Source organism: Oncorhynchus nerka, linkage group LG14, assembly GCF_034236695.1.
Source record: "Oncorhynchus nerka isolate Pitt River linkage group LG14, Oner_Uvic_2.0, whole genome shotgun sequence".
Classification (NCBI taxonomy): domain Eukaryota; kingdom Metazoa; phylum Chordata; class Actinopteri; order Salmoniformes; family Salmonidae; genus Oncorhynchus; species Oncorhynchus nerka.
In genome coordinates this window covers 14,447,591-14,665,419 of record NC_088409.1, presented here as the reverse complement: position 1 = coordinate 14,665,419, position 217,829 = coordinate 14,447,591, and the positions used below count along the sequence as shown (strand labels likewise).

General features: G+C 44.8%; 4 protein-coding genes, 3 long non-coding RNA genes and 2 pseudogenes across 18 annotated transcripts; 3 read left to right on the top strand and 6 right to left on the bottom strand.

Moving 5' to 3' along the window:
• Window positions 1-1,406: 1,406 nt before the first annotated feature.
• Window positions 1,407-4,621, top strand: LOC135575146 (polysialoglycoprotein-like; annotated as a pseudogene).
• LOC135575147 (uncharacterized) lies at window positions 2,064-3,762 on the bottom strand. Of its 4 annotated transcripts, none has more exons than XR_010465717.1 (4): window positions 3,718-3,762; window positions 3,235-3,270; window positions 2,683-2,754; window positions 2,064-2,240 (listed from the first exon to the last, which is right to left on the bottom strand). It is a non-coding gene; the product is annotated as an uncharacterized LOC135575147 (long non-coding RNA). The 4 variants fall into 4 exon arrangements; XR_010465713.1 differs by having other exon boundaries at window positions 3,680-3,753; XR_010465715.1 differs by lacking the exon at window positions 3,718-3,762 and adding an exon at window positions 3,609-3,636.
• Window positions 4,622-22,862: 18,241 nt separating the features above from the next.
• On the top strand, window positions 22,863-24,532 carry LOC135575032 (polysialoglycoprotein-like; annotated as a pseudogene).
• Window positions 24,533-49,584: 25,052 nt separating this feature from the next.
• Window positions 49,585-64,330, bottom strand: LOC135575144 (uncharacterized). Of its 3 annotated transcripts, XR_010465711.1 has the most exons (9): window positions 64,216-64,330; window positions 61,998-62,083; window positions 61,242-61,452; window positions 60,930-61,151; window positions 60,660-60,784; window positions 60,240-60,276; window positions 55,387-59,992; window positions 54,978-55,065; window positions 49,585-49,817 (listed from the first exon to the last, which is right to left on the bottom strand). XR_010465711.1 is itself a non-coding variant. In XM_065027486.1 (7 exons), the coding sequence occupies exon 7, from the start codon at window positions 59,501-59,503 to the stop codon at window positions 55,877-55,879; it is 3,627 nt and encodes a 1,208-aa protein (XP_064883558.1). In that variant the 5' UTR covers window positions 59,504-59,992; window positions 60,240-60,276; window positions 60,660-60,784; window positions 60,930-61,151; window positions 61,242-61,452; window positions 61,998-62,083; window positions 64,216-64,330; the 3' UTR covers window positions 55,076-55,876. The 3 variants fall into 3 exon arrangements, 1 of the variants encoding a protein (XP_064883558.1); XM_065027486.1 differs by lacking the exons at window positions 49,585-49,817; window positions 54,978-55,065 and having other exon boundaries at window positions 55,076-59,992; XR_010465712.1 differs by lacking the exons at window positions 60,930-61,151; window positions 61,242-61,452; window positions 61,998-62,083; window positions 64,216-64,330 and having other exon boundaries at window positions 60,660-60,904.
• Window positions 64,331-64,544: 214 nt separating this feature from the next.
• Window positions 64,545-73,010, bottom strand: LOC135575143 (serine/threonine-protein phosphatase 6 regulatory ankyrin repeat subunit A-like). Of its 4 annotated transcripts, none has more exons than XR_010465709.1 (8): window positions 72,905-73,010; window positions 71,527-72,738; window positions 67,644-67,670; window positions 67,394-67,468; window positions 66,792-67,046; window positions 66,191-66,308; window positions 65,769-65,972; window positions 64,573-65,681 (listed from the first exon to the last, which is right to left on the bottom strand). XR_010465709.1 is itself a non-coding variant. In XM_065027485.1 (7 exons), the coding sequence occupies exons 2-7, from the start codon at window positions 71,527-71,529 to the stop codon at window positions 65,635-65,637; spliced, it is 474 nt and encodes a 157-aa protein (XP_064883557.1). In that variant the 5' UTR covers window positions 71,530-72,738; window positions 72,905-73,010; the 3' UTR covers window positions 64,545-65,634. The 4 variants fall into 4 exon arrangements, 2 of the variants coding, with proteins under 2 accessions (XP_064883557.1, XP_064883556.1); XR_010465710.1 differs by having other exon boundaries at window positions 64,574-65,681; window positions 66,792-66,950; XM_065027485.1 differs by lacking the exon at window positions 66,792-67,046 and having other exon boundaries at window positions 64,545-65,681.
• Window positions 73,011-75,705: 2,695 nt separating this feature from the next.
• On the bottom strand, window positions 75,706-79,417 carry LOC135575142 (uncharacterized). 2 transcript variants are annotated; one of them, XR_010465708.1, is made up of 4 exons: window positions 77,416-79,417; window positions 76,688-76,766; window positions 76,017-76,080; window positions 75,706-75,904 (listed from the first exon to the last, which is right to left on the bottom strand). It is a non-coding gene; the product is annotated as an uncharacterized LOC135575142 (long non-coding RNA). The 2 variants fall into 2 exon arrangements; XR_010465707.1 differs by having other exon boundaries at window positions 77,332-79,412.
• Window positions 79,418-91,836: 12,419 nt separating this feature from the next.
• Window positions 91,837-134,033, bottom strand: ankrd28b (ankyrin repeat domain 28b). Of its 3 annotated transcripts, XM_065027481.1 has the most exons (27): window positions 133,730-134,032; window positions 132,851-132,920; window positions 124,018-124,101; window positions 113,078-113,156; window positions 112,395-112,465; window positions 112,076-112,276; window positions 110,626-110,713; window positions 104,953-105,095; window positions 104,531-104,743; window positions 104,051-104,129; window positions 102,205-102,319; window positions 101,801-101,947; window positions 101,403-101,471; window positions 101,133-101,273; window positions 100,805-100,916; window positions 100,573-100,599; window positions 100,323-100,397; window positions 99,574-99,775; window positions 99,021-99,108; window positions 98,683-98,800; window positions 98,254-98,473; window positions 97,219-97,390; window positions 96,928-97,073; window positions 96,735-96,817; window positions 96,577-96,659; window positions 96,349-96,440; window positions 91,837-93,689 (listed from the first exon to the last, which is right to left on the bottom strand). In XM_065027481.1, the coding sequence occupies exons 1-27, from the start codon at window positions 133,951-133,953 to the stop codon at window positions 93,397-93,399; spliced, it is 3,435 nt and encodes a 1,144-aa protein (XP_064883553.1). In that variant the 5' UTR covers window positions 133,954-134,032; the 3' UTR covers window positions 91,837-93,396. The 3 variants fall into 3 exon arrangements, with proteins under 3 accessions (XP_064883553.1, XP_064883554.1, XP_064883555.1); XM_065027482.1 differs by lacking the exon at window positions 100,573-100,599 and having other exon boundaries at window positions 133,730-134,033; XM_065027483.1 differs by lacking the exon at window positions 132,851-132,920 and having other exon boundaries at window positions 133,730-134,031.
• A 10,201-nt stretch (window positions 134,034-144,234) lies between these two features.
• ahr1a (aryl hydrocarbon receptor 1a) lies at window positions 144,235-196,180 on the top strand. The gene is made up of 13 exons (XM_065027164.1): window positions 144,235-144,287; window positions 144,692-144,876; window positions 149,867-149,958; window positions 175,527-175,616; window positions 183,592-183,706; window positions 183,905-184,084; window positions 185,580-185,683; window positions 186,396-186,598; window positions 187,291-187,400; window positions 191,113-191,254; window positions 191,496-191,966; window positions 192,086-193,187; window positions 193,677-196,180. Exons 1-13 carry the CDS (start codon window positions 144,250-144,252, stop codon window positions 193,851-193,853), a joined length of 3,009 nt encoding a protein of 1,002 aa, XP_064883236.1. The 5' UTR covers window positions 144,235-144,249; the 3' UTR covers window positions 193,854-196,180.
• Window positions 177,034-181,488, bottom strand: LOC115116256 (uncharacterized). Its single transcript, XR_010465706.1, has 4 exons — window positions 181,401-181,488; window positions 180,659-180,719; window positions 179,191-179,306; window positions 177,034-178,445 (listed from the first exon to the last, which is right to left on the bottom strand). It is a non-coding gene; the product is annotated as an uncharacterized LOC115116256 (long non-coding RNA).
• Window positions 196,181-217,829: the final 21,649 nt, after the last annotated feature.

Genomic DNA, 217,829 nt, shown 5'->3' with positions numbered 1-217,829 from the left:
GTTATAATCTCTACCCGGCACAGCCAGAAGAGGACTGGCCACCCCACATAGCCTGGTTCCTCTCTAGGTTTCTTCCTAGGTTTTGGCCTTTCTAGGGAGTTTTTCCTAGCCACCGTGCTTTTACACCTGCATTGTGTTTGGGGTTTTAGGCTGGGTTTCTGTACAGTACTTTGAGATATCAGCTGATGTACGAAGGGCTATATAAATAAATTTGATTTGATTTGATTTGATTCGTAGGCTGAACCAATTATAGGGTACGAACCTAGAAAGCCTGAGCTTATTCAGTAGTCCCATTGTATTACGACCGGTCGTAGCTTTGTGGTATATGGTAAGTCCCGGAAGGTAAACCCAAACCTGTAGAGGGGAACTCCTAGGGGTAAATCCCGGGTGGGGTTGGTTACCTGCTATACCTGTAACGAGAGGGTGAAAGTCTCAGCCGCAGTGGCCATGCGGCAGTAGAGTGGGTGTGGATGGATAAAGTGACATACTTGTGTACTAGGATAAAATGTTGCCATTCAGGGTTAGAAGAAAAGCAAAAAGATACTCAAACGCTGTTGGATTTGGGTGTATTAGCAGTAGCAATAAAGAGAGGTTGGTTTTATGGCCTGTTGGGGTGGGGAACCATGACAGATTATGTGGAAATAGGAAGACAAGTGTGAATCATTTTGGTAATGTGTGTTATCAACAACAGTGATATTTGAACAGATTGGAGATGACTATCCATAACAATAAAATCCTTCATACAGTGAGGTTAGGTTACCATGCTTGTCCTGCCCCACAGCTGTAGACACAGCCTTCTCCAGGTCCTCAGACACTAGCTGGAGATCCATTACAGGATGTCTGTCACCTCACTGAGCCCCTATTGCAGGTTAGGGGTCACATCCACTTGAATGTCCTTCATATGACGAACCTCCTACAGAGCAAATGAGGAAAACATGATATATTAGGATTTATGTTAGTAGCAATAGAATATGGGAATTTTATCTCAACGCTACCTACAGCTAACATATTTATTTATGTATGTGATCTATGTAAATAAATAAATATATCACACCTGTAAAACTTTGAAGGACTATAGGTGGAGGCCTACCCATTTCCCAGGAGCATTGTAAAACGTGGATTTGGGTACAGTGTTTATTTCCCCCTAATATCTTTGAAGATTACACCTAAAATAATTAGGCCTACTTCTTTCTACTGCTGATCTGAGACCATTAGGGTTAATCATTACAGATATAAATGCAATATATGGAGTAGAAAAGATTGCCTGCCCACCAACTTGATAAGAATCAACATATGTTCTACATGGTCTATTTCTATCTGAACGTAACAACTCAATCAAGCTTGTTAATTGATCGTTAAGCCATGTTTGTCAGGTAAACGGTCATTAGTGGCCTATATAAGCCTCATACAGGCCATGGGAAGACATTACCTGTTGATAACACAGATTATTTTCATGATCATGGGAGGTGTGAGAGAATTGCTGCTCGTTGTGATGACTGTGGGGGTTGTCAAAGGTTGGTTCACTAATGTTTAAGGGATTTGTTTGGTAAATATGCTTAACTTTATAAGTCGGTCATCTTTTATTCTTCACTGCTATTAATATATGTAGCTATTTTGTGTGAACTCAACTTCTGTCAACACTTTCTCCTCAGTTTCTTGTTACCCTGTTGGAAAGTCCCAGAAGCAAGATCAAGTCTCTCTGCAGAGGAGACTTGGAGGTAATTGTTTATTTCCACAACCCTTCTAGCTATGTTCTTTGTCACTGTCTATGGTGCTGCTGTGTTTGACACTCATTCAACAGCATAGAGTAACTCTGTCTAAATAATGCTGTCAAACTTTTTTGTGTACCTTAACCTACATTTTTCAGAGCTGTCATCAAATGACGTCTCCATTGTGCATGCCCTGGCCTTGCTCCGATCCATAGGGTCTGACGCTAAACAAGCCAGAGAAGGTACGGCCTGAAACATATACTTTGAAACCTGTTGGGTTCATGTTGCTCAAAATTCGATTAGCAATTTGGCCTAGACCGTGTAGAACAGATGTGTTGCTGTAGAATACCCAACTGTTCCTTTTGTTTTTTCTCAAGAATATTTAGAGACCAATGAAGTAGAATCCCAAGCTTCTCCAAACCATGGTAGCTCTCTGGCAAATGATGCCCTGTCCTCTGAGGAGAAGCTGAGGCGCATGTCCTCTGACGACGCCACCTCTGACGCTGCGACCGGCCCGTCTGACGACGCCACCTCTGACGCTGCGACCGGCCCGTCTGGCCCGCCACCGGCCCTCTGACGGCCCGCCACCTCTGACGCTGCGCCCGCCCGTCTGACGCCACGCCGACCGGCCCGTCTGACGCCACCTCTGCGCTGCGACCGGCCCGTCTGACGACGCCACCTCTGACGCCGCTGCGACGCCGGCCCCCGGCCCGTCTGCGACCGGCCCGTCTGACGCCACCTCTGACGCTGCGACCGGCCCGTCTGGCGACGACGCCACCTCTGACGCTGCGACCGGCCCGTCTGGCGCGACGCCACCTCGCTGCGACCGTCTGCGCCACCTCCGGCCCGTCTGCCACCTCTGACGACGCCACCTCTGACGCTGCGACCGGCCCGGCCCGTCTGCGACGCCACCTCTGACGCTGCGACCGGCCCGTCTGACGCCACCACGCCCGGCCCGTCTGGACGACGCCACCTCTGACGCTGCGACCGGCCCGTCTGACGACGCCACCTCTGACGCTGCGACCGGCCCGTCTGGCGACGCCACCTCTGACGCTGCGACCGGCCCGTGCGACGCCACCTCTGACGCTGCGACCGGCCCGTCTGCGCCACCTCTCTGCGCCCGCCCGTCTGGCGACGCCACCTCTGGCGCTGCGACCGGCCCGTCTGGCGACGACGCCACCTCTGACGCTGCGACCGGCCCGTCTGGCCTCTGGACGCCACCTCTGACGCTGCGACCGGCCCGTCTGGACGACGCCACCTCTGGCGCTGCGACCGGCCCGTCTGGCTGGCGCGCCACCTCTGACGCTGCGACCGGCCCGTCTGGACGCCACCTCTGACGCTGCGACCGGCCCCGGCCCGTCTGGCGCGCCGCCCTCTGACGCGCCACCTCTGGCCGACCGGCCCGTCTGGCGACGCCACGCTGCGACCGGCCCGTCTGGCGACGCGACGCCACCTCTGACGCGCGACCCCGTCTGGCGACGACGCCACCTCTGACGCTGCCCGGCCCGTCTGGCGGCGACGCCACCTCTGACGCTGCGACCGGCCCGTCTGACGACGCCACCTCTGGACGCGACCGGCCCGTCTGCGCCACCTCTGACGCCACCTCTGACGCCACCGCTGCGACCGGCCCGTCGCGCCCGCCACCTGGCTGCGACCGGCCCGCCACGCCACCTCTGACGCTGCGACGACGCCCGTCTGGCGCCCGCGACGCCACCTCTGGCGCTGCGACCGGCCCGTCTGACGCGCGCCACCTCTGACGCCACCTGCTGCGACCGGCCCGTGACGACGCCACCTCTGACGCCGCCACCTCTGCGACCGGCCCGTCTGACGCACCTCTGCTGCGCCCCGGCCCGTCTGGCGACGCCACCTCGCTGCGACCGGCCCGTCTGGCGACGCCACCTCTGACGCTGCGACCGGCCCGTCTGCGACGCCACCTCTGCGACCGGCCCGTCTGGTCTGGACGACGCCACCTCTGACGCTGCGACCGGCCCGTCTGGCGGCGCGCCACCTCTGACGCTGCGACCGGCCCGTCTGGCGACGCCACGCCACCGGCCCGTCTGACGCCACCTCTGACGCTGCGACCGGCCCGTCTGGCGACGCCACCTCTGACGCTGCGACGCCACCTCTGCGCTGCGACCGGCCCGTCGACGCGCCACCTCTGACGCTGCGACCGGCCCGTCTGGCGACGCCACCTCTGACGCTGCGACCGGCCCGTCTGGCGACGACGCCACCTCTGACGCTGCGACCGGCCCGTCTGGCGACGACGCCACCTCTGACGCTGCGACCGGCCCGTCTGGCGACGCCACCTCTGACGCTGCGACCGGCCCGTCTGGCGACGCCACCTCTGACGCTGCGACCGGCCCGTCTGGCGCACGCCACCTCTGACGCTGCGACCGCCCCACCGACGACGCCACCCCTGACGCTGCGACCGGCCCGTCTGGCGACGCCACCTCTGACGCTGCGACCGGCCCGTCTGGCGACGCCACCTCTGACGCTGCGACCGGCCCGTCTGGCGACGCCACCTCTGACGCTGCGACCGGCCCGTCTGGCGACGACGCCACCTCTGACGCTGCGACCGGCCCGTCTGGCGACGACGCCACCTCTGACGCTGCGACCGGCCCGTCTGGCGACGACGCCACCTCTGACGCTGCGACCGGCCCGTCTGACGACGCCACCTCTGACGCTGCGACCGGCCCGTCTGGCGACGCCACCTCTGACGCTGCGACCGGCCCCCGCCACCTCTGACGCTGCGACCGGCCCGTCTGGCGACGACGCCACCTCTGACGCTGCGACCGGCCCGTCCGCGACGACGCCATGGATATCTGACGTGGGACATGCAAGAGTTCATGGGTACTCTAGTCCAGTGTGTACCTGCATTTGCTTGTTTTAGCTCAAATAAACATTAACTGTAATACTTGTGTCCTCTGTATTGTTTTGGTGGCTCCTACTTGGAGTTGAGGTCTATGACCTGACTTGAGTAACTGGGGTGATGGCAACATTTATTTAGCATTATATCTATGTGCCAGCAATATTACTCTGACCCCTGTGTTTTAAATTTCCATTTGACTTAAGCTACATTTGCTCAGTGTTGGTCCATTTATGCTAGTAGCATCACATGATACCTCAAACAACATTTTCACCTGTGACTTGTTGCTGTGTGTTTTGCCTACTTTTCTACATGAGAACTTTACGGTTTTTACTCTTCAATTACCGTTTATATTTTTGGTTTTCCCTCAATTTTTTCACTTGTGTCAGAGTTGCGTCAATTCGTATCAGGATAAATATGACAATGAGGCACCGACGTATGCTGTTTTTTTTATTAGCTAAGCAATAAGTGGTAAATGCATTGTTTGTATATACGGGCTCTCTGTCCCACCACAGGGCAAAACAGAACGGACTTGTTCCTGACAAAGCTATTTTAATATACTCAGAAGTAGTTCCTGCTTCCGAGCCGGCCTGTCACAGCAGATAATATTCAATCACATATGGTAACGGGCTATAGTGCATAACATAATCCCCCTTTATACACCCCTGTGGGGTTTAACCACACCATCCGATATACTAGGTTGCTGATGAACCCAGGAACTTTAAACCTTTATTTTGTGAATATATGAAGTGATGCATGTCCCTTTGTTTAACATTTATATAGAAACGTGAGTTTTTGATTCCCCCTTTTGACACCCACAAGGGTGTCACTCCTTATCCTTTATTTCAGTGCTCCCAACATAGTAATATGCTAATAGCATTTCATGAAAATAATACAAAGTTAAAAAAATTTTACAGAAAAACAAAAGAGGAAATCAACCAAGAAAAATAGAACAAAAATCAAGTGATATATGCTTTTGTCTCCCCCTTTTGACACCCATAAGGGTGTCACTTATCAAAAACAGGATAACACTTTGTTTATTGACGTGTAAGATATAGGATACAACTTTGGTCATGGAAAACAGTAAAGCAAAGCATTATTAACCATCTGGTCCTCTCAGCTACTCTTATCCTGTACCAGTTGGGCTTCATGCCACCCAGGGACTCCAAACCTTCACAACAGGGAGGACAAACATACTGGAAAGAACTTATCATAAAACAAAAATGTAAAAGAAGGAACTGTGGTGGTGTAATATTTATTCTACTACCTCACCCACAGCATACCATGGGTCATCCTCAGTCAGTCCCATCCTCCCCTGAAAGCTTGATTCAGTATCAGCATCTCCAACTGGAGCATCAAGCAAAGGCATCATGCCTGAAGCCTTCACATCTGTAACAGACTTCTTAAAACACGATATGATGCAAGCAGCACAACACATCAATTATAAAAATACAAGAATTAGGGTCAGAAATCCAGTAACCACCATATCAGTGTACTTACCAAACCAGGCTCCCAACCAAGAGAACAGTCCAGACTCCTCCACCCCCGCCATGGTCCTCATCTCAGCAGCATCAAGCCCACTAAGGGCCCTAGATATACTACCATCTGGACTGGTGTTATTAGGAATAAACGTGCAACATTGTTCACCATACATCTTACAGACACCCCTCTGACTGGCAAGAAGCATATCCAAAGCAAGTCTATTCTGTCTGGCAACCCTAGATGTGGCCTCCAGCTGTTCAGACATACCAGTGAGTGCATCACGGGAGTAATTCACAAAACGCTGTTGATTATAGTAGATATAATTTATCCATGCAGTCTGTCTTGCATCCACTATGGCTGGACCTATAATAGGTAGTAAGTGCCAGAGTCCATCATTCCTACCCAAGGCCTGAAACTCATGAGGAACCCCCACTGGCACACCCAACAGATTATTGTAAATGTAAAATCAAATCAAATCAAATGTATTTATATAGCCCTTCGTACATCAGCTGATATCTCAAAGTGCTGTACAGAAACCCAGCCTAAAACCCCAAACAGCAAGCAATGCAGGTGTAGAAGCACGGTGGCTAGGAAAAACTCCCTAGAAAGCCCAAAACCTAGGAAGAAACATAGAGAGGAACCAGGCTATGTGGGGTGGCCAGTCCTCTTCTGGCTGTGCCGGGTGGAGATTATAACAGAACATGGCCCAAATGTTCATAAATGACCAGCATGGTCAATAATAATAAGGCAGAACAGTTGAAACTGGAGCAGCGGCACGGCCAGGTGGACTGGGTACAGCAAGGATTCATCAGGGAGATCCTCCTCCTTGCTGACGCTACCCACGCTACGTCATTTCCGGTCACAACTTGCAGGCTTGTTTTCGAGTTGCTGTGCGTTTTGTTGCCAACCTATTTTGCTACCTGACAACTTTACGGTTTTCACTTTTTAATTACCGTTCATATATTTATTTATTTTTTCCTCAACTTTTTCACTCCGGACGCTTTATCTGGACACGATTCGTCAGGACCTCCAACAGCCGAAGCTAAGTAGTAACATTAACATGATGCCTTCTAATTGCAGCCGCTGTGCTCGCCTTACGGCGAGGATAGCTGTACTGCAAGCCCAGCTTCAGACGCAATCGTTAGGCAAGGGTAATTTCAGTGTAGGAAAGGATGAAACAGCGTCTGTGCCACCAGTAAGTACAGATAGTAGTATAAATCCCCTGGCACAGTCCCCGCAGCCGGACAACTTTCTCACGGTTTCTGGAAGGAAATGCTGTAGGAACGCTCAACCGGTTTTCCCCATTAAGCAGCGGGTCGGTGTCAGAGGCCGAGTCTTCTCTGGTCTCTACTCCTCCCGTTACGGGGTCTGAGACGCCGAAGCTTCCCACCATTAGCTCTGACAAATTGAAAACTCTAGTCATTGGCGACTCCATTACCCGCAGTATTAGACTTAAAGCGAATCATCCAGCGATCATACACTGTTTACCCGGGGGCAGGGCTACCGACGTTAAGGCTAATCTGAAGATGGTGCTGGCTAAAGCTAAAACTGGCGAGTGCAGAGAGTATAGAGATATTGTTATCCACGTCGGCACCAACGATGTTAGGATGAAACAGTCAGAGATCACCAAGCGCAACATAGCTTCTGCGTGCATATCAGCTAGAAAGATGTGTCGGCATCGAGTAATTGTCTCTGGCCCCCTCCCAGTTAGGGGGAGTGATGAGCTCTACAGCAGAGTCTCACAACTCAATCGCTGGTTGAAAACTGTTTTCTGCCCCTCCCAAAAGATAGAATTTGTAGATAATTGGCCCTCTTTCTGGGACTCACCCACAAACAGGACCAAGCCTGACCTGCTGAGGAGTGACGGACTCCATCCTAGCTGGAGGGGTGCTCTCATCTTATCTACCAACATAGACAGGGCTCTAACTCCTCTAGCTCCACAATGAAATAGGGTGCAGGCCAGGCAGCAGGCTATTAGCCAGCCTGCCAGCATAGTGGAGTCTGCCACTAGCATAGTCAGTGTAGTCAGCTCAGCTATCACCATTGAGACCGTGTCTGTGCCTCGACCTAGGTTGGGCAAAACTAAACATGGCGGTGTTCGCCTTAGCAATCTCACTAGGATAAAGACCACCTCCATTCCTGTCATTACTGAAAGAGATCATGATACCTCACATCTCACAATGGGGCTACTTAATGTTAGATCCCTTACTTCAAAGGTAATTATAGTCAATGAACTAATCACTGATCATAATCTTGATGTGATTGGCCTGACTGAAACATGGCTTAAGCCTGATGAATTTACTGTGTTAAATGAGGCCTCACCTCCTGGCTACACTAGTGACCATATCCCCCGTGCATCCCGCAAAGGCGGAGGTGTTGCTAACATTTACGATAGCAAATTTCAATTTACAAAAAAAAAAAAAAATGACGTTTTCGTCTTTTGAGCTTCTAGTCATGAAATCTATGCAGCCTACTCAATCACTTTTTATAGCTACTGTTTACAGGCCTCCTGGGCCATATACAGCGTTTCTCACTGAGTTCCCTGAATTCCTATCGGACCTTGTAGTCATTGCAGATAATATTCTAATCTTTGGTGACTTTAATATTCACATGGAAAAGTCCACAGACCCACTCCAAAAGGCTTTCGGAGCCATCATCGACTCAGTGGGTTTTGTCCAACATGTCTCTGGACCCACTCACTGTCACAGTCATACGCTGGACCTAGTTTTGTCCCATGGAATAAATGTTGTGGATCTTAATGTTTTTCCTCATAATCCTGGACTATCGGACCACCATTTTATTACGTTTGCAATTGCAACAAATAATCTGCTCAGACCCCAACCAAGGAACATCAAAAGTCGTGCTATAAATTCACAGACAACACAAAGATTCCTTGATGCCCTTCCAGACTCCCTCTGCCTACCCAAGGACGCCAGAGGACAAAAATCCGTTAACCACCTAACTGAGGATCTCAATTTAACCTTGCGCAATACCCTAGATGCAGTTGCACCCCTAAAAACTAAAAAAATGTCTCATAAGAAACTAGCTCCCTGGTACACAGAAAATACCCGAGCTCTGAAGCAAGCTTCCAGAAAATTGGAACGGAAATGGCGCCACACCAAACTGGAAGTCTTCCGACTAGCTTGGAAGGACGGTACCGTGCAGTACCGAAGAGCCCTTACTGCTGCTCGATCATCCTATTTTTCTAACTTAATTGAGGAAAATAAGAACAATCCGAAATTCCTTTTTGATACTGTCGCAAAGCTAACTAAAAAGCAGCATTCCCCAAGAGAGGATGACTTTCACTTTAGCAGTGATAAATTCATGAACTTCTTTGAGGAAAAGATTATGATTATTAGAAAGCAAATTACGGACTCCTCTTTAAACCTGCGTATTCCTCCAAACCTCAGTTGTCCTGAGTCTGCACAACTCTGCCAGGACCTAGGATCAAGAGAGACGCTCAAGTCTTTTAGTACTATATCTCTTGACACAATGATGAAAATAATCATGGCCTCTAAACCTTCAAGCTGCATACTGGACCCTATTCCAACTAAACTACTGAAAGAGCTGCTTCCTGTGCTTGGCCCTCCTATGTTGAACATAATAAACGGCTCTCTATCCACTGGATGTGTACCAAACTCACTAAAAGTGGCAGTAATAAAGCCTCTCTTGAAAAAGCCAAACCTTGACCCAGAAAATATAAAAAACTATCGGCCTATATCGAATCTTCCATTCCTCTCAAAAATTTTAGAGAAGGCTGTTGCGCAGCAACTCACTGCCTTCCTGAAGACAAACAATGTATACGAAATGCTTCAGTCTGGTTTTAGACCCCATCATAGCACTGAGACGGCACTTGTGAAGGTGGTAAATGACATTTTAATGGCATCGGACCGAGGCTCTGCATCTGTCCTCGTGTGCTCCTAGACCTTAGTGCTGCTTTTGATACCATCGATCACCACATTCTTTTGGAGAGATTGGAAACCCAAATTGGTCTACACGGACATGTTCTGGCCTGGTTTAGATCTTATCTGTCGGAAAGATATCAGTTTGTCTCTGTGAATGGTTTGTCCTCTGACAAATCAACTGTAAATTTGGTGTTCCTCAAGGTTCTGTTTTAGGACCACTATTGTTTTCACTATATATTTTACCTCTTGGGGATGTTATTCGAAAACATAATGTAAACTTTCACTGCTATGCGGATGACACACAGCTGTACATTTCAATGAAACATGGTGAAGCCCCAAAATTGCCCTCGCTAGAAGCATGTGTTTCAGACATAAGGAAGTGGATGGCTGCAAACTTTCTACTATTAAACTCGGACAAAACAGAGATGCTTGTTCTAGGTCCCAAGAAACAAAGAGATCTTCTGTTGAATCTGACAATTAATCTTAATGGTTGTACAGTCGTCTCAAATAAAACTGTGAAGGACCTCGGCGTTACTCTGGACCCTGATCTCTCTTTTGAAGAACATATCAAGACCATTTCGAGGACAGCTTTTTTCCATCTACGTAACATTGCAAAAATCAGAAACTTTCTGTCCAAAAATGATGCAGAAAAATTAATCCATGCTTTTGTCACTTCTAGGTTAGACTACTGCAATGCTCTATTTTCCGGCTACCCGGATAAAGCACTAAATAAACTTCAGTTAGTGCTAAATACGGCTGCTAAAATCCTGACTAGAACCAAAAAATTTGATCATATTACTCCAGTGCTAGCCTCTCTACACTGGCTTCCTGTCAAAGCAAGGGCTGATTTCAAGGTTTTACTGCTAACCTACAAAGCATTACATGGGCTTGCTCCTACCTATCTCTCTGATTTGGTCCTGCCGTACATACCTACACGTACGCTACGGTCACAAGACGCAGGCCTCCTAATTGTCCCTAGAATTTCTAAGCAAACAGCTGGAGGCAGGGCTTTCTCCTATAGAGCTCCATTTTTATGGAACGGTCTGCCTACCCATGTCAGAGACGCAAACTCGGTCTCAACCTTTAAGTCTTTACTGAAGACTCATCTCTTCAGTGGGTCATATGATTGAGTGTAGTCTGGCCCAGGAGTGGGAAGGTGAACGGAAAGGCTCTGGAGCAACGAACCGCCCTTGCTGTCTCTGCCTGGCCGGTTCCCCTCTTTCCACTGGGATTCTCTGCCTCTAACCCTGTTACAGGGGCTGAGTCACTGGCTTACTGGGGCTCTCTCATGCCGTCCCTGGGGGGGTGCGTCACCTGAGTGGGTTGATTCACTGTTGTGGTCAGCCTGTCTGGGTTGGCGCCCCCCTTGGGTTGTGCCGTGGCGGAGATCTTTGTGGGCTATACTCTGCCTTGTCTCAGGATGGTAAGTTGATGGTTGAAGATATCCCTCTAGTGGTGTGGGGGCTGTGCTTTGGCAAAGTGGGTGGGGTTATATCCTTCCTGTTTGGCCCTGTCCGGGGGTGTCCTCGGATGGGGCCACAGTGTCTCCTGACCCCTCCTGTCTCAGCCTCCAGTATTTATGCTGCAGTAGTTTATGTGTCGGGGGGCTAGGGTCAGTTTGTTATATCTGGAGTACTTCTCCTGTCCTATTCGGTGTCCTGTGTGAATCTAAGTGTGCGTTCTCTAATTCTCTCCTTCTCTCTTTCTTTCTCTCTCTCGGAGGACCTGAGCCCTAGGACCATGCCCCAGGACTACCTGACATGATGACTCCTTGCTGTCCCCAGTCCACCTGGCCATGCTGCTGCTCCAGTTTCAACTGGCCTGGGCCCTAGGACCATGTCCCAGGACTACCTGACATGATGACTCCTTGCTGTCCCCAGTCCACCTGGCCATGCTGCTGCTCCAGTTTCAACTGTTCTGCCTTACTATTATTCGACCATGCTGGTCATTTATGAACATTTGAACATCTTGGCCACATTCTGTTATAATCTACTTCAGCAGTACTGTATCATTTTAATCATTTTAGTCAATAAGATTCTTGCTACGTAAGCTTAACTTTCTGAACACTCGAGACGTGTAGTCCACTTGTCATTCCAATCTCCTTTGCATTAGCGTAGCCTCTTGTGTAGCCTGTCAACTATGTGTCTGTCTATCCCTGTTCTCTCCTCTCTGCACAGACCATACAAACGCTCCACACCGCGTGGCCGCGGCCACCCTAATCTGGTGGTCCCAGCGCGCACGACCCACGTGGAGTTCCAGGTCTCGGGTAGCCTCTGGAACTGCCGATCTGCGGCCAACAAGGCAGAGTTCATCTCAGCCTATGCCTCCCTCCAGTCCCTCGACTTCTTGGCACTGACGGAAACATGGATCACCACAGACAACACTGCTACTCCTACTGCTCTCTCTTCGTCTGCCCACGTGTTCTCGCACACCCCGAGAGCTTCTGGTCAGCGGGGTGGTGGCACCGGGATCCTCATCTCTCCCAAGTGGTCATTCTCTCTTTCTCCCTTACCCATCTGTCTATCGCCTCCTTTGAATTCCATGCTGTCACAGTTACCAGCCCTTTCAAGCTTAACATCCTTATCATTTATCGCCCTCCAGGTTCCCTCGGAGAGTTCATCAATGAGCTTGATGCCTTGATAAGCTCCTTTCCTGAGGACGGCTCACCTCTCACAGTTCTGGGCGACTTTAACCTCCCCACGTCTACCTTTGACTCATTCCTCTCTGCCTCCTTCTTTCCACTCCTCTCCTCTTTTGACCTCACCCTCTCACCTTCCCCCTACTCACAAGGCAGGAAATACGCTCGACCTCATCTTTACTAGATGCTGTTCTTCCACTAACCTCATTGCAACTCCCCTCCAAGTCTCCGACCACTACCTTGTATCCTTTTCCCTCTCGCTCTCATCCAACACTTCCCACACTGCCCCTACTCGGATGGTATCGCGCCGTCCCAACCTTCGCTCTCTCTCCCCCGCTACTCTCTCCTCTTCCATCCTATCATCTCTTCCTCTGCTCAAACCTTCTCCAACCTATCTCCTGATTCTGCCTCCTCAACCCTCCTCTCCTCCCTTTCTGCATCCTTTGACTCTCTATGTCCCCTATCCTCCAGGCCGGCTCGGTCCTCCCCTCCCGCTCCGTGGCTCGACGACTCATTGCGAGCTCACAGAACAGGGCTCCGGGCAGCCGAGCGGAAATGGAGGAAAACTCGCCTCCCTGCGGACCTGGCATCCTTTCACTCCCTCCTCTCTACATTTTCCTCTTCTCTCTCTGCTGCTAAAGCCACTTTCTACCACTCTAAATTCCAAGCATCTGCCTCTAACCCTAGGAAGCTCTTTGCCACCTTCTCCTCCCTCCTGAATCCTCCCCCCCCTCCTCCCTCTCTGCAGATGACTTCGTCAACCATTTTGAAAAGAAGGTCGACGACATCCGATCCTCGTTTGCTAAGTCAAACGACACCGCTGGTTCTGCTCACACTGCCCTACCCTGTGCTCTGACCTCTTTCTCCCCTCTCTCTCTCCAGATGAAATCTCGCGTCTTGTGACGGCCGGCCGCCCAACAACCTGCCCGCTTGACCCTATCCCCTCCTCTCTTCTCCAGACCATTTCCGGAGACCTTCTCCCTTACCTCACCTCGCTCATCAACTCATCCCTGACCGCTGGCTACGTCCCTTCCGTCTTCAAGAGAGCGAGAGTTGCACCCCTTCTGAAAAAACCTACACTCGATCCCTCCGATGTCAACAACTACAGACCAGTATCCCTTCTTTCTTTTCTCTCCAAAACTCTTGAACGTGCCGTCCTTGGCCAGCTCTCCCGCTATCTCTCTCAGAATGACCTTCTTGATCCATATCAGTCAGGTTTCAAGACTAGTCATTCAACTGAGACTGCTCTTCTCTGTATCACGGAGGCGCTCCGCACTGCTAAAGCTAACTCTCTCTCCTCTGCTCTCATCCTTCTAGACCTATCGGCTGCCTTCGATACTGTGAACCATCAGATCCTCCTCTCCACCCTCTCCGAGTTGGGCATCTCCGGCGCGGCCCACGCTTGGATTGCGTCCTACCTGACAGGTCGCTCCTACCAGGTGGCGTGGCGAGAATCCGTCTCCTCACCACGTGCTCTCACCACTGGTGTCCCCAGGGCTCTGTTCTAGGCCCTCTCCTATTCTCGCTATACACCAAGTCACTTGGCTCTGTCATAACCTCACATGGTCTCTCCTATCATTGCTATGCAGACGACACACAATTAATCTTCTCCTTTCCCCCTTCTGATGACCAGGTGGCGAATCGCATCTCTGCATGTCTGGCAGACATATCAGTGTGGATGACGGATCATCACCTCAAGCTGAACCTCGGCAAGACGGAGCTGCTCTTCCTCCCGGGAAGGACTGCCCGTTCCATGATCTCGCCATCACGGTTGACAACTCCATTGTGTCCTCGTCCCAGAGCGCTAAGAATCTTGGCGTGATCCTGGACAACACCCTGTCGTTCTCAAATAACATCAAGGCGGTGTGCCCGTTCCTGTAGGTTCATGCTCTACAACATCCGCAGAGTACGACCCTGCCTCACACAGGAAGCGGCGCAGGTCCTAATCCAGGCACTTGTCATCTCCCGTCTGGATTACTGCAACTCGCTGTTGGCTGGGCTCCCTGCCTGTGCCATTAAACCCCTACAACTCATCCAGAACGCCGCAGCCCGTCTGGTGTTCAACCTTCCCAAGTTCTCTCACGTCACCCCGCTCCTCCGCTCTCTCCACTGGCTTCCAGTTGAAGCTCGCATCCGCTACAAGACCATGGTGCTTGCCTACGGAGCTGTGAGGGGAACGGCACCTCAGTACCTCCAGGCTCTGATCAGGCCCTACACCCAAACAAGGGCACTGCGTTCATCCACCTCTGGCCTGCTCGCCTCCCTACCACTGAGGAAGTACAGTTCCCGCTCAGCCCAGTCAAAACTGTTCGCTGCTCTGGCCCCCCAATGGTGGAACAAACTCCCTCACGACGCCAGGACAGCGGAGTCAATCACCACCTTCCGGAGACACCTGAAACCCCACCTCTTTAAGGAATACCTAGGATAGGATAAAGTAATCCTTAAAAGACCTAGATGCACTATTGTAAAGTGGCTGTTCCACTGGATGTCATAAGGTGAAAGCACCAATTTGTAAGTCGCTCTGGATAAGAGCGTCTGCTAAATGACTTAAATGTTAAATGTAATGGTCCTCATCTCAGCAGCATCAAGCCCACTAAGGGCCCTAGATATACTACCATCTGGACTGGTGTTATTAGGAATAAACGTGCAACATTGTTCACCATACATCTTACAGACACCCCTCTGACTGGCAAGAAGCATATCCAAAGCAAGTCTATTCTGTCTGGCAACCCTAGATGTGGCCTCCAGCTGTTCAGACATACCAGTGAGTGCATCACGGGAGTAATTCACAAAACGCTGTTGATTATAGTAGATATAATTTATCCATGCAGTCTGTCTTGCATCCACTATGGCTGGACCTATAATAGGTAGTAAGTGCCAGAGTCCATCATTCCTACCCAAGGCCTGAAACTCATGAGGAACCCCCACTGGCACACCCAACAGATTATTGTAAATGTAAAATCAAATCAAATCAAATGTATTTATATAGCCCTTCGTACATCAGCTGATATCTCAAAGTGCTGTACAGAAACCCAGCCTAAAACCCCAAACAGCAAGCAATGCAGGTGTAGAAGCACGGTGGCTAGGAAAAACTCCCTAGAAAGCCCAAAACCTAGGAAGAAACATAGAGAGGAACCAGGCTATGTGGGGTGGCCAGTCCTCTTCTGGCTGTGCCGGGTGGAGATTATAACAGAACATGGCCCAAATGTTCATAAATGACCAGCATGGTCAATAATAATAAGGCAGAACAGTTGAAACTGGAGCAGCGGCACGGCCAGGTGGACTGGGTACAGCAAGGATTCATCAGGGAGATCCTCCTCCTTGCTGACGCTACCCACGCTACGTCATTTCCGGTCACAACTTGCAGGCTTGTTTTCGAGTTGCTGTGCGTTTTGTTGCCAACCTATTTTGCTACCTGACAACTTTACGGTTTTCACTTTTTAATTACCGTTCATATATTTATTTATTTTTTCCTCAACTTTTTCACTCCGGACGCTTTATCTGGACACGATTCGTCAGGACCTCCAACAGCCGAAGCTAAGTAGTAACATTAACATGATGCCTTCTAATTGCAGCCGCTGTGCTCGCCTTACGGCGAGGATAGCTGTACTGCAAGCCCAGCTTCAGACGCAATCGTTAGGCAAGGGTAATTTCAGTGTAGGAAAGGATGAAACAGCGTCTGTGCCACCAGTAAGTACAGATAGTAGTATAAATCCCCTGGCACAGTCCCCGCAGCCGGACAACTTTCTCACGGTTTCTGGAAGGAAATGCTGTAGGAACGCTCAACCGGTGTCGCTCATTCAGCCGACAGAAACTTTCAACCGGTTTTCCCCATTAAGCAGCGGGTCGGTGTCAGAGGCCGAGTCTTCTCTGGTCTCTACTCCTCCCGTTACGGGGTCTGAGACGCCGAAGCTTCCCACCATTAGCTCTGACAAATTGAAAACTCTAGTCATTGGCGACTCCATTACCCGCAGTATTAGACTTAAAGCGAATCATCCAGCGATCATACACTGTTTACCCGGGGCAGGGCTACCGACGTTAAGGCTAATCTGAAGATGGTGCTGGCTAAAGCTAAAACTGGCGAGTGCAGAGAGTATAGAGATATTGTTATCCACGTCGGCACCAACGATGTTAGGATGAAACAGTCAGAGATCACCAAGCGCAACATAGCTTCTGCGTGCATATCAGCTAGAAAGATGTGTCGGCATCGAGTAATTGTCTCTGGCCCCCTCCCAGTTAGGGGGAGTGATGAGCTCTACAGCAGAGTCTCACAACTCAATCGCTGGTTGAAAACTGTTTTCTGCCCCTCCCAAAAGATAGAATTTGTAGATAATTGGCCCTCTTTCTGGGACTCACCCACAAACAGGACCAAGCCTGACCTGCTGAGGAGTGACGGACTCCATCCTAGCTGGAGGGGTGCTCTCATCTTATCTACCAACATAGACAGGGCTCTAACTCCTCTAGCTCCACAATGAAATAGGGTGCAGGCCAGGCAGCAGGCTATTAGCCAGCCTGCCAGCATAGTGGAGTCTGCCACTAGCATAGTCAGTGTAGTCAGCTCAGCTATCACCATTGAGACCGTGTCTGTGCCTCGACCTAGGTTGGGCAAAACTAAACATGGCGGTGTTCGCCTTAGCAATCTCACTAGGATAAAGACCACCTCCATTCCTGTCATTACTGAAAGAGATCATGATACCTCACATCTCACAATGGGGCTACTTAATGTTAGATCCCTTACTTCAAAGGTAATTATAGTCAATGAACTAATCACTGATCATAATCTTGATGTGATTGGCCTGACTGAAACATGGCTTAAGCCTGATGAATTTACTGTGTTAAATGAGGCCTCACCTCCTGGCTACACTAGTGACCATATCCCGCAAAGGCGGAGGTGTTGCTAACATTTACGATAGCAAATTTCAATTTACAAAAAAAAAAAATGACGTTTTCGTCTTTTGAGCTTCTAGTCATGAAATCTATGCAGCCTACTCAATCACTTTTTATAGCTACTGTTTACAGGCCTCCTGGGCCATATACAGCGTTTCTCACTGAGTTCCCTGAATTCCTATCGGACCTTGTAGTCATTGCAGATAATATTCTAATCTTTGGTGACTTTAATATTCACATGGAAAAGTCCACAGACCCACTCCAAAAGGCTTTCGGAGCCATCATCGACTCAGTGGGTTTTGTCCAACATGTCTCTGGACCCACTCACTGTCACAGTCATACGCTGGACCTAGTTTTGTCCCATGGAATAAATGTTGTGGATCTTAATGTTTTTCCTCATAATCCTGGACTATCGGACCACCATTTTATTACGTTTGCAATTGCAACAAATAATCTCTGCTCAGACCCCAACCAAGGAACATCAAAAGTCGTGCTATAAATTCACAGACAACACAAAGATTCCTTGATGCCCTTCCAGACTCCCTCTGCCTACCCAAGGACGCCAGAGGACAAAAATCCGTTAACCACCTAACTGAGGATCTCAATTTAACCTTGCGCAATACCCTAGATGCAGTTGCACCCCTAAAAACTAAAAAAATGTCTCATAAGAAACTAGCTCCCTGGTACACAGAAAATACCCGAGCTCTGAAGCAAGCTTCCAGAAAATTGGAACGGAAATGGCGCCACACCAAACTGGAAGTCTTCCGACTAGCTTGGAAGGACGGTACCGTGCAGTACCGAAGAGCCCTTACTGCTGCTCGATCATCCTATTTTTCTAACTTAATTGAGGAAAATAAGAACAATCCGAAATTCCTTTTTGATACTGTCGCAAAGCTAACTAAAAAGCAGCATTCCCCAAGAGAGGATGACTTTCACTTTAGCAGTGATAAATTCATGAACTTCTTTGAGGAAAAGATTATGATTATTAGAAAGCAAATTACGGACTCCTCTTTAAACCTGCGTATTCCTCCAAACCTCAGTTGTCCTGAGTCTGCACAACTCTGCCAGGACCTAGGATCAAGAGAGACGCTCAAGTCTTTTAGTACTATATCTCTTGACACAATGATGAAAATAATCATGGCCTCTAAACCTTCAAGCTGCATACTGGACCCTATTCCAACTAAACTACTGAAAGAGCTGCTTCCTGTGCTTGGCCCTCCTATGTTGAACATAATAAACGGCTCTCTATCCACTGGATGTGTACCAAACTCACTAAAAGTGGCAGTAATAAAGCCTCTCTTGAAAAAGCCAAACCTTGACCCAGAAAATATAAAAAACTATCGGCCTATATCGAATCTTCCATTCCTCTCAAAAATTTTAGAGAAGGCTGTTGCGCAGCAACTCACTGCCTTCCTGAAGACAAACAATGTATACGAAATGCTTCAGTCTGGTTTTAGACCCCATCATAGCACTGAGACGGCACTTGTGAAGGTGGTAAATGACATTTTAATGGCATCGGACCGAGGCTCTGCATCTGTCCTCGTGCTCCTAGACCTTAGTGCTGCTTTTGATACCATCGATCACCACATTCTTTTGGAGAGATTGGAAACCCAAATTGGTCTACACGGACATGTTCTGGCCTGGTTTAGATCTTATCTGTCGGAAAGATATCAGTTTGTCTCTGTGAATGGTTTGTCCTCTGACAAATCAACTGTAAATTTTGGTGTTCCTCAAGGTTCTGTTTTAGGACCACTATTGTTTTCACTATATATTTTACCTCTTGGGGATGTTATTCGAAAACATAATGTAAACTTTCACTGCTATGCGGATGACACACAGCTGTACATTTCAATGAAACATGGTGAAGCCCCAAAATTGCCCTCGCTAGAAGCATGTGTTTCAGACATAAGGAAGTGGATGGCTGCAAACTTTCTACTATTAAACTCGGACAAAACAGAGATGCTTGTTCTAGGTCCCAAGAAACAAAGAGATCTTCTGTTGAATCTGACAATTAATCTTAATGGTTGTACAGTCGTCTCAAATAAAACTGTGAAGGACCTCGGCGTTACTCTGGACCCTGATCTCTCTTTTGAAGAACATATCAAGACCATTTCGAGGACAGCTTTTTTCCATCTACGTAACATTGCAAAAATCAGAAACTTTCTGTCCAAAAATGATGCAGAAAAATTAATCCATGCTTTTGTCACTTCTAGGTTAGACTACTGCAATGCTCTATTTTCCGGCTACCCGGATAAAGCACTAAATAAACTTCAGTTAGTGCTAAATACGGCTGCTAAAATCCTGACTAGAACCAAAAAATTTGATCATATTACTCCAGTGCTAGCCTCTCTACACTGGCTTCCTGTCAAAGCAAGGGCTGATTTCAAGGTTTTACTGCTAACCTACAAAGCATTACATGGGCTTGCTCCTACCTATCTCTCTGATTTGGTCCTGCGTACATACCTACACGTACGCTACGGTCACAAGACGCAGGCCTCCTAATTGTCCCTAGAATTTCTAAGCAAACAGCTGGAGGCAGGGCTTTCTCCTATAGAGCTCCATTTTTATGGAACGGTCTGCCTACCCATGTCAGAGACGCAAACTCGGTCTCAACCTTTAAGTCTTTACTGAAGACTCATCTCTTCAGTGGGTCATATGATTGAGTGTAGTCTGGCCCAGGAGTGGGAAGGTGAACGGAAAGGCTCTGGAGCAACGAACCGCCCTTGCTGTCTCTGCCTGGCCGGTTCCCCTCTTTCCACTGGGATTCTCTGCCTCTAACCCTGTTACAGGGGCTGAGTCACTGGCTTACTGGGGCTCTCTCATGCCGTCCCTGGGGGGTGCGTCACCTGAGTGGGTTGATTCACTGTTGTGGTCAGCCTGTCTGGGTTGGCGCCCCCCTTGGGTTGTGCCGTGGCGGAGATCTTTGTGGGCTATACTCTGCCTTGTCTCAGGATGTAAGTTGATGGTTGAAGATATCCCTCTAGTGGTGTGGGGGCTGTGCTTTGGCAAAGTGGGTGGGGTTATATCCTTCCTGTTTGGCCCTGTCCGGGGTGTCCTCGGATGGGGCCACAGTGTCTCCTGACCCCTCCTGTCTCAGCCTCCAGTATTTATGCTGCAGTAGTTTATGTGTGGGGGGCTAGGGTCAGTTTGTTATATCTGGAGTACTTCTCCTGTCCTATTCGGTGTCCTGTGTGAATCTAAGTGTGCGTTCTCTAATTCTCTCCTTCTCTCTTTCTTTCTCTCTCTCGGAGGACCTGAGCCCTAGGACCATGCCCCAGGACTACCTGACATGATGACTCCTTGCTGTCCCCAGTCCACCTGGCCATGCTGCTGCTCCAGTTTCAACTGGCCTGGGCCCTAGGACCATGTCCCAGGACTACCTGACATGATGACTCCTTGCTGTCCCCAGTCCACCTGGCCATGCTGCTGCTCCAGTTTCAACTGTTCTGCCTTACTATTATTCGACCATGCTGGTCATTTATGAACATTTGAACATCTTGGCCACGTTCTGTTATAATCTCCACCCGGCACAGCCAGAAGAGGACTGGCCACCCCACATATGCTCTCTCTAATTCTCTCTTTCTTTTCTCTCTCGGAGGACCTGAGCCCTAGGACCGTGCCCCAGGACTACCTGACATGATGACTCCTTGCTGTCCCCAGTCCACCTGACTGTGCTGCTGCCAGTTTCAACTGTTCTGCCTTATTATTATTCGACCATGCTGGTCATTTATGAACATTTGAACATCTTGGCCATGTTCTGTTATAATCTCTACCCGGCACAGCCAGAAGAGGACTCCCCACCCCACATAGCCTAATTCTCTCTTTCTTTCTCTCTCTCGGAGGACCTGAGCCCTAGGACCGTGCCCCAGGACTACCCATGATGACTCCTTGCTGTCCCCAGTCCACCTGACTGTGCTGCTGCTCCAGTTTCAACTGTTCTGCCTTATTATTATTCGACCATGCTGGTCATTTATGAACATTTGAACATCTTCAGCCAGAAGAGGACTGGCCACCCCACATAGCCTGGTTCCTCTCTAGGTTTCTTCCTAGGTTTTGGCCTTTCTAGGGAGTTTTTCCTAGCCACCGTGCTTTTACACCTGCATTGCTTGCTGTTTGGGGTTTTAGGCTGGGTTTCTGTACAGTACTTTGAGATATCAGCTGATGTACGAAGGGCTATATAAATAAATTTGATTTGATTTGATTTGATTCGTAGGCTGAACCAATTATAGGGTACGAACCTAGAAAGCCTGAGCTTATTCAGTAGTCCCATTGTATTACGACCGGTCGTAGCTTTGTGGTATATGGTAAGTCCCGGAAGGTAAACCCAAACCTGTAGAGGGGAACTCCTAGGGGGTAAATCCCGGGTGGGGTTGGTTACCTGCTATACCTGTAACGAGAGGGTGAAAGTCTCAGCCGCAGTGGCCATGCGGCAGTAGAGTGGGTGTGGATGGATAAAGTGACATACTTGTGTACTAGGATAAAATGTTGCCATTCAGGGTTAGAAGAAAAGCAAAAAGATACTCAAACGCTGTTGGATTTGGGTGTATTAGCAGTAGCAATAAAGAGAGGTTGGTTTTATGGCCTGTTGGGGTGGGGAACCATGACAGATTATGTGGAAATAGGAAGACAAGTGTGAATCATTTTGGTAATGTGTGTTATCAACAACAGTGATATTTGAACAGATTGGAGATGACTATCCATAACAATAAAATCCTTCATACAGTGAGGTTAGGTTACCATGCTTGTCCTGCCCCACAGCTGTAGACACAGCCTTCTCCAGGTCCTCAGACACTAGCTGGAGATCCATTACAGGATGTCTGTCACCTCACTGAGCCCCTATTGCAGGTTAGGGGTCACATCCACTTGAATGTCCTTCATATGACGAACCTCCTACAGAGCAAATGAGGAAAACATGATATATTAGGATTTATGTTAGTAGCAATAGAATATGGGAATTTTATCTCAACGCTACCTACAGCTAACATATTTATTTATGTATGTGATCTATGTAATAAATAAATATATCACACCTGTAAAACTTTGAAGGACTATAGGTGGAGGCCTACCCATTTCCCAGGAGCATTGTAAAACGTGGATTTGGGTACAGTGTTTATTTCCCCCTAATATCTTTGAAGATTACACCTAAAATAATTAGGCCTACTTCTTTCTACTGCTGATCTGAGACCATTAGGGTTAATCATTACAGATATAAATGCAATATATGGAGTAGAAAAGATTGCCTGCCCACCAACTTGATAAGAATCAACATATGTTCTACATGGTCTATTTCTATCTGAACGTAACAACTCAATCAAGCTTGTTAATTGATCGTTAAGCCATGTTTGTCAGGTAAACGGTCATTAGTGGCCTATATAAGCCTCATACAGGCCATGGGAAGACATTACCTGTTGATAACACAGATTATTTTCATGATCATGGGAGGTGTGAGAGAATTGCTGCTCGTTGTGATGACTGTGGGGGTTGTCAAAGGTTGGTTCACTAATGTTTAAGGGATTTGTTTGGTAAATATGCTTAACTTTATAAGTCGGTCATCTTTTATTCTTCACTGCTATTAATATATGTAGCTATTTTGTGTGAACTCAACTTCTGTCAACACTTTCTCCTCAGTTTCTTGTTACCCTGTTGGAAAGTCCCAGAAGCAAGATCAAGTCTCTCTGCAGAGGAGACTTGGAGGTAATTGTTTATTTCCACAACCCTTCTAGCTATGTTCTTTGTCACTGTCTATGGTGCTGCTGTGTTTGACACTCATTCAACAGCATAGAGTAACTCTGTCTAAATAATGCTGTCAAACCTTTTGCTTGTGTACCTTAACCTACATTTTTCAGAGCTGTCATCAAATGACGTCTCCATTGTGCATGCCCTGGCCTTGCTCCGATCCATAGGGTCTGACGCTAAACAAGCCAGAGAAGGTACGGCCTGAAACATATACTTTGAAACCTGTTGGGTTCATGTTGCTCAAAATTCGATTAGCAATTTGGCCTAGACCGTGTAGAACAGATGTGTTGCTGTAGAATACCCAACTGTTCCTTTTGTTTTTTCTCAAGAATATTTAGAGACCAATGAAGTAGAATCCCAAGCTTCTCCAAACCATGGTAGCTCTCTGGCAAATGATGCCCTGTCCTCTGAGGAGAAGCTGAGGCGCATGTCCTCTGACGACGCCACCTCTGACGCTGCGACCGGCCCGTCTGACGACGCCACCTCTGACGCTGCGACCGGCCCGTCTGACGACGCCACCTCTGACGCTGCGACCGCCCGCCCGCCACCTCTGACGACGACCGGCCCGTCGCGACGCCACCTCTGACGCTGCGATCGCCCGGCCCCGGCCCGCCACCTCTGACGCTGCGACGCCACGCTGCGACCGGCCCGTCTGGCGACGCCACCTCTGACGCTGCGACCGGCCCGTCTGGCGACGCCACCTCGCGGCCCGTCTGGCGCCACCTCTGACGCTGCGACGCTGCGACCGCCCGCCCGACGCCACCTCTGACGCTGCGACCGGCCCGTCTGGCGACGCCACCTCTGACGCTGCGACCGGCCCGTCTGGCGACGACGCCACCTCTGACGCTGCGACCGGCCCCTGGCGACGCCACCTCTGACGCTGCGACGACGCCACCTCTGACGCCTGCGACCGGCCCGTCTGGACGCCACCTCGCCACCTCTGACGCTGCCGGCCCCTGGCCCGCCGCCACCTCTGGCGGCGCCCGTCTGGACGCCACCTCTGCGACCGGCCCGCCTGGCGACGACGCCACCTCTGACGCTGCGACCGGCCCGTCTGGCGACGCCACCTCTGACGCTGCGACCGGCCCGTCTGGCCACGCCACCCTGCGACGCCCGTCTCGACGCCACCTCTGACGCTGCGACCGGCCCGTCTGGCGACTCTGACGCCACCTCTGACGCACCTCGACCGCCCGTCTGGCGACGCGCCACCTCTGACGCTGCGACCGGCCCGTCGACGCCCTCTGACGCCCTCTGGCGACGCCGCCCCGGCCCGTCTGGCGACGACGGCGACGACGCCATGGATATCTGACGTGGGACATGCAAGAGTTCATGGGTACTCTAGTCCAGTGTGTACCTGCATTTGCTTGTTTTAGCTCAAATAAACATTAACTGTAATACTTGTGTCCTCTGTATTGTTTTGGTGGCTCCTACTTGGAGTTGAGGTCTATGACCTGACTTGAGTAACTGGGGTGATGGCAACATTTATTTAGCATTATATCTATGTGCCAGCAATATTACTCTGACCCCTGTGTTTTAAATTTCCATTTGACTTAAGCTACATTTGCTCAGTGTTGGTCCATTTATGCTAGTAGCATCACATGATACCTCAAACAACATTTTCACCTGTGACTTGTTGCTGTGTGTTTTGCCTACTTTTCTACATGAGAACTTTACGGTTTTTACTCTTCAATTACCGTTTATATTTTTGGTTTTTCCCTCAATTTTTTCACTTGTGTCAGAGTTGCGTCAATTCGTATCAGGATAAATATGACAATGAGGCACCGACGTATGCTGTTTTTTTTATTAGCTAAGCAATAAGTGGTAAATGCATTGTTTGTATATACGGGCTCTCTGTCCCACCACAGGGCAAAACAGAACGGACTTGTTCCTGACAAAGCTATTTTAATATACTCAGAAGTAGTTCCTGCTTCCGAGCCGGCCTGTCACAGCAGATAATATTCAATCACATATGGTAACGGGCTATAGTGCATAACATAATCCCCCTTTATACACCCCTGTGGGGTTTAACCACACCATCCGATATACTAGGTTGCTGATGAACCCAGGAACTTTAAACCTTTATTTTGTGAATATATGAAGTGATGCATGTCCCTTTGTTTAACATTTATATAGAAACGTGAGTTTTTGATTCCCCCTTTTGACACCCATAAGGGTGTCACTTATCCTTTATTTCAGTGCTCCCAACATAGTAATATGCTAATAGCATTTCATGAAAATAATACAAAGTTTAAAAAAAACATATTTTTTACAGAAAAACAAAAGAGGAAATCAACCAAGAAAAATAGAACAAAAATCAAGTGATATATGCTTTTGTCTCCCCCTTTTGACACCCATAAGGGTGTCACTTATCAAAAACAGGATAACACTTTGTTTATTGACGTGTAAGATATAGGATACAACTTTGGTCATGGAAAACAGTAAAGCAAAGCATTATTAACCATCTGGTCCTCTCAGCTACTCTTATCCTGTACCAGTTGGGCTTCATGCCACCCAGGGACTCCAAACCTTCACAACAGGGAGGACAAACATACTGGAAAGAACTTATCATAAAACAAAAATGTAAAAGAAGGAACTGTGGTGGTGTAATATTTATTCTACTACCTCACCCACAGCATACCATGGGTCATCCTCAGTCAGTCCCATCCTCCCCTGAAAGCTTGATTCAGTATCAGCATCTCCAACTGGAGCATCAAGCAAAGGCATCATGCCTGAAGCCTTCACATCTGTAACAGACTTCTTAAAACACGGTATGATGCAAGCAGCACAACACATCAATTATAAAAATACAAGAATTAGGGTCAGAAATCCAGTAACCACCATATCAGTGTACTTACCAAACCAGGCTCCCAACCAAGAGAACAGTCCAGACTCCTCCACCCCCGCCATGGTCCTCATCTCAGCAGCATCAAGCCCACTAAGGGCCCTAGATATACTACCATCTGGACTGGTGTTATTAGGAATAAACGTGCAACATTGTTCACCATACATCTTACAGACACCCCTCTGACTGGCAAGAAGCATATCCAAAGCAAGTCTATTCTGTCTGGCAACCCTAGATGTGGCCTCCAGCTGTTCAGACATACCAGTGAGTGCATCACGGGAGTAATTCACAAAACGCTGTTGATTATAGTAGATATAATTTATCCATGCAGTCTGTCTTGCATCCACTATGGCTGGACCTATAATAGGTAGTAAGTGCCAGAGTCCATCATTCCTACCCAAGGCCTGAAACTCATGAGGAACCCCCACTGGCACACCCAACAGATTATTGTAAATGTAAAATCAAATCAAATCAAATCAAATGTATTTATATAGCCCTTCGTACATCAGCTGATATCTCAAAGTGCTGTACAGAAACCCAGCCTAAAACCCCAAACAGCAAGCAATGCAGGTGTAGAAGCACGGTGGCTAGGAAAAACTCCCTAGAAAGCCCAAAACCTAGGAAGAAACATAGAGAGGAACCAGGCTATGTGGGGTGGCCAGTCCTCTTCTGGCTGTGCCGGGTGGAGATTATAACAGAACATGGCCCAAATGTTCATAAATGACCAGCATGGTCAATAATAATAAGGCAGAGAGAGAGAGAAAGAAAGAGAGAATTAGAGAGAGCACATGTGGGGTGGCCAGTCCTCTTCTGGCTGTGCCGGGTGGAGATTATAACAGAGCATGGCCAAGATGTTCAAATGTTCATAAATGACCAGCATGGTCGAATAATAATAAGGCAGAACAGTTGAAACTGGAGCAGCAGCACGGCCAGGTGGACTGGGGACAGCAAGGAGTCATCATGTCAGGTAGTCCTGGGGCATGGTCCTAGGGCTCAGGTCCTCCGAGAGAGAGAAAGAAAGAGAGAAGGAGAGAATTAGAGAACGCACATTTAGATTCACACAGGACACCGAATAGGACAGGAGAAATACTCCAGATATAACAAACTGACCCTAGCCCCCCGACACATAAACTACTGCAGCATAAATACTGGAGGCTGTCAACTACATCCTCCGTCCATGGAGCACTACATCTATGTCTCCCATGGGATGGAATGTTTTCAGGCCCCCTGGATACAGAACCCAACAGCTGTTCAGCAGTAACATCAACAATGGTCAGTGGAATTATCAAACTGGTCAGAGCACACGTACCTTGCCAGTCTCCTCTAAGAATGAGTCTCAGTACTCTTTTGGGTCCACATATCCACCACACATCAGCCAGACCACTAGTTTGGTTTAGACCTGCAACTGGCCAAGTGGCATTAATGGTTATGTTACTGCTGCAATCAGCTTCAGGCAATCTCCCATAGTCCATGCCACTACCTGTACCCGTGATGCAACTGTAATTGCCCCCATATGCCTTAACACCCCAAGGGGCCCGATGAGGAGATAATTGTAGGAAACACAAGGCTCAAAGAGGAACAGAGGGTTGAATTGGGCTTATCCTGGTAAAAACTTCTCAGAATACACAAGCACCCCTCTCCTTCTCCTATAGCAAATGGGTGTGTAGCCAGAACAGGTCTAGCATGACCACATACAATGCAGTCCTTTCTTTTCAGGGTCTTAGCTGTATACCTCATATAAGACAGCCACAAATTGTCCCTACCATCAAAACCAGTCTCAGTGCCTAATTGATCAATAGCTGAATAGTCTCTAACGTTAATTACCTGAATGGGATTTGACACAGTGGTGGTGGGTGGCAGGCTCGGTCCAGGGGTGGTAAAGGAGTGTGTCTGGCTCTGGTTCGCCTGGGACCTCTGTGGTTTTGGCAGCACCTTAATAGAAAACACACCCATCGTGTCTGTCCCGGTCCTTTGTAGTCCGAGGGTGTAAGTGCCTGCATCAGAGAGCTTAATAGTTTTGATGGTTAGTAGGATGTCATCACCTTTACAGAGTTCAACAGTGCTCCCAGGTTTCCCCCATATCATCGAAAAACTATCCACCTTTGTGGGATCCCCTATGCTCTAAGGATACCCTCTTCTCCAATCCCAGAACTGTCCTAAATTGGTTATCATGTAATCCCCATATGGACACCCTCCCCCATTACACAGGTACACTGGCACCCTCCTATACACAGTGTTAAAGTGTTAAAACCAAACACAAATATCTCAATTTCTTCCCAGCCCTGTTGGCTCAAAATATGTCCCAAATACTTAACATGAGTCTACCATAATTAAAACTTATCCTAGCTCATTTTCACACCACATTCATCAGAGAAAATATAATGACACTATAATGTAAATTTCACTTCCTTTTTGTATTAAATTACCTTAATATCAGTATTGCAAATGACCCTAGATTCTCCATCCAAATGGCTTTCCAATGAGGCTGATCAGACCACAAAGGAAAGTTACAATGGAGGTCATAAGTCATACCACCCCCCCAAAGAAGTGTTTTTTACTATATTAAACAACATTCCTTTATCAAAAGATTTCACCTATTTAATTAAGACTCAGAAAATAAAAACTTGTAATATTTCATATGTGAGTGTACCCCTTTAAGATATCATGTCTCAGCCTCCCCGGTGGCGCAGTGGAGACGTAACCGGCCGCGACCGGGAGGTCCATAGGGCGATGCACAATTGGCCTAGCGTCGTCCGGGTTAGGGAAGGCTCCGACACATTGGTGCGGCTGGCTTCCGGGTTGGATGCGCGCTGTGTTAAGAAGCAGTGCGGCTAGGTTGGGTTGTGTATCGGAGGACGCATGACTTTCAACCTTCGTCTCTCCCGAGCCCGTACGGGAGTTGTAGCGATGAGACAAGATAGTAGCTACTACAACAATTGGAAACCACGAAATTGAGGAGAAAAAGGGGTAAAAAAAAAAAAGATATCATGTCTCTGAGAAAATGGAATCATTAGTTCTAAATTTACTCAATGTTTCATGTAACTCATTCAATATTTCTCCAAATTGTCTCCCCAAAATACTTCTTAAAAACCCTGCCATTAGACACACACAACTGTGATAAACGTACACTGTCCCTTTAACATAAAATAAACTCAGTCTGCAATCCACTTTGCGGGCCTTTCATTGTTCCCCGTGATGCAAAACCTATAAATATTTGAATTACAATCAGAATGAATTTTAGTCTATGTTTTTGCTTAAATAGCAGGCTCCCCGTCGACTGGGAGGCCGTTGGGCGCGGCAATACTGCCCTCTTCTATCCATCGTCTGTATAATTTTTCTCCTTTCTTTCTACAATCTTTTCCCTCTTTTCCTCCATTGGTCTCTAATGCTGATTTCAATGTTTTCAACACCTTCTCTGCCTCCTGATTAGCCATTGTCTAATGTATTTCAATTACTTGTTTTAATTTGAATACAATATAAATTATCAGGTTCAATTGTGTGCTGCCTTAGAATGTGTCCCAATCTAGCCACTGTCTAGTAAACACCGTGCACTTCTCCTTTACCGTTTCAAAACATAACCTAGGTCTCACACCTGTTATTTACCCGAAGGTCATACAAACTTGGTATTAGTACATCGACTTAATACCTAATGTACCACAATCATACGGTTCGACTCTCTCAAACCTTCAAACATACATGGTTGAATCACTCAAACCTGCAAATCACTCAAACCTGCAAACATACATCAGTTCGAATCACTCAAAATCACGAATCACTCAAACCAGCAAACATACATCAGTTCGAAATCAAACCTCAAACCTGCAAACAAACCTGCAAACATACATCAGTTCGAATCACTCAAACCTGCAAACATACATCAGTTCAAATCACTCAAACCTGCAAAAACATCACGAATCACTCAAACCTCAAACATTCAGTTCAAATCACTCAAACCTGCAAACATACGTCAGTTCGAATCACTCAAACCTGCAAACATACATCAGTTCAAATCACTCAAACCTGCAAACATACATCAGTTCAAATCACTCAAACCTGCAAACATACGTCAGTTCGATTCACTCAAACCTGCAAACATACATCAGTTTGAATCACTCAAACCTGCAAACATACATGGTTGAATCACTCAAACCTGCAAACAGTTCGAATCACTCAAACCTTACAAACATACGTCAGTTCGAATCACTCAATTTAAATAATAAAAATGCGCAGTTATTTATCTTCCCTTACTCTTATGCAATACAACCAGGTACTATAACCCTTATAAGGATCTAGAAACCTTTCATTCAAACTTGATACCAGCTACAACTGAAATATCTAATGTACTACATATGCTTCAGCAACCATCCAATGTAACACAGGTCTTTTTAATTTGTTGGCCTGCAAATTCTATCCGTAGATCATTCACTCTGATACAGCGCGCCCACTTATATCCCAGTAGTACTGCACTCACTCTAAATTTACCCAAAGTAAATATCCATTTATACTAGAAAAATGTCCTCATGCACACCAGTACACAGCATTCATTGTTACATTGCGATCCTGCTCACACACACACTAGTAAATTCCTTTAACCAATCTGATTCACCGTCATTCAAACAACTGGGTACGTGTTACACCAACCGACCCATTTAGTACATTACATTAGTTGTTATACCATAAGAGCGATCGATCAGTTCAAAATTGCATTTACCACTATGTATTCCTCATGATCCTTTACCAATATAAATTTATAGAATTTGGTTACTTACATCAAACAGGTGTCTCACAAACTAAATTTGGATAACGCCAATGTGCAGAACTTTAGTTTTTCACAACAGGTGTCTGCATACCTTTTTAGTTGACCGGTCAGGATTTGTGAGACACACCGTCCGACGACAGTACTGGCCAATCGGCTGGCACACCAATGTCCAGCGAAGTCCTTCACCAGATCACGTTCGGGGTCACCAATTGTCAGGGTGGCGTCAATTCGAATCTGGTATCAGGAGAAATATGACAATGAGTCACCGATTGTATGCTATGTATTTTTTATTAGCTAAGCAATAAGTGGTAAATGCAATTTTCGTATATACGGGCTCTCTGTCCCACCTCGCAGGGCAAAACAGAGAACTGACTTGTTCCTGACAAAGATATACATCCACACAAGCCAACAGTAGATAATATTAAATCACATATATGGTAACGGGCTATAGTGCATAACACAGAATCCTCATACTCCGGACGCTTTATCTGGACATGGTTCGTCAGGATCTCCAACAGCCGAAGCTAAGTAGTAACATTAACATGATGCCTTCTAATTGCAGTCGCTATACTCATACAGGAGAACGATCGCCTTACGGTGAGGATAGCTGTGCTACAAGCCCAGCTTCAGACGCAATCGTTAGGCAAGGGTAATTTCAGTGTAGGTAAGGATGAAACAGCGTCTGTGCCACCAGTAAGTACAGATAGTAGTATAAATCCCCTGGCACAGTCCCCGCAGCCGGACAACTTTCTCACGGTTTCTGGAGGGAAATGCTGTAGGAACGCTCAACCGGTGTCGCTCAACCGGTGTCGCTCATTCAGCCGACAAACTTTCAACCGGTTTTCCCCATTAAGCAACGAGTCGGAGTCAGAGGCCGAGCCTTCTCTTGTCTCTACTCCTCCCGTTATGGGGAGTGATGAGCTCTACAGCAGAGTCTCACAACTCAATCGCTGGTTGAAAACTGGTTTCTGCCCCTCCCAAAAGATAGAATTTGTAGATAATTGGCCCTCTTTCTGGGACTCACCCACAAACAGGACCAAGCCTGACCTGCGGAGGAGTGACAGACTCCATCCTAGCTGGAGGGGTGCTCTCATCTTATCTACCAACATAGACAGGGCTCTAACTCCTCTAGCTCCACTATGAAATAGGGTGCAGGCCAGGCAGCAGGCTGTTAGCCATTCTTCCACTAGCACAGTCAGTGTAGTCAGCTCAGCTATCTCCATTGAGACCGTGTCTGTGCCTCGACCTAGATTGGGCAAAACTAAACATGGCGGTGTTCGCCTTAGCAATCTCACTAGGATAAAGACCTCCTTCAAATGCCAGAGGCCTTGGGTTTTGAAAACTCTGTGAAAGGCTGGTTCCCCCACTTCTTCTGGTCTAGGGGGCTACTTGGTGGAACAAACTCCCTCACGACGCCAGGACAGCGGAGTCAATCACCACCTTCCGGAGACACCTGAAACCCCACCTCTTTAAGGAATACCTAGGATAGGATAAAGTAATCCCTCTCACCCCCCCTTAAAAGATTTAGATGCACTACTGTTCCACTGGATGTCATAAGGTGAATGCACCAATTTGTAAGTCGCTCTGGATAAGAGCGTCTGCTAAATGACTTAAATGTTAAATGTATATGTTCTTCACATCTGAGGAGAATCTACATTATGTCGGATCATATCCCAGCCCAGAAATTAACGGGTGTGATCAAATGTCTCCCAAAGAGCGTGAGAGATTCATGACGTGGTACGAGACAGTAAGACATGGCACCTTTGATTTCCATAAAGAGATGGAATCATACTGTGACAATGATGTGGTTATACTTCGTGAAGGATGCCTCAGATTTAGAGAAGAGGTAATCAAAGATGCAGGCATTGACCCCTGGAGTTGTACAACTTTTGCATCGGTATGCATGAAAACCTATCGTACACACTAGCTGCCTACATCCTCTATAGCAATCCCTTCGCCTGACAACTACTGACGCCAATTCAAGTCATACTCTGGTGGGTCCATTCAATGATTGGTGTATATGGCCCAGGATAAAGACATTTTTATTTAACATGCTTTGAATCGGGGGAGAAGGCATTTGGCTCTTACCATGTAGATGGATACACCCAGATTGACGGGGTTGAGACCGTGTATGAGTACAAAGGTTGTTTCTTCCACGGTTGTGAATCTTGCTTTGTGCCCCAGACCATGTGTCCTAACCCAAAAGACTTTTGGGGAAATGTACCAAGAGTTTCAAGACAAATTGGATTCTTTACAGGCTACTTACGGGCTAAAAGTTGAGGTTTTGTGGGAGCACGAATGGGCCGCCCTCAAAAAGTCTGATCCTCATGTTCAAGCCTTCCTTTCCAGCTATGACACTGGGTGCCACGCCTTGCTGTATCAAGGGGTTCAGAAGAAGTCGTAGGCTCTAGCATTGTGCGCTATAAACGTGAAGTTTCTGTACTGGGGTTTTCTAAAGTGTTTTAGAAAGAGCAGTGTACAATTGGATCCCTCTGCCGACCACTTTTCACCCTTGAAAGTCATGGTAGATACAAAAATAGGTAAATGAACCCCCGATTGCTGATTTGTCTCAAAATCATAGAACACATATTTCTCTGAATGTTCATCTTCAGCCAAGGGCTTCTTGAACCACTTCAGTGTCTCTGCTTTTCAAAGGCCCTTTACAGATTGGACAATGTATGATTCCACACACATGCGGTTTAGGGCGATCTATTTTAAGGTTGTAATTGCAATGACATTTTGGGCATTTCTTGTTAATGTCACAACTGCTTACAGATTTACATGCCTTGGGGTGCCATGTTTCAATTTTGTGTTTTTCGTAACAGTAGGTCGAACGACATGTGCGGTGGCAATCCTCACAGGGTGTCAAGTTTAAGGGTTGCATTGGGCACTCTGCATCCTGACATACTGAACAGTTATAACGGCACGAGAGCCCCCCCTTTTGGGTGTAGTCGGTATGGCAGGATGGACACACATATGGTGCCCCTATGAACGCTGTGATGTTGGTAACGGTGTAGTAATGTTAGTTTTGCACATAAAAGTACAGAATCTGAGAATGCGGTTGGGGGTTGTTTTGGAACTTCAAGAGAGCTGCATTAGCTCTACTGTGGTACAAAACCACAATCTTGATATTCAGAAAGTTTTCAAATTTGACTATGTCAGAGAAAGCCACAGCATCCTGTATACCGAGACCCACGGCCATTTGGAGCTCTCTAGCCTTTTGCAATGCCGTCAGATCAGTACATCCAGGGTTAAGTAAATGTGCTAGGCCTATTGCAAAACATAGCTTATTACCTGGATTGTGAACGTTTATGAGGTAGGCCCTTTTATTGCTTATGATTTCTGACTGCATTAGGCTATCAAGCTTCCTTCTCTGCCCACCACCACCCTGGGGTTGACGTATTATTTGCACTACAAGCTTGAGGGTCCGATCTGCTATGACTGCTAAATTTGACAGAACAAGGCGTTCTAACATTGCGATAAATTGTTCAAGATCTCCTTCGCCGTTGGGTAAAATAAGAGATACTGTGTTATGCAGGCTATCTCCACAAATTTCCAACTGTAAGACATCACGTGGTTCACCATAATCTCTTGCCGTGTCTAACAGATCGTTCAGAGTGTCCAATATCATTAATATCGTTCTGTCCCTAACTAGCGAAAGTACGGAATGAGTTTACAGGGCCGTGGTGGCATTTTTTCGGGAGATATCATGTATGCAACACCCTATATATTTGGTTTAGAGAACAAAGGCGGTGAAATCAAACAACAGGAGGGGATGTCGAGACATTCTGTCTACAACCGGGGTGGGGGGCACCGGGCGCTGATTAGAGATATCAATGTTTAACCCCGGGGTGTCGGCAGATATCTGGACATGCCGTATGCATGATAGTGCAAACATTGGTTTCAAACGATTCTCTACAGATACAATGGGGCTACATGGTTGGGCCCTGTTGAACACACACACACATACACACACACGCCCCTTTTTGTTTTTGAAACGCACACACTCCTGCTGCTCCGTCACAGGCACACTCACGCATGCACCCTGATTTTCCCTGTCTTTTTCCTTCGCGACAGAGCGGTGTGATGATGTAAAATACATTTTCCCAACGTTAAAGGGTGAGATACTGTTTTAAAACCATTTATTTAATTCCAAAATATATAGTACAACCTTTTTTAAGACATGTTAGAATTAATTACCAAATTTGACTAATATTTAAACATGCATCACGAGTGTTTTATGTAAAAACCTTGGAGGCCTGCAGTTGTACATTATTACAAACTTTATAACATACCATTGTAGGAAAGACTATAAAATAATACATGTTTTTTTTTCAGACATTACATTTCTCTGCGACAGACCCTGGCGTGAGAGAAAAGACAGCTTCCCCTTTCGTTAAAGTGTGAGATACATTTTCAAAACCAATGATTTAATTCAGAATATTTAGTACATACATTTTAACACACATTATAATTCAACATTTTTACTATTTCTTACAGATAAAGGGTCCGGTTAGCCCTGACCATTATCCGTTTCCAATTCATCATTGCATAGTCGCTTGCCCGCTCCATCGAAGCTCGGGACGTTTTCACTCCAGGGAAAGATCCTCCTTCGGCCTTGTGGGTCCTGGGTATGTCTCAACGATAACCTCGGCCATCGCCGTAATTGTTCACGATTTTCGAAAAGACTCCAGCTTATTCATCAGTGTTAGGAAAATATAGTAATCACACCATTTAAAACTGAACACTGGTATAAAGAAGTTTACATCCTTGCATGCTTTGGAAAATACATATGAACTGACAGTTTTCGTCGCATTTGCACTATCAAATTGTTCACATGCTAAAATTGTCACTCTGGAGTCAGGGGTATACGCCATTGAAGCGATTCTTAGGGCCATCAGATCACTTCGTCCGCAGACCAGTTCTTCCAACGCATATCTGGGTAGACTTGAAGCACTCAGGGCCTGTTCAATTTGACACAGCGCGAGTCTTATCTTAAGCCATTCTCTCATCCTTAGCGCTGGAGAAAAACTCTCGGGTTCTGCCCGATAAAGGGGTTTGGGGTCGCTGTCTGTGAATATCTTAACCGTAGATTCCTCAGGTTGGAATATATAAGACACATGTCCCTCACTCGTACCCAAAACTACTTTAAAACATTCTGGAGCCTCACGCAAAACATCCTCCAGGCTTTTGTCATTGGGTTCATGACATGAGCTGCAGAGCACCCCGAGAATTGGCCTAGGAGACATATTTTTATGTTTAATATTCTGGGCTTTATTTAAAAAATCTTGTTTACTGTTCTGGGGTCGCATGCCTTGTATTTATAATGCGTCTGCCACAGCCAATACCCCGGACATTCCTGCTTCATCAGATAACAACCATAAGGGCAATACAACTGGGGGTGGGGGGCCATACACGTTCAAAAGTTCAAACACTGAACCCCCCCCAGTTCAACCAGGTTGAGACATTAATCAGCATGACTACTTCAAAGGATGCAATATAGATATAAAATAACATACCCTCTAACACATGACCACAGGAACAGGATGGCCTGGCCGGAGGCCCATATTTGGACATGTACACGTCATCATGGACACAGGGTCATCAATCAAAATTTTGACCCGTGCCGTCTACTTTATTCTCTCTGTTAGAGTAGGGTTGTTAACCCTGGTGTCCTGGCTAAATTCCTATTCTGGCCCTCATACCATCACGGTCACCTAATCATCCCAAGCATACTATTGGCTCATTCACCCCCCTCCCCTGTAACTATTCCCCAGGTCATTGCTGTAGATGAGAATGTGTTCTCAGTCAACTTACCTGGTTAAATAAAATAAAACATATGCTTCTAAATAGCACTTTCGGTTTGAACGGGAAGCCCGGTAATTTGTCGCAATTTCCTCACAAAGGAAAATTGGTAGATTCTCTGGAAAAGATATGTCCCTACATGACCAATGCCTACCCTCCTCCCCCAGCCATTGGGATGAACTTTGCGGGACCCCCACCCGAGTACTCCTACCAGGTACGGACAAGACATGGAGACAACTGTTCCTTGAATGTTTTGTACTTGTCTCAGTAAAAATGGTTTCATACTGAAGACTAGGTCAGAATACATTTGGACTCCCTCGCTTTTTGTCTTTCCCTCTCAAATCAACTCTTTACTGTGAAATGCTTGCTTACGAGCCCAACCCCAACGATGCAGAGTACAAAACTATAGAATATATACACTGCTCAAAAAAATAAAGGGAACACTTAAACAACACAATGTAACTCAATCACACTTCTGTGAAATCAAACTGTCCACTTAGGAAGCAACACTGATTGACAATACATTTCACATGTTGTTGTGCAAATGGAATAGACAACAGGTGGAAATTATAGGCAATTAGCAAGACACCCCCAATAAAGGAGTGGTTCTGCAGGTGGTGACCACAGACCACTTCTCAGTTCCTATGCTTCCTGGCTGATGTTTTGGTCACTTTTGAATGCTGGTGCTTTCACTCTAGTGGTAGCATGAGACGGAGTCTACAACCCACACAAGTGGCTCAGGTAGTGCAGCTCATCCAGAATGGCACATCAATGCGAGCTGTGGCAAGAAGGTTTGCTGTGTCTGTCAGTGTAGTGTCCAGAGCATGGAGACGCTACCAGGAGACAGGCCAGTACATCAGGAGACGTGGAGGAGGCCATAGGAGGGCAACAACCCATCAGCAGGACCGCTACCTCCGCCTTTGTGCAAGGAGGAGCAGGAGGAGCACTGCCAGAGCCCTGCAAAATGACCTCCAGCAGGCCACAAATGTGCATGTGTCTGCTCAAACGATCAGAAACAGACTCCATGAGGGTGGTATGAGGGCCCGACATCCACAAGTGGGGGTTGTGCTTACAGCCCAACACCGTGCAGGATGTTTGGCATTTGCCAGAGAACACCAAGATTGGCAAATTCGCCACTGGCGCCCTGTGCTCTTCACAGATGAAAGCAGGTTCACACTGAGCACATGTGACAGACGTGACAGAGTCTGGAGACGCCTTGGAGAACGTTCTGCTGCCTGCAACATCCTCCAGCATGACTGGTTTGGCGGTGGGTCAGTCATGGTGTGGGGTGGCATTTCTTTGGGGGGCCGCACAGTCCTCCATGTGCTCGCCAGAGCCTGACTGCCATTAGGTACCGAGATGAGATCCTCAGACCCCTTGTGAGACCGTATGCTGGTGCGGTTGGCCCTGGGTTCCTCCTAATGCAAGACAATGCTAGACCTCATGTGGCTGGAGTGTGTCAGCAGTTCCTGCAAGAGGTAGGCATTGATGCTATGGACTGGCCCGCCCGTTCCCCAGACCTGAATCCAATTGAGCACATCTGGGACATCATGTCTCGCTCCATCCACCAACGCCACGTTGCACCACAGACTGTCCAGGAGTTGGCGGATGCTTTAGTCCAGGTCTGGGAGGAGATCCCTCAGGAGACCATCCGCCACCTCATCAGGAGCATGCCCAGGCGTTGTAGGGAGGTCATACAGGCACGTGGAGGCCACACACACTACTGAGCCTCATTTTGACTTGTTTTAAGGACATTACAGCCTGTAGTGTGTGTGGATCAGCCTGTAGTGTGGTTTTCCATTCATTTAGATCTAGGATGTGTTATTTTAGTGTGTTATTTTTAGCAGTGTATATATACAGTACCAAAAGTTTGAACACACCTACTCATTCAAAGGTTGTTCTTTATTTGGACTATTTTCCACATTGTAAAATAATAGTGAAGACATCAAAACTATGAAATAACACATATGGAATCATGTAGTAACCAAAAAAGTGTTAAACATATCAAAATGTATTTTATATTTATATAGAGTCTTCAATGTAGCCACCCTTTGCCTTGTTGACAGCTTTGCACACTCTTGGCATTCTCTCAACCAGCTTCACCTGGATTGCTTTTCCAAAAGGACAGATTTCCACCGGTCTAATGTCCATTGCTCGTGTTTCTTGGCCCAAGCAAGTCTTCTTATTATTGGTGTCCTTTAGTAGTGGTTTCTTTGCAGCAATTTGACCATGAAGCCCTGATTCACGTAGTCTCCTCTGAACAGTTGATGTTGAGATGTGTCTGTTACTTGAACTTTACAGCAGAGGTAACTCTGGGTCTTCCTTTCCTGTGGCGGTCCTCATGAGAGACATAGCGCTTGATGGATTTTGCGACTGCACTTGAAGAAACATTCAAAGTTCTTGAGATTTTCCGGATTGACTGAACTAAATGTCTTAAAATAATAATAGACTTTCGTTTCTCTTTGGTTATTTGAGCTGTTCTTGCCATAATATGGACTTGGTATCTTCCCAAGAGGGCTATCTTCTGTATACCACCCCTAGCTTGTCACAAAACAAGTGATTGGCTCAAACACACTAAGAAGGAAATAAATTCCAAAAATGAACTTTGAACAAGGCACACCTGTTAACTGAAATGCATTCCAGGTGAGTACCTCATGAAGCTGGTTGAGAGAATGCCAAGAGTGTGCAAAGCTGTCATCAAGGCAAAGGGTGGCTACTTTGAAGAATCTCAAATATAAAATATATTTTGATTTGTTTAACACTTTTTTTTGATTACTACAGGATTCCTTATGTGTTATTTCATACTTTGATGTTCTACAATGTAGAAAATTGTAAAAATAAAGAAACCCTGGAATGAGTAGGTGTGTCCAAACTTTTGACTGGTACTGTATATGTAACACGAGGAATAAAATACCTAAGAATAAAGCTATATACAAGGAGTACCACTTCCAGATCAGTGTGCAGAGGTACGAGGTATTTGAGGTAGATATGTACAAGAAGGCAGGGTGACTAGGCATCAGGATAGATAATAATAATACTAATAATAATAATAGCAAAATAAAGAACAGCAGCAGCAAATGATGAATGTAACGGTGTGTGTTTGTCCTTAGTGATGTGGACGCCAAGGAACAGCTCTGTTGATGTGGATTGGGATGTGCTCTCCCCTCTTGCTCCTATAGTCCACATTCAGCTCCTTGGTCTTACTGGCATTAAGGGAGAGGTTGTCCTGGCACCACAATGCCAAGTCTCTGACCTCTCATCGCCTTCGTGTCGTCAGCAAACTTGATGATGGTGTTGGAGTCGTGTGTGGCCACACAATCATGGGTGAACAGGGAGTACAGAAGGAGACTAAGCACGCACACCTGAGGGCCTCCCGTGTTGAAGGTCAGTGTGGCAGAGGTGTTCTTGCCTATCCTCTCCACCTGGGGTCGGCCCGTCAGAATGTCCAGCATCCAGTTGCAGAAGGAGGTCTTCAGTCCCAAGGTCCCGAGCTTGGAGGGGACTATGGTGTTGAACGCTGGGCTGTCGTCTATGAACTGCATTCTCACATAGTTATTTCCCCTCTCGATTGAGATTGCTTCATCTGTGGATCTGTTGGGGAGCTATGCAAATTGGAGTGGGTACAGGGTGTCTGGGATGATTGTGTTGGTGTGGTCATGACCAGTCTTTCAAAGCACTTCATAATTACAGATGTGAGTGCTACAGACAGGTTACCTTGGAGTTCTTGGGAACACGGACAATGGTAGTCAGCTTGAAACATGTCGGGATTACAGACTGTCTTGTGAGGATCCAAATAGGTCAGATCAGGTTTGCAATGAATGACTTCAACCAGATCCCCTCTCACCCGCAGAGGGGGAGGAGGGACCTGGTGGGGGTTAAAAACTCACGCCCTTTTGGAATGTGCTTTGTTTCAAGAATACTTTTTCCCGACGAAACTCTAACACGTTCAAAAGCAACTACTGGAACAGTATATCTAACATAAAACGTGGGGAACGGTCAGAGGTGATCTAAAGAACACTAATGTTGTTTTGTTTGTTATGTAGTGATGTCATAATAAATGTTATAAAGGAAATACTGTAACATGGAAAGTACACCCATTACATATATGAAGTGTCCCTCCAATGTGTTTTGCATGAAATGGAGAAGAACAATAGTAGAAGACTTGTTGGACGATGACTGTTAAGAATGATGATATGGGAGGGACTTCCGCCAATGGCGAAGCTCTAACAAGACGCGTCTGCGTAGTGTCCTTGAACATTCGAACAGTTTTAAGGCATTTTGACATGGTTTAACTGGTCGTTAATAGTGAGTTGGAAGTTAAAACATTTATTGTATCGCCAAAGCAAAATATGCCCAATATTTCAAAGCCTCAGACGAGGCATGGGAAAATGCCTTTCTCTGACAGCCCTTCATCGGCCTCGGCGGATGCTAGCTCGGAAGAAGCACCAGCATGGTTCAGAATGGAGATGGACAAGGGTATAACAAAAATCCAAGAGACACTTTCTGAACGCCTCGGAAAAATTGATGTACTGGTCGATAAACTCCACAAAGACCATAAAGTCACAAAGGGACGAGTGACAAAGTTAGAAAGAAAACATGCTGACCACCAGGCTGCCATCCTGGACGTCCGCGAGGAAGCGGACCAAAAAATACAAGAAGTTGGAAGACGCCATCGCTAAACTCGAGGAGAAATTTGATTATTAGGAAAATTTCCAGAGGCACTCGAATTTGAAACTTCAAGGTTTCCCAGGGGTCGTGGAGGGAAGAGACGCAATCTCCTTTCTACAGGATTCCCAAAATTCTGGATCTACCCCCTCCCGCGCACCCACTGGAGATTGAGAGGGCCTATCGCACCCTACGGAGGCGGCTGCCTGGCCAGGTTGCACCCAGGGCATTTGTCATAAAATGTCTACGGTACCAGGACACTGTTCGCATCCTCTCTGCTGCCCGAGCAAGTACGGAGATGCCAGAATCATGATCTTTCCAGATTTTTCTCCCACACTAAACAAGAGGAGGATGGCTTTCTCCCCACTAAAGAGACTCCTGCGTCAGGCTGGCTTGGCATACGGCCTGCGCTAACCAGCGACTTTGTGGATCGAAACCAAGAATGGTGAGCACACATTTGACTCTGTGAAGATGGCTGAAACATACATGAGGAAAGAACTTCCTGACTTGTTCACGTCTACTACACCCCGAGGAACTGTCTTTTGAACTTGGATACAGTGGATAGTGAACTGTTAGCACATGAGGAAACAACAAAATTACGTATGATCGACTGGCTGGCTGGCTAGCATGATAATGACTGGTGAGGTGAAGTTCGATCATAGCTAATGTGGCTGTGCAATTTAGCCAGCTCGCTAAGTTTACAAGGGTGTAGCTATAGCTACTATACATCCTCACTATGCCAGGTAGTTACATTTTTGCTGTATACTTTTATTTTACGCAGAAAGGTACAGTCAGGTTTGGTTAAATAGTTATGTGGCTTTTGACTGGGTTTCAAGCCTAACTATGTTGTTTATATTACTTCAGGGAATTTGAGATACTATTACGTTTGCTGGCCTGTTTATTGTTAGAGATGTATGCTGGCATTATTGATACAGAGACAGGGATAAGCTACTCATTGGCTGGCCGCATAATGGCCAGCTAGCTGATATGTATACACATACACAAGTGTAAAGCTGTGTGTGTATATATATATATAATATTTTGGGGGGAGGGTGAAATCAGGAGGATGGTGATTGTTTAACTACTTGTCCCTATTTTATATTTGAGAGATGATAGTTATCGTCTGGTAAAGGTCTTCATTTATACATCATAGTTTTGATGTCTTTAATCCTGACCTGCTGGGGTGCGTTTGTGGTCATCGCTTTTGTCGCCGAGCGGCACAGGTTTCAGGGCGCTTTGGGGAATGCCGATTGGTTGACATTTGGGTGTGCGGGTAGGCTCGGTTGGTGACTATGAATGCACCCAAGTTTATTTTATCTAAATAAAGAAAAAAAATTGAGACATGCTGAAGTGGGGCTAATTAGTCCAGTCAATATTGTTTTAATCAAATTGTATTTTGTTACTTGACTAACAATATTTTCATGCTACAAGGAACAGTCAATGTACTTCTAATTCCATATACATTTGATTTAGAACCTAATTCGAGTGATGCTATGCGTAGAAAGTACATCTAGCTTAAAGACTAGCGTCTAAGGATATGGGTTCTTTAACTCCCTCAGTTGGGGAGGGGGTTGGGTGGGTTTGTGGTAGGGTCAGGGTATTGGCTCACAAGATGTTTTCTACTTTATACTTTCATCATTTCATTTTGTACACGTGGTATTTACTCAAAGCTATTTTGTTTCTTTCCTTTTCACTATTTCTTATTTTCTTTAAAGATGTTGGCACCTAATAACTATACATTTATGACACTTAACATTAGGGGTACTAAATGCCCAGTCACTTAACATTGGGGGTACTAAATGCCCAGTCACTTAACATTAGGGGTATTAAATGCCCAGTCACTTAACATTGGGGGTACTAAATGCCCAGTCACTTAACATTGGGGGTACTAAATGCCCAGTCACTTAACATTGGGGGTACTAAATGCCCAGTCACTTAACATTGGGGGGGTGGGGGTACTAAATGCCCAGTCACTTAACATTAAATGCCCAGTCACTTAACATTGGGGACTAAATGCCCAGTCACTTAACATTAGGGGTATTAATGCCCAGTCACTTAACAGTGGGGGTACTAAATGCCCAGTCACTTAACATTAGGGGTACTAAATGCCCAGTCACTTAACATTAGGGGTACTAAATGCCCAGTCACTTAACATTAGGGGTACTAAATGCCCAGTGTTACGGATACCAGTATCCTGTGTGTGTATCCTGTGTGTGTGTGTGTGTTCTTTTCTCTCCTTCTCCCCTCACAGGTGAAAATCATCACTCCCCAATCAGTTACCAATCCAATCATCAATCAGAAGACACACCTCCTCCTGTTTCCTACCCTATCACAGTTCCTTTCCCTTGGTTTAAAAACCCTGTCAGTTGTTTGCTCTAGAGCTCAATCTCTCTGTAAATGCCATGTCTCTCTCTTTGTGTATTGACCTGTCTTTTGTTTGAGCACCTCCATAGCACTTTGTCATCACCTGTGAGTATTGTTTTGGTTATGGTGTTTGTTTGTTTGCTGGTGGGAAAAGGGGAAACCAAGACAAGTCGCCCATGGGCATACACTACCCGTAGGTAAACTTTGTTAAATACACTAGTTAGAACTGGGCGGACCACCCACTGTATTTTTGGTTAGTTAGCTGTTGTTAAAGTAGGCTAGTCTAGCTTAGGGGTGTTTTTGAATACTTATTGTTTCTTTCCTTGGGTCCAGCTCAGCCCCTTTTCCTGCTCCCCCCCATTACCGTGTGTTTTACAATAAACCCTGAGTTTGACGGTAGGTTACAGTTGTCCTGGTTATTTCGTTCACACTTTTACTTTGTCACTATAATAAGTTATGTTACGGGTCTCATTACCATCCCCCCCCTAGACTGTCGGGCCAAAAGGGATTCGTAACACCCAGTCAAGCGCAAACGCATTCTGAATGACCTAAAGCAGCATAAGTTTGATATAGCTCTTCCTCAGGAGACACACCTGACTGACTCTGAGCATGAAAAACTGAAGAGAGAGTGGGTGGGTCAAGTGTACTATTCATCTTTCACCTCTCGGGCAAGAGGGGTGGCCATACTCATTAATAAGCATTGCCCCTTTCAGATACAATCTCAGAATAAAGACAAAGGGGGTAGGTTTGTGATCATTCAAGGTTTCATTAACAATGAGCCCATTACCATCGTGAATGTGTATGGGCCTAACCATGATGATCCTACATTTGACCAAGACATCTTTTTGAAGTTAACGTGCACATCATCAGAGATTTTAATGGTAGTGGATTTGACTTGGTACTGGACCCTTCCAGTGATAGATCTTCCTCTAATAGTATCAGCCTCACACAGGCAGATAAAATGTTAAAAGCAGAAATGAAATACTTTGGACTTATGGAGATTTCACAACCAAAAGGTTAAAGAATACTCATTTTACTCCCCTGTCCATGACAGTTACTCTAGAATTGATTTATTTCTTATCCCTGCAGCCAATGGAAGCTTAACTACTGGGTGTAAGTACCAAGATGTATATCAGATCATTCTGCCCTGCTGGCTTCAGTGCCAGTCAGTAGAGCACATCTACCCTCAAGAAGATGGAGGTTTGGCACATACTTACTAAATAATCCCACATTTGTAACATTTCTGAACACTCATATAGACATATATTTTTAGCACCAATAACAACTCTGCCTCCCCCCTAATTTTATGGGAAGCTCTCCTTGCATATCTGAGGGGGCAAATCATATATTTTAGTTCAGGTGCTCGTAAGATGTATATGGCTCAAGTAAATTTGTTGGAGAATGAAATCAGAGATCTGGAAGATGAACATAGTGTAACATTTTACGACTCAACTCTACAAACATTTGACTCAAAGCGATTGGAATATAACACCCTGACGACCCATAAAGGGGAAAATGCTCTTAGGAGAACAAAACAAAACTACTACGAACATGGAGATAAACCTCCAGTTGCTTGCTTGGCAGATAAGACGAGAGGATTCTAGTAGAGTTATTAGCTCTATTAAGATACCCAATAACACAGTTGTTCACAGTCCTGAGGAAATTAATCTAGTCTTCAGGGAGTTTTATGAAACATTGTACAAGTCTGAAGGGGATGTCCCTGCCACAATGCATTAGTTTGTGAACAAACTCAATGTACAAACTTTAACTGATGAGGATAGAGAGTACTTGGAGAAAGAGATTAGGGAATCCATTTTCAACACTGCTGGGGGAAAATCATCAGGGTTAGACGGAGTCCATATTGAATTCTATTGATCCTTTTCACCCAAACTAATTGAGCGTCTTTGCAGTATGTGTAATTATGCCATAGAGACAGAAAAACTCCCAGACGCACTTGAACAGGCACTGATCACAGTTTTGTTAAAACCTGGGAAAGATCCTCTGCTTTGTGGGTCGTATAGACCAATATCTCTATTGAACACTTCATATAAGATTCTTGCGAAACTCATAGCTCTTAGACTGGATTAGGTTCTTCCGGACTTGGTTGATATGGACCAAACAGGCTTTGTAAGAAACCACTCATCTCCTGATAATATCAGAAGATTATTTAATATTATGCATTATGTAGACAATGACCAAGAATCTGTAGTGACAGTTAGATGCGGAAAAAGCTTTTGACCGCATAGAATGGACCTTTAAGTATTTATTGAAGACTCATCTCTGCAGTAGGTCCTATGATTGAGTGTAGTCTGGCCAGGATCCCCCCTGTCAGTATTTATGCTGCAATAGTTTATGTCGGGGGGCTAGGGTCAGTCTGTTATATCTGGTGTATTTCTCCTGTCTTATCCGGTGTCCTGTGTGAATTTAAGTATGCTCTCTCTCTCTCAGGACCTGAGCCCTAGGACCACGCCTCAGGACTACCTGGCCTGATGACTCCTTGCTGTCCCCAGTCCACCTGGTCATGCTGCTGCTCCAGTTTCAACTGTTCTGCCTGCGGCTATGGAACCCTGATCTGTTCACCGGACGTGCTACCTTGTCCCAGACCTGCTGTTTTCAACTCTCTAGAGACAGCAGGAGCAGTAGAGATACTCTGAATGATTGGCTATGAAAAGCCAACTGACATTTACTCCTGAGGTGCTGACCTGTTTCACCCTCTACAACCACTGTGATTATTATTATCTGACCCTGGTCATCTATGAACATTTGAACATCTTGCCCATGTTCTGTTATAATCTCCACCCGGCACAGCCAGAAGAGGACTGGCCACCGTCATAGCCTGGTTCCTCTCTAGGTTTCTTCCTAGGTTTCAGCTTTCCTAGGGAGTTTGTCCTAGCCACCGTGCTTCTACACCTGCATTGCTTGCTGTTTGGGGTTTTAGGCTGGGTTTCTGTACAAAGCCTCTCTTGAACAAACTCAAGCATACAACTAGGGCTGTGACGGTCATGGGACTTCCGGTGTCGGTGATTGGCGTGCCGTACAGTGGGGAAAAAAAGTAGTTAGTCAGCCACCAATTGTGCAAGTTCTCCCACTTAAAAAGATGAGAGGCCTGTAATTTTCATCATAGGTACACTTCAACTGTGACAGACAAAATGAGAAAAAACTATCCAGAAAATCACATTGTAGGATTTATAATGAATTTATTTGCAAATTATGGTGGAAAATAAGTATTTGGTCACCTACAAACAAGCAAGATTTCTGGCTCTCACAGACCTGTAACTTCTTCTTTAAGAGGCTCCTCTGTCCTCCACTCGTTACCTGTATTAATGGCACCTGTTTGAACTTGTTATCAGTATAAAAGACACCTGTCCACAACCTCAACAGTCACACCCCAAACACCACTATGGCCAAGACCAAAGATCTGTCAAAGGACACCAGAAACAAAATTGTAGACCTGCATCAGGCTGGGAAGACTGAATCTGCAATAGGTAAGCAGCTTGGTTTGAAGAAATCAACTGTGGGAGCAATTATTAGGAAATGGAAGACATACAAGACCACTGATAATCTCCCTCGATCTGGGGCCCCTCGCAAGATCTCACCCCGTGGGGTCAAAATGATCACAAGAACGGTGAGCAAAAATCCCAGAACCACACGGGGGGACCTAGTGAATGACATGCAGAGAGCTGGGACCAAAGTAACAAAGCCTACGATCAGTAACACACTACGCCGCCAGGGACTCAAATCCTGCAGTGCCAGACGTGTCCCCCTGCTTAAGCCAGTACATGTCCAGGCCCATCTGAAGTTTGCTTGAGAGCATTTGGATGATCCAGAAGAAGATTGGGAGAATGTCATATGGTCAGATGAAACCAAAATATAACTTTTTGGTAAAAACTCAACTCGTCGTGTTTGGAGGACAAAGAATGCTGAGTTTCATCCAAAGAACACCATACCTACTGTGAAGCATATGGGTGGAAACATCATGCTTTGGGGCTGTTTTTCTGCAAAGGGACCAGGACGACTGTAAAGGAAAGAATGAATGGGTCCATGTATCGTGAGATTTTGAGTGAAAACCTCAAGGGCATTGAAGATGAAACGTGGCTGGGTCTTTCAGCATGACAATGATCCCAAACACACCGCCCGGGCAACGAAGGAGTGGCTTCGTAAGAAGCATTTCAAGGTCCTGGAGTGGCCTAGCCAGTCTCCAGATCTCAACCCCACAGAAAGTCTTTGGAGGGAGTTGAAAGTCCGTGTTTCCCAGCAACAGCCCCAAAACATCACTGCTCTAGAGGAGATCTGCATGGAGGAATGGGCCAAAATACCAGCAACAGTGTGTGAAAACCTTGTGAAGACTTACAGAAAACATTTGACCTCTGTCATTGCCAACAAAGGGTATATAACAAAGTATTGAGATAAACTTTTGTTATTGACCAAATACTTATTTTCCACCACAATTTGCATATAAATTCATTAAAAATCCTACAATGTGATTTTCTGGATTTTTTTTCTCATTTTGTCTGTCATAGTTGAAGTGTACCTATGATGAAAATGACAGGCCTCTCATCTTTTTAAGTGGGAGAACTTGCACAATTGGTGGCTGACTAAATACTTTTTTGCCCCACTGTATGTACACAGTCATCGACATAACTGACAGCCGACGGACGGACGAAACATTAGCAAAGGAAAACAGTGTTTAGGCCTAACTGTCTTGCTCATAGGCGCGCGAGTCTCAAGTTAAGGGGAAGCTAATTTTCACCATAAACAGTATTCTATGCATCATCACATTTACAGACTTATGTAAGATAGCTATCTATTGCTAATGTGATTAGTAAATTGGATAGTCATCATTTAGGCTAATAATATAACTGAATCACTGTTCGCAAAAAAACGTCTGTTCAATGCAGCGCGTGGTGGAGTCAGGCTAGGCTTTATCAGATATGTTTCTATTTACAGGAAAACAAATTGGCCTTTTAAAAATATTTTTTATCATGCAATTCTACTACACTTTATATGACGAAAGAGATTAGCAGAATCTTTTTCAATATGACTTTCAAGTGGCACTGACCCAGGGATAAAGAAAGTGAATATGCACACTCACCGGGGATATAGCCGATGCCAAAAATACTGTTCGCTCAATTAAGTTCAGAATTTTGATAACTAAAAGACAGATTAGTCTTTTCATTGTCTTCTCTTTGAAGCAATAGCCAATTGCTTTCCAAACTATGTTAGCCTGAGATAGCGTTGTCTTTCGTGAGATGCACTGTCAGGCTCATGTAAGAAGTCATATTTACACTTGATCACGTCTGTGGTCAGTGCAAAAAAAATGAACGTCCTTTAGCTGTCCGAACCTCCCCCTTCACCTTGAAAAAAAAAGTTTGGTAAACCCTGCTTTAACAGGCTAAAACTATTTTAAACCGGTCTTATTTTGAGACAAACCAAGTCTGCACCAGCCTATAAGAACGAGGAGGAATGTCAAAAACTAAGTAGAACCAGATCATGAACTACAGTACTGTAAAGTGACAGATACTGAACAAGGTGCCTACGGCTGATGGAAGGAGGCATCTGTTCTTAAATTGCTAGAGCACAGAAAGGATGTGTCCAAAACACATCCTACCTTTCCCAATGATAAGTAAAGGCCGTTTGGCCTACCTTTCCCAATGATGAGTAAACTTGAGTGTATGCATTATAGATATGGGCTTCATAGAAAGTGTTACAAAGCGTTCTCTGTTCATCTTATACATCCAGGTTTGGCCGGGGTAGGCCGTCATTGTAAATAATAATTTGTTCTTAACTGACTTGCCTAGTTAAATGAAGGTTAAATCAAATAAAAAATATGAAGTGCTTCACTATAAATACGTTTGACGATGTGGTTTGAAGTACCATTATCTTGCACAAACAGTAAGACAACTATAGACAAATCAATGCAGGCAAATCAATGTTTTATTAAATAAAGGCTCTGATTAAAATAGTAATAAAATCCGGCATTTGGCTAATTCTTCTTCCCAAAAGCTTCTCTGAATGGTTTGGAGACGGCTCTGGAGATAGCTCGTAACACCCTGACTATGAGAGGGCGTTTACGGGACTGGGACTCCTGGGGAGCAGGGGCCAGTGTGGTTGTCAGGTCCTCCTTAGGTGGGGAAGTGGATGGAACCTCACACTCAGCATCTGTGATAAGAATATTTCATAATCAGAAAATGAATGTGTGTATCTGTCCGCCTGTATGAGAGGAGAAGAAGCTAGGGTTGGAGCGAGCGGTCGCATCCGAGCGCTTCGGTCTGCAGGTAGTATAACTTTTCATTACATTTCATTACATTTCATTATAGTACAACGGTTTGATTTGTCTAATCTTAGCAATTTCTTCTTAGCTAGCTACATAGCCGTCTTTGTATCAAAGATAATTGCGTAATTATCGTATTTCGTCGTCCTAACGTAGTCTACACTGCTATCTGCCCAGCAGCTAGCCAGCTAGCCAGCAAACGTCCACCGTCTTCCGAATAGCAGCACTGTAAAAACTATTACACTCAACTGAACGACTTGATTAGTGTAGTGTTAGCTAGCTACAGTTGTCTTTGCTGTCTTCGTATCCAAGATAATTGTGTAGTTTAGAGTGTGTAGTCTTAGAGTGATTATCTTAATTTACCGAGGTTAGCTAGCCAGCTATTTGTCGTCCTTAACGTAGGAGACACTGCTAGCTAGCCAACAGCTAGCCAACGTCCACCGAATAGAACTTCCTCACTCAACAACCCGGTCGCATTCGCTCCACAGGTAGTATCACATTTTCATTTCATTTCATTACAGTACAACGGTTTGATTTGTTTGATCGTAGCTAGCTACATAGCTAGCTACATAGCCGTCTTTGTAACAAAGATAATTGTGTAGTCTAGAGCGATTTTCTAGGTTAGCTAGCCAGCTATTGTCATTCTTTTAACGCAACGTAACGTAATCAACACTGCTAGCTAGCCAGCTAGCCCCCGAATAGCACCACTGTAGAAACTATCACACTCAACGGAACGACTTGATTAGTGTAGTGCCAACAACGCAGCCACTGCCAGCTAGCCTACAAAGTCAACAACGCAGCCACTGCCAGCTAGCCTACTTCAGCAGTACTGTATCATTTTAGTCAATAAGATTCTTGCTACGTAAGCTTAACTTTCTGAACATTCGAGACGTGTAGTCCACTTGTCATTCCATTCCATCTCCTTTGCATTAGCGTAGCCTCTTCTGTAGCCTGTCAACTATGTGTCTGTCTATCCCTGTTCTCTCCTCTCTGCACAGACCATACAAACGCTCCACACCGCGTGGCCGCGGCCACCCTAATCTGGTGGTCCCAGCGCGCACATTTACATTACATTTAAGTCATTTAGCAGACGCTCTTATCCAGAGCGACTTACAAATTGGTGCATTCACCTTATGACATCCAGTGGAACAGTAGTGCATCTAAATCTTTTAAGGGGGGTGAGAGGGATTACTTTATCCTATCCTAGGTATTCCTTAAAGAGGTGGGGTTTCAGGTGTCTCCGGAAGGTGGTGATTGACTCCGCTGTCCTGGCGTCGTGAGGGAGTTTGTTCCACCATTGGGGGGCCAGAGCAGCGAACAGTTTTGACTGGGCTGAGCGGGAACTGTACTTCCTCAGTGGTAGGGAGGCGAGCAGGCCAGAGGTGGATGAACGCAGTGCCCTTGTTTGGGTGTAGGGCCTGATCAGAGCCTGGAGGTACTGAGGTGCCGTTCCCCTCACAGCTCCGTAGGCAAGCACCATGGTCTTGTAGCGGATGCGAGCTTCAACTGGAAGCCAGTGGAGAGAGCGGAGGAGCGGGGTGACGTGAGAGAACTTGGGAAGGTTGAACACCAGACGGGCTGCGGCGTTCTGGATGAGTTGTAGGGGTTTAATGGCACAGGCAGGGAGCCCAGCCAACAGCGAGTTGCAGTAATCCAGACGGGAGATGACGAGTGCCTGGATTAGGACCTGCGCCGCTTCCTGTGTGAGGCAGGGTCGTACTCTGCGGATGTTGTAGAGCATGAACCTACAGGAACGGGCCACCGCCTTGATGTTAGTTGAGAATGACAGGGTGTTGTCCAGGATCACGCCAAGGTTCTTAGCGCTCTGGGAGGAGGACACAATGGAGTTGTCAACCGTGATGGCGAGATCATGGAACGGGCAGTCCTTCCCCGGGAGGAAGAGCAGCTCCGTCTTGCCGAGGTTCAGCTTGAGGTGGTGATCCGTCATCCACACTGATATGTCTGCCAGACATGCAGAGATGCGATTCGCCACCTGATCACGACCCACGTGGAGTTCCAGGTCTCCGGTAGCCTCTGGAACTGCCGATCTGCGGCCAACAAGGCAGAGTTCATCTCAGCCTATGCCTCCCTCCAGTCCCTCGACTTCTTGGCACTGACGGAAACATGGATCACCACAGATAACACTGCTACTCCTACTGCTCTCTCTTCGTCCGCCCACGTGTTCTCGCACACCCCGAGAGCTTCTGGTCAGCGGGGTGGTGGCACCGGGATCCTCATCTCTCCCAAGTGGTCATTCTCTCTTTCTCCCCTTACCCATCTGTCTATCGCCTCCTTTGAATTCCATGCTGTCACAGTTACCAGCCCTTTCAAGCTTAACATCCTTATCATTTATCGCCCTCCAGGTTCCCTCGGAGAGTTCATCAATGAGCTTGATGCCTTGATAAGCTCCTTTCCTGAGGACGGCTCACCTCTCACAGTTCTGGGCGACTTTAACCTCCCCACGTCTACCTTTGACTCATTCCTCTCTGCCTCCTTCTTTCCACTCCTCTCCTCTTTTGACCTCACCCTCTCACCTTCCCCCTACTCACAAGGCAGGCAATACGCTCGCCCTCATCTTTACTAGATGCTGTTCTTCCACTAACCTCACTGCAACTCCCCTCCAAGTCTCCGACCACTACCTTGTATCCTTTTCCCTCTCGCTCTCATCCAACACTTCCCACACTGCCCCTACTCGGATGGTATCGCGCCGTCCCAACCTTCGCTCTCTCTCCCCGCTACTCTCTCCTCCTCCATCCTATCATCTCTTCCCTCTGCTCAAACCTTCTCCAACCTATCTCCTGATTCTGCCTCCTCAACCCTCCTCTCCTCCCTTTCTGCATCCTTTGACTCTCTATGTCCCCTATCCTCCAGGCCGGCTCGGTCCTCCCCTCCCGCTCCGTGGCTCGACGACTCATTGCGAGCTCACAGAACAGGGCTCCGGGCAGCCGAGCGGAAATGGAGGAAAACTCGCCTCCCTGCGGACCTGGCATCCTTTCACTCCCTCCTCTCTACATTTTCCTCTTCTGTCTCTGCTGCTAAAGCCACTTTCTACCACTCTAAATTCCAAGCATCTGCCTCTAACCCTAGGAAGCTCTTTGCCACCTTCTCCTCCCTCCTGAATCCTCCCCTCCCCCCTCCTCCCTCTCTGCAGATGACTTCGTCAACCATTTTGAAAAGAAGGTCGACGACATCCGATCCTCGTTTGCTAAGTCAAACGACACCGCTGGTTATGCTCACACTGCCCTACCCTGTGCTCTGACCTCTTTCTCCCCTCTCTCTCCAGATGAAATCTCGCGTCTTGTGACGGCCGGCCGCCCAACAACCTGCCCGCTTGACCCTATCCCCTCCTCTCTTCTCCAGACCATTTCCGGAGACCTTCTCCCTTACCTCACCTCGCTCATCAACTCATCCCTGACCGCTGGCTACGTCCCTTCCGTCTTCAAGAGAGCGAGAGTTGCACCCCTTCTGAAAAAACCTACACTCGATCCCTCCGATGTCAACAACTACAGACCAGTATCCCTTCTTTCTTTTCTCTCCAAAACTCTTGAACGTGCCGTCCTTGGCCAGCTCTCCCGCTATCTCTCTCAGAATGACCTTCTTGATCCAAATCAGTCAGGTTTCAAGACTAGTCATTCAACTGAGACTGCTCTTCTCTGTATCACGGAGGCGCTCCGCACTGCTAAAGCTAACTCTCTCTCCTCTGCTCTCATCCTTCTAGACCTATCGGCTGCCTTCGATACTGTGAACCATCAGATCCTCCTCTCCACCCTCTCCGAGTTGGGCATCTCCGGCGCGGCCCACGCTTGGATTGCGTCCTACCTGACAGGTCGCTCCTACCAGGTGGCGTGGCGAGAATCTCTCCTCACCACGCGCTCTCACCACTGGCGTCCCCCAGGGCTCTGTTCTAGGCCCTCTCCTATTCTCGCTATACACCAAGTCACTTGGCTCTGTCATAACCTCACATGGTCTCTCCTATCATTGCTATGCAGACGACACACAATTAATCTTCTGCTTTCCCCCTTCTGATGACCAGGTGGCGAATCGCATCTCTGCATGTCTGGCAGACATATCAGTGTGGATGACGGATCACCACCTCAAGCTGAACCTCGGCAAGACGGAGCTGCTCTTCCTCCCGGGGAAGGACTGCCCGTTCCATGATCTCGCCATCACGGTTGACAACTCCATTGTGTCCTCCTCCCAGAGCGCTAAGAACCTTGGCGTGATCCTGGACAACACCCTGTCGTTCTCAACTAACATCAAGGTGGTGGCCCGTTCCTGTAGGTTCATGCTCTACAACATCCGCAGAGTACGACCCTGCCTCACACAGGAAGCGGCGCAGGTCCTAATCCAGGCACTTGTCATCTCCCGTCTGGATTACTGCAACTCGCTGTTGGCTGGGCTCTCTGCCTGTGCCATTAAACCCCTACAACTCATCCAGAACGCCGCAGCCCGTCTGGTGTTCAACCTTCCCAAGTTCTCTCACGTCACCCCGCTCCTCCACTCTCTCCACTGGCTTCCAGTTGAAGCTCGCATCCGCTACAAGACCATGGTGCTTGCCTACGGAGCTGTGAGGGAACGGCACCTCAGTACCTCCAGGCTCTGATCAGGCCCTACACCCAAACAAGGGCACTGCGTTCATCCACCTCTGGCCTGCTCGCCTCCCTACCACTGAGGAAGTACAGTTCCCGCGCAGCCCAGTCAAAACTGTTCGCTGCTCTGGCCCCCAATGGTGGAACAAACTCCCTCACGACGCCAGGACAGCGGAGTCAATCACCACCTTCCGGAGACACCTGAAACCCCACCTCTTTCAGGAATACCTAGGATAGGATAAAGTAATCCTTCTCACCCCCCTTACTAGATTTAGATGCACAATTGTAAAGTGGCTGTTCCACTGGATGTCTTAAGGTGAACGCACCAATTTGTAAGTCGCTCTGGATAAGAGCGTCTGCTAAATGACTTAAATGTAAATGTGTATCTGTAGTCACCGTTTTAACAAGCTGGCCATAGGGTGATACATCAATATGACATTATCGATGCTTATCACTTACCCTGTGAAATACGAGTCTCTCTGAGACGTTTGGTAGGCAGAGAATCCTGTTCAGGGTGGCTCTTCGGTTCCCCTTTTGTCTTGAATAGCTGTTGAAAAAACACATCAGGACAACTGAGCCTGTGTAAAATATATGGCACCCTATTGGCTACGTACACTACTTTTGACAAGGGCCTATAGAGCTCTGGTCAAAAGTAGTGCACTATATAGGGAATAGGATGCGATTTGGGACACTACCATTGACTCTCTCCCATGTATATTAGGATTGTATTACAGGGGCCTCACTCAACCTCCTAAAGACAATGACAACAGCATTGTTCTAATGCAGAGACAATAGGGGTTTAGTGAATCTGTAGGGTACTTTTCAGCCCTGCCTTACAGAGGTAATCTAAAGACACTGAGCCCTCTACCTTAATCCTGATCTTTGGAATCTTGACAATTTTGGGTAGGAAATGCCACTTCCTGTTCTTCTTAGTCTCTTCCCCCCTGGCAGAGGGAAGGTGGGCCATGCCGTCAGCCTTTACATTAGCCGGGCTAAGGCCACTGGCGGGGAATTCCTCAGTAGCATTAAGGTCAGCCACAACACCATGAGTGATGTCACTTGCGGCATTGCTGGTGTCTAAGTAAGAAGAGCCAGCTGGTGTGACCGACCTGGGTACAATAACTGGGAGAAGAGGACGCAACAATGGAAATCAGTCACTGTGTCCCAAAAGGCATTCTCTTCCATTTATAGTGCACAACTTTTGAACAGGGCCCATAGGGTCTGGCTCTGGTCAAAAGCAGTGCACTAAATATGGAAGAAGGTGCCATTTTGGACGCAAACAGCAAAGTTCACATCATAAAATGCAATGTAGTGAGCATCATGTTACAATGAAGTCCTATGCAGATGAAGAGGTACTTTCACTTACCATCCTCCATTGCAGACTTGGACAGATCAGTCAGGCTGTCCATCACCATGTCTGTCATCAACTTGATGACCTGATCCAAAACCCTGTCAGCGGTGGGTGGCATAGGCCTACCCAAACACTGTCCCAGGAGTCTGCTAACAGAAGTCTGGGCAAAGCTGTAAACGAGCTCTGACGCATCGTCCTTTGACAGCTTCCTCAGTGCTGGCTTTGGCAGCGCTGGTTGAGAGAGGCTTCTGTGGCCAGTCGTGGATTGAAGCTGGCGGCTTATGGTTATCTCCTGAATGAGACCATGGACCTTTGCGATCAGGTTGCCAGACGCATCTTGAAGGGCTTCAATTGACAGGAGCCTATCCAGATTTTCTTCTGCTGAAGTCATCTCTGGGTCGTCTGTCTTCAATGTGTCCATTATAGTTTTCACTATGATACTGGTGTCAGATATGTTTATTTCTTGTTGATTCACAAGCGCTGACTGTGAACCTGTCTTGTCCATTGCGTTAGAGGTATGGCATTCTGTCCTTGTGATCTCATTGGCAGCACTCATGTCAGGCAACAGGTCAAGGCTCTCCAGTAGAGAGTCTAACATGTTAGTGGCTATCAGACACTCCTCACTTGCATTCTGCCCAACAGATGAACTCTCAGAGTTGGCCAATCTGCACTTGATCACATTTAGGATCAAGCTGAGAGTCTTCTTTGCAGTTTTGCTAAAGCCTTCTTGGCTGACTGCCACTGTTCCGTCTTGTAGAGCCACAAGAGGTTCACAACTTGCACTCAATCCACTACCATGGAGAGGAGAGGTTCTCTTCAAACTGGTGTCGCTCACAACTGACATACTCCTGGTAGGCAGAGTGACATCCTCACTGCATGTGCCAATTACATGGTGGTCTGTGGAGGAGCCACTCGAAGACACAAGGGCTTTAGACCTTTTAGTCAAACTGACTTTTGAAAATGGCTTCTCACTTCTCACAGACGGAGGGCGGCTCCTGTCCTTAACAAGAGCAGTGTCAGGGGACTTTGAGCATCTGAGTGTCTCCACAGGGGTGGAGTCCAGCACATCTTTGGCTGTGGTGACTGACACGGGTGGAAAAGACAAAAAGACGTTCAGTCTATCCTTTACTCTGTGGTACATGGTTTGAGCAGCATCCAATAAGGTGTCAAAGACAACTCTGGGATTGAGCTGGGACTGCAGCTTTTTCTCTCCTAGTGGGAAGGAGTCTGCGTCCTCCACTGTGTACTGGGATAGACTTTCAAGGTCTTGCATGATCATATTCACTATATCTTCAGTTGTGGAAACCACATGGTGTGAGAAGGTGCTGCTAGGCATGCTCTGTGGCAAAGAACAGTTGGCTTCGCTAGCAGCTCTGAGAATGGCCTCACGCACAATCTGTTTGGCCGTAGCTCGGAACTCAGCACTGTGAAAGCTCTGGATGGAAATGTTAGAGGTTCTGCTGGCTACACTACGAGATCGGGTGAGCGTGGCAATCTTGGCTGACGTCACATCACTCGAAATGGTGAGGCTCTCCAATTTCGAAATTATAGAGTCCAACTTCTGGTTGAAGTCGAAGGATGCATTTGACATGCTCTCGCATTTGACTTCCTTTGAAGTCTCCACCCTCAGCACCGAGATCACCTGTTTGATGACCCCTTTAGTGCAGGTGTCGAGGGTGAGCTGGTGGGCTGAAGACATTGAAGAGGTATTACTGTCTGTCTTCTGTACAGGAGATACCTCCACAGTGCTCTCAGTTACAAGTAGTCCAGTGTCATAGAACTCAATTTGCACAGGAGTATTTTTTCCCTCAGTGAGAAGGTGAGAGGTGAAAAGCTTCCTCAGTTTGTCCAGGGTTTTGGTATAAATCTTCTGGGAACCTGAACTCACTTCCATCCAGAACATTTTGCGACCTGATTTCGTACGCATGGAGGTCTTATTGACCTCAGATACCTCATGCAGGTCGGAAATAATTCCACCAAATAGATCAGAGGATGCATCCTCAATATTCTCTGCGGAAACGCAGACAGACAGAACTTCCGACAGTTTCCCACAAGTGTCGGTTTTATCCAGCACGCCAGTATATGTCACAGCTGCATCCTGAATGACCTGAGTGATGCATTGCTCAGCTTTGACGATATACCCCTCCACTGGTTGACCATGGAGGATGTCAACTTTATCAACAGGGAGCACATTCTGAATATTCACATTCTCCTCTGATGGGCGTGGGCTGTTGAAGATAATGCTCTCAGTGACCATGTTAGAGGAGGCGAGAGATGAGTCGAGAAGCAGAGACCTGTATATTGTGGAGGTGGACATCTCTGGGTGCTTAATCATAGCAGCCTCCTCCAAAATGGCCGATGGGCCCTGGAGGATGTCAGAAATATCCATGTCCTCAATGCTCTCTACCAGAGACGATAGTAGGTCTCTGGCTGACAGGTTTGTAGGTCTCTGGTTCTCGAGCTCCATTTTGATTGCTTGACAGACAGTTGCTGCAGCAACAGCAGAGCTACAACACAACTGCTTCAAGGTGGAGTCAGAAATAGATGATGACAGATCTGTCATGGATATGGTGGAGAGTTGACTCTCAGAGACAAAGGGTCTGAGTTTGACAGACACCTGTCTGACCAAGTCCCCAGCAAGAGCTCTCATATCTATTGCTCCACTAGCTGAGTTGTAGGAGCAGGCACTCTGTGGCCTTGACGGGCTCCTGCTATCCAAAAATCCTGTTATCCCAAAAACCTCAAGTACAAGATCCACAACATCGGATGACACTTCTGTCATTCTGTTGTGGGACAGAAATTGACTTGGATGAACGGTGCCTGCATTCAGAGTCCAGTCGCAAACAGAGTTGTCGGACTGACTCTGGACTAGTGGAACTAGACAGGTTTCACTTGGACCTTGGCCAAAGAGTTCTGCCATTTTGAGCAGAACTGATCTTAAGACCTTTGACTTGGAAATGTTCAGCAGTGGGTCGTTGTTGGACAGTCTGGTGGACGGTCTGCTAGCCGATCTCTGAACAACTAGGCTTTGTATTTCTGCCGAAATGGCAGTGAGAAAATAGGTCAAGGGGCTGGTCGCTCGTCCCTTGTTTCCTCCGTTGGCTTTAGCCTTAAAGATGCTATCTATGATGATGACTATAACCTGTCCAGCCAGAGGACCCAATATGGCCTCAAGCTCCCTCTCTAACTCAAGGGGAGACTTGTGGCCGTGCGCAATATGCTCTATGGCATGGGAATACATCTTAGCAGACACCATGCTTAGCATTTCTTGGGCAAACTGCTGACTTGCTGAGATACTACCAGACAGCGGACCTAGAGTTCCCTGACTGAAACTTCGCATTAGCTCAGCCAATCTGGAGTTGAGAAGGTTCATTACCAACTCTACAATACCCATCATAAACCTGGTGTCCGTTGGTATTTTGACAGGTCTGTATTTCTCCCGTCTACTCCAACTGGACGACAGTACGATGTCACTCTGCGACTGGCCTCTCTGGACCATGTTGAAGACAGAATCCTCAGAGATTCCAAACATAGAACTCAGTGGTGCCGAGTGGGGTCTGTGTCTCATCTCTCTATCACCACCCTCAGGTGAGGAGACATATCGCTCTTCGTCATCACTCAGCAAAGAGGTCATGGAACTGCAGAACGCACAACAGAAATGAATAGTACATGATAACAAAATACAAAATATGATCCAAGAATTTGGAAGTACCTAAGTAGTATTTCTCTCTATGTGGATCTGGAATGGATATTTGTACTTATAACAAGGGACATGGGAATAATGTTTTTAGAAAGACCTACAAGAGGAGGGGAAAGTACCTGTGAGAGGAGGGGATAGGGGTAGGTACCTGTGCGAGGAGGGGAAAGGCGTGGGAGTTTGTGTGCTGCAAGTAGTTCTTGAACTGGTGCGTCTACTGGGTCCACCACGAAAGCTGAATCTGACGCTGCGGCCAAGAGAGGTCACTTCTCTAGCCTCATTACTTCTTGATCCAGAAGAGCTTGACGAATCAGAGTGCCTGATCTGCATGGTGAGGTCAAGGGCGGGAACGACCACAGTGGATGTAGACTCCATCACCCAATTTGTAATATCCATGCACCTAGCACTAAACTCATCTCTGCTCATCTGAAATGTTAAAAGACCATACAGAGTTAGTTTGTTAACGGAGCTGCACTGCTGCACCATGTGTTTACTCAAGCTAGTCAATTAAAGCAGTGGTTCAGGATGTTCCACAATGCTGGAAAGGGGGGCCTGAGTGAAAAAGTTTGGGAACCTCTGAATTAAAGGTCCTGCACGACTTCCACCAATAAGAGTTTGGAATGTTTGGTCCATCTTACCAACATGAACTACTTTAGAAGTGACTATAACTCACCCCGGCACGCATATTCTCACTCAGCAGATTCCAATGGCTGAAAAGTAAATAAAAAAAGGTACACAAATAAACCACATGATATTACCTCTATTCTCTTAGATTACGTTATGGATGGACCTCTACGGAACTAGGCCACATCCAAACATCCCTGATTGGTCAGTTGAGTCCCTTGTATTTGCCCGAGACACCTCACCTCCTTCTCAAAACCCATTGGACGAGATGGTCAAAAGGGAGGGCTTTCTCATCCAATGGGTTTTGAGAAAGAGGCGAGAAGAGAGGGCTCGAGGAGAATGCAATTGAGATTTTCCCTATGGGTACGTCCCAAATGGCCCCTATTCCTTAAATACAGAACTATTGTTGACCAAGGCTCTAATAGGGAACATATCTAGGGGATGCATGGGGAACCAAAGAGCAACTAACCCATCCTTCATGTCCTGCACAAAGGTGTGTAGGTCTGGGTAGCTTCTCTTTCCCCTGCTGAGGGTGAGGCTGGTCTGGGAGGCTGCAGCCTTGCGGGTCATGGTAGTGAAGGTCACCACTGCAGCCTGATGGGGATGACAGAAAGCAGACTTAGGCTGGAATTCAATCAAATTCGCCATAGCACTGTTAACGCAATGTCTGTTTACGAACTACTGTCTGCGTGCACAAACAGACATGTACACACACACACTGTTATCTGGAAGCATTTACCTTTGCCACTCGTTCAGTCTCCTGGGATTGAGATGGCCCGGCTGTTTCTACATCATCACTCTCCTGCATCACACTCTCTCCTTCGACCTCCAGTGTCAGAGTTGATGTGGATGTCTTCAGATCAACCTGACTCAACTCACTCTCTCCTTCGACCTCCAGTGTCAGAGTTGATGTGGATATCTTCAGATCAACCTGATTCAACTCACTCTCTTCTTTGGCCTCCTAGATTAGAAGACCTTTACTAGCTCAAGCTTGGACAATTAATTTGTCATTTTAATCTTCACTGCGTCATTAAAACGCAATGCATCATACCTCCTGTGACTGAGATGGGATGACAACAGCATCGTCCAACTCACTCTCTCCTTCAACCTTCTGTGACTGAGATGTGCCATCTGTCTTCAGATCAGCCTCCTGCATCTCAATCTCTCCATCAGCCTCTAGTGACAGAGTTGGGATATCTGTCTCTAGAACAGCCTCTTCCAACTTGGCCTGTCTCTCAACCTCTCTGTGATCTTTATCAGATCTAGATACAGAAAAAGGAATCTCTCTAAGGTCACTATAATGTGAGTGTGAGGATGTGTTCCAATTATAGAAGTAGAATCATAGAAGTAGAATGAATCATTATAGAATTAGGATAGAATCACTGTAATTCTATGGTTCCAATACTCTGAGATGAATCGGCCTATCCAGAGTTATATATTTAGAGAATTTGGCAAACTTTTAGAAAGGACTCCATGTTACCGCCTTTGAGCATTTCATTTACCCTTTCATTATAAGTCAATTATAAAATAGATGTTCAGGTACATATTAGTGTTTAAAATGTCAATATTGTTCATGGGGAGCCAGCTCTCATATGGATATCTTTGATTATATATACTGTGTCATGTAATGTATACATATTGATGTAAATGCAACATAATGCAGATAGATGTCCCATCTCTCTAAATACATGGCTCTGCGCCTATCTCTCCGTAGGCGGTGACCTTTGACCTACTACATAATCTGTATCTGTAGGCCTATGTGATCCTGTAACCAGTCACAAATGTGTCATTAGTGTAAATCACTTACCTATCTTCTTCCTTCATAACATCACCGTCATTGATGGGGTCACCCAGGTCTATGAGGGTGAGGTCATTCCCACTGACCTCTGACTCCTGAAAGACAGCAAGCACAAAGTCATGTTTAGATGTCACCTACTGTGTCGCCTTTAGCCGTGTTGAAAACAACTGACTTCCGACTTCAGAGCGTTCAAGACAACCGAAAAAGAAAAAAACTCAGACATGGAAAAATTGTTTTCAACAGTCATCCAACTTGGATTTCCAAGTCAGAAGCAGCACGGCTTGGCGGGTCATGTTTCAGAGGACTCCTGACTCGACTTTTGAGAAGTCGCAGCGATGAGACTAGATCGTAACTACCAATTGGATATCACAAAAAAATGACAAAAACTCTGGCAACTCTTTAGAGCTCCAAATATCCGACCTAAAGATCATGGAAGTCATGATTTGACCAAGATCACTTGCCTTGAAAGCACCATTAACCCAACATTGTCACATCATAATGCATCATATGCATAGAAATAGAATCACCAGAACATCATGTCAGGTGTACAGTTCAGTTTACCAGTCAAATTGCCGTGATCAGAGGCTCTATCCTTTCTAGTGATTATATTTCTATGGTCACATCATAATGCATCATATCTATGCTTGTGTCCGAAATAGCACCCTATTTCCAATATAATGCACTTATTTTGGCCGGAGCCCTATAGAGTGCCACAGGAATGAGTCATAATCCCCATAAAACATAGTAGTCAAACAGGGAAATGGTTCCAATTGTTTTTACACCATACACTTTTCCCATAGTGGATTTTAGAAACACTTAAAATAAGGGCTGTTTCAGGTAGGCTTACCCTGGTGTGACATTTTGATAACTGTAAATCTCTCTAGGACAAGGTGACTTTTATCAATATATTCACCTGTATTTACCCCCCAAAAATGAAATGCTAATTATCTGCTAATGTGGCTATCATAAAGAACTACAAATGAATCTCTTGATTAACTATCTAATGTTAGCTAAATGTAGTAATTAATAAATTGGCTACATTTCTTTAAATGGCCAATTCTGTGAACTGTATAGTGCAAGTTTTAAATTGACACAAAACCTGTTAGCAAAGGTGTCAGCTAGAAATGACGTTTAGGAGCTTGCAGGGATTTGTAGTTTTGCATGTCTACTTTGATGCTAATTACAAATTTAGAATCTGAGAGTAAATAGAGCCAAATGTATTGCTAAAAGTCACCTTGTCCGTGAGAGATTTACATGGTTCTAAAAATGGCACACCAGGGTAAGCCTACATGAAACACAGCCCTTATTTGATGTGTTTCTGAAATCGCTTATGGGAAAAATTAATGGTGGAAAAACGATTGGAACCATTTCCCTCTCTGTTTGACCCGCAAGGTTTTATGGGTATTATGACACCTCCACGGTGGGGCTAAAAAGACGGGTTGGTTGTTTAGCAACAAAACTGGCATGTAACTGGGGAAAATAGACAAAGTAAATAGACAGGGTTCGCTTAGAACGTTGACAACATGTAAACTATATTTAGTCTCTAAATGTTCATTGCAAACAAATACATTTGCATAATGAGCACTTGCTAGCTGAGTTTGAGTCATAACAAGATACACGCATTCCGGCCATTGATGAGCGTGCGCATGTTTTTCATGACCAGCCAACCAGTGTATGGATCTTAGTCAAAAGTAGTGCACTAGCCTACATAGGGAATAGGGTGCCATTTAAAGACGTAAATGTGAAGGTGGTGTCATAAGCCTTTGACCCTAGACCCCCATTTGACCCACAACAGATTCTACTGTACCTTTAGCCAACTCTCATGACTCCCCCGGCCATAGACTTTGAGGTTTGATATTACAGAACGAATAGCACATCATTTCATTTATTTAACAATATTTAATCCACAGTAATTAATATCAATGGGGATTTCAAAATAAGTATAAACTGGGTGGAACGAGACCTGAATGCTGATTGGTTGAAAGCCGTGGTATATCAGACTGTATACCATGGGTATGACAAAACATGTATTTTTTACTGCTCTAATTACGTTGGTAATCAGATTATAATAGCAATAAGGCACCTCGGGGTTTCGTGATATATGGCCAATATACCATGGCTACGGGCTGTGTCCTAGCACTTCGGGTTGTAAGAACAGCCCTTAGCCGTGGTATATTGACCATATACCACAACCGCTCGGGCCTTATTGCTTAAATAACATGCCTACCTTGAACTCTTTCTTCTCCACGTCCTTGCAAAATCAGCACATTTCCTTGCCAAAATGAACGCTCCTCCAGGACTAGCGAGAATCAGACTGAACTGCTCCCGCGGTTTATCATCAATTTCAACGTTTATCAGTGATGACGTAACAATGCTGTACAGATTTGACGCACTTCCAATCTCGTGCTGATGCAACGCGGTTGAAAGCTCACGCATGGAAATCCTGCGAGTTGTTCACAAATGTAGGCTACTAATTGCCCTTAAAAATTTAATGTTGTGGACGCAATACAAAATAAAATAAAATACATAACCCACACCGATAACCCAGAGTTCATCATTAAATAACATTTATTACTCATAAAATATACAGCAAACTTCAGATACTGAAAGAATTCATGGGAGTTTCGAATTCAGTCACCATTTCATATGTACATGCTAGTTTCATCCGTTTAAAAGAATGATAATGACACGAAAAACCTGTGAACCTGTGAATCTCTTGTTGCTGATTTGGTGAACATAGCAAATTTATTGCACATATTTCCAGTTAAAATGATTTTCAAAAAGAGACAAAAACGGGGATATGAACATTCAATCACATACAATGATTGAGAGGTTTCATTTTTTGAATAAGTTATATATCACAAGAAAGAATACATGAATGAATAATTTACTTTCTAAAATACTTTCTAGAGGCCAAAGGACAGGTAGGTTTAATAACGCAAATGTAATATGTCCCTTCAAAAAGTCCTGTTGCTCACATACCAGTATCCTAAATGGCACTGCTTTTGACCAGAACCCTATGGACCCTGTTCAACAGTAGTGTACTTACTATTCAGTATAGGGTTCCTTTTGGGATGCATTAAATCTTTACAATTACTCATCAGAGCAAATGCTACCATTTTTTTATTCCCACAGAGCTTAAGACATGAATGATTTTATTAAAATATTTGTTCATACAAAATGTATGATTTCCCCTCCTCCCACATGGATTACAGACAAGAGGCTAGGTGTGTTCTGACTGTCTTAGTGTGCGGATAAACATGACAATCACTCTCATGAAACTTAAATGAAACATCACTCCTTATGTCTTTTCTCAACACAAACACCCAATTTCTACAGTCAAAACAGGTTTTGAAAATGCTTCTTCCACATCTTTTGGTCCCTGTCTGTTTTGCTCTCAGTGAAGTGCTACTATCCCCTTGGACTACAGGTTATTGCCGTCATAAGGTGTGCGTCTGTCTGTTGGCCGGACACTTTCTACCGTTTAGGACCTTTGTGGGTAAAGGTAAAGATGGGGTATAGCAGCAGCAGTTCCTCTGAAGTCCAGTATCTGCTGGAAGGGAACCTGGTGGTAGGAGAGGATGAGTGTGGGCCTGTTGTGCCTCCCCCTATCCCTCCCTCTTATCTCTCGCTGTCTGAGGGACTCTTAAGGTTCCTGTGCGGATGGCTTGGTTCGTGCCCTCCCGAAGCTGGCTGTGGAGATTTAAGACACGCTATGTTTATGTGTGTATTTGTTTGTGGCCTCTGGCCCACTTCGCTGTCCCTCTGTCCAGTACGTACCGTTGTAGCAGGCCCAGTGTAGTGGCGTGTAGCCCTGGTTGTTTGTGATGACGGGGAGGGTCCACACTGACTGGGCGGTGTGTAGGAGCCACCCCAGCACCCCAATGTGTCCGGACGCCGCCACCAGGTGGACATGGCTCCGCCCCTTACCTTCCTGAACCAGGAAGCTGGCGCTGTGCTTCACTCCTCGTGACCCGTCAGCGCCTAGGAGGAAGGGAAGGGAGGGGAGGCAAGAATGGATTTGAATAATTTATAATCAATTAAATAATAAGGAATCATAATAGGTATATTTGGGCATAATTTATATTCCATGCTAGATCCCACACCAAAGCCATCCCTAGTAGTTCAATGGCCCCATCCTAGAACAGAACAAGCCTCCCCCTCTCTTTCTGTGTGTGAGTGTGTACAACTCTCCTCCTCACCCCTCTGTGTAGAGCTGTTCTGCCCCACTTGTCTTTGGCTTCTACGCTGGCTCCCTTGTTGAGCAGTGAGTACACACAGTCTGTGTGTCCGCTCAGCACCGACAGCATCAGAGGGGTTCTGATACACAAGACAACAGGTCATATTACAAACTGGTAATAACCAGGCTGTAATAAACAGAGAGGATAAACAGAGAGGATATGAGCAGCTTGCTGGACGACTATAACCTTCACATGAACAGACAGATTTCTAGAACAGTGTTGGTAGATGACATCCTCATGATGTTAACACAGCAGATAATAAATAATTTTGGGGCTTAGGCCATCGAAGCCTGTCACCTGTTAGCTGTGTACCTGGCTCTGGATAGAAGTCTCCCCTGTGCACTGATCTAGGATCAGCTTACCCTCCCTAGATCCTCAATCATTAGTGGAGAACATGACAAAAAATGACCTTAGATCAGTGTCTAGTGGGCATTTTCACACGATACCATGTAACATCCCTAAAGTGGATATTGTCGTCCTAGCAACATGACCAAACAAATGGCCATCTTGGTCAGGAAAACTTTTTAATTACAGAAGCTCTATGTGATATCCTTATGTCTACCTGCAGCGTGGATGGGTGTCCTCTTCAGAGTGAAGTCTTTAACCAGGATGGAGGCTCCCTGGTTGATGAGGACGTCAACACACTCCACATGGCTTTTTAAGGCAGTCCAGATATTCACTCTTAATATAATCAATGTCCTAGAGTAGACCAGTGGTACGCCTGAACAGAAATACAGTGCTAGACCTCTAAAGTAGACCAGAGTCTTTCAATCAGGAGCCCATTTTTGCTCCCACCCAGCATCAACATCGGAGGTTCCTGCCAAGCGTGGGATAGAGAAACAAACACTCTACTTCTCCTCTGAGGTTGATTACCTCAAATGGCAAAATAAGGAAATCATCCTCATCATCACTGTGTAGAATATGCATGTATTTTACACTAATCAGGAATAGATCGGAATATGGTGTGTGAGTCTGTCTGGACAGTCAACTTCCTGTGGAAAATCTACACCATGCTTGCATCCCAGATAGCACCCTATTCCCTATGTAGTGAACTACTTTTGATCAGGGCCTATCAGGATCTGGTCAAACGTAGTGTACTAAATAGGGAATAGGGTGCCATTTGTCATATGGAGACCACTACAGGAGCAGGTAGGCTTTACTCACAGCAAGGTGTAGAGGGCTGATGGGAGCTCTGACATCAGAGTCGTTCAGGATGTCTGTCCCTGAGGTTTCCATTAGCTGAGGAAAGACAAGAACGGCCAGTTCAGACTTGTAACATATTTACTTGGAAGGTTAGTCTAGTAGCATGTGTAACATGGTACATCTCAGTGACCAGCCTCTGCAGACATACTGGGGTGTTGCATCCATACCTTAAACAAGCAAGTGTGAGGAAAAGTTACCAACTGGCACTTACCACATCTAAAGGTGTTTCACTTGCAATCTGGAAAAAGAACATCAAGAGTGATGACAAACATGCAACCACACCTTAAAACCTACTGAATATCAATGACTATATCCCAAATGGCAGCCTATTCCCTATTTAGTGCACTACTTTTGACCAGAGCCCTATGGGCCCCACAGCCACACCTTAAAACCTACTGTTGGGTTCTGAGAATATGAAATATACTAATTTGTATTTTTTAATTTCACCTTTATTTAACCAGGTAGGCTAGTTGAGAACAAGTTCTCATTTACAACTGCGACCTGGCCAAGATAAAGCATAGCAGTGTGAACAGACAACACAGAGTTACACATGGAGTAAACAATTAACAAGTCAATAACACAGTAGAAAAAAAAGTCTTTATACATTGTGTGCAAAAGGCATGAGGAGGTAGGCGAGTGATAAATGATCCGATGGTCGTGTACAGGTAGAGATATTGGTGTGCAAAAGATCAGAAAAGTAAATAAATATAAACAATATGGGGATGAGGTAGGTAAAATTGGGTGCCCTATTTACCGATAGACTATGTACAGCTGCAGCGATCGGTTAGCTGCTCAGATAGCAGATGTTTGAAGTTGGTGAGGGAGATAAAAGTCTCCAACTTCAGCAATTTTTGCAATTCGTTCCAGTCACAGGCAGCAGAGAACTGGAACGATAAGCGGTCAAATGAGGTGTTGGCTTTAGGGATGATCAGTGAGATACACCTGCTGGAGCGCGTGCTACGGGTGGGTGTTGCCATCGTGACCAGTGAACTGAGATAAGGCGGAGGTTTATGTGGGTCTGGCGACGAGTATGTAGCGAGGGCCAGCCGAGTAGAGCATACAGGTCGCAGTGGTGGGTGGTATAAGGTGCTTTAGTAACAAAACGGATGGCACTGTGATAAACTGCATCCAGTTTGCTGAGTAGAGTGTTGGAAGCTATTTTGTAGATGACATCGCCGAAGTCGAGGATCGGTAGGATAGTCAGTTTTACTAGGGTAACTTTGTAAGTTTGGCGGCGTGAGTGAAGGAGGCTTTGTTGCGGAATAGAAAGCAGACTCTAGATTTGATTTTAGATTGGAGATGTTTGATATGAGTCTGGAAGGAGAGTTTACAGTCTAGCCAGACACCTAGGTACTTATAGATGTCCACATATTCTAGGTCGGAACCATCCAGGGTGGTGATGCTAGTCGGGCGTGCAGGCAGCGAACGGTTGAAAAGCATGCATTTGGTTTTACTAGCGTTTAAGAGCAGTTGGAGGCCACGGAAGGAGTGTTGTATGGCATTGAAGCTCGTTTGGAGATTAGATAGCACAGTGTCCAAGGACGGGCCGGAAGTATACAGAATGGTGTCGTCTGCGTAGAGGTGGATCAGGGAATCGCCCGCAGCGCAGCAAGAGCAACATCATTGATATATACAGAGAAAAGAGTCGACCCGAGAATTGAACCCTGTGGCACCCCCATAGAGACTGCCAGAGGACCGGACAGCATGCCCTCCGATTTGACACACTGAACTCTGTCTGCAAAGTAGTTGGTGAACCAGGCAAGGCAGTCATTAGAAAAACCAAGGCTACTGAGTCTGCCGATAAGAAAATGGTGATTGACAGAGTCGAAAGCCTTGGCCAGGTCGATGAAAACGGCTGCACAGTATTGTCCTTTATCGATGGCGGTTATGATATCGTTTAGTACCTTGAGCGTGGCTGAGGTGCACCCGTGACCGGCTCGGAAACCAGATTGCACAGTATGGTGGGATTCGAGATGGTCAGTGACCTGTTTGTTGACTTGGCTTTCAAAGACCTTAGATAGGCAGGGCAGGATGGATATAGGTCTGTAACAGTTTGGGTCCAGGGTGTCTCCCCCTTTGAAGAGGGGGATGACTGCGGAAGCTTTCCAATCCTTGGGGATCTCAGACGATATGAAAGAGAGGTTGAACAGGCTGGTAATAGGGGTTGCGACAATGGCGGCGGATAGTTTCAGAAATAGAAGGTCCAGATTGTCAAGCCCAGCTGATTTGTACGGGTCCAGGCTTTGCAGCTCTTTCAGAACATCTGCTATCTGGATTTGGGTAAAGGAGAACCTGGAGAGGCTTGGGCGAGTAGCTGCGGGGCAGGGGGGCTGTTGGCCGAGGTTGGAGTAGCCAGGAGGAAGGCATGGCCAGCCGTTGAAAAATGCTTGAAGTTTTCGATAATCATGGATTTATCAGTGGTGACCGCGTTACCTAGCCTCAGTGCAGTGGGCAGCTGGGAGGAGGTGCTCTTGTTCTCCATGGACTTTACAGTGTCCCAGAACCTTTTGGAGTTAGAGCTACAGGATGCAAATTTCTGCCTGAAGAAGCTGGCCTTTGCTTTCCTGACTGACTGCGTGTATTGGTTCCTGACTTCCCTGAACAGTTGCATATCGCGGGGACTATTCGATGCTATTGCAGTCCGCCACAGGATGTTTTTGTGCTGGTCGAGGGCAGTCAGGTCTGGAGTGAACCAAGGGCTATATCTGGTCTTAGTTCTGCATTTTTTGAACGGAGCATGCTTATCTAAAATGGTGAGAGAAGTTAATTTTAAAGAATGACCAGGCATCCTCAACTGACAGGATGAGGTCAATATCCTTCCAGGATACCCGGGCCAGGTCGATTAGAAAGGCCTGCTCGCAGAAGTGTTTTAGGGAGCGTTTGACAGTGATGAGGGGTGGTCGTTTGACTGCGTTTGACTAATTCATGTCACTGAGGGAGAGAGCTTAATGTATAACGTTTACATTATGTCAGGATATGTTATTGTTAGCCATCAGGCATCCTATGGGTGGGATCCTCTGGGATGAGAAGAGACACAGTCTGGTACCAATCACCATGTCAGCCTTGAGTTGGGGAGGAGTGAGCACTTTGAGGTAGCGGTCAGGTCAGATGAAGTGAGGAAGAACAGATATCACTAAGGTTCTGTCTAGCAACAGAGATGCATTGGCTGTTTAGAGGTGTAGGAGGAGACTCAGCATAGGAGAGAGGATTAAATATCAGTGCTTGTGTGAATATGTTTTTTGTCTAATGCAGCTGTCTTGACCCTCTGGGAAGAATACACTTGGTTCAAGCATTCATAGTGTCCGTCGAGTTTTTACTCTGAGAATTAGAACCTAACAGTTGGCACTGCGAGCAGGGATTTGCAGTCGAACTAGAGATTCCGAATCAGTGAAACAGAAACAAGGTCGGCACAGTTCCTACACCCGTTATCACTCATTCTGACATCTTGGGGAGATGAGAGTCGTAGGCTGAACCAATTATAGGGTACGAACCTAGAAAGCCTGAGCTTATTCAGTAGTCCCATTGTATTACGACCGGTCGTAGCTTTGTGGTATATGGTAAGTCCCAGAAGGTAAACCCAAACCTGTAGAGGATAACTCCTAGGGGGTAAATCCCGAGTAGGTTGGTTCCTGCTAGTACTATAAGAATAGGGTGAGTCCCAGAAGGTAAGCCCGAGCAGGCAGGTAACTGCAAAGGGTAAGTCCTAGGGGGTAAGACCCGGGTGGGGTTGGTTACCTGCTATACCTGTAACGAGAGGGTGAAAGTCTCAGCCGCAGTGGCCATGCGGCAGTAGAGTGGGTGTGGATGGATAAAGTGACATACTTGTGTTCTAGGATAAAATGTTGCCATTCAGGGTTAGAAGAAAAGCAATAAGATACTCAAACGCTGTTGGATTTGGGTGTATTAGCATTAGCAATAAAGAGAGGTTGGTTTTATGCCCTGTTGGGGTGGGGAACCATGACAGATTATGTGGAAATAGGAAGACAAGTGTGAATCATTTTGGTAATGTGTGTTATCAACAACAGTGATATTTGAACAGATTGGAGATGACTATCCATAACAATAAAATCCTTCATACAGTGAGGTTAGGTTACCATGCTTGTCCTGCCCCACAGCTGTAGACACAGCCTTCTCCTGGTCCTCAGACACTAGCTGGAGATCCATTACAGGATGTCTGTCACCTGCCCCTATTGCAGGTTAGGGGTCACATCCACTTGAATGTCCTTCATATGACGAACCTCCTACAGAGCAAATGAGGAAAACATGATATATTAGGATTTACAGTGCCTTGCGAAAGTATTCGGCCCCCTTGAACTTTGCGACCTTTTGCCACATTTCAGGCTTCAAACATAAAGATATAAAACTGCATTTTTTTGTGAAGAATCAAGAACAAGTGGGACACAATCATGAAGTGGAACGACATTTATTGGATATTTCAAACTTTTTAACAAATTAAAAACTGAAAAATTGGGCGTGCAAAATGATTCGGCCCCTTAAGTTAATAATTTGTAGCGCCACCTTTTGCTGCGATTACAGCTGTAAGTCGCTTAGGGTATGTCTCTATCAGTTTTGCACATCGAGAGACTGACATTTTTTCCCATTCCTCCTTGCAAAACAGCTCGAGCTCAGTGAGGTTGGATGGAGAGTATTTGTGAACAGCAGTTTTCAGTTCTTTCCACAAATTCTCGATTGGAATCAGGTCTGGACTTTGACTTGGCCATTCTAACACCTGGATATGTTTATTTTTGAACCATTCCATTGTAGATTTTGCTTTATGTTTTGGATCATTGTCTTGTTGGAAGACAAATCTCCGTCCCAGTCTCAGGTCTTTTGCAGACTCCATCAGGTTTTCTTCCAGAATGGTCCTGTATTTGGCTCCATCCATCTTCCCATCAATTTTAACCATCTTCCCTGTCCCTGCTGAAGAAAAGCAGGCCCAAACCATGATAATTATGTTGATAAGATGTAGGTTTACAATTGTACTAACATGTAGCTTCAGCACCAACGTCATCAGACGGCCCAGTTGCAGCATCAGTAGAGTACTCATTGTCAGACGACATGCGCCTCAGATTACAGGTCATCATTTGCAGGAGTGCTACCATGGTTTGGAGAGGCGTGTTGCTGTAGAATACCTGTCTGTTCTACACGGTCTAGGCCAAATTGCCATTTATGTTGACCAACATGCACCCCATGCAGTTCTAAAAGTATGTTTCAGGCCTTAACTTCTCTGGCATGTTTTGCGTCAGACCCTATGGATCGGAGCAAGGCCAGGGCATGCACAATGGAGACGTCATTTGATGACAGCTCTGAAAAATTTAGGTTAAGGTACACAAGCAAAATTACCAAAGCAAAGGGTTTGACAACATTATTTAGACTGAGTTACTCTATGCTGTTGAATGAGTGTCAAACACAGCAGCACCATAGACAGTGACAAAGAACATAGCTAGCAGGGTTGTGGAAAGAAACACTTACCTCCAAGTCTCCTCTGCAGAGAGACTTGATCTTGCTTCTGGGACTTTCCAACAGGGTAACAAGAAACTGAGGAGAAAGTGTTGACAGAAGTTGAGTTCACACAAAATAGCTACATATATTAATAGCATATTTCCCAAACAAACTCCTTCACTCCAAATAAAACATTAGTGAAGCAACCTTCAATGACCCCCACAGTCAACACTAAGCGCAGCAATTCTCACACACCTCCCATGATAAGGATATTAGTCTTTGTTATCAACAGGTAATGTCTTCCCATCATTACAGATATAAATGGAATATATGGAGTAGAAAAGATTGCTTGCCCACCAACAAGAATCAACACATGTTCTACATGGTCTATTTCTATCTGAACGTAACAACTCAATCAAGCTTGTTAATTGATCGTTACGTCATGTTTGTCAGGTAAACAAAAATGACCGTTTATTATTCAGCCCCCTTAAGTTATACTTTTATTAATTTAAAAAAATTATCATGCAATTCTACTAAACTGTATGACTACAGAGATTAGCAGAATATTTTTCAAGTGGCACTGACCCAGGGATAGACAGTGAATATGCACAATTATCGTTTTTTTTTTTTGTTGCAATGAGAGCCGACTTTTCCACCTCACTCCTCCGACCTACTGGAACAATGAAAAAGGTCCGCGGTGAAGGGCAGAGGCTAACCACCCACCCCCAGCCTGTAGGTTATAGATACTATAGTTACCCCCAGTCCCCACATTTCACCTCACCCCCTTCCCAATGAACTGACCTTCATAGATTCTCTCCTATCAGCACATACAGTTGAAGTCGGAAGTTTACACCTTAGCCAAATAAATGTTAAACTCAGTTTCACAATTCCTGACATTTAATCCTAATAAAAATTACTTGACGTAGGTCAGTTAGGATCACTTTATTTTAAGAATAAAACAGAACAGTTTTTTCTTTCACCACATTCCCAGGAGGTCAGACGTTTACATACTCTTAATTAGTATTTCGGGTAGCCTTCCACAAGCTTCCCACAATAAGTAGAGTGAATTTTGGCCCATTCCTCCTGACAGAGCTGGTGTAACTGAGTCAGACCTCCTTGCTCGCAAATGCTTTTTCAGTTCTGCCCACATTTTCTATGGGATTGAGGTCAGGGCTTTGTGATGGCCACTCCAATACCTTGACTTTGTTGTCCTTAAGCCATTTTGCCACAACTTTGTTAGTATGCTTGGGGGTCATTGTCCATTTGGAAGACCCATTTGCGACCAAGCTTTAACTTCCTGACTGATGTCTTGAGATGTTGCTTCAATATATCCACATAATTTTCCTGCCTCCTGATGCCATCTATTTTGTGAAGTGCACCAGTCCCTCCTGCAGCAAAGCACCCCCACAACATGATGCTGCCACCCCCGTGCTTCACGGTTGGGATGGTGTTCTTTGGCTTGCAAGCCTCCCCCTTTTTCCTCCAAACATAACGATGGTCATTACGGCCAAACCGTTCTGTTTTTGTTTCATCAAACCAGAGGACATTTCTCCAAAAAGTACGATCTTTGTCCCCATGTGCAGTTGCAAACCGTAGTCTGGCTTTTTTATGGCAGTTTTGGAGCAGTGGCTTCTTCCTTGCTGAGCGGCCTTTCAGGTTATGTCTATATAGAACTCGTTTTACTGTGGATATAGATACTTTTGTACCCGTTTCCTCCAACTTCACAAGGTACTTTGCTGATTTTCTGGGATTGATTTGCACTTTTCGCACCAAGTACGTTCATCTCTAGGAGACAGAATGAGTCTCCTTTCTGAGCGGTATGACGGCTGCATGGTCCCATGGTGTTTATACTTGCGTACTATTGTTTGTACAGATGAACGTGGTAACTTCAGGCATTTGGAAATTGCTCCCAAGGATGAACCAGACTTGTGGAGGTCTACATATTTTTCCCCCTGAGATCTTGGCTGATTTCTTTTGATTTTCCCACTGAGTTTGAAGGTAGGTCCTGGGGCGACAGGGTAGCCTAGTGGTTAGAGCGTTGGACTAGTAACCGAAAGGTTGCAAGTTCGAATCCCCGAGCTGACAAGGTACAAATCTGTCGTTCTGCCCCTGAACAGGCAGTTAACCCACTGTTCCTAGGCCGTCATTGAAAATAAGAATTTGTTCTTAACTGACTTGCCTAGTAAAATAAAGGTAAAATAAAAAAAATAAAAAAACCTCCAATTGACTCAAATTATGTCAATTAGCCTGTCAGAAGCTTCTAAAGCCATGACATCATTTTCTGGAATTTTCCAAGCTGTTTAAAGGCATAGTCAACTTAGTGAATGTAAACTTCTGACCCACTGGAATTGTAATACAGTGAAATAATCTGTAAACAATTGTTGGAAAATGACTTGTCATGCACAAAGTAAATGTCCTAAATGACTTGCCAAAACTATAGTTAACAAGAAATTTGTGGAATGGTTGCACAACGAGTTTTAATAACTCCAACCTAAGTCTATGTAAACTTCTGATTTCAACTGTATAGCAGATCTGCTGATTGTGGTGCATCAAAATATAGTTGGAGAAGAGATGTACAGTTTAATAGATGGACTAAGTCAGCAAAACAATAACAAATAGTTACCACTGCTGCTATGGGTAAAGAATATCTCCATCAAAATAAAGTTGATTAAAAAAGTGTTTTCTTGTTGTTGGTTTTGACAGTTTATTTTCATGGCAGTCTTCATCCAAAACAGTCACAGCCCTACATACAACCAATGTAGGTAATCGGATGCATCGTCAACTCAACCTTGGGATAGGACAGGTATAAAGTGTAAACTACAGTGTGTAATCATGTCCCTGCTAATTGCTAACCTCTTGGTGTCCGCTGCATGGTGCAGTGCCCGGTCCGACATGTTCACATTGCTGAGGGACCAAGGCCTCGGCACAGCGGACCGCCTTATTGGCCGCAGCGATGTGGAGCGGCGTTTGCCAGTTCTTGTCCCTGGCGTTCACATCAGCAGAGTGTTTCAATAGCACCTGGACTGCCTCCTACAGGAGCACAATTCAAATCATGTTCAACTTTGTTTAAAGTGCATTTAAAAATCACAACACACTTAACAGTAAAACGCATATGCACAGGTGTGTCTATCAGTACACGTACCTGCAGGAAGCCACGGCCCGGTGCAGAGGAGTGAGACACTTGTCTTTGGCATTTACTCTGACTCCTGGGACACAAAGACGGGAGGGGGGGGGACAGACTCTGGGGTTGACAAGGCAACATCTTAACTGGCTGGAGTACAGAAAAAATGTGTCCAAAACAACCTAATACCTTTTATAGTGCACTACTTCTGACCAGGGCACATAGGGATTTCCTTAGGGTTCAGGTCAAAAGTAGTGCACTATGTAGGGAGCCATTTAGAACGCAGCCAAAAACTCTTGTAGAGAGCTATTCTGGGAATTGGACTTTCATTACACAGCTAACACTGAAGAAAATGTCATGTCACTGAGAGGAGTAGAAGGAGCTCAGCCAAAAGAGACGAGGTGCAACCCAAAATCATAGGGACATTGGGAGGAACCGGTGCGACTCCCTCACAATTAATATCTTGATGCTTCACTAATCAAGTTCAAATCGGGACGTTTCAGCTGTCAATGACCTTCATTAGAATGATTATTATTAGTAGTATTATTTTTAAATACATCGGGTGCACATAAGATCTTAATGGTAAGTATGAGGGAAACGGTCACATGCAAACACAACAAGCACCAAAACAGAAGTCAAAGTCCGATGGACATGAGTCAGAGCGTAATCCTTCTCTTCAATGATAACCGTACCTGATAGTATGAGTAGCTCTAGAATTTCTGCATCTCCTAGATAGGCAGCGGCATGCAACGGTGTCCGCTTCTCATTGTCCTGTAAGGGAAGAGCCAAGAAGCGTTATAGCCGTTTCATATTCAGCTAGTATGGATACAGGGAAACATTTGATTTTAATCGTACTCATTTATACATTGTCATGGCTTGCATACTTCAGATGACAGCTGGATATTTATGGCTCTAACTAGGCTACACGCTGTAACTAGCCTACACACTAAAGGTATTCAATTGTTTCCTTTGAAAGGGTGCAGATGGACTCCGCTTGGAACCAGCTAATTAGTATCTACTGTCATCTTCGTGATGTTAATGCTTTATACTGTTGACTTTTTCTTTACAATAACTAAAAACAACCCGCTTTCCCTTAACCAGGGATGCAACAGATTGGCGATGAGGTATCGGAGTTTTTGTCCGAAGGGGAACAGAGCGAGAAAGAAAGTGCTACCTCCATCGAGACAGTCTGTAGAAAAGCTAGCACGGAAGAGGTCGCTGGGCGAGGCCGATAATTTCCACTTCGAGGAATGTTTTGAAGCTAACGTTAATGGGCTCAAGTACGAGGATATGTCTAAAACCATTTTTTCTGACGATTGTTGGCAGAAAGACTTACAATTTGTTCATGGACTGTAGCTACCCGCACAGACAGGTGTGTGTTGTTATGTGTTAGGCTAGTAGGGGGTTGTGTTGTACTTACCAGTACCCAGTGTTCGCGGGGTCCGACATGTCAATCCACCTGCTATCTGCCAATCACAGTAATGCCTGGAATGTTCTGATTCCGGGCATCCTGGTGGTTGGTGGAGTGGCGTGGAGGGGGTTGGGCAGGGGGATGGAGCATTGGAAGTTAAATCCAGATTTAGCCTTTCTTCGCTCTCTTTTACGTCTGGGTTTCACAAGAGAAGCTCACGGTCGGTTTGTGGATTATCTTTAATTTATTTGGTGTTGTCTACGGCCAAACAGTAGTCTGCGTAAAATTGGGTTAATAAACCGTCAATTTGTAAACTCAATCATCTGTCTGGACAATTGTTCCTTTATGATCTAGTCAGGTCATTACAGGACTTTAATGCGCCACAGAAACCAAGTGAAACAACGTTGACAGTTGGTTGCGCTGTTGAAAGGTCACTACATACCGATGACAAATTGTATTGCTGAAAGATGTAAGTATCATGCAAGGAGTCAACTCGAGGGAGAGTCGATTAGTGAGTATTTGGCTAGTTTAAGAAAATTCAGTCTGTCAGTACGTGATCTCTGTGTGGTGTTAAAAGTGCAGAGCTGAGAGACCGTTTACCTGAATGTAGCTCACACAAGATTTAACATTAGCACTGGCTGTGGATATGGGATTTTCTTTTGAAGTAACAAGGAAAAGCACACTGCAATCTTCACAAAATACTTTCAAAGCAAATGCAGTTGAGAAGAAAAGCGTTGCCAAGAAAACGGAGGCAACCTGTAAACCATGTTACCATTGTGTGGGAAAAGGGCACAAGCCAGATGAGTGGCGCTACGTGGATTTTGAGCTTCTGGAGTGCAAGAAGAAAGGACACGTAGCCATGACTTGCCGCTCGCGTCAAGTGGGAAACAATTAAACGAGGCAAGTGAAATTGAATAAGCACCTGGATGCTACTGAGAGAGAGAGGGGCCTCCTTACTGTGACTGCAGGAAGACGAGTGGAGCAACGATGATCAGGGCAACGCACACCAGCGAGAGAGAGGACAAGCACGTCATTTCAACACAGGAGCATTGCATCGCACTCAAGTGCCAGAGTTTGGAGCATTACATCTCAAATGAGAGTGAGAACTCTGATAAAGGGACCTCAGCCGTTTTCACCACTGACTATGAGTTGGGTAACGTAAAAGGAACTGAACTGTTTGCAGTAGACGTAAAGACTTTGTATGTAAGGATAGATGATGTGAGACTCAACATGGAAGTTGATACAGGTGCAGCAGTTTGATGTCAGAGAGGTTGTACAACCGCAAGTTCAAAAGTGCAAAATTGAGCCCTGCAAACTGGGTGTTAAAAACATACAGTAAACAGTGGGAAAATCTTAATCAAGGTCAAGTGTAATGGGAGTACAACTTTTTTAGACTTGCTGGTGGTAGAAGGAAATGGTCCTGCCCTGCTGGGTAGAGACTGGATCAGTCAGTTGAAGCTAAGACTGGTCACATGTACACAGTAACAGCTGTAGAGACAGTAGATGGTTTGTGTGAAAAATATTTGTGTTTCAGCCAGAGCTAGGGATGCTAAAAGGTATCACAGCCAAGCTACATGTAACTAATAGGGCTGCACATAAGTTCTACAGTCCTTGCCCAGTACCGTATGCACTTAGAGAAGCGGTTGAAAAACAGCTAGTTACGTTGGAGTCAGAAGGGGTCCTTACTCCAGTTAACTACAGTCAATGGGCTGCTCCAATTGTGTGTATCCTGAAAACAGACAGTACTGTAAGAATATGTGGAGATTACAAGGTAACTATCAATCTGTGGCTGGAAGTAGATCAGTATCCCTTACCAGAAGTAGATCAGTATCCCTTACCAGAAGTAGATCAGTATCTCTTACCAGAAGTAGATCAGTATCCCTTACCAGAAGTAGATCAGTATCCCTTACCAGAAGTAGATCAGTATCCCTTACCAGAAGTAGATCAGTATCCCTTACCAGAAGTAGATCAGTATCCCTTACCAGAAGTAGATCAGTATCTCTTACCAGAAGTAGATCAGTATCTCTTACCAGAAGTAGATCAGTATCCCTTACCAGAAGTAGATCAGTATCCCTTACCAGAAGTAGATCAGTATCCCTTACCAGAAGTAGATCAGTATCCCTTACCAGAAGTAGATCAGTATCCCTTACCAGAAGTAGATCAGTATCCCTTACCAGAAGTAGATCAGTATCCCTTACCAAAAACACAGGACTTGTTCAAAAAGCTGCCTGGGGGTGAGACGTTAACAAAGCTGGATTTGTCACAGGCATACGAGCTAGTACAGTTAGAGGAGCGGTTTAAGCACTATCTCACCATGAATACACATAAGGGGTTGTTTTAAGGTCAACAGGCTTCCTTATGGTGTTGCCTGTGCGTCATATTTTTCAGAAAATGATGGTTCAGATCCTACAAGGTACAGAAGGGGTAATCTGTTATATTGATATGCGTGACACAGAAGAGCACATGAGAAATCTTGAAGAAGTCCCAAAAAGACAAAGTCTGCAATATGAAGGTTAAAAGAGATGTTCTTTCTTCCAGAACAGCATAGCCTATTTAGGTCATGTGATAGATGCAGAGGGGATACACCCCATGAAACAGAACTGAAGCTATTGAGAAGGCTCCCATTGAGAAGGCTCCCATTCCTAGAAACACCACTGAGTCCACCACAGGTCTTATCTTTCCTTAACTATTATGGCAAATTCATTCCAAATCTAACTACCATAGTTAAGCCTATGCCCGCTCCACTGCAGAAAGATGTAAAATGGGAATGGTCCCAGAAAAGCCTATGTGTCTTGGCATCCTGAAAAGCACATCTACTTAGTAGCCAGGTGTTAGTTCACAACAACCCAGAGCTACCGCTCATACTAGCCTGTGGTGCTTCACTGGTAGGTGTGGGGATGCAACAACCCTGACTATGAGATGGCGTTTACGGGACTGGGACTCCTGGGGAGCAGGGGCCAGTGTGGTTGTCAGGGCCTCCTTGGGTGGGGAAGTGGATGGAACCTCACACTCAGCATCTGTGATAAGAATATTTCATAATCAGAAAATTAATGTGTGTATCTGTCTGTCTGCCTGTCTGTCCGCCTGTATCTGTAGTCACCGTTTTAACAAGCTGGCCATAGGGTGATACATCAATATGACATCATCGATGCTTATCACTTACCCTGTGAAATACGAGTCTCTCTGAGACGTTTGGTAGGCAGAGAATCCTGTTCAGGGTGGCTCTTCGGTTCCCCTTTTGTCTTGTACAGCTGTTGACAAAACACATCAGGACAACTGAGCCTGTGTAAAATAACTGTCGTGCACCAAAAAAGACACCCTATTGGCTACGTAAGGCACTACCTTTGACAAGGGTCCATAGAGCTCTGGTCAAAAGTAGTGCACTATATAGGGAATAGGATGCGATTTAGGACACTACCATTGACTCTCTCCCATGTGTATTAGGATTGTATTACAGGGGCCTCACTCAACCTCCTAAAGACAATGACAACAGCATTGTTCTAATGCAGAGACAATAGGGGTTTAGTGAATCTGTAGGGTACTTTTCAGCCCTGCCTTTAGAGGTAATCTAAAGACACTGAGCCCTCTACCTTAATCCTGATCTTTGGAATCTTGACAATTTTGGGTAGGAAATGCCACTTCCTGTTCTTCTTAGTCTCTTCCCCCCTGGCAGAGGGAAGGTGGGCCATGCCGTCAGCCTTTACATCAGCTGGGCTAAGGCCACTGGCAGGGAATTCCTCAGTAGCATTAAGGTCAGCCACAACACCACGAATGATGTCACTTTCCGCATTGCTGGTGTCTAAGTAAGAAGAGCAAGCTGGTGTGACCGAGCTGGGTACAATAACTGGGAGAAGAGAACGCAACCACGGAAGTCAGTCACTGCGTCCCAAAAGCCATTCTCTTCCATTTATAGTGCACTACTTTTGAACAGGGCCCATAGGGTCAAAAGTAGTGCACTAAACATGGAAGGTGCCATTTTGGACACAACCAGTGAAGTTTACATCATAAAACGCAATGTAATGAGCATCATGTTACAATGAAGTCCTATGCAGATGAAGAGGTACTTTCACTTACCATCCTCCATTGCAGACTTGGACAGATCAGTCAGGCTGTCCATCACCATGTCTGTCATCAACTTGATGACCTGATCCAAAACCCTGTCAGCGGTGGGTGGCATAGGCCTACCCAAACACTGTCCCAGGAGTCTGCTAACAAAAGTCTGGGCAAAGCTGTAAACGATCTCTGACGCATCGTCCTTTGACAGCTTCCTCAGTGCTGGCTTTGGCAGCGCTGGTTGAGAGAGGCTTCTGTGGCCAGTCGTGGATTGAAGCTGGCGGCTTATGGTTATCTCCTGAATGAGACCATGGACCTTAGCGATCAGGTTGCCAGACGCATCTGGAAGGGCTTCAATTGCCAGGAGCCTATCCAGATTTTCTTCTGCTGAAGTCATCTCTGGGTCGTCTGTCTTCAATGTGTCCATTATAGTTTTCACTATGATACTGGTGTCAGATATGTTTATTTCTTGTTGATTCACAAGCGCTGACTGTGAACCTGTCTTGTCCATTGCGTTAGAGGTATGGCATTCTGTCCTTGTGATCTCATTGGCAGCACTCATGTCAGGCAACAGGTCAAGGCTCTCCAGTAGAGAGTCTAACATGTTAGTGGCTATCAGACACTCCTCACTTGCATTCTGCCCAACAGATGAACTCTTCAGAGTTGGCCAATCTGCACTTGATCACATTTAGGATCAAGCTGAGCGTCTTCTTTGCAGTTTTGCTAAAGCCTTCTTGGCTGACTGCCACTGTTCCGTCTGGTAGAGCCACAAGAGGTTCACAACTTGCACTCAATCCACTACCATGGAGAGGAGAGGTTCTCCTCAAACTGGTGTCGCTCACAACTGACATACTCCTGGTAGGCAGAGTGACATCCTCACTGCATGTGTCAATTACATGGTGGTCTGTGGAGGAGCCACTCAAAGACACAAGGGCTTTAGACCTTTTAGTCAAACTGACTTTTGAAAATGACTTCTCACAGACTGAGGGCGGCTCCTGTCCTTAACAAGAGCAGTGTCAGGGGACTTTGAGCATCTGAGTGTCTCCACAGGGGTGGAGTCCAGCACATCTTTGGCTGTGGTGACTGACACGGGTGGAAAAGACAAAAAGACGTTCAGTCTATCCTTTACTCTGTGGTACATGGTTTGAGCAGCATCCAATAAGGTGTCAAAGACAACTCTGGGATTGAGCTGGGACTGCAGCTTTTTCTCTCCTAGTGGGAAGGAGTCTGCGTCCTCCACTGTGTACTGGGATAGACTTTCAAGGTCTTGCATGATCATATTCACTATATCTTCAGTTGTGGAAACCACATGGTGTGAGAAGGTGCTGCTAGGCATGCTCTGTGGCAAAGAACAGTTGGCTTCGCTAGCAGCTCTGATAATGGCCTCACGCACAATCTGTTTGGCCGTAGCTTGGAACTCAGCACTGTGAAAGCTCTGGATGGAAATGTTAGAGGATCTGCTGGCTGCACTACGAGATCGCGTGAGCTTGGCAATCTCGGCTGAGGCTCTCCAATTTCGAAATTGAGTCCAACTTCTGGTTGAAGTCTCCACCCTCAGCACCGAGAATACCTTTTTGATGACCCCTTTAGTGCAGGTGTCGAGGGTGAGCTGAGGACATTGAAGAGGTATTAATGTCTGTCTTCTGTACAGGAGGTACCTCCACAGTGGTCTCAGTTACAAGTAGTCCAATGTCATAGAGCTCGATTTAGATAATTTTTCTCTCCGTGAGAAGGTGAGGGGTGAAAAGCTTCCTCAGTTTGTCCAGGGTTTTGGTATAAATCTTCTGGGAACCTGAACTCACTTCCACCCAGAACATTTTGCGACCTGATTTTGTACGCATGGAGGTCTTATTGACCTCAGATACCTCTTGCAGGTCTGAAATAATTCCACCAAATAGATCAGAGGATGCATCCTCAATATTCTCAGCGGAAACGCAGACAGACAGAACTTCCGACAGTTTCCCACAAGTGTCGGTTTTATCCAGCACGCCAGTATATGTCACAGCTGCATCCTGAATGACCTGAGTGATGCATTGCTCAGCTTTGACGATATACCCCTCCACTGGTTGACCATGGAGGATGTCAACTTTATCAGCAGGGAGCACATTCTGAATACTCTCATTCTCCTCTTATGGGCGTGGGCTGTTGAAGATAATGCTCTCAGTGACCACGAGGAGGCGAGAGATGAGTCGAGAAGCAGAGACCTGTATATTGTCGAGGTGGACGTCTCAGGGTGCTTTATCATAGCAGCCTCCTCAAACGGCCAACGGGCCCTGGAGGATGTCTGAGATATCCATGTCCTCAAAGGTCTCTGGCTGACAGGTCAGTTGGTCTCTGGCTCTCGAGGTCCGTTTTGTTTGATTGGCAGACAGTTGCAACAGCAGAGCTACAACACAACTGCTTCAACATGGAGTCAGAAATAGATGACAGATCTGTCATGGATATGGTGGAGAGTTGACTCTCAGAGACAAAGGGTCTGAGTTTGACAGACACCTGTCTGACCAAGTCCCCAGCAAGAGCTCTCATATCTATTGCTCCACTAGCTGAGTTGTAGGAGCAGGCACTCTGTGGCCTTGACGGGCTCCTGCTATCCAAAAATCCTGTTATCCCAAAAACCTCAAGTACAAGATCCACAACACTTCTGTCATTCTGTTGTCAGACAGAAATGACTTGGATGAGACTTGTGGCCGTGCGCAATATGCTCTATGGCATGGGAATACATCTTAGGAGACACCATGCTTAGCATTTCTTGGGCAAACTGCTGACTTGCTGAGATACTACCAGACAGCGGACCTAGAGTTCCCTGACTGAAACTTTGCATTAGCTCAGCCAATCTGGAGTTGAGAAGGTTCATTACCAACTCTACAATACCCATCATAAACCTGGTGTCCGTTGGTATTTTGACAGGTCTGTATTTCTCCCGTCTACTCCAACTGGACGACAGTACGATGTCACTCTGCGACTGGCCTCTCTGGACCATGTTGAAGACAGAATCCTCAGAGATTCCAAACATAGAACTCAGTGGTGCCGAGTGGGGTCTGTGTCTCATCTCTCTATCACCACCCTCAGGTGAGGAGACATATCGCTCTTCGTCATCACTCAGCAAAGAGGTCATGGAACTGCATAATGCACAACAGAAATGAATAGTACATGATAACAAAATATGTTCCAAGAATTTGGAAGTACCTAAGTAGTATTTCTCTCTAGGTGGATCTGGAATGGATATTTGTACTTATAACAAGGGACATGGGAATAATGTTTTTAGAAAGACCTACAAGTGGAGGGGAAAGGGGTAGGTTCCAATGAGAGGAAGGGATAGGAGTAGGTACCTGTAAGAGGAGGGGATAGGGGTAGGTACCTGTGAGAGGAGGGGAAAGGGGTAAGTACCTGTGAGAGGAGGGGGTAGGTACCTGTGAGAGGACGGGATAGGGGTAGGTACCTGTGAGAGAAGGGGATAGGGGTAGGTACCTGTGAGAGGAGGGGATAGGGGTAGGTACCTGTGAGAGGAGGGGATAGGGGTAGGTACCTGTGAGAGAAGGGGATAGGGGTAGGTACCTGTGAGAGGAGGGGATAGGGGTAGGTACCTGTGAGAGGAGGGGATAGGGGTAAGTAACCGTGAGAGGAGGGGGTAGGTACCCGTAAGAGGAGGGGATAGGGGTAGGTACCTGTGAGAGGAGGGGATAGGGGTAGGTACCTGTGAGAGGAGGGGATAGGGGTAGGTACCTGTGAGAGGAGGGGAAAGGCGTGGGAGTTTGTGTGCTTCAAGCAGTTCCAGAACTGGTCCACCACGAAAGCTGAATCTGACGCTGCGGCCAAGAGAGGTCACTTCTCTTGCCTCATTACTTCCTGATCCAGATGAGCTTGACGAATCAGAGAGCTCGATCTGCATGGTGAGGTCAAGGGCAGGAACGACCACAGTGGATGTAGACCATCACCCAATTTGTAATATCCATGCACCTAGCACTAAACTCATCTCTGCTCATCAGAAATGTTAAAAGACCATACAGAGTTAGTTTAACGGAGCTGCACCATGTGTTTAGTCAAGCTAGTCAATTAAAGCAGTGGTTCAGGATGTTCCACAATGCTGGAAAGGGGCCTGAGTGAAAAAGTTTGGGAACCTCTGAATTAAAGGTCCTGCACGATTTCCACCAATAAGAGTTTGAAATGTTTGGTCCCATCTTACCAACATTAACTACTTTTGAAGTGACTATAACTCACCCCGGCACGCATATTCTCACTCAGCAGATTCCAATGGCTGAAAAGTAAATAAAAAAAGGTACACAAATAAACCACATGATATTGCCTCTATTCTCTTAGATTACGTTATGGATGGACCTCTACGGAAGTAGGCCACATCCAAACATCCCTGATTGGTCAGTTGAGTCCCTTGTATTTGCCAGAGACACCTCACCTCCTTCTCAAAACCCATTGGACGAGAAGGTCAAAAGGGAGGGCTTTCTCATCCAATGGGTTTGAGAAGGAGGGGCGAGAAGAGAGGACGCAAGGAGAATGCAATTGAGATTGTCCCTATGGGTACGTCCCAAATGGCCCCTATTCCTTAAATACGGAACTATTGTTGACCAAGGCTCTAATAGAGAACATATCTAGGGGATGCACAGGGAACCAAAGAGCAACTATCCATCCTTCATGTCTTGCACAAAGGTGTGTAGGTCTGGGTAGCCTCTCTTTCATTACTTATTATCTTAGATTACGTTATGGATGGACCTCTACGGAACTAGGCCACATCCAAACATCCCTGATTGGTTATTTGGTCAGTTGAGTCCCTTGTATTTGCCTGAGACTATGGGAGAATCTCAATCTCCTCACCTCCTTCTCAAAAACCTATTGGACGAGAAGGTCAAAGGGGAGGGCTTTCTCGTCCAAGGGGTTTTGAGAAGAGAGGACGTGAGGAGTATGGTGAATGCACCAATTTGTAAGTCGCTCTGGATAAGAGCGTCTGCTAAATTACTTAAATGTAATGTAATGTAAATGAGTATGCAATTGAGATTGTCCCTATGTCTGCGTCCCAAATGGCCCCTATTCCTTAAATACGGAACTATTGTTGACCAAGGCTCTAATAGAGAACATATCTAGGGGATGCATCTCTAAATAGCCCACCCAATCTACCTACCTCATCCCCATACTGTTTTTATATACTTTTCTGTTTTTTTGCACACCAGTATCTCTACTTGGACATCATCATCTGCTCATTTATCACTCCAGTGTTAATCTGCTATATTGTAATTCTTCGCTACTATGGCCTATTTTTTTTGCCTACCTCCTCATGCCGTTTGCACACACTTTATATAGACTTTCTTTTTTTCCTACTGTGTCATTGACTTGTTTATTATGTTATTGGCATGTTTATTGTTTATTACATGTGTAACTGTGTTGTTGTCTGTGTCACACTGCTTTGCTTTATCTTGGCCAGGTCGTAGTTGTAAATGAGAACTTGTTCTCAACTAGCCTACCTGGTTAAGTAAAAGTGAAATAAAAAATAAGAAATGCATGGGGAAGCCAAAGAGCAACTAACCCATCCTTCATGTCCTGCACAAAGGTGTGTAGGTCTGGGTAGCTTCTCTTTCCCCTGCTGAGGGTGAGGCTGGTCTGGGAGGCTGCAGCCTTGCGGGTCATGGTAGTGAAGGTCACCACTGCAGCCTGATGGGGATGACAGAAAGCAGACTTAGGCTGGAATTCAATCAAATTCGCCATTGCACTGTTAACGCAATGTCTGTTTACGAACTACTGTCTGCGTGCACAAACAGACATGTACACACACACACTTATCTGGAAGCATTTACCTTTGTCACTCGTTCAGTCTCCTGGGATTGAGATGTCCCAGCTGTCTCTACATCATCACTCTCCTGCATCACAGTCTCTCCTTCGACCTCCAGTGTCAGAGTTGATGTGGCTGTCTTCAGATCAACCTGATTTAACTCACACTCTCCTTTGGCCTCCTAGATTAGAAGACCTTTATAAGCTAAAGTTTGGGAAATTAATTTTGCATTTTAATCTTCACTGCGTCATTAAAACACAAACGCAATGCATCATACCTCCTGTGACTGAGATGGGATGACAACAGCATCGTCCAACTCAATCTCTCCTTCAACCTTCTGTGACTGAGATGTGCCATCTGTCTTCAGATCAGCATCCTGCATCTCAATCTCTCCATCAGCCTCTAGTGACAGAGTTGGGATATCTGTCTCTAGAACAGCCTCTTCCAACTTGGTCTGTCTCTCTGATCTGTATCGGGTCTAGATACAGAAAAAGGAATCACTCTAAGGTCACTATAATGTGAGTGTGAGGATGTGTTCCAATTATAGAATTAGAATCATAGAAGTAAAATGCATCATTCTAGAATTTGAATAGAATCACTCGAATTCTATGTTTCCAATACTATGAGATGACTCGGGCTATCCAGAGTCATATATTTAGAGAATTCTGCCAACTTTTAGGCATGACTCCATGTTAGCGCCTTTGAGCCTTTCATTTACAAGTCAATTATAAAATAATGTTTGGTTACATAGCATTGTTAAAAATGTCAATATTGCCCATGGGGAGCCAGCTCTCATATGGATATCTTTGATTATACTGTGTCGTGTAATGTATACATATTGATGTAAATGCAACATAATGCAGATATTTGAATGTCCCAACTTACCAAATACATGGCTCTGGGCCTACCTCTCCATAGGTGGTGGTCTTTGACCTACTACAGAATCTGTATTTGTAGGCCTATGTGATCCTGTAACCAGTCACATATGTGTCATTAGTGTAAACCACTTACTTGACTTCCTTCATAACATCACCGTCATTGATGGGGTCACCCAGGTCATTCCCACTGATTCCTGAAAGACAGTACTTATTTTGGCCGGAGCCCTATAGAATATCACAGTATGAGTCATAATACCCATAAAACCTAGCGGTCAAACAGGGAAATGGTTCCAATTGTTTTTCCACCATTCCATTCCATTTTCACAAAATAAGGGCTGTGGTTCAGGTAGGTTTACCCTGGTGTGAAAGTTTGATATCTGTGTAAATTTCTAGGTCAAGGTGACTTATCAATATATTTGCCTGTATTTACCCAACATGGAATGCTGATTAGCTGCTAATGTGGTTATCATAAAGAACTACAAATGTCATTACAATCATGCTGATGGAGACAAAAGTTAATCAAGAGATTCTTACTATCTATGTTAGCTAAATGTAATGAATAAATTGGCTGCATTTCTTTAAAAATGGACAACTCTGTGGACTGTTAAGTGCAAGTTTTAAATAGATACAAAACCTGTTAGCAAAGGTGTCAGCTAGAGATGAAGTTTAGGAGCTTGCAGGGATTTGTAGTTTTGCATGTCTACTTTGATGCTAATTAGCATTTTGTAATCTGAGATGAAATAGAGCCGAAGTATATAAAAGTCACCTCGTCTGTGAGAGATGTACATGGTTATAAAAACGTCACGCCAGGGTAAGTCTACATGAAACACAGCTCTAATTTTGTGTGTTTCTAAAATCGCCTATACGAGAAATGGAGGAAAAACGATTGGAACCATTTCCCTGTTTGACCGCTAGGTTTTATGGGTATTATGACAACTTTACTGTGGGGCTCTTTTCACTGGTTGGTTGTTTAGCAAGAAAACTTGAATGCAACTATGTGGCAAAATAAGACAGTGCCCGTTAAACTATATTTTGTCTCGATGTTTATTGCAAACAAATACATTTGCACAATGAGTCCTTGTCTGAAATACATTGTTACAGATGTTGTTGGTTAGCTAGGTAGTGAATTTTAACCATTGTGTAGCAAGCAATATGATGTTGTTCCCCTAGCTTATGCACCAAGTTGCACACAAGGACCAATTCAAATAGGTCAGGTCAAGAGGGGATGTTAATAATTTGATGATAATCATAATTCAGTGTATTTATTTAATTACAGCTGCATAGCTAATGTTTTTCTTTGGTGTACAAACACTTTTCCACATCAATATTGTACATACATGTGATTGTAAAAGTTGTGTATATTTTGGTTTGGTCCATCGCGGGTTATCTGTATTTCCGTACCCCCTTATTGTTCTTTTGCCTGACCTTCGGCTAGCAAGGTATGTTGTCCTTGGCTCCGAAATGGTTCAATATAAAACCGTGGTAATGTTACACAATGTACTGTTATGCTACCATACGTTTGTTACAATGTGGATAATATAAAGATTTATGTTAACTAGTTTCACAAAGCTTGCTAACTAGGGTATCTATTGTAACTTGTGAGTACTTGGGACAGTGTTTGAGTGTCCATGTGCTTGCGCAGGTGCACGCCCAGCCTCTACTGTGACAGTTCCAACCCGTCTGTTGGCCTATGTCTATCACAGTATAAAGAATACTGTTTTACATACGTCTTGTCAGTTCTCTGTTCTGCCCTGCGTGGTATTACAGTGAGCCCGTATATACGAAAGTTGCATTTGCCATTTATTACTTAGCTAATAAAAAATACATAGTATAAAATCGGTGACTCATTGTTATATTTATCCTGATACCAGATTTGAATTTACGCAACCCTAACAGTTAACATATGTGTCTTGTCTCTTTGTGTGCAGGTATGTCTTTTACTTTGTCCGAATTATGTTCCGTATAATTTTACTTGTATTGTATGGTGTGCTGTGTTGATAATGGGATATGATAAAGGGTGAGTCGGTCAAGGATCGATGCAGACAAGGTGGTAGATTGTACGACAAGCGACAGGTTTATTCAGAGTGAAGATATCTGGTACAGCGTATATACGGGCCCCTCTGTTAGCTCATCAGAGACTAGCAGAAAGGAACCTTGCTAACAGTGAGTACAAGCTTCATATACAGAACAGAAAGTAGGTTGATTTCTAGGAGATCGGATCTTCGGATTGGATCAGGCTGGGGTGTAGTCATCCGGCATTGGCTCTGTTGTCTGTCCGTCATCTTAGAGTTCTGCCATGCCTGTTCTTGGTCGTCACACCATGTTCAGCTGAAAAGGAGATCTGGTGTGTGCGCTATCTTCAGTCACACAATGTTCGGCTGGGAGGGAGATTATGTGTGTGTGCTAGTTTGTCTCTAAGTCTAGGCTTTCTGCCAATCTGTGGGTGTCTTATCTGGGTGTCCTCGGCAGCTATGTGTGTACTGTATGTGCGTCGTCCCTGTCTTCTGGGGTCAGTGTGTAAGAACGTATGCGTCCCTGTCCTGTCCTCAAGAGTCCGTGTGTAATGTGTGTGTGTGAGAGATATCCTGTATGGGGCCCAACCTGTTTTACTATGAAAATACGTTGTCTCAGCTATAGTAGTGTAATGTCACCTACATAGGAATTAATAGTAATGTAATGTCACCTACATAGGAATTAGCAGTCCCTTACAGCTGTTGCGCATTGAATGTGTGCACGCAGCACCTGTTATTTCCTTTTGGCGCTCTTTTGCCTGACCTTTGGCTAGTAAGGTGCCCGAGAGCTAGGACCACGCCAAGGGTTAACATAATGTGTTGTCTCTTCGTGTGCTGGGCAAATAAAAATAATTCAACTAGCAGACCTTCAGTTGTGGCAGCGTCCTAATTAAAAGTACACAACTCAGAATGAACCACACGCTACAATTGCATAGACATATCAGTCAAAATACCTCCAAACAAGTCGTGGTATCAATAACAAGATACAAGCTGAAAATCTACGATTCTCCACACGCAGCTTATTGTTGCTAGCTGAGGTTTAGTCATAACAAGATACACGCATTCAGGCCATTGTTTTTCGTGACGTCAGCCAACCTGTGTATGGCTCTTGGATATAAGTAATGCACTAGCCTACATAGGGAATAGCGTGCAATTTACGACGTAAATATGAGGGTGGTGTTATAACCCTTGACCCACAGTAGATTCTAACGTACCTTTAACCAACTGTCAAGACTCCCCGGCCATAGACTTTGTCGTTTTTTATAAACAATATTTAATATAATTGAGAATTAAAAAATATAACATGCCTACCTTGAACACTTTCTTCTCCATGTCGTTGCAAAATCAGCACATTTCCTTGCCAAAATGAACGCTCCTCCAGCACGAGCGAGAATCAGACAACTGCTCCCGCGGTTTCTTATCAGTGAAGACTAACAATGCTGTACAGATTTGGGTTGAAAGCTCACCCATGGAAATCCTGCGAGTTGTAAATAATGTAGGTTATTATTGCCCTGAAAGTAATGTTGAGGACGCAATGCAAAATCAAATACATAACCCACACAGTTAGGCCAAGGTACATGCAATTTATCACTGCCAATAAGAGACCATTCTTGTTCCTTGTAGCCTTTCTTTTGGGTTATTGGCACCAGTCATTGCCTGACACCTAGAAATGGACTTATACTGCAGTTGTCACATAAAACAGAGACCATAGTTCATCATTAAATAACATAACTCATTTCTTTTATTACTCATAAAATATACAGCAATCTTCAGAAAGTGAAATAATTCATGGAAGTTTCAAATTGTCACTATTTCATATGTACATGCTAGTTTCATCATTTTAGAAGAAAGATAAGGAAACAAAAACCTGTGAACCTCCTGTTCCTGATTTGATGAACATAGCAAATGTTTTGTACATATTTCCAGTTAAAATGATCTTCAAAAAGAGACACATGGGGACTTGAACAAGCAATCACATAAAAGGATTGAGTGGTTTCATTTTTTGAAGTTAAAGCAAGCAAAACCTGTCAAAAACATTGATTATAAGATCAAAGACAAATAATATAGATATTTATTTTCCAACAGAAGAAAATCTAAATGCTGCTGTCCTACCATTGGTGTACAGTGTTTCTCCTCTCCAAGGGAGACATGTTTTCCACCTCACATGCCTCGGAATAATATCAGTGCTTTTCACAAACGTTGTAGTACTTAGTGTGCATCATTGTTTTCGCTCATACAGCTGCCCTTACTCTCCTAACCTCCCCTCAGTAACTAACGAAGGCACAAAATGACAAATATCACACGAAAGAATACATGAATGAATAATTTACTTTCTAAAATACTTTCTAGAGGGCAAAGGACAGGTAGGTTTAATAACACAAATGTAATATTTATCAATTTAAAAAGTCCTGTTGCTCACATACCGGTATGCAAAACTACATCCCAAATGGCACCCTATTTCCTTTGGAGTGCACTGCTTTTGACCAGAACCCTATGGGCCCTGTTCAACAGTAGTGTACTATTCAGTATACGGTTCCATTTAATTTTTGAAATTACTCATGAGAGCAAATACTACAATTTGTTGTTTCCCACAGAGCTTAAGACATGAATGATTTTATTAAAATGTGTTCATAGAAAATAAATGATTTCCCCTCCTCCCACATGGATTACAGACAAGAGGCTAGGTGCATTCTGACTGTCTTAGTGTGCGGATAAACATGACAATCACTCTCATGAAACTTAAATGAAACATCACTCATGTTTTTTCTCAGACCAATTTCTAGTAAAAACAGGTTTTAAAAAGGCTTCTTCCACATCTTTTGGTCCCTGTCTGTTTTGCTCTCAGTGAAGTGCTACTATCCCCTTGGACTACAGGTTATTGCCATCATAAGGTGTATGTCTGTCTGTTCGCCAGACAGTTTCTACCGTTTAGGACCTTTGTGGGTAAAGGTAAAGATGGGGTATAGCAGCAGCAGTTCCTCTGAAGTCCAGTATCTGCTGGAAGGGAACCTGGTGGTACGAGAGGATGAGTGTGGGCCAGCCAGCCTTTTGCACCTCCCCCTCTCCCTCCTTTTCTCTATTTGCGGGACTCTTAAGGCTCCTGTGCGGACTGTCTTGGCTCGTGCCCTCCCAAAGCTGGCTATGGTGATTTAAGACACGGTGTGTGTAGGTGTGTATTTGTTTGTGGCCTCTGCCCCACTTCGCTGTCCATCCGCCTGCACTTGCCTCCCTTCTTTCTGGCTCCCCTCCTGGGCAGCGACCACCACCACTCTCAGTAAGTCTCCGAGTCTGAGTCGTTGAGTTCCTCATCCTTGTAGAAGCCTTCGTCGTGGCCGCGGTGGCCGATGTTGTTGAAGCTGCAGTAGGAGCTGTGTTCGCTGCGCATTACGGGCAGGCTGTCGAAGGTAACACTCTTGGAGGGGCTGGTAGTGTAGTGGTTAATGGCACTGAAGGTCAGGCTGGGTGCCGGGGTGCAGGGGGACACGGGCATCATGGTGGCCAGGATCAGCGCCAGGCAGTCCGCCACGTCTTTGTTGGGGGCGCAGGCCAAGGCCGGCGTGTAACCTGAGGGGTACAAACAGAACCACAGAGGATAACTTCAGGAGCATCACTGTTTACAACAACACTTTTGGTGAAAAACATGAAATAACTTGGCATCTCCTAGCCTGGTGTTGAGACAATTTTATTTAACCAGGTAGGCCAGTTGAGAACAAGTTCTCATTTCCAACTGCGACCTGGCCAAGATAAAGCAAAGCAGTGCGACAAAAAAAACAGAGTTACACATGGGGTAAACAAAGTATAGTAAATAACAATAGAAACATCTATATACAGTGTGTGCAAATGGAGTAAGGTAAGGCATAAATAGGTCATAGTAGCAAAGTAATTACAATTCAGAAAATGAACACGAGTGATAGATGTGCAGATGATGATGTGCAAGTAGAAATACTGGTGTGCAAAAGAGCAGAAATGTAAATAAAAACAGTATGGGGATGAGGTAGGTAGTTGGATGGGCTGTGTACAGCTGCAGCGATTGGTGAGCTGCTCAGATAGCTGATGCTTAAAGTTAGTGAGGGAAATATAAGTCTCCAACTTTCTCCAACTCCAACTTTTTGCAATACGTTCCAGTTATTGGCAGCAGAAAACTGGAAGGAAAGGCGGCCAAAGAGGTGTTGGCTTTGGATGACATACCTGCTGCAGCGCGTGCTTCGGGTGGGTGTTATGATGACCAGTGAGCTGAGATAATGGCGAGCTTTACCTAGCAAAGACTTCTAGATGACCTGGAGCCAATGGGTCTGGCGACGAGAGCATACAGGATGCAGTGGTGGTTGGTATATGGGGCTTTGGTGACAAAACGGATGGCACTGTGATAGACTGCATCCAATTTGTTGAGTAGCGTATTTTGTAAATGACATCGCCGAAGTCGAGGATCGGTAGGATAGTCAGTTTTACGAGGGTATGTTTGGCAGCGTGAGTGAAGGAGGCTTTGTTGCAAAATATGAAGCCGATTCTAAATTTAATTTTGGATTGGAGATGCTTAATATAAGTCTGGAAGGAGAGTTTACAGTCTAGCCAGAAACCTAGGTATTTGTAGTTGTCCACATATTCTAAGTCAGAACCATCCAGAGTAGTGATGGGCGGGTGGGTGCAGGCAGTGATCGGTTGAAGAGAATGCATTTCGTTTTACCAGCGCGTAAGAGAAGTTGGAGGCCACGGAAGGAGTCGTATGGCATTGTAGCTCATTTGGAGGTTTGTTAACACAGTGTCCAAAGAAGTGCCAAGACATATACAGAATGGTATCGTCTGTGTAGAGGTGGATCAAGGAAATACCCGCAGCAAGAGCCACATCATTGATGTATACTGAGAAAAGAGTTCGCCCGAGAATTTAACCCTGTGGTACCCCCATAGAGACTGCCAGCGGTCCGGACAACAGGCCCTGAACTCTATCTGCAAAGTAGTTGATGAACCAGGCGAGGCAGTCATTTGAGAAACCAAGGCTGTTGAGTCTGCCGATAAGAATACGGTGATTGACAGAGTTGAAATCCTTGGCCAGGTCGATGAAGACCGCTGCACAGTACTGTCTTTTATCAATGGTGGTTATGATATCGTTTAGTACCTTGAGTGTGGCTGAGGTGCACCCGTCGTCAGCTCGGAAACCGGATTGCACAGCGGAGAAGATACGGTGGGATTCGAAATGGTCATTGATCTGTTTAACTTCACTTTTGAGATTTTGGAAAGGCAGGGCAGGATGGATACAGGTCTGTAACAGTTTGGTCTAGTATCACCCCCTTTGAAGAGGGAGATGACCGCGGCAGCTTTCCAATGAATCTCGGACGATACGAACAGACTAGTAATAGTTTTTTATTTTTCTCGTTATTTTACCAAGTAAGTTGAGAGAACAAGTTCTCATTTGCATCAACGACCTGGGGAATAGTTACAGGGGAGAGGAGGGTGATGAATGAGCCAATTGTAAACTGGGGATTATTAGGTGACCATGATGGTTTGAGGGCCAGATTGGGAATTTAGCCTGGACACCGGGGTTAACACCCCTAGTCTTACGACAAGTGCCATGGGATCTTTAATGACCTCAGAGAGTCAGGACACCCTTTTAACATCCCATCCGAAAGACTGCACCCTACACAGGGTAGTGTCCCCAATCACTGCCCTGGGGCATTGGGATATTTTTTAGACCAGAGGAAAGAGTGCCTCCTACTGACCCTCCAGCAGCACCTGGTCTCCCGTCCAGGGACTGACCAGGACCAACCCTGCTTAGCTTCAGAAGCAAGCCAGCAGAGGTATGCAGGGTGGTATGCTGCTGGTGTTGCAGCAATGGCAGCAGATCATTTTAGGGGGAGAGGGTCCAGATTGTCTAGCCCAGCTGATTTGTACAGGTCCAGTTTTTGCAGATCTTTCAGAACATCAGCTATCTGGATTTGGGTGAAGGAGAAGCTGGGAGGCTTGGGCAAGTAGCTGTGGGGAGTACGGAGCTGTTGGCTGGGGTAGCCAGGAGAAAAGCATGGCCAGCCGTAGAGAAATGCTTATTGAAATTCTTGATTTATTGGTGGTGACAGTGTATCCTAGCCTCAGTGCAGTGGGAAGCTGGGAGGTGCTCTTATTCTCCATGGACTTTAGTGTCCCAGAACTTTCCAAGCAGTGGAATAGAGAGAAACATCTGTGGACACATTGAGAAGAAAAGTACCAAAGAAAATGGTGTTACGGATCTTACCATTCTCATCGACTGCGAGCACGCTAGCACCCTTCGCTAGCAGCTCCTGCACCACCACGGTCAGACCATTTCTGGCTGCAACGTGTAACGGCCTGAGGGGAAAGTACCATCAGATTAGCCAGCAGAAAATTAGGATACCTCCCAAATGCCAGACTATTCCCTATATAGTGCACTTCTTCTGACCAAGGGCCCTATATGGCCCAATTAATGCAGCTGAACCATACGTACGTCTGTAAGGCTGCGTTAGTCGAGTTGATGAGGTTCCTGTCTGTAATCTTCTCCAATATCAACAAGGCACTGGTTTCATGCCCCTTTAAAAACAGAGTCAAACATGTCAGACAAAATTCAAACCAAAGAGAACATCATGTTCATGTGGGGTTGCTCACCTTACTGCAGGCCAGATGAAGAGCAGTGTTCTTGACTGCATCCTGCAGGGTGAGCTCTGCTTTGGCACTGCTCACCAACAGCTCTGAGACAGAGAAACATAAAAGGAATTACATTAGGAAATTAAGCTACTTATTCAAATTGTTGAACTTAAGCCGGCTGGCGAGGCAAAGCGGAGGAGAGGGGACTACATACCGACAGCGTTGGTTTGTCCGTTCTCAGCAGCCATCATGAGGGAGGTCTTCCCGGAGGCGTCGGGGGAGTTGACCTGGGCATTGTGACCTAGCAGCAGCTGAAGACACTCCACGTGGTCCGTGAAGGCTGCCGCATGCAGGGGGGTCCTGGAGAGAGGAAACTGTTTTCATTGATATTGAGTAGGAGTGTTATTATCAAGTATAGTTTCTACAATCCCTCATCCAACCCCAGAGGTCGTTTTCACAACATTATTCTCCAGAAGAAAAGGACGTTGTCGTGTGCCGTAGTTACCGGTTCTTGGTGTCAGTGGCGTTGACAATGGCTGGTCCCAGAGTGTCAATCAACATTTCTGCAGCCCCCTCGTTGTCGTTGATCACAGCACAGTGGAGGGGGCTGAAGGAGTTTCCCTCGGTCTTGTGGAAAACCTCCTGTTCCAGCAGCACCTCGACACACGTGTCATGGCCTAGTGGAAGATTAATTCTAAATTAAATGAATCAAAGTAATACGTTGCTCTAGCGGGAAACATTACATACAGCAAAAAGATGACGTCACTGTAGACCACAACAATACCCTCAGAGAAAGCAAAGGATCTGACAATGGTGAAGTCCCAAAAAAAAACGTTTTAGCTACAACATATACTATGTCAATACCTGACAAAGTTCTTTCAGTGTAAGCTCCACCACTGAGAGTCATAACCCTACTTCTCCCACAGTGTTGTAGTCTTGTTCATTCCCCCACATTGCTCCATCAAGACCAATCTAATGCTTTTCAATCCACAAGAGGGAGTGAATGAGTGCACACTTCTTGGAGAAGAGAATAGAGCTCCAGTCCAGTTAGTACCGTTGTAAGGCCTGCCTAATTCAGGGACATGTTTACAGTGTTGGAGGGGGAATCAGAATAGAGCTCCAGTCCAGTTAGTACCGTTGTAAGGCCTGCCTAATTCAGGGACATGTTTACAGTGTTGGAGAGGGAATCAGAATAGAGCTCCAGTCCAGTTAGTACCGTTGTAAGGCCTGCCTAATTCAGGGACATGTTTACAGTGTTGGAGGGGGAATCAGAATAGAGCTCCAGTCCAGTTAGTACCGTTGTAAGGCCTGCCTAATTCAGGGACATGTTTACAGTGTTGGAGGGGGAATCAGAATAGAGCTCCAGTCCAGTTAGTACCGTTGTAAGGCCTGCCTAATTCAGGGACATGTTTACAGTGTTGGAGGGGGAATCAGAATAGAGCTCCAGTCCAGTTAGTACCGTTGTAAGGCCTGCCTAATTCAGGGACATGTTTACAGTGTTGGAGGGGGAATCAGAATAGAGCTCCAGTCCAGTTAGTACCGTTGTAGCAGGCCCAGTGTAGTGGCGTGTAGCCCTGGTTGTCTGTGATGACAGGGAGGGTCTCCACTGACTGGGCTGCATGTAGGAGCCCCCCCAGCACCCCGATGTGTCCAGACGCCGCCGCCAGGTGAACAGGGGTCCGCCCCTTACAGTCCCGAACTAGGAAGCTGGCGCTGTGCTGCAGCAGGGCCTCCACACACTCCTCATGACCAGTCACCGCCTGGTAGGGTGGCGAGACAAGAATGGAATTGATTAAGTCATAATCAATTAAATAATAAGGAATCATAATAGGTATATTTGGGCATAATATATATTCCATGCTAGATCCCACACCAAAGCCATCCCTAGTAGTTCAATGGCCCCATCCTAGAACAGAACAAGCCTCCCCCTCTCTTTCTGTGTGTGAGTGTGTACAACTCTCCTCCTCACCCCTCTGTGTAGAGCTGTTCTGCCCCACTTGTCTTTGGCTTCTACGCTGGCTCCCTTGTTGAGCAGTGAGTACACACAGTCTGTGTGTCCGCTCAGCACCGACAGCATCAGAGGGGTTCTGATACACAAGACAACAGGTCATTTACAAACCGGTAATAACCAGGCTGAGTCCCAAATGGCAACCTATTCCCTATATGGTACACTACTTTTGACCTGAGCCCATAGGACTTTGGTTTAAAGTAGTGCACCAAGTAGGGAATAGGTTGTCATTTGGGATGTATCCCCAGTTTCAAAATCTCTTTTTTTCAGTAATTGTATCCAAAACCTAATTGACTTACTGTCCATTCCCATCTTGAACATCCACGGCACTCTGGAGGTCAGCATTTCCAATCAGCAAACGCAAACACTCCGAATGACCGTTGGTTGCTGGAGGATGAACAGAGAGGATATAAGAATGTCAGATGATTGACCGTTGGTAGCTAGAGGATGAACAGAGAGGATATGAGCAGATTGCTGGACGACAACCTTCACATGAACAGCTGGACGACTATAACCTTCACATGAACACAGATTTCTAGAACAGTGTTGGTAGATGCCATCCTCATGATGTTAACACAGCATATAATAAAGAATTTTGGGGCTTAGGCCATCGAAGCCTGTCACCTGTTAGCTGTGTACCTGGCTCTGGATAGAAGTCTCCCCTGTGCACTGATCTAGGATCAGCTTACCCTCCCTAGATCCTCAATCATTAGTGGAGAACATGACAAAAAATGACCTTAGATCAGTGTCTAGTGGGCATTTTCACACGATACCATGTAACATCCCTAGAGTGGATATTGTCGTCCTAGCAACATGACCAAACAAATGGCCATCTTGGTCAGGAAAACCTACCTGCAGCGTGGATGGGTGTCCTCTTCAGAGTGAAGTCTTTAACCAGGATGGAGGCTCCCTGGTTGATGAGGACGTCAACACACTCCACATGGCCTTTAAAGGCAGCCAGGTCCAGAGGGGTGCGCCCCTGGCTGTCCCTCACGTCTAGATCCAGCAGAGACTGAACCAGGACCTCCATAGCATGGTGGTGACCGTGGTACGCCTGAATAGAAACACAAACACAGTCTCAAGCAAAGTCCAGTGGTACGCCTGAATAAATATTCACTCTTAATATAATCAATGTCCTAGAGTAGACCCGTGGTACGCCTGAACAGAAATACAGTGCTAGACCTCTAAAGTAGACCAGAGTCTTTCAATCGGGAGCCCATTTTTGCTCCCGCCCAGCATCAACATCGGATGTTCCTGCCAAGCGTGGGATTGAGAAACAAACACTCTACTTCTCCTCTGAGGTTGATTAACTCAAATGGCAAAATAAGGAAATCGGCCTCATCATCACTGTGTAGAATATGCATGTATTTTACACTAATCAGGAATAGATCGGAATATGGTGTGCAAGTCTGTCTGGACAGTCAACTTCCTGTGGAAAATCTAGACCATGCTTGCATCCCAGATAGCACCCTATTCCCTATGTAGTGAACTACTTTTGATCAGGGCCTATAAGGATCTGGTCAAAAGTAGTGTACTAAATAGGGAATAGGGTGCCATTTGTCATATGGAGACCACTACAGGAGCAGGTAGGCTTTACTCACAGCGAGGTGTAGAGGGCTGATGGGAGCTCTGACATCAGAGTCGTTCAGGATGTCTGTCCCTGAGGTTTCCATTAGCTGAGGAAAGACAAGAACGGCCAGTTCAGACTTGTAACATATTTACTTGGAAGGTTAGTCTAGTAGCATGTGTAACATGGTAAATCTCAGTGACCAGCCTCTGCAGACATACTGGGGTGTTGCATCCATACCTTAAACAAGCAAGTGTGAGGAAAAGTTACCAACGGGCACTTACCACATCTAAAGGTGTTTCACTTGCAATCTGGAAAAAGAACATCAAGAGTGACGACAAACATGCAACCACACCTTAAAACCTACTGAATATCAATGACTATGTCCCAAATGGCAGCCTATTCCCTATATAGTGCACTACTTTTGACCAGAGCCCTATGGGCCCCACAGCCATTTGGGACGCAGGGAAAATGGTGTGGATGCAGGGCATCTAGTATCCTGTGGTTCTGACTCACCAGCTCCAGACAGAGGCGGTGTCCGTATGCAGACGCGTAATGCACTGCATTGTAGCCCTGATTGTCCCGGATCCCTGGGTTAGCATCGTTTCGCAGCAAATACTCCAGACACCTAGAGGTCAAGAGTTCACTAATCATTACACCAACATCAAGACAGACAGATAATCAAGCAGAGACACTTTTCCAAAGGAGACGTGGCCAAGCTTTCACACTGCTGATTGAACACTAGCGTGCATTCAAACACTCAACATACTCTCCAGACTACAGTGAAATGTGAAAGGTCACGGCACCACAACACACACAACAGTAAGAGGAGTGTGAGACGTACTTTCCGTCTGTATCGGAGGCAGCAGCGTAGTGGAGCGGGGTGCAGCCCCTCTTATCCAGGTCGTTCACACTGGCCCCAGACCCCACCAAGGCAAACAGACACTGGTAGTTACAGTTGGCTGCTGCATAATGCAGAGGACTCCTAGAAGAACACAAACAGTCAACAGAAACAGCTGATTGGAGATGCAAAACAATATATTCCATAATAATTCCTATATTCCCCATTATCATAAAGAACAAACATGAAAGTTATTTGATGCCACAGACAGACCTTCCGAAGCTGTCCTTTCTGTTGAAGTCTGCCCCTGTGTTGAGCAGCAGATTCAGACAGTCCAGGTTCCTGGTAACAAGATATCAAGTTTAGAAAGGCCCTCTGAGCTATCAGGTGCATGTTAACAATGAGAGAACCTGGAAAAAAAGAGAAACCTGTACACTGCTCTTGCTAGCATCACTGTTTTTATTAAGGCTAATAAAAGCTAGGATAAAAACAGTGATACTAGCAAGAGCAGTGTGCAGGTTTCTCTTCTCTTTCAGGAAGATAAAGACATTTTAGTCAATACCACCATAACATGGCGCCACATTATACAGAAATGATACTGCAGGAGGAGAGGGTTTTCCAGGTCATGAACTACATATTCCTTGGTGTAAAGCCTGGACCAGTCCACTCACCCTCCAGCTGCTGCAGCATGTAAACAGGTCCTTCCAAAGTCGTCAGGGGTGTCTATATCAAAGCCTGATGAGAGGAGCTTTCGACAGCAGTCAGAGAAACCACTGAGAGCAGCCAGGTGGAGGGGGAACATCCCATGGACGCCTCGTCTGCAACAACATTTTATACTTTAAGCAGACACTCTTATTCAGAGCGACATCCAGTTAATTCAGCTGAGTTTAGAAACAGCAGCACATCACAGTCCTCATTAAACCCTACTGCACACTGCAATGCCCAGTCTATCAACCACCCATACACCACAATGGAGGCCATTTCATGTGTTGAGCAGAGAGTCTCCAAGTAGGAATTCGGTCAATGACAGAATTGCAGATGCATGTTGCAGTATTGCTGGAAACTGTTCTCTTACTTGGCTGTGTCAGCACCGTTCGTGATGAGTGTATTGATGAGTAACTCGTGGCCGTAGCGAGCAGAGATGTGCAGGGGTGTGTTTCCATTCTTATCTTCACAGTCGATCTCAGCACCTAATACACACACACAATCAACCACTTGACCCTAGAGGCATCACGTAGCTAAATGTTCAACCACGTTGCAGTAACATTGCTCTGTGCCAGTGTATCATGGTTTGAAGACAAAAGACAAGATGCTGAAGAGCCTACTGGTTCATATATACACTGCTCAAAAAAAACAAAGGAAACACTTAAACAACACAATGTAACTCCAAGTCAATCACACTTCTGTGAAATCAAACTGTCCACTTAGGAAGCAACACTGATTGACAATAAATTTCACATGCTGTTGTGCAAATGGAATAGACAACAGGTGGAAATAGGCAATTAGCAAGACACCCCCAATAAAGGAGTGGTTCTGCAGGTGGTGACCACAGACCACTTCTCAGTTCCTATGCTTCCTGGCTGATGTTTTGGTCACTTTTGAATACTGGCGGTGCTTTCACTCTAGTGTTAGCATGAGACAGAGTCTACAACCCACACAAGTGGCTCAGGTAGTGCAGCACATCCAGGATGGCACATCAATGCGAGATGTGGCAAGAAGGTTTGCTGTGTCTGTCAGCGTAGTGTCCAGAGCATGGAGGCGCTACCAGGAGACAGGCCAGTACATCGGGAGACATGGAGGAGGCCGTAGGAGGGCAACAATCCAGCAGCAGGACAGCTACCTCCGCCTTTGTGCAAGGCGGAGCAGGAGGAGCACTGCCAGAGCCCTGCAAAATGACCTCCAGCAGGCCACAAACGGTCAGAAACAGACTCCATGAGGGTGGTATGAGGGCCCGACGTCCACAAGTGGGGGTTGTGCTTACAGCCCAACACTGTGCAGGACGCTTGGCATTTGCCAGAGAACACCAAGATTGGCAAATTCACCACTGGCGCCCTGTGCTCTTCACAGATGAAAGCAGGTTCACACTGAGCACATGTGACAGACGTGAGAGTCTGGAGATGCCGTGGAGAACGTTCTGCTGCCTGCAACATCCTCCAGCATGACCGGTTTGGCGGTGGGTCAGTCATGGTGTGGGGTGGCATTTCTCGGGGGGCCGCACAGCCCTCCATGTGCTCGCCAGAGGTAGCCTGACTGCCATTAGGTACCGAGATGAGCTCCTCAGACCCCTTGTGAGACCGTATGCTGGTGTGGTTGGCCCTGGGTTCCTCCTAATGCAAGACAATGCTAGACCTCATGTGGCTGGAGTGTGTCAGCAGTTCCTGCAAGAGGAAGGCATTGATGCTATGGACTGGCCCGCCCGTTCCCCAGACCTGAATCCAATTGAGCACATCTGGGACATCATGTCTCGCTCCATCCACCAACGCCACGTTGCACCACAGACTGTCCAGGAGTTGGCAGATGCTTTAGTCCAGGTCTGGGAGGAGATCCCTCAGGAGACCATCCGCCATCTCATCAGGAGCATGCCCAGGCGTTGTAGGAAGGTCATACAGGCACATGGAGGCCACACACACTACTGAGCCTCATTTTGACTTGTTTTAAGGACATTACATCAATGTTGGATCAGCCTGTAGTGTGGTTTTCCACTCATTTTGAGTGTGACTCCAAATCCAGACCTCCATGGGTTGATAAATTTGATTTCCATTGATAATTTGTGTGATTTTGTTGTCAGCACATTCAACTATGTAAAGAAAAAAGTATTTAATAAGAACATTTCATTCATTCAGATCTAGGATGTGTTATTTTAGTGTTCTCTTTATTTTTTTGAGCAGTGTATATTCTGTTGAGAGCATTCACAGACTCACCATTCTGGATGATGGCTTGAGATCTGGAGAAGCGTCCGTGGATGGCCGTCATGTGGAGGGGGGTCTTTCCATCTTTACTCTGCAGAGAGAGAGAGACAGATGGTTCACACTGCAGTCTGTGCTGCTGACCACAGGTGGAGGTGCGCTTTATTGCATTTAGTTTGTATTGTTAAGATTAATCCATTGGTATCTGAATGTATTTGGTCCAAGTCTACTAAGCCGTGTGCTGCATCAGTGACCCAAAGTAGTGCACTATAAAAGGAATAGGGTGCCATTTGGGATGCAGGTGTTGTCATCACAGCTTCTTACTCTGTGGGCCCTGGTCAAAAGTAGTGCACTATAAAAGGAAATAGGGTGCCATTTGGGATGCAAAGAGTGTCAGCACGGCTTCATACTCTGTGGGCCCTGGTCAATGGTAGTGCACTACATAGGGAACAGAGTGTCATTTGGTACAGACAGTTGATCATCCTGTCTCGTCACCTTGATGTTGACGTGGGCCCCGTTGCCCACCAGCAGCTCCAGGCAGAGCGCCCCGTGGCGCGAGGCGGCCGTGAAGTGGAGCGGGGCGAAACCCTTCTCGTTCACCTGGTTCACGTTGGCGCCGCACTCGATCAGCTCATTTACCACCACATCCTGGCCGTTGTAGCACGCCACATGGAGGGGGGTGTTACCGTACCCATTGGGCTCATTTATCTGGAGGGAGAAGAGGGTAGAGAGAGAAGGGGGGATAGAACAAAACATTCCTGATCTGGTCACTTGGTTAGGAAAAACCCCTGACCCGACACACTGGGTCCAAAGGAAATCATTCTACAACACATTAGAGCTCTGTCTTTTCGTGGAGTTGTAATTGAACAGTGACTACACAGTTGAATGCGGGGAGGTGTATGTATGCATTGACTCACATCCACCCCAAGGTCCAGGAGGTACTTGACCACACTGATCATGCCGCTGGAGGCTGCAGAGTGGAGAGGGGTGTAGGCCTTCTTGTCTTTACAGGACACCTCTGATCCATGAGAGGCCAGCAGTTTCACCACCTCAATGTGCCCTATGGGGGGGAAGAGAGTGTGTGAGACAGAGGGAGAGAGAAAAGAGAGAAACAGAGGTTAGTTTACAGTGGTACACAGCGTCACAAGCAATACCTACATGTTAGTTTAACTGAAACCATCTTATCAACATACTTAGTCCATCATTCTGACATAACACACTAGAGGTGGACCATACATCTGAGCTGTGAGGCTATCACACAGCCAATTCATTCACTCACTGGGATAAGGACATTTGTATTTATTATGGATCCCCATCAGCTGCTGCCAAAGTTTATACAATATTCAAACATTTGATTCTCAGATGTCACAACACATTGTGTGCTCTCAGGCCCCTACTCCACCACTACTACACATCTACAGTACTAAATCCATGTGTATGTACAGTCGTGGCCAAAAGTTTTGAAAATGACACAAATATTAATTTTGTGTGATGGCAATTTGCACATACTCCAGAATGTTATGAAGAGTGATCAGATGAATTGCAATTAATTGCAAAGTCCCTCTTTGCTATGCAAATGAACTGAATCCCCCAAAAACATTTCCACAGCATTTCAGCCCTGCCACAAAAGGACCAGCTAACATCATGTCAGTGATTCTCTCGTTAACACAGGTGTGAGTGTTGACGAGGACAAGGCTGGAGATTACTCTGTCATACTGATTGAGTTCGAATAACAGACTGGAAGCTTCAAAAGGAGGCTGGTGCTTGGAATCATTGTTCTTCCGCTGTCAACCATGGTTACCTGCAAGGAAACACGTGCAGTCATCATTGCATTGCACAAAAAGGGCTTCACAGGCAAGGATATTGCTGCCAGTAAGATTGCACCTAAATCAACCATTTTTTGGATCATCAAGAACTTCAAGGAGAGCGGTTCAATTGTACAGAGCTTGCTCAGGAATGGCAGCAGGCAGGTGTGAGTGCGTCTGCATGCACAGTGAGGCGAAGACTTTCGGAGGATGGCTTGGTGCCAAGTAGGGCAGCAAAGAAGACACTTCTCTGGAAAAGCATCAGGTATATACTATATATATATATATATATATATATATATATACACACTGATATTCTGCAAAAGGTACAGGGATTGGACTGCTGAGGACTGGGGTAAAGTAATTTTCTCTGATGAATCCCCTTTCCAATTGTTTGGGGCATCCGGAAAAAAGCTTGTCCGGAGAAGACAAGGTGAGCGCTACCACCAGTCCTGTGTCATGCCAACAGTAAAGCATCCTGAGACCATTCATGTGTGGGGTTGCTTCTCAGCCAAGGGAGTGGGCTCACAGCCATGAATAAAGAATGGTACCAATGGTACCAACACATCCTCCGAGAGCAACTTCTCCCAACCATCCAGGAATAGTTTGGTAATGAACAATGCCTTTTCCAGGATGATGGGGCACCTTGCCATAAGTCAAGAGTGATAACTAAGTAGCTCGGGGAACAAAACGTTGATATTTTGGGTCCATGGCCAGGAAACCCCCCAGACCTTAATCCCACTGAGAACTTGTGGTCAATCCTCAAGAGGCAGGTGGACAAACAAAAACCCACAAATTCTGACAAACTCCAAGCATTGATTATGCAAGAATGGGCTGCCATCAGTCAGGATGTGGCCCAGAAGTTAATTGACAGCATGCCTGGGCGGATTGCAGTGGTCTTGAAAAAGAAGGGTCAACACTGCAAATATTGACTCTTTGCATCAACTTCATGTAATTGTCAATACAAGCCATTGACACTTATGAAATGCTTGTAATTATACTTCAGTATTCCATAGTAACATCTGACAAACATATCTGAAGACACTGAAGCAAACTTTGGAAATTAATATTTGTGTCATTCTCAAACTTTTGGCCACAACTGTATAGTGCCATGTGTGTGTGCGCGCATGCATCTGTGCCAATGTTTGTGTTGCTTCACAGTCACCGCTGTTCCATAAGGTGTTTTTTTAATCTGGTTTTTTTTTTCAATCAAATTTTACTGCTTATGTCAGTTACTTGATGTGGAATCGAGTTCCATGTAGTCATGGCACTATGCAGTACTGTGTGCCTCCCATAGTCTGTTCTGGACTTGGGGACTGTAAAGAGACCTCGTGGCATGTCTTGTGGGGTATGCATGGGTGTCCGAGCTGTGTGCCAGTAGTTTAGACAAGACAGCTCAGTGCATTCAACATGTCAATACCTTTCATAACTAAAAGTAGTGATGAAGTCACTCCACTTTCAGCCAGGAGAGATTGACATGCATATTATTCATATTAGCTCTCTGTGTACATCCAAGAGCCAGCTGTGCTGCTCTGTTCTGAACCAATTGCAAAGTCCTTTTTTGTGGCACCTGACCACACGACTGAACAGTAGTCAAGGTGCGACAAAACTAGGGCCTGTAGGACCTGCCTTGTTGATAGTGTTGCTAAGGCAGAGCATCGCTTTATTATAGACAGACTTCTCCCCATCTTAGCTACTACTGCATCAATATGTTTTGACCATGACAGTTTACAATCTAGTGTTACTCCAAGCAGTTTAGTCATCTCAACTTGCTCAATTTCCACATTATTTAGTACAAGATTCAGTTTTTTTGTTTTGTTTCGTTCCAAATACAATACTTTTAGTTAGAAATATTTTAGGGCTAACTTATTCCTAGCCAACCACTGAAACTGCAGCTCTTTGTTGAGTGTTGCAGTCATTTCAGTCGCTGTAGTAGCTGACGTGTGTAGTGTTATGACATCCGCATACATAGACACTCTGGCTTTACTCAGTCAGTGGCATGTTGTTAGTAAAAAATAAAAATAAAAAGCAGCAAGGGGCCTAAACAGCTACCCTGGGGAATTCCTGATTCTAACTGGATTATATTTGATAGGCTTCCATTAAAGAACACCCTCTGTGTTCTGTTAAACAAGTAACTCCTTATCCACATTATAGCAGGGGGTATAAAGCCATAAGACATACGTTTCTCCAGCAGCAGACTATGATCAATAATGTCAAAAGCTGAACTGAAGTCTAACAAGACAGCCCCCACAATCATTTTATCATAAATTTATCTCAGCCAATCAGTCATTTGTGTAAGTCAAATCAAATGTTATTTGTCACATACACATGGTTAGTAGATGTTAATGCGAGTGGAGCGAAATGCTTGTGCATCTAGTTCCGACAATGCAGTAATAACCAACGAGAAATCTAACTTAACAATTTCACAACAACTACCTTATACACACAAGTGTAATTTGTAAGTCGCTCTGGATAAGAGCGTCTGCTAAATGACTTAAATGTAAATGTAAATGGATAAAGAATATGTACAGAAAAAAATGTATGAATGAGTGATGGTACAGAACGGCATAGGCAAGATGCAGTAGATGGTATAGAATACAGTATATACATATGAGATGAGTAATGTAGGGTATGTAAGCATTGTTTAAAGTGGCTTGTGATACATTTTTACATCAATGTTTCCATTATTAAAGCGGCTGGAGTTGATGCAGTATGTTGGTAGCAGCCACTCAATGTTCGTGGTGGCTGTTTAACAGTCCGATGTCCTTGAGATAGAAGCTGTTTTTCGGTCTCTCGGTCCCTGCTTCGATACACCTGTACTGACCTCAGCTTCTGGATGATAGCGGGGTGAACAAGCAGTGGCTCGAGTGGTTGTTGTCCTTGATGATCTTTATGGCCTTCCTGTAACATCGGGTGGTGTAGGTGTCCTGGAGGGCAGGTAGTTTTCCCCCGGTGATGTGTTGTGCAGACCTCACTACCCTCTGGGGAGCCTTACGGTTGGGGGCGGAGCAGTTGCCATACCAGGCGGTGATACAGCCCGATAGGATGCTCGCGATTGTGCATCTGTAGAAGTTTGTGAGTGCTTTTGGTGACAAGCCGAATTTCTTCAGCGTCCTGAGGTTGAAGAGGCGCTGCTGCGCCTTCTTCACGATGCTGTCTGTGTGGGTGGACCAATTCAGTTTGTCCGTGATGTGTACGCCGAGGAACTTAAAACTTACTACCCTCTCCACTACTGTCCCGTCGATGTGGATTGGGTGGTGCTGCATCTGCTGTTTCCTGAAATCTATGATCATCTTCTTTGTTTTGTTGACGTTGAGTGTGAGGTTATTTTCCTGACACCACACTCCAAGGGCCCTCACCTCCTCCCTGTAGGCCGTCTCGTCGTTGTTGGTAATCAAGCCTACCACTGTAGTGTCGTCTGCAAACTTGATGATTGAGTTGGAAGCGTGCATGGCCACGCAGTCGTGGGTGAACAGGGAGTACAGGAGAAGGCTCAGAACACGCCCCAGTGTTGAGGATCAGTGGGGTGGAGATGTTGTTACCTACCCTCACCACCTGGGGGCGGCCCGTCAGGAAGTCCAGTACCCAGTTGCACAGGGCAGGGTCGAGACCCAGGGTCTCGAGCTTGATGACGAGTTTGGAGGGTACTATGGTGTTAAATGCTGAGCTGTAGTCAATGAACAGCATTCTCACATAGGTATTCCTCTTGTCCAGATGGTTAGGGCAGTGTGGTTGCGATTGAGTCATCTGTGGACCTATTGGGGCAGTAAGCAAATTGGAGTGGGTCTAGAGTGTCAGGTAGGGTGGAGGTGATATGGTCCTTGACTAGTCTCTCAAAGCACTTCATGATGACGGAAGTCGGGTAACCTTTTGGTTACTAGTCCAACGCTCTAACCACTAGGCTACCTGTCGCCCCAAGCTTGATGATAGCCAGTCAATATTTAAATCACCAAGAAAATATACTTCTGTTGATATCACATACATTCTCCCGATACTGACTGTTAGCACTTGGTGGTCTATAGCAGCTTCCCACAAGAATGGGCTTTAGGTGAGGCAGATTAACCTGTAGCCATATTACTTCAACAGTATTTAACATTAGATCGTCTAAGATTTACAGGAATATGGTTCTGAATATAGACTGCAACACCACCTCTGTTGGCATTTCTGTCTTTTCGGTAGATGTTATAACCATGTATTGCTACCACTGTATCATCAAAGGTATTATCTAAGTGAGTTTCAGAGAGTCAAAACATGAATGTCATCTATTACAAGCAAGTTATTGACTTCATGGACCTTGTTTCTTAGGCTACGTATGTTAATGTGGGCTATTTTTAATCATTTTTATTTTTTGCTTGATTGATAAGCTTCCCAGGAAAGCATTAAAAACAGAGGTAGACTTACTCATGCTATTTACATTGGAGCTAAAGTGGGCTTCCTACTATTGCACACCACCTCAGTGCTAACAGTGTAACTCTGGTTTATAGGGGCTCATGATTACTGCATACAATAGCTGTAGGATAAACAGATGTAGTCGGGTGCAATTAGGGGTACATCAATTAAATTACTTACATTGTGTTTGCCAATGCCCCTAAGATCACGTACATTTGATGCAGAATGACGACTCATTGTCACAACGGTGGTGACTAACTGAGCTGGTCTTGGATCATTTACCAGTCAATGTTTCAACGCAGCCTTGAAATGCCTGGACAGAGTCCAGGAGCCAAGATGATTTGGATGGACTCCGTCACATTAGTCAGAATGTAAATGATGTGGTCAACTCATTACCCATGTAAGCAGCCCAGTGGATTGCTCGGCGGTCCTTCTTGTCAAAAGCATTAATGTTGGCTCCTCTGGAGAGAAGCAGCCTCACCATCTAACAGGAAAAGGAGAGAAACAAAAACACAGGCTGAGGATAACTAAAGCAAAATCTGCTCAAATCTGGCGTCAAAGCCTCTCTTGAACAAACTCAAGCATACAACTAGGGCTGTGACGGTCATGGGACTTCCGGTGTCGGTGACTGGTGTGCCGTATGTACAGTCATCGACATAACTGACAGCAGACGGACGGACGAAATATTACAGTGTTCAGGCCTAACTGTCTTGCACATAGGCGTGCAAACCTCAAGTTAAGGGGAAGCTAATTTTCACCATGAATATATAAAGCATTCTATGCATCATGACATTTTTGTTAATGTGATTAGTAAATTGGATAGTCATCATTTAGGCTAATAATATAACTGAATCACTGTTCGCAAAAAAACGTCTGTTCAATGCAGTGTGTGGTGGAGTAAGGCTAGGCTTTATCAGATATGTTTCTTTCATGGGAAAAGTCATTTTTTATCATGCAATTCTACTACACTTTATACAACTAAAGAGATTAGCAGAATCTTGTTCAATATGACTTTCAAGTGGCACTGACCCAGGGATAAAGAAAGTGAATATGCACACTCACCGGGGATATAGCCGATGCCAAAAATACTGTTCGCTCAATTAAGTTCAGAATCTTGATAACTTATAGACAGATTAGTATTTTCTTTGAAGCAATAGCCAATTGCTTTCCAAACTATGTTAGCCTACAGGTTTTGCGCATATTCTGCAAACAGGCTGGTCCAAGTCATCTGGGTCTCCATCGTCATTAGGTTTGAAACTGAAATGTGCCCAAAAAGGTGATGATACGCTTTTTTTGTTGTTGCAATGAGAGCCATCTTTTTCACCTTACTCCTCCAACCTACTGTAACAATGAGAAAGGTCAGCGGTGAAGGGCAGAGGCTACCCACCCACTCCCAGCCTGTAGGTGATAGATCTATAGATACTATAGTTAGCCCCCGGTCCTCACGTTTCCCCTCATCCCCAATGAACTGAATTGACCTTCAAAATATTCCCTCCTATCAGCACATAGCAGATCTGCTCTGAGTGTGGCACATCAAAATATAGTTGGAGAAGAGATGTATACAGTTTAATAGATGGACTAAGTCAGCAAAACAATAATTATTTACCACTGCTGCTATGGGTAAAGTATATCTACATCAAAATAAAGTTGATAAAAACATGTTGGCATTTTTGACGGTAATTTTATTTTCATGGTGGTCTTCATCTAAAACTGTCAAGGTTATCCAATTACCGTCACAGCCCTACATACAACCAATGTAGCTAATCGGATGCACCATAAACCTGGGGATAGGACAGGTATAAAGTGTAGACTACAGTGTGTAATCATGTCCATGCTAATTGCTAACCTCCAGGTGTCCGCTGAAGGCTGCATGGTGCAGCGCCGTGCGCCCGGCCCGGTCCGACACGTTCACATTGCTGAGGAGAGGGACCAGGGCCTCAGCACAGCGGACCGCCTTATTGGCCGCAGCAATGTGGAGCGGCGTTTGCCAGTTCTTGTCCCTGGCGTTCACATCAGCAGAGTGTTTCAATAGCATCTGGACTGCCTCCTACAGGAGCACAGTTCAAACCATGTTCAACTTTGTATAAAGTGCATTTTAAAATCACAACACACTTAACAGTAAAACACTTATGCACAGGTGTGTGTGTCTGTATCAGTACACGTACCTCACTGCAGGAAGCCACGGCCCGGTGCAGAGGAGTGAGCCACTTGTTGTCTTTGGCATTTACTCTGGCTCCTGGGACACAGACAGAAAGACAGGTGACAGACCGACAAAGGGGGACGGGGGAGACGGGGACGTGGGTTAGTTAGGCCACTGGGGATATTAAGGCAACATCTTAAATAGCTGGAGCACAGAAAGGATGTGTCCAAAACACCCTAATGCCTTTATAGTGCACTACTTCTGACCAGGTCCCATAGGCCTACCCATAGGGCCCAGGTCAAAAGTAGTGCACTATATAGGGAATAGGGTGCCACTTAGAATGCACTCAAAGCCTCTTGTAGAGAGCTATTCTGGGAATTGGACTTTCATTACACAGCAACACTGAAGAAAATGTCATGTCACTGAGAGGAGTAGAAGGAGCTCAGCCAACGTGAGACGAGGTGCAACCAAAATCATGAGGACATTTGGGAGGAACAGGTGCGATGAATTAAAATCTTGATACTTCACTAATCAAGTTAAAATGTGGACGTTTCAGCTGTCAATGTCCTTCAGTATAATGACTTAATTTTTGTAAATACATCGACTGCACATAAGATCTTAATGGTAAGTATGAGGGAAACGGTCACATTCAAACACAAGCTTCAAAACAGAAGTCAGTGTAATCCTTCTCTTCAATGATAACCGTACCTGATAGTATGAGTAGCTCTAGAATTTCTGCATCTCCTAGATAGGCAGCGGCATGCAACGGTGTCCGCTTCTCATTGTCCTGTAAGGGAAGAGCCAAGAAGCGTTATAGCTGTTTCATATTCAGCTAGTATGGATACATTTGATTTTAATTGTACTCGTTTATACTTTGTTATGGCTTGGATACTTCAGATGACAGCTAGATATTTATAGCTCTAACTTCAACAGTGAAAAAAAGTATGCTATTGTACAAAGTACACTACCTTTCAAAAGTTTGGGGTCACTTAGAAATGTCCTTGTTTTTTGAAAGAAAAGCTACATTTTCATCCATTAAAATATCAAATTGATTAAAAAAAATTGTGTAGATATTGTTAATGTTGGAAATAACTATTGTAGCTGGAAACGGCTGATTTTCAATGGAATATCTACATAGGCGTACAGATGCCCATTATCAGCAACCATCACTCCTGTGTTCCAATGGCACGCTGTATTAGCTAATTCAAGTTTATCATTTTAAAAAGGCTAATTGATCATTAGAAAACCCTTTTGCAATTATGTTAGCACAGATGAAAACTATTGTCCTGATTAACTTTTTTAGGATATGGGGCAGCATTCGGAATTTTGGATGAAAAGCATGCCCAAAGTAAACTGCCTGCTACTCAGGCCCAGAAGCTAGGATATGCATATAATTGGTCAATTTGGATAGAAAACCCTCTAAAGTTTCCAAAACTGTTCAAATGTCTGAGTGAAATGGCGGGCGAAAACATGAGGAAAATCCATCCAGGAAGTGCTATTATTTTGAAATGGCTGTTCCATTTAAAGCCTATCCAATGGTTATGACCCAGATGGCATTCCCTATGGCTTCCACTAGCTGTGAACAGTCTTTAGACATTGTTTCGGGCCTTTATTCTGAAAAATTAGGGAGAATGAGCAGTTTCAATGAGAGGCCAGTGGAAAGTCCCCAACCGGTTTGGTGCGCAATCCCGAGAGCGCGCCTTGTTGTTGTTTTTTATATTGACGACGCTATTGTTCGGTTGAAATATTATCAATTATTTAGGCTAAAAACAACCTGAGGATTGATTATAAACATTGTTTGACATGTTTCTATGAACTTTACAGATACTATTATTTCAATTAAAAATCATAAAAAAAATATATAAATAACCTTGTCAACATCTTGACTATATTTCCTATTCATTTTGCAACTAATTTCATGTATGTCTTAATGAAAAAACAAAGGTTACGTATGTAACCACGGTTATGTGAGCGGTCCGTCTGCCTTGAACCCGGGGCCTGAGGAGGCGGCATGAACCGTCTCAGGGTCTCCGGTCCCTATGAACCTCAAACGTCAGCCCTGGGGTGATGGGGAGAGTAGCAAATGTGTTCTGAGAGCAGCTGGCAGACGGGATTGGGCCAGCCAGAGATGGTGCTAGGAGGTAATCACCTGCGCCATGGCCCGTCCGTTGGAGCAGGCCACATCCCTCTGGAGCAGGGAAAGCAGGAGACACCCCTCCATCGCGTCCCGGAAGAGCTCCTCTGTGCCCCCCTGCAGCCGGGGCAACAGAGTCTGCAGGTAGGCCTGCAGCATGGCCGCATTGGTAAGGCGGCCAAGAGAGCAGAGGGACCCATGTGGCTTTCAAGTCCGCATTAAAGACTGAGGGGGTCCCGGCTTCAGCCGCGGATTCCGCCCTATAATCTCCCAGTCCGGGAGGACAATGGCAGCTATCATGGTGTCCATGCTTGGGTACTCCCGGAGACCGAGTGACTCTGCACCCTGCAACATAACTCCCTGGTCCAGTCTCTGTTGTGAGTCGGGAAGCACCCCCTGGCAGAGGCCCAGCTCTCCTGCAAGGCCTCACAGAACTCAGCAGAGATGGGGACAAATGGAGAGTCATAAATGTCCACTAGTTTGATGTCCAGTGCAGAGGCTACCCGAGTGAGTAGGCCCCTCAAAGCCTCTCGAGGCGATGAAGCCTCACTGCCGGCTTCTGATGGCCCGTCAGCCTGGTAGCCCCGCTCACAGAGGTGAACAGTCTCAGCATCGTCCCACAGGAACAGCCCATCACTGGCCAACAGGGAACAGCTGTTGTCGCCATCGAAGCTATCAACCTCCTGACGCAGGGCATGCCGCCCTCCGTTCAAGTTTGTCCCAGTGGTCCGACTCCTGCCCCCATCCAGGACTGGCAGCAGAAGAGCTCTGCCTGCAGTGGCTCCAGCCACGCTACTGGACTCAGTAGCGGGACTAACAGCTCGCTGGCGCACCACTCCTGAGGGAAGGAGTTCATCCCCAGCCTGTGCCTGGCCGACCCACTCGCACATGGCCTCCAATCACACCAGGCGCTCTGAGAACACCACACAAAACAGGCATCCAGTAAGGCACTCCACCGCCCTCTCCGTGTGGCTCAAACCCAGGCAATGCATTCACAAGGAATGCGGATCTCCAGGGGGGGATGCCACCATTACACCTATCAAAGGGAAGCCATAAGCTCAGCCAAGCCAGCAAGGCCACGGAGCAGGGGTCTGACACCCTGGGAGAGCTTATATCGTGACCCGCTTCGAGGAATAGGAACCCTGTTAGGGACGACACAACAGTGGTAGGCCTGATAACCGACAATGACAAGACAGCCTATAGGGAGGAAGTCAGAGACCTGGCCGGGTGGTGCCAGAATAACAACCTATCCCTCAACGTAACCAAGGCTAAGGAGATGATTGTGGACTGCAGGAAAAGGAGACCCGAGCACGCCCCTATTCTCATCGACGGGGCTGTAGTGGAGCAGGTTGAGAGCTTCAAGTTCCTTGGTGTCCACATGAACAACAAACTAGAATGGTCCAAACACACCAAGACAGTCGTGAAGAGGGCACGACAAAGCCTATTCCCCCTCAGGAAACTAAAAAGATATGGCATGGGTCCTGAGATCCTCAAAAAGGTTCTACAGTAGCAACATCGAGAGCATGCTGACACTGGTTGCATCACTGCCTGCTACGGCAATCGCTCGGCCTTTGACCGCAAGGCACTACAGAGGGTAGTGCGTCCGGCCCAGTACATCACTGGGGCCAAGCTGCCTGCCATCCAGGACCTCTACACCAGGCTGTGTCAGAGGAAGGCCCAAAAAAATTGTCAAAGACCCCAGCCATAGTCTGTTCTCTCTACTACCGCATGGCAAGCGGTACCGGAGCTAGGACAAAAAGACTTCTCAACAGTTTTTCCCCACAAGCCATAAGACTCCTGAACAGGTAATCAAATGGCTACCTGGACTATTTGCATTGTGTACCCCCCTCCAACCCCTCTTTTTACGCTGCTGCTACTCTCAGTTTATCATATATGCAGTCACTAACTATACATTCATGTACATACTACCTCAATTGGGCCGACCAACCAGTGCTCCCGCACATTGGCTAACCGGGCTATCTGCATTGTGTCCCACCCACCAACCCCTCTTTTACGCTACTGCTACTCTCTGTTCATCATATATGCATAGTAACCATATGTACATACTACCTCAAATCAGTCTGACTAACCGGTGTCTGTATGTAGCCTCGCTACTTTTATAGCCTCGCTACTGTATATATCCTGTCTTTTTACTGTTGTTTTATTTCTTTACCTACCCATTGTTCACCTAATACCTTTTTTGCACTATTGGTTAGAGCTTGTAAGTAAGCATTTCAATGTTGTATTCAGGGCACGTGACAAATAAACTTTGATTAGTTCAATTACCTAGTACCTCTGCAAAAAAACAGGGAAGACCCGTGTGGGAAAAACGGGCAGACAAAAAAACAGCAACCAGGTAATGGATTTGATTTATGGGTCGTTTTTTTTTTTTTTTTTACGCCAACTGCGATATTACCTAGCTGGTTTAATATCCAAGCAGAAAACAAAACAGCACCATATGGAGTAACTCTGTTAAGGAACTCCAAAGTTAACGTATCAACGAAGTGAAAGCCCACCACGATACTCTTACATTCTGCAGGGGAAAGAACAAGAAAAAAAACGCTGTAGGGTAATTAGCAGAGAACGGCATGTTAACCTTTTTGGGATAGGGGGTAGCATTTTCACTTTTGGATAAACAGCATGCCCAGAGGGAACTGCCTCCTACACTGTCCCAGATGCTAATATGTGCATATTATTATTAGTATTTGATAGAAAACACTCTGAAGTTTTTAAAACTGTTTGAATGTCTGTAAGTATAACAGAACTCATATGGCAGGCGAAAACCTGAGAAAAACCCAACCAGGAAGTGGGACATTGAGGTTTGTAGTTTTTCAAAGCTTGGCCAACCGAATACACATTGAGATATGGATGAGGTTGCACTTCCTAGGGCTTCCACTAGATGTCAGCCGTCTTTAGAAACTGGTTTGAGGATTCTACTATAAAGGAGGGGCTCATGAGACCTCTGAGTCAGTGGTCTGGCAGAGAGCCTTGGTCTCATGACGCGCGCTCCCGACAGAGAAGTCTCTTTAATTCTGTGAATAACACTTGTATCTTTTATCAATGTTTATTGAGTATTTCTGCAAAATCACCGGATGTTTTGGTATCAAAACATTACTGCACGTAATGCGCCAATGTAAACTGAGATTTTTGGATATAAATATGCACATTATCGAACAAAACATACATGTATTGTGTAACATGATGTCCTATGAGTGTCATCTGATGAAGATCAAAGGTTAGTGATTCATTTTATCTATATTTCTGCTTTTTGTGACTCCCATCTCTGGCTGGAAAAATGGCTGTGTGTTTTTGTGACTTGGCTCTGACCTAACATAATCATATGTTGTGCTTTAGCTGTAAAGCACTTTTTAAAATCGGACACGATGGGTAGATTAACAAGATGTTTATCTTGCATTTGCTGTATTAGACTTGTTAATGTGTGAAAGTTAAATATTTCTTTAAAATATTTTGGAATTTTGCGCGCTGCCTTTTCAACGGAATGTTCTCGAGGGGTTCCGCTAGCGCTAGAAAGGTTAAAGCAATTCACAACACACAGAACAAGCCAGTCAGCAAGTTGTGTAAGTAAAATACTGTTTGTGGCAGCCAGAGCAACTAATATATTAATGGATGCACACGGAGTTGTAGTGTAACGCTAACGAAACACAAGCAAGACAAACCACGGGCGGAAGACACAGATCAACCACACGCAGCGAGTAGAGCACTGAAGAGGGTTCTGAGAGCACTGAGAGCTGCAAACAGCCAGTGAGTATACTTCCACACAAGATATTACACTTACCAGTGACTTACCATGCGAACTTCAGAAAGTTTGTACATCAACCATACGAATGTCCGCCGAGAAAATGTGTATCATGGGGTCTATATATAGGGGCGCACCCCAGCCGTGAAACAAGTGTACACTGGAGTAAATCTGTAAATCCTCACCTCGGATGTATCCCTCTGCCACGAAGTGATACCAATATATTGGAGTGATCCAATATAGTGAAACATAACATGGACATTTCTAAGTGACCCCAAACTTTTGAACGGTAGTGTACGTACTTGAACACAGGGTTTCCCAAACTTGGTCCTGATTCAAATAATCAAAGCTTGATGCTGAGTTGGTTATTTGAATCAGCTGCATAGTGCTTGGGCAAAAAAACGACATGTGCAGCCAAGGGGGGCCCCTAGGCCAAGTTTAGGAAACCCTGCTAAAAGGCTACAGCCCTTTAAAACGGTCTTATTTTGAGACAAACCACGTCCGCTCCAGCCTATAAGAACGAGGAAGAATGTCATAGATGGCGTAGCAGTCCTGTCGTGTCGTGTCCCTTGTATATATCGTTTCTTTTTCGTTTTTACATATTTTTCTTCGCATATCTCTTTAAAAACATTTTGCTAAACCTAAGCTTCAAAATACTCTCCTGCAACCCGCCTCACCCAATGTAGCTATTTTTCCTAAAGTATTTATATTTACTTCGGAACCGGAACCCCTCAACTGAAGCTAGCCAGCTAACCACCAGCTATGCTAGCGGTCTTCAGCTAACCGGTCATCAGCTAACCTTTAGCTCGGAAAGCACTCGCCAGTTCGAACAACGCGACTCTAACCAGAGCATAACGGACCTATTTATTTTTCATCCCCGGATTCCCACCGCAAACGGAACATTTTTCAGCTGGATCTTCACAACTAGCTATCTAGCTAAACCGCAACCCCGGATGATTACTCCTGGCTAGCGTTTCCACCCACTTAGCTTGAAGCTAGCCCGGCCAGAGCACCTGTGCTACCACCGTAGCATACTCCTGGGCTACAATACCCGGGCCACGACCGGTCTATCGATGTCACCGCATGAAGAGGAATAAACAGACTCACCCCATCGCGGCGTCCCCCAAAGGCTAACTCTCTAGCCCTTGCTATCTCCTTGCTTGCTAATTCGGCCTGCTAACTGCTAGCTTGTTTAGCTCCGGTCCGCTAACTGCTACCTTGTTTAGTCCCGGCCTACGAACTGTTAGCTTGTTAGCACAGGCCTGCTAACCGTCTGAATCGCCGCGTCCCAAACACTCACTGGACCCATATTTACTTTCTATCTCTTTTCGATTTTTAATTTGTTTATACCTTCCGGAAACCTGCCTCACCCAATGTGATACGGAATCGCTATTATTTTTAATTTTTAGAACACACTCAAGAACCTCCAGAAGCTAACCAGCTAACTAGCTACAAGCTATTTAGTCATTGTTAGTTTTTTTAACCTGGATAACACTCGCCAGTCCAGCTTCCCTGCCCCATCCACCGCTGCCCCCTGGACACTGATCTCTTGGCTACATAGCTGATGCACGCTGGACTGTCCATTAATCACGGTACTCCATTCTGCTTGTTTGTTTTATCTGTCGGCCCCGTTGCCTAGTCAACGCCATTTTACCTGCTGTTGTTGTGCTAGCTGATTAGCTGTTGTTGTCTCACCTACTGTTTTAGCTAGCCTTCCCAATTCAACACCTGTGATTACTGTATGCCTCGCTGTATGTCTCTCTCAAATGTCAATATGCCTTGTATACTGTTGTTCAGGTTAGTCATCATTGTTTTAGTTCACAATGGAGCCCCTAGTTCCACTCTTCATACCCCTGATACCTCCTTTGTCCCACCTCCCACACATGCGGTGACCTCACCCATTACAACCAGCATGTCCAGAGATACAACCTCTCTCATCATCACCCAGTGCCTGGGCTTACCTCCGCTGTACCCGCACCCCACCATACCCCTGTCTGCGCATTATGCCCTGAATATATTCTACCATGCCCAGAAACCTGCCCCTCTTATTCTCTGTCCCCAACGCTCTAGGCGACCAGTTTTGATAGCCTTTAGCCGCACCCTCATACTACTACTCCTCTGTTCCGCGGGTGATGTGGAGGTAAACCCAGGCCCTGCGTGTCCCCAGGCACCCTCATTTGTTGACTTCTGTGATCGAAAAAGCCTTGGTTTCATGCATGTCAACATCAGAAGCCTCCTCCCTAAGTTTGTTTTACTCACTGCTTTAGCACACTCTGCTAACCCTGATGTCCTTGCCGTGTCTGAATCCTGGCTCAGGAAGGCCACCAAAAATTCAGAGATTTCCATACCCAACTATAACATCTTCCGTCAAGATAGAACTGCCAAAGGGGGAGGAGTTGCAGTCTACTGCAGAGATAGCCTGCAAAGTAATGTCATACTTTCCAGGTCCATACCCAAACAGTTCGAACTACTAATTTTGAAAATGAGTCTCTCCTGAAATAAGTCGCTCACTGTTGCCGCCTGCTACAGACCCCCCTCAGCTCCCAGCTGTGCCCTGGACACCATTTGTGAATTGATCGCCCCCTATCTAGCTTCAGAGTTTGTTCTGTTAGGTGACCTAAACTGGGATATGCTTAACACCCCGGCAGTCCTACAATCTAAGCTAGATGCCCTCAATCTCACAAATCATCAAGGAACCCACCAGGTACAACCCTAACTCTGTAAACAAGGGCACCCTCATAGACGTCATCCTGACCAACTGGCCCTCCAAATACACCTCCGCTGTCTTCAACCAGGATCTCAGCGATCACTGCCTCATTGCCTGTATCCGCCACGGAGCCGCAGTCAAACGACCACCCCTCATCACTGTCAAACGCTCCCTAAAACACTTCTGTGAGCAGGCCTTTCTAATCGACCTGGCCCGGGTATCCTGGAAGGACATTGACCTCATCTCGTCAGTTGAGGATGCCTGGTCATTCTTTAAAAGTAACTTCCTCACCATTTTAGATAAGCATGCTCCGTTCAAAAAATGCAGAACTAAGAACAGATACAGCCCTTGGTTCACTCCAGACCTGACTGCCCTCGACCAGCACAAAAACATCCTGTGGCGGACTGCAATAGCATCGAATAGTCCCCGCGATATGCAACTGTTCAGGGAAGTCAGGAACCAATACACGCAGTCAGTCAGGAAAGCTAAGGCCAGCTTCTTCAGGCAGAAGTTTGCATCCTGTAGCTCCAACTCCAAAAAGTTCTGGGACACTGTGAAGTCCATGGAGAACAAGAGCACCCCCTCCCAGCTGCCCACTGCACTGAGGCTAGGTAACACGGTCACCACCGATAAATCCATGATTATCGAAAACTTCAATAAGCATTTCTCAACAGCTGGCCATGCCTTCCGCCTGGCTACTCCAACCTCGGCCAACAGCTCCGCCCCCCCCCGCAGCTCCTCGCCCAAGCCTCTCCAGGTTCTCCTTTACCCAAATCCAGATAGCAGATGTTCTGAAAGAGCTGCAAAACCTGGACGCGTACAAATCAGCTGGGCTTGACAATCTGGACCCTCTATTTCTGAAACTATCCGCCGCCATTGTCGCAACCCCTATTACCAGCCTGTTCAGCCTCTCTTTCATATCGTCTGAGATCCCCAAGGATTGGAAAGCTGCCGCAGTCATCCCCCTATTCAAAGGGGGAGACACCCTGGACCCAAACTGTTACAGACCTATATCCATCCTGCCCTGCCTATCTAAGGTCTTCGAAAGCCAAGTCAACAAACAGGTCACTGACCATCTCGAATCCCACCGTACCTTCTCCGCTGTGCAATCTGGTTTCCGAGCCGGTCACGGGTGCACCTCAGCCACACTCAAGGTACTAAACGATATCATAACCGCCATCGATAAAAGACAGTACTGTGCAGCCGTCTTCATCGACCTTGCCAAGGCTTTCGACTCTGTCAATCACCATATTATTATCGGCAGACTCAGTAGCCTCGGTTTTTCGGATGACTGCCTTGCCTGGTTCTCCAATTACTTTGCAGACAGAGTTCAGTGTGTCAAATCGGAGGGCATGCTGTCCGGTCCTCTGGCAGTCTCCATGGGGGTGCCACAGGGTTCAATTCTCGGGCCGACTCTTTTCTCTGTATATATCAATGATGTTGCTCTTGCTGCGGGCGATTCCCTGATCCACCTCTACGCAGACGACACCATTCTATATACTTTCGGCCCGTCATTGGACACTGTGCTATCTAACCTCCAACTGCTCTTAAATGCTAGTAAAACCAAATGCATGCTTTTCAACCGATCGCTGCCTGCACCCGCATGCCCGACTAGCATCACCACCCTGGATGGTTCCGACCTTGAATATGTGGACATCTATAAGTACCTAGGTGTCTGGCTAGACTGCAAACTCTCCTTCCAGACTCATATCAAACATCTCCAATCGAAAATCAAATCAAGAGTCGGCTTTCTATTCCGCAACAAAGCCTCCTTCACTCACGCCGCCAAGCTTACCCTAGTAAAACTGACTATCCTACCGATCCTCGACTTCGGCGATGTCATCTACAAAATGGCTTCCAACACTCTACTCAGCAAACTGGATGCAGTTTATCACAGTGCCATCCGTTTTGTCACTAAAGCACCTTATACCACCCACCACTGCGACTTGTATGCTCTAGTCGGCTGGCCCTCGCTACATATTCGTCGCCAGACCCACTGGCTCCAGGTCATCTACAAGTCCATGCTAGGTAAAGCTCCGCCTTATCTCAGTTCACTGGTCACGATGGCAACACCCATCCGTAGCACGCGCTCCAGCAGGTGTATCTCACTGATCATCCCTAAAGCCAACACCTCATTTGGCCGCCTTTCGTTCCAGTACTCTGCTGCCTGTGACTGGAACGAATTGCAAAAATCGCTGAAGTTGGAGACTTTTATCTCCCTCACCAACTTCAAACATCTGCTATCTGAGCAGCTAACCGATTGCTGCAGCTGTACATAGTCTATTGGTAAATAGCCCACCCATTTTCACCTACCTCATCCCCATATTGTTTATATTTATTTACTTTTCTGCTCTTTTGCACACCAATATCTCTACCTGTACATGACCATCTGATCATTTATCACTCCAGTGTTAATCTGCAAAATTGTAATTATTCGCCTACCTCCTCATGCCTTTTGCACACAATGTATATATAGACTCCCCCTTTTTTTCTACTGTGTTATTGACTTGTTAATTGTTTACTCCATGTGTAACTCTGTGTTGTCTGTTCACACTGCTATGCTTTATCTTGGCCAGGTCGCAGTTGCAAATGAGAACTTGTTCTCAACTAGCCTACCTGGTTAAATAAAGGTGAAATAAAAAAATAAAAAATAAACTAAGTAGAACCAGATCATGAACTACAGTACTGTAAAGTGACAGATACTGAACAAGGTGCCTACGGTTGATGAAAGGAGTTAACCGTTCTGATCAGGCTAAAACATTCAGTCGGGTTGCAAAATTCCAGTAACTACACCAACATTCACAGGTTTTTCCAGAAATCCTGGTTAGACAGAGGGTTCCAGAATTCCTACTTATTCCATTCTGATTCAGGAAGTCTTCATATCGAGATTTCTGGGAAAACCTGGGCATTTAAGTTACTAGAATTTTGCTGCCCTAGATTTTGGCAACAAATGACTTTAGTTATAAGTGTGAAAAAAAAAGGAGAGTGTTACTATCCAGAGGACAGACAGGAGGGTGGGAATAATAGTAGGAAACAGCTGGGATGATTACCTGAACATTCACATCCTCTTTCTGAAATATGAGGGAGCGCACTTCATCTGGGTCCACATTGAAGATGGCTTTCAGTAGGCCAGGCTGGAAGAGAGGGGGGGACAGAGAGAGACAGGGGGACAGAGAGAGACAGGGGACAGTGTCATTCATTGATTTGAACAGTCAGTGCCTCTCAAAGACCTGTTACTATTCAATCAGCTTAGCTAAAACCAACACAAAACGAACAATCCAAGAATAAAAACCAAGTAGGTTAAAATCTCAACTCTATAGTAAGACATGGAGCCTATACAGTCACTACTAGAACCATGGCGACAACCTCATTGCGGCTGTGCAAAAGCAGCTAACCTGGAGTCCTTTGGCCCAATACCTCACTATGGTATCGAGACAACAAGAGCTCTCATCCTCCTCAACATGACTCATTCACTCACAAAACACACGCTAGTCCTAGTGTCCAACAAAAATTCCTTCTATAAAACAGAGATGAGAGCAGCAACTTCCAGAAGGTCACACACACACTAAGAGGGTGGCAGCTTCGCAGGGAATTCACAAATGAAACCAGGCAACGCGACTTCATTTACAGTCAACCATTAACAACCCCCCCCATCTCTACACTTCATACAGAAGGTCCTATTCTTAAAACAGAAAGCAGCATTTATCCTTATTTTTTTTAACTCAGTAGAACATGCCATTCCTGTAGATGAGGGGAGGAGCTCTGTTGAAATGTCTTACACATGCCCCTCCCACCCAGGACCCTGCTTCCCATCACAACTGGGTGAAGAAGCAGAGGAAGACGACTTACTATTTTTTTACAGGGTGACTAATCACATACAGTCCTGGTTTCCTGTCCTCACTTCCCTTCTAGAGAGATCAATGGCTATTCAACTAACAGCCCCAAAGCGCTACATTACACAATGTGAAAAACAGAGTTATTACTGAAATGGGACATTTCTATACAATCCTATAAATCTACTACATGTTTTGTATGTAAATCTGTGTCTGGGCTCCTCTCTAAATCACAAAGGCCCAAGGCTGAGGGGGAATTGATTGACACATCAACATGCAGTCAGATATTGTACAGCTCATCCATTATGGTAAACACTCGGATAATATAATATCCCATTGACCTCCAAGGCAGCAGCGTCACACAATCTGCAATACAGTGTAACATAACACAGAGCCATGTGACTGCTGGTGACCATTGGGGCTGTTTTGTTTTTCCATCGCAAACCTGGAGGGAAGGGGTACTGACTGGCCTGGAGGGAGGGGTTACTGACTGGCCCGGAGGGAGGGGGTACTGACTGGCCCGGAGGGAGGGGGTACTGACTGGCCTGGAGGGAGGGGGTACTGACTGGCCTGGAGGGAGGGGGTACTGACTGGCCTGGAGGGAGGGGGTACTGACTGGCCCGGAGGGAGGGGGTACTGACTGGCCCGGAGGGAGGGGGTACTGACTAGAGGTCGGCCGACTAGGATTTTTCAACGCCGATACCGATTATTGGAGGACCAAAAAAGGCGATTAAAAATCGGCCAATTTTTTATTTATTTGTAATAATGACAATTACAACAATACTGAATGAACACATATTTTAACTTAATATAATAAACCAATAAAATCAATTTAGCCTCAAGTTAATAATGAAACATGTTCAATTGTTTAAATATTGCAAAAACAAAGTGTTGGAGAAGAAAATAAAAGAGCACATATTGCAATGTAAGAAAGCGAACGTTTCAGTTCCTTGCTCAGAACATGAGAACATATGAAAGCTGGTGGTTCCTTTTAACATGAGTCTTCAATATTCCCAGGTAAGAAGTTTTAGGTTGTAGTTATTATAGGAATATTTCCCTCGATACCATTTGTATTTAATTAACCTTTGACTATTGGATGTTCTTATAGGCCAGTGTAACAGTATAGATTCCATCCCTCTCCTCGCCCCTACCTGGGCTCGAACCAGCAACACAACGACAATTAGCGCGCGCTAACTAGCTAGCCATTTCACTTCAGTTACACGAGCCTCATCTCGGGAGTTGATAGGCTTGAAGTCATAAACAGCGCAATGCTTGACGCACAACGAAGAGCTGCTGGCAAAACGCTTGAAAGTGCTGTTTGAATGAATGTTTACGCTCCTGCTTCTGCCTTCCACCACTCAGTCAGATACTTAGATACTTGAATGCGCAGTCAGATTATATGTAACGCAGGACACGCTAGATAAACTAGTAATATCATCAACCATGTGTAGTTAACTAGTGATTTTGATTGTTTTTTTATAAGATAAGTTTAATGCTAGCTAGCAACACTCCTTGTGGAGTGCAACGAGAGAGAGGCAGGTCATTATTGCGTTGGACTAGTTAACTGTAGGGTTGCAAGATTGGATCCCCCGAGCTGACAAGGTGAAAATCTTTCTTTCTGCCCCTGAACGAGGCAGTAAACCCACTGTTCCTAGGCAGTCATTGAAAATAAGAATGTGTTCTTATTAACTGACTTGCCTAGTTAAATAAAGATTAAATAAAGGTGTAAAAAAAAAGAAAAAAGAATTGGGTAAAATGGCGCCCAAAAATACAGATTTCCGATTGTTATGAAAACTTTCGGCACTAATTAAAATCGGCCATTCCGATTAAATCGGTCGACCTCTAGTACTAACTGACCTGGAGGGAGGGGTTACTGACTGACAAGCACTTCCCACCTCTCTGGGGGACGGTTGCTAAGACAAAGGCATGGACGGTAACTGATGATATTGTGGTTTATTAATAGTAAGGATATGACCAGTAGGCTCACCATTGTTTTCTAGTGTATTCTGAGTAGGACAGACAGCTAGCTTTGTGCTCCAGCCTGCATGTGTACATTCAGCACCGTTCATCTTCATTCAGATCCCCATTAGCTGACGCCATGAATTCCTGTTCCTGGGGTCCATACCTCACATCCACATCCTTTACCTCCATTAATCAGCATACCATAAAGTACCATTCATTACTATACCATAAAGTTGAAGTACCATTGTAATGGATGCAGCCTGTTTGGGGCCCTTGTTTTTCTTCTTGCAGAGAGGAGGAGACGGGGCCTAAATGATGAGTAAACCACTCAGGACATCTGATGTGTTCCAGTGGCCCAGCTAATTAGCTAATGCACTTCCTCCATCAGCACAGCAGCCCTCTAGCGCTGCCCTGCACAGCCTTCTGAGACAGATGGTGCCATTTGGGATGCCAAAACCCTATGGGTCCTCGTCAAAAGTAGTGCACTGTATAGGGAATAGGGTGCAATTTGAGACCGAACCCTGGGCCTGCCTACACCCTGATGGGCTGCTCCATCCATTCTCCCCTGTCAATACATACTTACAATGATTCAGGAACTGACATATGAGGGACAAAATACAGTAGAACAGACCTATGGCCTTCAGATTTACATTCCTCTCATTCCAATGCCCTTGCAATGCACGTTTGTTTGAATAGGCCTACTGACTGTTGGTCTCAGTCTTTGCTTAGTCAGCGATGTTTCAAATCAGATCTGAGACAAAACACCAGTCAGTCTCATTCATTCCTACATGTCAGAAAACACTGTAGGATCACATTTCTAAATCTGGAAATTGTTTGACTTCACTCACATCATTGTCCAGGTTGGTGGTGGCTACTAGCTAGTGGTACGTACCAATCACATCATGAAAATAACATCATGACAATAACTCTCTGTTTTCACACAAAAAGGTTGTCAACTGACTAGATCAGGGGTTCTTAAATATTTTAGTCTGGGACCCAAGGACCCAGCCTGGGACCCATGCTCATGAACACGTGTCCATTTTGGGGCCCCCAAGCAAGATTTGGTTGGGTTAGAGTGCACCCCCTTTTGACGGCAGAGAATTTAAAAAAAACTTTTTTAAAAGTTAATTTCCTGCAGTTCTACACATTTTGAATGACTTCTGCTATATTAGTATGATATCAGAGTGACTAACAAAATCAATGGGGGCCCCCTGGAGATCAGGATTTGACCATGAATACTACAAGTTTAGATAGATATGTTAGCTGGCAAGACTAAAATAAAATGGTAGTGGACATGGGCTAATTGAGTGACTGTAAATGATTGACATAAGAGAAAGCTGCTGGTGCACAACCGCATTTAGAATTTGCACCTTAAGTTTTCTACTATTCAAACACTAAACAGTAAGTTGAAACCACGACGTAGCCCCCCCGGATTCGAAAGTTAAAAGGAACCACCACCTTTCATATGTTCTCATGTTCTGAGCTCAAACGGGGAACTCAAACGTTAGCTTTTTTACATGGCACATATTGCACTTTTACTTCTCTAACACTTTGTTTTTGCATTATTTAAACCAAATTGAGCACATTTCATTATTTATTTGAGGCTAAATAGATTTTTATTGATGTATTATATTAAAATAAGTGTTCATTCGGTATTGTTGTAATTGTCATTATTACAATTTTGTAATTTTTTTTTTTTTTATTTTTTAATCGTCCGATTAGTCAGGATCGCCTTTTTTTGGTCCTCCAATAAATCGGTATTGGTATCGGCGTTGAAAAATCATAAATCGGTCGACCTCTAATTTCTAGGCTTCTGAATGAGCAAGATCACAGAGCCAAGTCCTAGTACATGATTCTGTTGTCCTATAGCTTGGGCCTTTATCAACATGTTAATGTATCGCCGTAGATAGGATTGGAAAGACCTCTCAAAACAACACTACAGAATACACTAATTGTCAACCAAGTGATGCTAGAGAGCGACAGATAAGTATAGTTAGAAGAAAACATGGCCATTTACAGCCCTAAACAGTTGGCTGTACTAGCAGGGCAGTTCCTGATGTCTATTGAAAAGAAGCTTTGAATATAATTTGCTTCAGGCACTCCCCCTCATTCTGCTATTAAAAATGCAGGCTACAATTGAGGTTAGAAGATCCAGTGTAGTAACAAGTAAGCACTTGTGCTACAAGAAATGTTTTGTTTAAAAAGATGTCCCGTTGTCTTTCTCTCTGAAGGGCGACGGACAACTAGCCCTGATCCAGTGTAATAGGTTTTCTAAGCCTCTCCAGCAGCACAACCGACCCTGCAGTGCACCACCACCTCCTACAATCCAGTCTAGTTAATACCGTCACCATGGAGACAGCTCTTTGGCAACTCCTGAGCCTCTCTCATTGGAGTCTGGTCACATGATCATCTATGACAAACACAATGAGGGGATACATGCGCATACATATGTAGCAAGTATAGCATGTGTGCACACATAACTCTGAGACAGACTCTGGTACACTCTTGAAAGCACAAAGACTAGCACACAGGACCCATGTGCAAACACAAAGCCTAGCTACTAGCATTCATGCAGCATATACTGCCGGTGTGATAAAGACGGTCCAGTAATGATAAGAGCAAGCTATTCAGGCTATGATAAGTACAAGTGTGGCACAGTAGAGCCTTTCGTTATTCATTCTCCAACTGTCAATAAATCACACATCCACTTTTACCACCCCTCCACCATGACCCCTTTATAAAACTATTCAATAACCCATCAATGGAAAAAAATGACATGCCAATATTTTAGTGACCATGGTCTTCTATTAAAACAACATGATCATCTAGTCTATGTAAGGCCTTGTATTATCAACAGCAATGGATGCAGTACAGCACAGTGACACTACTTTTCACATTAATTTAAAACATTCCATATATTATACTGTCTCAATGAGAGAATATTGAGATGTGTAGAGCAACAGCTCAGGAAAATTATCGTGCATGAATTAGGCCTAGATCTAGAAATGAGATGAGGCTGGATAGGAGCAGGCCCAGGGCATACACTGATATAGGAGAGGTAGACTGGAGAGCTATGTCTGGATCTTTTAGGGTGCAAGTACCAGTTAACCAAAAGCTGCTTAGCCTCAACATGTCAGAGTGTGGAATGGCCACTCTCGTCTCAACCTTTGACAATCAAAAACTACCGAACAGTCCCTTTTTACAAGTCAGAATATTGAATAAACTTCATTTGAACTTACTGTGCCTGTTGTCCTTCTGCTGGTGAATTATTATTATTATTTTTTAGACAGAATATCCACAGGAAAAGTATTATTAAACCGACTACCAATCACAGGTCTCTGTGTGGCCGTCACAATTTGTATGCTCATCACCTAAGACACGGGTACAACATTTACGTCATTTAGCAGACGCTCTTACCCCGAACAATTAGGGCAAAGTGCCCTGCTCAAGGGCACATCAGCAGATTAAATTTGACCTATTCGGCTCAGGGGTTTGAGTCAGTGATCTAACCACTAGGCTACCTGCTGCCACAAGATGGAAGTACATGCATGCAATGCATCCATACTAAGCCAACTTGGGCCAGGTGATGTAAATCTCAAAGGCAGTTCCGGCGCTCTACAGAGTCAGGGAAATAATACAGTCCTGGGGATATTTTGTCTCAGGACCAACAGCAAAAAAGTAGAGTAGGTTCAAATGCAATTTTATTCAACATTCTAGCTTGTAAGGAAACTTTCCAAGTTTTTCCCAGTGCTTTATTTCAGAATGTATACCAGGAAGCTGGTATCAGTCTGATTTATTAGGCAAAATGCTGCTGTGAATTCAGGATACAAAATTGGGCTATGTAAGTAACAATTTTGGAGAAAGTGCAGTAGGGAATGTGGGATAGAATCACTAAGGTCTATAGCCAGCCATTTCCTGATAACGAACCATAGTCGCAAGTAACACAATGTAAGGAAACATTGTTCCAAAAAGGCCTATTTGTGTAGTGATGTTGAGGTAGGTGAAACAATACACCATACACAGTGACACTGAAAACCAGCTCCACTACCCAGCTCAACATGCTTGCATTCCTTGGCTTCAGTTCAATAATTGTTGAAAAGTGATGGTGATGCGTGTCGTCACAGTAGTACTGTAGGCAGTTAGGTCCCTAGCTAGCTCTAGCTTTCCTTCAACAATAGTGGCAATTGGATTATTTAGCTGGTAGCTATAACTAACTAACACTAGCTATAATACATTGCCTGGGATAGCTAATATTCGCTAACCAAACTGGAACTCTGGCACACTATTAATCGTGGTTTAGCTTGGTAGCTAACCTACCAGTTTAAACCTGTGTGAAGCTAGCCATAATAGGGATTAGCCACAATAGGGGAATTTGCAGTTTGCCTTCAAAATAAAAGTCTTCCATTGAAAGTGATTAAAACAGAAATAGTTGAATCATGCCATATTTGGACTAAATAATGCTAAACAAGGTCTGAATGTTATAGTAATTTAACAAAAGACTATGTTAATTTGACACAAATCTGTTAAAATCTCACACTTCAGAATTGCATTGGGGGCATACTTAAACGCACTGTACAGCCTAACCTATGAATGTTGCACGCATGAAATTGGGTATCAGCCTAATCAGTGACACTCACTCAATATTAGCATCTTAGCTCTTATTGTGGGATTCAACACCAGTGCAAAATGATCCAAATTAAGCATTCAGCCTATTAAACAAACTGAACATTGTTACAGGCTTTGGTTTATCCATTTGTTTTGAGGTTGGACTTTAGCACGTGCGTCTCCTTAGCACGTAGGGTGCACCGATTGAATAACGAGGTGACATCAGTACATGTTACACCTGTGCTGGTTTCCATCTCTTTAGTGGGAAGGTGTTTCACTTGTGCTGGCCCAAGTGCTATTTAAGAGCTGCTGGCCCAGCGCTCCAGTTGTTTTGATAAGGGTTATAAAATTGGGGGAATAATTTGGAAAGTTGCATAAACACACAGGCTAATAAAATAAACAAGCCATGTACTTTAAGTTGGAAGCATTTGTGGAAAACCCTACATGGGAGATGCTAGATAAATGTATAAAGACTAATCTCCTCGTCATTTCAAAGCATTGTGGAATTCCGAGAGCAGTGGTCGTGGAGTTGATGAGTACTGCTTCGGTGTAGGAGATCCTTCCGGAGGGGAGAGGCTGATGAGGTGTGTGTGTGTGTGGGGGGGGGGGGGACAGCAGAGTTGGAGATAGAGCACCGGGAGACGGGATGGGCGTGCAGCCAGACTAGCACAAGGAAAGGAAAGTGAGTGAGCATGCCATTAGATTAAGAGAGCGATCTGGAAGCACTCCGAATCCCGTCAGGCCATCCTGCACCCTCAGCAGAGTTTGATCTTGGTCAGAACAGCTGACTTGTGCCACCTTTCAAGCAGTTAAAGATGTGCCTTCTCGAAAGGGTTGCTACCTACATGAGCACAAGCAAAGTTTGAAATGTGTTCTACCCTCGTGCTTTGAGTCTCTAGTGACTTGTCAAGGAGTGAAATGTACCTTCAAACAAAGAACCAAGTAGTTATTCCTACGCAAAAAAGCAATCCAGAGAAGTCACCTCCTACTGCAAGATTTCAGTCTTTTCTACAGTGCCCAAAGATAAAGATAGGCAGAAAACTGGTTTTTCGTATCCGCCATTGAAGGTTGTGCAATGTAACAGCAACATTTAGACTTAGGGTTGCCACCCGTTCTATAAAATACAGAACGGTTCCATATTTCACTGAAAGAATAAACGTTGATTTCGAAATGACAGGTCATTAATATGGTAAAATCCAGGAACTAAGGGCCGTATTTCTTTTACTTCTCCAACACTTTGTTTTTGCATTATTTAAACCAAATTGAACATGTTTCATTATTTATTTGAGACTAAAATTATTATGTATTACATTAAGTTAAAATAAGTTTTCATTGTTCATTCAGTATTGTTGTAATTGTCATTATAACAATTATATATATATAAAAAAATATAAAAAAATTGGCCGATTAATCGGTATCAGATTTGTTGGTCCTCCAATAAATATTGGTATCAAAAAATCATAATCGGGTGACCTCTACTCACGATGGTTGTATGGCAGGCCATCTTGGGGTCAACAAGACATATGACCGTATTTTGCATAACTTCTTCTGGCCTGAAACAGGAATATGTTACACATTATACTTACATTTGGCTCCTTTCATGCCAGGTTCAAAGTCCCGCAATAAGTGTAACTATGCATTTCCAATACGTAACATAGGTTGAAAGATTGTGGCTAATTTTGCAGTTTTATAATCCCACAATAAGGGTTAAGACACTAATACTTGAGTTCTGTGAGTGTAACAGAGTAGACTGAACCTATTTCATGGGTGCAACATCCATACATTAGGCTGTACAGTACATATACAGTAGGTATGCCCCCAATGCTATTCTAAACTCGAATACATCCACAGTACAATTAACATATTTTTACTTTGCTCAAATTGTCTTTTGTTGAACTTATATAACATTCCGACCTTATTTAGCATTATCCAAATATGGCATGATTCAGTTATTTGTATACATTTGCATCACTTTCAATGGGGGACATTTATTTTGAAGGCGAACAGCAAATTCCACTATTGTGGCTAGCTTCACGCAGATCCAGTTTAGCTAGCTAGCTAGTAAATTGCGTTTCCAGCTAGTTTACCATAGGCATATGGCTAAGCTAGCTAGATGGGTACAGTGCGCTAATTAGCCAACGTTAGATAAGCTTGTTTACTGATTTACACGAACACCTATGACCTCGAGTACGCACTTATAGAGTTTAGTTGAACGTTACATCTCACAAATCCCATCATTTAGCTAGTTAGTTATCCATCATTACATCAGTGTGGCCCTGCCTGCACATTCTACTGTTGAGAACGTGCTAGCAATTTCACTAGCTTGTTAGCTACCTTCGTTTTGACAAGACGGATCACTTACCTGGTCTCGGATTTTGAGAACCACCATCTTGCTATAGTTTTACTTGTTCTCATGCAGAAGTATAAAAGGATGTTGTTCGTTATCTGAATGTTTGGCCCAACACTCCAGCTTCTTAGTTGCCAATTACTATGAGGCCTATGTTTTTCAACCTGATAGACTTGAAGGGAAAAACTCCATAACATTACCGCCACCGTGTGTGACCTCCCTAAAAGAAGCAATTTCATTGGCCAAAGAACGACTGGAACAGAGTAACAAGGTTGGTGGTTGGTCACACGATGCTCAGTTATCGCCTAACACCAGCAGACCACTGATACAGCGAACAGTCCTAGAATAACCCGCAAATGACAGGTGGAATTAAATTAGTTGGATTGGGATTAGTAAAACCGTGTTTACATTGGCAGTTTGAAGTGACTCAAATCCTATTTCATATCCGATTTGAATCTGTTCCTTTCCCTGCAGTTTGAACGACTAAAAAGAAGCACCTGGAATCGGATATTTCAAATGGTTTGATGTCAGATACAAATCTGATTCCTGACCATGTGATTTGTGTCGAATGTAATCGGATGTATTTAACCTCAAGTGGTTTTTAGACTTGGAATATATTGGTGCCTCCTAGCTACTCTGTTGACAGTTTGAAAAGAACATGTGGGGTAGCTGGTTTGATAAATGTTTACAACTAGCTAGTTGACTGTTGTGGCTAGCCATAATTACTCGCTTTGAAAGGCTTTAAGTGTTCTTACCCTATGATTTTGAACATTCGAAGTAAATGGAAAACGTCTATGGCATGCATTGTTGTCACCTTAGCTCGCTACATAACTTCTGAGTGATAGGGAGCATAAGCACTACCACCAATCAGCCTACACCACTGCGCACACACCCGTCAGCACATGAGGATACCAAAAAGATTGCAGTTTTGAAATTGCTGTAACTATGCAATGTTGGACGCAGTAATTGTCGAAAACACTGCTAAATTACTGCAGTAAAAAAGCCGGTGTTATTTTGGACGCAGTATTTGCGGCAGTTAAACTAATCTTTTTTGAGGGTATTAGAGGCAGGCTTTTGGTAGCCGCGAAGAATATACTCCTACCTCTTACTGCTTCTAGGACCGTTTTAAATTCAGACAGTATTTTATCACCAATCATGTTTTAGCCTTCTGGTATTACTTTCATCCAAATACTGCACAATTCAAATGACAAATATTTTGACCAGTCACCTCAAAAGCAGTGTACTACATGAGCTGGAGTGTCATTTGAGACATCATAATTGATCAATGAAATTAAATGGGGCGTTCATCGAAAAACAAAACTACATTTAGCCACTAGATGTCGTTAAAGTTAAAGATTTACTCCCCAGAACTAACAGTAATTGGTGTAAAGCAGGGGTTCTCAAAGTGGGGGTCTGCGGAGGTACTGCACGTACTCCCAGGTAAAGCAAGTCTTTCAAAAATATGTTATTATTTATTTTTTATGAATATTTCTATCAACAACACCGAATTTAGGCCATGCAACCCGTTGAATAAGCGTAGAGGGTGTAATAAAATACAATACAATGTAATATTTTGAATCTAAAATGTCTGTTTTTAACCCTGGGCAACATGGGCTTGGGAGGCTCACAGGGATATTGATATCCACAGTGCTCCACCAATTATACATTTTTCTATGTAACACTTCTTCTATTCCCCACAAATGATTATAATTTGTTTATATAAATACACTGTAATTTAAAGCTAGAATCCTTAATTAATACATACAAACATGTATCCAGTGATTCTTGAAGAATCTAACTTATAAATGCCTCAGGAGCTTAGTTCAACTGTAGTACCCCATCATAACCTAAAATGTAACCTTGTTTTACTCCAATGTTTGTAAACAATATAAATACAAATCAAGTGTTATTTTTCACATGCTTGGTAAACAACTAGTGCAGACTAACAGTGAAAGGCTTGCTTACGGCCGTTCCCAACAACGCAAAGAGAAAACATAGATAAATAGGAAATGTATAACATGGCAATGAGTAGCGATAACTTGACTATATGAACGGGATACCAGTACGGAGTCCATGTGCAGGGGTACAAGGTTAGGTAAATATGTACATATACAGTTGAAGTCGGAAGTCCACATACACTTGGAGTCATTGAAACTTGTTTTTCAACCACACCACAAATGTCTTGTTAACAAACTATAGTTTTGGCGAGTCAGATAGGACATCTACTTTGTGCATGACACAAGTAATTTTTCCAACAATTGTTTACAGAAGATTATTTCACGTATAATTCACTGTATCACAATTCCAGTGGGTCAGAAGTTTACATACACTAAGTTGACTGTGCCTTTAAACAGCATGGAAAATTCCAGAAAATGATGTCATGGCTTTAGAAGCTTCTGATAGGCTAATTGACATGGATTGGAGGTGTACCTGTGGATGTATTTCAAGGCCTACCTTCAAACTCAGTGCCTCTGCTTGACATCATGGGAAAATCAAAAGAAATCAGCCAAGATGACAGAAAATAAATGGTAGACTTCCACAAATCTGGTTCATCCTTGGGAGCAATTTCCAAACGCCTGAAGGTATCACATTCATCTGTATAAACAATGGTAAGCAAGTATAAACACCATGGAACGACACAGCCATCATACCTCTCAGGAAGGAGACGCGTTCTGTCTCCTAGAGATGAACGTACTATGGTGCGAAAAGTGCAAATCAAACCAAAAACAACAACAAAGGACCTTGTGAAGATGCTGGAGGAAACAGGTACAGAACCTGAAAGGCCGCTCAGCAAGGAAGTAGCCACTGCTCCAAAACTGCCAGAAAAAAGCCAGACTATGTTTGCAACTGCACATGGGGACAAAGATTTTAACTTTTTGGAGAAATGTCCTCTGGTCTGATGAAACAAAAATAGAATTGTTTGGCCATAATGACCATCGTTATGTTTGAAGGAAAAAGGGGGAGGCTTGCAAGCCGAAGAACATCCCAACCGTGAAGCACAGGGTTGGTAGCATCATGTTGTCGGGGTGCTTTGCTGCAGGAGGGCCTGGTGCACTTCACAAAATAGATGGCATCAGGAGGCAGGAAAATTATGTGGATATATTGAAGCAACATCTCAAGACATCAGTCAGGAAGTTAAAGCTTGGTCGCAAATGGGTCTTCCAAATGGACAATGACCCCAAGCATACTTCCAAAGTATGCTTGGGGACAACAACGTCAAGGTATTGGAGTGGCCATCACAAAGCCCTGACCTCAATCCTGTAGAAAATTAATTTAAAGGCAATGCTACCAAATACTAATTGAGTGTATGTAAACTTCTGACCCAGTGGGAATGTGATGAAAGAAATTAAAGCTGAAATAAATCATTCTCTCTACTATAATTCTGACATTTCACATTCTTAAAATAAAGTGGTGATCCTAACTGACCTAAGACTAGAAATATTGACTAGGACTAAATGTCAGAAATTGTGAAAAACTCAGTTTAAATGTATTTGGCTAAGGTGTATGTAAACTTCCGACTTCCACTGTAGGTCTGAATAAAGTGACTAGGCAACAGGATAGATAATAAACAGTAACAGCAGCACATCTCACTCGAGTTAAGAGGGGGTACCTGATACATTTGCTCTCACAAAAAGGGTCCCCTGCCCCCAGAGGTTTGAGAAACCCTGGTGTAAAGTACTGTAAAGTGGTCCCCCCTTCTCTCCTACTCAGCTCAACTTGTTTGGAAGTGCAAGGTACAGTATGTTAGTGAAAGGTACAGTCTGTCAGTGAAAGGTACAGTCTGTCAGTGAAAGGTACAGTATGTCAGTGAAAGGTACAGTATGTCAGTGAAAGGTACAGTATGTCAGTGAAAGGTACAGTATGTTAGTGAAAGGTACAGTATGTCAGTGAAAGGTACAGTATGTCAGTGAAAGGTACAGTATGTTAGTGAAAGGTACAGTCTGTCAGTGAAAGGTACAGTATGTCAGTGAAAGGTACAGTATATCAGTGAAAGGTACAGTATGTTAGTGAAAGGTACAGTATGTCAGTGAAAGGTACAGTATGTTAGTATGAAAGGTACAGTATGTCAGTGAAAGGTACAGTATGTCAGTGAAAGGTACAGTATGTCAGTGAAAGGTACAGTATGTTAGTGAAAGGTACAGTATGTCAGTGAAAGGTACAGTATGTTAGTGAAAGGTACAGTATGTCAGTGAAAGGTACAGTATGTCAGTGAAAGGTACAGTATGTCAGTGAAAGGTACAGTATGTTAGTGAAAGGTACAGTATGTCAGTGAAAGGTACAGTATGTCAGTGAAAGGTACAGTATGTCAGTGAAAGGTACAGTATGTCAGTGAAAGGTACAGTATGTCAGTGAAAGGTACAGTATGTCAGTGAAAGCCATACTGAAAATGTAAGAATTTTCTTTCACCTAAATGTAGCTTTTTAATCAGCTGAAAGATACGTTGTCACTGTTTGAAAGGCAGAAGTAATAAACAGTGAGTGTCTAATATCCAGTGTTCAATGATTTACATTTAGATATACAGCCCCATCCATGCTAATTATCTACACCAAACAAAAATATAAATGCAACATGCAAACAATTTCAAACATTTTACTGAATTACAGTTCATATAACTGTTTTTACAAGCATTTTGCTACACCCGCAATAACATCTGCTAAACACGCGTTTCTGACCAATAAAATTTGAATTGATTATAATGAAATCTGCCAATTGAAATACATTTATTAGGCCATAATCTCTAGATTTCACATGACTGGAAATAGAGGTATGCATCTGTTGGTCCCAGATACCTTAAAAAAAGGTAGGGGTGTGGATCAGAGAACCAGTCAGTATCTGATGCGACCACCATTTGCCTCATGCAGCGTGACACAACTCCTTTGCATAGAGTTAATCAAGCTGTTGATTGTGGCCTGTGGAATGTTGTCCCACTCCTCTTCAATGGCTGTGCGAAGTTGTTGGATATATGAGGTGATTGCGGCGGAAGAATGGCACGACAATGGGCCTCAGGATCTTGTCACGGTATCTCTGTGCATTCAAATTTTCATCGATAAAATACAATTGTGTTTATTGTCCATAGCTTATGCATGTCCATACCATAAAACCCACCATCACCATGGGGCACTCTATTCACAACGGTGACATCAGCAAACCGCTCGCCCACATGACGCCATACACGCTGTTTGCCATCCGCCCTGTACAGTTGAAACCGGGATTCATCCGTGAAGAGCACACTTCTCCAGCGTCCCAGTGGCCATCGAAGGTGAAAATGTCAATGACTGTAAGAGGGATGTGTCTAAAAGGAAGAACCCATAGAAGTGGAATCCATTGATTCTATTTCTATGTAAGAACCACTAAGGCGATGCAGAGAGAAGCCACGAGTGTCCTCAGTAATGTTGTTTGATAATGTTTTGAGGAACATGTCTGAGTGTCCTCAGTAATGTTGTTTGATAATGTTTTGAGGCAACATGTCTGAGTGTCCTCAGTAATGTTGTTTGATAATGTTTTGAGGCAACATGCCTGAGTGTCCTCAGTAATGTTGTTTGATAATGTTTTGAGGCAACATGTCTGAGTGTCCTCAGTAATGTTGTTTGATAATGTTTTGAGGCAACATGTCTGAGTGTCCTCAGTAATGTTGTTTGATAATGTTTTGAGGCAACATGTCTGAGTGTCCTCAGTAATGTTGTTTGATAATGTTTTAAGGAACATGTCTGAGTGTCCTCAGTAATGTTGTTTGATAATGTTTTGAGGCAACGTGTCTGAGTGTCCTTAGTAATGTTGTTTGATAATGTTTTGAGGCAACATGTCTGAGTGTCCTCAGTAATGTTGTTTGATAATGTTTTAAGGAACATGTCTGAGTGTCCTCAGTAATGTTGTTTGATAATGTTTTGAGGCAACATGTCTGAGTGTCCTCAGTAATGTTGTTTGATAATGTTTTAAGGAACATGTCTGAGTGTCCTCAGTAATGTTGTTTGATAATGTTTTAAGGAACATGTCTGAGTGTCCTCAGTAATGTTGTTTGATAATGTTTTGAGGCAACGTGTCTGAGTGTCCTCAGTAATGTTGTTTGATAATGTTTTGAGGCAACGTGTCTGAGTGTCCTTAGTAATGTTGTTTGATAATGTTTTGAGGCAACATGTCTGAGTGTCCTCAGTAATGTTGTTTGATAATGTTTTGAGGCAACATGTCGAAGTGTCCTCAGTAATGTTGTTTGATAATGTTTTGAGGCAACGTGTCTGAATGTCCTCAGTAATGTTGTTTGCTCTGAAAGTGTTCTCAGTAATGGTGTTAAATCACGTTAAAGGGATATTTCAATATTTTGACAACGAGGCCCTGAGAGTGTCCTCGGCGATGGTGTTCGATAATGGTTGCTCTGAGAGTGTCCTCAGTGATGGTGTTCGATAATGGTTGCTCTGAGAGTGTCCTCAGTGATGGTGTTCGATAATGGTTGCTCTGAGAGTGTCCTCAGTGATGGTGTTCGATAATGGTTGCTCTGAGAGTGTCCTCAGTGATGGTGTTTGTTAATGTTTACTTTGAGTGTCCTCAGTGATGGTGTTTGAGAATGTTTGCTCTGAGAGTGTCCTCAGTGATGGTGTTTGTTAATGTTTGCTCTGAGAGTGTCCTCAGTGATGGTGTTTGTTAATGTTTACTCTGAGAGTGTCCTCAGTGATGGTGTTTGTTAATGTTTGCTCTGAGAGTGTCCTCAGTGATGGTGTTTGTTAATGTTTACCCTGAGAGTGTCCTCAGTGATGGTGTTTGTTAATGTTTGCTCTGAGAGTGTCCTCAGTGATGGTTTGTTAATATTTGCTCTGAGAGTGTCCTCAGTGATGTTGTTTAATAATGTTTACTCTGAGAGCACACATCCCATCAGTCATCATGCACCTCTGGCTTCAAGACATTGAATTACATTTTCATTCAGAGAAAGAGAGGGAGAGAGAAGAGAGAGGGAGAGAGAAGAGAGAGGGAGAGAGACAGAGAGAGAGAAAGAGACACTAACACACCATAGAATCTCATACACTCACACGGAGAGAGAGAGATTTCTCTATCATACATGATGTTATTTCCTTGTTTTTATCAATAGTACATTTGCTGTAATTTCTTGTTCATTTCCCACGCTAGACTCAGGGGGAAACAGTAGATCTGTTTAAACACGCCCCATCACCCATCAGTAACACAACTGCTCGCTTGCTCACTGTCACATTGACTGTCCCGTCCAACCCTGAGACTGATCCCAGAGGAAGACACCATGCTGCACAGCAGGGCTGCATAACAAGCTTATAGACAAGTTCCCTTCTCACTGATAACATAGCAAGTGTAGACCTACAATACGTTGAAATAAATACCATCTACCGTCTAACATAATAAGCTCTGTTGTAGATTTTTTTATTTTAAGCTTTTATTAAGCTCCATCTCAAAGACAATATTGTTTGGTATGTCATACCCAACAACGGTCCAACATACACAACCGTAAACATATAGTAGTACTGTAATGCTTAGCTCGGGGTCAAGAAGGAAGTTGACTTACTTCAGAGAGACGTCATGACATCAAAACTGATGTCAATGTCTCATTTACTCTGTCAATTTAAAGCATGTCCACAGCTATTTGTATATTCAAGGATATAGCCCACATGTGTTTCTTTTTATGTGGCTTGACCCACTTGCTTTTAGCCTCCCAAATCCTATTGTAAACACAAGGGATTTAGGTTTTAGCAATAGTGAGTGTAGCCCCCTAAAATCCCCTCAAAATCCCCATAAAACCCCCTCACTCACTCAATGAATACAAATACATTCACTGAATGATCTGCTGTATAGTCTTGATTAATTACATTTCTCCACTTGAAATGAATGCCACTTGATTAAATATGTTTTGCATGTTGATCAATGTAATAGACAAGCAGAATATTTTTTGTTTGTAAATTTGTGCATTCAAAAACATTAGTAATTTTCAAAGGCCAAAAGAATAGCCAATTCAAAACATGACTATAGGGACAGACAAGCCTAGGATGAGTACAGTACAGTGTCTTTGCCACAGGAGTAGATCATATAATGAATTCATTGCAGATACCATGAAACCCTATGTTTGCAAACGAATGGAGATTTGCCTAGTAGTAAACCTATTACATATCTAAATATTTTGATGTTTATTCGCTCTGACAAACACATTCAGTATGTCAACTGTCAGATTATCAAATTCCCCCAAAGCAGTCTAAAAGCCTGAAATAAACAGTATTTTACGGATTATCCTCCCAAGCTTTGACTGGGATATTCATGGGATCTGAATGTGGTGTACTGTAGTGACCATGCTTCCCAATATGGAATGTGGTGTACTGTAGTGACCATGCTTTCCCAATATGGAATGTGGTGTACTGTAGTGACCAATATGGAATGGGGTGCGTATTTTGCCCAATATGGAATGTGGTGTACTGTAGTGACCATGCTTTCCCAATATGGAATGTGGTGTACTGTATTTACCATGCTTTCCCAATATGGAATGGGGTGTACTGTAGTGACCATGCTTTCCCAATATGGAATGTGGTGTACTGTAGTGACCATGCTTTCCCAATATGGAATGTGGTGTACTGTAGTGACCATGCTTTACCAATATGGAATGTGGTGTACTGTAGTGACCATGCTTTCCCAATATGGAATGTGGTGTACTGTATTTACCACGCTTTCCCAATATGGAATGGGTGTACTGTATTGACCATGCTTTCCCAATATGGAATGTGGTGTACTGTATTTACCACGCTTTCCCAATATGGAATGGGTGTACTGTATTGACCATGCTTTCCCAATATGGAATGTGGTGTACTGTATTTACCACGCTTTCCCAATATGGAATGGGGTGTACTGTATTTACCATGCTTTCCCAATATGGAAGGGGGTGTACTGTAGTGACCATGCTTTCCCAATATGAAATGTGGTGTACTGTATTTACCACGCTTTCCCAATATGGAATGGGTGTACTGTATTTACCATGCTTTCCCAATATGGAATGGGGTGTCCACATACTGTACATTGACATAGAATACTGAATACAAATTGACTTGGGGGTTAGGTCAATTCCTCCAAAAATGACTTCACAATTGTGTTAGGTAGTTGGGTAAATGTATAATGTAGTTGGGTCAAAGTCATGGGATCTTGGTGCACACATACAATATTCAGTCGATTTTCAAATCTGTAGTCTGATCTAATCCTGTCAAATATGACATTTCAGCGCGTTGTGGAGTCCAACGTAGATTTCTCGGTGTCAGAAAGTGTTCATGGCTGTCCATCCTGTCAGGCTTGGATGCCATTTACATTCCAAATGTTGACATTTCGGGAGGCACACATCACTTTTTGATGAATCTGAGATGGAAAAATCCCTAATCCCTTTTATTCAAAGCAAATGTAAAATGTAAACGGCATTCCAAGTAATGTGGCAGATTAGGAGATAAAGAGCTTTGCTATCAGAGCCTGAAATAACAAGTCATTTGAATACAGTAATTCCCAAGTAATTTACCCTGAATTAGAGATCACCATCCTCCACCAAGACTGCTTCTGTATACACACTTCTTCCTAATAATGCTCTTCATTTAACTGGTGAGGTGTCCGTCTGCAGTACGTTCACAAACTATGACCTATTTTGCTTTGCTGACCCAAAAATACAGAAGGCTGTTTTAAAAATTTAAGATTTGCTATAAGGATAAATACATTTACATAATTTAGCAGAAGCTCTTATGCAAAGAAATGTACAGTAGTGAGTGCATGGGACTCGAACCCACAACCCTGGGGTTGCAAACACCATGCTCTATCAATTGACCCACACGGGACCTCATACAATGCATTATATTAAATATACTTGAATTATTCAACCCTGCCTCTCCCATGTGTTCTACAATTGCAGTAGCTACGGTAATGAACTTTCAATTGGTTTTTAAGACGTCCCACCCATCTCATCTAGACTCAGACCTTTGAAGGGTGTAAACAACGCAATGGTAGTCACTTTGCGATTGGCTGGGATAAGCGTGTGCCTACCCGGTGGGTGGAGCTAAAGGGGGTGTGAAAGAAATGACCACAAATGTCCAATTTCTGCAGTTTGCATGACGTTTGTTGTAGCTATGAAATTATCGTGTGGCTAATGTTCGGAGAATATATTCCGATTTGATGTATAGTCTATCCGCGTTTGGCAAGGAAGCTCGCACGGCACGATCCATTGACGGCTCAGTGTTGGCAATTTATCATCTTTCTCTTCATTGAACTTTTCCACTTTCTCTAGCTAAATTAGGTTGTTAATATATGTAGCAAACATCTCTTTCTTTTCGCTTAATAATGCAGGTATGCATTTAACTGGCTATATCGTTTTGTAGTATGCATGAAAATGCATTTTACTCGACCATGTTTTGGTTTGATTGTCAGCTAGCTAACATGATACGTGTTATTTAGCTAGCCTAGCAGAAGCAGGGATTTGACTGCGTACCCTGTCCTGTCAGCTAGCTAGCTGTCTTTCTAGTGCGCTTGGCATTCCATAGTACACATTGGGAATAAATAGCACCAACATGTATGCAAGTCGCAAGAGGAAAAAGCCCCAGAGAAGGTACAGTCACGTTAGGTAACTGATCGCCGCTACAACAGCATAGCCAGCTAGTTAGGGGTTGTAGACAAAGTTATGTCACTACTAGTCTAGTGCATGTTAAGTATGCCACATCAGTGTGCAGAATTAGGATGCCTTGTGAGTGACAGTTCAATTGTAGTACTGTTATTATGTTCATGGAATAGGGTTGACTGACAGACTCCCTAGTCTGATTTGTATGAGGTCTGAATGAGGTACAGAAAGAAGCATGTTTCAACCTTGGACAATGATATTTCTTTCTGTCGACTCCATGAGTTGCATTCATTCACACTTTCGTAAACATACAGTATCTACCATTTAGTCTACATAACAAGACCGAGGAATATCATCATATGAGACATTGATGGCAGACATTCTCCTCCTCGTAGTGTGAAGCCACCTCCAGAAGGAGCCAAATCAAACCCTTCCAAGAGGCACCGGGAACGCCTGAATGGGGAGTTGGACAGGCTGGCCAGTCTGCTTCCTTACCCCCAGGATGTCATCTCCAAGCTGGACAAACTGACCATCCTCAGGCTTTGTGTCAGCTACCTGCGTGCCAAGAGCTTTTTCAATGGTAAGGCATGATAAGAGCGTCTGCTAAATGACTTAAATGTAAAATGTAAATGATCATAACACACCCTATTGTCCATATTTAGGGTTGGATTATGTTAAGATATTATCTGACTACTGTCAGATTTATTTACATTTTTAAAACTTTTATTTAACTAGGCAAGTCAGTTAAGAACAAATTCTTATTTATGATGACGGCCTAGGAACAGTGGGTTAACAAAATTGGCACACCGATATTTGGGGAGTTTCACCCATTCTTCTCTATAGATTCCCTCAAGCTCTGTCAGGTTGGATGGGTAGCGTCGCTGCACAGCTATTTTCAAGTCCTTCCAGAGATGTTTGATCGTGTTCAAGTCCGGACTCTGGCTGTGCCACTCAAGGACATTCAGAGACTTGTCCCGAAGCCACTCCTGCGTTGTCTTGACTGTGCTTAGGGTCGTTGTCCTGTTGGAAGGTGAACCTTCGCCCCAGTCTGAGGTCCTGAGCGCTCTGGAGCAGATTTTCATCAAGGAACTCTCTATACTTTGCTCCGTTCATCTTTCCCTCGATCCTGACTAGTCTCCCAGTCCCTGCCACTGAAAAACATCCCCACAGCATGATGCTGCCACCACCATGTTTCACCGTAGGGATGGTGCCAGGTTTCCTCCAGGCGTGACGCTTGGCATTCAGGCCAGAGATTTCAATCTTGGTTTCATCAGACCAGAGAGTCTTGTTTCCCATGGTCTGAGAGTCTTGTTTCCCATGGTCTGAGAGTCTTGTTTCCCATGGTCTGAGAGTCTTGTTTCCCATGGTCTGAGAGTCTTGTTTCCCATGGTCTGAGAGTCTTGTTTCCCATGGTCTGAGAGTCTTTAGGTGCTGTATACGGGGTATTTGGAAACGGGATGCTTTTTCTATACCGACAATACAGATTCAACTATTTATTTGAAGTGTTTCAATACATTTTAATATTTGTAGCAAATATTTTTTATTAATTCACTGCAGTCAACGTGTGCAATACCTTAGGAGATGAAGCAGATTGTGTTCTTCATTTCACCTATCACATTATTGTACATTATGAAGCTCACCGTAGTTCCCCAGAACAGTTGAGACAGTCACATTATTGTACATTATGAAGCTCACCGTAATTCCCCAGAACAGTTGAGACAGTCACATTATGAAGCTCACCGTAGTTCCCCAGAACAGTTGAGACAGTCACATTATTGTACATTATGAAGCTCACCGTAATTCCCCAGAACAGCTGAGACAGTCACATTATTGTACATTATGAAGCTCACCGTAGTTCCCCAGAACAGTTGACAGTCACATTATTGTACATTATGAAGCTCACCGTAGTTCCCCAGAACAGTTGAGACAGTCACATTATTGTACATTATGAAGCTCACCGTAGTTCCCCAGAACAGTTGAGACAGTCACATTATTGTACATTATGAAGCTCACCGTAGTTCCCCAGAACAGTTGAGACAGTCACATTATTGTACATTATGAAGCTCACCGTAGTTCCCCAGAACAGTTGATCCAGTCACGTGTTTGTTTGGAAATGGCACAACAGGAGAAAACGGGAGCAGGTGAGTCCAGCTGTGTGTTGACATGAACCTGTTTTATATTGAAAGTCAATAGAGTGATCAGGGACATGCAACTATAGCTTTCCTTCACAGGAAGAACATTAGTGCAACACATTCGGCAGAAAATAGCTTCATTTTCATCAGATGGCAGCAGAAATGCAACCAAGTACATGAGTTTACAATGAAAAAGCAAGGTATTGTTTGCGAAAACTATGCATAGCCATCATATTTCTAATATTTATCATATAAAGAATGTAGCCAGCTACATTTCCTAATGTTTTGTTTAAAGTTAATCTGGCATTTTAAAGGTGGAAAATGGCTGGCTACACTGAGAAAAGTACCTGGAGAACAGTAGCTACACATCAGTCAGAGTGCTGTCTGCTGATAGAATGATGGAGAACAGTAGCTACACATCAGTCAGTGCTGTCTGCTGATAGATTGATGGAGAACAGTAGCTCCACATCAGTCAGAGTGCTGTCTGCTGATAGAATGATGGAGAACAGTAGCTACACATCAGTCAGAGTGCTGTCTGCTGATAGAATGCCCATTCCTGAATTCTCCTCTGAGTGGGGAAGTGCAACTGAAGCACACAATTAGTCTAATGCAGAGCAGAAATTACAATAAGATCCATTTTACATCTGCATTTACAGAACGCGTGAAGATCTTTCTTAATTAAGAGTTTTCAAAATTCTGTGTAAACATGACCCCGAAGTTTAACTTGCTACTTAATATAAGTGGCTGAATTAATAAGGTGATGGGTCATCATATTGTTTTGCGAAAACTATGCATGTTTGAGAAGTCAGTCCTTTGAATGAGTTATCTGTACAGCTGGCACTGCTATCTTTTCATTTCCTAGCCTTTTTTCTCCTCCGTTCTCAGCCGTCTTCTCCTACCCCATATTCTCCGAGCAGAGCAGGCAGGTCCGTTGCCCTAGCGACTCCAGACTCCACACAGACACAGCATGTAGCCTACACATGCTGCTCCAGAGCCTGTGCTGTTCTTCCTTCAGACAAGCATGTGTCAAAACTTTGTTAATTTGCACAATGTCTTTCGTTCACAATCACTTGGAAATGTCAAAAAACCTTCGGTAGCGCCTACCTATGTATGTGTAACTTTATGAGATGGATTGCCTGTCTTTGCAATTAGTTCATTTTCATTTGCGCTCATTAGAATATTTAGCTAGCAGCCTCCATTGAAATTTGTGTGCTAATTTTGTTGGCATTCTGTTAATGGAATCCTTTTTGTTTTTTTGGCACCTCCTTGTGTACTAATAAGCCTGTAGTACTGTTTATCTCTGTATGCGAGAAGGACTGTATGACGATATGAATATCTTGATACTGCCCAACCCTAAAAGGTTCCTTCTTGACAAGAAGACCTAATAAAGGGTAAGAATACAAACAAGGTAAATGGCTCAGTAGAATAGAATACATTTTTATACAAGTATAATATAGGAAGGCACAATTTATAGATCAATATTTAAACATGGATGGGGGGGGTGTAAGTGTTTTAAATTGTGCATTCAATCCAACATTTGCAGAACCACAAAAAAAGCAAGGAAGCTGAAAAATGTAGACTGATTTGAATGTATTGCTTAGAACTTGTAGGCTAGCTGTCTGAGATGTAAACATTTAGAACTTGTAGGCTAGCTGTCTGAGATGTAAACATTTAGAACTTGTAGGCGAGCTGTCTGAGATGTAAACATTTAGAACTTGTAGGCGAGCTGTCTGAGATGTAAACATTTAGAACTTGTAGGCGAGCTGTCTGAGATGTAAACATTTAGAACTTGTAGGCTAGCTGTCTGAGATGTAAACATTTAGAACTTGTAGGCGAGCTGTCTGAGATGTAAACATTTAGAACTTGTAGGCTAGCTGTCTGAGATGTAAACATTTAGAACTTGTAGGCTAGCTGTCTGAGATGTAAACATTTAGAACTTGTAGGCGAGCTGTCTGAGATGTAAACATTTAGAACTTGTAGGCTAGCTGTCTGAGATGTAAACATTTAGAACTTGTAGGCGAGCTGTCTGAGATGTAAACATTTAGAACTTGTAGGCTAGCTGTCTGAGATGTAAACATTTAGAACTTGTAGGCGAGCTGTCTGAGATGTAAACATTTAGCCTTCATTTCTGCAATAGCCCTTTATATTTTGAGTGACTCAACAATTCAATTAGCTCGACTTGCATGAGGAAAAAGCCAGCAGAATAAAATGTTCTACTCTTATTTTAGTTTCCTCCGAGACTTGCTAGCAGCCAGGATTCCTGGCCTTTATGTTGTTGCTGCCTGCTGCTGCTGTGGTGCTTTGTGCAATCGGCAGAGTTCCTAGACTCCCAAGGGGAGGGGAGAGGGGGGTGTTTGCTTGAGTAATCTATCTTAGAACAGACTTGTTGAACTCTTGACTCCACAGACTCCTGAGGAGGGTTATAAAACAGTGGTCTCCTGCATCCCAAATGGCACTCTATTCCCTGTTCAGTGCATTACGTTTGCCAGGGGCATGGGCTCTGGTCAAAAGGTGTTCAATATAGGGAATAGGATTCCATTTGGGGTGCAGAGTGTTTGATAGTCTGTAGTATGAGCCAACAACTAAACTTTGACTTGTTTAGATGAGTGAGAAGTGTTGACTCTGCTCTGATAAGGGGATGGGTGTAGATCGATGTGAACCAGAGGGGGATTCTTTTGGCCATCGTATGAGAATACAATCAAGATTGTGGACAGGTCGTCATTGTAAATAAGAATACATTCTTAAATGACTTACCTGTATGAATAAAGGGGGGAAAAATAATTGTGGTTGCAGACTTCCTGAGTTATTCTACTGCGGGGATGGGACTGCCTGAGAGGACGTCATTCTACTGCGGGGATGGACAAGTCCTCGGGGGCCTGATTGGTGTCACACGTTTACTCCAGCCTTAGCTAACACACCTGACTCCAATAATCAACTAATCATGATCATCAGTTTAAAATGTCATTAGTTTAATCAGCTGTGTTTGCTAGACAGGGAGAAAGTGTGACACCATTCTGGCCCCTGAGGACTTTGAGTTCCCTATCCACGTTCTACTGGCACAACTCTCCAACTGTAGCTAGGCTATAGGGCCCGACCAGCACAGTTAGGGTCTGTTCTCTTAATCACACTGAAACATAAGGCATCACACTGCACCATCTATCTGAAGATGATTTGTTGTTGCCTAGCCTATATGGCTACCACAGTACACACAAATAGAATAACATTTTTGGTTGATTTAAAATGCCCATCAAATTCTCTTCCACAGGAACAACTAGTTCCATTAGCGGTGAGCACATTAGGTCTATCTCACATTATTGTGAATGGGTCTCTGTCTGTAGTGATTCACTGTAACTGGTTCCTCTGCATTCCTTCATTGTGTGATGGAAATCCTCTATGGGACAGCAACCGTAATCTTGATTTTATTGTATTGTGTTGCAGTGACCCTACAATCCACAGCCTCCCAGCGCCCAGAGAGTAATGTTCTGAAGAAGAAAGAACTTCACGTTCCAGAGGGAGAGCTGTTACTACAGGTTAGTGGGGTCTATTCAGTAGCCACCCTGTCTGTTACTACAGGTTAGTGGGGGTCTATTCAGTAGCCTGTTACTACAGGTTAGTGGGGTCTATTCAGTAGCCACCCTGTCTGTTACTACAGGTTAGTGGGGTCTATTCAGTAGCCTGATACTACAGGTTAGTGGGGTCTATTCAGTAGCCACCCTGTCTGTTACTACAGGTTAGTGGGGGTCTATTCAGTAGCCTGTTACTACAGGTTAGTGGGGTCTATTCAGTAGCCACCCTGTCTGTTACTACAGGTTAGTGGGGTCTATTCAGTAGCCTGTTACTACAGGTTAGTGGGGTCTATTCAGTAGCCTGTTACTACCGGTTAGTGGGTCTATTCAGTAGCCTGTTACTACAGGTTAGTGGGGTCTATTCAGTAGCCACCCTGTCTGTTACTACAGGTTAGTGGGGTCTATTCAGTAGCCTGTTACTACAGGTTAGTGGGGTCTATTCAGTAGCCACCCTGTCTGTTACTACAGGTTAGTGGGGTCTATTCAGTAGCCTGTTACTACAGGTTAGTGGGGTCTATTCAGTAGCCTGTTACTACAGGTTAGTGGGGTCTATTCAGTAGCCACCCTGTCTGTTACTACAGGTTAGTGGGGTCTATTCAGTAGCCACCCTGTCTGTTACTACAGGTTAGTGGGGTCTATTCAGTAGCCACCCTGTCTGTTACTACAGGTTAGTGGGGTCTATTCAGTAGCCACCCTGTCTGTTACTACAGGTTAGTGGGGTCTATTCAGTAGCCACCCTGTCTGTTACTACAGGTTAGTGGGGTCTATTCAGTAGCCACCCTGTCTGTTACTACAGGTTAGTGTTACTACAGGTTAGTGGGGTCTATTCAGTATTTGGGTCTATTCAGTAGCCAGTGGGGTCTATTCAGTAGCCTGTCTGTTACTACAGGTTAGTGGGGTCTATTCAGTAGCCTGTTACTACAGGTTAGTGGGGTCTATTCAGTAGCCACCCTGTCTGTTACTACAGGTTAGTGGGGTCTATTCAGTAGCCTGTTGTCTGTTACAGGTTAGTGGGGTCTATTCAGTAGCCACCCTGTCTGTTACTACAGGTTAGTGGGGTCTATTCAGTAGCCACCCTGTCTGTTACTACAGGTTAGTGGGGTCTATTCAGTAGCCTGTTACTACAGGTTAGTGGGGTCTATTCAGTAGCCACCCTGTCTGTTACTACAGGTTAGTGGGGTCTATTCAGTAGCCACCCTGTCTGTTACTACAGGTTAGTGGGGTCTATTCAGTAGCCTGTTACTACAGGTTAGTGGGGTCTATTCAGTAGCCACCCTGTCTGTTACTACAGGTTAGTGGGGTCTATTCAGTAGCCACCCTGTCTGTTACTACAGGTTAGTGGGGTCTATTCAGTAGCCTGTTACTACAGGTTAGTGGGGTCTATTCAGTAGCCACCCTGTCTGTTACTACAGGTTAGTGGGGTCTATTCAGTAGCCACCCTGTCTGTTACTACAGGTTAGTGGGGTCTATTCAGTAGCCACCCTGTCTGTTACTACAGGTTAGTGGGGTCTATTCAGTAGCCACCCTGTCTGTTACTACAGGTTAGTGGGGTCTATTCAGTAGCCACCCTGTTCTGTTACTACAGGTTAGTGGGGTCTATTCAGTAGCCACCCTGTCTGTTACTACAGGTTAGTGGGGTCTATTCAGTAGCCTGTTACTACAGGTTAGTGGGGTCTATTCAGTAGCCACCCTGTCTGTTACTACAGGTTAGTGGGGTCTATTCAGTAGTCTGTTACTACCTATTCAGTAGCCTGTTACTACAGGTTAGTGGGGTCTATTCAGTAGCCACCCTGTCTGTTACTACAGGTTAGTGGGGTCTATTCAGTAGCCTGTTACTACAGGTTAGTGGGGTCTATTCAGTAGCCACCCTGTCTGTTACTACAGGTTAGTGGGGTCTATTCAGTCTATTCAGTAGCCACCCTGTCTGTTACTACAGGTTAGTGGGGTCTATTCAGTAGCCACCCTGTCTGTTACTACAGGTTAGTGGGGTCTATTCAGTAGCCACCCTGTCTGTTACTACAGGTTAGTGGGGTCTATTCAGTAGCCAGCCTGTTACTACAGGTTAGTGGGGGTCTATTCAGTAGCCTGTTACTACAGGTTAGTGGGGTCTATTCAGTAGCCACCCTGTCTGTTACTACAGGTTAGTGGGGTCTATTCAGTAGCCACCTATTGTCTGTTACTACAGGTTAGTGGGGTCTATTCAGTAGCCACCCTGTCTGTTACTACAGGTTAGTGGGGTCTATTCAGTAGCTGTTACTACAGGTTAGTGGGGTCTATTCAGTAGCCACCCTGTTACTACAGGTTAGTGGGGTCTATTCAGTAGCCACCCTGTCTGTTACTACAGGTTAGTGGGGTCTATTCAGTAGCCACCCTGTCTGTTACTACAGGTTAGTGGGGTCTATTCAGTAGCCACCCTGTCTGTTACTACAGGTTAGTGGGGTCTATTCAGTAGCCTGTTACTACAGGTTAGTGGGGTCTATTCAGTAGCCTGTTACTACAGGTTAGTGGGGTCTATTCAGTAGCCTGTTACTACAGGTTAGTGGGGTCTATTCAGTAGCCACCCTGTCTGTTACTACAGGTTAGTGGGGTCTATTCAGTAGCCACCCTGTCTGTTACTACAGGTTAGTGGGGTCTATTCAGTAGCCTGTTACTACAGGTTAGTGGGGTCTATTCAGTAGCCACCCTGTCTGTTACTACAGGTTAGTGGGGTCTATTCAGTAGCCTGTTACTACAGGTTAGTGGGGTCCTGTCTGTTACTACAGGTTAGTGGGGTCTATTCAGTAGCCACCCTGTCTGTTACTACAGGTTAGTGGGGTCTATTCAGTAGCCTGTTACCAGGTTAGTGGGGTCTATTCAGTAGCCTGTTACTACAGGTTAGTGGGGTCTATTCAGTAGCCACCCTGTCTGTTACTACAGGTTAGTGGGGTCTATTCAGTAGCCACCCTGTCTGTTACTACAGGTTAGTGGGGTCTATTCAGTAGCCACCCTGTCTGTTACTACAGGTTAGTGGGGTCTATTCAGTAGCCTGTTACTACAGGTTAGTGGGGTCTATTCAGGTTAGTGGGGTCTATTCAGTAGCCACCCTGTCTGTTACTACAGGTTAGTGGGGTCTATTCAGTAGCCACCCTGTCTGTTACTACAGGTTAGTGGGGTCTATTCAGTAGCTATTCACCCTGTCTGTTACTGCAGGTTAGTGGGGTCTATTCAGCCTGTTTACAGGTTAGGGGTCTATTCAGTAGCCTGTTACTACAGGTTAGTGGGGTCTATTCAGTAGCCTGTTACTACAGGTTAGTGGGGTCTATTCAGTAGCCTGTTACTACAGGTTAGTGGGGTCTATTCAGTAGCCACCCTGTCTGTTACTACAGGTTAGTGGGGTCTATTCAGTAGCCACCCTGTCTGTTACTACAGGTTAGTGGGGTCTATTCAGTAGCCTGTTACTACAGGTTAGTGGGGTCTATTCAGTAGCCACCCTGTCTGTTACTACAGGTTAGTGGGGTCTATTCAGTAGCCACCCTGTCTGTTACTACAGGTTAGTGGGGTCTATTCAGGTTAGTGGGGTCTAGCCTGTTACTACAGGTTAGTGGGGTCTATTCAGTAGCCTGTTACTACAGGTTAGTGGGGTCTATTCAGTAGCCAGCCTGTCTGTTACTACAGGTTAGTGGGGTCTATTCAGTAGCCTGTTACCAGGTTAGTGGGGTCTATTGTCTGTTACTACAGGTTAGTGGGGTCTATTCAGTAGCCTGTTACTACAGGTTAGTGGGGTCTATTACTGTTACTACAGGTTAGTGGGGTCTATTCAGTAGCCACCCTGTCTGTTACTACAGGTTAGTGGGGTCTATTCAGTAGCCACCCTGTCTGTTACTACAGGTTAGTGGGGTCTATTCAGTAGCTGTCTGTTACTACAGGTTAGTGGGGTCTATTCAGTAGCCACCCCTGTTACTACAGGTTAGTGGGGTCTATTCAGTAGCCTGTTACTACAGGTTAGTGGGGTCTATTCAGTAGCCACCCTGTCTGTTACTACAGGTTAGTGGGGTCTATTCAGTAGCCACCCTGTCTGTTACTACAGGTTAGTGGGGGTCTATTCAGTAGCCTGTTACTACAGGTTAGTGGGGTCTATTCAGTAGCCTGTCTGTTACTACAGGTTAGTGGGGTCTATTCAGTAGCCACCCTGTCTGTTACTACAGGTTAGTGGGGTCTATTCAGTAGCCTGTCTTACTACAGGTTAGTGGGGTCTATTCAGTAGCCACCCTGTCTGTTACTACAGGTTAGTGGGGTCTATTCAGTAGCCTGTTACTACAGGTTAGTGGGGTCTGTTACTACAGGTTAGTGGGGTCTATTCAGTAGCCACCCTGTCTGTTACTACAGGTTAGTGGGGTCTATTCAGTAGCCTGTTACTACAGGTTAGTGGGGTCTATTCAGTAGCCACCTGTCTGTTACTACAGGTTAGTGGGGTCTATTCAGTAGTCTGTTACTACAGGTTAGTGGGGTCTATTCAGTAGCCACCCTGTCTGTTACTACAGGTTAGTGGGGTCTATTCAGTAGCCTGTTACTACAGGTTAGTGGGGTCTATTCAGTAGCCACCCTGTCTGTTACTACAGGTTAGTGGGGTCTATTCAGTAGCCTGTTACTACAGGTTGTGGGGTCTATTCAGTAGCCTGTTACAGGTTAATGGGGTCTATTCAGTAGCCACCCTGTACTGCAGGTTAGTGGGGTCTATTCAGGTTAGTTGGGGTCTATTCAGTAGCCTGTTACTACAGGTTAGTGGGGTCTATTCAGTAGCCTGTTACTACAGGTTAGTGGGGTCTATTCAGTAGCCACCCTGTCTGTTACTACAGGTTAGTGGGGTCTATTCAGTAGCCTGTTACTACAGGTTAGTGGGGTCTATTCAGTAGCCACCCTGTCTGTTACTACAGGTTAGTGGGGTCTATTCAGTAGCCACCCTGTCTGTTACTATTCAGGTTAGTGGGGTCTATTCAGTAGCCACCCTGTCTGTTACTACAGGTTAGTGGGGTCTATTCAGTAGCCACCCTGTCTGTTACTACAGGTTAGTGGGGTCTATTCAGTAGCCACCCTGTCTGTTACTACAGGTTAGTGGGGTCTATTCAGTAGCCTGTTACTACAGGTTAGTGGGGTCTATTCAGTAGCCTGTTACTACAGGTTAGTGGGGTCTATTCAGTAGCCACCCTGTCTGTTACTACAGGTTAGTGGGGTCTATTCAGTAGCCTGTTACTACAGGTTAGTGGGGTCTATTCAGTAGCCTGTTACTACAGGTTAGTGGGGTCTATTCAGTAGCCTGTTACCAGGTTGTTACTATTCAGGTTAGTGGGGTCTATTCAGTAGCCACCCTGTCTGTTACTACAGGTTAGTGGGGTCTATTCAGTAGCCTGTTACCCTGTCTGTTAGTAGCCTGTTACAGGTTAGTGGGGTCTATTCAGTAGCCACCCTGTCTGTTACTACAGGTTAGTGGGGTCTATTCAGTAGCCACCCTGTCTGTTACTACAGGTTCTATTCAGTAGGTTCTATTCAGTAGCCATTCCCTGTCTGTTACTACAGGTTAGTGGGGTCTATTCAGTAGCCACCCTGTCTGTTACTACAGGTTAGTGGGGTCTATTCAGTAGCCACCCTGTCTGTTACTACAGGTTAGTGGGGTCTATTCAGTAGCCACCCTGTCTGTTACTACAGGTTAGTGGGGTCTATTCAGTAGCCACCCTGTCTGTTACTACAGGTTAGTGGGGTCTATTCAGTAGCCTGTCTGTTACTACAGGTTAGTGGGGTCTATTCAGTAGCCACCCTGTTACTACAGGTTAGTGGGGTCTATTCAGTAGCCTGTTACTACAGGTTAGTGGGGGTCTATTCAGTAGCCACCCTGTCTGTTACTACAGGTTAGTGGGGTCTATTCAGTAGCCACCCTGTCTGTTACTACAGGTTAGTGGGGTCTATTCAGTAGCCACCCTGTCTGTTACTACAGGTTAGTGGGGTCTATTCAGTAGCCACCCTGTCTGTTACTACAGGTTAGTGGGGTCTATTCAGTAGCCACCCTGTCTGTTACTACAGGTTAGTGGGGTCTATTCAGTAGCCTGTTACTACAGGTTAGTGGGGTCTATTCACCCTGTCTGTTACTACAGGTTAGTGGGGTCTATTCAGTAGCCTGTTACTACAGGTTAGTGGGGTCTATTCAGTAGCCTGTTACTACAGGTTAGTGGGGTCTATTCAGTAGCCACCCTGTCTGTTACTACAGGTTAGTGGGGTCTATTCAGTAGCCTGTTACTACAGGTTAGTGGGGTCTATTCAGTAGCCACCCTGTCTGTTACTACAGGTTAGTGGGGTCTATTCAGTAGCCTGTTACTACAGGTTAGTGGGGTCTATTCAGTAGCCTGTTACTACAGGTTAGTGGGGTCTATTCAGTAGCCTGTTACTACAGGTTAGTGGGGTCTATTCAGTAGCCACCCTGTCTGTTACTACAGGTTAGTGGGGTCTATTCAGTAGCCTGTTACTACAGGTTAGTGGGGTCTATTCAGTAGCCACCCTGTCTGTTACTACAGGTTAGTGGGGTCTATTCAGTAGCCACCCTGTCTGTTACTACAGGTTAGTGGGGTCTATTCAGTAGCCACCCTGTCTGTTACTACAGGTTAGTGGGGTCTATTCAGTAGCCACCCTGTCTGTTACTACAGGTTAGTGGGGTCTATTCAGTAGCCACCCTGTCTGTTACTACAGGTTAGTGGGGTCTATTCAGTAGCCTGTTACCAGGTTAGTGGGGTCTATTCAGTAGCCACCCTGTCTGTTACTACAGGTTAGTGGGGTCTATTCAGTAGCCTGTTACTACAGGTTAGTGGGGTCTATTCAGTCTGTTACTACAGGTTAGTGGGGTCTATTCAGTAGCCACCCTGTCTGTTACAGGTTAGTGGGGTCTATTCAGTAGCCAGCCTGTCTGTTACTACAGGTTAGTGGGGTCTATTCAGTAGCCACCCTGTCTGTTACTACAGGTTAGTGGGGTCTATTCAGTAGCCTGTTACTACAGGTTAGTGGGGGTCTATTCAGTAGCCTGTTACTACAGGTTAGTGGGGTCTATTCAGTAGCCACCCTGTCTGTTACTACAGGTTAGTGGGGTCTATTCAGTAGCCACCCTGTCTGTTACTACAGGTTAGTGGGGTCTATTCAGTAGCCACCCTGTCTGTTACTACAGGTTAGTGGGGTCTATTCAGTAGCCACCCTGTCTGTTACTACAGGTTAGTGGGGTCTATTCAGTAGCCACCCTGTCTGTTACTACAGGTTAGTGGGGTCTATTCAGTAGCCACCCTGTCTGTTACTACAGGTTAGTGGGGTCTATTCAGTAGCCACCCTGTCTGTTACTACAGGTTAGTGGGGTCTATTCAGTAGCCTGTTACTACAGGTTAGTGGGGGTCTATTCAGTAGCCTGTTACTACAGGTTAGTGGGGTCTATTCAGTAGCCACCCTGTCTGTTACTACAGGTTAGTGGGGTCTATTCAGTAGCCTGTTACTACAGGTTAGTGGGGTCTATTCAGTAGCCTGTTACTACAGGTTAGTGGGGTCTATTCAGTAGCCACCCTGTCTGTTACTACAGGTTAGTGGGGTCTATTCAGTAGCCACCCTGTCTGTTACTACAGGTTAGTGGGGTCTATTCAGTAGCCACCCTGTCTGTTACTACAGGTTAGTGGGGTCTATTCAGTAGCCACCCTGTCTGTTACTACAGGTTAGTGGGGTCTATTCAGTAGCCTGTTACTACAGGTTAGTGGGGTCTATTCAGTAGCCTGTTACTACAGGTTAGTGGGGTCTATTCAGTAGCCACCCTGTCTGTTACTACAGGTTAGTGGGGTCTATTCAGTAGCCTGTTACTACAGGTTAGTGGGGGTCTATTCAGTAGCCTGTTACTACAGGTTAGTGGGGTCTATTCAGTAGCCACCCTGTCTGTTACTACAGGTTATTCAGGGCCATTCCCTAGCCTGTTACTACAGGTTAGTGGGGTCTATTCAGTAGCCACCCTGTCTGTTACTACAGGTTAGTGGGGTCTATTCAGTAGCCTGTTACTACAGGTTAGTGGGGTCTATTCTAGCCTGTTACTACAGGTTAGTGGGGTCTATTCAGTAGCCACCCTGTCTGTTACTACAGGTTAGTGGGGTCTATTCAGTAGCCACCCTGTCTGTTACTACAGGTTAGTGGGGTCTATTCAGTAGCCACCCTGTCTGTTACTACAGGTTAGTGGGGTCTATTCAGTAGCCACCCTGTCTGTTACTACAGGTTAGTGGGGTCTATTCAGTAGCCACCCTGTCTGTTACTACAGGTTAGTGGGGTCTATTCAGTAGCCACCCTGTCTGTTACTACAGGTTAGTGGGGTCTATTCAGTAGCCTGTTACTACAGGTTAGTGGGGTCTATTCAGTAGCCACCTGTCTGTTACTACAGGTTAGTGGGGTCTATTCAGTAGCCTGTTACTACAGGTTAGTGGGGTCTATTCAGTAGCCACCCTGTCTGTTACTACAGGTTAGTGGGGTCTATTCAGTAGCTGTCTGTTACTACAGGTTAGTGGGGTCTATTCAGTAGCCACCCTGTCTGTTACTACAGGTTAGTGGGGTCTATTCAGTAGCCTGTTACTACAGGTTAGTGGGGTCTATTCAGTAGCCACCCTGTCTGTTACTACAGGTTAGTGGGGTCTATTCAGTAGCCACCCTGTCTGTTACTACAGGTTAGTGGGGTCTATTCAGTAGCCTGTTACCCTATTCAGTCTGTTACTACAGGTTAGTGGGGTCTATTCAGTAGCCTGTTACTACAGGTTAGTGGGGTCTATTCAGTAGCCACCCTGTCTGTTACTACAGGTTAGTGGGGTCTATTCAGTAGCCACCCTGTCTGTTACTAGTCTATTCAGTACAGGTTGTGGGGGTCTATTCAGTTACTGTTACTACAGGTTAGTGGGGTCTATTCAGTAGCCACCTATTCTGTCTGTTACTACAGGTTAGTGGGGTCTATTCAGTAGCCACCCTGTCTGTTACTACAGGTTAGTGGGGTCTATTCAGTAGCCACCCTGTCTGTTACTACAGGTTAGTGGGGTCTATTCAGTAGCCACCCTGTCTGTTACTACAGGTTAGTGGGGTCTATTCAGTAGCCACCCTGTCTGTTACTACAGGTTAGTGGGGTCTATTCAGTAGCCACCCTGTCTGTTACTACAGGTTAGTGGGGTCTATTCAGTAGCCACCCTGTCTGTTACTACAGGTTAGTGGGGTCTATTCAGTAGCCACCCTGTCTGTTACTACAGGTTAGTGGGGTCTATTCAGTAGCCACCCTGTCTGTTACTACAGGTTAGTGGGGTCTATTCAGTAGCCACCCTGTCTGTTACTACAGGTTAGTGGGGTCTATTCAGTAGCCTGTTACTACAGGTCTATTCACCCTGTCTGTTACTACAGGTTAGTGGGGTCTATTCAGTAGCCACCCTGTCTGTTACTACAGGTTAGTGGGGTCTATTCAGTAGCCTGTTACTACAGGTTAGTGGGGTCTATTCAGTAGCCACCCTGTCTGTTACTACAGGTTAGTGGGGTCTATTCAGTAGCCTGTTACTACAGGTTAGTGGGGTCTATTCAGTAGCCACCCTGTCTGTTACTACAGGTTAGTGGGGTCTATTCAGTAGCCACCCTGTCTGTTACTACAGGTTAGTGGGGTCTATTCAGTAGCCACCCTGTCTGTTACTACAGGTTAGTGGGGTCTATTCAGTAGCTGTTACACCCTGTCTGTTACTACAGGTTAGTGGGGTCTATTCAGTAGCCACCCTGTCTGTTACTACAGGTTAGTGGGGTCTATTCAGTAGCCTGTTACTACAGGTTAGTGGGGGTCTATTCAGTAGCCTGTTACTACAGGTTAGTGGGGTCTATTCAGTAGCCACCCTGTCTGTTACTACAGGTTAGTGGGGTCTATTCAGTAGCCACCCTGTCTGTTACTACAGGTTAGTGGGGTCTATTCAGTAGCCACCCTGTTCTGTTACTGTCTGTTACAGGTTAGTGGGGTCTATTCAGTAGCCACCCTGTCTGTTACTACAGGTTAGTGGGGTCTATTCAGTAGCCACCCTGTCTGTTACTACAGGTTAGTGGGGTCTATTCAGTAGCCACCCTGTTACTCTGTCTATTCAGTACAGGTTAGTGGGGTCTATTCAGTAGCCACCCTGTCTGTTACTACAGGTTAGTGGGGTCTATTCAGTAGCCACCCTGCCTGTTACTACAGGTTAGTGGGGTCTATTCAGTAGCCACCCTGTCTGTTACTACAGGTTAGTGGGGTCTATTCAGTAGCCTGTTACTACAGGTTAGTGGGGTCTATTCAGTAGCCACCCTGTCTGTTACTACAGGTTAGTGGGGTCTATTCAGTAGCCACCCTGTCTGTTACTACAGGTTAGTGGGGTCTATTCAGTAGCCACCCTGTCTGTTACTACAGGTTAGTGGGGTCTATTCAGTAGCCACCCCTGTTACTACAGGTTAGTGGGGTCTATTCAGTAGCCACCCTGTTACTACAGGTTAGTGGGGTCTATTCAGTAGCCACCCTGTCTGTTACTACAGGTTAGTGGGGTCTATTCAGTAGCCTGTTACTACAGGTTAGTGGGGTCTATTCAGTAGCCACCCTGTCTGTTACTACAGGTTAGTGGGGTCTATTCAGTAGCCACCCTGTCTGTTACTACAGGTTAGTGGGGTCTATTCAGTAGCCACCCTGTCTGTTACTACAGGTTAGTGGGGTCTATTCAGTAGCCACCCTGTCTGTTACTACAGGTTAGTGGGGTCTATTCAGTAGCCACCCTGTCTGTTACTACAGGTTAGTGGGGTCTATTCAGTAGCCTGTTACTACAGGTTAGTGGGGTCTATTCAGTAGCCTGTTACTACAGGTTAGTGGGGTCTATTCAGTAGCCTGTTACTACAGGTTAGTGGGGTCTATTCAGTAGCCACCCTGTCTGTTACTACAGGTTAGTGGGGTCTATTCAGTAGCCACCCTGTCTGTTACTACAGGTTAGTGGGGTCTATTCAGTAGCCACCCTGTCTGTTACTACAGGTTAGTGGGGTCTATTCAGTAGCCACCCTGTTCTACAGGTTACTATTCAGGTTAGGTTGGGGTCTATTCAGTAGCCACCCTGTCTGTTACTACAGGTTAGTGGGGTCTATTCAGTAGCCACCCTGTCTGTTACTACAGGTTAGTGGGGTCTATTCAGTAGCCACCCTGTCTGTTACTACAGGTTAGTGGGGTCTATTCAGTAGCCACCCTGTCTGTTACTACAGGTTAGTGGGGTCTATTCAGTAGCCACCCTGTCTGTTACTACAGGTTAGTGGGGTCTATTCAGTAGCCTGTCTGTTACTTCAGGTTAGTGGGGTCTATTCACCCTGTCTGTTACTACAGGTTAGTGGGGTCTATTCAGTAGCCACCCTGTCTGTTACTACAGGTTAGTGGGGTCTATTCAGTAGCCACCCTGTCTGTTACTACAGGTTAGTGGGGTCTATTCAGTAGCCACCCTGTCTGTTACTACAGGTTAGTGGGGTCTATTCAGTAGCCACCCTGTCTGTTACTACAGGTTAGTGGGGTCTATTCAGTAGCCACCCTGTCTGTTACTACAGGTTAGTGGGGTCTATTCAGTAGCCACCCTGTCTGTTACTACAGGTTAGTGGGGTCTATTCAGTAGCCACCCTGTCTGTTACTACAGGTTAGTGGGGTCTATTCAGTAGCCACCCTGTCTGTTACTCAGGTTAGTGGGGTCTATTCAGTAGCCACCCTGTCTGTTACTACAGGTTAGTGGGGTCTATTCAGTAGCCACAGGTTAGTGGGGTCTATTCAGTAGCCACCCTGTCTGTTACTACAGGTTAGTGGGGTCTATTCAGTAGCCACCCTGTCTGTTACTACAGGTTAGTGGGGTCTATTCAGTAGCCACCCTGTCTGTTACTACAGGTTAGTGGGGTCTATTCAGTAGCCACCCTGTCTGTTACTACAGGTTAGTGGGGTCTATTCAGTAGCCACCCTGTCTGTTACTACAGGTTAGTGGGGTCTATTCAGTAGCCACCCTGTCTGTTACTACAGGTTAGTGGGGTCTATTCAGTAGCCTGTTGTTACAGGTTAGTGGGGTCTATTCAGTAGCCACCCTGTCTGTTACTACAGGTTAGTGGGGTCTATTCAGTAGCCACCCTGTCTGTTACTACAGGTTAGTGGGGTCTATTCAGTAGCCACCCTGTCTGTTACTACAGGTTAGTGGGGTCTATTCAGTAGCCACCCTGTCTGTTACTACAGGTTAGTGGGGTCTATTCAGTAGCCTGTTACTACAGGTTAGTGGGGTCTATTCTGTCTGTTACTACAGGTTAGTGGGGTCTATTCAGTAGCCTGTTACCCTGTCTGTTACTACAGGTTAGTGGGGTCTATTCAGTAGCCACCCTGTCTGTTACTACAGGTTAGTGGGGTCTATTCAGTAGCCACCCTGTCTGTTACTACAGGTTAGTGGGGTCTATTCAGTAGCCACCCTGTCTGTTACTACAGGTTAGTGGGGTCTATTCAGTAGCCACCCTGTCTGTTACTACAGGTTAGTGGGGTCTATTCAGTAGCCACCCTGTCTGTTACTACAGGTTAGTGGGGTCTATTCAGTAGCCAGGTTAGTGGGGTCCCTGTCTGTTACTACAGGTTAGTGGGGTCTATTCAGTAGCCACCCTGTCTGTTACTACAGGTTAGTGGGGTCTATTCAGTAGCCTGTTACTACAGGTTAGTGGGGGTCTATTCAGTAGCCTGTTACTACAGGTTAGTGGGGTCTATTCAGTAGCCACCCTGTCTGTTACTACAGGTTAGTGGGGTCTATTCAGTAGCCACCCTGTCTGTTACTACAGGTTAGTGGGGTCTATTCAGTAGCCACCCTGTCTGTTACTACAGGTTAGTGGGGTCTATTCAGTAGCCACCCTGTCTGTTACTACAGGTTAGTGGGGTCTATTCAGTAGCCACCCTGTCTGTTACTACAGGTTAGTGGGGTCTATTCAGTAGCCACCCTGTCTGTTACTACAGGTTAGTGGGGTCTATTCAGTAGCCACCCTGTCTGTTACTACAGGTTAGTGGGGTCTATTCAGTAGCCACCCCTGTTACTACAGGTTAGTGGGGTCTATTCAGTAGCCACCCTGTCTATTCTGTTACTACAGGTTAGTGGGGTCTATTCAGTAGCCACCCTGTCTGTTACTACAGGTTAGTGGGGTCTATTCAGTAGCCTGTTACTACAGGTTAGTGGGGTCTATTCAGTAGCCACCCTGTCTGTTACTACAGGTTAGTGGGGTCTATTCAGTAGCCACCCTGTCTGTTACTACAGGTTAGTGGGGTCTATTCAGTAGCCACCCTGTCTGTTACTACAGGTTAGTGGGGTCTATTCAGTAGCCACCCTGTCTGTTACTACAGGTTAGTGGGGTCTATTCAGTAGCCACCCTGTCTGTTACTACAGGTTAGTGGGGTCTATTCAGTAGCCACCCTGTCTGTTACTACAGGTTAGTGGGGTCTATTCAGTAGCCACCCTGTCTGTTACTACAGGTTAGTGGGGTCTATTCAGTAGCCACCCTGTCTGTTACTACAGGTTAGTGGGGTCTATTCAGTAGCCACCCTGTCTGTTACTACAGGTTAGTGGGGTCTATTCAGTAGCCACCCTGTCTGTTACTACAGGTTAGTGGGGTCTATTCAGTAGCCACCCTGTCTGTTACTACAGGTTAGTGGGGTCTATTCAGTAGCCACCCTGTCTGTTACTACAGGTTAGTGGGGTCTATTCAGTAGCCACCCTGTCTGTTACTACAGGTTAGTGGGGTCTATTCAGTAGCCACCCTGTCTGTTACTACAGGTTAGTGGGGTCTATTCAGTAGCCACCCTGTCTGTTACTACAGGTTAGTGGGGTCTATTCAGTAGCCACCCTGTCTGTTACTACAGGTTAGTGGGGTCTATTCAGTAGCCACCCTGTCTGTTACTCAGGTTAGTGGGGCTATTCAGTGTCTGTTACTACAGGTTAGTGGGGTCTATTCAGTAGCCACCCTGTCTGTTACTACAGGTTAGTGGGGTCTATTCAGTAGCCACCCTGTCTGTTACTACAGGTTAGTGGGGTCTATTCAGTAGCCACCCTGTCTGTTACTACAGGTTAGTGGGGTCTATTCAGTAGCCACCCTGTCTGTTACTACAGGTTAGTGGGGTCTATTCAGTAGCCACCCTGTCTGTTACTACAGGTTAGTGGGGTCTATTCAGTAGCCTGTTACCAGGTTAGTGGGGTCTATTGTCTGTTACTACAGGTTAGTGGGGTCTATTCAGTAGCCACCCTGTCTGTTACTACAGGTTAGTGGGGTCTATTCAGTAGCCACCCTGTCTGTTACTATTCAGGTACAGGTTAGTGGGGTCTATTCAGTAGCCACCCTGTCTGTTACTACAGGTTAGTGGGGTCTATTCAGTAGCCACCCTGTCTGTTACTACAGGTTAGTGGGGTCTATTCAGTAGCCACCCTGTCTGTTACTACAGGTTAGTGGGGTCTATTCAGTAGCCACCCTGTCTGTTACTACAGGTTAGTGGGGTCTATTCAGTAGCCACCCTGTCTGTTACTACAGGTTAGTGGGGTCTATTCAGTAGCCACCCTGTCTGTTACTACAGGTTAGTGGGGTCTATTCAGTAGCCACCCTGTCTGTTACTACAGGTTAGTGGGGTCTATTCAGTAGCCACCCTGTCTGTTACTACAGGTTAGTGGGGTCTATTCAGTAGCCACCCTGTCTGTTACTACAGGTTAGTGGGGTCTATTCAGTAGCCACCCTGTCTGTTACTACAGGTTAGTGGGGTCTATTCAGTAGCCACCCTGTCTGTTACTACAGGTTAGTGGGGTCTATTCAGTAGCCACCCTGTCTGTTACTACAGGTTAGTGGGGTCTATTCAGTAGCCTGTTACTACAGGTTAGTGGGGGTCTATTCAGTAGCCTGTTACTACAGGTTAGTGGGGTCTATTCAGTAGCCACCCTGTCTGTTACTACAGGTTAGTGGGGTCTATTCAGTAGCCACCCTGTCTGTTACTACAGGTTAGTGGGGTCTATTCAGTAGCCACCCTGTCTGTTACTACAGGTTAGTGGGGTCTATTCAGTAGCCACCCTGTCTGTTACTACAGGTTAGTGGGGTCTATTCAGTAGCCACCCTGTCTGTTACTACAGGTTAGTGGGGTCTATTCAGTAGCCTGTCTGTTACCCTGTCTGTTCAGTAGCCACCCTGTCTGTTACTACAGGTTAGTGGGGTCTATTCAGTAGCCACCCTGTCTGTTACTACAGGTTAGTGGGGTCTATTCAGTAGCCACCCTGTCTGTTACTACAGGTTAGTGGGGTCTATTCAGTAGCCACCCTGTCTGTTACTACAGGTTAGTGGGGTCTATTCAGTAGCCACCCTGTCTGTTACTACAGGTTAGTGGGGTCTATTCAGTAGCCACCCTGTCTGTTACTACAGGTTAGTGGGGTCTATTCAGTAGCCACCCTGTCTGTTACTACAGGTTAGTGGGGTCTATTCAGTAGCCACCCTGTCTGTTACTACAGGTTAGTGGGGTCTATTCAGTAGCCACCCTGTCTGTTACTACAGGTTAGTGGGGTCTATTCAGTAGCCACCCTGTCTGTTACTACAGGTTAGTGGGGTCTATTCAGTAGCCACCCTGTCTGTTACTACAGGTTAGTGGGGTCTATTCAGCCAGCTGTCTGTTACTACAGGTTAGTGGGGTCTATTCAGTAGCCTGTTACTACAGGTTAGTGGGGTCTATTCAGTAGCCTGTTACTACAGGTTAGTGGGGTCTATTCAGTAGCCACCCTGTCTGTTACTACAGGTTAGTGGGGTCTATTCAGTAGCCTGTCTGTTACTACCTGTCTGTTACTACAGGTTAGTGGGGTCTATTCAGTAGCCACCCTGTCTGTTACTACAGGTTAGTGGGGTCTATTCAGTAGCCACCCTGTCTGTTACTACAGGTTAGTGGGGTCTATTCAGTAGCCTGTTACCAGGTTAGTGGGGTCTATTGTCTGTTACTGCAGGTTAGTGGGGTCTATTCAGTAGCCACCCTGCCTGTTACTACAGGTTAGTGGGGTCTATTCAGTAGCCTGTTACTACAGGTTAGTGGGGTCTATTCAGTAGCCACCCTGTCTGTTACTACAGGTTAGTGGGGTCTATTCAGTAGCCACCCTGTCTGTTACTACAGGTTAGTGGGGTCTATTCAGTAGCCACCCTGTCTGTTACTACAGGTTAGTGGGGTCTATTCAGTAGCCACCCTGTCTGTTACTACAGGTTAGTGGGGTCTATTCAGTAGCCACCCTGTCTGTTACTACAGGTTAGTGGGGTCTATTCAGTAGCCACCCTGTCTGTTACTACAGGTTAGTGGGGTCTATTCAGTAGCCACCCTGTCTGTTACTACAGGTTAGTGGGGTCTATTCAGTAGCCACCCTGTCTGTTACTACAGGTTAGTGGGGTCTATTCAGTAGCCACCCTGTCTGTTACTACAGGTTAGTGGGGTCTATTCAGTAGCCACCCTGTCTGTTACTACAGGTTAGTGGGGTCTATTCAGTAGCCACCCTGTCTGTTACTACAGGTTAGTGGGGTCTATTCAGTAGCCACCCTGTCTGTTACTACAGGTTAGTGGGGTCTATTCAGTAGCCACCCTGTCTGTTACTACAGGTTAGTGGGGTCTATTCAGTAGCCACCCTGTCTGTTACTACAGGTTAGTGGGGTCTATTCAGTAGCCACCCTGTCTGTTACTACAGGTTAGTGGGGTCTATTCAGTAGCCACCCTATTGTCTGTTACTACAGGTTAGTGGGGTCTATTCAGTAGCCACCCTGTCTGTTACTACAGGTTAGTGGGGTCTATTCAGTAGCCACCCTGTCTGTTACTACAGGTTAGTGGGGTCTATTCAGTAGCCACCCTATTGTCTGTTACTACAGGTTAGTGGGGTCTATTCAGTAGCCACCCTGTCTGTTACTACAGGTTAGTGGGGTCTATTCAGTAGCCACCCTGTCTGTTACTACAGGTTAGTGGGGTCTATTCAGTAGCCACCCTGTCTGTTACTACAGGTTAGTGGGGTCTATTCAGTAGCCTGTTACTACAGGTTAGTGGGGTCTATTCAGTAGCCACCCTGTTACAGGTTAGTGGGGTCTATTCAGTAGCCACCCTGTCTGTTCTACAGGTTAGTAGTCCATTCAGTAGCCACCCTGTCTACAGGTTACTACAGGTTAGTGGGGTCTATTCAGTAGCCACCCTGTCTGTTACTACAGGTTAGTGGGGTCTATTCAGTAGCCAGCCTGTCTGTTACTACAGGTTAGTGGGGTCTATTCAGTAGCCACCCTGTCTGTTACTACAGGTTAGTGGGGTCTATTCAGTAGCCACCCTGTCTGTTACTACAGGTTAGTGGGGTCTATTCAGTAGCCACCCTGTCTGTTACCAGGTTAGTGGGGTCTATTCAGTAGCCACCCTGTCTGTTACTACAGGTTAGTGGGGTCTATTCAGTAGCCACCCTGTCTGTTACTACAGGTTAGTGGGGTCTATTCAGTAGCCACCCTGTCTGTTACTACAGGTTAGTGGGGTCTATTCAGTAGCCACCCTGTCTGTTACTACAGGTTAGTGGGGTCTATTCAGTAGCCACCCTGTCTGTTACTACAGGTTAGTGGGGTCTATTCAGTAGCTGTCTGTTACTACAGGTTAGTGGGGTCTATTCAGTAGCCACCCTGTCTGTTACTACAGGTTAGTGGGGTCTATTCAGTAGCCACCCTGTCTGTTACTACAGGTTAGTGGGGTCTATTCAGTAGCCACCCTGTCTGTTACTACAGGTTAGTGGGGTCTATTCAGTAGCCACCCTGTCTGTTACTACAGGTTAGTGGGGTCTATTCAGTAGCCAGCCTGTCTGTTACTACAGGTTAGTGGGGTCTATTCAGTAGCCACCCTGTCTGTTACTACAGGTTAGTGGGGTCTATTCAGTAGCCACCCTGTCTGTTACTACAGGTTAGTGGGGTCTATTCAGTACCCTGTCTGTTACTACAGGTTAGTGGGGTCTGTCTGTTACTACAGGTTAGTGGGGTCTATTCAGTAGCCACCCTGTCTGTTACTACAGGTTAGTGGGGTCTATTCAGTAGCCTGTTACCCTGTCTGTTACTACAGGTTAGTGGGGTCTATTCAGTAGCCACCCTGTCTGTTACTACAGGTTAGTGGGGTCTATTCAGTAGCCACCCTGTCTGTTACTACAGGTTAGTGGGGTCTATTCAGTAGCCTGTCTGTTACTACAGGTTAGTGGGGTCTGTTACTACAGGTTAGTGGGGTCTATTCAGTAGCCACCCTGTCTGTTACTACAGGTTAGTGGGGTCTATTCAGTAGCCACCCTGTCTGTTACTACAGGTTAGTGGGGTCTATTCAGTAGCCACCCTGTCTGTTACTACAGGTTAGTGGGGTCTATTCAGTAGCCACCCTGTCTGTTACTACAGGTTAGTGGGGTCTATTCAGTAGCCACCCTGTCTGTTACTACAGGTTAGTGGGGTCTATTCAGTAGCCACCCTGTCTGTTACTACAGGTTAGTGGGGTCTATTCAGTAGCCACCCTGTCTGTTACTACAGGTTAGTGGGGTCTATTCAGTAGCCACCCTGTCTGTTACTACAGGTTAGTGGGGTCTATTCAGTAGCCACCCTGTCTGTTACTACAGGTTAGTGGGGTCTATTCAGTAGCCACCCTGTCTGTTACTACAGGTTAGTGGGGTCTATTCAGTAGCCACCCTGTCTGTTACTACAGGTTAGTGGGGTCTATTCAGTAGCCACCCTGTCTGTTACTACAGGTTAGTGGGGTCTATTCAGTAGCCACCCTGTCTGTTACTACAGGTTAGTGGGGTCTATTCAGTAGCCACCCTGTCTGTTTACTACCTGTCAGGTTAGTGGGGTCTATTCAGTAGCTGTCTGTTACTACAGGTTAGTGGGGTCTATTCAGTAGCCACCCTGTCTGTTACTACAGGTTAGTGGGGTCTATTCAGTAGCCTGTTACTACAGGTTAGTGGGGTCTATTCAGTACCCTGTCTGTTACTACAGGTTAGTGGGGTCTGTTACTACAGGTTAGTGGGGTCTATTCAGTAGCCACCCTGTCTGTTACTACAGGTTAGTGGGGTCTATTCAGTAGCCACCCTGTCTGTTTACTACAGGTTATTCAGTGGGGTCTATTCAGTATTCCACCCTGTCTGTTACTACAGGTTAGTGGGGTCTATTCAGTAGCCACCCTGTCTGTTACTACAGGTTAGTGGGGTCTATTCAGTAGCCACCCTGTCTGTTACTACAGGTTAGTGGGGTCTATTCAGTAGCCACCCTGTCTGTTACTACAGGTTAGTGGGGTCTATTCAGTAGCCACCCTGTCTGTTACTACAGGTTAGTGGGGTCTATTCAGTAGCCACCCTGTCTGTTACTACAGGTTAGTGGGGTCTATTCAGTAGCCTGTTACTACAGGTTAGTGGGGTCTATTCAGTAGCCACCCTGTCTGTTACTACAGGTTAGTGGGGTCTATTCAGTAGCCTGTCTATTCAGTTACTACAGGTTAGTGGGGTTACCCTGTCTGTTACTACAGGTTAGGGGTCTATTCAGTAGCCACCCTGTCTGTTACTACAGGTTAGTGGGGTCTATTCAGTAGCCACCCTGTCTGTTACTACAGGTTAGTGGGGTCTATTCAGTAGCCACCCTGTCTGTTACTACAGGTTAGTGGGGTCTATTCAGTAGCCACCCTGTCTGTTACTACAGGTTAGTGGGGTCTATTCAGTAGCCACCCTGTCTGTTACTACAGGTTAGTGGGGTCTATTCAGTAGCCACCCTGTCTGTTACTACAGGTTAGTGGGGTCTATTCAGTAGCCACCCTGTCTGTTACTACAGGTTAGGTTAGCCACCCTGTCTGTACAGGGGGTCTATTCAGTAGCCACCCTGTCTGTTACTACAGGTTAGTGGGGTCTATTCAGTAGCCACCCTGTCTGTTACTACAGGTTAGTGGGGTCTATTCAGTAGCCACCCTGTCTGTTACTACAGGTTAGTGGGGTCTATTCAGTAGCCACCCTGTCTGTTACTACAGGTTAGTGGGGTCTATTCAGTAGCCACCCTGTCTGTTACTACAGGTTAGTGGGGTCTATTCAGTAGCCACCCTGTCTGTTACTACAGGTTAGTGGGGTCTATTCAGTAGCCACCCTGTCTGTTACTACAGGTTAGTGGGGTCTATTCAGTAGCCACCCTGTCTGTTACTACAGGTTAGTGGGGTCTATTCAGTAGCCACCCTGTCTGTTACTACAGGTTAGTGGGGTCTATTCAGCCACCCTGTTACTCTGTTACTAGCCAGGTTAGTACAGGTTAGTGGAAAGGTCTATTCAGTAGCCTGTTACTACAGGTTAGTGGGGTCTATTCAGTAGCCACCCTGTCTGTTACTACAGGTTAGTGGGGTCTATTCTAGCCACCCTGTCTGTTTCAGTAGCCTGTCTGTTACTACAGGTTAGTGGGGTCTATTCAGTAGCCACCCTGTCTGTTACTACAGGTTAGTGGGGTCTATTCAGTAGCCACCCTGTCTGTTACTACAGGTTAGTGGGGTCTATTCAGTAGCCACCCTGTCTGTTACTACAGGTTAGTGGGGTCTATTCAGTAGCCACCCTGTCTGTTACTACAGGTTAGTGGGGTCTATTCAGTAGCCACCCTGTCTGTTACTACAGGTTACAGGTTTCAGTGGGTCTGTTCTACAGGTTAGTGGGGTCTAGCCACCCTGTCTGTTACTACAGGTTAGTGGGGTCTATTCAGTAGCCTGTCTGTTACCCTGTCTGTTACTACAGGTTAGTGGGGTCTATTCAGTAGCCACCCTGTCTGTTACTACAGGTTAGTGGGGTCTATTCAGTAGCCACCCTGTCTGTTACTACAGGTTAGTGGGGTCTATTCAGTAGCCACCCTGTCTGTTACTACAGGTTAGTGGGGTCTATTCAGTAGCCACCCTGTCTGTTACTACAGGTTCAGTGGGTTCTACAGGTTATTCTATTCAGTAGCCACCCTATTGTCTGTTACTACAGGTTAGTGGGGTCTATTCAGTAGCCACCCTGTCTGTTACTACAGGTTAGTGGGGTCTATTCAGTAGCCTGTTTCAGGTTAGTAGTCTATTCAGCCCCTGTCTGTTACTACAGGTTAGTGGGGTCTATTCAGTAGCCACCCTGTCTGTTACTACAGGTTAGTGGGGTCTATTCAGTAGCCACCCTGTCTGTTACTACAGGTTAGTGGGGTCTATTCAGTAGCCACCCTGTCTGTTACTACAGGTTAGTGGGGTCTATTCAGTAGCCACCCTGTCTGTTACTACAGGTTAGTGGGGTCTATTCAGTAGCCTGTTACTACAGGTTAGTGGGGGTCTATTCAGTAGCCTGTTACTACAGGTTAGTGGGGTCTATTCAGTAGCCACCCTGTCTGTTACTACAGGTTAGTGGGGTCTATTCAGTAGCCACCCTGTCTGTTACTACAGGTTAGTGGGGTCTATTCAGTAGCCACCCTGTCTGTTACTACAGGTTAGTGGGGTCTATTCAGTAGCCACCCTGTCTGTTACTACAGGTTAGTGGGGTCTATTCAGTAGCCACCCTGTCTGTTACTACAGGTTAGTGGGGTCTATTCAGTAGCCACCCTGTCTGTTACTACAGGTTACTACAGGTACAGGTTAGTGGGGTCTATTCAGTAGCCACCCTGTCTGTTACTACAGGTTAGTGGGGTCTATTCAGTAGCCACCCTGTCTGTTACTACAGGTTAGTGGGGTCTATTCAGTAGCCAGCCTGTTACTACAGGTTAGTGGGGTCTATTCAGTAGCCACCCTGTCTGTTACTACAGGTTAGTGGGGTCTATTCAGTAGCCACCCTGTCTGTTACTACAGGTTAGTGGGGTCTATTCAGTAGCCACCCTGTCTGTTACTACAGGTTAGTGGGGTCTATTCAGTAGCCACCCTGTCTGTTACTGGGGTCTATTCAGTAGCCAGGTTAGGTTAGGGGTCTATTCAGTAGCCACCCTGTCTGTTACTACAGGTTAGTGGGGTCTATTCAGTAGCCACCCTGTTCTACAGGTTACTACAGGTTAGTTAGGGGTCTATTCAGTAGCCACCCTGTCTGTTACTACAGGTTAGTGGGGTCTATTCAGTAGCCACCCTGTCTGTTACTACAGGTTAGTGGGGTCTATTCAGTAGCCACCCTGTCTGTTACTACAGGTTAGTGGGGTCTATTCAGTAGCCACCCTGTCTGTTACTACAGGTTAGTGGGGTCTATTCAGTAGCCACCCAGGTTGTCTGTTACTACAGGTTAGTGGGGTCTATTCAGTAGCCACCCTGTCTGTTACTACAGGTTAGTGGGGTCTATTCAGTAGCCACCCTGTCTGTTACTACAGGTTAGTGGGGTCTATTCAGTAGCCACCCTGTCTGTTACTACAGGTTAGTGGGGTCTATTCAGTAGCCACCCTGTCTGTTACTACAGGTTAGTGGGGTCTATTCAGTAGCCACCCTGTCTGTTACTACAGGTTAGTGGGGTCTATTCAGTAGCCACCCTGTCTGTTACTACAGGTTAGTGGGGTCTATTCAGTAGCCACCCTGTCTGTTACTACAGGTTAGTGGGGTCTATTCAGTAGCCACCCTGTCTGTTACTACAGGTTAGTGGGGTCTATTCAGTAGCCACCCTGTCTGTTACTACAGGTTAGTGGGGTCTATTCAGTAGCTGTCTGTTACTACAGGTTAGTGGGGTCTATTCAGTAGCCACCCTGTCTGTTACTACAGGTTAGTGGGGTCTATTCAGTAGCCACCCTGTCTGTTACTACAGGTTAGTGGGGTCTATTCAGTAGCCACCCTGTCTGTTACTACAGGTTAGTGGGGTCTATTCAGTAGCCACCCTGTCTGTTACTACAGGTTAGTGGGGTCTATTCAGTAGTTACCAGGTTAGTGGGGTCTATTCTGTCTGTTACTACAGGTTAGTGGGGTCTATTCAGTAGCCACCCTGTCTGTTACTACAGGTTAGTGGGGTCTATTCAGTAGCCACCCTGTCTGTTACTACAGGTTAGTCTATTGGGGTCTATTCAGTAGCCACCCTGTCTGTTACTACAGGTTAGTGGGGTCTATTCAGTAGCCTGTTACCCTGTCTGTTACTACAGGTTAGTGGGGTCTATTCAGTAGCCACCCTGTCTGTTACTACAGGTTAGTGGGGTCTATTCAGTAGCCACCCTGTCTGTTACTACAGGTTAGTGGGGTCTATTCAGTAGCCACCCTGTCTGTTACTACAGGTTAGTGGGGTCTATTCAGTAGCCACCCTATTGTCTGTTACTACAGGTTAGTGGGGTCTATTCAGTAGCCACCCTGTCTGTTACTACAGGTTAGTGGGGTCTATTCAGTAGCCACCCTGTCTGTTACTACAGGTTAGTGGGGTCTATTCAGTAGCCACCCTGTCTGTTTCAGTGGGGTCAGCCACCCTGTCTGTTACTACAGGTTAGTGGGGTCTATTCAGTAGCCACCCTGTCTGTTACTACAGGTTAGTGGGGTCTATTCAGTAGCCACCCTGTCTGTTACTACAGGTTAGTGGGGTCTATTCAGTAGCCACCCTGTCTGTTACTACAGGTTAGTGGGGTCTATTCAGTAGCCTGTTACTACAGGTTAGTGGGGTCTATTCAGTAGCCACCCTGTCTGTTACTACAGGTTAGTGGGGTCTATTCAGTAGCCACCCTGTCTGTTACTACAGGTTAGTGGGGTCTATTCAGTAGCCACCCTGTCTGTTACTACAGGTTAGTGGGGTCTATTCAGTAGCCACCCTGTCTGTTACTACAGGTTAGTGGGGCCTCTATTCTATTCAGTAGCCATTCCCTGTCTGTTACTACAGTACATTTGATTGCACCAGCCAATACATACCCTAATAAAACACAACAAAGAAAAGAGAAACCGATATTAAAAGCAGCACATATTTTTGTCGTCTCAGAGTAGGAGTGCTGATCTAGGATCAGTTTGTCCTTTTTTAGATCTTAATGAGTAAGCTTACATTAACAGGACGGACCTGATCCCTGATCAGGTCCTGATTATTTACATTGGAAAGTTATTGGTTTAAGTTGAGATGAACTGCAGATGAACCACACCATGCAGGGCCATGTGGCATGTTAGCTTTTCCTGTCCAAATAATTAGAGTTAATCATATACTGTTGCGTGTCTGATCCTTGAACTGTCTGATCTTTGAACGGACTCTACATGGAATTGGGTAGATACAAACACAATGCTTGCTTCCCAAATGGAACCCTATTCCCTGTATAGTGCACTACTTTTGACCAAATGCACCCTATTCCTTAAAACATTTTTTTTAAATGTTGATTTAATTTTTTCAAACAATACAAGACATACCCATACAAACGACAACATCACACAAACATGGACTATAACACACCTGCCGAGACAAACCCACACACCCCCATCTCCAGCGCCCGCATCACTCTCCGCCACATGGCCTCAAACTGCACCATTTTGTTTCTCTGAGTCGCCCACACACTTTCAACATTTAGATAATAAAGTATCTGACCTTTCCATTGTGTTAACAACAGAGGATTGGTTGATTTTCCTGCTTTTAAGCATGTTTTTTTCCAGATGAATGGCGAGGATGCAGTGTGAGAACCCATGGGTTATCTCACTGCACCCTCATATGCCATGTCTTGTAATATGCAGACAGACGGATTAAAATACATTTACATTGTTATTCTTCTGACAGCCAACATTCTAACTCCGCCCATAACTTTAGTCTTTAGAACATTCCCAGAAAGCATGGATTATTGAGTCATACTTTTTGACCAAATGTATTGCAATACATAGGGAATAGGGTGCCATTTGGGACACAGACAAAACTCTATAGGCCTTTCAGTTCCTTTGACATTTCACATTTGGCTGTTTGCTGTTTATAGCTGTAGGCCTACTTCATATGACCACATGTAGTCTAGATGTGTGTAAACATGTATACTAAACACATATAAAGGCAACAATTTCAAAGATTTGACTGAGTTACAGTTCATATAAGGAAATCAGTCAACTGAAATAAATTCATTAGGCCCTAATCTATGGATTTCACATGACTGGACAGGGGTGGAGCCGTGGGTGGGCCTGGGATCATCCAAGTGGGTGGGACTTACTGCCAAATTCTCTAAAACGACATTGCAGGCAGCTTATGGTAGAGAAATGAACATTCAATGATCTGGCAACAGCTCAAGTGGACATTCCTGCAGTCAGCATGCCAATTACACGCTTCCCTCAACTTGATACATCTGTGGTGTTGTGTGACAAAACTGCACCTTTTTAAAGTGGACTTTTATTGTCCCCAGCAGAAGGTGCACCTGTGTAATGATGCTGTTTAATCTGTTTCTTGATATGCCACACTTGTCAGGTGGATGGATTATCTTGGCACAGGAGAAATGCTCACTAACAGGGATGATTTTATTTCAGCTCATGAAACATAGGATCATCACTTTACATGTTGCGTTTATATTTTTGTTCAGTGTATAACGATATACTAATCAGTTCTATTCCACTCTCCTCTCAGGTGTTGAATGGCTTTGTTCTGGTCGTCACGGCTGGTGGCACAATCTTCTATGCATCCTCCACCATCCAGGACTACCTGGGCTTTCACCAGGTAAAGGCTATTTTAACCTCTCTAGAACTGGGCTTTCACCAGGTAAAGGCTATTTAACCTCTCTACAACAGGGCTTTCACCAAGTAAAGGCTCTTTTAACCTCTACAACAGGGCTTTCACCAAGTAAAGGCTCTTTTAACCTCTACAACAGGGCTTTCACCAAGTAAAGGCTCTTTTAACCTCTCTACAGCTGGGCTTTCACCAAGTAAAGGCTCTTTTAACCTCTCTACAACAGGGCTTTCACCAGGTAAAGGCTCTTAACCTCTCTACAACTGGGCTTTCACCAAGTAAAGGCTCTTTTAACCTCTACAACATGGCTTTCACCAGGTAAAGGCTCTTTTAACTGGGCTTTCTCTACAACTGGGCTTTCACCAGGTAAAGGCTCTTTTAACTCTACAACTGGGCTTTCTAAAGGCTCTTAACTGGGCTTTCACCAAGTAAAGGCTCTTTTAACCTCTCTACAACTGGGCTTTCACCAAGTAAAGGCTATTTTAACCTCTCTACAACAGGGCTTTCACCAGGTAAAGGGCCTCTTTTTAGCTTTCTATAAATGTAGTCTGGCTGACACCAGCTCTGAGTCTTCCTGAGACTGGAATGGCTGCTTTGATGTGTCAGCACGAAGCATCAATAGTGAAGGATATCCCCATTTCAAATTGAATGAATCATATTTTTATTTTTTTTACAATAGACCGCCCTTCAGCTTCCAGCCAGCCCTTCAGGGATAAGCAGAAACACACTGTAGCTAGCACAAACCTTCGGAGTTTGGACATCGTTTGCCGCTAACATGATGAATAGGGTGCATAAAACATCACACATTTTCCAAACGTTATAAAACCCCTTCTACACTAAAATGAGTGACATATAGAGAACTGCAACTTGTTAAACGTTACGATCTTGTAGCTAGCAAGCTAACGTTAGCTAGCATTGTTCAGCCCATAGAACTTTAGCTTGCTGGCTATCAAATCAATCTGCCAGCTAATCAAATGTATGTTTTATTTCAAATTTAACTAATTCGCTAATTATAGGCTGAACATTTCCTTAACCCACTAAAGTTATTAATTTTCCTTCTTGGATGTCTTCGATTTACATAGTAGAGAAATGTGAATCTTACATGCATTCTAGCTAGCTAACTACTACTGTACTACCCATGTTCAGTTCTGGCAAGTTTCCTCCCTGCCTCCTAATTTTGCATGAACATGAACTACCCTAAACATGAATAGATTACCAAGATCAGACTACGGCAAGTATGACCAGGAAAACCAAAAGAGAGATTAATCCTCTTTCATCAAGTCAGCCTAGAATGTCTAATGTAACAATTACTACTGTAAAGATAAAACAGAGAGCATGTGCAACATTTACTACTGTAAAAACGAGTGCATGTGCAACATTTACTACTGTAAAAATAAAACAGAGTGCATGTACAACATTCCCTTTATTTGACAGGATGATATAATGCATGAAGCAAACATGGAATGAATTTGAAATGTGAAGGTGTAAACTCAGTGAAAATGTAGAGTGAAGGTGTATTTCATTCCTCTCTCTACTCTGGCGCAGTGGAACAATTCTTATTCAGGCTGATTCTGAAGGAAACACAGAGACCAACTGCAATTGGACCATAGAACAAATATGTCTCAGCTTGCTTTATGCAGAGTGCTTCGTCTAGTATGCACCTGTAATTAAAACGTTATTCACACCTTATATGTCATCACTTTGTTGATAATTCGTCATCACTTTCAGTCAATAATTTGGAATGAAAAGGTCCAGGTAGCCTAGCCAGCCAGTGCATTTGTGGCACACTCATATGTAAGTATTAGTTCTGACTGTGATAAAAAAGTAGGCTATTAGAATCTTAATTCCCATCCTCATTCAAAATAAATAGTTATTGAGGCAGATTTGATTACTATGCTAGTAGTTCTTGCATTAAACAATGTTATGTATGGAGTTTCCATAGTTTAATCTAGTAAAAGTACTTTCTGTAATGCCTCTGTCGTAGAAATTCTACACAGGGTCACCCAAAGTCAATCTTAAATTAATAATTTGTTATTATTAGCACTGGTTCCAACCAACTCAATGCATCAAGTACACATGTCGATCAGGAGCTCTTCCGGGACAGTCCCTTTAGTTCTCTTATATACTGCAGACATGTTATATTTGCATGATTTAGCTTATTCATCATTCATAATTAATTAATCATTAACGTTTGCTTCATTCATGTGACCGAACAATACCTCATGAGGCTTCTTCTCTCTAGGCTGAGACTTTGAAACTGAGATATTGGGGCGAACTACCAAATTGCACATTTGTAGATCCTGATATTGAGGATTTGTTCAATCATTCACTAGCATGAACACAGAAATTGGTTATTAGAAAAGCAAACATAAAATGCTCCATCACATTCCCTCTTACCAGTCAATCTGTGATGATTATCATTATATTTTAAGGTAAGCATTAGATTATAGCTTCTCTCAAAAGGTACTATACTTCTGTTAAAGGGAAATCCACACATAAAACCAGACACTTCATCATTTAAAACCCTTCATTCTGGGTTATACAATCTAATTAGTATGGTAATACTATCATCATAATAGAGGTTATACTGCTATTAACAGGAGTGAATTCATATAAAATACACACACATGCACAGCAAGTTAAATAACACAATTAGGCAAACTAAGAAAGAAAACATATGCCGCAGCCCATTTGGTAATTTGGGATCCCCAACTTCCAAACAGGGATTCCAACCAAGTTGCAGGCGTCCACTCTGTGGGGAATTATTCTTAGCAACAGTGGCAATGTATTTGCTGAGATCAGTCATATTAGAAGAGTGATCTGGGACAAAAGTACAACATTCATCACCAACGATTGCACATGTGCCCCCTTTACCTGACAAAATATAGTCAAAAGCCTCTCTGTTTGGCAGAGCCAATTTACACAATTCTTTTAGCATCGATGTTTCTAGAGATCTCCAGAATTTGGTCTAGGGCACATCCATATTGAATTACACAGGGAAGACAGAGCACACGTTATAACAGTCTCACACCAACCTTGATATGAATGAGATTAGGGCAGGATTAGCCCAAGCTACAATCTAGTGGCTCATCACATTTTCTGGGCATAGCTTTGTTTCTAGAAGCCTTTCCAAATCATAATTAGAACTATTGATAAATTATCCAGCACACATTTATAATGACAGTCCCCCCTTAGTGCTTCACGTTGGTTCTCTCACTCAAATTTGAAGACCCTCAATTCAGCACACACCTATACAGGCCGAATTTACAGTATATTCATCTTATATTTCTAGCATTAACTTTTTTCATCACAGCCTTCATTTGTGGTAATGACAGATTATATCAATGCATTTCTAGTCTAAAGTACTATACATTTGCTGTGTGCAGACCTCCACAATCAACCTGATACCCCAAATAAACAATTTAGGACAACCCTAAATTAATTACGGGCACGGTTGACTACACCCCCTCCCCCTCGGCACTCATTCTTATGGCGTTTCCATTTGTCCTCCCAATGGCACATGTTCAAAATGGATGGCCCTTGATAATGTCCCCATTTCTCTCACCTGAGCCGCCACTGTTCTTTCCAGTCCATTATGTTTCCTACCAGTACTCCAGCAGCATGAGAGAAGTTTGGACGGGATCTCTCCACGCTCACTCCACATGGACACATGTTGCACTCCTGAGAAAATTGCATGAGAGAAAAGGCAGTTGATAGTTTCGACTGGATGCTGTGTACAGGTTGCTGGCTCGGACTCAGGTTTCAGGTGGTGAAGGACCATAGTGAACGCCATTATTGCCATTACTTCAGCCGGTTAGTGGGGGTGAGATTCACTTTGTTCTCGTCCTAATTATACCTTCTATGCATCTAGATACCATCTGTGGTCACCTTCACCATAACCTCGAGAGAGGACCGACCAGAACAACAGTTTAGTTTAGGGCATATCTGATTCCGGAAATCCAGACAAATTATTCACTGTATGACAAATTATTACTACTACCAATATTCTTATTAATTTTTTTTTTTCACCAGGTAGGCCAGTTGAGAATAAGTTCTCATTTACAACTGCGACCTGTCCAAGATAAAGTAAAGCAGTGCGACAAAAACAACAGTTACACATGGGATAAACAAACGTACAGTCAATAACACAATAGCTAAATCTGTATACAGTGTGTGCAGATGAAGTAGGCAGGTAAGGCAATAAATAGGCCAATAGTGGCGAAGTAATTACAATTTGGCATATTTACACTGGAGTGATATGTGCAGATGAGGAATAAAAATCTATGTGCAGTCATGTGAGTCACATGTGCAGTCATGTGAATAAAATCAATTTGCATATTTAACAAAGGGCCCCAGGGGACTGGTAATTCCCCCTTTGGACACATGACTCACATCATGATTCATGCATTTAAAAAAAATGACAACACTGCCTGTTAAATACAAATAAAATTATAATTACAACCCTTGATAACTCCACAAGGAAATAATTGTATCCCATAAGGTAATGGTCAAATAGACTAGAGACAGGTGTCCCTCATTCAGGGGCAGCGCTCTCTCTCTCTCTCCTCGTGTTCCGAATCACACACAGGAATGTTGATCAATTATAAACCTCTTTCTAATTCTCTATAGTGTTTACGTAGCCCATTTTAAATCTCAACCAATGTCTCTAGTCTTTCTAATGAGGGTGATCAGGCCTCACCAGAAAGTCAGAACAGAGGTCAGAGGTCAATCAACCCCATTAAGTGAGTGTTTCTTTCCCTGTACCTCAGACATTACTTCAAGATATTTTAATAATTTCAAACATTTTGTGTATCAGGTTTACAATGGGATTTACATTTCTTTATCAAGAGAATTTACATGTGTACAACCAAAACTGTGACGATAGATACTTCATTTGTGTTTCCTTTGTGCATCCTTTCTAACCTGTGAAAAACCCACGAAAACCTCAAATAAAAAGACCCCACACAATAAATCAGTAACACCACTAACACATATTCAATAACAGATTAAAACAAACAATGGCCAGGCCTTACTTAATATGGGTCTCCTTTAACAGTCGGATTCGGGTACCTTTTATAGCAACTCCCAAGGCGCCTGCCTCAGAATTCATTTCAAAGGAAAAGATACACAATCATTGGTAAACATGTAAACAAAACAAAAACTTGTCCTGGAACAAAGAAAATAAACATGTACTTAGTTTTCACTGTTAGATTTGAATCAGTCCTAAAAATTCTAAATCGTTAATCGAGTTTACTGCATCTTAGGCAGGAAGTCTTGATAAAAGTGTGTGTTTACAGAATTCTACTTCAGACACATCAGATGATACAGTGTCCCGTAAAGCTGAATAGGCACCTAAAGTAAAGAATCCTAGAGCCCCTCCCATCTCTTGTCATCTTGGTCTTTTTGACCTGTTGCATACAGTTCTGTCCTGACTGTCCCTGGGACATCAACTAGTCAAAATATGAAACTTGTTGTTTAACAAATCTGATAGGACCTTCAAAGAGTTGAATATATGCTCAATATTTGTTACGAAAAACATTTACTTGAATCTACTTAAATTCTGGACACAGTTCCACGCAATGGAAACATGGATGTCATAAGGTGAACGCACCAATTTGTAAGTCGCTCTGGATAAGAGCGTCTGCTAAAATGACTTAAATGTAAATGTAACATATTATTGTTTTAGATGACATTACCTTAAATCATTTGTGCTACCCAAACTATACAACAATAGTAACAATAATTGAACTTATCAAAAATGTGTTTTATTCATACCGCTGTCCCAAATGTCCCCACGGTGTCCCTTACAGCCTGTTTGAGTTCAGTTAATACTGGCTGCTATCTATTGTTCCACAGGAAACGTATCTCTAACCCAAACACCAGATGGTGGCCTCTAATTTAATATCAGTCCCAATGCACAATCCATCTGTTCGTCATGTGACCTTATATTGAAACATTTACTCTTCAAATTACTACAATATTGCATTATTAAAGTGCTATCTGAAAGCCACATATTACCATTCACTTTCTTATTTTCACTAACCTCCATATCTGTTTCCCTCAACTAGGACTTCACACTTATTACATGTCTTATTTTAAGATGAACTATAGATGGCGCGCTCTATCCATAATAAGTCTCTACCTAGCAAGTTAAACTCAAGTAACCAATTATACTTTCATACATTTGTTACGTTATCAAATCTAGTAACCCATTATACTATTAATTTCTCTATTTTGTACACCACTTACGTACGTCTACGTTTGGGTGTGCAAGTTGTATATAATTATTATTTTTCTCCATTGTTACTATCAAATCTCTAGTAACCCAGTATACTTTTCTTCGCCAATTTCTCCTTTAGACTAGTGTTCTATTCATACATGGGTTTAGATATTTACACTAGTTCTATTTAACAGCATATTCGGGAATAGTACTTTCCCCTTTCATATCTCTCACATACACAGATTCCCTATATAACGTTATAGATCCTAAATGCCTACAATAATACCTTGTGCTATTATCAATGGTTCTCAGACCATGTAGACTATCGTTACACACGAGTAGTGGCTGCAGACACATTTAGACACATCATAGTTATTATGCATATGTAACTTCAACAGTTTCAGTGGTTCTCTGACCACGTAGACACCTTTTATAAATGCCTACAGACAATTGTCACTGAGGCTTCTCTGGCCTCACTCTATCCTTCTCCTAAGACCAGCTTGCCGATACTTCCTATACATGTATAATAACCGTAGATAACGTTATAGATCGAAAACTCAGCTCACAGAACAGGTTGGGGTATCCATTCAGACACGTACTCAGTAATCTCCCATATTACCTCTTTCACACCGGAGCCAGTCCCCTGGCAGCTCTCATTCACTCAGCACTTAATAGTAATAATATCTCTTATTATTCTCAATTTCAAACTCTTATCCAAATTTCATTCAGCTTAATATCCAAATTTCTATTTTCTTATTGTCCAAATTTCAATCACCTTGATATCCATATTTCAATCAGCTTAACACATCCTTTCCACACTTACACAACTCTCACATCCACATTCACTTAGTACTATTTCCAAACGCACTCGGTAATCTCTAAGACTACCTCTATCTTTCTTCAGCCATGTGAATCACTGCCACGGTTCCTCTATAGTCTCTACAGCATCTATAGTCCCTGAGCATCACAGTCCCTATAGCATCCATAGTATTGAAAAACCCTCAGCATCCATACTTATCAATAGTTTATATAGTCATAAATGCTATGGTCTCTATAGACTCGTCTTTCTGCATACATATAGAATAACACACACACTTCCACACATTCACTCAGTACATATTATCCACATTTCAATCAGCTTAATAGCCAAATGTAAATCCTGTTGTTATCCCAATTTCAAATAGCTTAATACTATCCACATTCAATACAATCACACACCTCACATCCACATTCACTTCGTGCTATTAATTAACCAGTGTTACCCTCCATTTTAGTATTACATTTGATTGAATACTGCATTGTTGGGGTTAGGGCTTGCACGAAAGGCATTTCACTGTACTTGTGCATGTGACTTTAAAAATGGAAACATTAGTCTATTTTATAGGGTTAAAACATCTGACTAATGCGTAAGCACTGCTTATTTACTAGTGTCCATATCACTATTTGTGTTACTTAACGGTTTGCGTGTTGATTGCTCTGGTATTTCCTCAACATGAACGAAAGCCAGGACCTAAACAGATACCAAGTCTAATAAGTCCATTTGGGTATCGGAACTAAACCCAGGTTGAATCTAAGGCCCAGTACAGAGCACATTTGTAGAGTACAAGTCAGGACTAAGATCCATCAGATAAGTGATGGGAAGAGGAAGGATGTATTGTCTAGCAACAATAATGTCCATGTTTGCATTGTTTTCTTGTAGTTTACTAGACTTGTATTTTGATGATGGTGGATGTTTTTGCTTCTCAGTCAGACGTCGTCCATCAGAGTGTTTATGACGTCATTCATATGGAGGACCGAGCAGAGTTACAGAGACAGCTCCACTGGGCCCTGAACACCCCTGACACTGGACAGCTGGTCTCAGGTAACCTCCAACCCCACCCTCATCCCTGACACTGGACAGCTGGTCTCAGGTAACCTCCAACCCCACCCTCATCCCTGACACTGGACAGCTGATCTCAGGTAACCTCCAACCCCACCCTCATCCCTGACACTAGACAGCTGGTCTCAGGTAACCTCCAACCCCACCCTCATCCCTGACACTAGACAGCTGGTCTCAGGTAACCTCCAACCCCACCTTCATCCCTGACACTGGACAGCTGGTCTCAGGTAACCTCCAACCCCACCCTCATCCCTGACACTGGACAGCTGGTCTCAGGTAAACTCCAACCCCACCTTCACACTGGACAGCTGGTCTCAGGTAACCTCCAATCCCACCCTCACACTGGACAGCTGGTCTCAGGTAAAGCTGCATTTTTCACCTGCGCTGGAATGAGTTTTTCACCACACAGACAGCCGACATGCAATTTGTACCAGTACGTCTGTTTCTTATAGACTATCACTCTCCAATCCACACTATCTAACCCATCTTGCCCCAGATCTTATATTAATTGAGCCCCCCCTGCGTTGGCAGGTTCCTTCATTATATATATTAGTCCTAGGGTGTCTGCTACCTAATGTACTAATATGACATGAAGTCCAGCAGCTCCATGTATGCTGGTGAAGCACAGGGAAACATGGTATCTACTAGGAAGTGAAGAGAGCCACAAAAGGAAATAACCACTTGTGAAAAGTAAACCTCTTTGAATGTACAGTATCTCTGCTGTGTCAGCCAGGATTGTAGGCCTAGATGTTCTAGTCCATCCAACCGGTCTATTGCAGTCGACTGGTCCATCTCCAAGGCTTTCCAAGTAGATCGCCAAACATTTCTGTATAAAGCCCAACCAATAAAGCCTTGCATTCCTATTTTTGTATTACTTTTACAATGTTTGTTTTAGGTGCACTTGATTCAGCTGTCCTGCACGCCAGGTAGTTGAAGTGTTCCCATTTTGTCCCATTTCATGTGTCTGACGGTACAAACTCCACCTACCTGGCAGGTCCGGATGGCAAATCAAGTGCACCTATAGGCCTACCGCTGGCCAATCAGATATCTCAGATCACTGTGTCACAGCTTCCACGAGCCCACAGTGAAGTTGATAGTCGACTACTGTGAGATTTCAAAACTACTGCGAGAAACAAAATCATGACTAGAGAGACTGTCAACAAATACAGTGAAGAGATGCTGTTTTTATGAGAGTTCATGTTTAAGATTTTATTCAGCACTGTCAACACTTTTATAAAGCCATTAAACACCCTCTACCTATCCACTCGGCTTGTGTCTTTCTAAAATAGAGTATTTCACATTCTCTGGTCATACGAGTAACAACGTGGTTTCCATGGGGAGAACCATTTTTTTTGTACGGGTCCTTTGCCCTACTCGTGTTACACTGATCATAGAGGACTGGTGGTTTACTATCTTTGATATTATCCAGTCTGTCACTGTATTCTCTCTCCATATCGTAGTGTGGAGCAGTGTTTCACCTTGCATCCTGAGAGGTGTTTTAGCACCTTGGACCAGAAGTGGCACCTGGCTGGGGTGAGCCTGACCTAGGCCCAGCCCTGGATAAGAAACTATTACCTAGCATTCTGTCTTTCCTCAGTAGGAAATGGCTAATGACATGTGGCATAACATTCTGGTTTGTAGTGTGGGGACAAGACTGTTAACAGTCCCCTCCGGGTGAGGTTTGCAGCTCGGGTTGAGGGCTGCTGCTAAGAGTTAGTCTACTATATGAAGATACTATTTTCTCTAGACATCCTGTAATTCACTATTATAGCTATAGTATGCTGTATGTGTAATTCACTATTATAGCTATAGTATGCTGTATGTGTAATTTTATGACCCCCTCTGGCCTTTGAAGATTCAGCCTCGCCAGAGGCGCTCCCACCAGAGAATTCCACCTTCCTGGAACGCAACTTTGTCTGCAGGTTAAGATGTCTCCTGGACAACTCCACTGGCTTCCTAGTAAGTTCGTGGAGGAAATCTCTGCAATTTCTGGAAAATCTAGGGAATTTTAGGGAAGGATTTTTCAACCCTAATCATTTAAAATAATTATTTTAAAAGATTACTTGTGAACAGTGTACTACAGCGCAATGGAAATCAACTCTCATCTCCCGCTGATACTCTTGAGATTGTAATTGCATTATGACAGCCACTGAAGTCACTTTCTTTGAGGATGAGTGGCGTGTCAGGAAGGGGTTAAATATGTGTTGTCCTGAAGTGGGGGAATCAGTGTGAGGCTTCTCCAATTCCCCTTTGAGTTCAGGAAAGGGTGGGGCCAAAGACTGCTTATCCAGACCAGGAAGTTTTCCTACAGATAGCGTTTGCAGTCAAGCTTTGAGAACACAAAAATATTCTCTACTTTTTTGGATTGTTTTTGCATTTCTCTACAGTTTTGTGAATGTCAAGTTATAATCACTGAATAATTAGATTTAGCTGGAATTGGAAATTGTTTTCTTATTACATAAACTCAGTATTGTAGCTTAAATCCAGCAGCACCCCAACATCAATATGTGAAAACGGCGTGTTTCTATGTTCTGTAGTAAAAAAGTGAGGAAGATGTGTTTCCAATGACAACCAATTCATAGACAATTAGGAGGCAATTAGTAGGATGGTTCTTAACTGACTTGCCTAGTTAAATAAAGGTTAAATAAAAAAAATATTCTGCGTTCTCCAGGCCCTGAAAATCCAGGGGCGTCTGAAGTTCCTCCATGGCCAGAGCGAGAGGACAAAGGAGGGCAAGGCCATCCCGCCTCAGCTGGCTCTGTTCGCCCTGGCCTCTCCCTTGCAGCCCCCCACCATCCTGGAGATCCGCACCAAGAACTTAATCTTCAAGACCAAGCACAAGCTGGACTTCACCCCCATTGCCTGTGACGCCAAGTGAGTGACGATAACAGTAGTGGGCCTGTCTAGTGGGGCTTACTGCTGCTAAGCACCTTCAATACATAGGAAACATGACCACTTCACTACAATATTTTACATTGAATTCAAAGCTTGCCGTCTGAATGGTAAATCATTTTATTGTTCACCTGCTGGAGTTGTGAACGAGCTGTTGAGCTAAATCTAGTACAATGCATCACGTGTCTTGTGAGATATGTTTTAATTGTATGTAGTCCCTGTCAAATAAACCTAATCATTCAAATCATTTATACATTTTAAGAGGAACCATCAGCGCAATCTCATCATATTTGAGATTATAAACTGGGTGGATCGAGCCCTGAATGCTGATTGGCTGAAAGCCGTGGTATATCAGTATACCACGGGTGTGACGAAACTATTTTTAATGCTCAAATTACATTGGTAACCACTTTATAATAGCAATAAGGCACATTGGGGGTTTGTGGTATATGGCCAATATACCACGGCTAAGGGTTGTATCCAGGCACTCCGCTTTGCGTCGTGCTTAAGAACAGCCCTTAGACGTGGTATATTGGCCATATACCACACCCTCTTGTGCCTTAATGATTAATTATGCTTTTAGATCACGTGTGATCTATTCAGAAGTAGGGAGGAGACATGTTTTCATCATGTTTTCATTGTTCTTCCTGTGTTTTTCCTGTCCTCCTGTACAGAGGGAAGATGGTGCTGGGTTACACTGAGGCTGAGCTGTGCAACCATGGCTCAGGATACCAGTTCATCCATGCTGCTGACATGCTGCACTGTGCTGAGAACCACATGAGGAGTAAGACTGCTCTCCTGCTGCACATAGTCCTATCATGTAGTGTAGTTCATGGAGACTGACAGACCGAGATCAAAAACGTGCAGGTCACATTTCAAACGCACTGCATGTGTACTGCATGTTGAGTTGCACATTCTACATGTTGAGTGCTCATTGAGTTACATGTTGAGTTGCACATTCTACATGTTGAGTTGCACATTCTACATGTTGAGTTGCACATTCTACATGTTGAGTTGCACATTCTACATGTTGAGTTGCACATTCTACATGTTGAGTTGCACATTCTACATGTTGAGTTGCACATTCTACATGTTGAGTTGCACATTCTACATGTTGAGTAGCTCATTCTACATGTTGAGTAGTTCATTCTACATGTTGAGTTGCACATTCTACATGTTGAGTTGCACATTCTACATGTTGAGTTGCACATTCTACATGTTGAGTTGCACATTCTACATGTTGAGTTGCACATTCTACATGTTGAGTTGCACATTCTACATGTTGAGTTGCACATTCTACATGTTGAGTTGCACATTCTACATGTTTGCTCATTCTACATGTTGTAGTTCATTCTACATGTTGAGTTGCACATTCTACATGTTGAGTTGCACATTCTACATGTTGAGTAGCTCATTCTACATGTTGAGTAGTTCATTCTACATGTTGAGTAGCTCATTCTACATGTTGAGTAGTTCATTCTACAGCCAGTGTCCCTGAGGGGACTTTCTGAACAGATTCATTCCTGCAACTTCTAAAAAATGAATGGTGTTTTAAGATATGATAAAACAAGACAAGACCACACTTTATTAATCCCTGAAGGCAATTTTGAATGAAATTTGATTTAGACTTTTAGTGAACATTTAAACATTCAAACTTTTATACAAAGTTGGGATCCTTAATATTATGATTTTTTTTTTTTTGCTAAACTCAGTGCAGTTAAAATGTTGTTTTCAGTTTTATAGCCTAACTAAACGGTATGCTATGAATGCCTGTGGAAAGTTGTGTAATTTTAAATAAAACCTTAGGCTACTTTGGTGAATTTGCGAAACATGCAAGACAAGACATCATTTTTGCCTGCCCCCTCCCCTTCGCGCTGGCTCGCCTGCTCTTTATTAATGATGCAAGTGTGTGTTCAGTCTTCGGTCTGTTGTGTGTAATATATCCTAGCCTATTCATTGGTGATAGGTACGGCTGGGTGATATGGCCAAAATATCATATCAGGCAAAAAAACAATTATATTGACGATAATTTATGTTTTTGAATAATAAATGTTCACAATTTTCTTTAAGTGTGACCCTAGGGTGGCAACACATACATTCTAAGTGATTTCAATGGGTCTCCATTCTGATTGTTGTATACTGTTCAATTCAACTTCAACCAAAAAAATGATTGAACTGTTGGAATCATGGAAATAGAAGGATTATTCTAATTCTATAGTTGGAATATAATAGTGGGCCATTTGAATTCAGTATTTGACATGACTACGAATGAAAATGCCAGGGAAGAGTTATTGTGACAGGGTAGGAACTGTTGATAAGTGTTTCCTAGGGGACCCTATAATCTTTGGCTACATTGAATGTTCTCTCTTAGCTACTTCATGTAGCTAACATATTCATGCTTCGCGTATTCCTCTGATTTAGACAACATGTTGATTTAGGTCTAAACCATCACTGGTATTATCAGGCTGTATAGCTAATTACGTTTGCTCTGACTCAGTACATTTATTAGCTAGCTAGCGATTAGCATTAGCGGCCTACATGATTTAGGCCCAACTTGCTAAGAAAAGACAACTAGCTGTTTTCAGATGTAAGAAACACAAATCAATAGTGTAATTGTAGAATGCTAGTAAAATTATAGTAAGAAGCAAGGTGAAAACAGCATAATTTTCATCAACATTGTTGCATGTGCTGCATTGCCCATGCAATGCATGGTGCAGGCCTAGGTCTGTCTGGAAAGCAGCATGGAGAGAGTGGATAGAGATGACTCAAGTAGCGAAGTAAACTATAAAAATGGGCGTTACACAAGGTGTACCACATTTAACAAACCAAACATTCAAATACCGTTATAGAAGGTAAAGTAAAAACCCAAACCGGTCCCTGCATCAATGCCCGTGTATCGTCAAATACGGTATAGCGCCCAGCCCTAGTGATAGGCCCTGCTTTGCTGAAGTTACGAAACATTGCAAGCCAAGAAATGGCAAGATACAGCATTCCATTAATGTAAACTCACCCCATTCCGTACAAATGTGCTCAACCGCAACATTCAAACGAGGCTATAAAGAAAACTAATGGGACTGTGTTTACGTCAAAATCAGGGATGTGAACTAGGTTTCTATTCAAGCGTTGATCGACATGGTAATGGCTCTATACTATTGGAGAAAAAAAAAAAAACAGACCCTCCGTTACATCTAGACGTGTCATGTCATAACGTACAGCACTCTTAAAGCTACTATTTCGGTCTTATAGTCTCTCTCCACCAGGTGTAGCACTTCTATCATCATTTAAAAACAATGGACAGTGACGGGGTAAGGTGGGATACCTAGTCATTTTTTGCGTCTTCACTGCAAGCGATCACGACTCTCAAAAAAACTGTTTACTTCTGAAGATCACTTTAGCACTGCCCTAAAACCTCGATTCAAATTCGACACAAACCTTCAAATAGGTATGTAATGACACATTATATAAACTCTTTATAGTGTTTTTTTTTTTACATTTTAAAGGTGATAAGTTGATAAAGTAGAAAAAAAGCCATTTTCCCACACGACATCTCTCCTTCTCACTATCACACATTAGTTTCGCTTCCCCACCCTCCATTTTTAAAAAGACCCAAAGGGGCTCATTGCCTGCTTGAATTATGCAGAAACGGGCAGTGTTTTGGTCATGTTAATTGATTCTGTTGGAAAGGGGAGAAATTGTGCTTTACAATGGTATTGACATTACAGTTGATCTGGAAGTATTACGTTTTTTTGGCGATAAAATAAGGACAATTGTACGGACCAAGGCGATGTACATACAGCTTTTGATTACAGATAGATAGGCCTAGTGCGTATTTCTGACTGTTTGCCTGGTGGCCGACCTGCCAATAATGTACGCCTCCTCTTCTCCCTGGCCCTCGCTAGCTCTCTATGAAAGATGCCAGTGTTTGTGTTCTCTGAAGTTTGGCAACTAATAATTCTCCTCCGTTCCAAAAATACTGAATCTTAGGGGTTGATTCTTAGCGCAATCTAATCTTAACACTGAGAAACAGGAGTCGTTGTGCAAGGAGTCGAGGAATCTATTCTTTTGGATTCGACTCTCCACCACTATTTCATTGTCGTTAACTTTTGAAAAATGGCTGAGAAAGGCAAGCGACAGCAGCGAAGTCCCATTAAATGAGAAGGAAATGGCAACTTTGCGAAGTGGAATTGAGGTACAGGAATTGTAGTACAGGTGCAATGCTTCACCATCTGAAAATGATGCACCGTGAGACCCAAACCGTTGCTGGCAGCTGCATTGTGAATTCACATTAATTTTCTGTATCTTTTTTTACAGAAACAGCAAGGAGAAAAATTCTGTTTAAATGTCAGCCATTTTGTTTTTGTTTTTACCATATGCCACATCCCTAGTGACTTTTGGGGATGTTTTTAGTTTATTAGTTAAACTGCATGAATGTGTCATATACACATTTCTGCTGTGTAACTTGGTTAATGTGTGTGTTTGTGTGTTTCCATGCCCAGTGATAAAGACCGGAGAGAGTGGGATGACAGTATTCAGGCTGCTGACCAAGCTGACAGGCTGGGTGTGGGTGCAGGGTAACGCCAGACTGGTCTACAAGAACGGACAGCCTGAGTGTATCATCGCATCCCAAAGAGTCCTCACGTACGTCTCGGCACGCACACACACAACCTCATTCTTTAATGTCATTCCATTGGGGCGGCAAGTAGCCTAGTGGTTAAGAGCGTTGGGCCAGTAACCAAAAGGTTGCTGGTTGGAATCCTCAAGCTTACTAGGTGAAAAAACTGTCAATGTGCCCTTGAGCAAAGCACTTAATCCTAATTTCTCATGTAAGTCACTCTGGATAAGAGCGTCTGCTAAATGACTAAAATGTACTTGTTTTTAGTGATGAAGAGGGAGAGGACAACCTAAGGAAGCGGAGCCTCCAGCTGACTTTCAGTTACACCACTGGGGAGGCTCTTCTCTACAACACCAGCTTCCCCAAGACTCTGGTAACAGGGGACTCCTTAGCAGGCGACACCACCGGCCCTGCAGGAAATATCACCAACAACAACCAGGATGGAACCCTAGACCCTGACTCACTGCTGGGCTCTCTGCTGAAACAGGATAAGTCCATCTACTGCTGCTCCCCTCACACTCAGAACGAGCTCCAACTCCCTCTCCAACTCCAGGAGGAGGTGGCAGGGGTTCCACAGGAGGAGGTGGCAGGGCTTCCACAGGGGGATTGTGGGGGCATCTTCTCCAGCAGCTGGCAGGAGGGCAGCATCCGCTCTCTGTCGGAGAGTGTCCTCTTCAAGCAGGAGCCGTTGGGGGTTGGGGGTGGCGGGGGGATCGACGGCTTCTCATCGGAGGACAGGTAACTGATCACTTAATATTTATCTTATGTGTATCTGTGTGGCTGCTACTGTTTATGTAACCTTGACTGCACTACACATTTCCCAATTGTGACTATAAAGATATTGATTTGATTGACAGAGACAGAGACAGGGATTTGTGGAGCTTCATGATGAACCTGGGCATCAGTAGGGAGGACCTGGAGCTGTTCCAGCAGGATGAGATGTTCCTCGATGTGGATCTGGACACTGGCCGAGACCGCCTCCTTCCTGACCTGACAGACGAGATTCTCTCCTACGTACAGGAGTCTCTGAGGAAGAGGTCGGACTGGGGTCAGACTGTATTATCTTGCAGGGGGGCTAAGTTAGGGGAACAGGACTATAGCAGCCCTACCATGCTGTTACACCAACCATCTATGGAACAATCACAAACCCCACATCTACATTCTACTACAGTTCTGTTACACCAACCATCAACCTCACAACCACATTCTTCTACAGTGCCTCAGTGTCAGTCACAGATACAGCCACCACAGCTGCCTGTAGTCCATCCCCTATCAGTTCACCACTATCGGCCTCCGCCCCACTACCCACAGCAGCCAATACCGCAGCAGTGTTTACACACACAGCCCCACCCACAGGCAACACAGCAGCAGAAACAGAGCCATCTAAATGGACAGGTATTGCCAAACCAACAGCAGCAGCAGCTGTGTAACAGACTGAAGCACATGCAGGTGACTGGGACGGGTTCAATAACACAAAGACAGAAAGACATCACCAAGCAGCAGCAGCAGATTCCTCCATTGTTCAATGTGGAGCAGCCAGGGGGCTCCAGACTCGCCACGGCCACCCCAGCATGGGCACCTCTGCCTGGGGAAGCTTCCCTGGGCCTCCCCTACAGGAACCAGCTGAACACTTTGTCTGTTAGCCGCTCTTCAGTGCTCTCCTCCTATGTACCCACCACGGGCCTCCAGAGCCAGGGGGTGGACGGAGACCTCATGCCCCAGAATTTGGAGGAGTTCCTGGGCAGCCTGGAGTCCAGTGGTCCCCGAGGGACAGAGGATGGTAGGGGAGCGCTCCAGTGGAGTGTGGTGGAGGCCCTGGGTGTGTTCCAGCAGCAGAGGCACCTCCCTGACGACCTGGCTCAGTCTCAGGCCACCAGCCAGGGCTGCGCTCAGCATGCCTATCCCCTGGCTATGGGGCTCAGCCAGGTCAATAGAGCAGAGTGGCCATTCACCACACAGGTAAGAAAGGTGACACTAACCTGGGTAGTGTGCATTAGGCGTCAAACAGGTAAAGGGGGTCCTACCTGAACTTGTCTAATAAAAATGCTAATAAATACAAAATTGTGCCCCATGGAACAAGATCAAATGTATTTATAAAGTCCTTTTTTACATCAGCAGATGTCACAAAGTGCTTATTCAGAAACCCAGCCTTAAACCACAGACAGCAAGCAATGCAGATGTAGCAGCACAGGGACTAGGGCCCTGAACTAATTCTGTAAAATGTTAGACCTATGCACTTTACTTCCTCTAGCTATATACTCATCATATGAACGTTGAATACCAATGGCACATACTTACCTGCGCATCAGATTTACCAAGGGAATGAGACTTTAGAAACAGAAGGTCATTATCATTTGATCATTGAAAGCCAGTGGGTATTTACACATCAAGGCAATTTAGACCAGAAAAGGGAGGCTTAGCTAAGTCGGCCATTTTCCTCTGTTCCAGTTCCAGAACGGGAGCCTGAAGGAGGCTGGTCCAGCCCCTGGCCCTGTACCCAACCCTGGGTCCTCCAGGGGGGCAGACCATGGACATGCAGCAGCGAAGCTGCCAATTCACCAGCCTCCTCCTCCCTCTGCTGAGAGCACGCCCTACCCTGACCTCCCTCTGAGTGGATTTATGTGAGACTGAAGGCCCTCCTCCCTGGAGGCTCCAGAACCAGACATTCCAAGGCCAGCCAGCTGCCCCCGGTCCCTCGGAGGGAGCAGAGCCCTGACTGACGACAGCGCCACACAACAGAGGCTAGAGGGATAAGGATCCTCCTGTCTGGCACCCAGCTGCACATGGCTCCCCTGCGACCACTAAGACTGTCTCCCAAATGGGCCCTTGTCAAAAGTAGTGCACTATATAGGGGATAGGGTACAATGTGGGCTGCTATCTAAAACAGGAACCAGGGCATGTCTGGGAATATGGAGGACTTGGACTGAGAGGTCCCGTGTGGATCATTTTGTTAGAGCTTGGCACTTGCAACGCCAGGGTTGTGGGTTCGATTCCCATGGGGGACCAGTATGAAAATGTATGCACTCACAACTATAAGTCGCTCTGGATCAGAGCATTTGCTAAAATACTCAAATGTAAAAGTGAGATTCACATCCAGAGAGACTGTCTGAACGTCAGACAGCAGGCAGAGGGACAGTCCGAGACAGAGAGATTGTGACAGACAGACGGAGGGAGACCAGAGAAAGTGGATAATCAATCAAATTTATTTATAAAGCCCTTCTTACTTCAGCTGATGTCACAAAGTGCTGTACAGAAACCCAGCCTAAAACCCCAAACAGCAAGCAATGCAGGTGTAGAAGCACGGTGGCTAGGAAAAACTCCCTAGAAAGGCCAGAACCTAGGAAGAAACCTAGAGAGGAACCAGGCTATGAGGGGTGGCCAGTCCTCTTCTGGCTGTGCCGGGTGGAGATTATAACAGAACATGGGCAAGATGTTCAAATGTTCATAGATGACCAGCAGGGTCAGATAATAATGATCACAGTGGTTGTAGAGGGTGAAACAGGTCAGCACCTCAGGAGTAAATGTCAGTTGGCTTTTCATAGCCGATCATTCAGAGTATCTCTACCGCTCCTGCTGACTCTAGAGAGTTGAAAACAGAAGGTCTGAGACAGGTAGCACGTCCGGTGAACAGGTCAGGGTTCCATATCCGCAGCCAGAACAGTTGAAACTGGAGCAGCAGCACGACCAGGTGGACTGGGGACAGCAAGGAGTCATCATGCCAGGTAGTGCATAGAAATGTAATGGACTAATGACCTGTTTGAATGTGGACTTGCTTTAAAAAGAAAACTCTTGTCAGCCATTTTGTTTGTCCAGAATAACATCCTGTTGGTGCAGTCATGGTTTACTGGTCAGTGTGTCAGCATGCCAGGTCATGAACCTGATGTAATACTGAACAAGCAGTTCTTCCATTGGTCAATGAGTAAGATGAGATGATGCAGAACTCAAATGTTACCAATCCGAAGAGCCCATATTCATAAAGTATCTCTGAGTAGGTCTGCTGATCTACGATCAGTGTTTTCTTTTAGATCATAATGAATATGATTATATGGAGAAGGGGGGTGGATCTGATCCTAGATCAGCACTCCTACTCTGAGACACTTTTAAATATATATAAACCATTGATTGCTTAGAAATAATCACTTGCATTTAAAGGTGCAGTTGAATGAAACAAACCGTAAGCTATTTGAGCTATCCATGAGATGGAGTATCTGTCTACACTGTGCTTGATATTTTTGTACAGAATGCATTGACAATCCTACTAAATCATGAAGTAATATTTTGAGCAATTTGATCGCTTTATGGATCCTGCCTATCTGTTCTTCAGCCCACTCACTTGCATTGCAAGACAGGCAAAGTAATAATGATTTATAGATTAGTTAGTAGTCCAAGACCCAATGACATTTTCTACATCTCAAATAGCACTCTATGCCCTATGTCGTGCACTACTTTTGACCAGGACCCATAGGGCTCTTGTCAAAGTAGTGAGCTATATTGTGAGTAGGGTGCCATCTATAGGGAATAGGGTGCCATCTGGGTCTTTGCCATTGAGTTCAAGTAGCAGATCAATGTGTTTGATCTACATATCTAACTTGAAGAAAATGTATGCACTTATTTATGGCAAAATAACCTATTGCACTCTTAGTGAAAGTAGAAGACTGTTGTATGTAGCACTATAAATAATGTACCTTGTTTAACTGAGCCAATCATGTTCATGTTGCTATGCAGAATAGTGCAGTGGAACATTAGACCCCTTGTTGTTTGGAGGTCTGTCACTTCATTGACATAATTCTGTGAAAGTCAGGGTTTATTTAATTTATTTTGTCAAAAGACAAATCTAACTTTAGATATGTTCAAATTCAATCAATGAAAATGTTCAGTTTTGCATTTGTTTGTATTTTGTATGAAATTGTGTACAATTTATGTAATGAGCAATCACACTGCAGGAAGAGAAAGTTTACTGTTATTCTGTTCTTTCACACGCTGATAAATGTTGATTAAGTACTGTTGAAGGGTTTTATTTACACTAGCCCTTGACCAAGTACAGTTGAAGGGTTTTATTTAAAGCCCTTGACCAAGTACAGTTGAAGGGTTTTATTTACACTAGCCCTTGACCAAGTACTGTTGAAGGGTTTTATTTACACTAGCCCTTGACCAAGTACTGTTGAAGGGTTTTATTTACACTAGCCCTTGACCAAGTACTGTTGAAGGGTTTTATTTACACTAGCCCTTGACCAAGTACTGTTGAAGGGTTTTATTTATACTAGCCCTTGACCAAGTACAGTTGAAGGGTTTTATTTACACTAGCCCTTGACCAAGTACTGTTGAAGGGTTTTATTTACACTAGCCCTTGACCAAGTACTGTTGAAGGGTTTTATTTACACTAGCCCTTGACCAAGTACAGTTGAAGGGTTTTATTTACACTAGCCCTTGACCAAGTACTGTTGAAGGGTTTTATTTACACTAGCCCTTGACCAAGTACAGTTGAAGGGTTTTATTTACACTAGCCCTTGACCAAATACAGTTGAAGGGTTTTATTTACACTAGCCCTTGACCAAGTACTGTTGAAGGGTTTTATTTACACTAGCCCTTGACCAAGTACAGTTGAAGGGTTTTATTTACACTAGCCCTTGACCAAATACAGTTGAAGGGTTTTATTTTAGCCCTTGACCAAGTACTGTTGAAGGGTTTTATTTACACTAGCCCTTGACCAAGTACAGTTGAAGGGTTTTATTTACACTAGCCCTTGACCAAGTACAGTTGAATGGTTTTATTTAGACTAGCCCTTGACCAAGTACTGTTGAAGGGTTTTATTTAGACTAGCCCTTGACCAAGTACAGTTGAAGGGTTTTATTTACACTAGCCCTTGACCAAGTACTGTTGAAGGGTTTTATTTACACTAGCCCTTGACCAAATACAGTTGAAGGGTTTTATTTACACTAGCCCTTGACCAAGTACAGTTGAAGGGTTTTATTTACACTAGCCCTTGACCAAGTACTGTTGAAGGGTTTTATTTACACTAGCCCTTGACCAAATACAGTTGAAGGGTTTTATTTAATATCCTATACAGGGTAGGTTTTCTGTCATAAATAAGTTGGTTAAACAATGTCATAGGTAGGCTTGTAAAGCTACCGGTAATTTACCAAAGTTACTGGAATCTTCTATAATTTTGGTAATTAGCATAGGCTGCAATAAATTCTGTTAAGTTCAGTCATTTATACTTTTTTTATTATACTTTCTTTTGTTGTACTTTGGATCCCTTTTTCTCCACAATTTTTGTGATATCCAATTTGTAGTTTGACTTGTCCCATCGCTGCAACTCCCATACGGACTCAGGAGAGGTGCTGGTCGAGAGCCCTCCGAAACACGACCCTGCCAAGCCACACTTCTTCTTGACACACTGCTCACTTAACCCGGGGGCCAGCCGCACCAATGTTTCTGGAGGAAAATCTGGTGCCCGTGTCAGCGTGCATGCACCCGGCCCGCGACAGGAGTCGCTAGAGCGCGATGTGACGAGGACATCCCGGACGGAAAAGAAAAACCCTAACCCGGACGACGCTTGGCCAATTGTGCGTTGCCTCATGGGTCTCCTGGTCATGGCCGTCTGCGACACAGATGGGGATCAAACCCAGATCTGTAGTGATGCCTCAAGCGTATTTAGAGAAAATAGCCTAACTAAGGAAAAAAGCATCTAATCAACAATGGCATTATTATCATTTGATTCTGCAACTCTTTCAACTATTGACTTTTATCACAGCTGCCACTAGTTTGGCAAAACATTGATAATAAATACATCTTGACATAGTAGCAAAATATATAAAGGATATTTTATAATGAAACCCTCATATTTAACACTGATGGTATTTGCTAAGTTTGGTTGATATTTAGGAAAATGTTTTACAGTGTTGTCATCTTGAATTATTTCATATTTTACATGTGATAAGGCCACACAGTGGGCCAGAGACGATTAGACACCTGTAATAATCTGGAGTACCAAACATGGCCACTAGATGTGCTAAATTACAAAAAAATTATTGAAAGTTACAAAACTAGGTAGGTAGGCCGCTAGGTAAAACCCCAACACTCTGGACAGACAGGAACACAGTAGAGCTGATGCAGCGTTATAACACCCTGAAGAAGGATGAAATGCACCATTCAATAATAAACATCTTCAATTCAACTTCCACTGTCCTAGAGTCACTCTCACACATCTAGCTTGCTCCAAATCCTCAATGAACCTTAGTTAGACTGCAAGACAAGGCGCTTCTTCCTTTGCACTGTAGCTTTGACAGTCAGAGCAGTACCCATGGACTGCTGCACTGCAGAGCATGTTGAGTCCTATCCTCCTTCAAGCCCATTCATCCTCAGCTTTATCAATATTCTCTATGACTCTGGTCAAAAGTAGTGCACAAAAAAGGGAATAGTGTGCCATTTGGAAACCAGTCCATAATGGTGGAAAAGTGTGTCTTAACCCTGATAACACAGCTACAATAACACCTCCGTTCCCCAGTGATGGTAACTTACCTATAAACAGTAGACCACCACTATGATGGTAACTAACCTATATAGATCACCACTATGATGGTAACTAACCTATATAGACCACCACTATGAGGGTAACTAACCTATATAGATCACCACTATGATGGTAACTAACCTATATAGATCACCACTATGATGGTAACTAACCTATATACAGTAGAACACCACTATGATGGTAACTAACCTATATAGATCACCACTATGATGTAACTAACCTATATAGATCACCACTATGATGTAACTAACCTATATACAGTAGAACACCACTATGATGTTAACTAACCTATATAGATCACCACTATGATGGTAACTAACCTATATAGATCACTATGATGGTAACTAACCTATATAGATCACCACTATGATGGTAACTAACCTATATAGACCACCACTCTGATGGTAACTAACCTATATAGATCACTACTATGATAGTATCTAACCTATATAGATCACCACTATGATGTAACTAACCTATATAGATCACCACTATGATGGTAACTAACCTATATAGACCACCACTATGATGGTAACTAACCTATATAGATCACCACTATGATGGTAACTAACCTATATAGACCACCACTATGAGGGTAACTAACCTATATAGATCACCACTATGATGGTAACTAACCTATATAGATCACCACTATGATGGTAACTAACCTATATAGATCACCACTATGATGGTAACTAACATATATAGATCACCACTATGATGGTAACTAACCTATATAGATCACCACTATGATGTAACTAACCTATATAGATCACCACTATGATGGTAACTAACCTATATAGATCACCACTATGATGGTAACTAACCTATATAGATCACCACTATGATGGTAACTAACCTATATAGATCACCACTATGATGTAACTAACCTATATAGATCACCACTATGATGTAACTAACCTATATACAGTAGAACACCACTATGATGAGTTACAGGACAAAATAAAAACCCTTCAACCCAAAAAGGCCTGTGGTGTCGATGGTATCCTCAATGAAATGATCAAATATACAGACAACAAATTCCAATTGGCTATACTAAAACTCTTTAACATCATACTTAGCTCTGGCATCTTCCCCAATATTTGGAACCAAGGACTGATCACCCCAATCCACAAAAGTGGAGACAAATTTGACCCCAATAACTACCGTGGAATATGTGTCAACAGTAACCTTGGGAAAATCCTCTGCATTATTATTAACAGCAGACTCGTACATTTCCTCAATGAAAACAATGTACTGAGCAAATGTCAAATTGGCTTTTTACCAAATTACCGTACAACAGACCATGTATTCACCCTGCACACCCTAATTGACAACCAAACAAACCAAAACAAAGGCAAAGTCTTCTCATGCTTTGTTGATTTCAAAAAGCCTTCGACTCAATCTGGCATGAGGGTCTGCTATACAAACTGATGGAAAGTGGTGTTGGGGGTAAAACATACGACATTATAAAATCCATGTACACAAACAACAAGTGTGCGGTTAAAATTGGCAAAAACACACACATTTCTTCACACAGGGTCGTGGGGTTAGACAGGGATGCAGCTTAAGCCCCACCCTCTTCAACATATATATCAACGAATTGGCGCGGGCACTAGAAAAGTCTGCAGCACCCGGCCTCCCCTGCTAGAATCCAAGTCAAATGTCTGCTGTTTGCTGATGATCTGGTACTTCTGTCACCAACCAAGGAGGGCCTACAGCAGCACCTAGATCTTATGCACAGATTCTGTCAGACCTGGGCCCTGACAGTAAATCTCAGTAAGACCAAAATAATGGTGTTCCAAAAAGGTCCAGTCACCAGGACCACAAATACAAATTCCATCTAGACACTGTTGCCCTAGAGCACACAAAAACTATACATACCTTGGCCTAAACATCAGTGCCACAGGTAACTTCCACAAAGCTGTGAACGATCTGAGAGACAAGGCAAGAAGGGCATTCTATGCCATCAAAAGAAACATAAATTTCAACATACCAATTAGGATTTGGCTAAAAATACTTGAATCAGTCATAGAGCCCATTGCCCTTTATGGTTGTGAGGTCTGGGGTCCGCTCACCAACCAAGACTTCACAAAATGGGACAAACACCAAATTGAGACTCTGCACGCAGAATTCTGCAAAAATATCCTCCGTGTACAACGTAAAACACCAAATAATGCATGCAGAGCAGAATTAGGCCGATACCCACTAATTATCAAAATCCAGAAAAGAGCCATTAAATTCTACAACCACCTAAAAGGAAGCGATTCACAAACCTTCCATAACAAAGCCATCACCTACAGAGAGATGAACCTGGAGAAGAGTCCCCTAAGCAAGCTGGTCCTGGGGCTCTGTTCACAAACACAAACACACCCTACAGAGCCCCAGGACAACAGCACAATTAGACCCAACCAAATCATGAGAAAACAAAAAGATAATTACTTAACACATTGGAAAGAATTAACAAAAAAACAGAGCAAACTAGAATGCTATTTGGCCCTAAACAGAGAGTACACAGCGGCAGAATACCTGACCACTGTGACTGACCCAAAATTAAGGAAAGCTTTGACTATGTACAGACTCAGTGAGCATAGCCTTGCTATTGAGAAAGGCCGCCGTAGGCAGACATGGCTCTCAAGAGAAGACAGGCTATGTGCTCACTGCCCACAAAATGAGGTGGAAACTGAGCTGCACTTCCTAACCTCCTGCCCAATGTATGACCATATTAGAGATACATATTTCCCCCAGATCACACAGATCCACAAAGAATTCGAAAACAAATCCAATTTTGAAAAACTCCCATATCTACTGGGTGAAATTCCACAGTGTGCCATCACAGCAGCAAGATTTGTGACCTGTTGCCACGAGAAAAGGGCAACCAGTGAAGAACAAACACCATTGTAAATACAACCCATATTTATGCTTATTTATTTTATCTTGTGTCCTTTAACTATTTGTACATTGTATATATATATATATATATATATATATATATATATATATATATATATATATATATATATATATATATATATGTATATATAATATGACATTTGTAATGTCTTTACTGTTTTGAAACTTCTGTATGTGTAATGTTTACTGTTCATTTTTGTTGTTTTTCACCTTATATATTCACTTTGTATGTTGTCTACCTCACTTGCTTTGGCAATGTTAACACATGTTTCCCATGCCAATAAAGCCCTTGAATTGAATTGAATTGAATTGGTAACTAACCTATATAGATCACCACTATGATGGTAACTAACCTATATAGATCACCACTATGATGGTAACTAACCTATATAGATCACCACTATGATGGTAACTAACCTATATAGACCACCACTATGATGGTAACTAACCTATATAGATCACCACTATGATGGTAACTAACCTATATAGATCACCACTATGATGGTAACTAACCTATATAGATCACCACTATGATGGTAACTAACCTATATAGATCACCACTATGATGTAACTAACCTATATAGATCACCACTATGATGGTAACTAACCTATATAGATCACCACTATGATGGTAACTAACCTATATAGATCACCACTATGATGTAACTAACCTATATAGATCACCACTATGATGTAACTAACCTATATACAGTAGAACACCACTATGATGGTAACTAACCTATATAGATCACCACTATGATGGTAACTAACCTATATAGATCACCACTATGATGTAACTAACCTATATAGATCACCACTATGATGGTAACTAACCTATATAGATCACCACTATGATGGTAACTAACCTATATAGATCACCACTATGATGGTAACTAACCTATATAGATCACCAGTATGATGGTAACTAACCTATATAGATCACCACTATGATGTAACTAACCTATATAGATCACCACTATGATGTAACTAACCTATATAGATCACCACTATGATGGTAACTAACCTATATAGATCACCAGTATGATGGTAACTAACCTATATACAGTAGAACACCACTATGATGGTAACTAACCTATATAGATCACCACTATGATGATCCAAGATAATTGTGTAGTTTAGAGTGTGGAGTCTTAGAGTGATAATTGCGTTATTATCGTATTTCGTCGTCCTCCTATCTGCCTAGCAGCTAGCCAGCTAGCATACGTTCACCGGCACCGTAGCACTGTAGTAACTATCACACTCAACTGAACGACTTGATTAGTGTAGGATTAGCTAGCTACATAGTTGTCTTTGCTGTCTTCGTATCCAAGATAATTGTGTAGTTTAGAGTGTGTAGTCTTAGAGTGATTATCTTAATTCACAGAGGTTAGCTAGCCAGCTATTTTGTCGTCCTTAACGTAGGAGACACTCCTAGCTAGCCAATAGCCAGCCAACGCCTACTGAATAGAACTTTCGCATTCCGGGTCGCATTCCGCTTCGCTCCACAGGTAGTATCACATTTTCATTTCATTTCATTACAGTCCCAACGGTGTGATTTGTTTGATCGTAGCTAGCTACATAGCTAGCTACATAGCCGTCTTTGTTTCAAAGATAATTGTGTAGTCTAGAGCGATTTTCTAGGTTAGCTAGCCAGCTATTGTCGTTCTCCTAACGCAACGTAACGTAACCAACACTGCTAGCTAGCCAGCTAGCTCCCGAAAAGCAGCATTGTAGAAACTTCACACTCAACGGTACGACTTGATTAGGGTAGTGTCAACAACGCAGCTAGCCTACCCCAGCAGTACTGTATCATTTTAATCATTTTAGTCAATTAGATTCTTGCTACGTAAGCTTAACTTTCTGAACATTCGAGACGTGTAGTCCACTTGTCATTCCAATCTCCTCTGCATTAGCGTAGCCTCTTCTCTAGCCTGTCAACTATGTGTCTGTCTATCCCTGTTCTCTCCTCTCTGCACAGACCATACAAACGCTCCACACCGCATGGCCGCGGCCACCCTAATCTGGTGGTCCCAGCGCGCACGACCCACGTGGAGTTCCAGGTCTCCGGTAGCCTCTGGAACTGCCGATCTGCGGCCAACAAGGCAGAGTTCATCTCAGCCTATGCCTCCCTCCAGTCCTCGACTTCTTGGCTCTGACGGAAACATGGATCACCACAGACAACACCGCTACTCCTACTGCTCTCTCTTCGTCCGCCCACGTGCTCTCGCACACCCCGAGAGCTTCTGGTCAGCGGGTGGTGGCACCGGGATCCTCATCTCTCCCAAGTGGTCATTCTCTCTTTCTCCCCTTACCCATCTGTCTATCGCCTCCTTTGAATTCCATGCTGTCACAGTTACTAGCCCTTTCAAGCTTAACATCCTTATCATTTATCGCCCTCCAGGTTCCTCGAGAGTTCATCAATGAGCTTGATGCCTTGATAAGCTCCTTTCCTGAGGACGGCTCACCTCTCACAGTTCTGGGCGACTTTAACCTCCCCACGTCTACCTTTGACTCATTCCTCTCTGCCTCCTTCTTTCCACTCCTCTCCTCTTTTGACCTCACTCTCACCTTCCCCCTACTCACAAGGCAGGAAATACGCTCGACCTCATCTTTACTAGATGCTGTTCTTCCACTAACCTCATTGCAACTCCTCCAAGTCTCCGACCACTACCTTGTATCCTTTCCCTCTCGCTCTCATCCAACACTTCCCACACTGCCCCTACTCGGATGGTATCGCGCCGTCCCAACCTTCGCTCTCTCTCCCCGCTACTCTCTCCTCTTCCATCCTATCATCTCTTCCCTCTGCTCAAACCTTCTCCAACCTATCTCCTGATTCTGCCTCCTCAACCCTCCTCTCCTCCCTTTCTGCATCCTTTGACTCTCTATGTCCCCTATCCTCCAGGCCGGCTCGGTCCTCCCTCCCGCTCCGTGGCTCGACGACTCATTGCGAGCTCACAGAACAGGGCTCCGGGCAGCCGAGCGGAAATGGAGGAAAACTCGCCTCCCTGCGGACCTGGCATCCTTTCACTCCCTCCTCTCTACATTTTCCTCCTCTGTCTCTGCTGCTAAAGCCACTTTCTACCACTCTAAATTCCAAGCATCTGCCTCTAACCCTAGGAAGCTCTTTGCCACCTTCTCCTCCCTCTTGAATCCTCCTCCCCCTCCCCCTCCTCCCTCTCTGCAGATGACTTCGCCAACCATTTTGAAAAGAAGGTCGACGACATCCGATCCTCGTTTGCTAAGTCAAACGACACCGCTGGTTCTGCTCACACTGCCCTACCCTGTGCTCTGACCTCTTTCTCCCCTCTCTCTCCAGATGACATCTCGCGTCTTGTGACGGCCGGCCGCCCAACAACCTGCCCGCTTGACCCTATCCCTCCTCTCTTCTCCAGACCATCTCCGGTGACCTTCTCCCTTACCTCACCTCGCTCATCAACTCATCCCTGACCGCTGGCTACGTCCCTCCTGTCTTCAAGAGAGCGAGAGTTGCACCCCTTCTGAAAAAACCTACACTCGATCCCTCCGATGTCAACAACTACAGACCAGTATCCCTTCTTTCTTTTCTCTCCAAAACTCTTGAACGTGCCGTCCTTGGCCAGCTCTCCCGCTATCTCTCTCAGAATGACCTTCTTGATCCAAATCAGTCAGGTTTCAAGACTAGTCATTCAACTGAGACTGCTCTTCTCTGTATCACGGAGGCGCTCCGCACTGCTAAAGCTAACTCTCTCTCCTCTGCTCTCATCCTTCTAGACCTATCGGCTGCCTTCGATACTGTGAACCATCAGATCCTCCTCTCCACCCTCTCCGAGTTGGGCATCTCCGGCGCGGCCCACGCTTGATTGCGTCCTACCTGACAGGTCGCTCCTACCAGGTGGCGTGGCGAGAATCTGTCTCCTCACCACGTGCTCTCACCACTGGTGTCCCCAGGGCTCTGTTCTAGGCCCTCTCCTATTCTCGCTATACACCAAGTCACTTGGCTCTGTCATAACCTCACATGGTCTCTCCTATCATTGCTATGCAGACGACACACAATTAATCTTCTCCTTTCCCCTTCTGACGACCAGGTGGCGAATCGCATCTCTGCATGTCTGGCAGACATATCAGTGTGGATGACGGATCATCACCTCAAGCTGAACCTCGGCAAGACGGAGCTGCTCTTCCTCCCGGGAAGGACTGCCCGTTCCATGATCTCGCCATCACGGCTGACAACTCCATTGTGTCCTCGTCCCAGAGCGCTAAGAACCTTGGCGTGATCCTGGACAACACCCTGTCGCTTCAAATAACATCAAGGCGGTGGCCCGTTCCTGTAGGTTCATGCTCTACAACATCCGCAGAGTACGACCCTGCCTCACACAGGAAGCGGCGCAGGTCCTAATCCAGGCACTTGTCATCTCCCGTCTGGATTACTGCAACTCGCTGTTGGCTGGGCTCCCTGCCTGTGCCATTAAACCCCTACAACTCATCCAGAACGCCGCAGCCCGTCTGGTGTTCAACCTTCCCAAGTTCTCTCACGTCACCCCGCTCCTCCGCTCTCTCCACTGGCTTCCAGTTGAAGCTCGCATCCGCTACAAGACCATGGTGCTTGCCTACGGAGCTGTGAGGGGAACGGCACCTCAGTACCTCCAGGCTCTGATCAGGCCCTACACCCAAACAAGGGCACTGCGTTCATCCACCTCTGGCCTGCTCACCTCCCTACCACTGAGGAAGTACAGTTCCCGCTCAGCCCAGTCAAAACTGTTCGCTGCTCTGGCCCCCCAATGGTGGAACAAACTCCCTCACGACGCCAGGACAGCGGAGTCAATCACCACCTTCCGGAGACACCTGAAACCCCACCTCTTTAAGGAATACCTAGGATAGGATAAAGTAATCCTTCTCACCCCCTTAAAAGATTTAGATGCACTATTGTAAAGTGACTGTTCCACTGGATGTCATAAGGTGAACGCACCAATTTGTAAGTCGCTCTGGATAAGAGCGTCTGCTAAATGACTTAAATGTAAATGTAAATGTAACTAACCTATATAGATCACCAGTATGATGGTAACTAACCTATATAGATCACCACTATGATGTAACTAACACATATAGATCACCACTATGATGTAACTAACCTATATAGATCACCACTATGATGGTAACTAACCTATATAGATCACCAGTATGATGGTAACTAACCTATATACAGTAGAACACCACTTTGATGGTAACTAACCTATATAGACCACCACTATGATGGTAACTAACTATATAGATCACCACTATGATGTAACTAACCTATATAGATCACCACTATGATGTAACTAACCTATATAGACCACCACTATGATGTAACTAACCTATATAGACCACCACTATGATGGTAACTAACCTATATACAGTAGAACACCACTATGATGGTAACTAACCTATATAGATCACCACTATGATGTAACTAACCTATATACAGTAGAACACCACTATGATGGTAACTAACCTATATAGACCACCACTATGATGGTAACTAACCTATATACAGTAGAACACCACTATGATGGTAACTAACCTATATAGATCACCACTATGATGTAACTAACCTATATACAGTAGAACACCACTATGATGGTAACTAACCTATATAGATCACCACTATGATGGTAACTAACCTATATAGATCACCACTATGATGGTAACGAACCTATATAGATCACCACTATGATGGTAACTAACCTATATAGATCACTACTATGATAGTAACTAACCTATAGACCACCACTATGATGGTAACTGACCTATAGACCACCACTATGATGGTAACTAACCATATAGACCACCACTATGATGGTAACTAACCTATATAGACCACCACTATGATGGTAACTAACCTATATAGACCACCACTATGATGGTAACTAACCTATATAGATCACCACTATGATGGTAACTAACCTATATAGACCACCACTATGATGGTAACTAACCTATATAGACCACCACTATGATGGTAACTAACCCATATAGACCACCACTATGATGGTAACTAACCTATATAGATCACCACTATGATGGTAACTTAACCTATATAGACCACCACTATGATGTAACTAACCTATATAGACCACCACTATGATGGTAACTAACCTATATAGACCACCACTATGATGGTAACTAACCTATATAGACCACCACTATGATGGTAACTAACCTATATAGATCACCACTATGATGGTAAGTAACCTATATAGATCACCACTATGATGGTAACTAACCTATATAGATCACCACTATGATGGTAACTAACCTATATAGACCACCACTATGAGGGTAACTAACCTATATAGACCACCACTATGATGGTAACTAACCTATATAGACCACCACTATGATGGTAACTAACCTATATAGATCACCACTATGATGGTAACTAACCTATATAGACCACCACTATGATGGTAACTAACCTATATAGACCACCACTATGATGGTAACTAACCTATATAGATCACCACTATGATGGTAACTAACCTATATAGATCACCACTATGATGGTAACTAACCCATATAGACCACCACTATGATGGTAACTAACCTATATAGATCACCACTATGATGGTAACTAACCTATATAGACCACCACTATGATGGTAACTAACCTATATAGATCACCACTATGATGGTAACTAACCTATATAGACCACCACTATGATGGTAACTAACCTATATAGACCACCACTATGATGGTAACTAACCTATATAGACCACCACTATGATGGTAACTAACCTATATAGATCACCACTATGATGGTAACTAACCTATATAGACCACCACTATGATGGTAACTAACCTATATAGATCACCACTACTGTGCTCCTCACGGAATGTTTACATCTTGGCTCCTGGAATCTCATGATGATACTTAACATAAGTCAACCAGGGATGTCCCAGTTCTGAGGGTGTTTTCACAGTAATACAACATGAAGTAGGTAGGCAGAAAGGATTGCCGTTCCATAACTTTCTATCGACTGGTAGTAACAACCTGTTAACCCCATTGGTTATGTGTTATGTCATGTTGAAACACACATGAGGCCTGTTGTCTATGGGAGAATAAAATGTGACATATTTTATTTGTGGCTAAACTGACATGTCTAATTAGGTTGATTGTTGAGGAATGTGAATCGTCTAGTTTGGTGGCATTCGGTTCTCACAGCTTTTCTGTGAAAATCTGTAGATACAGAAAAGTATTTGTTTTTGTAGACCAACATTGTATATATTTTATTTTAGGCTAGCTGAGTGTATTTTTCTCATTTTAGACAGATATAATAGGTCTTTGTAATTTCCTGGGCTGATCTCTCTGTAATGTGGTATAACACCGCCCCCTGCTGTCTACTCTCCCTGAAACCACGACAGCACCAGAGCCATGAGAGAATGTGCAATATTTTGGGCTAAATTACACATCAGGTTGACAGAGTGTGAGGCATCTCTTTCCAGACAGGGGAACAACTGCAGATTTCTTTCCCCAAAATATTCTAAAATGCCAAGCTATCAATGACAGGGATTTTGGCCATGCTAGGAATGTGACATGACCATTGGAACCATTAGAGTCAGGATGGATTTGGTTTGTGGGAACTGGTCTATTGTGCTCCACACACTGCCCGTCTTGTGTCCAAGCCTCTGGCGCTGTGCCACACTGGTGCCCCGCTAGTCCTGTCTGGCTCTAAGCCACCCTGGCATTCCATTCCTTGCCAGTCCTGTCTGGCTCTAAGCCACGCTGGCATTCCATTCCCGGCCAGTCCTGTCGGAGCTATTTCCACTGTCCATCCAGAGGAGATTATTGTCTTGCATCATCAGCTGCTGTGGCTAACATTCCGTGTTAGAGACTTTCACACTCCTCTGTGCTCATGATGATCTGTTAACTTAAATATGACCTTTTCACTCTCTCAAGAGTGCTAATGAATCCTTGACAGAAAAATAATTGATACAAAATGTCCCATATTCCTTAACATTGAAAGCAATATTAGAATAGTTGAAGTAACTCATGATAGCATGAACGGTATTATAATTCAGTTACCACGCTCAACTGTAACTCACAACTTTCACTCTCTGGTGAAAGGTCAATCAGATTTGTGAACATTACATTTTACATTTACATTTAAGTCATTTAGCAGACGCTCTATCCCGAGCGACTTACAAATTGGTGCATTCACCTTATGACATCCAGTGGAACAGTAGTGCATCTAAATCTTTAAGGGGGGGAGAGGTCATGGTCCCTAGCTGTGTGTTGCCGCTTTCCATGTTGTCTGTTGTCTGTAGCTTGTGAGGTGTGGAAACACTTTGTTGCTTTTATGAATTTTGTCTTGCTGCTTTTGTTCTATGTTGCTCTGTCTGTATGCTACGTCTTGCTTGTCCTATGTTGCTCTGTCTGTATGCTATGTCTTGCTTGTCCTATGTTGCTATGTCTTGCTTGTTCTATGTTGCTATTGTCTATATTGTAATTGTTTTTAATAACCTGCCCAGGGACTGCGGTTGAAAATTAGCCGGCTGGCTAAAACCGCACTTTTACTGAAACGTTGATTAATGTGCACTGTCCCTGTAAAAATAAAAATAAACTCAAACTCAAACTCAAAGTATCAACCAGCCATTACAAAAAAGTGGTATTGAGGGCCCTTTTCCTCTGGTCTAAAAAAATATCCCAATTTCCCAGGGCAGTGATTGGGGACATTGCCCTGTGTAGGGTGCTGTCTTTTGGATGGGACGTTAAACTGGTGTCCTGACTCTGTGGTCACTAAAGATCCCATGGTACTTATTGTTAGAGTAGGGATGTTAACCCTGGTGTCCTGGCTAAATTCCCAATCTGGCCCACAATCCGTCATGGTCACCTAATCATCTCTGGCTTCCAATTGGCTCACTCATCCCCTTACCTCTCCCCTGTAATTATTCCCCAGGTCGTTGCTGTAAGTGAGAATGTGTTTTCAGTCAACTGACCTGGTAAAATAAGAGTTAAATAACCGCACAGCAAATACAGACATATTGTGAACCAAACAGCCATTCTGTTGATGAGACTTTTTTATTTATTTAACCTTACGACCCTGGGCCAATTGTGCACGCCCTTTGGGACTCCAAATCACGGCCGATTATGATACAGCCTGTATAGTTGTCCCATTGGGTGGCCATTACATTACAGATCATGTCAAGCCTCTTCCTTCCACAGTTGAGCCATGAGCAGCCAGGTCAGGATGTGGTGTCAACTCTCATCTATCTGGGGAGACTGAAAACGGAACACACTCATTATCACTCTCTGGTGAATGTCCTACTGTTCTAGTAGTAGGCAGAGAGAGAGAAAGAGATAGAGACAGGGAGAGAGAATGAGAGAGAGAGAGAGAGAATGAGAGAGAAAGAGAGAGCTCCTTGTGGGTTATGCTCACCAGTTATGCCTGGCAGTCTCACATTTCAAGGAAAGGAGAGAAAGAGAGGGGAGAGAGGAAAGGTGGTGGGTATGGCAGCCATGGTGTGCAGTTCCACCACTGAATTGATGGTTTTGGGTGGGTTGGTCCCTTTTAGCCAGAGGTAATCCTCCAGGATCTGTCCCTAAGCCCCCTAAGGCCCTAGAAACCCCAGCTGGAATGCACTCTCACAGGGACAGCTGGATGGGAGGGAGGGAGAGCGGAGGGATGGGGTTCCCACAAATTAAATTAAGAGAGGAGCAGAAAGGAGGGTGAGAGGGAGAAGGGGAGTAAACACAGGGAGATGGAGAAAACAGATGCCCTTCGCTCTCACATGCCTCACCCTGATCTTAACCCCCTTTCTCCTGAACAGCAGCCTAACCCCCTCCCCCTTCCACCCCCATCCCTGGACTCTGTAATGTGTGTACACTGACCTGTAGCACCTGTGCTCTACCCTCTCTCCCCTGACTACTGAGGAAGCCCAGGCCAGCTTGTATATTCTGCTAATGCAGGGATCTATGGCACTAGGACCTGATGCGTGATGTTGATCTGATGATTGGGCTACTCAGTCCAGGTGTGGTTGTATCCTGTGTTGCAGTGGGCCACAGTGGTGTGTGTGTGTCTGTGTGTGTGTTAGTGATGCGCGGGCTGACTAATAACCTGCAGTTACCGCGGTTATATCCGCAGGGTGGGCGGGTTTCGGGTGATCATGAGAGATTGTGTGGATGAAAGGCAGTTTGGTGGCGGGTGAACTGAATAAAGAGAAAACAATACCTTAAGAAATGCATGTATCATTTTTGTGAAATGTGTATCTCTAGGCTACATTGAGGTTTTTCTGTAATTATTTTATCAGTGGCAGTAGTGCAGACACCTAATCTTTATGGCTCTTTTTGGGAAAGGGTCGATACACAGAAGGAAAAAGGACAATATCCGAGTTTAATTCAATAAGAGAAAATCTGTAAAATGGAGAGTTGAAAGTAAAGACAATGAAGGGCCAGAAACGTCATGTTTAGGAAAGATTTGGTGAAGTGGTGAAAGAGGATGATAGCAGTGCCGGATGTGTTGTGTGTGATGATTGTGAGGTGCTATGAATTCAACAGTCACAAGACAGTGACTTAAATAGGCCTGTGGCCCGTCAAGGGAACTGTATCCTACTGTTCAGATGGGTTAAATAGATACTGAAATCTGGACACTGATGTCGGTCTATAACCTCTCAATTAGCCTTAATATTAACTCCTGCAGAATCAAGCATTTTTACAGTTTAATGACAGGACTACACCGAATATAGGCTACATTTTTACTCAGGAACAGGAGTGGAGAAATGTTGATCTTGAGCCAATGTGAATGTGCAGATAGCGCCTCTATGAATGTGCAGATATCGCCTCTAGAGACAGTGTCTATATTTATCAGCGTCATAAAAGCAGATAGTATTTCAACCACATAAAATGTGCATCCAAGCTGAACTGAAATGTTATCAGAAATATGTTGGGTTGTTTTTCACAGCTTTATATTTCCCTACAACCGGTCAACCTTTTCCCTTTATTTTTTGTTATTGACTTTCTCCCGGTCCCTAAACGTCTTTTCTCCATGAAAGAAGCAGAGACCACAGAGAAAACTTTACCAATGTCAACTAGATTGAATCATTCATTCTATCAATGCATGACATTGTTCTGGTGAGCAAGGTTAGTCTTCTAGGGCAACGTATAATGACAGAAGAGAGGCTGCATGTATCTAATTACAGACAAGTTGACTAACAAATAGCCAAAATGTTGAAAATTATAAGCAGAAACATATCTCAATCAAACAATAAAAATCCTGCAAAAATCGTTCTGCCGTCTCTGACTACAGCACATTTTCTTTATTAGCGGGTTAGGTCTGGTGCTGGCCTCAGATTTTTACTTCATCACATTATAGTCGGGCGGTTGCTAATAGTTATTAGCAACTGCAGATGGTTGCAGGTGAAAAGACTGCTGACCCGCGCAGTGCTAGTGTGTGTGTGAGTGTGTGTGAGTGTGAGAGATTCTGCATGGAAGCATTGGTCCTCTGTCTCAGGCTGTCAGAATGAGGAATAGCAAACAGCTGGCCAGTGGAGAGGAGAACCTCAGATGAAAGAGTTGTCACCCACCAGGTCACTCAGCTGTTACTGCTGCTGCTGCATGGTGAGGAGGAGGAGTACGAGAGGAGAGGAGGAGAGGAGAGGGGAGGAGGAGGAGAGGAGGGTAAAGCAGGAGGAGGGGAGTAGGCGGAGGAGGAGTAGGAGGAGGGGAGCAGGGGGTGGAGGAGGAGAGGAGGAGGGAGGGAGTAGGGGGAGGAGGAGGGGAGCAGGGGAGGAGAGGAGGAGGAGAGGAGTAGGGGGAGGAGAAGAGGAGGAGGGGAGTAAGGGGAGGAGAGGAGGGGAGTAGGGGGAGGAGTGGAGGAGGAGGGGAGCAGGGGGGGAGGAGAGGAGGGTAAGCAGGAGGAGGGGAGCAGGAGGAGGAGAGGAGTAGGAGGGGAGTAGGGGTGGGGGGGGAGCAGGAAGATGAGAGGAGGGTGAGGAGGGGAGCAGGCAGAGGAGGAGTAGGAGGAGGAGATGAGGAGGAGGGGAGCAGGGGGAGGAGGAGGAGGGGAGCAGGAGGAAAGGAGGGAAGCAGGAGGAAGAGGGGAAGAACAAAAACAAGAACAAGAAGAACAGGAACTGCATCAGCTCACCAGTCATTTCCCATCACTGCAGGGGTGTAATGGTTATGGGCCACAAGGCCTTTCTGCATAATCAAGACTGATAATGTCTTGCCATGGCTGCTACTGGTGCTTCAGGTGGTCACTGGAGACATGCTAGTGTGGTCTTGGAACGTCTTACATTCTCCTCTTTAGTTTTGGGTCATCAGCCAGTCACTCAGCAGAGGGAATTTAATGGACAGCTCTGTAGTCACCATCCACCCTGGACATCCAAATCATTGGCCCCTACAGAACACTACTTTTATGTCAGAAAAACATTGTTTCAATATGCATTGTTGAAAAACAACTTTCACACTGACTGACTGAAAATGCATTTGTCCACCGGCAGTCCATGACCAAAACAATGAACCAAAGAGAGACAGTGAAGAATGCCTTTGAAGTGACAAATAAAAATGTGAGGCCCTGGACAGCTGTGGATTTATGACGATGACAAATCTGCATATAATCTGCCCTAATCGTGCATGCCTTTGCTCCTGGTTAAGATAAAAGCATCTCTCTTCTCCCTACATTCCCAGCAATGACCGGTGATGTCACCAGAGGAGTGGGAAAGTGTCAGGTCTGAGGGCCCACAGCTTCTGGTTCAATGACTGGCTTTGAAGTGAGCAACCGGCTGCTGTGACACACCGTGACACACCCTGACATACCCCACCCCAACCCACCCTACCCCATACTTCGATGGGGAACAAGAGAAGACCCTGGTTGTGTACCAAATGGGCCCCTATTTTATATATAGGGCACTTCTTTTGACCAGGGTCCACATACACTAATTTCACCTCAGGGCTCTGGTCAAAAGTAGTTGACTACATAGGGAATAGGGTGCCATTTGGGACGCAGGCCCTCACCATTGATACCTGGCCCTAAACACATTAGGGAAGGGCAAACACATCCACATATGCTATTACATGACTTCATGATGTTTACTGGACAATTTAAATGTATGATCTGTGATTTGAAGGACACACCTACCACTTCAGTTATATGTATAGTACATCACTCATAAATATGTAGAGGTATCCCTAGTGCAGAATGGGCTACAGTAGAGAATCATAAATATGTAGAGGTATCCCTAGTGCAGAATGGGCTACCTCAGAGAATCATAAATATGTAGAGGTATCCCAAGTGCAGAATGGGCTACAGTAGAGAATCATAAATATGTAGAGGTATCCCTAGTGCAGAATGGGCTACAGTAGAGAATCATAAATATGTAGAGGTATCCCTAGTGCAGAATGGGCTACAGTAGAGAATCATAAATATGTAGAGGTATCCCTAGTGCAGAATGGGCTACAGTAGAGAATCATAAATATGTAGAGGTATCCCTAGTGCAGAATGGGTTACAGTAGAGAATCATAAATATGTAGAGGTATCCCTAGTGCAGAATGGGCTACAGTAGAGAATCATAAATATGTAGAGGTATCCCTAGTGCAGAATGGGCTACAGTAGAGAATCATAAATATGTAGAGGTATCCTAGTGCAGAATGGGTTACAGTAGAGAATCATAAATATGTAGAGGTATCCTAGTGCAGAATGGGCTACAGTAGAGAATCATAATATGTAGAGGTATCCCTAGTGCAGAATGGGCTACAGTAGAGAATCATAAATATGTAGAGGTATCCCTAGTGCAGAATGGGCTACAGTAGAGAATCATAAATATGTAGAGGTATCCCTAGTGCAGAATGGGCTACAGTAGAGAATCATAAATATGAGAGGTATCCCTAGTGCAGAATGGAAGCAGAGAATCATAAATATGTCCCTAGTGCAGCATAGGCTTAGCGGGTGGTGATAGATTATTGGTTGGTAGATAGCCACTGTTGGAAGTGGTACAGACGTGCTATAAGACAGTGGCTGGACCTCCATGCAACTTCAGACGTAGGCAGCAGGGGAAGCTGTTTCCTAGAAGGTGAAGAGTGAACACCAGGGTTTTATCTGTTCCTTCCTGCTGCACCCAGCTGCAGCTAGACAGACAGCAACACTGTTTATTTGTTCAAGTGCTTCTCTGTATAACCTTCCTTCTCACAGAACTCTGAGTGATTGTTTTATTGGCATGCGTAAACGATATAGGTTGCATATTTTTGTGGTCAAAATTAGGCAAACAGTATTACTGAAATCTTCAGGTACACTTTAGGTACACTCCCCATGACGATTCTGACAAATACCTCAACACATTGGTTTGTACCAAATGACACCCCTTTTCCATACAACGTGCACTACTTTTGACCAGAGCTCTATGGGGAAAGGGTGCCATTTAGGAGACAGGCAGTATTACTGACATCCGTCAGGTAAGTTTTTGTCCTGACACTCCCACGACAATTGATTCTGACAAATACCTCACATACTTTACACTACAGCCATAAATCATATAAATCCCTCAGTAAATCAGAGTTCATCCTCATCGGGCTCCTCCTCCAACAGGGGAGCAACCTGGTCTCAGAGTACTTCGTATTATTCTGTATGTAAATCTGGTACACTTAATTTAGTATAGTATACTTTGTTTGGTATGGTAACATAAGACAGAAAAAACGAAAGGATGGTGGTTGGATGGGCTTTTAACACAAATGTCTAGCAACCGAAAGGTTGCAAGTTCAAATCTCATCACAGACAACTTTAGTATTTTACCTAAGTAGCAACTTTTCAACTACTTCCTACGTTTGAGCTACTTTGCAACTACTTATAGACGTTCACGTTAAATTCCCACCCAACCACCCTCCTTCCGTTTTTGGTCTTAAGTAACCATCTGTCTTATGTAACCATACTAAACATAACATATCATACTAAATGGAGTGTTTTTATATATTTTTATTTCACCTTTATTTAACCAGGTAGGCTAGATGAGAACAAGTTCTCATTTACAACTGCGATCCTGGCTGTAAGTTAAAGCAAAGCATTGCGACACAAACAACAACACAGAGTTACACATGGAATAAAGAAGTCGTACAGTCAATAAAACACAATAGAAAAAAAGCAAGTCTATATGCAATGTGTGCAAATGGCGTGAGGAGGTAAGGCAATAAATAGGCCATAGAGCAGCAAAGTAATTACAATTTAGCATATATATAACACTGGAGTGATAGATGTGCAGATGATAATGTGCAAGTAGAAATACTGGTGTGCAAAATTGCAGAAAAGTAAATAAAAACAATATGGGGATGAGGTAGGTAGATTGATGGGCTATTTACAGATGGGCAGTGCAGCAGCAGCGATCGGTTAGCTGCTCAGATAGCTGATGTTGAAGATAGTGAGGAGATATAAGTCTCCACCTTCAGTGATTTTTGCAATTGTTCCAGTCATTGGCAGCAGAGAACTGGAAGGAAAGGCGGCCAAAGGAGGTGTTGGCTGGGGATGACCAGTGAGATATACTGCTGGAGTGCTACGGTTGGGTAGTTATCGTGGACCAGTGAGCTGAGATAAGGCGGAGCTTACCTAGCATAGACTTATAGATGACCTAGGAGCCAGTGGGTCTGGCCACGAATATGTAGCGAGGAATAGTCCGACGAGAGCACACAGGTCGCAGTGGTGGTGGTATATGGGGCTTTGATGACAAAACGGATGGCACTGTGATAGACTGCATCCAGTTTGCTGAGTAGAGTGTTAGGGCTATTTTGTAAATGACATCGCCAAGTCAAGGATCGGTAGGATAGTCAGTTTTATGAGGGTATGTTTGGCGGCGTGAGTGAAGGAGGCTTTGTTGTGAATTAGGAAGCCGATTCTAGATTTCATTTTGGATTGGAGATGTTTAATATGAGTCTGGAAGGAGAGAGTTTACAGTCTAGCCAGATACCTAAGTATTTGAAGGTTCACACATTGTCAGAACCATCCAGAGTAGGATGCTAGTCATTAACGGGTGCGGGCAGCGAACAGTTGAAAAGCATGCATTTAGTTTTACTAGCGTTTAAGAGCAGTTGGAGGCCACGGAAGGAGTGATGTATGGCATTGAATCTCGTTTGTAGGTTTGTTAACACAGTGTCCAAAGACGTGCCAGAAGTATACAGAATGGTGTCGTCTGCGTAGAGGTGCATCAGGGAATCACC

Bases quoted from the DNA above. Each gene is read 5' to 3' on its own strand.
- LOC135575144 (XM_065027486.1), bottom strand. From the start codon at position 59,503: ATGACCTCTTTGCTGAGTGATGACGAAGAGCGATATGTCTCCTCACCT.
- LOC135575143 (XM_065027484.1), bottom strand. The intron at 67,469-67,643 runs GTAAGTGCCAGT...GTCTTTCCTCAG, and splicing joins GTGAAACACCTTTAGATGTG to CTAATGGAAACCTCAGGGAC. The intron at 65,539-65,768 runs GTACGTACTGGA...CCCTTCCAGCAG, and splicing joins ACACTGGGCCTGCTACAACG to ATACTGGACTTCAGAGGAAC.
- ankrd28b (XM_065027481.1), bottom strand. From the start codon at position 133,953: ATGAAATTGCTTCTTTTAGGGAGGTCACACACGGTGGCGGTAATGTTA. The intron at 98,801-99,020 runs GTAAGTCAATTA...CTTGTGTATCAG, and splicing joins GTTCAAGATGGGAATGGACA to AACCCCTCTGATGCTGTCGG. The intron at 96,818-96,927 runs GTATGTAGTCCC...TCTCTGTCTCAG, and splicing joins CGGACAAACCAACGCTGTCG to AGCTGTTGGTGAGCAGTGCC.
- ahr1a (XM_065027164.1), top strand. From the start codon at position 144,250: ATGTATGCAAGTCGCAAGAGGAAAAAGCCCCAGAGAAG. The intron at 144,288-144,691 runs GTACAGTCACGT...TCCTCCTCGTAG, and splicing joins AGGAAAAAGCCCCAGAGAAG to TGTGAAGCCACCTCCAGAAG. The intron at 185,684-186,395 runs GTAAGTTCGTGG...TGCGTTCTCCAG, and splicing joins ACAACTCCACTGGCTTCCTA to GCCCTGAAAATCCAGGGGCG.